The following is a 234,075-nucleotide window of genomic DNA, read 5'->3' on the forward strand; positions in this document are numbered from 1 at the left end:
CAGCGCAGTGTATCACGGCGGCGCACAGTGTATCACAGCGCACAATCCATCACAGCGCACAATCCATCACAGCGCAGTGTGTCACGGCGGCGCACAGTGTATCACACCACAATATATCACAGCGCACAATCCATCACAGCGCACAATACAGCGCAGTGTATCACAGCACAATATATCACAGCGCACAATACAGCGCAGTGTATCACGGCGGCGCACAGTGTATCACAGCACAATATATCACAGCGCACAATCCATCACAGCGCACAATACAGCGCAGTGTATCACAGCACAATATATCACAGCGCACAATACAGCGCAGTGTATCACGGCGGCGCACAGTGTATCACACCACAATATATCACAGCGCACAATCCATCACAGCGCACAATACAGCGCAGTGTATCACGGCGGCGCACAGTGTATCACAGCACAATATATCACAGCGCACAATCCATCACAGCGCACAATACAGCGCAGTGTATCACAGCACAATATATCACAGCGCACAATACAGCGCAGTGTATCACGGCGGCGCACAGTGTATCACAGCACAATATATCACAGCGCACAATCCATCACAGCGCACAATACAGCGCAGTGTATCACAGCACAATATATCACAGCGCACAATACAGCACAGTGTATCACGGCGGCGCACAGTGTATCACACCACAATATATCACAGCGCACAATCCATCACAGCGCACAATCCATCACAGCGCACAATCCATCGCAGTGTATCACAGCACAATATATCACAGCGCACAATACAGCGCAGTGTATCACAGCACAATATATCACAGCGCACAATACAGCGCAGTGTATCACAGCACAATATATCACCGCGCACAATACAGCGCAGTGTATCACACCACAATATATCACCGCGCACAATCCATCACAGCGCACAATACAGCGCAGTGTATCACAGCACAATATATCACAGCGCACAATCCATCGCAGTGTATCACGGCGGCGCACAGTGTATCACACCACAATATATCACAGCGCACAATCCATCACAGCGCAGTGTGTCACGGCGGCGCACAGTCCATCACAGCGCACAATCCATCACAGCGCACAATCCATCACAGCGCAGTGTATCACGGCGGCGCACAGTGTATCACAGCACAATATATCACAGCACAATATATCACAGCGCACAATACAGCGCAGTGTATCACGGCGGCGCACAATATATCACAGCGCTGGTTCTGGATCACAACTCTCACTTCAAATATTTTTGCCCAGAAAACTGCACAGTGTGAATAGGATAAAAAGTCAAACCTGAAAAATAGGTATAAAAATAATCAGACATCTAAATGGCCAGGACGTCCTCGTGTAAATATCGGTGCAACCAAATAACCGTATTGGGCTACATGCACACTGTCCGTTTTTCATGGCCATGTTACATCAGTGTTTGCGTCCGTTTTCTGGCTGTGCGTCCGTTTTCTGGCGCTGCATCCGTATTCTGGCTGTGCGTCCGTTTTCTGGCGCTGCGTCCGTTTTGCATTAGTTTTTCATGTCCATGAAAAATAGAGAAATTTGATTGGCAGTTATTTCTCGTCCCGCCCGTCTCAGAGCGCCCGCAGGATGCTAGGCCGCAGCTTTAATAATGCCCCCATGTAGACCCTAGAATAACGTCCCCCATAGTGTGTGGTTTCATTATTTTTTACCTCCCTGGCTTTAAATAATTTCCCCCACGGTTCAAATAATGGCCCCGCCCAGGTTTGCACCGCCACAAGCCGCTGCGGCAGTCTCTTCTCTCCTTACAGAACGGGACCTGCCGAAGGTGCGCGATGACGTCCCGGAGCTCCACCTGGTTACGTCAGATCGCAGGTCCTGCTCAATGAAGAGAGCAGAGACTGCCACTCCGCCACCACGTGGATGGGGGCCACGTGCTGTAATTTGTTACCAAAAACAGAGGAAGCAACGACACGATTTACAAGTGCGGGAACTGTCTATCCGTTGTTTGTTATGGATATCCAGCCTCTATTAATACTCTGTTATTCCTCCTGGATAGAGCCGGGTATCTGGCCGTGTCCCTACACTGTCTGGTACTGTCAGTGACGTGAGACAGTCAGTATGTAGGGGCACAGCCTTCAGATGACGGGATGATCCGCCCCATAGACCCAGACGTTCTGCCCCATAGGGTTGATGCTGATGATTACACGATGCTGAGCAGGGATTGTCCTCCTGTGAGCACCGGGGGTCGGTCACAGCCCCTGGAGCACTACTATAGTAACACCGCTTCCCTCTGCACACTCCCCGCCCTGATGATTGACAGACTCCTGCTCCAGAAGGGTGGATCGGGCAGGGGCTGCTTAACTCAATTTCCAGGAGGAATAACAGAGGAATAGATGAGTTGGAACTAACTTTGCTGGAGGACAGATATGTCATAGGGAATACAAGCATACGGGGGGGGGGGGGGTCCTGTGGGGGACACCAGAAGGGGCGGCTATCCCACTACCCAGACCAGGATTGGGCAGCCACCCTGCTCCATGTCATGGCGGCTGAGATCCGACGTCCTGCATGAAATTCATGATGCAGAAAAAGTGAGACGGTCCGACAGCCGATACCAGGAACAGTGTACGAGACGGTCCGACAGCCGGTACCAGGAACAGCGTACGAGACGGTCCGACAGCCGGTACCAGGAATAGCGTACGAGACGGTCCGACAGCCGTTACCAGGAACAGTGTACGAGACGGTCCGACAGCCGGGACCAGGAACAGTGTACGAGACGGTCCGACAGCCGTTACCAGGAATAGCGTACGAGACGGTCCGACAGCCGATACCAGGAATAGCGTACGAGACGGTCCGACAGCCGATACCAGGAATAGCGTACGAGACGGTCCGACAGCCGGTACCAGGAATAGCGTACGAGACGGTCCGACAGCCGGGACCAGGAACAGTGTACGAGACGGTCCGACAGCCGGTCCCAGGAATAGTGTACCAGACGGTCCGACAGCCGGTCCCAGGAATAGTGTACGAGACGGTCCGACAGCCGGTCCCAGGAATAGTGTACCAGCCGGTCCGACAGCCGGTCCCAGGAATAGTGTACCAGCCGGTCCTACAGCCGGTACCAGGAATAGTGTACCAGACGGTCCGACAACCGGTACCAGGAATAGTGTACGAGATGGTCCGACAGCCGGTACCAGGAACAGTGTACGAGACGGTCCGACAGCCGGTACCAGGAACAGCGTACGAGACGGTCCGACAGCCGGGACCAGGAACAGCGTACGAGACGGTCCGACAGCCGGGACCAGGAACAGTGTACGAGACGGTCCGACAGCCGGTACCAGGAATAGTGTACGAGACGGTCCGACAGCCGGTACCAGGAACAGCGTACGAGACGGTCCGACAGCCGGTACCAGGAATAGTGTACAGCCGGGACCAGGAACAGTGTACGAGACGTCCGACAGCCGGTACCAGGAACAGCGTACGAGACGGTCCGACAGCCGGTACCACCGGAAACAGGCACACAGGACTATACAGTATATACACACAGTACACAGGACTATACAGTATATACACACAGTACACAGGACTATACAGTATATACACAGTACACAGGACTATACAGTATATACACACAGTACACTGGACTATACAGTATATACACAGTACACAGGACTATACAGTATATATACACAGTACACAGGACTATACAGTATATACACACAGTACACAGGACTATACAGTATATACACACAGTACACAGGACTATACAGTATATACACACAGTACACAGGACTATACAGTATATACACACAGTACACAGGACTATACAGTATACACACAGTACACAGGACTATACAGTATACACACAGTACACAGGACTATACAGTATATATACACATAGTACACAGGACTATACAGTATATATACACAGTACACAGGACTATACAGTATATACACACAGTACACAGGACTATACAGTATATACACAGTACACAGGACTATACAGTATATACACAGTACACAGGACTATACAGTATATACACAGTACACAGGACTATACAGTATATACACAGTACACAGGACTATACAGTATATATACACAGTACACAGGACTATACAGTATATACACACAGTACACAGGACTATACAGTATATACACACAGTACACAGGACTATACAGTATATACACAGTACACAGGACTATACAGTATATACACACAGTACACTGGACTATACAGTATATACACAGTACACAGGACTATACAGTATATACACACAGTACACTGGACTATACAGTATATACACAGTACACAGGACTATACAGTATATATACACAGTACACAGGACTATACAGTATATACACACAGTACACAGGACTATACAGTATATACACACAGTACACAGGACTATACAGTATATACACACAGTACACAGGACTATACAGTATATACACACAGTACACAGGACTATACAGTATACACACAGTACACAGGACTATACAGTATATACACAGTACACAGGACTATACAGTATATACACAGTACACAGGACTATACAGTATATATACACAGTACACAGGACTATACAGTATATACACACAGTACACAGGACTATACAGTATACACACAGTACACAGGACTATACAGTATATATACACATAGTACACAGGACTATACAGTATATATACACAGTACACAGGACTATACAGTATATACACACAGTACACAGGACTATACAGTATATATACACAGTACACAGGACTATACAGTATATACACACAGTACACAGGACTATACAGTATATACACACAGTACACAGGACTATACAGTATATACACAGTACACAGGACTATACAGTATATACACAGTACACAGGACTATACAGTATATATACACAGCACACAGGACTATACAGTATATATACACAGTACACAGGACTATACAGTATATACACAGGACTATACAGTATGTACACAGTACACAGGACTATACAGTATATACACATAGGACTATACAGTATATACACACACAGTACACAGGACTATACAGTATATACACACAGTACACAGGACTATACAGTATATACACAGTACACAGGACTATACAGTATGTACACAGGACTATACAGTATATACACACAGTACACAGGACTATACAGTATATGTACACAGGACTATACAGTATATACACACAGTACACAGGACTATACAGTATATACACAGTAACAAGGACTATACAGTATATACACAGTACACAGGACTATACAGTATACACACAGTACACAGGACTATACAGTATATACACAGTACACAGGACTATACAGTATATATACACAGTACACAGGACTATACAGTATATACACAGTACACAGGACTATACAGTATATACACAGTACACAGGACTATACAGTATATATACACAGTACACAGGACTATACAGTATATACACACAGTACACAGGACTATACAGTATATGTACACAGGACTATACAGTATATACACACAGTACACAGGACTATACAGTATATACACAGTAACAAGGACTATACAGTATATACACAGTACACAGGACTATACAGTATACACACAGTACACAGGACTATACAGTATATACACAGTACACAGGACTATACAGTATATATACACAGTACACAGGACTATACAGTATATACACAGTACACAGGACTATACAGTATATATACACAGTACACAGGACTATACAGTATATATACACAGTACACAGGACTATACAGTATATACACAGTACACAGGACTATACAGTATATATACACAGGACTATACAGTATATATACACAGTACACAGGACTGTACAGTATATACACACAGTACACAGGACTATACAGTATACACACAGTACACAGGACTATACAGTATATACACAGTACACAGGACTATACAGTATATACACAGTACACAGGACTATACAGTATATACACAGTACACAGGACTATACAGTATATACACAGTACACAGGACTATACAGTATATATACACAGTACACAGGACTATACAGTATATATACACAGTACACAGGACTATACAGTATATATACACAGTACACAGGACTATACCGTATATATACACAGTACACAGGACTATACAGTATATATACACAGTACACAGGACTATACAGTATATACACACAGTACACAGGACTATACAGTATATACACAGTACACAGGACTATACAGTATACACACAGTACACAGGACTATACAGTATATACACAGTACACAGGACTATACAGTATATATACACAGTACACAGGACTATACAGTATATACACACAGTACACAGGACTATACAGTATATACACAGTACACAGGACTATACAGTATATACACACAGTACACTGGACTATACAGTATATACACAGTACACAGGACTATACAGTATATATACACAGTACACAGGACTATACAGTATATACACACAGTACACAGGACTATACAGTATATACACACAGTACACAGGACTATACAGTATATACACACAGTACACAGGACTATACAGTATATACACACAGTACACAGGACTATACAGTATATACACAGTACACAGGACTATACAGTATATACACACAGTACACTGGACTATACAGTATATACACAGTACACAGGACTATACAGTATATATACACAGTACACAGGACTATACAGTATATACACACAGTACACAGGACTATACAGTATATACACACAGTACACAGGACTATACAGTATATACACACAGTACACAGGACTATACAGTATATACACACAGTACACAGGACTATACAGTATACACACAGTACACAGGACTATACAGTATACACACAGTACACAGGACTATACAGTATATATACACATAGTACACAGGACTATACAGTATATATACACAGTACACAGGACTATACAGTATATACACACAGTACACAGGACTATACAGTATATATACACAGTACACAGGACTATACAGTATATACACACAGTACACAGGACTATACAGTATATACACACAGTACACAGGACTATACAGTATATACACAGTACACAGGACTATACAGTATATACACAGTACACAGGACTATACAGTATATACACAGTACACAGGACTATACAGTATATACACAGTACACAGGACTATACAGTATATATACACAGTACACAGGACTATACAGTATATATACACAGTACACAGGACTATACAGTATATACACAGTACACAGGACTATACAGTATATACACAGTACACAGGACTATACAGTATATATACACAGTACACAGGACTATACAGTATATACACAGGACTATACAGTATATACACAGGACTATACAGTATGTACACAGTACACAGGACTATACAGTATATACACATAGGACTATACAGTATATACACACACAGTACACAGGACTATACAGTATATACACACAGTACACAGGACTATACAGTATATACACAGTACACAGGACTATACAGTATGTACACAGGACTATACAGTATATACACACAGTACACAGGACTATACAGTATATGTACACAGGACTATACAGTATATACACACAGTACACAGGACTATACAGTATATACACAGTAACAAGGACTATACAGTATATACACAGTACACAGGACTATACAGTATACACACAGTACACAGGACTATACAGTATATACACAGTACACAGGACTATACAGTATATATACACAGTACACAGGACTATACAGTATATACACAGTACACAGGACTATACAGTATACACACAGTACACAGGACTATACAGTATATACACAGTACACAGGACTATACAGTATATACACAGTACACAGGACTATACAGTATATACACAGTACACAGGACTATACAGTATATACACAGTACACAGGACTATACAGTATATATACACAGTACACAGGACTATACAGTATATATACACAGTACACAGGACTATACAGTATATATACACAGTACACAGGACTATACCGTATATATACACAGTACACAGGACTATACAGTATATATACACAGTACACAGGACTATACAGTATATACACACAGTACACAGGACTATACAGTATATACACAGTACACAGGACTATACAGTATACACACAGTACACAGGACTATACAGTATATACACAGTACACAGGACTATACAGTATATATACACAGTACACAGGACTATACAGTATATACACAGTACACAGGACTATACAGTATATATACACAGTACACAGGACTATACAGTATATACACAGTACACAGGACTATACAGTATATACACAGTACACAGGACTATACAGTATATACACAGTACACAGGACTATACAGTATATATACACACAGTACACAGGACTATACAGTATATACACACAGTACACAGGACTATACAGTATATACACAGTACACAGGACTATACAGTATATACACACCGTACACAGGACTATACAGTATATATACACAGTACACAGGACTATACAGTATATACACACAGTACACAGGACTATACAGTATATACACAGTACACAGGACTATACCGTATATATACACAGTACACAGGACTATACAGTATATACACACAGTACACAGGACTATACAGTATATACACACAGTACACAGGACTATACCGTATATATACACAGTACACAGGACTATACAGTATATATACAGTACACAGGACTATACAGTATATACACAGTACACAGGACTATACAGTATATACACACAGTACACAGGACTATACAGTATATACACAGTACACAGGACTATACAGTATATACACACAGTACACTGGACTATACAGTATATACACAGTACACAGGACTATACAGTATATATACACAGTACACAGGACTATACAGTATATACACACAGTACACAGGACTATACAGTATATACACACAGTACACAGGACTATACAGTATACACACAGTACACAGGACTATACAGTATACACACAGTACACAGGACTATACAGTATACACACAGTACACAGGACTATACAGTATACACACAGTACACAGGACTATACAGTATATATACACATAGTACACAGGACTATACAGTATATATACACAGTACACAGGACTATACAGTATATACACACAGTACACAGGACTATACAGTATATATACACAGTACACAGGACTATACAGTATATACACACAGTACACAGGACTATACAGTATATACACACAGTACACAGGACTATACAGTATATACACAGTACACAGGACTATACAGTATATACACAGTACACAGGACTATACAGTATATATACACAGCACACAGGACTATACAGTATATATACACAGTACACAGGACTATACAGTATGTACACAGTACACAGGACTATACAGTATATACACATAGGACTATACAGTATATACACAGTACACAGGACTATACAGTATATACACACACAGTACACAGGACTATACAGTATATACACACAGTACACAGGACTATACAGTATATACACAGTACACAGGACTATACAGTATGTACACAGGACTATACAGTATATACACACAGTACACAGGACTATACAGTATATACACACAGTACACAGGACTATACAGTATATACACAGTAACAAGGACTATACAGTATATACACAGTACACAGGACTATACAGTATACACACAGTACACAGGACTATACAGTATATACACAGTACACAGGACTATACAGTATATATACACAGTACACAGGACTATACAGTATATACACAGTACACAGGACTATACAGTATATATACACAGTACACAGGACTATACAGTATATATACACAGTACACAGGACTATACCGTATATATACACAGTACACAGGACTATACAGTATATATACACAGTACACAGGACTATACAGTATATACACACAGTACACAGGACTATACAGTATATACACAGTACACAGGACTATACAGTATATACACAGTACACAGGACTATACAGTATATATACAGTACACAGGACTATACAGTATATACACACAGTACACAGGACTATACAGTATATACACAGTACACAGGACTATACAGTATATACACAGTACACAGGACTATACAGTATATATACACAGTACACAGGACTATACAGTATATATACACAGTACACAGGACTATACAGTATATATACACAGTACACAGGACTATACAGTATATACACAGTACACAGGACTATACGGTATATACACACAGTACACAGGACTATACAGTATATACACAGTACACAGGACTATACAGTATATATACACATAGTACACAGGACTATACAGTATATATACACAGTACACAGGACTATACAGTATATACACACAGTACACAGGACTATACAGTATATATACACAGTACACAGGACTATACAGTATACACACAGTACACAGGACTATACAGTATATATACACAGTACACAGGACTATACAGTATATACACAGTACACAGGACTATACGGTATATACACACAGTACACAGGACTATACGGTATATACACAGTACACAGGACTATACAGTATATATACACATAGTACACAGGACTATACAGTATATATACACAGTACACAGGACTATACAGTATATACACACAGTACACAGGACTATACAGTATATATACACAGTACACAGGACTATACAGTATATACACACAGTACACAGGACTATACAGTATATACACAGTACACAGGACTATACAGTATACACACAGTACACAGGACTATACAGTATATACACAGTACACAGGACTATACAGTATATATACACAGTACACAGGACTATACAGTATATACACAGTACACAGGACTATACAGTATATATACACAGTACACAGGACTATACAGTATATATACACAGTACACAGGACTATACCGTATATATACACAGTACACAGGACTATACAGTATATATACACAGTACACAGGACTATACAGTATATACACACAGTACACAGGACTATACAGTATATACACAGTACACAGGACTATACAGTATATATACAGTACACAGGACTATACAGTATATATACACAGTACACAGGACTATACAGTATATATACACAGTACACAGGACTATACAGTATATATACACAGTACACAGGACTATACAGTATATACACAGTACACAGGACTATACAGTATATACACACAGTACACAGGACTATACAGTATATACACACAGTACACAGGACTATACAGTATATATACACAGTACACAGGACTATACAGTATATATACACAGTACACAGGACTATACAGTATATACACAGTACACAGGACTATACAGTATATACACACAGTACACAGGACTATACAGTATATATACACAGGACTATACAGTATATATACACAGGACTATACAGTATATACACACAGTACACAGGACTATACAGTATATACACAGTACACAGGACTATACAGTATATACACAGTACACAGGACTATACAGTATATACACAGTACACAGGACTATACAGTATATATACACAGTACACAGGACTATACAGTATATACACAGTACACAGGACTATACAGTATATATACACAGTACACAGGACTATACAGTATATACACAGTACACAGGACTATACAGTATATACACACAGTACACAGGACTATACAGTATATACACACAGTACACAGGACTATACAGTATATACACAGTACACAGGACTATACAGTATATATACACAGTACACAGGACTATACAGTATATACACAGTACACAGGACTATACAGTATATACACAGTACACAGGACTATACAGTATATACACACAGTACACAGGACTATACAGTATATACACAGTACACAGGACTATACAGTATATACACAGTACACAGGACTATACAGTATATATACACAGTACACAGGACTATACAGTATATACACAGTACACAGGACTATACAGTATATACACAGTACACAGGACTATACAGTATATATACACAGTACACAGGACTATACAGTATATACACACAGTACACAGGACTATACAGTATATACACAGTACACAGGACTATACAGTATATATACACAGTACACAGGACTATACAGTATATACACAGTACACAGGACTATACAGTATATACACAGTACACAGGACTATACAGTATATACACACAGTACACAGGACTATACAGTATATACACAGTACACAGGACTATACAGTATATACACAGTACACAGGACTATACAGTATATATACACAGTACACAGGACTATACAGTATATACACAGTACACAGGACTATACAGTATATACACAGTACACAGGACTATACAGTATATATACACAGTACACAGGACTATACAGTATATACACACAGTACACAGGACTATACAGTATATACACACAGTACACAGGACTATACAGTATATATACACAGTACACAGGACTATACAGTATATATACACAGTACACAGGACTATACAGTATATACACAGTACACAGGACTATACAGTATATATACACAGTACACAGGACTATACAGTATATACACACAGTACACAGGACTATACAGTATATATACACAGTACACAGGACTATACAGTATATACAGTACACAGGACTATACAGTATATATACACACAGTACACAGGACTATACAGTATATACACAGTACACAGGACTATACAGTATATACACAGTACACAGGACTATACAGTATATACACACAGTACACAGGACTATACAGTATATACACACAGTACACAGGACTATACAGTATATACACAGTACACAGGACTATACAGTATATACACAGTACACAGGACTATACAGTATATATACACAGTACACAGGACTATACAGTATATACACACAGTACACAGGACTATACAGTATATACACACAGTACACAGGACTATACAGTATATACACACAGTACACAGGACTATACAGTATATACACACAGTACACAGGACTATACAGTATATACACAGTACACAGGACTATACAGTATATACACACAGTACACAGGACTATACAGTATATACACAGTACACAGGACTATACAGTATATACACAGTACACAGGACTATACAGTATATACACAGTACACAGGACTATACAGTATATACACAGTACACAGGACTATACAGTATATACACACAGTACACAGGACTATACAGTATATACACAGTACACAGGACTATACAGTATATACACAGTACACAGGACTATACAGTATATACACACAGTACACAGGACTATACAGTATATACACACAGTACACAGGACTATACAGTATATACACAGTACACAGGACTATACAGTATATACACAGTACACAGGACTATACAGTATATACACAGGACTATACAGTATATACACAGTACACAGGACTATACAGTATACACACAGTACACAGGACTATACAGTATATATACACACAGTACACAGGACTATACAGTATATATACACAGTACACAGGACTATACAGTATATACACAGTACACAGGACTATACAGTATACACACAGTACACAGGACTATACAGTATATACACAGTACACAGGACTATACAGTATATACACAGTACACAGGACTATACAGTATATACACACAGTACACAGGACTATACAGTATATACACACAGTACACAGGACTATACAGTATATACACAGTACACAGGACTATACAGTATATATACACAGTACACAGGGACTATACAGTATATATACACAGTACACAGGACTATACAGTATATACACAGTACACAGGACTATACAGTATATACACAGTACACAGGACTATACAGTATATATACACAGTACACAGGACTATACAGTATATACACACAGTACACAGGACTATACAGTATATACACACAGTACACAGGACTATACAGTATATACACAGTACACAGGACTATACAGTATATACACAGTACACAGGACTATACAGTATATATACACAGTACACAGGACTATACAGTATATATACACAGTACACAGGACTATACAGTATATACACAGTACACAGGACTATACAGTATATACACACAGTACACAGGACTATACAGTATATACACAGTACACAGGACTATACAGTATATACACACAGTACACAGGACTATACAGTATATACACACAGTACACAGGACTATACAGTATATACACACAGTACACAGGACTATACAGTATACACACAGTACACAGGACTATACAGTATATATACACAGTACACAGGACTATACAGTATATACACAGTACACAGGACTATACAGTATATACACACAGTACACAGGACTATACAGTATATACACACAGTACACAGGACTATACAGTATATATACACAGTACACAGGACTATACAGTATATACACAGTACACAGGACTATACAGTATATATACACAGTACACAGGACTATACAGTATATACACAGTACACAGGACTATACAGTATATACACACAGTACACAGGACTATACAGTATATACACACAGTACACAGGACTATACAGTATATACACACAGTACACAGGACTATACAGTATATATACACAGTACACAGGACTATACAGTATATATACACAGTACACAGGACTATACAGTATATACACAGTACACAGGACTATACAGTATATACACAGTACACAGGACTATACAGTATATACACAGTACACAGGACTATACAGTATACACACAGTACACAGGACTATACAGTATATATACACAGTACACAGGACTATACAGTATATACACACAGTACACAGGACTATACAGTATATACACAGTACACAGGACTATACAGTATATACACAGTACACAGGACTATACAGTATACACACAGTACACAGGACTATACAGTATATACACAGTACACAGGACTATACAGTATATACACAGTACACAGGACTATACAGTATATACACACAGTACACAGGACTATACAGTATATATACACAGTACACAGGACTATACAGTATATATACACAGGACTATACAGTATATATACACAGTACACAGGACTATACAGTATATACACACAGTACACAGGACTATACAGTATATACACAGTACACAGGACTATACAGTATATACACAGTACACAGGACTATACAGTATATACACAGTACACAGGACTATACAGTATATATACACAGTATACAGGACTATACAGTATATATACACACAGTACACAGGACTATACAGTATATACACACAGTACACAGGACTATACAGTATATACACAGTACACAGGACTATACAGTATATATACAGTACACAGGACTATACAGTATATATACACAGTACACCGGACTATACAGTATATACACACAGTACACAGGACTATACAGTATATACACACAGTACACAGGACTATACAGTATATACACAGTACACAGGACTATACAGTATATATACACAGTACACAGGACTATACAGTATATACACAGTACACAGGACTATACAGTATATATACAGTACACAGGACTATACAGTATATATACACAGTACACAGGACTATACAGTATATACACAGTACACAGGACTATACAGTATATACACACAGTACACAGGACTATACAGTATATACACAGTACACAGGACTATACAGTATATATACAGTACACAGGACTATACAGTATATATACACAGTACACCGGACTATACAGTATATACACACAGTACACAGGACTATACAGTATATACAGTACACAGGACTATACAGTATATACACACAGTACACAGGACTATACAGTATATACACAGTACACAGGACTATACAGTATATACACAGGACTATACAGTATATATATACACAGTACACAGGACTATACAGTATATATATACACAGTACACAGGACTATACAGTATATACACACAGTACACAGGACTATACAGTATATATACACAGTACACAGGACTATACAGTATATACACAGTACACAGGACTATACAGTATATACACACAGTACACAGGACTATACAGTATATACACACAGTACACAGGACTATACAGTATATACACAGTACACAGGACTATACAGTATATATACAGTACACAGGACTATACAGTATATATACACAGTACACCGGACTATACAGTATATACACAGTACACAGGACTATACAGTATATACACACAGTACACAGGACTATACAGTATATACACACAGTACACAGGACTATACAGTATATACACACAGTACACAGGACTATACAGTATATACACAGTACACAGGACTATACAGTATATATACAGTACACAGGACTATACAGTATATATACACAGTACACAGGACTATACAGTATATATACAGTACACAGGACTATACAGTATATATACACAGTACACCGGACTATACAGTATATACACACAGTACACAGGACTATACAGTATATACACAGTACACAGGACTATACAGTATATACAGTACACAGGACTATACAGTATATACACACAGTACACAGGACTATACAGTATATACACACAGTACACAGGACTATACAGTATATACACAGTACACAGGACTATACAGTATATACACAGGACTATACAGTATATATATACACAGTACACAGGACTATACAGTATATATATACACAGTACACAGGACTATACAGTATATATACACAGTACACAGGACTATACAGTATATACACAGTACACAGGACTATACAGTATATACACAGTACACAGGACTATACAGTATATATACACAGTACACAGGACTATACAGTATATATACACAGTACACAGGACTATACAGTATATACACACAGTACACAGGACTATACAGTATATACACAGTACACAGGACTATACAGTATATATATACACAGTACACAGGACTATACAGTATATATATACACAGTACACAGGACTATACAGTATATACACACAGTACACAGGACTATACAGTATATACACAGTACACAGGACTATACAGTATATACACAGTACACAGGACTATACGGTATATACACACAGTACACAGGACTATACAGTATATACACAGTACACAGGACTATACAGTATATACACAGGACTATACAGTATATATATACACAGTACACAGGACTATACAGTATATACACAGTACACAGGACTATACAGTATATATACACAGTACACAGGACTATACAGTATATACACACAGTACACAGGACTATACAGTATATACACAGTACACAGGACTATACAGTATATATACACAGTACACAGGACTATACAGTATATACACAGTACACAGGACTATACAGTATATACACAGTACACAGGACTATACAGTATATACACAGTACACAGGACTATACAGTATATACACACAGTACACAGGACTATACAGTATATACACACAGTACACAGGACTATACAGTATATATACAGTACACAGGACTATACAGTATATACACAGGACTATACAGTATATATATACACAGTACACAGGACTATACAGTATATACACACAGTACACAGGACTATACAGTATATATACACAGTACACAGGACTATACAGTATACACACAGTACACAGGACTATACAGTATATACACAGGACTATACAGTATATATATACACAGTACACAGGACTATACAGTATATACACACAGTACACAGGACTATACAGTATATACACACAGTACACAGGACTATACAGTATATATACAGTACACAGGACTATACAGTATATACACAGTACACAGGACTATACAGTATATACACACAGGACTATACAGTATATACACACAGTACACAGGACTATACAGTATATACACAGTACACAGGACTATACAGTATATATACACAGTACACAGGACTATACAGTATATACACACAGTACACAGGACTATACAGTATATATACACAGTACACAGGACTATACAGTATATACACACAGTACACAGGACTATACAGTATACACACAGTACACAGGACTATACAGTATATATACACAGTACACAGGACTATACAGTATATACACACAGTACACAGGACTATACAGTATATACACAGTACACAGGACTATACAGTATATATATACACAGTACACAGGACTATACAGTATATATATACACAGTACACAGGACTATACAGTATATACACACAGTACACAGGACTATACAGTATATACACAGTACACAGGACTATACAGTATATACACAGTACACAGGACTATACGGTATATACACACAGTACACAGGACTATACAGTATATACACAGTACACAGGACTATACAGTATATACACAGGACTATACAGTATATATATACACAGTACACAGGACTATACAGTATATACACAGTACACAGGACTATACAGTATATATACACAGTACACAGGACTATACAGTATATACACACAGTACACAGGACTATACAGTATATACACAGTACACAGGACTATACAGTATATATACACAGTACACAGGACTATACAGTATATACACAGTACACAGGACTATACAGTATATACACAGTACACAGGACTATACAGTATATACACAGTACACAGGACTATACAGTATATACACACAGTACACAGGACTATACAGTATATACACACAGTACACAGGACTATACAGTATATATACAGTACACAGGACTATACAGTATATACACAGGACTATACAGTATATATATACACAGTACACAGGACTATACAGTATATACACACAGTACACAGGACTATACAGTATATATACACAGTACACAGGACTATACAGTATACACACAGTACACAGGACTATACAGTATATACACAGGACTATACAGTATATATATACACAGTACACAGGACTATACAGTATATACACACAGTACACAGGACTATACAGTATATACACACAGTACACAGGACTATACAGTATATATACAGTACACAGGACTATACAGTATATACACAGTACACAGGACTATACAGTATATACACACAGGACTATACAGTATATACACACAGTACACAGGACTATACAGTATATACACAGTACACAGGACTATACAGTATATATACACAGTACACAGGACTATACAGTATATACACACAGTACACAGGACTATACAGTATATATACACAGTACACAGGACTATACAGTATATGTAGCGGAGGGGTAGCACGATCCACAAGGACTCCGCTGGTAGACAGGAAAAGCAGGCAATGATCCAAATAGGCCGGTACAGCATACAATAAATCCTCCCCCAAGAATGAGACGATACTTCACTTTGAGGGTTAAAACATGAACTCCCTGTACTTCACGTACAGCCTCTTTTATTCACAAACCAAAAACATAGTACTGCCCACAGGGGTTTGAAATACAACCAATCAATATTTTACAACACATCCCCACAAAATCCTCCCCTCTGTCCGTGATAGAATTACCTCACACTGGGTTGATGCAATCATCACAGACAGACGAATACACATGTGGGGACAATGGAACAGACATCACTTACTCAACCACACAATGTCACACCCTCCCAGCAAACACAGACATTAACATATCCCAGATAGCTCCAGTCTGAGGGCATATCATTAGGTGAATGCCGCTCAGAATACACAAATACAATACAATTAGCTATCTGGGTCCCCTCACATAACAACATACAATTGCATGAATGCTGGCGGTTTTCATGCAGCCAGCATAGGAACGTTACAGCCCACCTGAACCATATTACACAGAACATATATACGCTTGGTTCTTTAAAGTGGCATACACATATGCAATAACATCGTACATACAGGAATGACAATATACAGTGGCTGGGTTTGCCACAATAAATAACATTGTACATACAGGAATGACAATATACAGTGGCTAGGTTTGCCACAATGCTCCCCCAGAACCAAGCCGGCATACACAGTCTGATCCTAACGGATCGGCTTGGGGATGTCCGGAGGAGTACTCACGGATCACTTGCCCATGTCCGTTTGTCTGGATAACCCGTCGGCGTTGCCGTTTTGCTTCCCAGGGCGGTAGTGGATGGTATAGTCAAAAGGCTGCAACGCCAAACTCCAGCGCAGCAGCCGGGCATTGTCTCCTGACACCCTGTTTAGCCACACCAACGGGTTGTGATCCGTGAGTAAAGAAAACGGTTGTCCGTACAAATAGGGTTGCAACTTTTTGAGGGCCCACACCACAGCCAGGCACTCCTTTTCAATGGCGGCGTAGCTCACTTCCCGGGGTAAAAGTTTCCTGCTTAAATAAGCCACTGGGTGCTCGCCGCCATCCGCTCCGACTTGGCTCAGTACTGCTCCCAATCCAAACATAGAAGCGTCTGTATGAACGAGAAATCGTTTAGTTGGATCAGGAGCCGAAAGTACAGGAGAGTTAACAAGTGCCATTTTGAGCTGTTGGAATGCCTGTTCACACTCTGGGGCCCAGGTTACTATCTTGGGCAGGTTCTTGCGGGTTAAATCAGTGAGGGGTTTGGCCAGGGCGCTGTAGTTGGGTACAAATTTGCGATAATACCCTGCGGTACCTAGGAATGCTAAGACCTGTGTCTTGGTGCGAGGGGTGGGCCACTTGGCGACAGCCTCTATTTTGGCCGGCTCGGGTTTTTGCTGACCGCTTCCTACCCGGTGTCCTAAGTACTGGACCTCTGCCATCCCTATGTGGCACTTGCTGGGTTTGAGGGTCAACCCTGCTTCCCTAATCCGGTCTAGTACGGCTCCTATGTGGGTCAGATGTTCAGGCCAGGAGCAGCTAAAAATGGCGATATCGTCTAAGTAGGCGCAAGCATACTCCTGAAACCCATCCAGTAGCCGATCCACCATCCTCTGAAAGGTAGCCGGGGCATTTTTCATCCCGAATGGCATGACTTTAAATTGGTACAGGCCAAACGGGGTGACAAACGCCGACTTAGGGATGGCGTCCTCGGCTAGTGGAATTTGCCAGTACCCTTTGCACAGATCTATTGTGGTGAGGTACTGGCCTCTGGCCATTTTATCCAGGAGCTCGTCTATCCTGGGCATCGGGTAAGCATCGGAGGTGGTTTTGTCGTTGAGCCTCCGGTAGTCTACGCAGAAGCGGGTCGTTCCGTCCCGTTTCGGCACTAAGACTACTGGGGAGGCCCAAGGGCTCTCAGAGTGCTCTATCACTCCTAGCTGTAGCATCTCCTCAAGCTCTTTATGCATACTCCCTTTGACTGATTCGGGGATACGGTAGGCCGGTTGGCGAAGGGGAGTCTGGTCTAGGGTTTCTACCTTATGGGTGGTCAATGGGGTGTACCCGGGTAGGTTAGAGAAGGTGGCCCCTTTTTCCCTAATTAGGTTTTGGACTTGGGCACGTTCCTGTGCGCTTAGCCGCTCTCCTAACTGTATCTCTCCCAAATCTCCGTTCCGGCCCTCCTGATCTAGGAGGTCTGGGAGAGGTAAATTATCAAAGTCTTCGGCCGCTGATGCGCAAATTGCGGTGACCTCTTCGGTCCGCTCCTGGTAAGGTTTGAGCATGTTTACGTGGAGCATGCGTTTGGGCCCCGCGCCCGTGGCTGGGCCGATCACATAGGTGGTATCACATATTTGTTCTACTACCTTGTATGGGCCCTGCCAGGAAGCCTGCAGCTTGTCTTTGTGGACCGGTCGTAAGATTAATACCTTTTGCCCGACTTGAAAGCTGCGGTCCCTGGCTCCCCTATCGTACCATTGGCTCTGTCGTCGTTGGGCCGCCTGGAGGTTGTCGCGTACGGTCTGAGTTAGAGCCTCCAAGCGTTCCCTAAACTCCAGCACATATGGTACGATAGGTGTACCATTAATGGTCCCCTCCCCTTCCCAATGTTCTCGGATTAAATCGAGGGGGCCCCTCACTCTCCTTCCGAACAGAAGTTCGAAAGGGGAGAATCCGGTGGATTCTTGGGGTACTTCTCTATATGCAAACATTAAGTGGGGAAGGAACCTTTCCCAGTCTCTCTGGGTATCCATGAACGTACGGATCATCTGTTTGAGAGTGCCGTTAAAGCGTTCACAGAGCCCGTTGGACTGGGGGTGATATGCGGAGTTCAAAATTTGTTGTACCCCACATATCTTCCAGAGCTGGTGCATTACTTCAGCGGTGAACTGAGTGCCCCTATCCGAAATAATCTCCCGGGGAAATCCCACGCGGGAGAATATTCGCATCAGGGCATCGGCCACCGTTTCAGCATGCACATTGGTCAAGGCCACTGCCTCAGGGTATCTGGTGGCGTAGTCTACCACCGTTAGCACGTATTTCTTGCCAGAAGGGCTGGGTTTAGCTAAAGGTCCTATTATATCTACTGCGACCCGGCTAAAGGGTTCCTCAATTATGGGTAGGGATCGTAGCCGGGCCTTGTATCGGTCACCCCTCTTCCCTACCCTTTGGCAGGTATCACAGGTCTGGCAATATCGCCGTACATCCTGGGAGATACCAGGCCAAAAGAAATTCTGGGTCAGCCGGTGTTTAGTACGACTGATCCCTAAGTGTCCGGACAGGGGTATGTCGTGTGCTATGCGCAGCAGTTCCAATCTATATTTCCGGGGGACAATTAATTGCTTCATGGATATAGGGATCGCTCCGGCTATTACTTTTTCGGCTTGGCGGTATAGGAGTCCCTTTTCCCAGATGTACCTTTCCCCTTCTAACCCTGCCTGATTCTTATCCACACGGTCTTTGTATAGCTGTAAGGAAGGGTCTAGGGCCACTTCTGACCCAAATTCTAGGGGGGACGCCCAGGGGGTGACATTAGGCATGGGGGGTACATTGCTTACCTGAGCCTCAGAGTGGTTAGGTGGTGCTGTGGTGCGAGCCTGTTGCCGGGTCACAACCGGATAAGCTTCATGGCTGATGGACTGGGGAACAAATGCTGAAGTCAGCTCCCCCAGGTCGTTGCCCAAAATAACATCTGCGGGTAAGTCCTGCATCAGGCCCACCTCCACATTCCCATTCCCCGCTCCCCAATTCAGGTGGACTTTGGCTGTGGGGATCTTGTAGATCGCTCCCCCTGCTACACGCACTGCTACACACTCCCCCGTGAGGTTGCCTTTGGGTACTAGGTGGTTGCGGACCAGCGTTATAGTAGCCCCAGAGTCTCGTAACCCCTGTACCTTTCTCCCTTCCATCTGTACCTCTTGTCGGTGCCCTTGGCGGTTGTCAGAGGCGGCTTGGATAGGGTTTACCTCATGTAGTGTGCCCAGGGGTTCCTCGGTGGAAGCTAGGACCTCGGGTACTCTGTAGGGTTCCGCTTGGGCACAATGAACCGCTGCCCGGTTGTTGGGTACCGGGGGGTTCCAGCTGGGCCGTGGTCGGTTGCGGGGACAGTCCCGCTGCATATGTCCCTGTTGGTTACAGGTGTGGCATCGTATCGGGGGGCGAGCTTGATACCTGGGGGTGTAGGTGTTATTGCTTACCCCCGGGCGTGCTGGAACGGCTGTGTTTACGGTTGGTACTGGTGTGGTAGATCCATAGGTTGGTTTCGATTGAGTGCGCTGTTCCCTCCTGGTATCCTGGAACTCATCTGCTAGCTTGGCTGCGTCTTGTAGGGTGCGTGGCTTCCGATCCCGCACCCAATTCTGCAGGTGCGCGGGTATCCCGTCAAAGAACTGCTCCATTACCATGAGTTGGAACAGGTCTTCCAGGGTGTTAACTTGGGTGGCCTCCAACCACCCCTTTGCCGCTCGTTGTAGGCGGTGTGCCCATTCTGTGTGAGTGTCTCTGGCGAGCTTTTTAATGTCTCTGAACTTTAGTCGGTAGGCCTCGGAGGTAATCGCATACCTAGCTAAAATGGCCTGTTTTACCTTGGCATAGTTTGTACTGTCCTCGTCAGGTACGGCACGATATGCCTCTGCGGCGCGACCAGATAGTCTCCCTGCCAGTAGGGGTACCCGATCCTCCGCACTGATATTGTGCAACTGGCATAACCGTTCAAAATCCTGCAGGTAGTCATCTACCTCACCCTCCGCTTCCGAATAGCTCTTAAAAGCTTGGTAGGGAATTTTAGCTTTCCCTGGCAGGATGTTAACAGGCGTCGTGGCTCTTTCTCCAGTCTGCTGGTTCATCTGCGACCTCCGAAGCATGATGTATTCCTGCACATCTCCAAAAACTCTGTCAGCCATCTGGTCATATAGCGCTGGTGGAAGTAGAGCCATCCTGCTCCTGTATTCCTTCTCAAATTCTGTTGGCTCCTCCTCCCTTGGAGGTGCTGCAGCAGCCGCGGCTCTGTCTCCTGCCATTAGCTCTGCGATTAATATAACCTTTGTCTTGTTGCTGGCTACTGTTCCCCTTGCCTCCAGTAACTCTTTCAAAGTACTTCGTTTCAAAAGTGCATAATTCGTGCCCATTCATCGGCCTTTCGTGAGTTTCCACGTGTTCCCGGGTTCCGTTTTCAACCGAATGAGTAAACTCACGAATTGCTGCTTCCTTTCTTCTATTCGCTAGAATTCTGCTGAAAGTTGCTTTGCTGGGTAGTTGAAATCCCGTTGCTTGCCACCAATTGTAGCGGAGGGGTAGCACGATCCACAAGGTCTCCGCTGGTAGACAGGAAAAGCAGGCAATGATCCAAATAGGCCGGTACAGCATACAATAAATCCTCCCCCAAGAATGAGACGATACTTCACTTTGAGGGTTAAAACATGAACTCCCTGTACTTCACGTACAGCCTCTTTTATTCACAAACCAAAAACATAGTACTGCCCACAGGGGTTTGAAATACAACCAATCAGTAATTTACAACACATCCCCACAAAATCCTCCCCTCTGTCCGTGATAGAATTACCTCACACTGGGTTGATGCAATCATCACAGACAGACGAATACACATGTGGGGACAATGGAACAGACATCACTTACTCAAACACACAATGTCACACCCTCCCAGCAAACACAGACATTAACATATCCCAGATAGCTCCAGTCTGAGGGCATATCATTAGGTGAATGCCGCTCAGAATACACAAATACAATACAATTAGCTATCTGGGTCCCCTCACATAACAACATACAATTGCATGAATGCTGGCGGTTTTCATGCAGCCAGCATAGGAACGTTACAGCCCACCTGAACCATATTACACAGAACATATATACGCTTGGTTCTTTAAAGTGGCATACACATATGCAATAACATCGTACATACAGGAATGACAATATACAGTGGCTGGGTTTGCCACAGTATATATACACAGTACACAGGACTATACAGTATATACACACAGTACACAGGACTATACAGTATATACACAGTACACAGGACTATACAGTATATACACACAGTACACAGGACTATACAGTATATATACACAGTACACAGGACTATACAGTATATATACACAGGACTATACAGTATATATATATATATATATACACAGGACTATACAGTATATACACACAGTACACAGGACTATACAGTATATACACACAGTACACAGGACTATACAGTATATACACACAGTACACAGGACTATACAGTATATATACACAGTACACAGGACTATACAGTATATATATACACAGTACACAGGACTATACAGTATATACACAGTACACAGGACTATACAGTATATATACACACAGTACACAGGACTATACAGTATATACACAGTACACAGGACTATACAGTATATACACACAGTACACAGGACTATACAGTATATACACAGTACACAGGACTATACAGTATATACACACAGTACACAGGACTATACAGTATACACACAGTACACAGGACTATACAGTATATACACAGTACACAGGACTATACAGTATATACACACAGTACACAGGACTATACAGTATATACACAGTACACAGGACTATACAGTATATATACACAGTACACAGGACTATACAGTATATACACACAGTACACAGGACTATACAGTATACACACAGTACACAGGACTATACAGTATATATACACAGTACACAGGACTATACAGTATATACACACAGTACACAGGACTATACAGTATATATACACAGTACACAGGACTATACAGTATATACACACAGTACACAGGACTATACAGTATATATACACAGGACTATACAGTATATACACAGTACACAGGACTATACAGTATATACACACAGTACACAGGACTATACAGTATATACACAGTACACAGGACTATACAGTATATATACACAGTACACAGGACTATACAGTATATACACATAGTACACAGGACTATACAGTATATACACAGTACACAGGACTATACAGTATATACACAGTACACAGGACTATACAGTATATACACACAGTACACAGGACTATACAGTATATACACAGTACACAGGACTATACAGTATATACACACAGTACACAGAACTATACAGTATATACACAGTACACAGGACTATACAGTATATACACACAGTACACAGGACTATACAGTATATATACACAGTACACAGGACTATACAGTATATACACAGTACACAGGACTATACAGTATATATACACAGTACACAGGACTATACAGTATATATACACAGTACACAGGACTATACAGTATATATACACAGTACACAGGACTATACAGTATATATACACAGTACACAGGACTATACAGTATATATACACAGTACACAGGACTATACAGTATATATACACAGTACACAGGACTATACAGTATATACACAGTACACAGGACTATACAGTATATACACAGTACACAGGACTATACAGTATATACACAGTACACAGGACTATACAGTATATATACACAGTACACAGGACTATACAGTATATATACACAGTACACAGGACTATACAGTATATATACACAGTACACAGGACTATACAGTATATACACAGTACACAGGACTATACAGTATATACACAGTACACAGGACTATACAGTATATATATACACAGTACACAGGACTATACAGTATATACACACAGTACACAGGACTATACAGTATACACACAGTACACATGACTATACAGTATATATATACACAGTACACAGGACTATACAGTATATATACACAGTACACAGGACTATACAGTATATATACACAGTACACAGGACTATACAGTATATACACAGTACACAGGACTATACAGTATATACACAGTACACAGGACTATACAGTATATACACAGTACACAGGACTATACAGTATATACACACAGTACACAGGACTATACAGTATATACACAGTACACAGGACTATACAGTATATATACACACAGTACACAGGACTATACAGTATATACACAGTACACAGGACTATACAGTATACACACAGTACACAGGACTATACAGTATATACACAGTACACAGGACTATACAGTATATACACACAGTACACAGGACTATACAGTATATATACACAGTACACAGGACTATACAGTATATACACAGTACACAGGACTATACAGTATATATACACAGTACACAGGACTATACAGTATATACACAGTACACAGGACTATACAGTATATATACACAGTACACAGGACTATACAGTATATACACAGTACACAGGACTATACAGTATATACACACAGTACACAGGACTATACAGTATATATACACAGTACACAGGACTATACAGTATATACACACAGTACACAGGACTATACAGTATATACACACAGTACACAGGACTATACAGTATATATACACAGTACACAGGACTATACAGTATATACACACAGTACACAGGACTATACAGTATATATACACATAGTACACAGGACTATACAGTATATACACACAGTACACAGGACTATACAGTATATACACACTGTACACAGGACTATACAGTATATACACACAGTACACAGGACTATACAGTATATACACACAGTACACAGGACTATACAGTATATACACAGTACACAGGACTATACAGTATATATACACAGTACACAGGACTATACAGTATATATACACACAGTACACAGGACTATACAGTATATACACACAGTACACAGGACTATACAGTATACACACAGTACACAGGACTATACAGTATATATACACAGTACACAGGACTATACAGTATACACACAGTACACATGACTATACAGTATATACACAGTACACAGGACTATACAGTATATACACACAGTACACAGGACTATACAGTATACACACAGTACACAGGACTATACAGTATATACACAGTACACAGGACTATACAGTATATACACACAGTACACAGGACTATACAGTATATACACAGTACACAGGACTAGACAGTATATACACAGTACACAGGACTATACAGTATATATACACAGTACACAGGACTATACAGTATATATACACACAGTACACAGGACTATACAGTATATACACACAGTACACAGGACTATACAGTATATATACACAGTACACAGGACTATACAGTATATATACAAAGTACACAGGACTATACAGTATATATACACAGTACACAGGACTATACAGTATATACACACAGTAAACAGGACTATACAGTATATACACACAGTACACAGGACTATACAGTATATATACACAGTACACAGGACTATACAGTATATACACAGTACACAGGACTATACAGTATATACACAGTACACAGGACTATACAGTATATACACACAGTACACAGGACTATACGGTATGTACACAGGACTATACAGTATATATACAGTACACAGGACTATACAGTATATACACAGTACACAGGACTATACAGTATATACACACAGTACACAGGACTATACAGTATATACACAGTATACAGGACTATACAGTATATACACACAGTACACAGGACTATACAGTATATATACACAGTACACAGGACTATACAGTATATATACAGTACACAGGACTATACAGTATATATATACACAGTACACAGGACTATACAGTATATACACACAGTACACAGGACTATACAGTATATATATACACAGTACACAGGACTATACAGTATATATACACAGTACACAGGACTATACAGTATATATATACACAGTACACAGGACTATACAGTATATACACACAGTACACAGGACTATACAGTATATACACAGTACACAGGACTATACAGTATATATATACACAGTACACAGGACTATACAGTATATACACACAGTACACAGGACTATACAGTATATATATACACAGTACACAGGACTATACAGTATATATACACAGTACACAGGACTATACAGTATATACACACAGTACACAGGACTATACAGTATATATATACGCACAGTACACAGGACTATACAGTATATACACAGTACACAGGACTATACAGTATATACACACAGTACACAGGACTATACAGTATACACACAGTACACAGGACTATACAGTATATATACACAGTACACAGGACTATACAGTATATACACACAGTACACAGGACTATACAGTATATATACACAGTACACAGGACTATACAGTATATACACACAGTACACAGGACTATACAGTATATACACAGTACACAGGACTATACAGTATATACACAGTACACAGGACTATACAGTATATACACAGTACACAGGACTATACAGTATATACACACAGTACACAGGACTATACAGTATATATACACAGTACACAGGACTATACAGTATATACACACAGTACACAGGACTATACAGTATATACACAGTACACAGGACTATACAGTATATACACAGTACACAGGACTATACAGTATATACACAGTACACAGGACTATACAGTATATACACACAGTACACAGGACTATACAGTATATACACAGTACACAGGACTATACAGTATATACACAGTACACAGGACTATACAGTATATACACAGGACTATACAGTATATACACAGTACACAGGACTATACAGTATATATACACAGTACACAGGACTATACAGTATATACACACAGTACACAGGACTATACAGTATATATACACAGTACACAGGACTATACAGTATATATACACAGTACACAGGACTATACAGTATATATACACAGTACACAGGACTATACAGTATATACACACAGTACACAGGACTATACAGTATATACACAGTACACAGGACTATACAGTATATATACACACAGTACACAGGACTATACAGTATACACACAGTACACAGGACTATACAGTATATACACAGTACACAGGACTATACAGTATATACACACAGTACACAGGACTATACAGTATACACACAGTACACAGGACTATACAGTATATAAACATAGTACACAGGACTATACAGTATATACACACAGTACACAGGACTATACAGTATATGTACACAGGACTATACAGTATATATACAGTACACAGGACTATACAGTATATACACACAGTACACAGGACTATACAGTATATACACAGTACACAGGACTATACAGTATATATACACAGTACACAGGACTATACAGTATATACACACAGTACACAGGACTATACAGTATATACACACAGTACACAGGACTATACAGTATATACACACAGTACACAGGACTATACAGTATATACACACAGTACACAGGACTATACAGTATATACACACAGTACACAGGACTATACAGTATATACACAGTACACAGGACTATACAGTATATACAAAGTACACAGGACTATACAGTATATACACAGTACACAGGACTATACAGTATATACACACAGTACACAGGACTATACAGTATATATACACAGTACACAGGACTATACAGTATATACACAGTACACAGGACTATACAGTATACACACAGTACACAGGACTATACAGTATATACACAGTACACAGGACTATACAGTATATATACACAGTACACAGGACTATACAGTATATACACACAGTACACAGGACTATACAGTATATACACACAGTACACAGGACTATACAGTATATACACACAGTACACAGGACTATACAGTATATACACACAGTACACAGGACTATACAGTATATATACACAGTACACAGGACTATACAGTATATACACAGTACACAGGACTATACAGTATATATACACAGTACACAGGACTATACAGTATACACACAGTACACAGGACTATACAGTATATACACAGTACACAGGACTATACAGTATATACACAGTACACAGGACTATACAGTATATATACACAGTACACAGGACTATACAGTATATAAACATAGTACACAGGACTATACAGTATATACACAGTACACAGGACTATACAGTATATATACACAGTACACAGGACTATACAGTATATATACACAGTACACAGGACTATACAGTATATATACACAGTACACAGGACTATACAGTATATATACACAGTACACAGGACTATACAGTATATACACAGTACACAGGACTATACAGTATATACACAGTACACAGGACTATACAGTATATACACACAGTACACAGGACTATACAGTATATATATACACAGTACACAGGACTATACAGTATATACACAGTACACAGGATTATACAGTATATACACAGTACACAGGACTATACAGTATATACACAGTACACAGGACTATACAGTATATATACACAGTACACAGGACTATACAGTATATATACACAGTACACAGGACTATATAGTATATATACACAGTACACAGGACTATACAGTATATATACACAGTACACAGGACTATACAGTATATATACACACAGTACACAGGACTATACAGTATATACACAGTACACAGGACTATACAGTATATACACAGTACACAGGACTATACAGTATATACACACAGTACACAGGACTATACAGTATATACACAGTACACAGGACTATACAGTATATACACACAGTACACAGGACTATACAGTATATACACAGTACACAGGACTATACAGTATATATATATATACAGTACACAGGACTATACAGTATATACACACAGTACACAGAACTATACAGTATATACACAGTACACAGGACTATACAGTATATATACACAGTACACAGGACTATACAGTATATATACACAGTACACAGGACTATACAGTATATACACACAGTACACAGGACTATACAGTATACACAGTACACAGGACTATACAGTATATACACAGTACACAGGACTATACAGTATGTACACACAGTACACAGGACTATACAGTATATATACACAGTACACAGGACTATACAGTATATACACAGTACACAGGACTATACAGTATATACACAGTACACAGGACTATACAGTATATACACACAGTACACAGGACTATACAGTATATACACACAGTACACAGGACTATACAGTATATACACACAGTACACAGGACTATACAGTATATACACAGTACACAGGACTATACAGTATATATACACAGTACACAGGACTATACAGTATATATACACAGTACACAGGACTATACAGTATATATACACAGTACACAGGACTATACAGTATATATACACAGTACACAGGACTATACAGTATATACACAGGACTATACAGTATATACACAGGACTATACAGTATATATATATACACACAGTACACAGGACTATACAGTATATACACAGGACTATACAGTATATATACACACAGTACACAGGACTATACAGTATATACACAGTACACAGGACTATACAGTATATACACAGTACACAGGACTATACAGTATATACACAGTACACAGGACTATACAGTATATACACAGTACACAGGACTATACAGTATATACACAGTACACAGGACTATACAGTATATATACACATAGTACACAGGACTATACAGTATATACACACAGTACACAGGACTATACAGTATATGTACACAGGACTATACAGTATATATATATATACACACAGTACACAGGACTATACAGTATATACACAGGACTATACAGTATATACACAGGACTATACAGTATATATACACACAGTACACAGGACTATACAGTATATACACAGTACACAGGACTATACAGTATATACACACAGTACACAGGACTATACAGTATATACACAGTACACAGGACTATACAGTATATACACAGTACACAGGACTATACAGTATATACACACAGTACACAGGACTATACAGTATATACACACAGTACACAGGACTATACAGTATATACACAGTACACAGGACTATACAGTATATACACAGTACACAGGACTATACAGTATATACACACAGTACACAGGACTATACAGTATATATACACATAGTACACAGGACTATACAGTATATATACACAGTACACAGGACTATACAGTATATATACACAGTACACAGGACTATACAGTATATACACACAGTACACAGGACTATACAGTATATACACACAGTACACAGGACTATACAGTATATACACAGTACACAGGACTATACAGTATATACACAGTACACAGGACTATACAGTATATATACACAGTACACAGGACTATACAGTATATACACACAGTACACAGGACTATACAGTATATACACAGTACACAGGACTATACAGTATATATACACAGTACACAGGACTATACAGTATATATACACAGTACACAGGACTATACAGTATATACACAGTATACAGGACTATACAGTATATACACAGTACACAGGACTATACAGTATATATATACAGTACACAGGACTATACAGTATATACACAGTACACAGGACTATACAGTATATATACACAGTACACAGGACTATACAGTATATATACACAGTACACAGGACTATACAGTATATACACAGTATACAGGACTATACAGTATATACACAGTACACAGGACTATACAGTATATACACAGTACACAGGACTATACAGTATATACACAGTACACAGGACTATACAGTATATATACACAGTACACAGGACTATACAGTATATACACAGGACTATACAGTATATACACAGGACTATACAGTATATATATATACACACAGTACACAGGACTATACAGTATATACACAGGACTATACAGTATATACACAGGACTATACAGTATATATACACACAGTACACAGGACTATACAGTATATACACACAGTACACAGGACTATACAGTATATATACACACAGTACACAGGACTATACAGTATATACACACAGTACACAGGACTATACAGTATATACACAGTACACAGGACTATACAGTATATACACACAGTACACAGGACTATACAGTATATACACAGTACACAGGACTATACAGTATATACACAGTACACAGGACTATACAGTATATATACACAGTACACAGGACTATACAGTATATATACACAGTACACAGGACTATACAGTATATACACAGTACACAGGACTATACAGTATACACAGTACACAGGACTATACAGTATATACACAGGACTATACAGTATATATACACAGTACACAGGACTATACAGTATATACACAGTACACAGGACTATACAGTATATACACAGTACACAGGACTATACAGTATATATACACACAGTACACAGGACTATACAGTATATATACACAGTACACAGGACTATACAGTATATATACACAGTACACAGGACTATACAGTATATACACACAGTACACAGGACTATACAGTATATATACACAGTACACAGGACTATACAGTATATACACACAGTACACAGGACTATACAGTATATACACACAGTACACAGGACTATACAGTATATATACACAGTACACTGGACTATACAGTATATATACACAGTACACAGGACTATACAGTATATACACAGTACACAGGACTATACAGTATATATACACAGTACACAGGACTATACAGTATATATACACAGTACACAGGACTATACAGTATATACACACAGTACACAGGACTATACAGTATATATACACACAGTACACAGGACTATACAGTATATACACACAGTACACTGGACTATACAGTATATATACACAGTACACAGGACTATACAGTATATACACAGTACACAGGACTATACAGTATATACACAGTACACAGGACTATACAGTATATACACACAGTACACAGGACTATACAGTATATATACACACAGTACACAGGACTATACAGTATATATACACACAGTACACAGGACTATACAGTATATTCAGCCTCTTCTCTAGCGTCACGTGACTGGTTATACTCAGGGGAGCAGTGAAAGGGCGAGGTTTAATATAATTAGTAGTGGGCGTGGCTTACATTGGGCTCCGCCTTCACTACAGTCTGAGTCCTTGGTAACGGAAACAGAGGCAGAAGGACGGCGCCTGTGACCGCGGTGTGTGTACGAGGACTTCTATACAGCGAGAGAGACCTGGTGTGCAGGTATTACTGATGACTGGTCTATAGGGGGCTCCTCATGTGTCTGTGTGCAGGTATTACTGATGACTGGTCTATAGGGGGCTCCTCATGTGTCTGTGTGCAGGTATTACTGATGACTGGTCTATAGGGGGCTCCTCATGTGTCTGTGTGCAGGTATTACTTATGACTGGTCTATAGGGGGCTCCTCATGTGTCTGTGTGCAGGTATTACTGATGAATGGTCTATAGGGGGCTCCTCATGTGTCTGTGTGCAGGTATTACTGATGAATGGTCTATAGGGGGCTCCTCATGTGTCTGTGTGCAGGTATTACTAATGAATGGTCTATAGGGGGCTCCTCATGTGTCTGTGTGCAGGTATTACTGGTGACTGGTCTATAGGGGGCTCCTCATGTGTCTGTGTGCAGGTATTACTGATGAATGGTCTATAGGGGGCTCCTCATGTGTCTGTGTGCAGGTATTACTGATGACTGGTCTATAGGGGGCTCCTCATGTGTCTGTGTGCAGGTATTACTGATGAATGGTCTATAGGGGGCTCCTCATGTGTCTGTGTGCAGGTATTACTAATGAATGGTCTATAGGAGGCTCCTCATGTGTCTGTGTGCAGGTATTACTGATGAATGGTCTATAGGGGGCTCCTCATGTGTCTGTGTGCAGGTATTACTGATGAATGGTCTATTGGGGGCTCCTCATGTGTCTGTGTGCAGGTATTACTGATGACTGGTCTATAGGGGGCTCCTCATGTGTCTGTGTGCAGGTATTACTGATGACTGGTCTATAGGGGGCTCCTCATGTGTCTGTGTGCAGGTATTACTGATGACTGGTCTATAGGGGGCTCCTCATGTGTCTGTGTGCAGGTATTACTGATGAATGGTCTATAGGGGGCTCCTCATGTGTCTGTGTGCAGGTATTACTGATGAATGGTCTATAGGGGGCTCCTCATGTGTCTGTGTGCAGGTATTACTGATGAATGGTCTATAGGGGGCTCCTCATGTGTCTGTGTGCAGGTATTACTAATGAATGGTCTATAGGGGGCTCCTCATGTGTCTGTGTGCAGGTATTACTGGTGACTGGTCTATAGGGGGCTCCTCATGTGTCTGTGTGCAGGTATTACTGATGAATGGTCTATAGGGGGCTCCTCATGTGTCTGTGTGCAGGTATTACTGATGACTGGTCTATAGGGGGCTCCTCATGTGTCTGTGTGCAGGTATTACTGATGAATGGTCTATAGGGGGCTCCTCATGTGTCTGTGTGCAGGTATTACTAATGAATGGTCTATAGGAGGCTCCTCATGTGTCTGTGTGCAGGTATTACTGATGAATGGTCTATAGGGGGCTCCTCATGTGTCTGTGTGCAGGTATTACTGATGAATGGTCTATTGGGGGCTCCTCATGTGTCTGTGTGCAGGTATTACTGATGACTGGTCTATAGGGGGCTCCTCATGTGTCTGTGTGCAGGTATTACTGATGACTGGTCTATAGGGGGCTCCTCATGTGTCTGTGTGCAGGTATTACTGATGACTGGTCTATAGGGGGCTCCTCATGTGTCTGTGTGCAGGTATTACTGATGACATTTCTATAAGGGGCTCCTCATGTGTCTGTGTGCAGGTATTACTAGTGACTGGTCTATAGGGGGCTCCTCATGTGTCTGTGTGCAGGTATTACTGGTGACTGGTCTATAGGGGGCTCCTCATGTGTCTGTGTGCAGGTATTACTGATGACTGGTGTATAGGGGGCTCCTCATGTGTCTGTGTGCAGGTATTACTGATGACTGGTCTATAGGGGGCTCCTCATGTGTCTGTGTGCAGGTATTACTGATGACTGGTCTATAGGGGGCTCCTCATGTGTCTGTGTGCAGTTATTACTGATAACTGGTCTATAGGGGGCTCCTCATGTGTCTGTGTGCAGGTATTACTGGTGACTGGTCTATAGGGGGCTCCTCATGTGTCTGTGTGCAGGTATTACTGATGACTGGTCTATAGGGGGCTCCTCATGTGTCTGTGTGCAGGTATTACTGATGACATTTCTATAGGGGGCTCCTCATGTGTCTGTGTGCAGGTATTACTGATGACTGGTCTATAGGGGGCTCCTCATGTGACTGTGTGCAGGTATTACTGGTGACTGGTCTATAGGGGGCTCCTCATGTGTCTGTGTGCAGGTATTACTGGTGACTGGTCTATAGGTGGCGCCTCATGTGTCTGTGTGCAGGTATTACTGATGACTGGTCTATAGGGGGCTCCTCATGTGTCTGTGTGCAGGTATTACTGATGACTGGTCTATAGGGGGCTCCTCATGTGTCTGTGTGCAGGTATTACTGATGACTGGTCTATAGGGGGCTCCTCATGTGTCTGTGTGCAGGTATTACTGATGACATTTCTATAGGGGGCTCCTCATGTGTCTGTGTGCAGGTATTACTGATGACTGGTCTATAGGGGGCTCCTCATGTGACTGTGTGCAGGTATTACTGGTGACTGGTCTATAGGGGGCTCCTCATGTGTCTGTGTGCAGGTATTACTTGTGACTGGTCTATAGGGGGCTCCTCATGTGTCTGTGTGCAGGTATTACTGGTGACTGGTCTATAGTGGTCTCCTCATGTGTCTGTGTGCAGGTATAACTGATGACATTTCTATAGGGGGCTCCTCATGTGTCTATGTGCAGGTATTACTGATGACATTTCTATAGGAGGCTCCTCATGTGTCTGTGTGCAGGTATTACTGATGACTGGTCTATAGGGGGCTCCTCATGTGTCTGTGTGCAGGTATTACTGGTGACTGGTCTATAGGGGGCTTCTCATGTGTCTGTGTGCAGGTATTACTGGTGACTGGTCTATAGGGGTCTCCTCATGTGTCTGTGTGCAGGTATTACTGATGACTGGTCTATAGGGGGCTCCTCGTGTGTCTGTGTGCAGGTATTACTGATGACATTTCTATAGGGGGCTCATCATGTCGATATGTGCACGTATTACTGATGAATGGTCTATAGGGGTCTCCTCATGTGTCTGTCTGCAGGTATTACTGATGACTGGTCTATAGGGGGCTCATCATGTCTCTATGTGCACGTATTACTGATGAATGGTCTATAGGGGGCTCCTCATGTGTCTGTGTGCAGGTATTACTGATGACATTTCTATAGGGGGCTCCTCATGTGTCTGTCTGCAGGTATTACTGATGACATTTCTATAGGGGGCTCCTCATGTGTCTGTGTGCAGGTATAACTGATGATATTTCTATAGGAGGCTCCTCATGTGTCTGTGTACAGGTATTACTGATGACATTTCTATAGGGGGCTCCTCATGTGTCTGTGTGCAGGTATTACTGATGACATTTCTATAAGGGGCTCCTCATGTGTCTCTGTACAGGTATTACTGATGACATTTCTATAGGGGGCTCCTCATGTGTCTGTGTGCAGGTATTACTGATGACATTTCTATAGGGGGCTCCTCATGTGTCTGTGTGCAGGTATTACTGATGACATTTCTATAGGGGGCTCCTCATGTGTCTGTGTGCAGGTATTACTGATGACATTTCTATAGGGGGCTCCTCATGTGTCTGTGTACAGGTATTACTGATGACATTTCTATAGGGGGCTCCTGATGTGTCTGTGTGCAGGTATTACTGATGACTGGTCTATAGGGGGCTCCTCATGTGTCTGTGTGCAGGTATTACTGATGGCCTTTCTATAGTGGTCTCCTCATGTGTCTGTGTGCAGGTATTACTGATGACTGGTCTATAGGGGGCTCCTCATATGTCTGTGTGCAGGTATTACTGATGACTGGTCTATAGGGGGCTCCTCATGTGTCTGTGTGCAGGTATTACTGATGAATGGTCTATAGGGGGCTCCTCATGTATCTGTGTGCAGGTATTACTGATGACTGGTCTATAGTGGTCTCCTCATGTGTCTGTGTGCAGGTATTACTGATGACTGGTCTATAGGGGGCTCCTCATGTGTCTGTGTGCAGGTATTACTGATGACTGGTCTATAGTGGTCTCCTCATGTGTCTGTGTGCAGGTATTACTGATGACTGGTCTATAGGGGGCTCCTCATGTGTCTGTGTGCAGGTATTACTGATGACTGGTCTATAGTGGTCTCCTCATGTGTCTGTGTGCAGGTATTACTGATAACTGGTCTTTAGGGGGCTCCTCATGTGTCTGTGTGCAGGTATTACTGATGAGTGGTCTATAGTGGTCTCCTCATGTGTCTGTGTGCAGGTATTACTGATGACTGGTCTATAGGGGGCTCCTCATGTGTCTGTGTGTAGGTATTACTGATGAATGGTCTATAGTGGTCTCCTCATGTGTCTGTGTGCAGGTATTACTGATAACTGGCCTTTAGGGGGCTCCTCATGTGTCTGTGTGCAGGTATTACTGGTGAATGGTCTACATGGGGCTCCTCATGTGTCTGTGTGCAGGTATTACTGATGACCTTTTCATAGGAGGCTCCTCATGTGTCTGTGTGCAGGTATTACTGATGATCTTTCTATAGGGGACGCCTCATGTGTCTGGGCAGGTATTACTGATGACATTTATATAGGGGGCGAATCATGTGTCTGTGTGCAGGTATTACTGATTATATTTCTATAGGGGGCTTCTCATGTGTCTGTGTGCAGGTATTACTAATGAATGGTCTATAGTGGTCTCCTCATGTGTCTGTGTGCATGTATTACTGATGGCCTTTCTATAGGGGCGCCTCATGTGTCTGCAGGTATTACTGATGAATGGTCTATAGGGTGCTCCTCATGTGTCTGTGCAGGTATTACTGATGACATTTCTATAGTAGGTGCCTCATGTGTCTGTGTGCAGGTGTTACTGATGACCTTTCTATAGGGGGCGCCTCATGTGTCTGTTTGCAGGTATTACTGATGAGTGGTCTATAGGGGTCTCCTCATCTGTCTGTGTGCAGGTATTACTGATGACTGGTCTATAGGGGTCTTCTTATGTGTCTGTTTGCAAGTATTACTGATGACATTTCTATAGGGGCTCATCATGTGTCTGTGTGCAGGTATTACTGATGACTGGTCTATAGGGGGCACCTCATGTGTCTGTGTGCAGGTATTACTGATGACATTTCTATAGGGGGCGCCTCATGTGTCTGTTTGAAGGTATTACTGATGACCTTTCTATAGGGGGCGCCTCATGTGTCTGTTTGCAGGTATTACTGATGAGTGGTCTATAGGGGGCGCCTCATGTGTCTGTGTGCAGGTATTACTGATGACTGGTCTATAGGGGGCGCCTCATGTGTCTGTGTGCAGGTATTACTGATGACCTTTCTATAGGGGGCGCCTCATGTGTCTGTCTGCAGTTTTTACTGATGACCTTTCTATGGGCGACGCCTCATGTGTCTGTCTGCAGGTATTACTGATGAGTGGTCTATATGGGTCTCCTCATGTGTCTGTGTGCAGGTATTACTGATGCCCTTTCTATAGGGGGCGCCTCGTGTCTGTGTGCAGGTATTACTGATGAGTGGTTTATAGGGTTCTCCTTATGTGTCTGTGTGCAGGTATTACTGATGACCTTTCTATAGGGGGCGCCTCGTGTCTATCTGCAGGTATTACTGATGACCTTTCTATAGTAGTGCCTCATGTGTCTGTGTGCAGGTATTACTGATGAGTGGTCTATAGGGGTCTCCTCATGTGTCTGTGTGCAGGTATTACTGATGACTGGTCAATAGGGGTCTTCTCATGTGTCTGTGTGCAGGTATTACTGATGACAATTCTATAGGGGTGCCTCATGTGTCTGTTTGCAGGTATTACTGATGACATTTCTATAGGGGCTTATCATGTGTCTGTGTGCAGGTATTACTGATGACTGGTCTATAGGGGGCACCTCATGTGTCTGTGTGCAGGTATTACTGATGACATTTCTATAGGGGGCGCCTCGTGTCTGTTTGAAGGTATTACTGATGACCTTTCTATAGGGGGGCGCCTCATGTGTCTGTTTGCAGGTATTACTGATGAGTGGTCTATAGGGGGCGCCTCATGTGTCTGTGTGCAGGTATTACTGATGACTGGTCTATAGGGGGCGCCTCATGTGTCTGTGTGCAGGTATTACTGATGACCTTTCTATAGGGGGCGCCTCATGTGTCTGTCTGCAGGTTTTACTGATGACCTTTCTATGGGCGACGCCTCATGTGTCTGTCTGCAGGTATTACTGATGAGTGGTCTATAGGGGTCTCCTCATGTGTCTGTGTGCAGGTATTACTGATGCCCTTTCTATAGGGGGTGCCTCGTGTCTGTGTGCAGGTATTACTGATGAGTGGTTTATAGGGGTCTCCTTATGTGTCTGTGTGCAGGTATTACTGATGACCTTTCTATAGGGGGCGCCTCGTGTCTATCTGCAGGTATTACTGATGACCTTTCTATAGGAGTGCCTCATGTGTCTGTGTGCAGGTATTACTGATGACAATTCTATAGGGGGAGCCTCATGTGTCTGTGTGCAGGTATTACTGATTACTGGTCTATGGAAGGCTCCTCATGTGTCTGTGTGCAGGTATTACTGATGAGCTTTCTATAGGGGGAGCCTCATGTGTCTGTGTGCAGGTATTACTGATGACTGGTCTATAGGAGGCTCCTCATGTGTCTATGTGCAGGTATTACTGATGACAATTCTATAGGGGGTGCCTCATGTGTCTGTGTGCAGGTATTACTGATTACTCTTCTATAGGGGGCTCCTCATGTTAATGTGTGCATGTATTACTGATTACTGGTCTATAGGAGGCTCCTCATGTGTCTATGTGCAGGTATTACTGATGAGCTTTCTATAGGGGGAGCCTCATGTGTCTGTGTGCAGGTATTACTGATTACTGGTCTATAGAAGGCTCCTCATGTGTCTGTGTGCAGGTATTACTGATGAGCTTTCTATAGGGGGAGCCTCATGTGTCTGTGTGCAGGTATTACTGATGACTGGTCTATAGGAGGCTCCTCATGTGTCTATGTGCAGGTTTTACTGATGACTGGTCTATAGGGGTCTCCTCATGTGTCTGTGTGCAGGTATTACTGATGACATTTCTATAGGAGTCTCCTCATGTGTCTGTGTGCAGGTATTACTGATGACTGGTCTATAGGGGGCTCCTCGTGTCTGTGTGCAGGTATTACTGATGACTGGTCTATAGGGGGCTCCTCATGTGTCTGTGTAGGTATTACTGATGACATTTCTATAGGGGGCTCCTCATGTGTCTGTGCAGGTATTACTGATGAGTGGTCTATAGGGACACCTCATGTGTCTGTGTACAGGTATTACTGATGACTGGTCTATAGGGGGCTCCTCATGTGTCTGGGTGCTGGTATTACTGATATTTCTATAGGGGGCTCCTCGTGTGTGTGTTTACAGGTATTACTGATGACATTTCTATAGGGTTAGCCTCCTGTGTCTGTGTGCAGGTATTACTGATGACATTTCTATAGGGGTCTCCTCATGTGTCTGTGTGCAGGTATTACTGATGACTGGTCTATAGGGGGCTCCTCATGTGTCTGTGTGAAGGTATTACTGATGACTGGTCTATAGGTGTCTCCCCATGTGTCTGTGTGCAGGTATTACTGGTGACATTTCTATAGGGGGCTCCTCATGTGTCTGTGTGCAGGTATTACTGATGACTGGTCTATAGGGGGCTCCTCATGTGTCTGGGTGCAGGTATTACTGATGACATTTCTATTGGGGGCTCCTCATGTGTCTGGGTGCTGGTAATACTGATATTTCTATAGGGGGCTCCTCTTGTGTCTGTGTGCAGTTATTACTGATGACATTTCTATAGGGGGAGCCTCATGTGTCTGTGTGTAGGTATTACTGATGAATTTCTATAGGAGGCTCCTCATGTGTCTGTGTGCAGGTATTACTGATGACTGGTCTATAGGGGTCTCCTCATGTGTCTGTGTGCAGGTATTACTGGTGACATTTCTATAGGGGGCTCCTCATGTGTCTCTGTGCAGGTATTACTGATGACAGGTCTATAGGGGGCTCCTCATGTGTCTGTGTGCAGGTATAACTGATGACATTTCTATAGGGGGCTCCTCATGTGTCTGTGTGCAGGTATTACTGATATTTCTTTAGGGGGCTCCTCATGTGTCTGTGTGCAGGTATTACCGATGACTGGTCTATAGGGGGCTCCTCGTGTGTCTGTGTGCAGGTATTACTGATATTTCTATAGGGGGCTCCTCATGTGTCTCTGTGCAGGTATTACTGATGACATTTCTATAGGGGGCTCCTCATGTGTCTGTGTGCAGGTATTACTGATATTTCTATAGGGGGCTCCTCATGTGTCTCTGTGCAGGTATTACTGATGACTGGTCTATAGGGGGCTCCTCATGTGTCTGTGTGCAGGTATTACTGATGACATTTCTATAGGGGGCTCCTCATGTGTCTGTGTGGAGGTATTACTGATGACTGGTCTATAGCGGGCTCCTCATGTGTCTGTGTGAAGGTATTACTGATGACTGGTCTATAGGGGTCTCCTCATGTGTCTGTGTGCAGGTATTACTGATGACAATTCTATAGGGGGCTCCTCATGTGTCTGTGTAGGTATTACTGATGACATTTCTATAGGGGGCTCCTCATGTGTCTGTGCAGGTATTACTGATGACTGGTCTATAGGGGTCTCCTCATGTGTCTGTGTGCAGGTATTACTGATGACTGGTCTATAGGGGTCTCCTCATGTGTCTGTGTGCAGGTATTACTGATGACTGGTCTATAGGGGGCTCCTCATGTGTCTGTGTGCAGGTATTACTGATGACATTTCTATAGGGGGCTCCTCATGTGTCTGTGTGCAGGTATTACTGATGACATTTCTATAGGTGGCTCCTTGTGTCTGTGTACAGGTATTACTGATGACCTTTCTATAGGGGGCGCCTCATGTGTCTGTCTGCAGTTTTTACTGATGACCTTTCTATGGGCGACGCCTCATGTGTCTGTCTGCAGGTATTACTGATGAGTGGTCTATATGGGTCTCCTCATGTGTCTGTGTGCAGGTATTACTGATGCCCTTTCTATAGGGGGCGCCTCGTGTCTGTGTGCAGGTATTACTGATGAGTGGTTTATAGGGTTCTCCTTATGTGTCTGTGTGCAGGTATTACTGATGACCTTTCTATAGGGGGCGCCTCGTGTCTATCTGCAGGTATTACTGATGACCTTTCTATAGTAGTGCCTCATGTGTCTGTGTGCAGGTATTACTGATGAGTGGTCTATAGGGGTCTCCTCATGTGTCTGTGTGCAGGTATTACTGATGACTGGTCAATAGGGGTCTTCTCATGTGTCTGTGTGCAGGTATTACTGATGACAATTCTATAGGGGTGCCTCATGTGTCTGTTTGCAGGTATTACTGATGACATTTCTATAGGGGCTTATCATGTGTCTGTGTGCAGGTATTACTGATGACTGGTCTATAGGGGGCACCTCATGTGTCTGTGTGCAGGTATTACTGATGACATTTCTATAGGGGGCGCCTCGTGTCTGTTTGAAGGTATTACTGATGACCTTTCTATAGGGGGCGCCTCATGTGTCTGTTTGCAGGTATTACTGATGAGTGGTCTATAGGGGGCGCCTCATGTGTCTGTGTGCAGGTATTACTGATGACTGGTCTATAGGGGGCGCCTCATGTGTCTGTGTGCAGGTATTACTGATGACCTTTCTATAGGGGGCGCCTCATGTGTCTGTCTGCAGGTTTTACTGATGACCTTTCTATGGGCGACGCCTCATGTGTCTGTCTGCAGGTATTACTGATGAGTGGTTTATAGGGGTCTCCTTATGTGTCTGTGTGCAGGTATTACTGATGACCTTTCTATAGGGGGCGCCTCGTGTCTATCTGCAGGTATTACTGATGACCTTTCTATAGGAGTGCCTCATGTGTCTGTGTGCAGGTATTACTGATGACAATTCTATAGGGGGTGCCTCATGTGTCTGTGTGCAGGTATTACTGATTACTCTTCTATAGGGGGCTCCTCATGTTAATGTGTGCATGTATTACTGATTACTGGTCTATAGGAGGCTCCTCATGTGTCTATGTGCAGGTATTACTGATGAGCTTTCTATAGGGGGAGCCTCATGTGTCTGTGTGCAGGTATTACTGATTACTGGTCTATAGAAGGCTCCTCATGTGTCTGTGTGCAGGTATTACTGATGAGCTTTCTATAGGGGGAGCCTCATGTGTCTGTGTGCAGGTATTACTGATGACTGGTCTATAGGAGGCTCCTCATGTGTCTATGTGCAGGTATTACTGATGACAATTCTATAGGGGGTGCCTCATGTGTCTGTGTGCAGGTATTACTGATTACTCTTCTATAGGGGGCTCCTCATGTTAATGTGTGCATGTATTACTGATTACTGGTCTATAGGAGGCTCCTCATGTGTCTATGTGCAGGTATTACTGATGAGCTTTCTATAGGGGGAGCCTCATGTGTCTGTGTGCAGGTATTACTGATTACTGGTCTATAGAAGGCTCCTCATGTGTCTGTGTGCAGGTATTACTGATGAGCTTTCTATAGGGGGAGCCTCATGTGTCTGTGTGCAGGTATTACTGATGACTGGTCTATAGGGGTCTCCTCATGTGTCTGTGTGCAGGTATTACTGATGACATTTCTATAGGAGTCTCCTCATGTGTCTGTGTGCAGGTATTACTGATGACTGGTCTATAGCGGGCTCCTCATGTGTCTGTGTGAAGGTATTACTGATGACTGGTCTATAGGGGGCTCCTCGTGTCTGTGTGCAGGTATTACTGATGACTGGTCTACAGGGGGCTCCTCATGTGTCTGTGTAGGTATTACTGATGACATTTCTATAGGGGGCTCCTCATGTGTCTGTGCAGGTATTACTGATGAGTGGTCTATAGGGACACCTCATGTGTCTGTGTACAGGTATTACTGATGACTGGTCTATAGGGGGCTCCTCATGTGTCTGGGTGCTGGTATTACTGATATTTCTATAGGGGGCTCCTCGTGTGTGTGTTTACAGGTATTACTGATGACATTTCTATAGGGTTAGCCTCCTGTGTCTGTGTGCAGGTATTACTGATGACATTTCTATAGGGGTCTCCTCATGTGTCTGTGTGCAGGTATTACTGATGACTGGTCTATAGGGGGCTCCTCATGTGTCTGTGTGCAGGTATTACTGATGACTGGTCTATAGGGGGCTCCTCATGTGTCTGGGTGCAGGTAATACTGATATTTCTATAGGGGGCTCCTCTTGTGTCTGTGTGCAGTTATTACTGATGACATTTCTATAGGGGGAGCCTCATGTGTCTGTGTGTAGGTATTACTGATGAATTTCTATAGGAGGCTCCTCATGTGTCTGTGTGCAGGTATTACTGATGACTGGTCTATAGGGGTCTCCTCATGTGTCTGTGTGCAGGTATTACTGGTGACATTTCTATAGGGGGCTCCTCATGTGTCTCTGTGCAGGTATTACTGATGACAGGTCTATAGGGGGCTCCTCATGTGTCTGTGTGCAGGTATAACTGATGACATTTCTATAGGGGGCTCCTCATGTGTCTGTGTGCAGGTATTACTGATATTTCTTTAGGGGGCTCCTCATGTGTCTGTGTGCAGGTATTACCGATGACTGGTCTATAGGGGGCTCCTCGTGTGTCTGTGTGCAGGTATTACTGATGACCTTTCTATAGGGTGAGCCTCTTGTGTCTGTGTGCAGTTATTACTGATGACATTTCTATAGGGGGAGCCTCTTGTGTCTGTGTGTAGGTATTACTGATGAATTTTTTTAGGAGGCTCCTCATGTGTCTGTGTGCAGGTATTACTGATGACTGGTCTATAGGGGTCTCCTCATGTGTCTGTGTGCAGGTATTACTGATATTTCTATAGGGGGCTCCTCATGTGTCTCTGTGCAGGTATTACTGATGACTGGTCTATAGGGGGCTCCTCATGTGTCTGTGTGCAGGTATAACTGATGACATTTCTATAGGGGGCTCCTCATGTGTCTGTGTGCAGGTATTACTGATATTTCTATAGGGGGCTCCTCATGTGTCTCTGTGCAGGTATTACTGATGACTGGTCTATAGGGGGCTCCTCATGTGTCTGTGTGCAGGTATTACTGATGACATTTCTATAGGGGGCTCCTCATGTGTCTGTGTGGAGGTATTACTGATGACTGGTCTATAGCGGGCTCCTCATGTGTCTGTGTGAAGGTATTACTGATGACTGGTCTATAGGGGTCTCCTCATGTGTCTGTGTGCAGGTATTACTGATGACAATTCTATAGGGGGCTCCTCATGTGTCTGTGCAGGTATTACTGATGACTGGTCTATAGGGGTCTCCTCATGTGTCTGTGTGCAGGTATTACTGATGACTGGTCTATAGGGGTCTCCTCATGTGTCTGTGTGCAGGTATTACTGATGACTGGTCTATAGGGGGCTCCTCATGTGTCTGTGTGCAGGTATTACTGATGACATTTCTATAGGGGGCTCCTCATGTGTCTGTGTGCAGGTATTACTGATGACATTTCTATAGGTGGCTCCTTGTGTCTGTGTACAGGTATTACTGATGACATTTCTATAGTGGGCGCCTCATGTGTCTGTGTGCAGGTATTACTGATGACATTTCTATAGGGGGCTCCTCATGTGTCTGTGTAGGTATTATTGATGACATTTCTATAGGGGGCTCCTCATGTGTCTGTGTGCAGGTATTACTGATGACATTTCTATAGGGGACTCCTCATGTGTCTGTGTGCAGGTATTACTGATGACATTTCTATAAGGGGCTCCTCAGGTGTCTGTGTGCAGGTATTACTGATGACTGGTCTATAGGGGGCTCCTCATGTGTCTGTGTGCAGGTATTACTGATGACATTTCTATAGGGGGCTCCTCATGTCTCTATGTGCAGGTATTACTGATGACATTTCTATAGGGGGCTCCTCATGTGTCTGTGTGCAGGTATTACTGATGACTGGTCTATAGGGGGCTCCTCATGTGTCTGTGTGCAGGTATTACTGATGACCTTTCTATAGGGGGCTCCTCATGTGTCTGTGTGCAGGTATTACTGATGACATTTCTATAGGGGGCTCCTCATGTGTCTGTGTGCAGGTATTACTGATGACTGGTCTATAGGGGGCTCCTCATGTCTCTGTGTGCAGGTATTACTGATGACATTTCTATAAGGGGCTCCTCATGTGACTGTGTGCAGGTATTACTGATGACACTTCTATAGGAGGCTCCTCATGTGACTGTGTGCAGGTATTACTGATGACATTTCTATAGGGGGAGCCTCGTGTCTGTGTGCAGTTATTACTGATGACAGGTCTATAGGGGGCTCCTCATGTGTCTGTGTGCAGGTATTACTGATGACATTTCTATAGGGGGCTCCTCATGTGACTGTGTGCAGGTATTACTGATGACATTTCTATAGGGGGCTCCTCATGTGTCTGTGTGCAGGTATTACTGATGACATTTCTATAGGGGGCTCCTCATGTGTCTGTGTGCAGGTATTACTGATGACATTTCTATAGGGGGCTCCTCATGTGTCTGTGTGCAGGTATTACTGATGACTGGTCTATAGGGGACTCCTCATGTGTCTGTGTGCTGGTATTACTGATTACATTTCTATAGGGGGCTCCTCATGTCTCTATGTGCAGGTATTACTGATGACTGGTCTATAGGGGGCTGCTGCGCTCGGCCTTCCCTAATCTTTTCCCCGTCTCTTCCCAGGAAGCTCTTCTTCAGGTTGCTGTGATGGAGTCCTGGCCGATAGGAACGCGTTTTCCTCCGCTTACCGGACGCTTCTCCCGATCCCGCAGTGCTGATGCTCCTCAACAACCATCCGGTGAGAAGACAGTTTCATTAGTGGATGATGGTGCTCATGTCGGTGATGATGAGAGGTGTGATCCGTCTCTGATCATCTGACGTACATTGCGGCTCTTCACCTTTCCTCCAGTCACATCCAGAGCTGCAGTTTGTTCGCCCTCATACTGCAGGACCTCCCTTCTGATTCAGTGCTCTGCTGTGATGCATTCTGGGAGATGTAGTGCACGGTATGACGGACGTTATTTGTCAGGGGTTTCTAGGTTTGCAGGATGCAGACTAGTGAGTGCAACTCTGGATGTGACTGGAGCAGTGGTTCCCAAGTTGTGAGCCTCTCCCTCTGTCTCCAGCAGGTCCTCAGGACGGTGGCAGCAGGTCTCCTCTGGCTCAGGATCTCCGCCATCTCCTCTCTCAGCCCTCGGGGGAGGGGTCGGCTCTGGCCGGGGGGCTTCTTCGCTTCCTGATGGGGGCGCCCCAGGGCTTTAGTCGTGAGTGGTGGCTGGAGCTGCTGGATCTTCTCGGACTCTTGCGCCCTTTCCGGGAGCGGCTGGCTGGTGAGCGGGGGCGTCTGCTTCCAGCTCTGGAGCGGCTGAACAGACAGTATGAGCGGCACAGGCGTCTCCTCTGCCACCTGGATGTCCCTGGAGCTCTGTGTGCCGCCCTGCCCCCCGACACCTCCACACTCTTTACCCTCCCCGCGGACCTGGAGGAGCACTACCGAGCCCAGCAGACCCCCTTCTATCTACATGACCTTCCACGTTATGTGGGGGACGTAGGAGCCCAGCTGGCAGCTGCAGAGTCCATATGGTGCTGTGGCCCTAAAGGTCTCCCCCGGGCCCTCTGCACAGATATCCCACTGAGGATACAGCCCCACACAGATCCAGGGACCCCGTCCAGGTGAGGGATGGGTTCAAGAATGAAGTGGCTGGAGCAGTGAGACTGTGCACCACATGGTTACATGGAGCAGTGAGACAGTGCTCAGCATGTGTATATGGAGCAGTGAGACAGCGCGCAGCATGTGTGCATGGAGCAGTGATACAGCGCGCAGCATGTGTGCATGGAGCAGTGAGACAGCGCGCAGCATGTGTGCATGGAGCAGTGAGACAGCGCGCAGCATGTGTGCATGGAGCAGGGAGACAGCGCGCAGCATGTGTGCATGGAGCAGTGAGACAGCGCGCAGCATGTGTGCATGGAGCAGGGAGACAGCGCGCAGCATGTGTGCATGGAGCAGGGAGACTGCGCGCAGCATGTGTGCATGGAGCAGGGAGACTGCGCGCAGCATGTGTGCATGGAGCAGGGAGACTGCGCGCATCATGTGTGCATGGAGCAGGGAGACTGCGCGCAGCATGTGTGCATGGAGCAGGGAGACTGCGCGCAGCATGTGTGCATGGAGCAGGGAGACTGCGCGCAGCATGTGTGCATGGAGCAGGGAGACTGCGCGCAGCATGTGTGCATGGAGCAGGGAGACTGCGCGCAGCATGAGTGCATGGAGCAGGGAGACTGCGCGCAGCATGTGTGCATGGAGCAGGGAGACTGCGCGCAGCATGTGTGCATGGAGCAGGGAGACTGCGCGCAGCATGTGTGCATGGAGCAGTGAGACAGCGCGCAGCATGTGTGCATGGAGCAGTGAGACAGCGCGCAGCATGTGTGCAGGGAGACTGCGCGCAGCATGTGTGCAGGGAGACTGCGCGCAGCATGTGTGCAGGGAGACTGCGCGCAGCATGTGTGCAGGGAGACTGCGCGCAGCATGTGTGCAGGGAGACTGCGCGCAGCATGTGTGCAGGGAGACTGCGCGCAGCATGTGTGCAGGGAGACTGCGCGCAGCATGTGTGCAGGGAGACTGCGCGCAGCATGTGTGCAGGGAGACTGCGCGCAGCATGTGTGCAGGGAGACTGCGCGCAGCATGTGTGCAGGGAGACTGCGCGCAGCATGTGTGCAGGGAGACTGCGCGCAGCATGTGTGCAGGGAGACTGCGCGCAGCATGTGTGCAGGGAGACTGCGCGCAGCATGTGTGCAGGGAGACTGCGCGCAGCATGTGTGCAGGGAGACTGCGCGCAGCATGTGTGCAGGGAGACTGCGCGCAGCATGTGTGCAGGGAGACTGCGCGCAGCATGTGTGCAGGGAGACTGCGCGCAGCATGTGTGCAGGGAGACTGCGCGCAGCATGTGTGCAGGGAGACTGCGCGCAGCATGTGTGCAGGGAGACTGCGCGCAGCATGTGTGCAGGGAGACTGCGCGCAGCATGTGTGCAGGGAGACTGCGCGCAGCAGTCGTGCAGGGAGACTGCGCGCAGCAGTCGTGCAGGGAGACTGCGCGCAGCAGTCTCGGTGGCGCCCGGTCTCGTCGGTGTATGGGGAGGCCCAGGAGTCTCATCCATGTCCATTGCACGGCATGTTAGCAGAAAAGAGGATGTCAGGAGTGTGGTGAGACGCGAGGTTGGTGAGACCTCCAAACATTTCTCTTATTTTGTCTCCTCTTCAGTGGGGCCCCTGAGGTGCTGCACCGACCCCTGGAGCATAAGAAGAGTGTAGGGGCCACAAGTCACCCCCTGTCGGGGTACGAGGCTGCGGAGATCCTGGTGCAGTACCGACACCTCGGCAAAGTTGTCTTCCTGTATCTGAACCGAGCCAGCGGGGTCCGGGACTGGTAAGTACCCCCCAGGGGCCCCGAGTGCTGCGCAGTTATCCTGTGCTCATCCTGAGCTGCCTTATGTCTTATACTCCAGGCACAGAAATCTACCTGCAGCTCTGGATGTGACTGGAGTATAACACGAGATATAATTCTGATTGCAGCTCTGTATGTGACTGGAGTATAACACGAGATATAATTCTGATTGCAGCTCTGTATGTGACTGGAGTATAACACGAGATATAATTCTGATTGCAGCTCTGTATGTGACTGGAGTATAACACGAGATATAATTCTGATTGCAGCTCTGTATGTGACTGGAGTATAACACGAGATATAATAACGATTGCAGCTCTGGATGTGACTGGAATATAACACGAGATATAATTCTGATTGCAGCTCTGAATGTGACTGGAGTATTATTACATAATGTTAATGTGCAGTCACAGCCCCTCACCCTCCATCCAGCAGTCTGGTCACAGGTGCTCCCAGCCTAGTGCTCATCTCTGGCCTCGTAAGGCGTGTGCGCTTCCAAATCCTTCCTCAGCCAATGGCTAGAGGTCTCTGTGTATTTAAGGTTCCTGACTGGTGGTGCCTGAGCTTTAAGGTTCCTGGTGAGCAGTAAAGGTGATTGCTCCTGTCTGTCCGGATCTGTTGGTGATTAACCCTGTCTCTTTACTACCCCCCCGCCTGCCTTACCTGTCTCTTTACTACCCCCCCGCCTGCCTTACCTGTCTCTTCACTACCCCCCCACCTGCCTTACCTGTCTCTTCACTACCCCCCCACCTGCCTTACCTGTCTCTTCACTACCCCCCGCCTGCCTTACCTGTCTCTTCACTACCCCCCCACCTGCCTTACCTGTCTCTTCACTACCCCCCCGCCTGCCTTACCTGTCTCTTCACTACCCCCCCCCGCCTGCCTTACCTGTCTCTTCACTACCCCCCCCCCCCGCCTGCCTTACCTGTCTCTTCACTCCCCCCCCCTGCCTGCCTTACCTGTCTCTTCACTACCCCCCCCTGCCTGCCTTACCTGTCTCTTCACTACCCCCCCCCCGCCTGCCTTACCTGTCTCTTCACTACCCCCCCCGCCTGCCTTACCTGTCTCTTCACTAACCCCCGCCTGCCTTACCTGTCTCTTCACTACCCCCCCCCCGCCTGCCTTACCTGTCTCTTCACTACCCCCCCCCCTGCCTTACCTGTCTCTTCACTACCCCCCCCCCCCACCTGCCTTACCTGTCTCTTCACTACCCCCCCGCCTGCCTTACCTGTCTCTTCACTACCCCCCCGCCTGCCTTACCTGTCTCTTCACTACCCCCCCCCCGCCTGCCTTACCTGTCTCTTCACTACCCCCCCGCCTGCCTTACCTGTCTCTTCACTACCCCCCCGCCTGCCTTACCTGTCTCTTCACTACCCCCCCCGCCTGCCTTACCTGTCTCTTTACTACCCCCCTGCCTGTCTCTTCACTAACCCCCCTGCCTGTCTCTTCACTAACCCCCCTGCCTGTCTCTTCACTAACCCCCCTGCCTGTCTCTTCACTAACCCCCCTGCCTGTCTCTTCACTAACCCCCCTGCCTGTCTCTTCACTAACCCCCCTGCCTGTCTCTTCACTAACCCCCCTGCCTGTCTCTTCATTCCCCCCCCCTCCCCTGCCTGTGTCTTCAGTGATCTGCATCTAGCCTGAGGCCCTGTTCACACTGTACCTGCGGTGTTGGGGGTTCCTATGGATCAGCTGGCAGTTGCACCAGGACCATCTCAGGATGTAGCGGTCTAGTGGCTTCCCCATGGCCCTCAGGGATTGGCCTGAAGAGTTGGCACAGTGGGTCCACACTCGCTGATCTGTGACCATTCTCTACAGCTCTGGATGTGGCTGGAGGAGAAGACATAACTGACTGCAGCTCTGGATGTGGCTGGAGAGTAAGACGTGACTGTGACTGCAGCTCTGGATGTGGCTGGAGAGTAAGACGTGACTGTGACTGCAGCTCTGGATGTGGCTGGAGAGTAAGACGTGACTGTGACTGCAGCTCTGGATGTGGCTGGAGAGTAAGACGTGACTGTGACTGCAGCTCTGGATGTGGCTGGAGAGTAAGACGTGACTGCAGCTCTGGATGTGGCTGGAGAGTAAGACGTGACTGTGACTGCAGCTCTGGATGTGGCTGGAGAGTAAGACGTGACTGCAGCTCTGGATGTGGCTGGAGAGTAAGACGTGACTGTGACTGCAGCTCTGGATGTGGCTGGAGAGTAAGACGTGACTGTGACTGCAGCTCTGGATGTGGCTGGAGAGTAAGACGTGACTGTGACTGCAGCTCTGGATGTGGCTGGAGAGTAAGACGTGACTGTGACTGCAGCTCTGGATGTGGCTGGAGAGTAAGACGTGACTGCAGCTCTGGATGTGGCTGGAGAGTAAGACGTGACTGTGACTGCAGCTCTGGATGTGGCTGGAGAGTAAGACGTGACTGCAGCTCTGGATGTGGCTGGAGAGTAAGAAGTGACTGTGACTGCAGCTCTGGATGTGGGTGGAGAGTAAGACGTGACTGTGACTGCAGCTCTGGATGTGGCTGGAGAGTAAGACGTGACTGCAGCTCTGGATGTGGCTGGAGAGTAAGAAGTGACTGTGACTGCAGCTCTGGATGTGGGTGGAGAGTAAGACGTGACTGTGACTGCAGCTCTGGATGTGGGTGGAGAGTAAGACGTGACTGTGACTGCAGCTCTGGATGTGGCTGGAGAGTAAGACGTGACTGCAGCTCTGGATGTGGCTGGAGAGTAAGACGTGACTGTGACTGCAGCTCTGGATGTGACTGCAGTAGTGGGGTTGGAGTGCCTCCAGCAGAGATCCACCACCCCCAGATCATGTCTCTTCCCCGCAGCTTCTATGACCTCAGGGTCACCCCCGTCTCCCGCCGTCACCCGGAGCACTTTCTCTTTTCACCCTTCGGAATTCTCTATGTGAACCCCGTGAGCGGCTCGGAGGTGCAGGAGCTGGGGGCCTGGCATCGGGAGTCCGTCCTGTGCCGCAGCCTGAGGAGGATCCCCTTCTGCCGAGACTTCCTGACCAGGAGAGCCTTCAGATGGTGAGAGTCTTTGGCAACAGCAGCACAGAGCATGTCAGGAGAGGATTGTAAAGAGGGCTGGATTCTGTATGCATATAACCGCAGCACAGAGTATTTTAGGAGAGGATTGTAGAGGACAGGGCTGGATTCCGTGTGTGTAACAGCAGCGCAGAGTATTTCAGGAGATAATTGTAGAGGACAGGGCTGGATTCTTTGTGCGTGTAACAGCAGCGCAGAGTATTTCAGGGGGGTCGGGAGTCGCTCTGGATGTTGGTGACTCATTGTCTTGTGTCTTCAGGTGGAGGAGATGTGTGCGGAGGACGTGTTTTCTCAGGCGCAGCGCCATGTTGAGCCGCAGACTGCTCACCAGCGTCCCCCATTACACCGCTGCCCTGCATCACATCAACAGGTACGTGCAGCACCTCCTGATCCTGCAGTCCCATCCAGAGCTGTGCTCACAATTCTGCTCCGGTATGCGATTGATCATCAGTGTCACATTGTGGGAGGGGGGGGTCTGACATCCGACACCCCGCTGATCAGCTCTATGAAGAGACGGCAGCGGTCAGAGCTCTGCTGTCTCCTCCGTTTATCTGCTAGTCATCAGTGTGATTACAGCTCAGGCCGTGTTCACCTCACCGCACCCCTCCCTAACATATATGGTGGAGGGGATGGGATGCAACAGTGCATCGCGCCATCTGGTACAGTCCAGTAAAAAAACGATACGGAACACCATAGTGACCAGCGCTGTATGGCATCCGTGAACTTCTGTGGACGGCTCTGTAGTAGCCACCACTAGAGGGAGCTCACTACATACAGATTATCCAGCCACCACTAGAGGGAGCTCACTACATACAGATTATACAGCCACCACTAGGGGGAGCTCACTACATACAGATTATACAGCCTCTACTAGGGGGAGCTCACTACATACAGATTATACAGCCATCACTAGAGGAAGCTCACTACATACAGATTATACAGCCTCTACTAGAGGGAGCTCACTACATGCAGATTATACAGCCTCTACTAGAGGGAGCTCACTACATACAGATTATACAGCCATCACTAGAGGAAGCTCACTACATACAGATTATACAGCCACCACTAGAGGGAGCTCACTACATTCAGATTATACAGCCTCTACTAGAGGGAGCTCACTACATACAGATTATACAGCCTCTACTAGAGGGAGCTCACTACATACAGATTATACAGCCACCACTAGAGGGAGCTCACTACATACAGATTATACAGCCACCACTAGAGGGAGCTCACTACATACAGATTATACATCCACCACTAGAGGGAGCTCACTACATACAGATTATACAGCCACCACTAGAGGGAGCTCACTACACACAGATTATACAGCCACCACTAGGGGGAGGTCACTACATACAGATTATGCAGCCACCACTAGAGGGAGCTCACTACATACAGATTATACAGCCACCACTAGAGGGAGCTCACTACATACAGATTATACAGCCACCACTAGAGGGAGCTCACTACATACAGATTATACAGCCACCACTAGAGGGAGCTCACTACATACAGATTATACAGCCACCACTAGAGGGAGCTCACTACATACAGCCACCACTAGAGGGAGCTCACTACATACAGATTATACAGCCACCACTAGAGGGAGCTCACTACATACAGATTATACAGCCACCACTAGAGGGAGCTCACTACATACAGATTATACAGCCACCACTAGGGGGAGCTCACTACATACAGATTATACAGCCACCACTAGAGGGAGCTCACTTTATACAGATTATACAGCCATCACTAGAGGGAGCTCACTACATACAGATTATACAGCCACCACTAGAGGGAGCTCACTACATACAGATTAAACAGCCACCACTAGAGGGAGCTCACTACATACAGATTATACAGCCACCACTAGAGGGAGCTCACTTTATACAGATTATACAGCCATCACTAGAGGGAGCTCACTACATACAGATTATACAGCCATCACTAGAGGGAGCTCACTACATACAGATTATACAGCCACCACTAGAGGGAGCTCACTACATACAGATTATACAGCCACCACTAGAGGGAGCTCACTACATACAGCCACCACTAGAGGGAGCTCACTACATACAGATTATACAGTCACCACTAGAGGGAGCTCACTACATACAGATTATACAGCCTCTACTAGGGGGAGCTCACTACATACAGATTATACAGCCATCACTAGAGGAAGCTCACTACATACAGATTATACAGCCACCACTAGAGGGAGCTCACTACATACAGATTATACAGCCACCACTAGAGGGAGCTCACTACATACAGCCACAACTAGAGGGAGCTCACTACATACAGATTATACAGTCACCACTAGAGGGGGCTCACTACATACAGATTATACAGCCACCACTAGAGGGAGCTCACTACATACAGATTATACAGCCACCACTAGGGGGAGCTCACTACATAGAGATTATACAGCCTCTACTAGGGGGAGCTCACTACATACAGATTATACAGCCATCACTAGAGGAAGCTCACTACATACAGATTATACAGCCACCACTAGAGGGAGCTCACTACATTCAGATTATACAGCCTCTACTAGAGGGAGCTCACTACATACAGATTATACAGCCACCACTAGAGGGAGCTCACTACATACAGATTATACATCCACCACTAGAGGGAGCTCACTACATACAGATTATGCAGCCACCACTAGAGGGAGCTCACTACATACAGATTATGCAGCCACCACTAGAGGGAGCTCACTACATACAGATTATACAGCCACCACTAGAGGGAGCTCACTACATACAGATTATACAGCCACCACTAGAGGGAGCTCACTACATACAGATTATACAGCCACCACTAGAGGGAGCTCACTACATACAGATTATACAGCCACCACTAGAGGGAGCTCACTACATACAGCCACCACTAGAGGGAGCTCACTACATACAGATTGTACAGTCACCACTAGAGGGAGCTCACTAATTACAGATTATACAGCCACCACTAGAGGGAGCTCACTACATGCAGATTATACAGCCTCTACTAGGGGGAGCTCACTACATACAGATTATACAGCCATCACTAGAGGAAGCTCACTACATACAGATTATACAGCCACCACTAGAGGGAGCTCACTACATACAGATTATACAGCCACCACTAGAGGGAGCTCACTACATGCAGATTATACAGCCACCACTAGAGGGAGCTCACTACATACAGATTATACAGCCACCACTAGAGGGAGCTCACTACATACAGATTATACAGCCACCACTAGAGGGAGCTCACTACATACAGATTATACAGCCATCACTAGAGGAAGCTCACTACATACAGATTATACAGCCTCTACTAGAGGGAGCTCACTACATACAGATTATACAGTTACCACTAGAGGGAGCTCACGACATACAGATTATACAGCCTCTACTAGAGGGAGCTCACTACATACAGATTATACAGTCACCACTAGAGGGAGCTCACTGCATACAGATTATACAGTCACCACTAGAGGGAGCTCACTACATACAGATTATACAGTCACCACTAGAGGGAGCTCACTACATACAGATTATACAGTCACCACTAGAGGGAGCTCACTACATACAGATTATACAGCCACCACTAGAGGGAGATCACTACATACAGATTATACAGCCACCACTAGAGGGAGATCACTACATACAGATTATACAGCCACCACTAGAGGGAGCTCACTACATACAGATTATACAGTCACCACTAGAGGGAGCTCACTACATACAGATTATACAGTCACCACTAGAGGGTGCTCACTGCATACAGATTATACAGTCACCACTAGAGGGAGCTCACTACATACAGATTATACAGTCACCACTAGAGGGAGCTCACTGCATACAGGTTATAAAGCCACCACTAGAGGGAGCTCACTACATACAGATTATACAGCCACCACTAGGGGGAGCTCACTACATACAGATTATACAGCCACCACTAGAGGGAGCTCACTACATGCAGATTATACAGCCACCACTAGGGGGAGCTCACTACATACAGATTATACAGCCATTATGTTTTTTAAAGTGCCATTAATTCCATGTACATCCAGCTGTGGTTACACAGACATAAAAAACACTGCAAACAAGAAACTATTAACAGACTGATACAAAGGGGGGAGGACCCTGCCCACAAGAGCTTACAATCTACAAGGGAAGGGGAGAACACAGCAGGTTAGGGTATAGGCTGCCTTTGTGGCTGTGTGGTGGCAGCATGGTCATTGCAGATGGTGGGCTTTCCTAAAAAGGTGGGTTTTCAGGTTACTCTTGAAGGTGTGGATGTTGGGGGAGAGCAGAGGTGGGTGACGACAAGGCCTAGTGTGTGTCCGTCTCTGCGGGTGGCTGCGGAGGACCATGGTGTAAGGCAAAGGAGGCGGTAAGAGGGGAGTTTAAAGGCGTTTGAGTTTTTCGTGTCAATAGGGATGTTGAAATCCCCCATGATAATGGAGGGGATGTCTGCAGAGAGGAAGAGAAGAAGCCAGGCATTGAAATGGTCGAGAAAGGTAGAAGCCATCATCTACCGTCCACCAGGCCCTGCTATTTGAAGGTTGCAGGGAGAGATGTGGATGGAGTGGACTTCGAAAGTGGAGAGGTTGTGAAATGGTGGAGATGGGTTGAAGGAGCAGTTTCCTTATGAGAGGAGGCCGACACCACCACAATGTTGGTCTGGAGGGGGGGTGGAGATAAAGAGGTCGTGGATGTAGGAGAGTTTGTTACAAATGGAACGTGAGTTCTGTAATGCTCCAGATAGAGGGTGGGGGGGGGGCAGGGGGCAGGTGAATGGGTGCGAGGTTAGAGGAATGAGAGACGTCAGTGGCAGGGGCTTTGTAATGGAGATGAAATGGTGGGGGCAAGGTGAGGGGGGCCTGGATTAGATGATGTCTCCAGCAATCAGGAGAAGTAGATGGAGGGTTAGCAGGTGAGTGTAGGATAGAGGTGGCCGGCCATGTTTAGATGAGCAGATCTGAGTGTCTGAGAGGAGTTGAGCAGAAGTGGCTGTGGAGAGGGTAGTAGGGGCGGTGAGATATAGAGCTGTGTCGGGTTTAGGTATAGTTTATAACGTCTGGACCCACCAAAGGTCCTCTTTGAATGTGGCACTTAGATGTGCACCCAAATGACCAGGGCCAGAAATGACCACATACCTCTAATATATGCGAATGAATGATCCCAGGAGTGAAGAGCTGGCTGGCGCATTCGCTCTAATTAGACAGATGCAAGCAAAAAGCCTAAACCGATTTCCTCTACAGAAAGCATTGAGAAAAGCATGTCTGTCAGTTTGGTTGGAGACGGGCTTGCTGGTGTCAGTGGTGCAAGATACACCACTAGGGGAGCTCACTACATACAGACTATGGGGGATGAGTTTCTTGATATCGGAGACTGTGGGTAGTAGTCAGATGTTGGGAGGTGTGGCACCAAGCTGAGGCGTTCCCTCCTCCTGGATTTGGGAGCTTGGAATACCTGTAGCTTCCTGTGTGACCTCCAGTAACTGCTCACTCTGACAACTCCTATTGCTCAGGACGCATCGATCACCCGTCACGAGCTGATTTTGTGACACGGGGCAGTTCCTAGGAGCGCTCCCTCCCGATAATTGACCCGTGTAGAGAGGCCTTAAGATAGAACAGCCAGCAGAACAGATGTGACAGGAGGATTAGACATCATGTAGCTCCTCGGCGGTATAGTCAGAGGTTACATGAAGTGGGAGGGTTTATTACAAGACGTCACGTATATCCCATGTAGTGTCGCATATAATGGCCTCACTGTCTTTCACCCATCCAGGTTTCTCCAGGAATTGGCACAGCTGTCCTGGCTTCCTGCACACGTCTCTAATCCGATTACTATAGATCAATTAGACGCAGAGCAAAGCCTTAGAAGGTCCACCGCCAAAAGTCACCTGTGCAGCCTCCTGAGCCTAGCCTCCCAGATTCTGGACATGGTAAGATATGAGGAGGATCAGGGGAATGTCCTGTGACTGACGGGTAAGATAGGAGGAGAATCAGGGGAACGTCCTGTTGCAGTGGCCAGGTTTGGGGTGGCTTCAACGCTATGCTGGGTCCCCTGGACACCGTCAAGTTGTCACCACGTGTTGCTCTCCGGAAGGGATGGTAAGGAATCGTGCACCCCAATGGGAAATAAGTCCAGAGAGTCAGGGTCTGCAGTAACCAGTATGCTTCTTTACTGGAGGAATTCAGGTGCAAAACAATACAGGCGAGGCATAGGGCTGGCTCCTCCAGTCTCCTCCCTGAGACGAGGCATAGGGCTGGCTCCTCCAGTCTCCTCCCTGAGACGAGGCATAGGGCTGGCTCCTCCAGTCTCCTCCCTGAGACGAGGCATAGGGCTGGCTCCTCCAGTCTCCTCCCTGAGACGAGGCATAGGGCTGGCTCCTCCAGTCTCCTCCCTGAGACGAGGCATAGGGCTGTCTCCTCCCTGAGACGAGGCATAGGGCTGACTCCTCCAGTCTCCTCCCTGAGACGAGGCATAGGGCTGACTCCTCCAGTCTCCTCCCTGAGACGAGGCATAGGGCTGGCTCCTCCAGTCTCCTCCCTGAGACGAGGCATAGGGCTGGCTCCTCCAGTCTCCTCCCTGAGACGAGGCATAGGGCTGGCTCCTCCAGTCTCCTCCCTGAGACGAGGCATAGGGCTGGCTCCTCCAGTCTCCTCCCTGAGACAAGGTATAGGATTGGCTCCTCCAGTCTCCTCCCTGAGACGAGGCATAGGGCTGTCTCCTCCCTGAGACGAGGCATAGGGCTGTCTCCTCCCTGAGACGAGGCATAGGGCTGTCTCCTCCCTGAGACGAGGCATAGGGCTGTCTCCTCCCTGAGATGAGGCATAGGGCTGTCTCCTCCCTGAGACGAGGCATAGGGCTGTCTCCTCCCTGAGACGAGGCATAGGGCTGTCTCCTCCCTGAAACGAGGCATAGGGCTGTCTCCTCCCTGAGACGAGGCATAGGGCTGGCTCCTCCAGTCTCCTCCCTGAGACGAGGCATAGGGCTGGCTCCTCCAGTCTCCTCCCTGAGACGAGGCATAGGGCTGGCTCCTCCAGTCTCCTCCCTGAGACGAGGCATAGGGCTGGCTCCTCCAGTCTCCTCCCTGAGACGAGGCATAGGGCTGGCTTCTCCAGTCTCCTCCCTGAGACGAGGCATAGGGCTGGCTCCTCCAGTCTCTTCTGGTCACTCGGTAGTCTTGCAGAGTCTCCCCTCCAAGCACTGGTCCCTAACTTCAGCACACTAGGGGCTCTGACTGCTCTCCTTATATACAGTTTTAGCTAGACTAGAACCTTCTAGTGGGAGGGGTGGAGTGGAGAAACTCAGCACAAACAGATACAATGTTTCAGCTCCTGTCTGTTATAGACGTGCATTAGATCTTCAGTGATTCTCAATGGTAATGACACAGCAGGTTTTACAGACAAAAACAAGTTTCCAGACATAACAGAACTAAAACCAGACATTAACACCTTCAGGACCCTGCCATTTTTCATCTTAAGGACCAGGCCATTTTATGCAAATCTGACATGTCACTTTATGTGGTGATAACTTTAAAATGCTTTTGCTTATTGAGGCCATTCTGAGATTGTTTTCTCGTCACATATTGTACTTAATGACCGTAGTAAATTTTAGTCAAAATTTACAAAAAAAATTGAAAAAAATCACACTTTTCAAAATTTCTATTTCTCTGCTTTTAAAACAAAACAGATAGTGATACCTCCTAAAATAGTTATTATTTTACATTCCCCATATGTCTACTTCATGTTTGGATCATTTTGTAAATGACATTTTCTTTTTTTTCGGACATTAGAAGGCTTAGAAGTTTAGAAGCAAATCTTAAAATTAAGAATTTCCAAAACCCAATTTTTAAGGACCAGTTCAGGTCTGAAGTCACTTTGTGAGGCTTACATAATAGAAACCACCCATAAATTGGACATTTTGGAATCTACACCCCTCAAGGTATTCAAAACTGATTTTACAAACTTTGTTAACCCTTTAGGTGTTGCACAAGAATGAAAGGAAAATGTAGATGAAATTTCTGAATTTAACTTTTTTGGGCAGATTTTCCTTCCCCCCCCGCTAACAAAGCAAGGGTTAACAGCCAAACAAAACTCAATATTTATGGCCCTGATTCTGTAGTTTACAGAAACATCCCATATGTGGTCGTAAACTGCTGTATGGGCACACGGCAGAGCGCAGAAGGAAAGGAGCTCCATATGGTTTTTGGAAGGCAGATTTCACTGGGATAATTTTTAAGCTGCCATGTCACATTTGAAGCCCCCCTGATGCACCCCTAGAGTAGAAACTCCCCAAAAAATTACCCAATTTTGGAAACTACTGGATAAGGTGGCAGTTTTGTTGGTACTATTTTAGGGTACATATGATTTTTTTGGTTGTTCTATATTACACTTTTTGTGAGGCAAGGTAACAAAAAATAGCTGTTTTGGCACCGTTTTTATTTTTTTGTTATTTACAACATTCATCTGTCAGGTTAGATCATGAGGTATTTTTATAGAGCAGGTTGTCACGGACGCGACAATACCAAATATGACTTTTTTTGGGGTTGTTTGTTTCAGTTTTACATAATAAAGCATTTTTGAAAAAAAAAATTTTTTTCGGTGTCTCCATATTCTGAAAGCCATAGTTTTTTGGTTTTTTTTGCGACTGTCTTATGTAGGGGCTCATTTTTTTTTTTTCGGTATCAGATGACTGGTACTATTTTAGAATGCATATGACTTTTTGATCGCTTGGTATTGCACTTTTTGTGATGTAAGGTGACAAAAAATTATTGTTTTAGTACAGTTTTTTCTTCTTTTTTTTTCTACGGCGTTCAGGGTGAGGTGGTGGATCATGTGATATTTTTGTAGAGTCGGTGGTTACGGACGTGGCAATACCCAAAATGTGTTTTGTTTTTTTTTATAAATTTTTTTACAATTTTACGTGTTTTACAGTATTTTGGTAATTATTTTTTTTTACTTGAAACTAATTTTTTGATTATAAAAAACACTATATATATATATGTTGGTAAGGCTGATTAGTCAGCCTGCATTTGTGGGAGGGGCGGAGGCTCTTCATATATGAGCCACACCTTCACTTCCAGGCGTGTGTTTTCAGGTGCCCAGCTGCTGCTGGGTGTTATTAGCTTCTCTGGTGGTCGGAGTCTTTCTTTGCAGCATGGAGCTTGTTATTTTGCTCTCTGCTACTGTGGCATGCACGCGCCATACTATGTAAGTAGGTTGGGCCGAGGCCGTCTCTCCTGGCCGGTCGGAACCGTCTTTGCCTCAGAATCTGCTACCTCAGGTTTGCTCGTTGGGCCTAAATACTTCTATTTCTTTTCAACTTTGTTTGTTGGTAATAGGAGTTAGTTCCTATAAATCTTACAAGTTTCACTTTGCTTCGTTCGTCTCGTATGTAAAGTTACTTCAGCCGGTTTGCTGTAAAAATAGTTACCCGGCCTGCACGTGATGTCACGTTTGGAGATCGGACGCAGCTGTTATTGTTTAGGCCTCATGCTGTAGCTGTTCCTTGCCATGTGTCTCCCCCCAGCTGCGTTTATACCAAATTTCATGCTCTGCTTATACCCAAAGTTGTGTTCACACTTCTACTGCTACACCAGGTCGTATACCCCACCAAAGCCGCTTTCCATGTCTGCTGTCACATCAAGTTAATTGTCTGTTCACATCCAAAGCTGCGTCCGCATGTCTGCTTTCACATCTTGTCCTACACTCCTTTCACTACTAGAGCTGCGTCCACGTGTCTGCTTTCGCATCACGTCAATACTCTGCTCACTTCCAGGTTGCATTTATATGTCTGCTTTATACCATGCTTTTCATGCGCTACCCATACTCAGAGCTGCGCCCATACCATGTTTTTTTTAGGTACCACTCACATCCAAAGCTGCATTCACCCATTTGTTGTTACATCATGTGTTGTACTCTGCTCACACTCAAAGCTGCATTCTCCTGTTCATTGCTACGTCATTGTTTTGCTCAATCCCACTGGGGCAGTCTGCACCCACCGCTCTGGTACCTCTCTCCCGACAAACATAACTGCGTTCTTTTCAGGCTTACGTTCCCTTCCTCGGTGGTCTGTTACATTCCATAGGCCTACTTTTTGTTTTAATCCTGGTTCATATTCACTCAGACTGGTCTCCTTTTACTTCTGGTTCGTATTCACTCAGCTTGGTCTCCTGCCCCAGTTCACCAAACAGCTCCTCAGCAGAGGTCAGTGGGCCAGTAAGTTTCCTGCTATGTTTTCACAAGCTGTTTATTTGTTTGTCATGATAAGAGACTTCTCTTAGCGAACTTGCGATGCCTCAGGCTCTTGTTTTTTCTCCCATATCTGTTTCAATTTCATGTTTACCTTTATGGTTCGCGGTGGTTAGTGTTTTATGTATGCACGTGCTTCGGATTACTAATGTCTATATTTTTAACGCCTGTTGGCAGTCATCTTCCTTAGGCCACCTTCTAGCCAATCCAATCATTCAAGTCGCTTCATATGCCATCAGGTCCAGCTTACGTTTTAACTACTTATCGTCACTGCAACGTCATCCCTCTGTCTTCGGGGGCCCTTTGACTGATCCGGCCTCATGGCTCCGGGGGCCCCATGACCGTTTTTTCATGTTTTGTTTGGGTTAGGGGTACGACATGGTTGTAGGCTGATTTGTGTTCCAGTTTGCTGTTGGAGGGGGTCATGGTTTATGCGAGTCCCAGGCATTCTGGTGCTGAATAAGTGGTTTATTAAAAAAAAAAAAAAAAAATTCATAAGAGGCTCGCACGAGTGGCTCTTCGCTTATAGGACCTCACGACTGGCATCGTCATTCGTAGTTCGCATGGTCATCTGATACTTGTTCCGCCATAAGAGGCTTTCACGCATGGCTCCTGCCATAAGAGGCTCTCACGCATGGCTCCCGCCATAGGGGGACTCACTCTCACGCATGGCTCCCGCCATAGGGGGACTCACTCTCACGCATGGCTCCCGCCATAGGGAGACTCACTCTCACGCATGGCTCCCGCCATAGGGGGACTCACTCTCACGCATGGCTCCCGCCATAGGGGGACTCACTCTCACGCCTGGCTCCCGCCATAGGGGGACTCTCACGCCTGGCTCCCGCCATAGGGGGACTCTCACGCCTGGCTCCCGCCATAGGGGGACTCTCACGCCTGGCTCCCGCCATAGGGGGACTCTCACGCCTGGCTCCCGCCATAGGGGGACTCTCACGCACGCATGGCTCCCGCCATAGGGGGACTCTCACGCATGGCTCCCGTCATAGGGGGACTCTCACGCATGGCTCTTGGCTTAGAGGATTTCACAATTGTCATCGACATTGGTAGGTCATACGGCCATCTGATACTATTTTCCATGGCACACCTTTCAGAAGTTTCTTTTGTTCATTTATATTTTACAGATTGGTACTTGCGGTTCATTTCAGCCTCATTTCATTAAGAAGCTTTACCCCATGTCTTTCTCTTTCTAGGTTATCGAGTCCCAGTTGATTACTAAACCCGTTGGGTTAAGCCCCAATCTTTTCCCCAGCCGTCCTTAATTCTAAGGTTCGCATCCTGGCCCCATGGGCCCCTGGTGGTTGCTTCGGCCCCATGGCTTCAGGGGTCCGACCAACGGTTGTCAGTCCACCTGTGCAGCTATGCTTTTGAATGACATATCTTTACCTGCTTGCCAGCTTATTTTATTCAGGTTTAATTTTAGTTTGTCTGTTATCTCAATTTTCTGTCACCTTTCCCTTCGTCTTTTCAGGTCATGCAGTTGAACTCATATTGGGGTCACCTTCCACGTCAGTCAGGTCTCGTTCCTAACTATATTTCGCCTTGCATGTTCATTCGGGGGCCCGATGACCGCTTCGGCCCCATGGCTTCGGGGGCCCGATGACCGCTTCGGCCCCATGGCTTCGGGGGCCCGATGACCGCGTTCGGCCCCATGGCTTCGGGGGCCCGATGACCGCTTCGGCCCCATGGCTTCGGGGGCCCGATGACCGCTTCGCCCCATGGCTTCGGGGGCCCGATGACCGGCTTCGGCCCCATGGCTTCGGGGGCCCGATGACCGGCTTCGGCCCCATGGCTTCGGGGGGCCCGATGACCGCTTCGGCCCCATGGGCTTCGGGGGCCCGATGACCGCTTCGGCCCCATGGCTTTCGGGGGCCCGATGACCGCTTCGGCCCATGGCTTCGGGGGCCCGATGACCGCTTCGGCCCCATGGCTTCGGGGGCCCGATGACCGCTTCGGCCCCATGGCTTCGGGGGCCCGATGACCGCTTCGGCCCCATGGCTTCGGGGGCCCGATGACCGCTTCGGCCCCATGGCTTCGGGGGCCCGATGACCGCTTCGGCCCCATGGCTTCGGGGCCCGATGACCCGCTTCGGCCCCATGCTTCGGGGGCCCGATGACTGTTTTCAGTCCTGCTGGGCTGATTGCCTGGTTGGGTTGTCCATATGTGCATCTGGGCTGATTTGGCCCCTATGTATCGCATACATACCTGCTTCCCTAATTTCCTAATAATCCATGTTGATTGCTAACTTTATGTTTTGACCGCAAACTGGTCCGGTTCGCCCTACAGCATCATTGTCATGTCTTACGCAGATATTTCGTCTTTCTTTAATTGTTCATGCTTTCGTTCAGGTCCTGCCAGAGGAAGAACAAGTAGGGCAATTCCCTCTAACATTTCAGTCTCTGATCGTAGTCGATCATATCTTGTCAACCAGGTCCCCGCGCAAAGTCTTTGCCTTTTTTAACCACGACCAGGAATTCATTTTCAGATAGTAGGGTCGGTCTTCACGTCTCAAGCGTAAAAACAATTCTCAGGGGCACACAGTAGAACAACGCGCGGACCACGGCTAGCAGTTAGCTGTTGTCTGGGAACTATTCAAGGATTCTCTTCCTATCTACATGGTTCTTTTGGCCCTCATTCCTGCATAGTCTGGGCAGTTAGGTTTCGGTCCCATGATCTCCTGGGGCTAGGACATTGCCAGTACTTGCACTAGAACTAAACTTTACAAGTTTCAGTTGGTTTTTTATGATCCATTTCACAACGTATTCCCGGTCCTCCATTCCGCTTTGGGACAGTATCCGCAATATTGAGCATCATGTCTCTGGCCTTGTCATCCACAAGATGGGTTGTAGGTCTCCTACTGGTCTTGCCTCATATACTCCGAATTTTCGCTCTAGATCCCTGACGCCTTGCAGTTGGCTTGGGGATTAGTTTGCACATGCCATTCGAATTCCTTGTCTACCCTACTTGGCTTGGTTTTTGCCCACTTATAGGCCTACCCACGATCATGGCTTAGGGCACACAACAAGCCATTTAGTCAGGTCAGCTAAGACACGCCTAGCTGGGTTAGATTGTTCCCGTTGTTTCTCTCCCTAGGGTTCTTCGGATACCTCTTGGCCGTAGCCATGACCACAAATATATATATATATATATATATATATGAGAGAGAGAGATATTTCAAAGAAGAGGCAGCACTCCAGAGTATCAGTAAAAACGACCCACTTTAGAAAGACTGCAAGGAGCAGTTGAAACGTTGCACAGGGGAATTAAAGTGGGTCGTTTTTACTGATACTCTGGAGTGCTGCCTCTTCTTTGAAGTCTCTATAACCATATTTGACCGAATTGCCTAAGGTCAGAGGATTCTGCACCCGATTACATCTACAAGTGCTGCTGCTCTTTCTTTGTATTGTGTGTGTGTGTGTGTGTGTGTGTGTGTGTGTGTGTGTGTATATATATATATATATATATATATATATAATACAGTACAGACCAAAAGTTTGGACACACCTTCTCATTCAAAGAGTTTTCTTTATTTTCATGACTATGAAGACATCAAAACTATGAATTAACACATGTGGAATTATATACATAACAAACAAGTGTGAAACAACTGAAAATATGTCATATTCTAGGTTCTTCAAAGTAGCCACCTTTTGCTTTGATTACTGCTTTGCACACTCTTGGCATTCTCTTGATGAGCTTCAAGAGGTAGTCCCCTGAAATGGTTTTCACTTCACAGGTGTGCCCTGTCAGGTTTAATAAGTGGGATTTCTTGCCTTATAAATGAGGTTGGGACCATCAGTTGCGTTGAGGAGAAGTCAGGTGGATACACAGCTGATAGTCCTACTGAATAGACTGTTAGAATTTGTATTATGGCAAGAAAAAAGCAGCTAAGTAAAGAAAAACAAGTGGCCATCATTACTTTAAGAAATGAAGGTCAGTCAGTCAGACGGAAAATTGGGAAAACTTTGAAAGTAAGGGCTATTTGACCATGAAGGAGAGTGATGGGGTGCTGCGCCAGATGACCTGGCCTCCACAGTCACCGGACCTGAACCCAATCGAGATGGTTTGGGGTGAGCTGGACCGCAGAGTGAAGGCAAAAGGGCCAACAAGTGTTAAGCATCTCTGGGAACTCCTTCAAGACTGTTGGAAGACCATTTCAGGGGACTACCTCTTGAAGCTCATCAAGAGAATGCCAAGAGTGTGCAAAGCAGTAATCAAAGCAAAAGGTGGCTACTTTGAAGAACCTAGAATATGACATATTTTCTGTAGTTTCACACTTGTTTGTTATGTATATAATTCCACATGTGTTAATTCATAGTTTTGATGCCTTCATAGTCATGAAAATAAAGAAAACTCTTTGAATGAGAAGGTGTGTCCAAACTTTTGGTCTGTACTGTGTGTATATATATTTTTATATTATATATATTTTTTATTTTTTTGTCCCACTCTGGGACTTCAACTTCTGGATCTGATCCCCTCTGCAATGCATTACAATACAACCTGTACTGTAATGCATTGTCTGTCAGCCTAAGGCTCTATTCACACGTCCGCAATTTCGTTCCGCCTTTTGCGGAATGGAATTGCGGACCCATTAATTTCTATGGGGCCGCACAATGTGCAGCCCGGCTCTGGAAATGCGGACCCGAAAAAAATAGAACATGTCTTATTCTTGTCCGCAATAGCGGACAAGAATAGGCATATTCTATTAGTGCCAACGATGTGCGGTCCGCAAAATGCGGAACGCACATTGCCGGTGTCCGTGTTTTGCGGATCCGCAAATCACTACGGACGTTTGAATGGACCCTAAAGGGGCTAGATCTCGCAGGCTTCCGCAGAAGGCAAGCTCCGATGCCTATGGAAAGTATCGGGCTGTCATCGGGTTCCCGTCACTGCAGGGTGGGGACCCGATGGGGAAGCAGAGGGCACCCTTACCCTCTGCATGCCACGGGCTGCTTTGACCGCGGCATACAAGGGGTGAACATGCTGGCATCGGTGTTTTCACCGATGCCGGCGTATGCAGCAGGGGCCTGGCTGTCAGTAACTGCTGGGACATTGCCCCTGGTCCTCAAGTCACGTCCACCAGAACCGTACATGTACAGCGCGGGTCCTTAAGGGGTTAAAAGGTCGGGCTTTTTGGTGGTAAACAAGTCTGGGTTTTTCCCTCCAAAACATGGTCTTCTTTAACCCCTTCCCGACCAGCACTGTAACAGTGCTGACCGCAACATAGAAGGGGTTTGCTGCGGGTGAGGGAGCCCATCGGGTCCCCGCGCTGCTGTGACGGGGACCCGATGGGTGAGAAGGCAGCCCAATGCCGTGCACGGCATAGGGACCTTTTTTCTATGGGTGCCCAGGAGGTCCAGGTCCAGCCCGGTCTCCTAGGCAACCTGTCCAGCCTGAGGCCTGGTCTCCTAGGCAACCTGTTAGTGTATTGCTCTGTGTAATACAGATGTATTGTAATGCATTGCAGAGGGGATCAGACCTCCAAAAGTGAACATCAGAAATAAAGTAAAAAAAATAAAAATAAGTGTTTTTAATAAATAAAAATAAAGTTTCAAGTAAAAAAAGAGAAAACACCCCTTTCCCCTGATTTCCCATCCCCGGTTTCAAATAAGCTGTTATTGTGTTAAAGTGAGATAAATTTAAAAAAGTATACATATTAGGTATCGCCGTGTCTGTAACAACATGCTCGATAAAAATGTCACATGACCTAATCCCTCAGGTGAACGCCATAAAAAAATAAACTGTATGACAAAAATGGCTTTTTTTTTTTTACCTTACATTCACAAAAATTGCAACACCAAGTGATCAAAAAGGCGTATGCCCCCCTCATCCCGCAAAAAATTCGACCCTAACTAAGACAATCTGTCAAAAAAATAAAAAAGCTACGGCTCTGACTATGGAGACACTAAAACTTTTTTTTTGTTTCAAAAATGCTATTCTGTAAAACTTAATTAAGAAAAAGTAGACCTATTAGGTATTGCCACGTCCGTAAGCATCTGCTCTATAAAAATGTCACATGACCTAACCGCTCAGGTGAACGCTGGAAAAATAAATAAATACTTTGCCAAAATTACTAATTTTTGCGTCACCTTGCCCCATAAAGTGTAATAATGAATGATCAAAAACTCATACAGTCAGGTCCATAAATATTGGGACATGGACACAATTCTGACATTTTTGTCTCTATACACCACCACAATGGATGTGAAATGTAACGGACAAGATGTGCTTTACCTGCAGACTGTCAGCTGTAATTTGCATATGTGCCTCCTACTTGTTAAGGGACCAGAAGTAATGGGACAATTGTCTTCTCATCTGTTCCATGGCCGGTGTGTGTTATTCCCTCATTATCCCAACAACAATGAGCAGATAAAAGGTCAGAGGTCATTTCCAGTCTGCTATTTGCATTTGGAATCTGTTGCTGTCAACTCTCAAGATGAGATCCAAAGATCTGTCACTATCAGTGAAGCCATCATTAGGCTGAAAAAAACACAACAAACCCATCAGAGAGATAGCAAAAACATTAGGCCTGGCCAAAACAACTGTTTGGAACATTCTTATAACGAAGGAACGCACCGGTGAGCTCAGCAACACCAAAAGACCCGGAAGACCCCGGAAAACAACTGTGGTGGATGAGCGAAGAATTATTTCCCTGGTGAAGAAAACGCCCTTCACAACAGTTGTCCAGATCAAGAACACTCTCCGGGAGGTAGGTGTATGTGTGTCAGTCAACCATCAGGAGAAGACTTCACCAGAGTGAATACAGAGGGTTCACCACAAGATGTAAACCATTGGTGAGCCTCAAAAACAGGAAGGCCGGATTAGAGTTTGCCAAACGACATCTAAAGAAGCCTTCACAGTTCTGGAACAACATCCTATGGACAGATGAGACCAAGATCCACCTGTACCAGAGCGATGGGAAGAGAAGAGTATGGAGAAGGAAAGGAGCTGCTCATGATCCTAAGCATACCACCTCATCAGTGAAGCATGGTGGTGGTAGTGTCATGGCGTGGGCATGTATGGCTGCCAATGGAACTGCTTCTCCTGTATTTATTGATGATGTGACTGCTGACAGAAGCAGCAGGATGAATTCTGAAGTGTTTCGGGCAATATTATCTGCTCATATTCAGCCAAATGCTTCAGAACTCATTGGACGGCGCTTCACAGTGCAAATGGACAATGACCCAAAGCATACTGCAAAAGCAACCAAAGAGCTTAAGGGAAAGAAGTGGAATGTTCTGCAATGGCCAAGTCAATCCCTGGACCTGAATCCGATTGAGCATTTCACTTGCTGAAGACAAAACTGAAGGGAAAATGCCCCAAGAACAAGCAGGAACTGAAGACAGTTGCAGTAGAGGCCTGGCAGAGCCTCACCAGGGATGAAGCCCAGCGTCTGGTGATGTCTATGTGTTCCAGACTTCAGGCTGTAATTGACTGCAAAGGATTTGCAACCAAGTATTAAAAAGTGAAAGTTTGATTTATGATTATTATTGTGTCCCATTACTTTTGGTCCCTTAACAAGTGGGAGGCACATATGTAACTGCTGTAATTCCTGCACCGTTCACCTGATTTGGATGTAAATCCCCTCAAATTACAGCTGACAGTCTGCAGGTAAAGCACATCTTGTCCGTTTTATTTCAAATCCATTGTGGTGGTGTATAGAGCCAGAAATGTTAGACTTGTGTCCATGTCCCAATATTTATGGGCCTGACTGTATGTAACCAAAAACTGTACCAATAAAAACGTCAACTCTTCCTGCAAAAAAACGAGCCCCTGCACAAGACGATCGGCATAAAAAAAAAGGCGTCAGAAAATGGAGACACAAAACATACTTAAAAAAAAAAGTATTATTATGTTAAACTCAAACAAAGTAAAGTAACATTTGATATCATTGCGTCCGTAACAACCTGCTATAAAAATAGCGCATGATCTACCCTGCCAGATAAATGTTGTAAAAAATAAACCGTGCCAAAACAGCCATATTTTTGGTTACCTTGTCTCACAAAAAACGTAATATAGAGCAATTAAAAATCATATGTACCCCAAAATAGTACCAATAAAACTGGCGCCTTATCCCATAGTTTCCAAAATGGGGTCACTTTTTTGGAGTTTCTATTGTAGGGGTGCGTCAGGGGGGCTTCAAATAGGACATGGCATCTAAAAACCAGTCCAGCAAAATCTGCCTTCAAAAAAACCATACGGCGCTCCTTCCGTTCTGCGCCCTGCCGTGTGCCCATACAGCAGTTTACGACCACATGTGGGGTGTTTCTGTAAACCGCAGAATCAGGGTAATAAATATTGAGTTTTATTTGGCTGTAAACCCTCGATGTGTTAAAGAAAAAAAATGGATTAAAATGGAAAATTTGCCGAAAAAGTGAACTTTTAAAATTTCATCTCCATTTTCCATTAATTCTTGTGGAACACCTAAAGGGTTAACTGGGTTTGTAGCATGAGTTTTCAGTAACTTGAGGGATGTAGTTTCTACAATGGGGTCATTTATGGAGGTTTCCACTATATAAGCCCCACAAAGTGACTTCAGACCTGAATTGGTCTGTAAAAAGTGGGTTTTGGAAATTTTCTTAAAAATTTCAAGAATTGCTTCTAAAATTCTAAGCCTTGTAACATCCTAAACATATAAAATAACATTCCCCATATGTCTACTTTATGTTGGCATCATTTTGGAAATGTCAAGTCATAAATATTTTGAGGTATCACTTCCTGTTTTAGAAGCGGAAATTATAAAAATTGTGAATTTTTCTAAAAGCTTGGTAAATTTATTTATTTTTTTATTCATAAATAAAGGTGAAATATATTGACTCAAATTTATGACTAACATGAAGTATAATGTGTCACGAGAAAACAATCTCTGAACGGCTTGGATAAATAAAAGTGTTCCAAAGTTATTACCACATAAAGTGACACAGGTCAGATTTGCAAAAATGGCCTGGGCAGGAGGGTGAAAACTGGCCCGGGGTAGAAATGGTTAAACCCTATGGCAGCTGTGGAAAATCACCAGCTTCTCAATCAAAGTCCTAACAGTCTCTCAGTATTCATTAACCCTTTCCACAGAGACATGTAAATATAGTGCTAATGAACAGGGATATATATATATATTTATATATCACAACATATAAAATGCAGGTACACAGTATTAAACAGTATAAGTTAACCCTTTTAGGTGAAATAAAGTAAGAAGTTTTAACTTTGCGTAGGGGAAATAGGCAAATGTCCAAATGTCAAAGTCCTCCCTGCTCAAGGCCGAGGATCAGGAGAACGTCCTGTGTCTGATGGTAAGATATATGGGGGGGGGGGGGGGGGGGGTTCAGCTGTGATATATGTGACAGATGGTCAGATATGGGGGGGGGTCAGCTGTGATATATGTGACAGATGGTCAAATATGGGGGTGTCAGCTATGATATGTGACGGATGGTCAGATATGGGGGGGTCAGCTGTGATATATGTGACGGTCAGATATGATATATGTGACGCATGGTAAGATATGGGGGGGTCAGCTGTGATATATGTGACGGATGGTCAGATATGGAGGGGGGGGGGGGGGTTCAGCTGTGATATATGTGACAGATGGTCAGATATGGGGGGGGGGGGTCAGCTGTGATATATGTGACAGATGGTCAAATATGGGGGTGTCAGCTATGATATGTGACGGATGGTCAGATATGGGGGGTCAGCTGTGATATATGTGACGGCTGGTCAGATATGGGGGGGGTCAGCTGTGATATATGTGACGGTCAGATATGATATATGTGACGGATGGTAAGATATGGGGGGGTCAGCTGTGATATATGTGACGGATGGTCAGATATGGGGGGGGGGGTCAGCTGTGATATATGTGATGGATGGTCAGATATGGGGGGGTCAGCCATGATATGTGACGGATGGTCAGATATGGGGGGGGTCAGCTGTGATATATGTGGCGGATGGTCAGATATGGGGGGTCAGCTGTGATATATGTGATGGATGGTCAGATATGGGGGGGGTCAGCCATGATATGTGACGGATGGTCAGATATGGGGGGGGGTCAGCTGTGATTTATGTGGCGGATGGTCAGATATGGGGGGTCAGCTGTGATATATGTGACGCACACCTGCAGCATCCAAGAGCTCAGTGTCCATAGACCAGATCCCTGCTCTAGACGTCCAGGGTTATGGCTGAAGAGTTCACAGTGGGAAGATGCAGCACAGGAGAAGTCCTATAGACTGGATGATGGGGGTCATAGTTATGAGTCTAGAGAATATAGGGGCTGTAGTTCTAGAAGGATGAGGAGATGTAGGAAGGTGCTGGACGGAAGTCCTGGAGGCCGGATGATGAGGGTGAAGTTGGCCAGCAGAGAGTAGGAAGGGCCGCACCGGCATAATGGGATGTGAGTGAGAGGATAAGGGAGGATGATAGGAGTAGATCTGGAGCACATACAGAGGGCAGCATGGGGGGGTGAGAAGAAGTACAGGATGGCTGAGCCCCTACGTCTTACCATCAGTCACATTGCAGGTGAACTTACATAAGGTAATGGATTGTTCTTCACAGGATTATAAATGGAGATCTAGAAAGATGTGGAAAGGTGCAGCATGGTGGACGGCTGTATAGACAGACCTGTTCCACGTTCACATCATTGAGTTCAGACCACCCAGGGCACAAGGATAGGACATCTGTTTTTGGTCTTCCTAAGATCTGCTGGAAGAGGTACAGGCTGGTGTCGCCCCCTGCCCAGTGGTCGAGGGGCGTCCACTGGGCGCTCGCCTTGTCATCCTGTAGACTATGCCGCAGCCGCCTCCATCCATGTGCGATCATGAAGAAGATAAAGACGTGATGACCATGTCCTGATCCATGTTCTCTTCTTCCTGAAGGTCAGACAGGACACCTACATGATGGTGCAGACAAGCCAGGAGGACGCCGTGCACTGCCCGGACAAGGCCACCAGGGGGCGACTGGCACACATGGAGTCATGGCTGCACAGACTGGGGAGTCTCTCGTCTCTTGTAGGGTACATCACCTGCGAGAACCTGATGTCCATCCTGCAGCGGGATGTCAGCGGCTTTGTGTCGGGCATCATCCAGGTGGGATGCTCTTACATAGTCCCTTAGTCATAGTCCTCCTTGTACATGCCTCACCTTCCTGCTCCCTGCACAGATGATGTCCACAACTGGAAGGCCTTTCCTGCTTGTCCGCCTGGAGTTTGGGGAAGATGGAGACCTGCGTCTCTGTCCATCGGCCGGTCAGATACAGCAGAGCGTGGAGCAGATGCTGACCTGTGTGCTGGATGATGTGCTGCAGGTACCGGTAGACCCCTGGCTATGTCCTGTGGGCCCCCCCCCCATGGTTTCTTCACCTCACAGGGCGTATACTGTTAAGGTGGCTCTCCAGGACCCCGTGGGCCCCTCAAACCCACCGTAACTGCTGATATCTTACTGTCCCCATGTTGTGTAGATTGGCTGCTTGGGAACCTGGTCACGTCTGTCACGAACTATGGATCCGATCGCTCCGGATCCCACAGCTCTGACGTAGTGGTCTGTGACGGAGTCTGCGCACACACAGAGACCTCACGTGACCGGGGTATTACCATTCGGCTAACACCCCCACACTACACTTTGGTAACTGCCACCACGTGGGTTCCCGGTCCACGAGCCGACTATCCGGGTCATTCACTATCACACAGATCAGTGGATGAACCGGATATCACTTACTGACCAACCGCAGTCAATCACTCCCAGCTACAATTCCTAAATGCAATTTAACTAACTACCTGGTAACGTCTCTTCAAAGGCAAGGTACGTTGTTCAGCAGCTTAGAATATGGAAGACTTGGCCACTTAGATTTTCTAATCTTTAATAAGAGGTAAAAAGCAGTGCATACAAGTCTAATGAAAATGACTATAAATCTACAGAATAATAATAACAATATAAATAATCACGACAGTTCAAATGAAAGGGAAAAAGGTGAAAGAATACTTAGTTTCTCTGGAGGGTTTCAGATGGTCGTTCATATGTCCTTTTTGAATCCTTGCAAACCCCGTTCAGTATGTATCAGGGGAGACCCTCAAAGTTCTTCTGATACAGGGATATGCTGTCAATGTCCAATTAAGTGTCTGGTGATGTTCCATGGGTCTCTCTCCTCTGTCCTTGTGCACAGATTTTTATCAACTCTCCCATGGGCAGGAGACTTACTCCTGTCAGCCAATGGCAGCAGAGTGACTGTGAAGCCTAGGGATTGGCCTCCAAGGGTTTTATGACCCCCATCAAAGTTCAGTTCCTACAATGAGGATTATACTTAAGCCTGTATCTCCCTGATACATCGGCATATTTTTATACAGAATACATATTTGCGATCCTTATTTATTTACATACAGAATGAGACCACACACGGTAATGCTGGGACCTGTAGTTCTTCTACCACCCATAGGTGAGCTACAGAATCACATCCTCTGGTCATATTTGATACCCAATTAATCACAATACTCTGTAGAGCCTGGATCTGGTGTCAGAAAGGGCATAAGTTGATTCATAACTGAAATATGAAAGTGGACTGGTTTTATGCCCAGAGCTAATTAAGGGCTATTAGCTCTCCTCAAACCAGACCTGGAAATTAATGACGTCACGCTCCAGCCAGGCTTGACAGCGAGCTGATCTTTATCTTATAGGACAAGATGAGCTGGGCCTGGTATAGCCTTTATGACCTTTTATAGCCGGCCTCACAGAGTAGTGGTAATAAAAGTGTCCATCTATATCATACTTGACCCAGGCTTCAGGAAGATGAGAGTTCACTGTTCTTTTACATAGGCCAGAAGCATACAAAATGGCTACCCAGAGGAATTATGTATGTATGCCGGCACACCTCCCTCTTTTAAAAGGTTGCCTGGGGAAATGGCCACAAGCCTATTCTACAGCAACCCAGCCGTCTCCGGCCGATTCTCCCTGCCGCGACAACCCGTCGGCATTTCCATGTAAACTACCTTTTCTGTGCTGTACGGTGAAGTTGTACTGCTGCAAAATCAGGCTCCATCTCAGCAGTTTCGCATTGTCTCCTGCGAGACGTGCCAACCAGCTGAGGGGATTGTGATCGGTGATCACTGTGAAATTGCGTCCATACAGGTAGTGTTGTAGCTTTTGCAGGGACCACACAATAGCTAAACACTCCTTCTCTATTGTGGAGTATCTGGTCTCCCTGGCCAGTAACTTACGGCTCAGGTATAGTACAGGATGCTCCTCCCCGGCCTGGTTCACCTGACTCAGGACTGCACCCAGACCAAAGGCGGAAGCATCCGTGTGGACCACAAACTTCCGAGTGAAATCTGGGGCCTGAAGCACAGGAGAACTGGCTAGTGCATCCTTTAGGGCCTGGAAGCCTTGCTCGCATTCCGGCGTCCATGACACCATCCTGGGCAGCTTCTTCTTGGTCAAGTCTGTCAGAGGCTTGGCCAGGGTGCTATAGTTCGGGATGAACTTCCTATAGTACCCGGCCGTTCCCAAGAAAGACATGACCTGTTTCTTGGTGAGAGGTGTTGGCCATCTCGTAATGGCTTCCACCTTCTCTATTTCAGGCCTCAGTGTGCCTCCTCCTACTCTGTGGCCTAAGTAAGTGACCTCATTCATGCCCAGCTGGCACTTGCTAGGCTTAACAGTTAGTCCAGCCGCAGCAAGTTTGTCCAGTACTTGCGACAGGTGCACCAGGTGCTCCTTCCATGTGGGGCTATACACGGCAATGTCGTCTAAATAGGCGACAGCACATTCTTCTAGTCCTTCCAGCAAGTCATTCACAAGCCTTTGAAAGGTGGCTGGCGCATTCTTCATCCCAAACGGCATTACAGTAAATTTGTATAAGCCGAATGGGGTGATGAAGGCCGACTTCTCCTGAGCCTCCGAGGTCAGGGGAATCTGCCAATACCCCCTGCTCAGGTCCATGATTGTCAGGTAGCTGGCTCCTGCCAACTTATCTAACAGTTCATCAATCCTGGGCATGGGGTAAGCATCCGAGGTTGTGATGGCATTCAGTTTCCGATAATCCACACAGAACCTGGTTGTCTGATCTTTCTTCGGGACCAGAACCACCGGTGAGGCCCAAGCGCTGTGGGATTTCTGAATGACCCCGAGCTGCTTCATCTCCTCGATCTCCCTCCTGAGGTCTGCCTGGACCTCCATTGAGACGCGGTAGGCGGACTGCTTTGTGGGAGCATGTGTACCTGTGTCCACATGATGGACTGCAAGGTGTGTTCTCCCGGGTTTCCCTGTAAAAGTGTCACGGTGAGCCGTCAACACTTCTAAGAGCTGAGATCTCTGCTGGGACGAGAGTTGAGGGTTGAGGGTTAAGTCCACCTCCAACTCTCGAGTGTCAGCTAGCAGATCTAGTAGGGGGTCGGCCTCCTCCCTTTCGGGCAGGCTGCAAACCGGCATAACATGTGGCGTTCTCTCGTGATGCTCCTTGAGCATGTTGACGTGAAACGTCTTCTGTCTTCTACCTCCCTCTCCAAGGCCCACCACATAATTTACCTTACTCAGACGTTTGACAATGGGGTACGGCCCTTCCCATGCAGCTTGCAGTTTGTTTTGCCGCATCGGCAGCAGGACATAGACCTTCTGCCCCTCCTGGTAGATTCTCTCTCGGGCAGTGCGGTTATACCACTGCTTCTGTTTGCTTTGGGCCTGCACCATATTCTCCTGTACCAGACCTACAAGCGACTCCATTTTGTCTCGGAACCTGAGGACATAGTCTACTACAGAGACTTCCGTTCCGGCAACCTTGCCTTCCCAAGACTCTCTGATTAGGTCTAGGGGACCTCTTACTCGTCGACCATACAGGAGTTCGAAGGGCGAAAACCCGGTTGACTCCTGGGGAACCTCTCTGTAGGCAAATAGCAGGTGAGGTAGATATCGTTCCCAGTCCGTCCCTTGCGCCTCCACGAACGTCTTCAGCATCTGCTTCAACGTCCCGTTGAAGCGCTCACAGAGGCCGTTTGTTTGTGGGTGGTAAGGGCTGGCTACGATATGGTTCACCTGTATTTTCCTACAGAGCCCCTGCATTAGTTCAGACATGAACTGAGGTCCTTGGTCGCTGAGAAGCTCAGCTGGGAACCCCACTCTCGTGAAGATCCCCAGCAGGGCGTCCGCAACCTTGTCCGCCCTAATGGAGTTTAACGCCACTGCTTCTGGGTAGCGCGTCGCGTAATCCACCAGGGTTAATATGAACCGTTTACCCGAACTGCTGGGGATGGCCAGTGGACCAATGATGTCCACGGCCACCCTCCTGAAGGGTTCATCAATTATCGGTAAGGGATTCAATGGAGCTCGGTGACGGTCTCCTGCTTTGCCAACTCGCTGACAGGTGTCGCAGGACCTGCAGTACTTGGCGACATCTGCCCCGAGGCCAGGCCAGAAAAAATTCTGCATCACCCGGGACTTTGTTTTGGTTACTCCCAGGTGACCAGCTAAGGGGATCTCATGAGCCACTTGCAGTAATTGTTCCCTGAACTGCACAGGTACAATAAGCTGCCTCTTGAGTGGCCCCACCCTACTGTCACTGTGGGAGATGTCCTCCTTATACAGTTTCCCATTGTCCCAACACACTCGGTATTTGTCTCCCTCAGTGGGAGGGCTGGCAGCTAACCCTCTTAGCTGCTCCAAGGTAGGGTCATCTCGCAGGGCCTGCTCAAAGGCGGCACTACAAGTCCCAGCCAGCTGTCCTGTGGCGAACAGGGACAGTGGCTGAGGCTCTGACGCGGTTAAGTCCACGGGGTCCGAACCGGTGGAAGGGGACACTTCCACTTGCTCTTCCCCAATGGAGCGTTCCGCTGCGGCTTTTGCAGCCCTGCGAGTGACGGGCAACACAGGCACAATAATGTCATCACATTTAACATTTGCACAACTTGAATCAGTTAAACACATGTCCGCTACCTGTGTACATACACCCGCCATCCCCTCTACATCTCCTGTCGTAGGAGAACTGCTCCCACACACCCCACCTCCCACCTCCCGCGGTCCATCCCCAAGGTTTTCTGATGTTACGCAAACATCCTTGCACAGTACCTCGGTATGTTTAGGGACCTCCATAGGGACGGGTGAGTCCTGTGTGCTTCCAGGGGGCACGTAGCACGAGACCAATCGTCCTAGGTCAGTGCCTAATAAAACATTTGTGGGGATCTCCGCAGAGACTCCCACCTCCCTTACTCCACTCCCAGCCCCCCAATCAAGGAAAACACGAGCTAGGGGAACATTAGGGCTCACCCCCCCAACTCCTGTGATGGTGAGGCTTTTGCCGGGAATAAGGTCTGCGTCATCCACTAGTTCAGGCCGAACTAGTGTGACTTCGGCTCCTGTATCGCGGAAGCCTGTGGTGCACCGGTTGCCCACAGTAACCGACTGTAGGTTGTCTGCGGTGTGTCTTGCAGCTCCATTCACCAACAGCACAGATGATGGGTTGCGGGCAAGCTTGCCAGGGGGTGCTGTCTTCTTCTCCGGGCACGAGTGGCTGAGGTGTCCTGGCTTGCCGCACGCATAGCACTTGCGCACGTCTGTCGGTGCTGGCTTGACTACTTCGGGTCTTTGTGCAGGCCTGTGAAAGGGTCGCTGGACAGGAACCGACAAAGCTGGCCGGGAGGAAGAAGCAGATGAAGAGGTTCCTCCCAGGCGGGACAGAGTGTCTTTGAATGCCCGAGTGCTGGGCATGGCGACGTATTCATCGGCTAGCTCGGCCGCCTCTCGCGCACTCTTCGGCTTGTGCTCACATACATATTTTTGCACATCTGTGGGGCAATTGGAGACAAACTGTTCTCGGACCATCAGATCCGCCAGGGACTGCTTGGTGTCCTCTGTGAGGGGATCAGACCACTGTTGGAAGGTGGTCTGCAACTTGCCCAGATGGTCCGTAAAAGTATCTCCGGGCCCTCTCCGCAGGGACCGGAACCGTAAACGGTAAGTCTCTGGAGTCAGCTGGTACTTGACCAGAATAGCCTTTTTGATGACCGCGTAACTGGTACGCTCTGCTAATGGTAGTCCGACCAGGGCCTCCATAGCTTTGCCCTTCAGTGCGGACATTAGATGTCCCGCCCACTGCGGCTCTGGTACCTGGTACTGCTGGCATGAGGTTTCAAAAGCATGCAGGAAAAGATCCATGTCACAGTTCTCAGACTCCATCACAGGCAGTTTTGGCTTGACCATCAGGGATGGGCCTGTGGATGTAGCATGCCGGTCGGACCCCTGAAGCTGTACTCGGGCCATGTCCAGTTCATGCCTGCGGACAGCTTCCCGTTCTGCAGCCTCGCGCTCAGCCTGGCGCTCTGCCCGACGTGCCTCCAGCAGCCGAAAATATAAGTCCGGGTTACTGAGCATTAGTTGGTCCAGACCATTTTGGGATGGCATAGAGACAGAGTTATGTCCAGCTAGAGGACTGCAAGCCCCAGCAGGCTGTCCTCCTCCCAGTTCATCATCCTCATTCTGGAAGGGGTCACCTGGCTCAGGGGCCCCTGAGTGTCCTCCATTCTCCTGCAGGGATGACTCTTGACTCCTCCGTGCACATAACTCCTGGATAAGGACAGTCTTATTTTTCCCATATACTTGGATGCCTTTGTGCTCACACAGAGCTGTGATATCAGACACGCTCATGGCGTCATAATTCACGGATTCGGACATTATTGCCAAATAAAAGATAGGACAGAAAACAAGAGAGAGGGGAGGGTACTGTCGTGAATTATTATTCTATCAAAACTAATGCACTGTGCTTCGTCTTCCAGAATTTTTCAATCCTTTAGTACAGAGTTATGGACATAACTTCATGCACTAATATTCTAAGCATACAGAATCCCGTAAGCTGCCACCAGAAAATGTCACGAACTATGGATCCGATCGCTCCGGATCCCACAGCTCTGACGTAGTGGTCTGTGACGGAGTCTGCGCACACACAGAGACCTCACGTGACCGGGGTATTACCATTCGGCTAACACCCCCACACTACACTTCGGTAACTGCCACCACGTGGGTTCCCGGTCCACGAGCCGACTATCCGGGTCATTCACTATCACACAGATCAGTGGATGAACCGGATATCACTTACTGACCAACCGCAGTCAATCACCCCCAGCTACAATTCCTAAATGCAATTTAACTAACTACCTGGTAACGTCTCTTCAAAGGCAAGGTACGTTGTTCAGCAGCTTAGAATATGGAAGACTTGGCCACTTAGATTTTATAATCTTTAATAAGAGGTAAAAAGCAGTGCATACAAATCTAATGAAAAGGACTATAAATCTACAGAATAATAATAACAATATAAATAATCACGACAGTTCAAATGAAAGGGAAAAGATGAAAGAATACTTAGTTTCTCTGGAGGGTTTCAGATGGTCGTTCATATGTCCTTTTTGAATCCTTGCAAACCCAGTTCAGTATGTATCAGGGGAGACCCTCAAAGTTCTTCTGATACAGGGATATGCTGTCAATGTCCAATTAAGTGTCTGGTGATGTTCCATGGGTCTCTCTCCTCTGTCCTTGTGCACAGATTTTTATCAACTCTCCCATGGGCAGGAGACTTACTTCTGTCAGCCAATGGCAGCAGAGTGACTGTGAAGCCTAGGGATTGGCCTCCAAGGGTTTTATGACCCCCATCAAAGTTCAGTTCCTACAATGAGGATTATACTTAAGCCTGTATCTCCCTGATACATCGGCATATTTTTATACAGAATACATATTTGCGATCCTTATTTATTTACATACAGAATGAGACCACACACGGTAATGCTGGGACCTGTAGTTCTTCTACCACCCATAGGTGAGCTACAGAATCACATCCTCTGGTCATATTTGATACCCAATTAATCACAATACTCTGTAGAGCCTGGATCTGGTGTCAGAAAGGGCATAAGTTGATTCATAACTGAAATATGAAAGTGGACTGGTTTTATGCCCAGAGCTAATTAAGGGCTATTAGCTCTCCTCAAACCAGACCTGGAAATTAATGACGTCACGCTCCAGCCAGGCTTGACAGCGAGCTGATCTTTATCTTATAGGACAGAATGAGCTGGGCCTGGTATGGCCTTTATGACCTTTTATAGCCGGCCTCACAGAGTAGTGGTAATAAAAGTGTCCATCTATATCATACTTGACCCAGGCTTCAGGAAGATGAGAGTTCACTGTTCTTTTACATAGGCCAGAAGCATACAAAATGGCTACCCAGAGGAATTATGTATGTATGCCGGCACAACGTCCTCTTCTGAAACCCTGCCAACGTCACATCCATTACCTGGTCTCCAGCCTGGGCCATGGACAGGGACACAACTCCTGGGACCTCCACATGTTCTGGCCCAGTCCATGGCCGGCCACCGGGAAAGGACACGACGCCTGAGGGGTAGGGTTATCCACCGAGGAGCGGCCGAACAAAAGAGTCAGAAAACGGGGAGACGTTCATAATGTCAAGTCCGAAGTCTGGATGAAAACTCAGGAAGGGTGCAGACCTCACAAAAATGTCAAAAACACGTCGTTCCGTTCAGCAGAACCAGATACCACAGTGCAGTACAGTATACCGCCCCAGCAGAACCAGATACCACAGTGCAGTACAGTATACCGCCCCAGCAGAACCAGATACCACAGTGCAGCACAATATACCGCCCCAGCAGAACCAGATACCACAGTGCAGCACAATATACCGCCCCAGCAGAACCAGATACCACAGTGCAGCACAATATACTGCCCCAGCAGAACCAGATACCACAGTGCAGCACAATATACTGCCCCAGCAGAACCAGATACCACAGTGCAGCACAATATACCGCCCCAGCAGAACCAGATACCACAGTACAGCACAATATACTGCCCCAGCAGAACCAGATACCACAGTGCAGTACAGTATACCGCCCCAGCAGAACCAGATACCACAGTGCAGCGCAATATACCGCCCCAGCAGAACCAGATACCACAGTGCAGCACAATATACCGCCCCAGCAGAACCAGATACCACAGTGCAGCACAATATACCGCCCCAGCAGAACCAGATACCACAGTGCAGTACAGTATACCGCCCCAGCAGAACCAGATACCACAGTGCAGCACAATATACCGCCCCAGCAGAACCAGATACCACAGTGCAGCACAATATACTGCCCCAGCAGAACCAGATACCACAGTGCGGCACAATATACTGCCCCAGCAGAACCAGATACCACAGTGCGGCACAATATACTGCCCCAGCAGAACCAGATACCACAGTGCAGCACAATATACCGCCCCAGCAGAACCAGATACCACAGTACAGCACAATATACCGCCCCAGCAGAACCAGATACCACAGTGCAGCACAATATACCGCCCCAGCAGAACCAGATACCACAGTGCAGCACAATATACTGCCCCCAGCAGAACCAGATACCACAGTACAGCACAATATACTGCCCCAGCAGAACCAGATACCACAGTGCAGCACAATATACCGCCCCAGCAGAACCAGATACCACAGTGCAGCACAATATACCGCCCCAGCAGAACCAGATACCACAGTGCAGCACAATATACCGCCCCAGCAGAACCAGATACCACAGTGCAGCACAATATACCGCCCCAGCAGAACCAGATACCACAGTGCAGCACAATATACCGCCCCAGCAGAACCAGATACCACAGTACAGCACAATATACCGCCCCAGCAGAACCAGATACCACAGTGCCGCACAATATACCGCCCCAGCAGAACCAGATACCACAGTGCAGCACAATATACTGTCCCAGCAGAACCAGATACCACAGTGCAGCACAATATACCGCCCCAGCAGAACTAGATAGCACAGTGCAGCACAATATACCGCCCCAGCAGAACCAGATACCACAGTGCAGCACAATATACCGCCCCAGCAGAACCAGATACCACAGTGCAGCACAATATACTGCCCCAGCAGAACCAGATACCACAGGGCAGCACAATATACTGCCCCAGCAGAACCAGATACCACAGTGCAGCACAATATACCGCCCCAGCAGAACCAGATACCACAGTGCAGCACAATATACTGCCCCAGCAGAACCAGATACCACAGTGCAGCACAATATACCGCCCCAGCAGAACCAGATACCACAGTGCAGCACAATATACCGCCCCAGTAGAACCAGATACCACAGTGCAGCACAATATACCGCCCCAGCAAAACCAGATACCACAGTGCAGCACAATATACTGCCCCAGCAGAACCAGATACCACAGTGCAGCACAATATACTGCCCCAGCAGAACAGATACCACAGTGCAGCACAATATACTGCCCCAGCAGAACCAGATACCACAGTGCAGCACAATATACTGCCCCAGCAGAACCAGATACCACAGTGCAGCACAATATACCGCCCCAGCAGAACCAGATACCACAGTGCAGCACAATATACCGCCCCAGCAGAACCAGATACCACAGTGCAGCACAATATACTGCCCCAGCAGAACCAGATACCACAGTGCAGCACAATATACCGCCCCAGCAGAACCAGATACCACAGTGCAGCGCAATATACTGCCCCAGCAGAACCAGATACCACAGTGCAGCACAATATACTGCCCCAGCAGAACCAGATACCACAGTGCAGCACAATATACTGCCCCAGCAGAACCAGATACCACAGTGCAGCGCAATATACCGCCCCAGCAGAACCAGATACCACAGTGCAGCACAATATACCGCCCCAGCCCCCGCTGCAGTACTCAGCTGTGTGAGTGCCTATCGATGGCCATGCAGTATGATTCCGGAGGGCATCTGTGGCCCCAGCCGGGTGATAAGTGCCTGCGGCTTCTACATTAGTTAATGGTGAGAGCATCAGATCTTCATGTACCCGGCTGGCAGCCATGAGGAGGGCATCGGCCCACTGGGGTCACTGGCCAGTCCACCCGATGGTGAAGCTGTGGGGTTCCCTGGTGATTCCTCCTGCAGGTCTCGGGATGTTGCCACCTTTTTTTTTTTTTAATGATTGATGTATTTTTGGGGCATTTAGTGGCTGTCCCGGTCCTATCCCCGCACTGGCACTGCTGCAGAACGCACATTGTCAGATCTTTGACCTTACGTTCTTTGTCTAAATTTGTCCGATTCGCAGTTTTTATTGTGCAATACATGAAAAAATCCAAAAACAAAGTGAAAACTTTTCATGGGCACCTGGAAGGTGTAATGGTGCGAGGGCTGCGAGAACCACCAAATGACCAGGGAAACTGTCTCCACCCCACAGGTGATGGACGCCGGTCACCAGGAGCCACCTCAGGTGTCATCCATGATACATCCTCGCACAGAGCACGGTAATAACATGTATTAGGTGTGTTTATGGGTCCACAGTCCTGTGAGAGTAGCCTCCCCCCCCCCCCCATGTTGGGTTAATCCTCGCGATGTCACAAGGGTCGGTGCCAGGTCCCATCTCCATTGTGTCCCGAGGACTGAGGAGCAGATACTGATACGTCCTCATTACACATAGTGTGACAGTAACTGGGAATGACCAGGAAGGGTGGTCAGCAGCTGGTATCATCCCTCCGTCCGCGGCCACCCCACCTTATAGACTGGGGGGTCCAGAGGAGACTGCGGTGCCCCCTCCTGCCAGGATTTATAGACTGGGGGGTCTAGAGGAGACTGCGGTGCCCCCTCCTGCCAGGATTTATAGACTGGGGGGTCTAGAGGAGACTGCGGTGCCCCCTCCTGCCAGGATCTATAGACTGGGGGGTCTAGAGGAGACTGCGGTGCCCCCTCCTGGGAGGAGAGGGGTGGCAGGGTCGGGCGGAGGTGATGTTGTCACCCTGAGCTCTGGACACTTACTCTTTGCTTCTGTTTTAGGGTCTTCTGTGCTCTCGGGCCTTGGAGGGCAGCATATTCGCCAGGTTGTCCCAGCATCAGCCCTGCCACCTGGTAAATGCCAAGAAATGCCAATGCCTGGAGGACTGAGGATTGAGGGGCACCAGCAGAGGGCGCATTACCTGTCTCTGAACTTTCATTCTCTACGATACATCCTACACAGTGACGGCTGTATCCAGGAGGCTCTGCGCAAACTACAGAGTCTGCTCCAGGTGAGGAAGAGACGGGTCAATGTCAGGAGAGGCTGCAGAGAGGGTTCATGGTCAGGAGAGGCTTCAGAGAGGGTTCATGGTAGGGAGAGGCTGCAGAGACGGTTCATGGTCGGGAGAGGCTGCAGAGACGGTTCATGGTCAGGAGAGGCTGCAGAGAGGGTTCATGGTCAGGAGAGGCTTCAGAGAGGGTTCATGGTAGGGAGAGGCTGCAGAGACGGTTCATGGTCGGGAGAGGCTGCAGAGACGGTTCATGATCAGGAGAGGCTGCAGAGACGGTTCATGGTCAGGAGAGGCTGCAGAGACGGTTCATGGTAGGGAGAGGCTGCAGAGACGGTTCATGGTCGGGAGAGGCTGCAGAGACGGTTCATGGTCGGGAGAGGCTGCAGAGACGGTTCATGGTCAGGAGAGGCTGCAGAGAGGGTTCATGGTAGGGAGAGGCTGCAGAGAGGGTTCATGGTCAGGAGAGGCTGCAGAGACGGTTCATGGTCGGGAGAGGCTGCAGAGACGGTTCATGATCAGGAGAGGCTGCAGAGACGGTTCATGGTCAGGAGAGGCTGCAGAGACGGTTCATGGTCAGGAGAGGCTGCAGAGAGGGTTCATGGTCAGGAGAGGCTGCAGAGACGGTTCATGGTCGGGAGAGGCTGCAGAGACGGTTCATGATCAGGAGAGGCTGCAGAGACGGTTCATGGTCAGGAGAGGCTGCAGAGACGGTTCATGGTCAGGAGAGGCTGCAGAGACGGTTCATGGTCAGGAGAGGCTGCAGAGACGGTTCATGGTAGGGAGAGGCTGCAGAGACGGTTCATGGTCGGGAGAGGCTGCAGAGACGGTTCATGGTCGGGAGAGGCTGCAGAGACGGTTCAAGGTCAGGAGAGGCTGCAGAGACGGTTCATGGTAGGGAGACTCTGCAGAGACGGTTCATGGTAGGGAGACGCTGCAGAGACGGGTCAAGGTCAGTAGAGGCTGCAGAGACAGTTCATGATCAGGAGAGGCTGCAGAGACGGTTCATGGTAGGGAGAGGCTGTAGAGACGGTTCATGGTCGGGAGAGGCTGCAGAGACGGTTCATGGTCAGGAGAGGCTGCAGAGACGGTTCATGGTCAGGAGAGGCTGCAGAGACGGTTCATGGTCGGGAGAGGCTGCAGAGACGGTTCATGGTCAGGAGAGGCTCTGAGTTGGTTCATTATTTTCTGCAGGACTCATTTGCAGATGTGAGGACATTCTGTGAAGACCAGGCCTGGCTGTGTGAGGTCCACCGCTATGTCCAGTCCTGGTCTCCTAACATTCTGGAGACCCTCCGGGGAAGTTCTTCTCGAGATTATGAAGAACTGATCCTAAAACTTCAGCAGTGGGAACAGCGAGTCTGCGGACTGAAGGATTGTGTCACCACGGCCATGCTGGAGGTCAGCTGTGAGCTCATCCACACACGGACTGGTAAGCTCCACGATTGCTGCTCTGGGGGTTCCATCTGTGGTGACTGATCTGAGTGCTGTCATACACGTGCCCTGGGTTTTATGGAATGTCCTCGTTTTGGAGATTGTTTCATTTGTTGGGTGAAGCTTCATTTTTAACGTTTTTTTCAATGGAAAATTTGAAAAAATGTAATAAAATTTTGTCCTTGTATCTGGCATCACCGAATGCGACCTGAGCAGTACAATGACCACACCACGTCTCGCTGGGGGATGCCATAATTGCTGGTTCTTGTATAAAAAAAAAAAACTGAATCAAAAGTGATGAAAATGTTTTATGTTCCCCAAAATGATACGGATGGAAGCCACACTTTTAGCAAGCAATGAACCTTTAGCAGTGATCCGCTGGGTCACTGCGCCCCTCCCCCAGAAGACGTTAATTACTGGGTCATGTCAAGCCCTGAATCATCACCCTGGTAAAGCCACCGGTGTGCAGCTCGCTTGGCAATAACAAGGGTTTGGCTTACAGAATCGTTTCCATAAGAGGAGAACTGAATACAGTCTTGAAGACGTCGGTGTGAAGGAATCTCGTCTCCATCTGTGGAGGTTTCATAAGACCTGCGATCCCTTTTTTTCCCTCTTTGTAGTTGCTGAAGTTCTAGTCCTCCATCTGAAGTCACCTAGCTTTCCCAACCTCACTAGATCAGAGACCATGGAGCACCACAGGCTCCAGTGGTGAGAGCGGCACGTGTCCACACCAGGTTCATACATCTCCAAGGTCCACCACCACCATGTTCTGTGCGTGGACGGCTTCTTCTGGGGTTGATGTGAAAGCTGGGTGACAGCAGCCAGCACTACTAAGGACATGGTGGCTTCACGATGCCGTCTTGCACACACGCAGGTTTTTCACTTCTTGGCGCACAGTGGCGCGCGCCAATGATCTTTTCTCTGCAGCCATTCTGATGTTGTGTTATCTCTATAGGCTGCGGCCTGGGCGCCATATTACACGATCTCCTCGCCCTCCTGACCTCAGAGGTGGCTGACAAGTCTCACTCCCTCATCTGGGAGCTATCACGAGCTCTGGAGATCTTCAGAGGAGTCTCAACAGAGATTTCTGCATTCTCCAAGTGCGCTCATCAGGTAAGAGGTCATGGACCACAGATTACAGGAGCTGGGAAAGGGCAGAGTCCGAGGGAGCGTCGATGTCTACACAGTGATGGGGAGCCCCAGTATGTACAGGGTGATGGGGGGCCCCAGTATGTACAGGGTGATGGGGAGCCCCCAGTATGTACAGGGTGATGGGGAGCCCCAGTATGTACAGGATGATGGGGGGAACCTCGATGTGTACAGGGTGATGGGGTGGGGAGCCCCAATATGTACAGGATGATGGGGAGCCCCAATATGTACAGGATGATGGGGGGCCTCGATGTGTACAGGGTGATGGGGAGCCCCAGTATGAACAGGGTGATGGGGGGCCTCGATGTGTACAGGGTGATGGGGAGCCCCAGTATGTACAGGGTGATGGGGGGCCCCAGTATGTACAGGGTGATGGGGAGCCCCCAGTATGTACAGGGTGATGGGGAGCCCCCAGTATGTACAGGGTGATGGGGGGCCCCAGTATGTACAGGGTGATGGGGAGCCCCCAGTATGTACAGGGTGATGGGGAGCCCCAGTATGTACAGGGTGATGGGGGGGCCCCAGTATGTACAGGGTGATGGGGAGCCCCCAGTATGTACAGGGTGATGGAGAGCCCCAGTATGAACAGGGTGATGGGGGGAGCCTCGATGTGTACAGGGTGATGGGGTGGGGAGCCCCAATATGTACAGGATGATGGGGAGCCCCAATATGTACAGAATGATGGGGAGCCCCAGTATGTACAGGATGATGGGGAGCCCCAGTATGAACAGGGTGATGGGGGGCCTCGATGTGTACAGGGTGATGGGGAGCCCCAGTATGTACAGGGTGATGGGGAGCCCCAGTATGTACAGGGTGATGGGGGGGGCCTCGATGTGTACAGGGTGATGGGGAGCCCCAATATGTACAGGGTGATGGGGGGGCCTCGATGTGTACAGGGTGATGGGGAGCCCCAGTATGTACAGGGTGATGGGGAGCCCCCAGTATGTACAGGGTGATGAGGAGCCCCAGTATGTACAGGGTGATGGGGAGCCCCCAGTATGAACAGGGTGATGGGGAGCCCCAGTATGTACAGGGTGATGGGGAGCCCCCAGTATGTACAGGGTGATGGGGAGCCCCCAGTATGTACAGGGTGATGGGGAGCCCCCAGTATGTACAGGGTGATGGGGAGCCCCAGTATGTACAGGGTGATGGGGAGCCCCAATATGTACAGGGTGATGGGGGGGCCTCGATGTGTACAGGGTGATGGGGAGCCCCCAGTATGTACAGGGTGATGAGGAGCCCCAGTATGTACAGGGTGATGGGGAGCCCCCAGTATGTACAGGGTGATGGAGAGCCCCAGTATGTACAGGATGATGGGGAGCCCCCAGTATGTACAGGGTGATGGGGAGCCCCCAGTATGTATAGGGTGATGGGGAGCCCCAGTATGTACAGGGTGATGGGGAGCCCCAGTATGAACAGGGTGATGGGGAGCCCCAGTATGTACAGGGTGATGGGGAGCCCCAGTATGTACAGGGTGATGGGGGCCTCGATGTGTACAGGGTGATGGGGAGCCCCAGTATGTACAGGGTGATGGGGAGCCCCCAGTATGTATAGGGTGATGGGGAGCCCCAGTATGTACAGGGTGATGGGGAGCCCCCAGTATGTATAGGGTGATGGGGAGCCCCAGTATGTACAGGGTGATGGGGAGCCCCCAGTATGTACAGGGTGATGGGGAGCCCCCAGTATGTACAGGGTGATGGGGAGCCCCCAGTATGTACAGGGTGATGGGGAGCCCCCAGTATGTACAGGGTGATGGGGACCCCCCAGTATGTACAGGGTGATGGGGAGCCCCCAGTATGTACAGGGTGATGGGGAGCCCCAGTATGTACAGGGTGATGGGGAGCCCCAATATGTACAGGGTGATGGGGGGGCCTCGATGTGTACAGGGTGATGGGGAGCCCCAGTATGTACAGGGTTATGGTGGGGCCCCAGTATGTACAGGGTTATGGTGGGGCCTCGATGTGTACATGGTGATGGGGAGCCCCAGTATGTACAGGGTGATGGGGAGCCCCAGTATGTAGAGGGTGATGGGGGGGCCTCGATGTGTAGAGGGTGATGGGGGGGCCTCGATGTGTAGAGGGTGATGGGGAGCCCCAGTATGTACAGGGTGATGGCGAGCCCCAGTATGTACAGGGTGATGGGGGCCTCGATGTGTACAGGGTGATGGGGAGCCCCAGTATGTACAGGGTGATGGGGAGCCCCGATATGTACAGGGTGATAGGGAGCCCCGATATGAACAGGGTGATAGGGGTGGCGTCAATCTGTACAGGTTGATGGGGGAACACACGGGCTGGGATCGGGACACTCGGGCTGGGATCTCGTAGTCCTACCCCGGGTTCGCTTGTTTCTGCCATTATCACATTCCCCAGTCATCTTCCGATTATCATTCCTCCCGTGTCCTCAGTTTCTGATCTCCTCTTCCTGTCCATCCTACGTTCCTTCATGTGGTGCTCAGGTTTCCCTCCATATGTACCCCCCCCCCCCCCCCAATGTCTCCTCATTCTTCCCCTGTGTCCTCAGCTTCTGATCTCCTCATCCTTGGATCACTCATGTTCCTCTTCTCATTCATCCCACATTCCTTTGTGTGGTGCGTAGGTTTTCATGGATGAGTTATGCAGCTGTCTTGCGGGTTTATTCTTTTCGTATGAGCTGTGGACATTATTTTTCATAGGTTGCTGAGTACAAAGTGAGAAAATGTGAATTAGAAGAGCAAGTGGAACATGTCCGCTCCCTCCGCGAGGTCATCCGCATGAACTACCGACAACAGACAGCAGAAGAGCAGAAGGTGAATAACGAGGTAAGAGGTGGAGGACTCTTCATGTGAAGGCTGCTGCCGCTGAACACTGTGGCCCATGTTCTGTAGAACCTTCTGGTGGGATTAGACGTCTGGTGTTCTTAGTTGACAGAAACCTGGGACATGTTCCAGCATTTCCTGAAGACTTCATCTAAGTTCCTGAGCAGTCACCTCTCCTCCATGTCCAGCAGCCTGGAGCATTCATTCCAGGCCTGTTATAAAGAGGCAGAAGATCTGATCGCAGCGTCCTCCTCTGATCATTACAGAGACCCCGACCAGAAGGTGGCTGTAATTCTGAGAGATCTGGGAAGTCTGCACCACAAGTTGTGTTCTTCTCTGTCTCAGCTGCGAGACTTTAGTCACTCCCGTCAGGTCCTACAAGGTGAGGAAGCAATAGCTATCTCCATGTTCTTCTGTCTCCATGTCTCATTCTCTCCATATCTTCCTGTGTCTGTCCCATTGTCCTATGTCTCCCTCATCTGTGTCACATTACCTCCCTGTCCCTATGTCTCTACATCCCCTTTATCTCTGTGCTCCCTCATCTCTACATCCCCTTTATCTCTGTGCTCCCTCATCTCTACATCCCCTTTATCTCTGTGCTCCCTCATCTCTACATCCCCTTTATCTCTGTGCTCTCTCATCTCTACATCCCCTTTATCTCTGTGCTCCCTCATCTCTACATCCCCTTTATCTCTGTGCTCCCTCACCTCTACATCCCCTTTATCTCTGTGCTCCCTCATCTCTACATCCCCTTTATCTCTGTGCTCCCTCATCTCTACATCCCCTTTATCTCTGTGCTCCCTCATCTCTACATCCCCTTTATCTCTGTGCTCCCTCATCTCTACATCCCCTTTATCTCTGTGCTCCCTCATCTCTACATCCCCTTTATCTCTGTGCTCCCTCATCTCTACATCCCCTTTATCTCTGTGCTCCCTCATCTCTACATCCCCTTTATCTCTGTGCTCCCTCATCTCTACATCCCCTTTATCTCTGTGCTCCCTCATCTCTACATCCCCTTTATCTCTGTGCTCCCTCATCTCTACATCCCCTTTATCTCTGTGCTCCCTCATCTCTACATCCCCTTTATCTCTGTGCTCCCTCATCTCTACATCCCCTTTATCTCTGTGCTCCCTCATCTCTACATCCCCTTTATCTCTGTGCTCCCTCATCTCTACATCCCCTTTATCTCTGTGCTCCCTCATCTCTACATCCCCTTTATCTCTGTGCTCCCTCATCTCTATATCCCCTTTATCTCTGTGCTCCCTCATCTCTACATCCCCTTTATCTCTGTGCTCCCTCATCTCTACATCCCCTTTATCTCTGTGCTCCCTCATCTCTACATCCCCTTTATCTCTGTGCTCCCTCATCTCTACATCCCCTTTATCTCTGTGCTCCCTCATCTCTACATCCCCTTTATCTCTGTGCTCCCTCATCTCTACATCCCCTTTATCTCTGTGCTCCCTCATCTCTACATCCCCTTTATCTCTGTGCTCCCTCATCTCTACATCCCCTTTATCTCTGTGCTCCCTCATCTCTACATCCCCTTTATCTCTGTGCTCCCTCATCTCTACATCCCCTTTATCTCTGTGCTCCCTCATCTCTACATCCCCTTTATCTCTGTGCTCCCTCATCTCTACATCCCCTTTATCTCTGTGTTCCCTCATCTCTACATCCCCTTTATCTCTGTGCTCCCTCATCTCTACATCCCCTTTATCTCTGTGCTCCCTCATCTCTACATCCCCTTTATCTCTGTGCTCCCTCATCTCTACATCCCCTTTATCTCTGTGCTCCCTCATCTCTACATCCCCTTTATCTCTGTGCTCCCTCATCTCTACATCCCCTTTATCTCTGTGCTCCCTCATCTCTACATCCCCTTTATCTCTGTGCTCCCTCATCTCTACATCCCCTTTATCTCTGTGCTCCCTCATCTCTACATCCCCTTTATTGCTGTGTTGTTGAAGACATTATCTGATTCTTGGGACCAGAATGTTGTATGAAATTTACTACCATGTAATTGGAGAAGAAAGAGTCCATCACTACCACCGCTGGGTAACATCCAGGATGGATGCCCCCGATTCTTTTCCGGAGATGAAGCTTTGTTTAGATCATCAGATCCAGAGACAGCGAGTGTTCCCGCTCTTGTCCCACCTCATACCCACAGAGGTGTCACCTCCATGCCTCCAGCCTGTTCTTGACTTCCCATTTTCTTTCTTTTCTTTCCCCATTTTTGCCCATTTACATGTGGAGGAGATCTTATTGGACAGTGCGACATTGAAGACTAGAGTTCATGCTCATTGGTTGAATCTAAACCTCACGCTGATTGGTTGTAGTGTTGTTTGATGGTGACCATTACCCAGGAATACGAAGGGAAAATCCCAGTCAGGACCCTCGTGTTCATACATTTGTTGCATACAACCCTGTAAATAGTAAACCCGTCCCTGAGAGAGAGAACGCCATCACAGAAAGCCAAAACATGTTCCACACAGCCACGGGGGCCATTTAAGCAGAGAGATCTCATCCTTCCTGCTCATATCTACGTGCTGCCCTACCTGACTGTAGCTACGAGGACCCTCCAATATTAGATCAATGTATTGGCCATGTATGTTCATCATACATAATGTGAACATGTGTATGTCAGATAGTTATATCACTGGCACCCTCCTTCTCGTTGCTCATTTCCACCATGGTACTCCAGCTTCTTGTCTCCACCATATTCTCCTGGCTGGTCTTCTCCATCACCTTCTCCAGGCTGCATGTCTCCACCATGTTCTCCTCATTGCTTGTTTCCACCATGTTACCCTTGCTGTCTGTCTCCACGATCTTCTTCTAGCTGGTTTCTACCGCGTTCACCCAGCTGCACGTCTCCACCATGTTCTCCTGACTGCTCATTTCCACCATGATACCCCAACTTCTTGCCTCTACCATGTTTTCTGGTCTCCTCCACCACATTCTCTTAGTTACATGTCTTTACCAAATTCTCCTGACTGCTCACTTCCAGCTGGTCTTCTCTACATGGTTCTCCCAGCTGCATGTCTCCACCATGTTCTCCTCATTGCTTTTTTCCACCATGGTACCCCAGGCTCTTGTCACCACCATGTTTTCTGGTCCTCTCCAATGCATTCTGTGAGCTGCATGTCTCCACCATGTTCTCCTCACTGGTGATTTCAACCATGGTGCCCCAGCTTTTTGTCTCAACCTTGTTCTCCTGTCTGGTCTTCTCTACCACGTTCTCCCAGCTGCATGTCTCAACCATGTTCTCCTGGCTGGTCTTCTCCACCACGTTCTCCCAGCTGCATGTCTCCACCATGTTCTCCTCACTGTTTGTTTCCAACATGTTACCCCAGCCTTTTGTCTCCACTATGTTCTCCCAGCTGCATTTCTGTGCCATGTTTTCCTCACTTCTCATTTGCACCATGTTATCCCGACTTCTTGTCTCTACTATATTCTCCTGGCGGGTCTTCTCCACCATTTTCTGCCAACTGCGTGTCTCCACCACGTTCTGCTCTTGTGGAGTTAATATAACACACTTGACTTTCTGTAGGTAAAAGCTTTGACTTCTCGACAATCTTTGTTGGGGAGAAGCAGATTCAGGCGCGGCAAGACTCTTGGAAACTGCTGTCCAGATGCAGAGAGCAGATCACAGCCTGGAAGCTCAGGCCCTTCATGAAGGTAATAACCAGTGTCTTATTTCTAAGGCACAGGAGTCTGTGTCCTCTGGGATGCATGGTGCTCCTCAGTGCTCCACCTCATTACATCTCCTTCTATAGGTAAACATTGAGCAGATGAGAGAGAAGCTGCAGCAGTGGGAGAATAGTCTGCAGGACCTTATGCTAATACTCCTGGATGAGGACCCTATTCTACAAAGTGTGCGGGGTTGTCTTCAGGATTTCTCTCAGCACCTTCCTCTGCTCCAGTCATTGCTGGACCCTGCTGTTAAGCACAAGCACTGGGCAGCCATCTTTGAAGGTAACTTTAGGAGTTTTAATTTGTCTAGTTTTGAATGTCCTTTTTCTGTTCTGTGGCCACGCCGCTGATTATTAACCAGTTAATTCCATGTTCTTTTAGTGATGGGGAAGACCTCTGAAGAGCCAGAGACTCTAACTCTGATGGAGCTGCTGTCGGACCCGATCCTGAAGGAGCAGGAACAAATTCACAAGGTCAGGGTGGAGAACCCGGGCAGTGGGATACTTACTGCGTATTCCCAAGAGAAGTGAATGTCTTATCATGACATGTTCTTAAGATCTGCTTGTAATGCTGCATAACTGTATCTCCTACTAATCCTTAGAGATATCAGGTCTTCCACTCCATTCCCCTACAGAGCTGCAGTCCAAATTCTGTGGGCTGGCTGCCAGACTCCAGACCTCATTTGTTCTGTTTTATCCATTTAGACCCTGCTCCAAGCACGTGCAGAGTTCTCTGTCTTACAGGACTTTGAGAAGATTCAGACATTCTGGCAAGAAAGAGAATTCCGTCTGGTCAGATTCCTCCTCTGTGTCACTAGAGAGGATCCCGCTCCTGACCTATTCAAGAGACCGCCAAGTGGAAAATTCAGGGACCGTGCCAAAGGGTACAGCACCCAAGACACTGGCACCTTCCTTCTAGCTGGTAAGGGGATACAAACCTAACTCTAAGTATTTACACCATGCCTGCCCCTCACTCCTCCATCTATCCAGTCATCCACATCTGCCCCTCACTCCTCCATCTATCCAGTCATCCACATCTGCCCCTCACTCCTCCATCTATCCAGCCATCCACATCTGCCCCTCACTCCTCCATCTATCCAGTCATCTCCTCTGCCCATCACTCCTCCATCTCTCCAGTCATCCACATCTGCCCCTCACTCCTCCATCTATCCAGCCATCCACATCTGCCCCTCACTCCTCCATCTCTCCAGTCATCCACATCTGCCCCTCACTCCTCCATCTATCCAGCCATCCACATCTGCCCCTCACTCCTCCATCTATCCAGTCATCCACATCTGCCCCTCACTCCTCCATCTATCCAGCCATCCACATCTGCCCCTCACTCCTCCATCTCTCCAGTCATCCACATCTGCCCCTCACTCCTCCATCTATCCAGCCATCCACATCTGCCCCTCACTCCTCCATCTATCCAGTCATCCACATCTGCCCCTCACTCCTCCATCTATCCAGCCATCCACATCTGCCCCTCACTCCTCCATCTATCCAGTCATCCACATCTGCCCCTCACTCCTCCATCTATCCAGCCATCCACATCTGCCCCTCACTCCTCCATCTAGCCAGTCATCCACATCTGCCCCTCACTCCTCCATCTATCCAGCCATCCACATCTGCCCCTCACTCCTCCATCTATCCAGTCATCCACATCTGCCCCTCACTCCTCCATCTATCCAGCCATCCACATCTGCCCCTCACTCCTCCATCTATCGAGTCATCCACATCTGCCCCTCACTCCTCCATCTATACAGTCATCTCCTCTGCCTATCACTCCTCCATCTATACAGTCATCTCCTCCATCTATACAGTCATCTCCTCTGCCCATCACTCCTCCATCTATACAGTCATCTCCTCTGCCCATCACTCCTCCATCTATACAGTCATCTCCTCTGCCCATCACTCCTCCATCTATACAGTCATCTCCTGTGCCCATCACTCCTCCATCTATACATTCATCTCCTCTGCCCATCACTCCTCCATCTATACAGTCATCTCCTGTGCCCATCACTCCTCCTTCTATCCAGTCATCTCCTGTGCCCATCACTCCTTCTATCCAGTCATCTCCTCTGCCCATCACTCCTCCATCAATACAGTCACCTCCTCTGCCCATCACTCCTCCATCTATACAGTCACCTCCTCTGCCCATCACTCCTCCATCTATACAGTCATCTCCTCTGTCCTTCACTCCTTCTATCCAGTTATCTCCTCCTTCTATCCAGTCACCTCCTCTGCCCATCACTCCTCCTTCTATCCAGTCATCTCCTGTGCCCTTCACTCCTCCATCTATACAGTCATCTCCTCTGTCCTTCACTCCTTCTATCCAGTTATCTCCTCCTTCTATCCAGTCACCTCCTCTGCCCATCACTCCTCCTTCTATCCAGTCATCTCCTGTGCCCTTCACTCCTCCATCTATACAGTCATCTCCTCTGCCCATCACTCCTCCATCTATACAGTCACCTCCTCTGCCCATCACTCCTTCTATCCAGTTATCTCCTCCTTCTATCCAGTCACCTCCTCTGCCCATCACTCCTCCTTCTATCCAGTCATCTCCTGTGCCCTTCACTCCTCCATCTATACAGTCATCTCCTCTGCCCATCACTCCTCCAGCTATACAGTCATCTCCTGTGCCCATCACTCCTCCTTCTATCCAGTCATCTCCTGTGCCCATTACTCCTTCTATCCAGTCATCTCCTCTGCCCATCACTCCTCCATCTATACAGTCATCTCCTCTGCCCATCACTCCTCCAGCTATACAGTCATCTCATGTGCCCATCACTCCTCCATCTATACAGTCATCTCCTCTCCCCATCACTCCTCCAGCTATACAGTCATCTCCTGTGCCCATCACTCCTTCTATCCAGTCATCTCCTGTGCCCATCACTCCTCCTTCTATCCAGTCATCTCCTGTGCCCATCACTCCTCCATCTATACAGTCATCTCCTCTGCCCTTCACTCCTTCTATCCAGTTATCTCCTCCTTCTATCCAGTCACCTCCTCTGCCCATCACTCCTCCTTCTATCCAGTCATCTCCTGTGCCCTTCACTCCTCCATCTATCCAGTCATCTCCTCTGCCCATCACTCCTCCAGCTATACAGTCATCTCCTGTGCCCATCACTCCTCCATCTATACAGTCACCTCCTCTGCCCATCACTCCTCCTTCTATCCAGTCATCTCCTGTGCCCTTCACTCCTTCTATCCAGTCATCTCCTCCATCTATACAGTCACCTCCTCTGCCCATCACTCCTCCTTCTATCCAGTCACCTCCTCTGCCCATCACTCCTCCATCTATCCAGTCACCTCCTCTGCCCATCACTCCTCCATCTATACAGTCACCTCCTCTGCCCATCACTCCTCCATCTATACAGTCACCTCCTCTGCCCATCACTCCTCCATCTATCCAGTCATCTCCTCTGCCCATCACTCCTCCATCTATCCAGTCATCTCCTCTGCCCATCACTCCTCCATCTATACAGTCATCTCCTCTGCCCATCACTCCTCCATCTATACAGTCATCTCCTCTGCCCATCACTCCTCCATCTATACAGTCATCTCCTCTGCCCATCACTCCTCCATCTATACAGTCATCTACTCTGCCCATCACTCCTCCATCTATACAGTCATCTCCTCTGCCCATCACTCCTCCATCTATCCAGTCATCTCCTCTGCCCATCACTCCTCCATCTATACAGTCATCTACTCTGCCCATCACTCCTCCATCTATACATTCATCTCCTCTGCCCATCACTCCTCCATCTATACAGTCATCTCCTCTGCCCATCACTCCTCCATCTATACAGTCATCTACTCTGCCCATCACTCCTCCATCTATACAGTCACCTCCTCTGCCCATCACTCCTCCATCTATACAGTCATCTCCTGTGCCCTTCACTCCTTCTATCCAGTCATCTCCTCCATCTATACAGTCATCTCCTCTGCCCATCACTCCTCCATCTATACAGTCACCTCCTCTGCCCATCACTCCTCCATCTATCCAGTCATCTCCTCTGCCCATCACTCCTCCATCTATCCAGTCATCTCCTCTGCCCATCACTCCTCCTTCTATACAGTTATCTCCTCTGCCCATCACTCCTCCATCTATACAGTCATCTCCTCTGCCCATCACTCCTCCATCTATCCAGTCACCTCCTCTGCCCATCTCTCCTCCTTCTATCCAGCCATCTCCTCTGCCCATCACTCCTCCATCTATACAGTCACCTCCTCTGCCCATCACTCCTCCATCTATACAGTCACCTCCTCTGCCCATCACTCCTCCATCTATCCAGTCACCTCCTCTGCCCATCTCTCCTCCTTCTATCCAGCCATCTCCTCTGCCCATCACTCCTCCATCTATACAGTCACCTCCTCTGCCCATCACTCCTCCATCTATCCAGTCATCTCCTCTGCCCATCACTCCTCCATCTATACAGTCATCTACTCTGCCCATCACTCCTCCATCTATACAGTCACCTCCTCTGCCCATCACTCCTCCATCTATACAGTCATCTCCTGTGCCCTTCACTCCTTCTATCCAGTCATCTCCTCCATCTATACAGTTATCTCCTCTGCCCATCACTCCTCCATCTATACAGTCACCTCCTCTGCCCATCACTCCTCCATCTATCCAGTCATCTCCTCTGCCCATCACTCCTCCATCTATCCAGTCATCTCCTCTGCCCATCACTCCTCCTTCTATACAGTTATCTCCTCTGCCCATCACTCCTCCATCTATACAGTCACCTCCTCTGCCCATCACTCCTCCATCTATCCAGTCACCTCCTCTGCCCATCTCTCCTCCTTCTATCCAGCCATCTCCTCTGCCCATCACTCCTCCATCTATACAGTCACCTCCTCTGCCCATCACTCCTCCATCTATACAGTCACCTCCTCTGCCCATCACTCCTCCATCTATCCAGTCACCTCCTCTGCCCATCTCTCCTCCTTCTATCCAGTCACCTCCTCTGCCCATCACTCCTCCATCTATCCAGTCACCTCCTCTGCCCATCACTCCTCCATCTATCCAGTCACCTCCTCTGCCCATCTCTCCTCCTTCTATCCAGCCATCTCCTCTGCCCATCACTCCTCCATCTATCCAGTCATCTCCTCTGCCCATCATCCTGCTGTCTGTGGTATCCATCTGTCTACATTATGTCTGCATAGTGGCACATATATTTCACCTGCTCTATTAATTTCTGTAATTTAACCATGAGCTGGATGACCATTTATTTTATGAGGTACGACAGTCATCACATTGGGTCTTGTGATATTGTGCCGATGGTTTTTGATCTTCTAGAGTGCATCCTCCTCCACGTGACGCCCTCTTTCTTTCTTTCAGACACACGTTCTCTCTGCTGTGTAATTGAAGACAGCCTGCTGTCCCTTCAGACAATCAGGGGCTCTCCTTATTCTGCTTGTCAACGTGATGAAATCTCAAGATGGATCCAAAAACTTACAAATCTTGGTAACTTTCTCTATAACCCACTTCATGAGCTGAGAGTATATGGTGACAGAGAGATGTGCCCCTCACTCCTCCATCTATCCAGCCATCCACATCTGCCCCTCACTCCTCCATCTATCCAGCCATCCACATCTGCCCCTCACTCCTCCATCTCAATAAGCCACCATGTTTATCAATTCTTGATAGGACGACGTGGACTTGGAGTTCTTGGCTCACTAGCTTCTTGCTTTATGCATCTTTTCCTATTTACAGATCAAGTTCTGGACCTTTGGATCACTTTTCAGAGGAAATGGGTTTTTCTGACTAAAATTCAGAGTGAGATGGAGATGGTGGGTGCCCAGGCCCTGATGCTCATGAGATGTATTCAGTAGAGAATGGAACAAGCTCCAGAATTAATTTTGTATTCTTTTCAGGTGACAGAATTCCAGTCCGTTGACCAGAGTTACCGCTCCTTTCTGGAAGTAACGGTGCTCGATCCTCTGGTTTTATCGATATTGACGCCAAGCAAGAGACGAGAGTGGCATTTCTATGGTGATTCGTTGTGCTCTGCCCTTCAGAGGGGCATCCATATCATGGAGGACATCATAGCGACTATGGGTAATGTGATGTATACCTTCCGCTGTGACTTCCCGCGACTCTTCTTTCTCAGTGATCAGGATGTGATCAATGTCCTTGCTGCCTCTCCAGATCCTTCAGATCGACTGCCCTGTGCTCTCTTATGCTTCCCTCAGTTTACAGATGTCCTATTCCAAGCTCAGCCACCTGAATCTTCAGGCTTCCCACTTATTAGCAGCCATGACACTGTGGGCATTATTGGGAAATATGGCGACGCACTGAACTTAAATCCTCCCATTAAATGGAACCCAAGGACTGTCTCATGGCTGATAGAACTGGAACAAAGAGTTCAAGAAAGTCTTAAAGAAGAGTTAACTGTATGTCTGAGCAAAGGTCGACTAAGTGACCTCCACCAGCCCCCTCACCATAGTGCCCTACAGTGGTGGGTACAACATGGGATGTCCTATCACCTCCAGTGCCTAATAGTCACAGAGGAAGTGTTGTGGTGTGAAGAAGTGGAAAAACTCATCCTCACTGACCAGAGCTCACGACTTGGAGAGCACCGAAATCTGAAGATAGAGATCTTGGTCCAGAAACTGAGACAAGGCGCCAGAGAGCAATGCAAATCGACGGCTTCTGTCCACCAGGAACTGGCCTTCCTATCTGCATGGATCAGCCTGGCCATTCTACAACGAGACAGAACATTAAGCCTGCTGGATACCAGGATACATACTTTAGATTGCTTCTCATGGGCCAAACTGATGAAGTACAGGGCACCCACACAATCGGGCATGCAGGAGGATGCTGGTGAGATGCAACCAGCATGCCATGGAGGAGAGCGCCAGGTGTCCTCATCTCCCCTATGTTTTGTGGATATGTTGGGGCATATATTACCATACAAATATGAATATGTAGGGTTGGACATGAAGATCATGGACTCAGCAGTCTCTGAAAAAACATCTCTGGGCTTAATACTGGCGCTCGAGCATTATCAATGTGGGGCTTTCATTAGCCAAGATGAAGGCCTTAGAACCCAGACCCTGGTGGCTTTTGGCTGTGCCCTTGGTCGTCAGGTGGTGGTGCTGAAGTGCTGGGCTGGGCTGAATGTCACCCGCCTGACTCTACATCTGCAAGGGGCTCTTCAGGGCGGTGCGTGGCTAATACTGGACAATGCTGACAGACTAAGCGAAGATGTCCTGGTGTCGTTAGGACAACTGTTTTCTGACATCCAGTCTTCCTGTGAAGCTTTGATGAAGAAAGGAGAGTTTTGTGGGCATATAGACAGAAGTACGGAGATAATAGGAAATGTCCAGCTTGAGGAAAGAACACTGTCAGTGATGAGAAGTTATGGCTGCTTTGTGACCCTTCCTCACATGGATTCTTCAGTCAACCTCCCATGTAACCTCCGTCTTCTCCTCAGACCAGTATCATTCTGCCCTCCTGACCTGCAGAACATTGCAGAACTCGCTCTTCTTTCTGCAGGTTTCCAAGAACATTTTCCTTTGGCCAAGAAACTGTCCTTCTTCCTCCAACTAGCCGAGGAGTCGGGGGCTGTTCCAGCTATTTCTGTCCTTCCTCTACTAAGGAACGTACTCCAGAAAGCTATTGTCCTATTGAGGTTAGATATAGGAGCCATAAGATCCCCCGACCAGCCCCAATCTCCGCTTCTTATGGAATCTGGATGCACCACTGTGACCACCAGTCTGCAGGAAGAGACGAGGGTAGTGACAGCTCTCTTGGCTTCTTCCCTGTGGTCCAGACATCCAGTTTCTGCACATGTTCACCTGATGGACATTCTGAGAAGTGTATTTCCAGTGTCTGTGCCGCCACTGCTCTATGATGAGACTGTAGCTGTTTTATCCCTTCAGCAGCATCTTCATGTGTCAGGTCTGGAAGGTCACGCAGAACTCAATAATAATGTTATGCAGCTTTTCCAAGCAATACAGCATACTTCAGGTGTCCTCCTGACAGGTCCTTCAGGCTGTGGAAAAACCACCTGCTGGAAGACTCTGCAGCAGGCACTGAACCATCTGGATGCCAGCGAAGCAGCCATGAATGCTCCCATGAGCCCTTCATACCAGTCTGTTCAAAGCATCCATATCTACCCCAACAGTCTAAGTCCCACTGAGCTTCTTGGCGGAAGGACAGACGGTATCGGTGTTTTCTCTAGGATCCTTCACGGAACAATTCAAGAGGCTGCAGTCCGGAAATGGGTAATACTGGATGGGTCAGCGGCCCCCACCTGGGTGGAGCCCATTTCTTGCCTCTTTGGCCAGCAGCCCATGTTAACATTGACCAGTGGTCAACAGCTGCATCTTACGGACAGGATTAAATTGTTGTTCGAGATGTCGGACACATCTGCTCTCAGTCCTGCTATGTCCTCAGAGTGCAGCCTTGTGTACTGTGGGGGCCAAGAAACATGGAGGACAGTCCTGAAGGCCTCTCTGTCCAGCATGTATATGAGGTTTGGCATCTCTCGCAGAACCCAGCACAAGCTGCGCACACTGAGTGAACAACTGATACCCAGAACCCTCTGCTTCTTGGAGGAACACTGCTCCACCGTCCTCCATCCTCACCCTGCAAAACAGAGACACACTGCACATGGAGTCCACCAGGTCTCCTCCTTCTGCACAATACTTCAAGCTCTTATGGATCAACATCTCCTCCGAGACAGTTCCCATCGGGCTCCCATCCAGCCAGAACATAGAGCAGATATGGAGGAGCCACGGGACACAGCACCGGGATCTGAAGGTAACGCAGCGTAATAATGCATGACTGGTTATGTCACCTGCACCACGCTTCTTCATAGATTCTCATTCTCTATAGAAGGCAAAGAGAGCGTCCTGTCCGACAACCACCTGCGGGCACAGACCTTCTTCCTCTATGCCTTCATCTGGGCTTTTGGTGGCCACCTACATCCCAGGTAAGATAATATTGTATGTGTATGTATAATATATGACATATCTAGGACCCCCCTACGTTCCACCTCTAGAACCTTTTCTGACTTTCCATTCTACGTCCATATACATTAATATGGAGCTGATCCTTGCTCTTCTGGGAAGATTCCGCTTTTGCTCCTCTAGGAAGGCTTTCTACAAGATTTTGGAGAGTGCCTGTGGGAATTTTTACTCCTTCATCCAGAAGATCACTTGTGAGGTCAGACGCTGATGTTGGAGCAGCCTCCATTCTGGGGTTGAGGTGGGGCTCTGTGCGGCTGGTCAGGTTCTTCCAGACTCGCTCAACCCTTTATGAAGCTTTGTGCACTGGGGCGCAGTCATGGAGGAACAGAAAAGGGTCTTCACCAAACGGTCCCCACATAGTTGTCACCATACAATTGTCCACAATGTCCTGTCTGCTGAAGCATTAAGATTTCCCTTCATTGGAGCTAAAGGCTTTATTACACTGCTCGATTTTTCGGCAGATGACCGCTAACGAGTGTTCTCACTAAAACCTGGCAGTCTAATAAGGCCGCCGATTGCCCGATGAACGAGCTCATTCATCTGGCAACCCAAATCTTTTGACAGGTTAAAAAAAAACTCTTGGTTGGCAGACGACAGATGTGGTGTCTAATCGCGATATGCTGCTGGCAAACAATGAGTCAGTATGGGGGGCGAGTGACGGTATACTGAGGAGGAGATCGCTGCATGTAATAGCAGTGGTCTCCTCCACTAGTGAGCAGATGATTGTCGGGAAGGAACAGTGAGTATTAGCGTCCTCCCTGCCCAGGGTGGTCCCCATGACCCCAGTGTCTGATGAGATCGGTGTTAATACTGGAGAAGTGGACTTCAGGCCTCTTTCCCAATCACTTACAATGTCTCCTGAGACTCGGATACCGCCAGGACTTACAGCACAACAACCGGGTGGTGGCAAGAAGCGCACGTGACGCACATATCCTCATGACAATGAACTCGTAAGGGAAGATGTCCTAAGACTAGAATGACGAGCGCCAGGCCGAGCATAAAGTCCGTCAGCGCAGAGTCTGCCAAATGTGTGACGAGGGAAAGGCCTTAGTTTGGCTCATTTCCAGGGAGTCCGCGCAAAAGACTGTCAACACCAGTATGAGCTGGCATAGGCCTCAGCTATTATTTATGTCCATCTCTGGCGGATATGATGCGGATTTACCCTAACACTAACCCCACATTTCAAAGTATGACGAGAGAAGTTGCAGATTATTCCACAATTAAAGATTTTGTCATTATGTGGTCCCAGAATATACTGGATATTCCACTGAAAATGATCAAATCCACGAGAAACGTCCCTGCTTCCTTCATCTCAAGTAGCCTGTAGGACATCATCGATCCCTGAACTTAGCCTCTCACAGAGGGACCCTATCCCCACCACCATCAGTAGAGTAGACGGGCAGGCCATGAAATATTGGGAATGTTCTCAAGACTAGAGTCCACCATGACACTCGCCTTCCCAAGCACTGACAGTGCCTCGTGGTACTCGGATACCCCCAGGACTTACAGCAGAATAACAGCCGGAGGGTTATAAGAAACAGAATCTGGCAGTAGAGCAGATGGGAGATGGTGATGACACAGCAGAACGGACCCTGCTCTGCTAGAGACCCCAGTAAGACATCCAGGACAAGAACTATGATGCTAGCCGCAATGAGAGGCCGAAGAACCACAGGTCTCAGGATACACTGATACAACACCAGTGGAGGTCACCCGGGACCCCTCCGATCAGCTGTTTGAGGTGGCAGCGGTGCTCCTGTGAGTGCCGCGGCCTTCTTCCCGCTCACCAAGCGCAGCACCGCACATTGTTTAGTGGCCGTGCTTGGTATCGCACTCAGTCCCATTCACTTCTATGGGGCTGAGCTGCTCCTAGGCCACGTGACTGATGAACGTATCATCACTGGCCTATGGAAGGCTGTAGAAGGCTGCAGCACTCACAGGAGTGCCGGTGCCTTCCCGAACAGATGATAGGTGGGGGTCCCAGGTGTCGGACCTCCACCGGCCAGATACTGGTGACCTAACCAGAGGATAGATCAGTATCAAAATTCTGGAAAAACCCTTTTAATATTAGCAATCGTACCATATTGGTGTGAGCTGGGGTATTACTTTCCTCATGTCCAGTACTGTCAGGTGTCATAGATTCTTCCAGATGTGTGATGTATTCACCTCGTATCAGGCACCAGGTGCAACTCCTGCATCCACCATATTGCATTCCATAAAACTTGTCTGAAGACCAATGGAAGGATCTAGTTAGCTCCATGGCCTGTCTGCACTGTCTCAGTCTATGGTAGACAATCCCCCGGCTTGGGACATGGCACTTCTTCACTATGTCCATGACTGTGACTGACCAGCTGTGCAGTAACCTTTGAACTGCCAGAGATCTTCTGCTTCCATGTCCTGTAATGCAGTGATGGGTAGGAAGGCTATGTAACTAAATGTCCTCACCAATAAAGATCCTTCATCCTTTCCTCTGCAGACATCGCTCCGTATTTGATGGATTCTTGAGGAAATCTCTTGTACAGTGCGTCCTACAAGCTCAACTTCCACAGGACGCATCTGTGTTTGATGTGACTCCTGCACTTGATGGTCTGACCCTCATAGCAAATCTCAGAGCAGACCAACCCGAGGTGAGTGCAATGGCTGGACATTTTACCTATGCTCACCTGTCTCTTCTCCACCAATCCCCTCCTTTCTTCCCATGGCTCTCCTCTCTTCCCCTCTGCCCGCCTGTCTTCCCTCTCTGCCAGCCTGTCTTGCCCTCTGCCTGCCTGTCTTCCCCCTCTGCCTGCCTGTCTTCCCCCTCTGCCTGCCTGTCTTCCCCCCACTCACCTATCTTTCCCTCTGCCCGCCTGTCTTCCCCTCTGCCTGCCTGTCTTCCCCCTCTGCCTGCCTGTCTTCCCCCTCTGCCTGCCTGTCTTCCCCCCACTCACCTATCTTTCCCTCTGCCCGCCTGTCTTCCCCTCTGCCCGCCTGTCTTCCCTTCTGTCCACCTGTCTTCCCACCACTCACCTGTCTTCCCTTCTGTCCACCTGTCTTCCCACCACTCACCTGTCTTCCCTTCTGTCCACCTGTCTTCCCACCACTCAGCTGTCTTCACCTCTGCTAACCTGTCTTCCCACCACTCACCTGTCTTCCCCTCTGCCCGCCTGTCTTCCCCTCTGCCCGCCTGTCTTCCCTTCTGTAACGGTCCGATTCAGCAGACAAGGGGTTAAAATCCATTTAGGCGATAAGCCCCTTTCTGAGAGACAGGCACAGCTACTGCAGGATACACCAAACTCCCGAACTGGATACAAAGTAGCACTCCAAACTGGAACCTCACGAATAGCTGCTAGCAGACGAACAGGAATCAGCTTACACTCCTGGCAATCAGTCTCTAACAGCATACAGCGGATCCCCCCAATAACAAGACAAGGCTCCGTGTTGAGGGTCAAGCAGTGGTCTGACTGTACTTCACGTACAGCCTCTTTTATTCAACCACAAATATAGTACTGCCCACAGGGGTTTGAAATACAACCAATCAGTATATTACAAGACATACAATGTAACTACAGCAACCAATCGTTCACACCCCCAGAGGACCAGAATGAAGACTGTGACATAGGACAGATACAACATATTCCCACAATGCATCATGGTCTCCTCCTCTCTGTCCCGGAGACAACCTGAGGAGCAATCCAATTATCTCTGAGGACAAAGGGAGATCGCCAATACACATGTGAGGACAACAGGACAGACATCACCATTTAAACACACAATGGGACAATGGCACAATAGAAACACACCCGCATATTCCTCCCAAGCTGACAAGTTACACTTATTATAAATTGTTACAACTTTGTGAGTTTACATTGGCCATACATATAACTTACATCAATTTAAACAGTATAACTTGGGGACAAACCTATCCAAAATTCACTTGAATAGGTTCAGGGGTTTAAAAGTTAGTATATGGCCCATAATCCAGGGGCAAGAGGCGGATAAACAGGCCTCTCCAAAACACCGTGGCGAGGTTGGTTTCGCCACACATCTCCCCCCAGGGAAGACTAACCAGATACCTGACCTCACGCCGGTCGGTACCTGAGTTAGTCTGGCAGCCCACCCACAACCCAATACTGGACCTGTTGCATTGGGTAGCCTGTCTCTGTCCAGTGAGTCCACCAAGGTTATGTTGGAAGCTGGTACTCCCGGTCTCTGTGTTGCTCCCTGGCTTGGAGTGGAGGTTGCTTTGTGGGCAGGTATCAGCGGTACTCTGCCCTGGTGCCAGCGTTACCATGGAAGAAGCCTGGTTGGAGCCTGGTTGTTGGAGGGGGAGACCGACTGTCTCTACCCCCTGTGCTGTAAGTGCAGAGACCACGGTCCCATCTGCACTGTTGTGGGGCTTACTGTCTCCCCCTGGTGCGTTAAGCTGCCGCTGGGGAGAGGGGGTAACGAGCTCCTCTCCCATACATACTTCCAGCCGCTGGGGAGGGCGACCGACCATCTCCGCTCCCAATACAGTGTCCTGCTGCTGGGGAAAGGAGACTGGGCTCTCTATTCCCTGCTGGACACTCTGCCGCTGGGGAACAGGACCGACTGTCTCTGCCCCCAGTAACTCCGCCTGCCGCTGGGGAATGGAGACTGGGCTCCCAATTCCCTGTACATCACACGGCCGCTGGGGAATGGAGACTGGGCTCCCAATTCCCGACACATCACTCGGCCGCTGGGGAATGGAGACTGGGCTCCCGATTCCCAAAAAATCATGCTGCTGGGGGGCAGGAACAACTACCTCTGCCCCCTGTAACTCAGCCTGCCGCTGGGGAGGGAGGACGCTGCTCTCCTCTCCTTGCACTTCACACTGCCGCTGGGGAATGGAGACTGGGCTCCCAATTCCCTGCAGGACCGGTGGAGAGACCTCGGTCCCATCTCTACCGGCCACCTGGGGTCCTTCCCAGTAACACTCTACAATATCTGCCCAGCTGAATGGGTCTGGATCTGGGTCTGTCACCTTACTGTCCTGCTGAGCCTTCCCAATGGAGTGGAAGAGATCTCGGTAGTCCTGCTCCAGTTCCCACTCCAGGGTTGCTAGGTGAGCCAGGTCTTGCTCTACCTCATGGGGGTCATCCCACTCATGCCTAGCCTCCCTCTCATAGAAAATGTCCTGAAGTCTGGACTGTGCAGGGCTCCCAAAGTCAGGCTCTGCAAAGGACTCCCATAACAAGCCAGGACCATAAAACTCCTCTCCCTCTGGCTTGTCATGCTCAGCTGTCCAGGGTATATACTGTGCCATATACCACCAAAGCGCCTGGTAGGCATCCTCCAGCCATAGCTCCTGCCATACCCGGTGCTCTAGTTCCTTCACCCATACCTCCAGGGGCTGCTCTCCCAGGAAGGGCATCCGCAGGGCCACTTGCTTCTGCAACCGCTGCTCTTCACTGGGGAGACTCTCACCCCACTGGTATTGTACCTTATCCAGGGCCTGGTACCAGATGCCTTTCCTTAATGCATCCCGGCCATCCAGGTCCTCCTCCTCGTATAACACTGCTGGTTGCATCCTGGTGCTGTCAGGGTCGCTGTACTGGGACATGCGTTGCCTTTAAATTGTAGAATCCAAAGAAATGGTGTCTCCTGTAGCTGTCCTTCTGGCTGTAGGAACGATCCCGCTGCTTGCCACCAATGTAACGGTCCGATTCAGCAGACAAGGGGTTAAAATCCGTTTAGGCGATAAGCCCCTTTCTGAGAGACAGGCACAGCTACTGCAGGATACACCAAACTCCCGAACTGGATACAAAATAGCACTCCAAACTGGAACTTCACGAATAGCTGCTAGCAGACGAACAGGAATCAGCTTACACTCCTGGCAATCAGTCTCTAACAGCATACAGCGAATCCCCCCAATAACGAGACAAGGCTCCGTGTTGAGGGTCAAGCAGTGGTCTGACTGTACTTCACGTACAGCCTCTTTTATTCATAAACCACAAACATAGTACTGCCCACAGGGGTTTGAAATACAACCAATCAGTAATTTACAACCCATACAATGTAACTACAGCAACCAATCGTTCACGCCCCCAGAGGACCAGAATGAAGACTGTGACATAGGACAACATATCCCCACAATGCATCATGGTCTCCTCCTCTCTGTCCAGACAACCTGAGGAGCAATCCAATTATCTCTGAGGACAAAGGGAGATCGCCAATACACATGTGAGGACAACAGAACAGACATCACCATTTAAACACACAATGGGACAATGGCACAATAGAAACACACCCAGCATTTTCCTCCCAAGCTGACAAGTTACACTTATTATAAATTGTTACAACTTTGTGAGTTTACATTGGCCATACATATAACTTACATCAATTTAAACAGTATAACTTGGGGACAAACCTATCCAAAATTCACTTGAATAGGTTCAGGGGTTTAAAAGTTAGTATATGGCCCATAATCCTGGGGCAAGAGGCGGATAAACAGGCCTCTCCAAAACACAGTGGCGAGGTTGGTTTCGCCACACCTTCTGTCCACCTGTCTTCCCACCACTCACCTGTCTTCCCACCACTCACCTGTCTTCCCTTCTGTCCACCTGTCTTCCCACCACTCACCTGTCTTCCCCTCTGCCCGCCTGTCTTCCCACCACTCACCTGTCTTCCCCTCTGCCCGCCTGTCTTCCCACCACTCACCTGTCTTCCCTTCTGTCCGCCTGTCTTCCCACCACTCGCCTGTCTTACCCTCTGCCCGCCTGTCTTCCCCTCTGCCCGCCTGTCTTCCCCTCTGCCCGCCTGTCTTCCCCTCTGCCCGCCTGTCTTCCCTTCTGTCCACCTGTCTTCCCACTGCCCGCCTGTCTTCCCTTCTGTCCACCTGTCTTCCCACCACTCACCTGTCTTCCCTTCTGTCCACCTGTCTTCCCACCACTCACCTGTCTTCCCCTCTGCTCACCTGTCTTCCCACCACTCACCTGTCTTCCCCTCTGCTCACCTGTATTCCCACCACTCACCTGTCTTCCCTTTGCCTGCCTGTGAATGTTTTAGAGTCTCCTCTATGCTGCTCGATGCATGGTCCTGTCTGGACACCCAGTATTATTGGTAGGTGCTCCTGGTAGTGAAAAGACCACCCTGACCCAATTATTGGTCCCTTCTGGAGCAACCTCCACACGGATTCCATTTAATTCCATGCTACAAGCAGGATATCTACGACAACTCCTTACAACCCAACACGAAGCTTCTTCCACCATGGAGCTGACGAGAGTAAGAGCACTTCGGGCAAGACAACTCTTCATCCTGGATGATCTGCATGAAGCCTGGGCTGGTAGGTTGGGTAACGGCATATGCTTGGGTTTTTGACTGTACATATTAGAAAAGTGTAAATCCTTTCAGGGTAAGAAAGCATCCCATCAGTGAAGGTGAATTCAGTGTGTTGCATGGAGTGGGTTGTTTCCATTGACTTTCATGGGACTCGGCTGCAATAACTGTATAACTGTCACCGTAGGGTACAGTGCAGTCCTAAAGCTCTGCCCACAATCACTGTCTCTACCCACTGGCACGATTTGCCCTAAACAACAGCCACAACTAGACGATGGTCCCTTCCTGACTAGGTGCGGGGGCCTATGGGATAAAAACTTAATGACAGACAGGCACCTAAAATGATAGGTTAGAATAGCAAACCAGGAGGAATAAACGGATGGACTGGGTCAAAACCAGGAGAGAACAACAGCCAAAATCAGTAGACAAAAAGGGTAACGATACCAAGCTGAGTCAGGCACAGCGAGTCACGTCAAGGTACAAACGGAGACGGGGTCAAGATCCAGGGAGACATCAGGCAACAGGATTCACAATGGCAAAATCGGCAGTCAGAGGCAGGTCCAGAAACACAGTCCAAAACTAGAGAATAATGACGAGGCAAAGGCTAGTGAGGCTAAGCAGACCAAATCACAGGCAAATGTGGCCAGCAATTGCCTGTTTAAATACCCCCACCCTGCAGGTCACATGACCATGGGAACTGGATGCCGACGCTGCCAGTTGGCTGCCGGCGTCCAGGATCTAACACAGAAACAACATGGCCAAGAGTGGCGTTGTTTCTGGTAAAAAGCCTCCATGTTTTTCTAACCTCATACAACCCCTTTAATTACATGTGACTGAACAGTACATAATTACAGCACTTCTGATTGTAGGGTTCACCATGGCTTTCAATTGTCTTGAGTCATGTCACCATAGATAGTGTGAGGATGACATGTGTCCACTAGCTGATGCAACTCATCGGTAATAACATCTCTGTCCTCACAGACCCTGAGAGCGGGACACAGCCAGCCCTGGAGGTTGTACGTCAGATTGTGTCAGACACCGAACCTGGATCACAGTATGGCTTCCTGGCCACCATGTCACCTCCTGAAGACGGCTGTAGACCACTGTGCCCAAGACTCAGTCGCCTGTTTTGTGTGCTTGTGATGACCCCATCCAGTTCAGATGTTCTGATCAGTCTTTTCAGCCCTCGGTTTATGAATTGGTTAAAGTCAACACCCATTCAGCAACCTAAAGAGTTTAGTGAAGCCTTGGCTGCAGCTTCCATTAGTCTGTACCACCAAGTCACCACAGCTCTTCCAGCAAAATACTGCTTCTCCCTTCACCACCTGCACAGATTGCTCCAGAGCATGACCTTTCTCTGTCCATCTCCTGGGGCCAATCTGCCAGCCATGCTAAATGCCAGTATTTCAGCAACAGATCTTACACAATGTGCTATTGTTCGACTGTGGTCACGTGAAGCTTTGTGTACATTTGGAGATGGTCTGGAGACTCATGAAGAGATTAAAGTGTTCAGGGAGCTCTTACAAGGTTGTGTACTGAGAACGTTCAGCAGTCATCACATGTCTGAGAACATGGCAGCCGCAGATGGTGCCGGGACAATAGAACTGACGAGCAAAGAAGATGGCAAGCTAATGGTTACAGACATGGAGACAGATGTGGCCACACCTGAAGATGTAGGACCAGAACTGGATCTATCCTGTAATCAAAGTCCTTCACCTGGGAAATTCCTTTTACCCCCAGAGCTGCTGGTGGGTGATGACGATCTCAAGGACTTTCTTCATGAATACAGTTATGGATCACAAGTGAGGCCAAGTAAAGTGCAGACTGATCACAACCTGACCCTCAGTTCTGATGATTGCCATCATCTTGGCCGCCTCACCCGAGTTCTCCATCTCCCAAGGGGACACATTGTACTGCTAGCAAAATACTCTGGAACAGGGAGGAGAAGTCTGGCACGACTAGCTGCCCAGCTCACGAAGTGTACACTGCTGGAGCTCAGTGGTAAGGAGAACCCAGAAGAATGTCATGCTATAATCCGGGAGGCTTGCTGGAGAGCTGGTGTACAAGGGTCTTCAGCAGCAATCCTGGCCGGAGAAGAAACCCCACAAAGGGAACTGGAAGCTGTAATACGTGAGGGAACGTTTCCAGGACTGTACAGTGCAGAACAGGAGGAGACCATACTGCAAGCCATGGTACAAATGAATGAGAAAAACTGCAATAAAAGAGCCAGCAAAAAGTCACTGAGAGAGAGGTAAGGAGCATGAGAGGTTCATGTATCAACAGTATTGTGTGTGACCAAGAAACGGGCACCAGTCACACTATATGGGGCACGAAGGAGCGATGAGAAGACACAACATGATTCAGGAAGTAGGGATGACAAGACACACGGCAAGAACCAGGAAGTAGGGATGACAGGACACACGGCAAGAACCAGGAAGTAGGGATGACAGGACACACGGCAAGAACCAGGAAGTAGGGATGACAGGACACACGGCAAGAACCAGGAAGTAGGGATGACAGGACACACGGCAAGAACCAGGAAGTAGGGATGACAGGACACACGGCAAGAACCAGGAAGTGGGGATGACAGGACACACGGCAAGAACCAGGAAGTGGGGATGACAGGACACACGGCAAGAACCAGGAAGTGGGGATGACAGGACACACGGCAAGAACCAGGAAGTGGGGATGACAGGACACACGGCAAGAACCAGGAAGTGGGGATGACAGGACACACGGCAAGAACCAGGAAGTGGGGATGACAGGACACACGGCAAGAACCAGGAAGTGGGGATGACAGGACACACGGCAAGAACCAGGAAGTGGGGATGACAGGACACACGGCAAGAACCAGGAAGTGGGGATGACAGGACACACGGCAAGAACCAGGAAGTAGGGATGACAGGACACACGGCAAGAACCAGGAAGTAGGGATGACAGGACACACGGCAAGAACCAGGAAGTAGGGATGACAAGACACAACATGATTCAGGAAGTAGGGATAAAAGAACACAACACAAGGCAGAAAGGATAATGGGGGACACACAGGTCTGATACTATTACTAGGTTCTCTGCTGCCTGAGGAAGAAAAATTTAAATGCCTGTGGCCTAGGGTAGTCAGAGGGCCGGCTTTCTGACCCCCTGTCCTCCATCTGGGGAAGGGCATGGACGGACACGGGGATGTCCATTTTAACCGCTCACGCTCAGACAGCTGCACTGCGCTATCTGAGCGTGAGCTGCAGGGAGAAAGTCACCCTCCTGAAGTTCTGCAGTGAATTTTTTTAATCTCCGTCAGCTGTGGGGGCATGCACTGTTCTATTGTCTCACAGGCTTCAGGCCTAGCAGCCAGAGGCTCCCATACTGCACCGTAAACTGCCCCCCTCCCAGAGGTAGGTCGACTGCCTCCTTAGGCTTGATAATCATCTCACCTCATGGCAAATGCGGTCCTAGGGATAGGAAACATGACAAGGGGCAGGAAGTAGGGATAACAGGGACATAATACAGAAAGTAAGTGTAACAGGACACAGCGTAAGGCAGGAAGAAGAAATGACCATGCACACAACATCGGGCAAGAAGAGGAGATGGGGCACACACCATGTGGCAAGAAGAGGTGACTGGGCACACACCATGGGGCAAGAAGAGGTGACGGGGCACACACCATGGGGCAAGAAGAGGTGACGGGGCACACACCATGGGGCAAGAAGAGGTGACGGGGCACACACAATGGGGCAAGAAGAGGTGACGGGGCACACACAATGGGGCAAGAACAGATGACAGGACACATCAAATGGGGCAGGAAGAGGTGACAGGACACATAACATGGGACAGGAAGAGGTGACAGGGCATACACCATGGGGCAGGAAGTACAGATGACGGGGCACGAAGAGGTGACAGGGCATACACCATGGGGCAGGAAGTACAGATGACGGGGCACAATACATGGGGCAGGAAGTAGAGATGACGGGGCACATAACATGGGGCATGATCTAGGGATGACGGGGCACATAACATGGGGCAGGAAGTAGGGATAACGGGGCATGTATCATAGGGCAGGAAGTACAGATGACGGGGCACATTATATGGGGCAGGAAGTACAGATGACGGGGCACATTACATGGGGCAGGAATTACAGATGGCGGGGCATGTATCATTGGGCATAAAGAAGAGATGACAGGGCACATTATATGGGGCAGGAAGAGGTGACAGGGCACACAACATGGGGCAGGAAGTACAGATGACGGGGCACATTACATGGGGCAGGAAGTAGAGATGACAGGGCATGTATCATGGGGCAGGAAGTAGACATGACGGGGCACATTACATGGGGCAGGAAGTAGAGATGACGAAGCACATTACATGGGGCAGGAAGTAGACATGACGGGGCACATTACATGGGGCAGGAAGTAGAGATGACAAAGCACATTACATGGGGCAGAGAGTAGAGATGACGAGGCACATTACATGGGGCAGGAAGTAGACATGACGGGGCACATTACATGGGGCAGGAAGTACAGATGACGGGGCACATTACATGGGGCAGGAAGTAGACATGACGGGGCACATAACATGGGGCAGAGAGTAGAGATGACGAGGCACATTACATGGGGCAGGAAGTAGACATGACGGGGCACATTACATGGGGCAGGAAGTAGAGATGACGAGGCACATTACATGGGGCAGGAAGTACAGATGACGGGGCACATATGGGGAAGGAAGTACAGATGACGGGGCACATATGGGGAAGGAAGTACAGATGACGGGGCACATATGGGGAAGGAAGTAGACATGACGGGGCACATATCATGGGGCATGAAGTAAGAACTAGCAATAGTGACTGTGTAGTACAGGGGATACGAGGCAGGAAATGGACTTATTCATAGGTTGTCTTCTCCTAGGTACAGTATCCAGGTACGCAATAACCTTCATGTGATATTCCTTCAGAAGATTGATGCCCGGTTCCCACAGCTCACGAAATTCACCTACACAGACGTGTATCATCCATGGAGCTTTACATCTCTCCAGAATATTGCAGAGAAGCTTCTGGGCGGTTCTCCGATACGCGGTGAGAGCTTGTCCGTATGGTCCTAGACCAGTACAGATGGACTGCTGATGGAAGCAGTGTTACATTTCCAGTATGGATTAATGAGGTTAATGTCAGCACATGCATCAAATTAACTGGATACTATTGGAGGTAAATTATTAGCGGATTCACTGGATTAAACCTACTTAAAACATAACTTTTAATCCGATAATGCTAAAATAAAGTCCCATTAAACATAGATACATATAACCGTCATCTACCGCATATGGATGACTATAGGCTGTGGGTGCACCATGTATAGTGGAGGGGCAGTATTTGAGGGTTAGTGGCCACAGCTGTGACTACTCACGATTCAGTAGTCAACCAGATAGTAGTTAAGCCAAAGCCTTCTCCAGATGACATATCAGGTTCTGTGAGACGTCATCATTTGGAATAGACTGCCTCCGATCACAGAGAAAGACGTCTTCTGATTCTGGACAATGTCCACCTGGTATAGCTCTAGGGGCGCACACAGATTTACTTTTGGGATTCTTACCCTATAATACTAGCATTCCCTGCCTAAAAGCAGAGTAATCACCCGAAAGGGGCGGCCCCACTTCTCGATGGCTGACCCTTCCTACACTAGTATCCCATCATCCATTTGTAATCTTCCCTTCCCGACGCGTTTCCCCTATTTCGAGTGTAGAGGTTCCTCAGGGGATCAGATAAAGATGGGCACAATGGCCCTGGTGATATGCCAGTTGATATTAGTCATGGCCAACCATCCCAGTCCTGGGCACTCTTTAAATAGCCTGATTCTTCGCGCCAGAGCAATTTGCGGAACGGCACGGACAGCCTTCAATATAATTGCCTATTATTGTCTGCAAAGCGCGGACAAGAATAGGACATGTTATATATTTTTAGCGGGGCCACGGAACGGAGCAACGGATGCGGACAGCACACGGAGTGCTGTTCGCATCTTTTGCGGCCCCATTGAAGTGAATGGGTCCGCATCCGAGCCGCCAAAACGGCAGCTCGTATGCGGACCAAAACAACGGCCGTGTGCATGAGGCCTTAGGCTTTGGCTTAACTACTATCTGGTTGACTACTGAATCGTGAGTAGTCACAGCTGTGGCCACTAACCCTCAAATCCTGCCCCTCCCACTATACATGGTGCACCCACAGCCTATAGTCATCCATATGTGGTAGATGACGGTTATATGTATCTATGTTTAATGGGACTTTATTTTAGCATTATCGGATAAAAAGTTACAATCCCCTAATGTCAGCACATGCCAAGACGATAGCAGCCAGGATCGCACTCGCACGATGCACTATGGTTTTCCGGAAGCCTTTCTATCCGTGTGACTATTATGGCCACTTTCTGTGGCGACTGATTGAGATTGGCTTCATCTCTTTAGATGTTCTACCAAGATCCACTGTTCCCATGAGCAGAGATGCCTGAGGACTATGGGATGTACGATGACTTTACTGCATTTCGTTTAGTTCCCAGGGGCCCTCAGTCTCATCTGTGTCCCTTCTTATTAGGTTCACTAACCTCCAACATCTCCAGAGTTATGTCCTCCATCCACCTCCTGGCCCAGAACTATTGTCACCGGATGTGGCCACATCTCCCACTGACCACACCAGGAGCCTTCATCAGCTTCATACAGATTTACCTGAAGGTCTCCTCAGAACTCCAGGATGTAATAGACACAGAGGAGGAAAGGTGAGAGCGGGAGAAGTAATAACACTGGAGGAATACTCAGCTCGAGAACGACATTCCAAGGCCTTGCCCCAAGCCTTGTCACTCATACCACAGGGAAGGGTATAAAGGAGGGGAGATCCTCAGAGTAAATCTATTTGGGGCCCCCAATGGGTTTCATCCAACCCATCAGCCCCTTTATTATGTAGACTGATGGTGTGACCCTCTTACTGAGACATTTCTATGGAGAACCCCCCAATGTGTGACTTTTGCAGAAAAATTAAGTATCTGTTGATATTCTGTGTGTATGTTTGGTGCAGGCTCCGGCGTGCTGTATCCCGGGTGGAGCAGGTCTTTGATGTGCGAGAATACTGGACAAAGGAGATGGCGAAATGTTCCCAGCATCTGCAGGAGGCAGAACAGGTCAGAAGAGGGGAGAACAGAGATTGTGGGGTATCACCGGTATGCACAGATGGTATTACACAGTTGAGTCCCATTATTCTGAGCACTTTCTACTTTCCATGTCGACAGTGTGGCGCTCATGAAGGAAGTCCAAAGTGGTGAGCTGGCTCTGGTATATAAGGTGTGTGATAGGCTGTCTGCACACATATCCCTCGGTGGGTATATAAGGTGTGGGATAGGCTGTCTGCACACATATCCCTCGGTGGGTATATAAGGTGTGTGATAGGCTGTCTGCACACATATCCCTCGGTGGGTATATAAGGTGTGGGATAGGCTGTCTGCACACATATCCCTCGGTGGGTATATAAGGTGTGTGATAGGCTGTCTGCACACATATCCCTCGGTGGGTATATAAGGTGTGTGATAGGCTGTCTACACACATATCCCTCGGTGGGTATATAAGGTGTGATAGGCTGTCTGCACACATATCCCTCGGTGGTATATAAGGTGTGATAGGCTGTCTGCACACATATCCCTCGGTGGGTATATAAGGTGTGATAGGCTGTCTGCACACATATCCCTCGGTGGTATATAAGGTGTGATAGGCTGTCTGCACACATATCCCTCGGTGGGTATATAAGGTGTGATAGGCCTTCTGCACACATATCCCTCGGTGGTATATAAGGTGTGATAGGCTGTCTGCACACATATCCCTCAGTGGGTATTTAAGGTGTGATAGGCTGTCTGCACACATATCCCTCGGTGGTATATAAGGTGTGATAGGCTGTCTGCACACATATCCCTCGGTGGTATATAAGGTTTGATAGGCTGTCTGCACACATATCCCTCAGTGGGTATATAAGGTGTGATAGGCTGTCTGCACACACATCCCTCGGTGGGTATATAAGGTGTGATAGGCTGTCTGCACACACATCCCTCGGTGGTATATAAGGTGTGATAGGCTGTCTGCACACATATCCCTCGGTGGTATATAAGGTGTGATAGGCTGTCTGCACACATATCCCTCAGTGGGTATATAAGGTGTGATAGACTGTCTGCACACATATCCCTCGGTGGTATATAAGGTATGATAGGCTGTCTGCACACATATCCCTCGATGGGTATATAAGGTGTGTGATAGGCTGTCTGCACACACATCCCTCGGTGGTATATAAGGTGTGATAGGCTGTCTGCACACACATCCCTCGGTGGTATATAAGGTGTGATAGGCTGTCTGCACACATATCCCTCGGTGGTATATAAGGTGTGATAGGCTGTCTGCACACATATCCCTCGGTGGGTATATAAGGTGTGATAGGCTGTCTGCACACATATCCCTCGGTGGTATATAAGGTGTGATAGGCTGTCTGCACACATATCCCTCGGTGGGTATATAAGGTGTGATAGGCCTTCTGCACACATATCCCTCGGTGGTATATAAGCTGTGATAGGCTGTCTGCACACATATCCCTCAGTGGGTATATAAGGTGTGATAGGCTGTCTGCACACATATCACTCGGTGGGTATATAAGGGGTGTGATAGGCTGTCTGTACACATATCCCTCGGTGGGTATATAAGGTGTGATAGGCTGTCTGCACACATATCCCTCAGTGGGTATATAAGGTGTGATAGGCTGTCTGCACACACATCCCTCGGTGGGTATATAAGGTGTGTGATAGGCTGTCTGCACACATATCCCTCGGTGGGTATATAAGGTGTGATAGGCTGTCTGCACACATATCCCTCGGTGGTATATAAGGTGTGATAGGCTGTCTGCACACATATCCCTCGGTGGGTATATAAGGTGTGTGATAGGCTGTCTGCACACATATCCCTCAGTGGGTATATAAGGTGTGATAGGCTGTCTGCACACACATCCCTCGGTGGGTATATAAGGTGTGTGATAGGCTGTCTGCACACATATCCCTCGGTGGGTATATAAGGTGTGATAGGCTGTCTGCACACATATCCCTCGGTGGTATATAAGGTGTGATAGGCTGTCTGCACACATATCCCTCGGTGGGTATATAAGGTGTGTGATAGGCTGTCTGCGCACACATCCCTCGGTGGTATATAAGGTGTGTTAGGCTGTCTGCACACATATCCCTTGTTACTGTCATGGGTAAAAGGAGTGATTTATCGAGAAATGGGGAAAGGCTGATTATCGGCTTTTCGGACCCTTTGTGGCGGTATTTCTGATGCTGCGCAGTGTGAACTGTTTATGTGCTGCTGTGGTGAAAGTGTATGATGAGTGGACAAATGGCGCCATTGTGAATAAGTGACATGGAAACTGCAGGGACCATGTGCTAATGAGGTGACAGGTGAACACCGGCTATGAAGCTGAGCAAGGGCGGACTGACGGCCTACTGTGGAGCAGCTCACCAGACCTGCGTCTAACACAACAGTTCAGAGAACCCTACTGCGTATGGGGCTCTGGAACAGACAGACTGTCTCTGCACCGCCGATAACAAAGCTTCCGTTTTTGTGTCAGTATTGGAAATGGACCTCCACTGATTGGTAAACGGTTGTCTTCTCTGATGAGTCACGTTTACTGCTTCATGGAACAAATGGACGTTGGCATGTCAGGCGCAAAAGATCAGAGGACAAGCACCCTGCAACCATTGCTGGAGGAACACAAGCTGGTGGTGGCAGCGTTATGGTCTGGGGAAGGTCTTCCTGGCTTTTTCTGAGCCATTCTTCCATGTGGGCACTTTACACCGATTTGGGTATGAATCCATCCTTGCAGATCATGTACACCCATATATGCAGATGGTCTCCCCTGGGGTGGATGGGAACTTTCATTGAGACAATACAATGGGAGAGGATTGCTCTATGGATCCTCTCCCACTCCCTCCAGCTGCTGTAGGACCACCTCGATGGTTGTGTTCGCTCTATAGATCCTCCGCCATGGCCCCTCCAGCTGCTGTGGGACCACCTTGATGGTCGTATTCTCTTTATGGATCCCCCACATCCCCTCCAGCTGCTGTAGGACCACCTTGATGGTCATATTCTCTCTATAGATCCTCCGCCATGGCCCCTCCAGCTGCTGTGGGACCACCTTGATGGTCGTATTCTCTCTATGGATCCCCCACACCCCCTCCAGCTGCTGTAGGACCACCTTGATGGTCGTATTCTCTCTATAGATCCTCCACCATGCCCCCTCCAGCTGCTGTAGGACCACCTTGATGGTCGTATTCTCTCTATAGATCCTCTGCCATGCCCCCTCCAGCTGCTGTGGGACCACCTTGATGGTCGTATTCTCTCTATAGATCCTCAGCCATGCCCCCTCCAGCTGCTGTGGGACCACCTTGAGGGTCGTATTCTCTCTATAGATCCTCCGCCATGCCCCCTCCAGCTGCTGTAGGACCACCTCGATGGTTGTGTTCGCTCTATAGATCCTCCGCCATGGCCCCTCCAGCTGCTGTGGGACCACCTTGATGGTCGTATTCTCTCTATAGATCCTTCGCCATGCCCCCTCCAGCTGCTGTGGGACCACCTTGATGGTCGTATTCTCTCTATGGATCCCCCACGCCCCCTCCAGCTGCTGTAGGACCACCTTGATGGTCGTATTCTCTCTATAGATCCTCCGCCATGCCCCCTCCAGCTGCTGTAGGACCACCTTGATGGTCGTATTCTCTCTATAGATCCTCCGCCATGCCCCCTCCAGCTGCTGTAGGACCACCTTGATGGTCGTATTCTGTCTATAGATCCTCTGCCATGCCCCTTCCAGCTGCTGTGGGACCACCTTGATGGTCGTATTCTCTCTATAGATCCTCCGCCATGCCCCCTCCAGCTGCTGTGGGACCACCTTGATGGTCGTATTCTCTCTATAGATCCTCCGCCATGCCCCCTCCAGCTGCTGTAGGACCACCTCGATGGTTGTGTTCGCTCTATAGATCCTCCGCCATGGCCCCTCCAGCTGCTGTGGGACCACCTTGATGGTCGTATTCTCTCTATAGATCCTCCGCCATGCCCCCTCCAGCTGCTGTGGGACCACCTTGATGGTCGAATTCTCTCTATGGATCCCCCACACCCCCTCCAGCTGCTGTAGGACCACCTTGATGGTCGTATTCTCTCTATAGATCCTCCGCCATGCCCCCTCCAGCTGTTGTAGGACCACCTTGATGGTCGTATTCTCTCTATAGATCCTCCGCCATGCCCCCTCCAGCTGCTGTAGGACCACCTTGATGGTCGTATTCTCTCTATAGATCCACCGCCATGCCCCCTCCACCTGCTGTAGGACCACCTTGATGGTCGTATTCTCTCTATAGATCCACCTGCTGTAGGACCACCTTGATGGGATTCCACTGTGTATACACACACAGTATTATAAGTGCGCACATATACACGTGGTTGCTGCAGCACAGCTGCCATTCAAGGGTCTGTCACTCAGTACTACACAGTGGGCTTCTGCTTCCAGCTCCGTCCACTGTTATTTCCGGCACCGGCTGATCGGTGGGCGTGTCAGGTGTTGAGCTGATATTGAAGACTGACGTGAGGGTTGGTCATCGATATGTAGAGCCCAGAGAACCCCTTTAATTACATAAGATTTCTTATTTTTCTGACAGGAGAAGAAGCACTGGAGCAAAGAACTGGAGGAGATCAGGGAAGAAGAGGGACGAGTCAAGGCAGAGTGCGAGGCACTGGAAAGGACCAAAGAGAGAGTGAGGGCCACACTGACCAGACTGCAGAGTCAGAGGCAAAATGACCTGCAACAGGTGAGAGGCGACCTGTGTCCTAGTGTACCCCCACATTACATCTTAGTGTACCCCAAAATTTCAGCTGATTGCTACCGTTGTGTGTCACCCCAGGCTCGGCTCCAGTGGGCTGCTGTCCAGAAAGATCTGAAAATATTGGATGTGGAGGAGATCAGAAGCTACCGTGTCCCACCGCCCCCTGTCATCATGGTCACAGATGTCCTCTGTACTGTGTTCGGAAAAGAATCAGGATGGGAAAATGCCAAACTTCTCATTGGACAAGACAACTTTTATCAGGTCATCTAACGGTTTGATGTTACATCTGGGGGTGCAAGTTCTGACTGTAGGTCTCGACTGTAGACAGAAACAATTGGATGTCTTTGGGATGTAAGGACTGACTGTAGGTCTCTACTGTAGACAGGAACACTGAGGGTCTCTGGGCCATGTATGGTCTTACTGTAGGTCTTTCCTGTAGACAAGAACACTCTGATGGTGTCGGGTTGTAAGGACTGTCTGTGGGTCTCTACTGTAGACAGGAACAGTCGTGTGTCTCTAAGGATGTAAGGGCTGACTGTAGGTCTCTACTGTAGACAGGAACACTCTAAGGGTCTCTGGGCCATGTATGGTCTTACTGTAGGTCTTTCCTGTAGACAAGAACACTCTGATGGTGTCGGGTTGTAAGGACTGTCTGTGGGTCTCTACTGTAGACAGGAACAGTCGTGTGTCTCTAAGGATGTATGGTCTTGTTGTAGGTCTCTACTATAGATAGGAACACTTTGGTGTCTTAGGTTGTAAGGACTGACTGTAAGTCTCTACTGTAGACAGGAACAGTCTGATGTATCTGGGCCAGGTGTGGTCTGACTGTAGGTCTCTACTGTAGACAGGAACACTGAGGGTCTCTGGGCCATGTATGGTCTTGTTGTAGGTCTCTACTATAGATAGGAACACTTTGATGTCTTGGGTTGTAAGGACTGACTGTAGGTCTCTAATGTAGACAGGAACAGTCTGATGTCTCTGGGCTAGGTGTGGTCTGACTGTAAGTCTCTACTGTAGACAGGAACACTGAGGGTCTCTGGGCCATGTATGGTCTTGTTGTAGGTCTCTACTATAGATAGGAACACTTTGGTGTCTTGGGTTGTAAGGACTGACTGTAGGTCTCTAATGTAGACAGGAACAGTCTGATGTCTCTGGGCCAGGTGTGGTCTGACTGTAGGTCTCTACTGTAGACAGGAACACTGAGGGTCTCTGGGCCATGTATGGTCTTGTTGTAGGTCTCTACTATAGATAGGAACACTTTGGTGTCTTGGGTTGTAAGGACTGTCTGTGGGTCTCTACTGTAGACATGAACAGTTGTGTGTCTCTAAGGATGTAAGGTCTGACTGTAGGTCTCTACTGTAGACAAGAATACTCGTAAGTTTTCTGGGCCATGTATGGTCTTGTTGTAGGTCTCTACTGTAGACAGGAATAGTCTGATGTCTCTGGGGGTTTATGATTTGACTGTAGGTCTCTACTGTAGATAAGAACACTCCGAGGGTCTCTGAGCCAGGTGTGGTCTGACTGTAGGTCTCTACTGTAGACAAGAACACTTGTAAGTTTTCTGGGCCATGTATGGTCTTGTTGTAGGTCTCTACTGTAGACAGGAATAGTCTGATGTCTCTGGGGGTTTATGATTTGACTGTAGGTCTCTACTGTAGACAAGAACACTCCGAGGGTCTCTGAGCCAGGTGTGGTCTGACTGTAGGTCTCTACTGTAGACAAGAACACTCCGAGGGTCTCTGGGCCAGGTGTGCTCTGACTGTAGGTCTCTACTGTAGACAAGAACACTCCGAGGGTCTCTGGGCCAGGTGTGGTCTGACTGTAGGTATCTACTGTAGACAAGAACACCCTGAGAGTCTCTGGGCCAGGTGGGGTCTGACTGTAGGTCTCTACTGTAGACAAGAACACTCCGAGAGTCTCTGGGCCAGGTGTGGTCTGACTGTAGGTCTCTACTGTAGACAAGAACACTCCGAGGGTCTCTGGGCCAGGTGTGGTCTGACTGTAGGTATCTACTGTAGACAAGAACACTCCGAGAGTCTCTGGAGTAGGTTTTGCTTGGACATCATCGTCTTTAGCCAGTCATGTGAATTTTCCTTCCTCAGGATTTGCAGTTTTACGATGGGCACAGGATGGCCGATGGTGTTTTTGCTTCCCTGACGAGAGCAGTGAACAGCCCAGAATTTAATGTCCGGCTTGTGAGGCCGGTGAGCGCAGCAGCAGCGTCCCTCTGTCAGTGGCTCGTGGGTCTTCAGCGCTACTGCAGCATTCTCCGTACCCTGGAGAAGGGGAGGGCGATACTGTCCGAGGTGGAAGCAGAAGACCTGCAGGCGGCTACGAGGATCGCAGACCAGAAGCTGCTGCAGGAAAAGCTGATGATGCTGAAAGCTCAAAGCTCCCACAATCTACAGAAAGCCGAAGACACAGAAGAAGATCTACAGAGGGATCTACAACAGCTGAGGAGCAAGCGGGCCGCTGCCCAAGAGTGTGAGAGCCGAGCACAGCCCCATCTGAATACTTGGAGTTCAGCTTTGGAGGTAACCAGAGGGTGTATACTGGGAAGAAGGTCAGGTCCACCCAGGGACACAGTCCCAAAGATTACTGCATTTTGTAATGTCTGACTACAGGATCCAAAAATACCACTGGAGGTGAACAATCCAGAGGATGATGTGACCGGGGTTCTGCTAGTGTAAAACCATGATGGTGGACACACAGAACACCGCCATTTCTGGTTGCTTGTGCCCACAGAGATGAAATGGCTGTAGATGTGGGGTGGTATAATGATGGATTGATGGTAGATGTCCATAGCAAAGTCCATATCCATGAGCTGATGGAGGAGAACCATGAAGGTGGCCTCTGGGTGCGGGTACTTACCTCATGTGTCCTGTGCTCTCTACATGTCAGGTCCAGCACAGGAGGCTCAGGAGTCCGGTCACCTATATGTTATTGTGTAGGGTGGACCCTGCAGGTACATAGCACAGTGTACAGGTACTTACCTCCTGTGTCCTGTGCTCTCTACATGTCAGGTCCAGCACAGGAGGCTCAGGAGTCCGGACACCTACATGTTATTGTGTAGGGTGGACCCTGCAGGTACATAGCACAGTGTACAGGTACTTACCTCCTGTGTCCTGTGCTCTCTACATGTCAGGTCCAGCACAGGAGAGTCCAGTCACCTATATATATATGGTTCTGTGATTTGGATGCCCTTTTTTTTCCAGACCCTGCAGCATCGTCGTCAGTCTCTCCAGGTTGACGCCCTGCTGGTTTCTGCCTCTGTCACCTACCTTGGCTGCCTACCGTGGAGCCGCTGTACTGCCCTGCTTGATAAGTTGTGGTCTCTCTGCTCTGGGGATGAAGTGTCTGTGGATCCAGATGATATGAGAGAAGGGCTTGAGTCTCCAAGTCAAGACCAGAGAGTGCCGGGTCACCTACTGGAACTGCTCTGCTCTCCCTCCAAGAGGATGATGTGGCAGAAAGAGAGGCTTCCCATGAACATGGAGACTCTGACACGAGCTGCCCTCCTCCGAGCAAGTGGCTTCTACTCAGCACCCAGACCAACACTGATCCTGGATCCGGATCTCAGGGCGGAGAGGTGGCTGCAGGTTCTGCTGTGCAAACAGGAGCAGGAGAGAGGTCAGTGCCGCTTGTGTGTGTCCCCCCGGCGTCTGTGTGTCCCCGGCGTCTGTGTGTCCTCGGCGTCTCTTGTAGGCAGCCATAAACCTCTTTTCTGTGGTGCAGGCAAAGCGTCCCCTTCTGACGGAGATCGTCCCTGGCCGAGTCCTCTAGATGAGATGCCGGAGCTGTGTGTGATTGATGCGTCTGACATGGCGGTCACCCAGAGACTGTCGTCTGCCAGAGAACAAGGTGAGACTCTTGGAGGACTTGGGAGAGGCAAAACCGTCCTGTACAGAGACATCACCAATGGCCACCTCATAACCTGGAGATCACTGCGGCCAGCCACAATCCAACACCGGCCCAAGGTGAACACGACCTGAGGACATGGGGAGCGGATGGCAAAAACCAGTCACCAGCGGGCAGAACCTCCCAGTGACCCAGAAATGTCATCCGATTCTCCTCCATGTTATACCCTCCTGAAGAAACACATGGACCCCCAGATGGAGCACAACTGCTTGTCATGATATAGAAGTGGCATCAGGACAATTGTGAGAAGACATATATTTAAAGTGGGCGCAAAGTGCAAAATGTATTACCATATGCCCCACCCATTTATATGGAGGACGCCCCCAGCCTAAGACATTTGAATCCCAAATAGTGCATAAAACACCCCTTGTCACCCCCCAAAAAAATAAATATCCCCTAACCAGGCCCCCTAAACTAATGCAGACCCCAAACCCACCTAATAGGCCTCAGACCCGACCCCCTTAATAAATACAGAGCCCAGATCAGACCCCTTAATAAATACAGACCCCAGACCCGACCCCCTTAATAAATACAGACCCCAGACCCGACCCCCTTAATAAATACAGAGCCCAGATCAGACCCCTTAATAAATTCAGACCCCAGACCCGACCCCCTTAATAAATTCAGACCCCAGACCCGACCCCCTTAATAAATACAGAGCCCAGATCAGACCCCCTTAATAAATACAGAGCCCAGACCCGACCCCTTTAATAAATACAGAGCCCAGATCAGACCCCCTTAATAAATACAGAGCCCAGATCAGACCCTCTTAATAAATACAGAGCCCAGATCAGACCCCCTTAATAAATACAGAGCCCAGATCAGACCCTCTTAATAAATACAGACCCCAGACCCGACCCCCTAATAAATACAGAGCCCAGACCCGACCCCCTTAATAATACAAAGCCCAGACCCGACCCCCTTAATAAATACAGAGCCCAGACCAGACCCCCTTAATAAATACAGAGCCCAGACCAGACCCCCTTAATAAATACAGAGCCCAGACCAGACCCCCTTAATAAATACAGAGCCCAGACCAGACCCCCTTAATAAATACAGAGCCCAGACCAGACCCCCTTAATAAATACAGAGCCCAGATCAGACCCCCTTAATAAATACAGAGCCCAGATCAGACCCCCTTAATAAATACAGAGCCCAGATCAGACCCCCTTAATAAATACAGAGCCTAGATCCGACCCCCTTAATAAATACAGAGCCCAGACCCGACCCCCTTTAATAAATACAGAGCCCAGATCAGACCCCAGATCCGACCCCCTTAATAAATACAGAGCCCAGACCAGACCCCCTTAATAAATACAGAGCCCAGATCAGACCCCCTTAATAAATTCAGACCCCAGACCCGACCCCCTTAATAAATACAGAGCCCAGATCAGACCCCCTTAATAAATACAGAGCCCAGACCCGACCCCTTTAATAAATACAGAGCCCAGATCAGACCCCCTTAATAAATTCAGAGCCCAGATCAGACCCTCTTAATAAATACAGAGCCCAGATCAGACCCCCTTAATAAATACAGAGCCCAGATCAGACCCTCTTAATAAATACAGACCCCAGACCCGACCCCCTTAATAAATACAGAGCCCAGACCCGACCCCCTTAATAATACAAAGCCCAGACCCGACCCCCTTAATAAATACAGAGCCCAGACCAGACCCCCTTAATAAATACAGAGCCCAGACCAGACCCCCTTAATAAATACAGAGCCCAGACCAGACCCCCTTAATAAATACAGAGCCCAGACCAGACCCCCTTAATAAATACAGAGCCCAGACCAGACCCCCTTAATAAATACAGAGCCCAGACCAGACCCCCTTAATAAATACAGAGCCCAGACCAGACCCCCTTAATAAATACAGAGCCCAGATCAGACCCCCTTAATAAATACAGAGCCTAGATCCGACCCCCTTAATAAATACAGAGCCCAGATCAGACCCCAGATCCGACCCCCTTAATAAATACAGAGCCCAGACCAGACCCCCTTAATAAATACAGAGCCCAGATCAGACCCCCTTAATAAATACAGACCCCAGACCCGACCCCCTTAATAAATACAGAGCCCAGATCCGACCCCCTTAATAAATACAGAGCCCAGACCAGACCCCCTTAATAAATACAGAGCCCAGATCCGACCCCCTTAATAAATACAGAGCCCAGACCAGACCCCCTTAATAAATACAGAGCCCAGATCCGACCCCCTTAATAAATACAGACCCCAGACCCGACCCCCTTAATAAATACAGACCCCAGACCCGACCCCCTTAATAAATACAGACCTCTCCCTTACTGCAGACCTCAGACCCCCTTAATAAAGACCCCAGACCAGACCCCCCTTACCACTGACTTCAGACCCCTAAATAAATACAGACCCCCCAGACCAGACCCTCTTAATAAATACAGACCCTCAAACCATGCACCCTTAATGAATACAGACCCCTCCCTTACTACAGACCACTTTAATAAAGACCTCAGACCAGACCCCCCTTACCACTGACTTCAGACCCCTAAATAAATGCAGACCCCCCCAGACCAGACCCCCTTAATAAATACAGACCCTCAGACCATGCACCCTTAATGAATACAGACCCTCAGATCAGACCCCCTAAATAAATACAGACCCCCCAGACCAGATCCCCCTTTACTACAGATCTTAGCCCCCCTAATAAATACTGACCCGTGCCCTTGTTCCTGCCGCCCCCTGTATTCCTGTCCCAGGTGTTGGGACCTGGTTGGTGGCAGTGCCAGGGACTGCAGGGGACAGGACTCGGCAGCTGTTGACGGCTCATATGGGAGATGTTCCCTGGACGAACTGTGGTCTTCATGGAGATGGTGACACTGGCTAGAATATTCCTCAGGAGATTCCCCTCAGTGATGTTATTCAGGATCTGGTCACAGCAGCATATTCTCTGGAGCCAGGGTCCCGCAGGGTGGAGATGTCGACACCTCAGTCACCATGGTTTCCACCTTTCTCTGCCTTCACAGGTCTATGTGTTCTCATAAGAAATGTGGAGAAGATGCCATCATGTCTGGAGACTGTCCTACAATGTAGACAAGGAAGCCAATTCCATCCAGTCTCATCCTCAAAGAGGCGGGAAGCTCCATCCAGCTCTAATGATGGCTCCACACAGAACCCGTCACACCCAGTGGTCCCTCCAGTGACCCCAGATGAGACGGCCTCGGTGTTCCTCAGCACCCGCCTCCCTCTCAATATATTTGTGCAAGGTAAAGTACTTACCTGTACAGCGCCAACGCCTGAACAGTAACATGTATAACCAAAGATGAATATAATTACAGAGGTCGGTGCTTCATTCCTGAAAGATGTCACTGTGGTAGATCTGAGCCTTGGCCCCTCAGGACTGGAGGAGCTGCTGGTCCAGGAGATGGTGCAGTTTAAGGATCCACGGCTGCAAGAAGAGAGGCGACGTCTGAGCTGGAACGCACTGAAACTGATGAAGGCGCTGGGCAGCACTCAGGTGAGAGGCCAGGACCTGGAGCCACCCCCGGACCAGCCATGTTCTCTGGAAGTCCACCCATCATCTCCAGCTAGGGCTGCCACATTTTCCAAGAAAAAATACCGGCCAAGTTAAGCCACGCCCCAAAAGGGGTGTGGTTGTGGGCGTGGCTTAGCACAGGTGTTAAGTCGATATCATACTATGGCTCCCAATAATATTAATGACCCCAGAATTAATAATGCCCACATTAGTGCCCCCAGTAATATTAATGCCCCCAGTAAGAGTAATGGCCCCAATAGTGCCCCCCAGGAAAAATAATGCCCTTAAGAAGAATAATGTCCCCCATTTGTGTCCCCAGGAAGAATAATGCCCCATTAGTGACCCCCGGGAAGAATAATGCCCCCCATTTGTGCCCCCAGGAAGATTAATGCCCCATTAGTGCCCCCCAGGAAGAATAATGCCCCCCATTTGTGCCCCCAGGAAGAATAATGTCCCCCATTTGTGCCCCCAGGAAGAATAATGTCCCCCATTTGTGCCCCCAGGAAGAATAATGCCCCATTTGTGCCCCCCAGGAAGAATAATGCCCCCCAGGAAGAATAATGCCCCCCATTTGTGCCCCCCAGGAAGAATAATGCCCCCCATTTGTGCCCCCCAGGAAGAATAATGCCCCCCATTTGTGCCCCCAGGAAGAATAATGCCCCCCATTTGTGCCCCCAGGAAGAATAATGCCCCATTAGTGCCCCCAGGAATAATAATGTCCCCCATTTGTGCCCCCAGGAAGAATAATGCCCCCCATTTGTGCCCCCAGTAAGAATAATGCCCCATTAGTGCCCCCAGGAATAATAATGTCCCCCATTTGTGCCCCCAGGAAGAATAATGCCCCATTAGTGCCCCCAGTTAGAATAATGCCCCCCATTACTGCCCCTTCTCTGCTTCTGCAAAAAAAAACAAAAAAGCACTCCCCTCCTCCATTTGCTCACACTTCGGTGAACGCCCCGTGCTGACTGGAAGCTCAGGACAGGACCTGCGCTCCATGGTGATGACGTCTCGCAGGTCCTGTCCTCCAGTCAGCAGCGTGAGCAAATGGAGGAGGTGAGGGCTTTTTTATTATTATTATTTTTTTTATTAACACGGGGGAGGGGAAGGATAGGTCGGGGGAGGTAAAGGCTGCACTAATGAGCGCTCCGCAGTGGAAGCGCTCATTAGTAGCAGTCGGCACAGGAAAATGCCGGCCTTGCCGGTGAGATACCGGCCGGGTGGCAACCCTATCTCCAGCTGCTGTCCTGGAATCTAGTCTAGAGAGTACAGATATATTAACCCCTTGTTGTAGCTACTTTGGTAACATATTAGGACATTGCATGATGTGCCTCCTGGTATTTGCCGTCTGTGGGGGGGAACAGAAGGCTTGCTGGTTTCTAATGCTCCTTGATGTCTGGGACACTCCTGTTTGTAGCTGTGAGTTCAGGTGACATCTTCCTGTCCTACCATCCTAGTGCCCTGGAGGAGTTAAATTGTACCTTCTTCCTCCATGACAGGACCAGTTATTGGATTACGTCTCCTCAGGAACGAGCCCTCTGGTTGAGGACAAGGATTTCCTGAATGTGGTGTCCACATGTGAGGAGGCCAAGGCCACACTGCGGCAATCAATGCAGGATGTGGAAATTTTACAACAACAGCTACAAGCACCCATGACGCCCTATGTGTCTGCAGCTCAGAGTTGTGTCCACCTCTTCTCCAGACTGCAGGAAGTATCACGATTATCTCCACATTATCACTTTCCTGTTTCCTCGATCTTAAACTGGGCCCTCAGTGCCCTTCATGGTCAGACAGAGAGTGGACAGGAGTTGGAGAAGGTTCTGACTCGTGGAGTCCTCACACGTGTCCTTCCCATGATCGCTGAGGAACACAGGCATGTCCTACATGTGTTGCTGGCAGTGGGGAGGCCTCATCCTCTTGAGTGGTTCTCATTCTTGGGACTTCGATGTAAATCAGTGTTTGAGACTTTATCCTCCTGCATCCAGAGACCACAGTGGGTAGACGTCCAAGCCTGGGAAGCATTGGCACAGCTGGAGAAGCTCTCTGCCTTTCAGGGCATCCGTTCATCCCTGAGTGCACAGACAAAGCAATGGCAGGAATACTTTAGTCTCCGCTCCACAGTTATTGGTCCCATACCCTGCTCCAGCTTCTCGCACCTGACCCTCTTCCAGGCAGCCATCTTGTGGAGAATCCTGAAGCCTGAATGTCTGGGCCTTGTCTTATCTCACCTTTCCTCATGCATCCTGGGGCCAGAGCCTGAAGATAAGTGTCAAGAAGATGTCATAAGTCAGTCAGATGCTCATACTGCAGTCCTCTTCATCCGTCCACCAGTTTCACCAGATCTTCCCACTTGTTACATCCTGCACTTAGCACAGAAGAGGGGCAAGGAGGTGGGTGATGAATGCCAAGAGCGACCCAAAAATGTGGTGCCTACTGCAGTCTAGTCTCACTTATCTCTGCTTTACAGGTGAAGATGCTGTCCTGGAGCGAGGCCCTTCCTGCCAGCACCATGACAGGCACATTGCTCACCAGTCAGCGAGAGGGGCACTGGCTTCTGCTGAACTGGCACCCAAAGCTGGCAGATCTCCTGCTGACTGTAAAAGGTATGAGACCTGAGACCACCCGATATACACACTGCTGGAGATGACCTGATGTAACAGGAGCAAAACCCATCCATTAATGACTCCTTTATCTATCGAATGGTAATGCACTTCAGCGCCCAATACATCCTATCATTCCATGGACACAACGCCTAATGCATCCCGTCATTCCATGGACACAACGCCTAATGCATCCCATCATTCCATGGACACAACGCCTAATGCATCCCATCATTCCATGGACACAACGCCTAATGCATCCCATCATTCCATGGACACAACGCCTAATGCATCCCATCATTCCATAGACACAACGCCTAATGCATCCCATCATTCTATGGACACGGTGCCCAATACATCCCATCATTCCATGGACACAATGCCCAATACATCCTGTCATTCCATAGAGACAACACCCAATACATCCCATCATTCCATGGACACAATGCCCAATACATCCCATCATTCCATGGACACAACGCCTAATGCATCCAGTCATTCCATGGACACAACGCCTAATGCATCCCATCATTCCATGGACACAACGCTTAATGTATCCAGTCATTCCATGGACACAACGCCTAATGCATCCCGTCATTCCATGGACACAACGCCTAATGCATCCCATCATTCCATGGACACAACGCCTAATGTATCCAGTCATTCCATGGACACAACGCCTAATGCATCCCGTCATTCCATGGACACAACGCCTAATGCATCCCGTCATTCCATGGACACAACGCCTAATGCATCCCGTCATTCCATGGACACAACGCCTAATGCATCCCGTCATTCCATGGACACAACGCCTAATGCATCCCGTCATTCCATGGACACAATGCCCAATACATCCCATCATTCCATGGAGACAACACCCAATACATCCCATCTTTCCATGGACACAATGCCCAATACATCCCATCATTCCATAGAGACAACACCCAATACATCCCATCATTCCATGGACACAATGCCCAATACATCCCATCATTCCATGGAGACAACACCCAATACATCCCATCTTTCCATGGACACAATGCCCAATACATCCCAGCATTCCATGGACACGACACCCAATACATCCCGTCATTCCATGGAGACAACACCCAATACATCCCATCATTCCATAGACACGACACCCAATGCATCCCATCATTCCATGGAGACAACACCCAATACATCCCATCATTCCATGGACACAATGCCCAATACATCCCATCATTCCATGGAGACAATACCCAATACATCCCAGCATTCCATGGACACGACACCCAATGCATCCCATCATTCCATGGAGACAGTTATAGACAGGGTGTTGGTGGGATCGTCTCAGGTCATTTTCTCTGTTTTTGCCGTCCCTCCAGCAGACGAGGTGAATCCTGATTTCAGACTCTGTGTGACTGTAGATGAGGAGATGATGTCCTCTGTGCCAGGTAACACCCCTCCCCATGATGTACACACATGGTCTGCACATGTATAGCAGCAATTCTATGCACCCCGACTTCCTGTGTCCCCTGTACCTTCCAGTGTCCTCTGTACCTTCCAGTGTCCTCTGTACCTTCCTGTATCCTCTGCTTCTAGTATCCTCTGTACCTTCCAGTGTCCTCTGTACCTTCCAGTGTCCTCTGTACCTTCCTGTATCCTCTGTACCTTCCTGTATCCTCTGTACCTTCCAGTGTACCCTGTACCTTCCTGTATCCTCTGCTTCTAGTATCCTCTGTACCTTCCAGTGTCCTCTGTACCTGCCAGTGTCCTCTGTACCTTCCTGTATCCCCTGTACCTTCCTGTATCCCCTGTACCTTCCTGTATCCCCTGCTTCCTGTATCCCCTGTACCTTCCTGTATCCCCTGTACCTTCCTGTATCCTCTGTACCTTCCTGTATCCTCTGTACCTTCCTGTATCCTCTGTACCTTCCTGTATCCTCTGTACCTTCCTGTATCCTCTGTACCTTCCTGTATCCTCTGTACCTTCCTGTATCCCCTGTACCTTCCAGTATCCTCTGCTTCCTGTATCCTCTGTACCTTCTGCTTCCTGTATCTTCCTGTATCCTCTGTACCTTCCTGTATCCTCTGTACCTTCTGCTTCCTGTATCTTCCTGTATCCTCTGTACCTTCCTGTATCCTCTGTACCTTCCAGTGTACCCTGTACCTTCCTGTATCCTCTGTACCTTCCTGTATCCTCTGTACCTTCCTGTATCCTCTGTACCATGCTCTTTACCCCTTCTTCCTAATGCCCCTTCAATATTCTTCTCACCCTAACAGCACACCCTCTTTTTTTCCAGTTGCCCTAGGTTTTGGCTCCTGCTCTGCCCCCTGTGCACTTCGCTTGGCCCTCCGTGATGTTCTTCTTCAGAGCTGTTTAGATGTGGCAGAGGATTTGGGGTTGCAGAACACGCTCCCCCTTAAGCTACTGATTCTCCACAGTGTCCTGCTACTCAGACAGGAATACAGCCAGCAAGTACAGCGCCGCGCATACTGCTGGTGAGTTGTGTACAGGTCCGGTACTAATGAGGGCTGCACGCCTGGACCCTGTGTATACCGAGCAAAAGGAAACTAATTCTTTCTTACCATGTTGATCCAGCGAAAGCCAGAAAGGGCCCATGGGGTGAGGTGCTAGTGAGATGGCCACCATCTCAGCCTGCAGTCCCAGGGGTGAGGGCGTGGTGAGACGGCCACCACCCCAACCTGCAGTCCCAGGGGAGAGGGCGTGGTGAGACGGCCACCACCCCAACCTGCAGTCCCAGGGGTGAGGGCGTGGTGAGACGGCCACCACCCCAACCTGCAGTCCCAGGGGTGAGGGCGTCGTGGTGAGATGACCACCACCCCAACCTGCAGTCCCAGGGGTGAGGGCGTGGTGAGATGACCACCACCCCAACCTGCAGTCCCAGGGGTGAGGGCGTGGTGAGATGGCCACCACCCCAACCTGCAGTCCCAGGGGTGAGGGCGTCGTGGTGAGATGACCACCACCCCAACCTGCAGTCCCAGGGGTGAGGGCGTGGTGAGATGACCACCACCCCAACCTGCAGTTCCAGGGGTGACTAAGGAGTACACTGACGTTCTTAACTCTCTACAGGGGTCAGAAGGATCTGAGGACCGCTGTGTGTGCTGTGAGGACGGTGATGGCGCAGTGCCAGGACTGGAATGAAGCTCTGCCCTTCATCACAGGTAACTGCAGCGCAGCCTAAAACAAGTGACTAGAACAGACATGTGGCGGAGCGCCCTCTGAAGTGACTGTCCTGGGACCAAGGCTCCACTCGCCACAGTTTCCACCCATGAGAGCGGCAGGGTACAGAGACTAGAGGGGTTCGGTGGAGACATCTCCAGTTGTCAGGGCTTTGGTCTCCTCACCTTTCTTGTGTAGTCCCCCAGCCTCCACATTTGTCTTCATGCTGTTCCCCTTGTAGGTGCCGTTATATATGGAGGTCACATTGTAGAAGAGGACGATGCCCAGAGTGTCATGGCGGTGGTTCAGCACTGCCTGCAAGAATCACATCAGCGAGGCAGCCGGGGACTTTCACACATGATGTCGGCACTGCCGGCGGGTGGTGTGAACGGTAAGTCTCACTGTACAGAATCTGACAGCGGGTATGTAATCAGGGTTCTCCGGGCACAGCCAGGTCACCCCCAAAAGCTAAGTTACTCTGTAAATACAATTTGTAGAAATACTCTGCACCCTGGAAGAAGGTGGAGCTCCTGGGTGCACGCCCATATCAACCCTTTAGGCGGTTTCGCCGAAACGCATCACATCTGCCTGTTAGGGCTGCAGTAAAGGATTATCTTACAAATCGAGTATTTTTCCGATTATTTTTTTCTGATTAATCGAGTAATCTAATAAGAAAAAATGAATTAATAGACTGTTTTCCTTTATAAAAAGTCATCAGATCCCCCCCCCCCTGCCATCAGTCCCCAACACCCTTTGTTCCCCCCAGTGCCACCAGCTCCACTACCCCCCAGTGCCACCAGCTCTACTACCCCCCAGTGCCACCAGCTCCACTACCCCCCAGTGCCACCAGCTCCACTATCCCCCAGTGCCATCAGCTCCACTATCCCCCAGTGCCACCAGCTCCACTACCCCCCAGAGCCGCCAGCTCCACTACCCCCCAGTGCCGCCAGCTCCACTATCCCCCAGTGCCGCCAGCTCCACTATCCCCCAGAGCCATCAGCTCCACTATCCCCCAGTGCCACCAGCTCCACTACCCCCCAGAGCCACCAGCTCCACTACCCCCCAGTGCCATCAGCTCCACTATCCCCCAGTGCCACCAGCTCCACTACCCCCCAGAGCCACCAGCTCCACTACCCCCCAGAGCCACCAGCTCCACTACCCCCCAGTGCCACCAGCTCCACTACCCCCCAGTGCCACCAGCTCCACTATCCCCCAGTGCCACCAGCTCCACTATCCCCCAGTGCCATCAGCTCCACTATCCCCCAGTGCCATCAGCTCCACTATCCCCCAGTGCCATCAGCTCCACTATCCCCCAGTGCCATCAGCTCCACTATCCCCCAGTGCCATCAGCTCCACTATCCCCCAGTGCCATCAGCTCCACTATCCCCCAGTGCCATCAGCTCCACTATCCCCCAGTGCCATCAGCTCCACTATCCCCCAGTGCCATCAGCTCCACTATCCCCCAGTGCCATCAGCTCCACTATCCCCCAGTGCCACCAGCTCCACTACCCCCCAGAGCCACCAGCTCCACTACCCCCCAGTGCCATCAGCTCCACTATCCCCCAGTGCCATCAGCTCCACTATCCCCCAGTGCCATCAGCTCCACTATCCCCCAGTGCCATCAGCTCCACTATCCCCCAGTGCCATCAGCTCCACTATCCCCCAGTGCCACCAGCTCCACTACCCCCCAGAGCCGCCAGCTCCACTACCCCCCAGTGCCGCCAGCTCCACTATCCCCCAGTGCCGCCAGCTCCACTATCCCCCAGAGCCATCAGCTCCACTATCCCCCAGTGCCACCAGCTCCACTACCCCCCAGAGCCACCAGCTCCACTACCCCCCAGTGCCATCAGCTCCACTATCCCCCAGTGCCACCAGCTCCACTACCCCCCAGAGCCACCAGCTCCACTACCCCCCAGAGCCACCAGCTCCACTACCCCCCAGTGCCACCAGCTCCACTACCCCCCAGTGCCACCAGCTCCACTATCCCCCAGTGCCACCAGCTCCACTATCCCCCAGTGCCACCAGCTCCACTATCCCCCAGTGCCATCAGCTCCACTATCCCCCAGTGCCATCAGCTCCACTATCCCCCAGTGCCATCAGCTCCACTATCCCCCAGTGCCATCAGCTCCACTATCCCCCAGTGCCATCAGCTCCACTATCCCCCAGTGCCATCAGCTCCACTATCCCCCAGTGCCATCAGCTCCACTATCCCCCAGTGCCATCAGCTCCACTATCCCCCAGTGCCATCAGCTCCACTATCCCCCAGTGCCATCAGCTCCACTATCCCCCAGTGCCACCAGCTCCACTACCCCCCAGTGCCACCAGCTCCACTACCCCCCAGTGCCATCAGCTCCACTATCCCCCAGTGCCATCAGCTCCACTATCCCCCAGTGCCATCAGCTCCACTATCCCCCAGTGCCATCAGCTCCACTATCCCCCAGTGCCATCAGCTCCACTATCCCCCAGTGCCATCAGCTCCACTACCCCCCAGTGCCATCAGCTCCACTACCCCCCAGTGCCATCAGCTCCACTATCCCCTAGTGCCACCAGCTGTCGCCCCAGTGCCATCAGCTCCACTATCCCCCAGTGCCATCAGCTCCACTATCCCCCAGTGCCATCAGCTCCACTACCCCCCAGTGCCATCAGCTCCACTACCCCCCAGTACCATCAGCTCCACTACCCCCCAGTGCCATCAGCTCCACTACCCCCCAGTGCCGTCAGTTCCACTACCCCCCTATTGCCACCAACTCCACTATCCCCCAGTGCCACCAACTCCACTATCCCCTAGTGCCATCAGGTGCCCCCTAATGCCACCAGCTCCACTATCCCCCAGTGCCATCAGCTGCCCCCCAGTGCCACCAGCTGTCCCCCCAGTGCCACCAGCTTGCCCCCCAGTGGCAACAAGGCATAAGCTGTGGAGCAGCATCATGCCTGGTAGATGCCAGCCACCACAATAAGCTGCATAACCCGCATACCGCTGTAAACTGGCACTGAGCCCTGATCCCACATGTAGAACATAAAGCAGGACATAAAGTGCCACCTAGGCTGTAAGTCTCGCCCCCTCCTCTGCACCAGTGTGACCTGTCATGTCATCCTCCAGTGCCAGCACATGGTACCAGCAGTGGCTGGCATCCCCTGTTACACAAGCCCCACTCCCCAGGTTCCTCACCTCCTTGATCTTGTCCCGCTTCTGCTTGACATCAGGATCCGCAGGCTCCTTGCCCAACACTCCGATAGGCTCTTTGAAGGGCTGGCCGTGCCCCTGCCCTGCGCCCGCAGCCGGTCATTCTCCTCCTGGATCTCCCCCTTGATCTGCTCGGGCGGCCGATTCAGCATGTCCTTGGCTTCCTGCAGCGCCCTCTCATGTTCCTCCTGGATCTGGGTGGGGGCCGGGGCGACTCCCGTCCTCTTCATCCTGCAACCCCGGACCAAAGGGGGTGCGCTGCGGAGGAGGCAGCAGACTGCCGACCGGCATGGCAGCTGGACACGCGCACAAAGTTTCCTTCAGCGGAGTGCAGCAAGGTACGGGCCAGTGGGGTGACCACGGAGCGGTGAGTTAGCAAGCGCTTCACTCCCGCTCCGTAGTTACGTGACACAAACGAATCCTCGATGCAAAAAATTTGCATCAAGGATTTTTAGGTGTCGAATTACTCGATTCAATCGAGTAATGGTTTCAGCCTTACTGCCTGTATTTTGTTTATGCAATAAAGTGAAGATTTATTAGCATCAAAAAGTCATTGCTGATCCACTTCTTCTACTACTCTGTACATACTGCAGAGCTGCACTCTTAAATGTGCAAACACTGATCCTGAGTTACATCCTGTATTATACTCCAGAGCTGCACTCACTATTCTGCTGGTGCAGTCACTGTGTACATACATTACTTATCCTGTACTGATCCTGAGTTACACCCTGTATTATACTCCAGAGCTGCACTCACTATTCTGCTGGTGCAGTCACTGTGTACATACATTACTTATCCTGTACTGATCCTGAGTTACATCCTGTATTATACTCCAGAGCTGTACTCACTATTCTGCTGGTGCAGTCACTGTGTACATACATTACTTATCCTGTACTGATCCTGAGCGACATCCTGTATTATACTCCAGAGCTGCACTCACTATTCTGCTGGTGCAGTCACTGTCTACATACATTACTTATCCTGTACTGATCCTGAGTTACATCCTGTATTATACTCCAGAGCTGCACTCACTATTCTGCTGGTGCAGTCACTGTGTACATACATTACTTATCCTGTACTGATCCTGAGCGACATCCTGTATTATACTCCAGAGCTGCACTCACTATTCTGCTGGTGCAGTCACTGTGTACATACATTACTTATCCTGTATTATACTCCAGAGCTGCACTCACTATTCTGCTGGTTGATAACTCTACATGACCTTTTGATCTTCTCTCTGTTTCAGGCCCCTGGTTGTGTGGAGTTACCTGGTCGCTGCAGAAATTGCTCTCTATGAGGGACCTAGCAGTTCTAGGCCTGAGTGAGGGTCTAAAGAATGTGACCACCGAGCTGTATGGGTACAGACTTTTCTCTGACCTGCTCATTACTCAAGATGTGTGGATGTTCCACCCCTGCAGAGCTATTCTTCAAGACTGCTCCTCAGGATGTGGAGGTTCCAGGAGGAGGAGAACATCTTCAGAGTCTTCCAGCCCCAGGTCTCCAGTGGTACATGACACAACAAGTCAGTGCCTGGATCTTCTGCTGGAGCTAGTGAATGAACAGCAGAGGACTGAAAGGGAGCTTGACCCTGGACTTCTGCTGGATGGTCAACAGGTTCCAGGCCCGGACACCAGCTGTACCCTGAGTTCCCGGGCCAATACAAAAACTACATCTGCTGAGTGGTCGAAAGAAGGCAAGAAGAAGCGATGGTCAGTGGCCACTGATGATGAAGTGGACAGATGGTCCAAGCCACGCCCTATGCTCCGTTTCCTACTTCAGGAGTGGAAGCTTCTTCACACACTGATCCAGGGAGCCACTCAGGAGGCAAGAGACGCTGCTTCTTCCTGCCTCTGCCAGAAGTGCCAAGAGATGAGGAAGATGTTGAGTGAGGGGCAGGTGCCTCCAGGCTGGAACGTCTACTCTCTAGCCTCTCCTGTTACTCTGCAGGCCTGGATCCAGGGCCTTCACCTGCGCCTCAAGCTTCTGTCCACCTATATGTCCCAATCCTCGCCCCTTGATGTCACCTATAACGTGAGCGTCTTCCGCCAACCGAGCGGCCTCCTCCACAGTCTCCTGCAGGAACAAGCGCTAGAGGACCACCGAGAGCTAGAGAGCTACCGCCTACATATGCAGGTACCGGGGGGAGTATGGATACTCGGGTACAGGCTGCTGGCCAGTGAAGGGATATTACTGTTAAGCCTCATGCAGACGTCCGTGAGATAGTAATACATGATCTATACGAGTGTATTACTGTACAGCAGCGGCGGCACGAAGCGCACAGCGTCATAGCAACCAATGGCGCCGTGCGCTTCTGCACTCAGGAGGATGCTACGTCACGGACCGCGTTCCACGGACGTCTGCATGAGGCTTTATCTTAGCTGCAAAGTGTGCACACTCCCAAAACCTGTGCCCAAAAAAGAAGCAGCAGACACTATAACACCCCCACCCCAGTCAGGTCATGATTCACTCGATTGTATAATCAGTACTACCAGAGCCAGGCCCCGCTCCCTACACTGTATAACGGACGGCACCAGAGCCAGGCCCCGCTCCCTACACTGTATAATGGACGGCACCAGAGCCAGGCCCCGCTCCCTACACTGTATAACGGACGGCACCAGAGCCAGGCCCCGCTCCCTACACTGTATAACGGACGGCACCAGAGCCAGGCCCCGCTCCGTACACTGTATAATGGACGGCACCAGAGCCAGGCCCCGCTCCCTACACTGTATAACAGACGGAACGAGAGCCAGGCCCCGCTCCCTACACTGTATAACGGACGGCACCAGAGCCAGGCCCCGCTCCCTACACTGTATAACGGACGGCACCAGAGCCAGGCCCCGCTCCCTACACTGTATAATGGACGGCACCAGAGCCAGGCCCCGCTCCCTACACTGTATAACAGACGGAACGAGAGCCAGGCCCCGCTCCCTACACTGTATAACGGACGGCACCAGAGCCAGGCCCCGCTCCCTACACTGTATAACGGACGGCACCAGAGCCAGGCCCGCTCCCTACACTGTATAACGGACGGCACCAGAGCCAGGCCCCCGCTCCCTACACCTTATAACGGACAGCACCAGAGCCAGGCCCCGCTCCCTACACTGTATAACGGACAGCACTAGAGCCAGGCCCCGCTCCCTACACTGTATAACGGACAGCACCAGAGCCAGGCCCCCGCTCCCTACACTGTATAACTGACAGCACCAGAGCCAGGCCCCGCTCCCTACACTGTATAACGGACGGCACCAGAGCCAGGCCCCGCTCCCTACACCTTATAACAGACGGCACCAGAGCCAAGCCCCCGCTCCCTACACTGTATAACGGACGGCACCAGAGCCAGGCCCCGCTCCCTACACTGTATAACGGACGGCACCAGAGCCAGGCCCCGCTCCGTACACTGTATAACGGACAGCACCAGAGCCAAGCCCCCGCTCCCTACACTGTATAACGGACAGCACCAGAGCCAGGCCCCGCTCCCTACACTGTATAACAGACAGCACCAGAACCAGGCCCCGCTGGGTACACTGTATAACGGACGGCACCAGAGCCAGGCCCCCGCTCCGTACACTGTATAACGGACGGCACCAGAGCCAAGCCCCCGCTCCCTACACTGTATAACGGACAGCACCAGAGCCAGGCCCCGCTCCCTACACTGTATAACAGACAGCACCAGAACCAGGCCCCGCTCCGTACACTGTATAACGGACGGCACCAGAGCCAGGCCCCCGCTCCGTACACTGTATAACGGACGGCACCAGAGCCAGGCCCCCGCTCCGGATAACGGACACCACCAGAGCCAGGCCCCCGCTCCATACACTGTATAACGGACAGCACCAGAGCCAGGCCCCCGCTCCCTACACTGTATAACGGACGGCACCAGAGCCAGGCCCCCGCTCCGTACACTGTATAACGGACAGCACCAGAGCCAGGCCCCCGCTCCGTACACTGTATAACGGACAGCACCAGAGCCAGGCCCCGCTCCGTACACTGTATAACGGACAGCACCAGAGCCAGGCCCCCGCTCCATACACTGTATAACGGACAGCACCAGAGCCAGGCCCCCGCTCCGTACACTGTATAACGGACGGCACCAGAGCCAGGCCCCGCTCCCTACACTGTATAACGGACACCACCAGAGCCAGGCCCCGCTCCCTACACTGTATAACGGACAGCACCAGAGCCAGGCCCCCGCTCCCTACACTGTATAACGGACAGCACCAGAGCCAGGCCCCCGCTCCCTACACCTTATAACGGACAGCACCAGAGCCAGGCCCCCGCTCCCTACACTGTATAACGGACGGCACCAGAGCCAGGCCCCCGCTCCCTACACTGTATAACGGACGGCACCAGAGCCAGGCCCCCGCTCCCTACACTGTATAACGGACTGCACCAGAGCCAGGCCCCTGCTTCCTATATTGTACATACATATTTGGGGGTTACAGAATATTTGGGTGTACATCTTACAGTAAAGAAGCCTTGTATAAACCGCCCCCTGTTCCTGCTGTGACCACGTCCTGAGGTGTCTATTCCACAGAGTCACAGCTCTTACAGTAAAGAAGCCTTGTATAAACCGCCCCCTGTTCCTGCTGTGACCACGTCCTGAGGTGTCTATTCCACAGATTCACAGCTCTTACAGTAAAGAAGCCTTGTATAAACCGCCCCCTGTTCCTGCTGTGACCACGTCCTGAGGTGTCTATTCCACAGATTCACAGCTCTTACAGTAAAGATGACTTGTATAAACCAGTCCCCTGTTCCTGCTGTGACCACGTCCGGAGGTGTCTATTCCACAGATTCACAGCTCTTACAGTAAAGAAGCCTTGTATAAACCGCCCCCTGTTCCTGCTGTGACCACGTCCTGAGGTGACTGCTCCACAGAGTCACAGCTCTTACAGTAAAGAAGCCTTGTATAAACCGTCCCCTGTCCCTGCTGTGACCACGTCCGGAGGTGTCTATTCCACAGATTCACAGCTCTTACAGTAAAGAAGCCTTGTATAAACCCATCCCCTGTTCCTGCTGTGACCACGTCCTGAGGTGTCTATTCCACAGTCACAGCTCTTACAGTAAAGAAGCCTTGTATAAACCCGTCCCCTGTTACTGCTGTGACCACGTCCTAAGATGTCTATTCCACAGATTCACAGCTCTTACAGTAAAGAATCCTTGTATAAACCCGTCCCCTGTTCCTGCTGTGACCACGTCCGGAGATGACTGCTCCACACATTCACAGCTCTTACAGTAAAGAACCCTTGTATAAACCTGTCCCCTGTTCCTGGAGTGCCCACGTCCTGAGGTGTCTATTCCACAGATTCACAGCTCTTACAGTAAAGAACCCTTGTATAAACCTGTCCCCTGTTCCTGGAGTGCCCACGTCCTGAGGTGTCTATTCCACAGATTCACAGCTCTTACAGTAAAGAACCCTTGTATAAACCCGTCCCCTGTTCCTGGAGTGCCCACGTCCTGAGGTGTCTATTCCACAGATTCACAGCTCTTACAGTAAAGAAGCCTTGTATAAACCCGTCCCCTGTTCCTGGAGTGCCCACGTCCTGAGTTGTCTATTCCACAGAGTCACAGCTCTTACAGTAAAGAAGCCTTGTATAAACCCGTCCGCTGTTCCTGCTGTGACCACGTCCTGAGGTGTCTGTTCCACAGATTCACAGCTCTTACAGTAAAGAACCCTTGTATAGACCCGTCCCCTGTTCCTGCTGTGACCACGTCCTGAGGTGTCTATTCCACAGATTCACAGCTCTTACACTAAAGAACCCTTGTATAAACCCGTCCCCTGTTCCTGGAGTGCCCACGTCCTGAGGTGACTACTCCAGAGTCACAGCTCTTACAGTAAAGAATCCTTGTATAAACCCGTCCCCTGTTCCTGGAGTGTCCACGTCCTGAGGTGTCTACTCCACAGATTCACAGCTCTTACAGTAAAGAAGCCTTGTATAAACCTGTCCCATGTTCCTGGAGTGCCCACGTCCTGAGGTGTCTATTCCACAGATTCACAGCTCTTACAGTAAAGAACCCTTGTATAAACCGCCCCCTGTTCCTGGAGTGTCCACGTCCTGAGGTGACTGCTCCACAGATTCACAGCTCTTACAGTAAAGAAGCCTTGTATAAACCCGTCCCCTGTTCCTGGAGTGCCCACGTCCTGAGGTGACTACTCCACAGATTCACAGCTCTTACAGTAAAGAAGCCTTGTATAAACCCGTCCCCTGTTCCTGGAGTGCCCACGTCCTGAGGTGACTACTCCACAGATTCACAGCTCTTACAGTAAAGAATCCTTGTATAGACCCGTCCCCTGTTCCTGGAGTGCCCACGTCCTGAGGTCTCTATTCCACAGATTCACAGCTCTTACAGTAAAGAACCCTTGTATAGACCCGTCCCCTGTTTCTGCTGTGCCCACGTCCTGAGGTGACTATTCCACAGATTCACAGCTCTTACAGTAAAGAAGCCTTGTATAAACCCGTCCCCTGTTCCTGCTGTGACCACGTCCTGAGGTGACTACTCCACAGATTCACAGCTCTTACACTAAAGAATCCTTGTATAGACCCGTCCCCTGTTCCTGGAGTGCCCACGTCCTGAGGTCTCTATTCCACAGATTCACAGCTCTTACAGTAAAGAACCCTTGTATAGACCCGTCCCCTGTTCCTGGAGTGCCCACGTCCTGAGGTGACTGCTCCACAGATTCACAGCTCTTACAGTAAAGAATCATTGTATAAACCTGTCCCCTGTTCCTGGAGTGTCCACGTCCTGAGGTGTCTACTCCACAGATTCACAGCTCTTACAGTAAAGAAGCCTTGTATAAACCTGTCCCATGTTCCTGGAGTGCCCACGTCCTGAGGTGTCTATTCCACAGATTCACAGCTCTTACAGTAAAGAACCCTTGTATAAACCGCCCCCTGTTCCTGCTGTGACCACATCCTGAGGTGTCTACTCCACAGATTCACAGCTCTTACAGTAAAGAAGCCTTGTATAAACCTGTCCCATGTTCCTGGAGTGCCCACGTCCTGAGGTGTCTATTCCACAGAGTCACAGCTCTTGCAGTAAAGAATCCTTGTATAAACCGTCCACTGTTCCTGGAGTGCCCACGTCCTGAGGTGTCTATTCCACAGATTCACAGCTCTTACAGTAAAGAATCATTGTATAAACCTGTCCCCTGTTCCTGGAGTGTCCACGTCCTGAGGTCTCTATTCCACAGAGTCACAGCTCTTACAGTAAAGAATCCTTGTATAAACCCGTCCGCTGTTCCTGCTGTGACCACGTCCTGAGGTGTCTATTCCACAGATTCACAGCTCTTACAGTAAAGAAGCCTTGTATAAACCCGTCCCCTGTTCCTGCTGTGACCACGTCCTGAGGTGACTGCTCCACAGATTCACAGCTCTTGCAGTAAAGAACCCTTGTATAAACCCGTCCGCTGTTCCTGCTGTGACCACGTCCTGAGGTGACTGCTCCACAGATTCACAGCTCTTGGGGTCCATTCACACGTCTGTAAGTGTTCTGCGAATCTGCAAAACACGGACACTGGCAATGTGCATTCCGCAATTTGTTGACCGCACATCGCCGGCACTATAATAGAAAATGATTAATCTTGTCCGCAATTGCGCACAAGAATAGGACATGTTCTATTTTTTTGCGGAAACGGAAGCACGGATGCGGAAGTGCGGACAGCGCATTCCGGCCCCATTGAAAATGAATGGGTCTGCACCTGTTCCACAAAATTGCGGAACGGATGCGGACCCATTTTGCGGAAGTGTGAATGGACCCTTATAGTAAAGAATCCTTGACGTTTATGGAGACTGAACTTTTTCTTCCCCAGTCGGAGGCAGTTCCCCCTTGTCTTTTGAGGGCATTTTGCATGGAACAGATTTTCACCATATTTTTGGCTCATTTATATATTTCTTTGGTTAATCCTGCCCCCCCTCTTCTCAGGACTAAAGTGTAATTCTTCCCCCATACCTCAGACCCTCCAGGCCCCTCATCAGTTTAGTCGCTCTCCTCTGTACTCTCTCCAGCTCCAGGGCGTCCTTTCTATGGACTGGTGCCCAGAACTGAACTGCATATTCCAGATGAGGCCGCACCAGCGCTTTGTGGTAATATTACATCCCTGCCCCGCGAGTAGGGTTGAGCAAACCAGAACTGTAAAGCTCGGGTTCGTACCGAACTTTAGGATTTTTGGATCCCGGACCCGAACATTTAAGTAAAAGTTCGGGTTCGGTGTTCGGCGCTTTTTTTTTGGCACTTTTTGAAAGGCTGCAGAGCAGCCAATCAACAAGCGGTTAACTGTCTGACCTTAGAAGCCATCACAGCCATGCCTACTAATGGCATGGCTGTGATTGGCCGGCGCAGCATGTGACCCAGGCTCTATATAAGCTGGAGTCAGGTAGCGACGCCCGTCACTCTGCTCTTACTAGTGCAGGGAGAGGATGCTGCTGCTGTGAGGGAGAGAATAGGAGAGAATCTAACTCAGCGATCTACAGAGAAATAGTTGTGTGGGTGCAGGGCACAATCGTTTTACCCTGCCCTGAGCCCATTGACCAAAAAAATACTAACTTTTATAATTCTGTTAGTTAGGTGGGCGGCAGCGGCGGCCATTTTATGCAAGCTCAGTGCACCAGCACGGCATCTGAGCTTTTGGGACATTGCAAACCATTTTTTGGGCAAACTACAACATCTGGATTAGTCAGTGTGCAATTTAAGGTAGAAATACACCCATCATTTTCTGGGGTTTGAAAAAACACACCTTTTTTTTTCCAAAAAACTGTATTTTCCATATCTGCAAATGTTAAATTCAAGTTTAATATACACAGCTTTCATATTCTGTTCGCAAAAAAAGACTTTTTTGACCATCTACATCTGGATTAGTCAGTGTGCAATTTAAGCTAGAAATACACCCATCATCTTCTGGGGTTTTAAAAACACACTTTTTTGCCAGAAAACACAATTTTCACGCCTTGCAGCATCAGCACGTGTGAAATTCCAGGCTTATATACGGCTGTCAAATTCAGTTGTTAAACAAACACTCGTTTGGGCACAAAAAATGTAGTTGGCAGCCTTTGCTGCAGATGTCATTGTGAGATACACCCTTAATACATTTGGGTTACATTCAGAGATTTTATATACCGCCATTTGGTGCACCAATATTGAATTCAGGCCGACACTGGTTCAGGCCGTGTGAGATACCCCCTCTACATACAGGGGTTTGATTCAGGCATTTAAAATACAGCCATTTTGGCCAAACAAATCTATAATTCAGGCCTAGTCTGGTTCAGGCCGTGTGAGATACACCCTTTACATACTGTGGTTCTATTCTACTATTAATGGATGAAATGGAAAACAGCGACTCTACCTATCGACCGAATGGATCCGGGTGCACACCTCACGGTCCACCCAGACCGTCTGAACAAATAAATAATGCAATAAAAAATGAGGGGCACTCCACGTTTGGGAAAAGAAAGCAGCAGTGCTCTATGGATACGTCAATAGTTATACATATTTATCATAGGGAGCCAGTACATAAACCAGTAAAAACATCAATGAATAAAGACAATGAAACAATGTATACAATGAATATGGACCTCAAAAAATCGCAGAAATCCTCATACGAATAAAATGTCTAAAAAAATAGTGAACAAATAAAAATCGCATATAACGATCCCCACAGTATTCGTTGAGCGATTCTATTTGTAAATAATCGCAGGAGATGTTTAGTGAACTTCGAATGTCAATTCTTATCTCCAGCCTAATGGGAGGCTCCAGAAAATCGCATGGAAGACCTTAGTGTGCAAGGCAGTATAACACCACACGCTGTCCAGATTGCATCCCACCAGCTTATTCGGATCATCAGATATAGTAATAGTCGTGAAGGATATCTCTTACCATATGTCGTCACCAGCTTGATATTTCAATCGAAATTTCTGCCGATCTTACCCTACGCGGCGTCCCACGTGGTACGGAATCTCAAACGTGACGTCTCACGTGACTCCTCGGCTTGGCAGCTGTAAAGTCTCGGACCCTTCTTACGATCCTGCCTCTAATTCGAGACAAATGGCAATAGTTCATAAGGGAAGATCTCCCGACTGTATCCTTCTTCTATCGATAAATCCTAGTTGATGGGGAACGGCTCACTGTCCCAGCAGAGCCAGACGCGTTTCAGGGTATGCACCCCTTCCTCAGTGGTGGTGACAGTGAGCACTTCACAACCCTTTATACATCCCCAAAGGCAGGCTGTGGGTGGAACTGATCTAATTGGGACATTAGAGAAATCCGGTCTGGAATCCTATCATCATTATTATCTAAATAAGGCCCACATTGATCCACCTCCAGTCCTTGGGTCAAATGGTCTCACAATAACAGATTCCTATATATATTGTATACTTGATATAAAAAACATATTATAAAAACTGCATAAGATATACATAAATATGTGTACATCTTTAAAATGCCTAGAAAGAGAGTGTAGCACATAGCCCTTCTTAATATTAGCCACGTGCTCTGCCACCCTCTTCTTTAGCGTCCTCTTTGTCCTCCCTATATATTGTTTTCGACATCCACATTGCAATAGATAAATAACGTCAGTTGAATCACAGGTCAGACATTCATTAATGTCTAGCCTGAACGTATTCTGAGTGGAGGTGATACTCGTTGTTTTCCTTCCAAAATTAGTAACCTTGCAATTACCACACCGTCCACATCTATGGAAGCCTCCAGTCGCTAGCCAATTTTGACCTTTAGATAGACCCTTCCTATCCACTTTCAAGGTGGGTGCTACTTTTGCTGCCAAATTCACTGCTCTTGTGTAGGTAATCCTAGGGTCTTTGGTGAGGGAGGACCCTATGATCTTATCATCAAGAAGGAGATACCAATATTTCCTGGTGATTTTCTCTAGCTGTCGATATTGTGAATGGTAGGGTAGGATCATCCTTATCACCTCATCCTGTGGGAGTGTAGATTTTGGAATGAAGAAATCCTTCCTATTCATATCTCTGACTTAATAATGATGATAGGATTCCAGACCGGATTTCTCTAATGTCCCAATTAGATCAGTTCCACCCACAGCCTGCCTTTGGGGATGTATAAAAGGTTGTGAAGTGCTCACTGTCACCACCACTGAGGAAGGGGTGCATACCCTGAAACGCGTCTGGCTCTGCTGGGACAGTGAGCCGTTCCCCATCAACTAGGATTTATCGATAGAAGAAGGATACAGTCGGGAGATCTTCCCTTATGAACTATTGCCATTTGTCTCGAATTAGAGGCAGGATCGTAAGAAGGGTCCGAGACTTTACAGCTGCCAAGCCGAGGAGTCACGTGAGACGTCACGTTTGAGACTCCATACCACGTGGGACGCCGCGTAGGGTAAGATCGGCAGAAATTTTGATTGAAATATCAAGCTGGTGACGGCATATGGTAAGAGATATCCTTCACGACTATTACTATATCTGATGATCCGAATAAGCTGGTGGGATGCAATCTGGACAGCGTGTGGTGTTGTACTGCCTTGCACACTAAGGTCTTCCATGCGATTTTCTGGAGCCTCCCATTAGGCTGGAGATAAGAATTGACATTCGAAGTTCACTAAACATCTCCTGCGATTATTTACAAATAGAATCGCTCAACGAATACTGTGGGGATCGTTATATGCAATTTTTATTTGTTCACGATTTTTTTAGACATTTTATTCGTATGAGGATTTCTGCGATTTTTTTGAGGTCCATATTCATTGTATACACCTATTCTACTATTAATTAAACACCCATTTAGGGCAAGATCCTAAATTTGAAAAATATGAGGAGAGCGTCAAATAAGGGACGTGGCCCCGGTCGTGGTGCTGCTGGTGGAGCTCCTGTTGCAGGGAGAGGACGTGGTCGATCTGTGCCAGCTACACGCACAAGTGAAACCCCTTCCTCAGGTGCGAGTAGGCGACAGAACCTGCAGCGGTATTGGGTCGGGCCTAATGCGGCTCTACGAATGGTGAGGCCTGAACAAGTACAGGAGATAGTAGATTGGGTGGCTGACAGTGGATCCAGTTCCTTCACATTGTCTCCCACCCAGTCTCCTGCTGAAAGACCACAGTTGGCACCTGCAGCCGATGTCCATCAGTCTTTCACCTCGCCCCCTTGCACATCAGCCAAGCAGTCTGAGCCCCAAGTCATGCAGCAGTCTCTTCTGCTTTTTGATGACTCTGTTAGCAGGGTTTCCCAGGGCCGTCAACCCAGCCCTGCCCCAGAAGTGGAAGAGATTGGGTGCACCGATGCCCAACCACTTATCTTTCAAGATCAGTACATGGGAGGACCATCGCAGCACGTCTCGGATGATGACGAAACACAGGTGCCAACTGCTGGGGCTTTCGAAAGTGTGAAGACCGACAAGGAAGGCAGGGGTGAAGACTGGGTGGAAGATGATCTGGAGGACGATGAGGTCCTCGACCCCACATGGAATCAAGGTCATGCGAGTGACCTATGTAGTTCGGAGGAAGAAGCGGTGGTCGCACAGAGCCACCAGCACAGCAGAAGAGGGAGCAGGGTGCAAATCTGGAGCGGCCGTCCTCTAGACAGTACGCCTGCTACTGCCCACCGCAGCAAGGGACCGAGCACACCAAAGCCAGCTCCAAGGAGTTCCCTGGCGTTGCAGTTCTTCAGACAATGTGCTGACAAGACACGAGTGGTTTGCACGCTGTGCAATCAGAGCCTGAAGCGAGGCATAAACGTTCTCAACCTGAGCACAACCTGCATGACCAGGCATCTAAGTGCAAAGCATGAGCTGCAGTGGAGAAGACACCCTAAAAACCAAGAAAGGTCTCTGGCTCCTCCTGCTTCCTCTTCTGCTGCAGTCGCGGCCTCTTCATCCACCTCTGGAGTGACAGTGCCACCTGCCACCCCGCAGAGGATCTGCCAGCAACACCACCACCTGGGTCACCAAGCATCTCCACAATGTCCCACGGAAGCATTCAGCTCTCCATCTCCCAAACGCTGGAGAGGAAGTACCCTGCTCCCTACCCATCCTCTACCAGCTCCTCATCTGGTCAGCATAACACCTTCACCACCAACTTCAGCACAGCCAGGGGTAAACGACAGCAGGCAGTTTTATAACGTATCTGTTTGGGGGACAAACCCCACACCGCGCAGGAGCTGTGGACGGGCCTTGAACAACAGACCGATGAGTGGTTTGTGCCAGTGAGCCTCAAGCCCGGCCTGGTGGTGTGCGATAATGGGCGAAATCTTGTTGCAGCTCTGGGACTAGCCGGTTTGACGCACATCCCTTGCCTGGCGCATGTGCTGAATTTGGTGGTGCAGAGATTCCTTATAAATTACCCCGACATGTCAGAGCTGCTGCATAAAGTGCGGGCCGTCTGTTTGCGCTTTCGGCGTTCTCACCCTGCTGCTGCTCGCCTGTCAGCGCTGCAGCGTAACTTCGGCCTTCCCGCTCACCGCCTCATATGCGACGTGCCCACCAGGTGGAACTCCACCTTGCACATGCTGGACAGACTGTGCGAGCAGCAGCAGGCCATAGTGGAGTTTCAGCAGCAGCACGCACGGGTCATTCGCTCTGCGGATCAGCACCACTTCACCACCAATGACTGGGCCTCCATGCGAGACCTGTGTTCCTTGTTGCGCTGTTTCGAGTACTCCACCAACATGGCCAGTGGCGATGACGCTGATCTCAGCGTTACAATACCACTTCTATGTCTCCTTGAAAAAACGCTCCTGGCGATGATGGAAGAGGATGTGGCACAGGAGGAGGAGGAGGAAGAGGGATCATTTCGTAGGGTTTCCGGCCAGTCATTCCCAAGTGACTCCGAGGGTGGGTTCCTGCACCCACAAACGCCAGGTACACAATTGTCCAGCCAGGGCACAGTTCTGGAGGATGAGGAGGTGGAGGATGAGGAGGAGGAACCATGTTCACAGCAGGGTGGCACCCAGACCAGCTCATGGCCATCACTGGTGCGTGGCTGGGGGGATACAGAGGACACAGACGATACACCTCCCACAGAGGACAGCTTGTCGTTGCCTCTGGGCAGCCTGGCACACATGAGTGATTACATGCTGCAGTGTCTCCGCAACGACCGCCGAGTTGCCCACATTCTAACTTGTGCTGATTCCTGGGTGGCCGCGCTGCTGGATCCCCGTTACACGGACAACGTACCGTCCTTAATTCCCTCACCGGAGCATGAACAGAAGATGCGTGAGTACAAGCACACGCTGGTAGACGCGCTGCTGGTGACATTCCCACCTGACAGCGGGGGCACAGTGGAAGCACAAGGTGAAGGCAGAGGATGAGGAAGAGGTCGCCAACGCAGCTGGGGCACCGCCAGCACCTCAGAAGGAAGGGTTAGCATGGCCGACATGTGGAAAAGCTTTGTCAGCACGCCACAACAACCAGCACCACCAGCTGATATGGAACGTCTTTGCAGGAGGCAGCATTTCACCAACATGGTGGAGCAGTATGTGTGCACACGCCAACACATAATGAATGACGGGTCTGCCCCTTCAACTTCTGGGTCTCCAAATTGGGCACATGGCCTGAGCTTGTCCTTTACCCCTTGGAGGTGCTGGCCTGCCCTGCAGCCGGTGTATTGTCTGAACGTGTGTTTAGCACGGCAGGGGGCGTCATCACAGGTTATATTTCCCAATGTTTTGGGGTGTACCCTAATTTTAAAAATAAAATTTTAAACCAAAAAGCAGTGTAGGCTACCTCCTCCTCCTCCACCGCCGCTTCCACCTCCACCGCCTCCTCAACCTCCTTCTCCATATGGACCTCGTCCTCCTAGATCAAGATTATTATTTTTTATTTTTACGTATTTTATGTTATTTAAAGTCATTTCCTTATCCATATTTGTTTGCAGAGCACTTGCCATGCTCTTAACCACATTTTGACGACATTTGCAGCCCTCTAGCCCTTTCCATGACATTTTTACAGCCATTTTAGTGCTCAAAAGTTCGGGTCCCCATTGACTTCAATGGGGTTCGGGTCCCGAACTCGAACTTTTTTCTGAAGTTCAGCCGAACGCGAACATCCAGGTGTCCACTCCACTCTACCCACGAGTCCATGCCTCGTATAATGCATGACAATATCCTGGTGGCCTTAGAAGCATCTGATTGACATTGTGCTGTAATTTAATCTACCATCTACAAGGACACCCAAATCCATCCTACAAGTGACTCTCCAGTGTTACTCCTCCTAGGACATATGATGTTTGTAGATTGTTAGTACTTGATCCTTCTCTACAAGTGACTCTCCAGTGTTACTCCTCCTAGGACATATGATGTATGTAGATTATTAGTACCTGATCCTTCTCTACAAGTGACTCTTCAGTGTTACTCCTCCTAGGACATATGATGTATGTAGAATATTAGTACCTGATCCTTCTCTACAAGTGACTCTCCAGTGTTACTCCTCCTAGGACATATGATCTATGTAGATTGTTAGTACCTGATCCTTCTCTACAAGTGACTCTACAGTGTTACTCCTCCTAGGACATATGATGTATGTAGAATATTAGTATCTGATCCTTCTCTACAAGTGACTCTCCAATGTTACTCCTCCTAGGACATATGATGTATGTAGATTATTAGTACCTGATCCTTGTCTACAAGTGACTCTCCAGTGTTACTCCTCCTAGGACGTATGCTGTATGTAGATTATTAGTACCTGATCCTTCTCTACAAGTGACTCTCCAGTGTTACTCCTCCTAGGACGTATGCTGTATGTAGATTATTAGTACCTGATCCTTCTCTACAAGTGACTCTCCAGTGTTACTCCTCCTAGGACGTATGCTGTATGTAGATTATTAGTACCCGATCCTTCTCTACAAGTGACTCTCCAGTGTTACTCCTCCTAGGACGTATGCTGTATGTAGATTATTAGTACCCAGATGCAGAACTTCACATTTATCCACATTGAACCTCTGTGCCCGGTCGGCTTGTAGACTGTGGACATTCTCGGTAGATTGCACAGTTCTACATAACTTGGTGTACATTATTACAGGCGTCGTCTTCCTCAGCTGCAGATTGTGATTTCTCGTACTTGATTCTCCTGTTCTGTGATTGGCAGGTTTCCGGCAGAACGTCGCCCTCGCTGCAGCCTGTGGGAATCTCGCTGGTCGGGATACATCTGCGTCACGCCCTCTGGGACACCCGTCTGGAATTACTACAAGAGACTCTGTCACCACAACTCTGCGCCCTCCCTTCAATACACATCTCTGCTGTGCCACAAGCCAGCAATGCCAAATGCCATCATCCTGCACAGTCCTACTATCTGTGCCCGCTGTACAGTGGGGAGGGCCCTGGGGGCCACAAGCAGCATCAGGAGAGGCCACTGCTGCTCCTTCCACTTCCCACCACCGTTTCCCCTTTCTTATGGAGCCAGCGCCGTGTTCACGCCATCTCTTTACTGTGACATGAGGCAGCGAGATGACACACTGCAACAAAAAATAAAAAGACAAGTAAGAATAATCCTGACCTTGGCGATGATCTGATTGTGAATGAATAACTTATATAGCGCTACAATTGCGAACTAAATCGCCTCAAGGCGCTTTTGCCGCCCTTGACCGCCTGTGCTTTCAGAAGAGGTGGGTCTTGAGCTTCTTCCTGAAGGCTAGATGGTTTTCTTCTGAGCGGATCTCTGCAGGTAGAGTGTTCCATAACCGGGGTCCTTGGACTGCGAACCTTTTGAGTTGTAGTGGGTCTTGGGGATATGGAGGAGGTTCTGGTTAGCTGAACGGAGGGGGCGACCTGGGGTGTAGTGCTTTATTTTTTCGCAGATTGTGGTGGGGAATAAATGGTGGGACACAACATGGGGTCATCAGCAAGCCCTCTAATAATGGCCTCACCGCAGGAGAGTCCATAAAGGCCTGTAAATTGTTAGTCCTCAGACCATCATCCGATAGTCCGTCTGTACAGCAGTGTGCTTCTTAGTCCTTACTGTTCTGTAGTCCGCCTGTAAGTCATTACACTGTCCTATAGTCCGTCTGTAGTCCGCCTGTAAGTCATTACACTGTCCTATAGTCTGTCTGTAGTGCAGCCTCCCTGTAAGTCATTACACTGTCCTATAGTCCGTCTGTAGTCCGCCTGTAAGTCATTACGCTGTCCCATAGTCCGTCTGTAGTGCAGCCTCCCTGTAAGTCATTACACTGTCCTATAGTCCGTCTGTAGTCCGCCTGTAAGTCATTACACTGTCCTATAGTCCGAAATCACTGATGGCAACTTCTTAAAACTTCACTTTTATTAAATATCCAATAAAACAGGACCACACACACTACAGTTCCTATAGTCTGCCTGTACAGCAGTGCCTGTTAGTCCTTACTGTCCTATAGTCTGCCTGAACAGCAACCCTCCTGTAAGTCATTAGTGTCCTATAGTCCACCTGTACAGCAGCCCCCCTATTAGTTGCTACACTGTCTTTTAGTCCGCCTGTACAACAGCCTGCCTGTAAGTCATTACGCTGTCATACAGTCCGCCTGTAAGTAATTACACTGTGCTACAGTCTGCCTGTACAGCATCCTCCGTTAGTTCTTACACTGTCCTATTATCCGTCTGTACAGAAGCCCGCCTGTAAATCATTACAGTGTCCTATAGTCCGCCTGTGCTTTCCAGGGAAGGTGCTTCCACCTTCAGTGCCTCCTTCCACATTTTAACCTGAAATGACAAATTCAGCAAAGCACATGATCATCTGCTGACCAATCAGCTGCACCCACTGCATTTCATCAGCAAGACTTCCTCAGGGGTGTGGCTACATGGCCTGTCCCTCCCCTCATTCACCATTGGTTACAGAGCGCTACATCAATGTTACAATTATAAAGACTTTAATAAAATGTAATCATAATACTCGGTACATTATAACAGCATCCAACAGGTAGCTGAGGTACGGGACAACTCCTCGTCAGGTATGTAATCGTGTCCGGCGGGTGGCTGAGGTACGGGACAATTCCTCGTCAGGTATGTAATCCTGTCCGGCGGGTGGCTGAGGTACGGGACAACTCCTCGTCAGGTATGTAATAGTGACCGGCGGGTGGCTGAGGTACGGGACAACTCCTCGTCAGGTATGTAATTGTGTCCGGCGGGTGGCTGAGGTACGGGACAACTCCTCGTCAGGTATGTAATTGTGCCGGCGGGAGGTTGAGGTACGGGACAACTCCTCGTCAGGTATGTAATTGTGCCGGTGGGTGGCTGAGATATAGGGAGAAAAAAACTTGTCTGGTAGCTGAGGTACGGGACAATTCCTCGTCGGGTATGCAATAGTGATTGGCGGGTGGCTGAGGTACGGGACAACTCCTCATCAGGTATGTAATCCTGTCCGGCGGGTGGCTGAGGTACGGGACAACTCCTCGTCAGGTATGTAATAGTGATCGGCGGGTGGCTGAGGTACGGGACAACTCCTCGTCAGGTATGTAATCCTGTCCAGCGGGTGGCTGAGGTACGGGACAACTCCTCGTCAGGTATGTAATTGTGTCCGGCGGGTGGCTGAGGTACGGGACAACTCCTCGTCAGGTATGTAATTGTGTCCGGCGGGTGGCTGAGGTACGGGACAACTCCTCGTCGGGTATGCAATAGTGACCGGCGGGTGGCTGAGGTACGGGACAACTCCTCGTCAGGTATGTAATTGTGTCCGGCGGGTGGCTGAGGTACGGGACAACTCCTCGTCGGGTATGCAATAGTGACCGGCGGGTGGCTGAGGTACGGGACAACTCCTCGTCAGGTATGTAATTGTGCCGGCGGGTGGCTGAGGTACGGGACAACTCCTCGTCGGGTATGCAATAGTGACCGGCGGGTGGCTGAGGTACGGGACAACTCCTCGTCAGGTATGCAATAGTGACCGGCGGGTGGCTGAGGTACGGGACAACTCCTCGTCAGGTATGTAATTGTGCCGGTGGGTGGCTGAGGTACGGGACAACTCCTCGTCAGGTAGGTAATCCTGTCCGGCAGGTGGCTGAGGTACAGGACAACTCCTCGTCAGGTATGTAATTGTGTCCGGCGGGTGGCTGAGGTACGGGACAACTCCTCGTCAGGTATGTAATCGTGTTCAGTGGGTGGCTGAGGTACAGGACAACTCCTCGTCAGGTATGTAATCGTGTTCAGTGGGTGGCTGAGGTACAGGACAACTCCTCGTCAGGTATGTAATAGTGACCGGCGGGTGGCTGAGGTACGGGACAACTCCTCGTCAGGTATGTAATAGTGACCGGCGGGTGGCTGAGGCACGGGACAACTCCTCGTCAGGTATGTAATAGTGACCGGCGGGTGGCTGAGGCACGGGACAAATCCTCGTCAGGTAGGTAATCCTGTCCGGCAGGTGGCTGAGGTACGGGACAACTCCTCGTCAGGTATGTAATCCTGTCCGGCGGGTGGCTGAGGTACAGGACAACTCCTCATCTAGCACTTGCACTGATGCTTTACTGTGAATTGCCGTGGATTTTGCCCACTTCACTGCTTCATGATGTAATGAGGGGTAACTATAAAGTAGATGCTTACCCCCAGAAGCAAAGCAACCATAAGTCAGAAAGCTCAACGAGGCGCGAGGCACCCGAGGATCAGAAAGCTGCATGAGGCATCCATACTTAAAAGAAGTAAAAATTCCAAAACACAATGTATTTGTACAGGAGTCAGTGCTCATGTGATGTCCGGCGGGGCCCCGGGCCCTCATCTCTTCTTGTACAGACACGGCTTCAGCTGCAGGCCTGGATGTTTGGAGGCATCTCGCGCACCTCCCGTCTTGCTGAATTCAAAGAGGAAGAAATACGAGTTCTCTGTGTTCTAGGGACAAGAAATAAATGGCACTTACTAAATATTACTCCACCCAGTGCTGACATCACTTGCTCACTCCACCCTCTAGAAAAAGGGATCATTACTGCACCCAGTGCTGACATCACTCGCTCTGCCCTCTAGTAAAGGGATCATTACTCCACACAGTGCTGACATCACTCGCTCTGCCCTCTAGTAAAGGGATCATTACTGCCCCCAGTGCTGACATCACTCGCTCTGCCCTCTAGTAAAGGGATCATTACTGCACCCAGTGCTGACATCACTCGCTCTGCCCTCTAGTAAAGGGATCATTACTGCACCCAGTGCTGACATCACTCGCTCTGCCCTCTAGTAAAGGGATCATTACTGCACCCAGTGCTGACATCACTCATTCAGCCCTCTAGTAAAGGGATCATTACTGCACCCAGTGCTGACATCACTCGCTCTGCCCTCTAGTAAAGGGATCATTACTGCACCCAGTGCTGACATCACTCGCTCTGCCCTCTAGTAAAGGGATCATTACTGCACCCAGTGCTGACATCACTCGCTCTGCCCTCTAGTAAAGGGATCATTACTGCACCCAGTGCTGACATCACTCGCTCTGCCCTCTAGTAAAGGGATCATTACTGCACCCAGTGCTGACATCACTCGCTCTGCCCTCTAGTAAAGGGATCATTACTGCACCCAGTGCTGACATCACTCGCTCTGCCCTCTAGTAAAGGGATCATTACTGCACCCAGTGCTGACATCACTCATTCAGCCCTCTAGTAAAGGGATCATTACTGCACCCAGTGCTGACATCACTCGCTCTGCCCTCTAGTAAAGGGATCATTACTGCACCCAGTGCTGACATCACTCGCTCTGCCCTCTAGTAAAGGGATCATTACTGCACCCAGTGCTGACATCACTCGCTCTGCCCTCTAGTAAAGGGATCATTACTGCACCCAGTGCGGACATCACTCGCTCTGCCCTCTAGTAAAGGGATCATTACTGCACCCAGTGCTGACATCACTCGCTCAGTCCTCTAGTAAAGGGATCATTACTCCACCCAGTGCTGACATCACTCGCTCTGCCCTCTAGTAAAGGGATCATTACTGCACCCAGTGCTGACATCACTCATTCAGCCCTCTAGTAAAGGGATCATTACTGCACCCAGTGCTGACATCACTCGCTCTGCCCTCTAGTAAAGGGATCATTACTGCACCCAGTGCTGACATCACTCGCTCTGCCCTCTAGTAAAGGGATCATTACTGCACCCAGTGCTGACATCACTCGCTCTGCCCTCTAGTAAAGGGATCATTACTGCACCCAGTGCTGACATCACTCGCTCTGCCCTCTAGTAAAGGGATCATTACTGCACCCAGTGCTGACATCACTCGCTCTGCCCTCTAGTAAAGGGATCATTACTGCACCCAGTGCTGACATCACTCGCTCTGCCCTCTAGTAAAGGGATCATTACTCCATCCAGTGCTGACATCACTCGCTCTGCCCTCTAGTAAAGGGATCATTACTGCACCCAGTGCTGACATCACTCGCTCTGCCCTCTTGTAAAGGGATCATTACTGCCCCCAGTGCTGACATCACTCGCTCTGCCCTCTAGTAAAGGGATCATTACTCCATCCAGTGCTGACATCACTCGCTCTGCCCTCTAGTAAAGGGATCATTACTGCACCCAGTGCTGACATCACTCGCTCTGCCCTCTTGTAAAGGGATCATTACTGCACCCAGTGCTGACATCACTCGCTCTGCCCTCTAGTAAAGGGATCATTACTGCACCCAGTGCTGACATCACTCGCTCTGCCCTCTAGTAAAGGGATCATTACTGCACCCAGTGCTGACATCACTCGCTCTGCCCTCTAGTAAAGGGATCATTACTGCACCCAGTGCGGACATCACTCGCTCTGCCCTCTAGTAAAGGGATCATTACTGCACCCAGTGCTGACATCACTCGCTCTGCCCTCTAGTAAAGGGATCATTACTCCACCCAGTGCTGACATCACTCGCTCTGCCCTCTAGTAAAGGGATCATTACTGCACCCAGTGCTGACATCACTCATTCAGCCCTCTAGTAAAGGGATCATTACTGCACCCAGTGCTGACATCACTCGCTCTGCCCTCTAGTAAAGGGATCATTACTGCACCCAGTGCTGACATCACTCATTCAGCCCTCTAGTAAAGGGATCATTACTGCACCCAGTGCTGACATCACTCATTCAGCCCTCTAGTAAAGGGATCATTACTGCACCCAGTGCTGACATCACTCGCTCTGCCCTCTAGTAAAGGGATCATTACTGCACCCAGTGCTGACATCACTCGCTCTGCCCTCTAGTAAAGGGATCATTACTCCACCCAGTGCTGACATCACTCATTCAGCCCTCTAGTAAAGGGATCATTACTGCACCCAGTGCTGACATCACTCGCTCTGCCCTCTAGTAAAGGGATCATTACTGCACCCAGTGCTGACATCACTCGCTCTGCCCTCTAGTAAAGGGATCATTACTGCACCCAGTGCTGACATCACTCGCTCTGCCCTCTAGTAAAGGGATCATTACTGCACCCAGTGCTGACATCACTCATTCAGCCCTCTAGTAAAGGGATCATTACTGCACCCAGTGCTGACATCACTCGCTCTGCCCTCTAGTAAAGGGATCATTACTGCACACAGTGCTGACATCACTCATTCAGCCCTCTAGTAAAGGGATCATTACTCCATCCAGTGCTGACATCACTCATTCAGCCCTCTAGTAAAGGGATCATTACTCCATCCAGTGCTGACATCACTCGCTCTGCCCTCTAGTAAAGGGATCATTACTGCACCCAGTGCTGACATCACTCGCTCTGCCCTCTAGTAAAGGGATCATTACTGCACCCAGTGCTGACATCACTCATTCAGCCCTCTAGTAAAGGGATCATTACTGCACCCAGTGCTGACATCACTCGCTCTGCCCTCTAGTAAAGGGATCATTACTCCACCCAGTGCTGACATCACTCGCTCTGCCCTCTAGTAAAGGGATCATTACTGCACCCAGTGCTGACATCACTCATTCAGCCCTCTAGTAAAGGGATCATTACTGCACCCAGTGCTGACATCACTCGCTCTGCCCTCTAGTAAAGGGATCATTACTGCACCCAGTGCTGACATCACTCGCTCTGCCCTCTAGTAAAGGGATCATTACTGCACCCAGTGCTGACATCACTCGCTCTGCCCTCTAGTAAAGGGATCATTACTGCACCCAGTGCTGACATCACTCGCTCTGCCCTCTAGTAAAGGGATCATTACTGCACCCAGTGCTGACATCACTCGCTCTGCCCTCTAGTAAAGGGATCATTACTGCACCCAGTGCTGACATCACTCGCTCTGCCCTCTAGTAAAGGGATCATTACTGCACCCAGTGCTGACATCACTCGCTCTGCCCTCTAGTAAAGGGATCATTACTGCACCCAGTGCTGACATCACTCGCTCTGCCCTCTAGTAAAGGGATCATTACTGCACCCAGTGCTGACATCACTCGCTCTGCCCTCTAGTAAAGGGATCATTACTGCACCCAGTGCTGACATCACTCGCTCTGCCCTCTAGTAAAGGGATCATTACTGCACCCAGTGCTGACATCACTCATTCAGCCCTCTAGTAAAGGGATCATTACTGCACCCAGTGCTGACATCACTCGCTCTGCCCTCTAGTAAAGGGATCATTACTCCATCCAGTGCTGACATCACTCATTCAGCCCTCTAGTAAAGGGATCATTACTGCACCCAGTGCTGACATCACTCGCTCTGCCCTCTAGTAAAGGGATCATTACTGCACCCAGTGCTGACATCACTCATTCAGCCCTCTAGTAAAGGGATCATTACTGCACCCAGTGCTGACATCACTCGCTCTGCCCTCTAGTAAAGGGATCATTACTGCACCCAGTGCTGACATCACTCGCTCTGCCCTCTAGTAAAGGGATCATTATTGCACCCAGTGCTGACATCACTCGCTCTGCCCTCTAGTAAAGGGATCATTACTCCACCCAGTGCTGACATCACTCGCTCTGCCCTCTAGTAAAGGGATCATTACTGCCCCCAGTGCTGACATCACTCGCTCTGCCCTCTAGTAAAGGGATCATTACTGCACCCAGTGCTGACATCACTCGCTCAGTCCTCTAGTAAAGGGATCATTACTGCACCCAGTGCTGACATCACTCGCTCTGCCCTCTAGTAAAGGGATCATTACTGCACCCAGTGCTGACATCACTCGCTCTGCCCTCTAGTAAAGGGATCATTACTGCACCCAGTGCTGACATCACTCGCTCTGCCCTCTAGTAAAGGGATCATTACTCCATCCAGTGCTGACATTACTTGCGCCGCCCTCTAGTAAAGGGATCATTACTCCATCCAGTGCTGACATTACTTGCGCCGCCCTCTAGTAAAGGGATCATTACTCCATCCAGTGCTGACATTACTTGCGCCGCCCTCTAGTAAAGATGCTGTTAGGTTGTATCTTACTTTATTGATGCTCTTGAAGCCCAACTGTGACATTGCGTTGAGGAACGGCCTGATGTCATCAAAACGACTGCTCACCTCGGCCACAAGTAACACCCCACTGAGAAGAATATAGAGCGTAAGAGACTGCGGAAACAAGTAACACCCCACTGAGAAGAAGATAGAGCGTAAGAGACTGCGGAAACAAGTAACACCCCACTGAGAAGAGAGAGCGTAAGAGACTGCGGAAACAAGTAACACCCCACTGAGAAGAAGAGAGAGCATAAGAGACTGCGGCAACACAACACGAAGAGAGAGAGTAAGAGACTGCAACAACAAGTAACACCCCACTGAGAAGAAGATAGAGGGTAAGAGACTGCGGAAACAAGTAACACCCCACTGAGAAGAATATAGAGCGTAAGAGACTGCGGAAACAAGTAACACCCCACTGAGAAGAATATAGAGCGTAAGAGACTGCGGAAACACAACACGAAGAGAGAGCATAAGAGACTGCGGCAACACAACACGAAGAGAGAGAGTAAGAGACTGCGGCAACAAGTTAACACCCCACAAAAAAAAAAAAGAAAGAGTAAGAGACTGTGGCAAAAAGTAACACTCAACATAAAGCTGTGTGTCTCTGCCTGACCTTACAGCTTTATGTCACGGATCCTGTAGCAGTAAGGTCAGGCAGAGACACACAGCTTTATGTCACGGATCCTGTAGCAGTAAGGTCAGGCAGAGACACACAGCTTTATGTCACGGATCCTGTAGCAGTAAGGTCAGGCAGAGACACACAGCTTTATGTCACGGATCCTGTAGCAGTAAGGTCAGGCAGAGACACACAGCTTTATGTCACAGATCCTGTAGCAGTAAGGTCAGGCAGAGACACACAGCTTTATGTCACAGATCCTGTAGCAGTAAGGTCAGGCAGAGACACACAGCTTTATGTCACGGATCCTGTAGCAGTAAGGTCAGGCAGAGACACAAAGCTTTATGTCACTGATCCTGTAGCAGTAAGGTCAGGCAGAGACACACAGCTTTATGTCACTGATCGTGTAGCAGTAAGGTCAGGCAGAGACACACAGCTTTATGTCACGGATCCTGTAGCAGTAAGGTCAGGCAGAGACACAAAGCTTTATGTCACTGATCGTGTAGCAGTAAGGTCAGGCAGAGACACACAGCTTTATGTCACTGATCGTGTAGCAGTAAGGTCAGGCAGAGACACACAGCTTTATGTCACGGATCCTGTAGCAGTAAGGTCAGGCAGAGACACACAGCTTTATGTCACGGATCCTGTAGCAGTAAGGTCAGGCAGAGACACAAAGCTTTATGTCACTGATCGTGTAGCAGTAAGGTCAGGCAGAGACACACAGCTTTATGTCACGGATCCTGTAGCAGTAAGGTCAGGCAGAGACACAAAGCTTTATGTCACTGATCGTGTAGCAGTAAGGTCAGGCAGAGACACACAGCTTTATGCCACGGATCCTGTAGCAGTAAGGTCAGGCAGAGACACACAGCTTTATGTCACTGATCGTGTAGCAGTAAGGTCAGGCAGAGACACACAGCTTTATGTCACTGATCGTGTAGCAGTAAGGTCAGGCAGAGACACACAACTTTATGTCACGGATCCTGTAGCAGTAAGGTCAGGCAGAGACACACAGCTTTATGTCACGGATCCTGTAGCAGTAAGGTCAGGCAGAGACACACAGCTTTATGTCACGGATCCTGTAGCAGTAAGGTCAGGCAGAGACACACAGCTTTATGTCACGGATCCTGTAGCAGTAAGGTCAGGCAGAGACACACAGCTTTATGTCACGGATCCTGTAGCAGTAAGGTCAGGCAGAGACACACAGCTTTATGTCACGGATCCTGTAGCAGTAAGGTCAGGCAGAGACACACAGCTTTATGTCACGGATCCTATAGCAGTAAGGTCAGGCAGAGACACAAAGCTTTATGTCACTGATCGTGTAGCAGTAAGGTCAGGCAGAGACACACAGCTTTATGCCACGGATCCTGTAGCAGTAAGGTCAGACAGAGACACACAGCTTTATGTCACGGATCGTGTAGCAGTAAGGTCAGGCAGAGACACACAGCTTTATGTCACTGATCCTGTAGCAGTAAGGTCAGGCAGAGACACACAGCTTTATGTCACAGATCGTGTAGCAGTAAGGTCAGGCAGAGACACACAGCTTTATGTCACGGATCCTGTAGCAGTAAGGTCAGGCAGAGACACACAGCTTTATGTCACGGATCCTGTAGCAGTAAGGTCAGGCAGAGACACACAGCTTTATGTCACGGATCGTGTAGCAGTAAGGTCAGGCAGAGACACACAGCTTTATGTCACTGATCCTGTAGCAGTAAGGTCAGGCAGAGACACACAGCTTTATGTCACAGATCGTGTAGCAGTAAGGTCAGGCAGAGACACACAGCTTTATGTCACGGATCCTGTAGCAGTAAGGTCAGGCAGAGACACACAGCTTTATGTCACGGATCCTGTAGCAGTAAGGTCAGGCAGAGACACACAGCTTTATGTCACGGATCCTGTAGCAGTAAGGTCAGGCAGAGACACACAGCTTTATGTCACGGATCCTGTAGCAGTAAGGTCAGGCAGAGACACACAGCTTTATGTCACGGATCCTGTAGCAGTAAGGTCAGGCAGAGACACAAAGCTTTATGTCACTGATCGTGTAGCAGTAAGGTCAGGCAGAGACACACAGCTTTATGCCACGGATCCTGTAGCAGTAAGGTCAGACAGAGACACACAGCTTTATGTCACGGATCGTGTAGCAGTAAGGTCAGGCAGAGACACACAGCTTTATGTCACTGATCCTGTAGCAGTAAGGTCAGACAGAGACACACAGCTTTATGTCACAGATCGTGTAGCAGTAAGGTCAGGCAGAGACACACAGCTTTATGTCACGGATCCTGTAGCAGTAAGGTCAGGCAGAGACACAAAGCTTTATGTCACGGATCCTGTAGCAGTAAGGTCAGGCAGAGACACACAGCTTTATGTCACGGATCCTGTAGCAGTAAGGTCAGGCAGAGACACAAAGCTTTATGTCACGGATCGTGTAGCAGTAAGGTCAGGCAGAGACACACAGCTTTATGTCACGGATCGTGTAGCAGTAAGGTCAGGCAGAGACACACAGCTTTATGTCACTGATCCTGTAGCAGTAAGGTCAGGCAGAGACACACAGCATTATAAATCAGTGTAATGCCATGCTCTCCTGCAGGCCGAGCAGTGTCCAGAACGGAGGGTCGCACCCATACACCGAGCCTGATTTCCAGACTGCAGGCGGAGTGCGCCAAAACGTGCCAGAGACAATGTGGCAATAAATAACCCCCAACCCAACTGAGTCAGGAAGAGGAGTCACAGAACGTAAGAGAGAGTGCAGCAATGAGTAACACTCTACCTGACCGATGACATCACTCACCCCGGCTTTAAGATGCGATTCGCCTCCTGCAGAAAATCACTGAGATTCTTCCCCATCAGAGACAGACAGAAGACGGCGACATCCACCGAGCTGCCCGCGAGAGGCACCTGCGAGCAGAGAGAGCGTCAGAAACCATCCCCCACCGGAGAGACAGTCACAGGCTGCCCCAGACCATAGAGACCACCTTGACCATAAGGCCCCATTTACCTGTCCGCAATTTCGTTCCGCATTTTGTGGAACGGAATTGCGGACCCATTCATTTCTATGGGGCCGCACGATGTGCTGCCCAGATACGGAATTGCGGACCCATTCATTTCTATGGGGCCGCACGATGTGCTGCCCGGATACGGAATTACGGACCCGCACTTCTGGGTCCGCAATTCCGTTCCCGAAAAAAATAGAACATGTCCTATTATTTTCCGCAATTTGGACAAGAATAGGCATAATCTATTAAGTGCTGGTGATGTGCGGTCCACAAAATGCGTAACGCAGATTGCCGGTGTCCGTGTTTTTGTGATCGGACGCGTGAATGCACCCTAAAGACTGCCTCCGACCATGGAGACCTCCTCGACCATAGGACCATCATAAAATGCAGCAAAGATGCATGCCCCAACCATAGAGACTAGCCCTAACAGAGGTCAGACGCCCCACAGATGTCTCACTGAGCGACACACACCTGGGAGGCACCTACATGCACTTACCTTGGCCATGTCACACACCGTCACATGATCGTTCAGGGCCACCAGGTCAAAGGAATGAACCTTGTTCCGAACGCTGCGTGCCAGGAGGGCGTCTCCACAGCCGAAATCAGCGACCACCAGAGAGGACGGCCTAGAAGACATATGACCACAACAGCAGGGTCAGAGGTCAATACGAACAAGGCGGCTCCACTAATGACAACCGAAACCTAAGAAGAGGCCAACGAACCAAGCAGGACACATGCAGGAGCCTGTGATCCCCGACACAAGAAGCTTTAGATGCAGCAGACTGTCCTAGGAGTCACCATATGGGGGCGCACTGACCTGTTCCTGATGATCTCAGTGATGGGGCTGACCGGCCACTACCAGCAGGGCGAGCAGACTGTCCTAGGAGTCACCATATGGGGGCTCACTGACCAGTTACTGATGATCTCAGTGATGGGGCTGACCGGCCACTACCAGCAGGGGGAGCAGACTGTCCTAGGAGTCACCATATGGGGGCGCACTGACCTGTTCCTGATGATCTCACTGATGGGGCTGACCGGCCACTACCAGCAGGGGGAGCAGACTGTCCTAGGAGTCACCATATGGGGGTGCACTGACCTGTTACTGATGATCTCACTGATGGGGCTGACCGGCCACTACCAGCAGGGGGAGCAGACTGTCCTAGGAGTCACCATATGGGGGTGCACTGACCTGTTACTGATGATCTCACTGATGGGGCTGACCGGCCAGTAGCAGCAGGGGGAGCAGACTGTCCTAGGAGTCACCATATTGGGGTGCACTGACCAGTTACTGATGATCTCAGTGATGGGGCTGACCGGCCAGTACCAGCAGGGGGAGCAGACTGTCCTAGGAGTCACCATATGGGGGCACACTGACCAGTTACTGATGATCTCAGTGATGGAGCTGACCGGCCACTACCAGCAGGGGGAGCAGACTGTCCTAGGAGTCACCATATGGGGGCGCACTGACCAGTTACTGATGATCTCAGTGATGGGGCTGACCGGCCACTACCAGCAGGGGGAGCAGACTGTCCTAGGAGTCACCATATTGGGGCGCACTGACCTGTTCCTGATGATCTCAGTGATGGGGCTGACCGGCCACTACCAGCAGGGGGAGCAGACTGTCCTAGGAGTCACCATATGGGGGCGCACTGACCTGTCCTTGATGATCTCAGTGATGGGGCTGACCGGCCACTACCAGCAGGGGGAGCAGACTGTCCTAGGAGTCACCATATGGGGGCGCACTGACCTGTCCTTGATGATCTCAGTGATGGGGCTGACTGGCCACTACCAGCAGGGGGAGCAGACTGTCCTAGGAGTCACCATATGGGGGCGCACTGACTAGTTACTGATGATCTCAGTGATGGGGCTGACCGGCCAGTAGCAGCAGGGGGAGCAGACTGTCCTAGGAGTCACCATATGGGGGTGCACTGACCTGTTCCTGATGATCTCAGTGATGGGGCTGACCGGCCACTACCAGCAGGGCGAGCAGACTGTCCTAGGAGTCACCATATGGGGGCTCACTGACCAGTTACTGATGATCTCAGTGATGGGGCTGACCGGCCACTACCAGCAGGGGGAGCAGACTGTCCTAGGAGTCACCATATGGGGGCGCACTGACCTGTTCCTGATGATCTCACTGATGGGGCTGACCGGCCACTACCAGCAGGGGGAGCAGACTGTCCTAGGAGTCACCATATGGGGGTGCACTGACCTGTTACTGATGATCTCACTGATGGGGCTGACCGGCCACTACCAGCAGGGGGAGCAGACTGTCCTAGGAGTCACCATATGGGGGTGCACTGACCTGTTACTGATGATCTCACTGATGGGGCTGACCGGCCAGTAGCAGCAGGGGGAGCAGACTGTCCTAGGAGTCACCATATTGGGGTGCACTGACCAGTTACTGATGATCTCAGTGATGGGGCTGACCGGCCAGTACCAGCAGGGGGAGCAGACTGTCCTAGGAGTCACCATATGGGGGCACACTGACCAGTTACTGATGATCTCAGTGATGGAGCTGACCGGCCACTACCAGCAGGGGGAGCAGACTGTCCTAGGAGTCACCATATGGGGGCGCACTGACCAGTTACTGATGATCTCAGTGATGGGGCTGACCGGCCACTACCAGCAGGGGGAGCAGACTGTCCTAGGAGTCACCATATTGGGGTGCACTGACCAGTTACTGATGATCTCAGTGATGGGGCTGACCGGCCAGTACCAGCAGGGGGAGCAGACTGTCCTAGGAGTCACCATATGGGGGCGCACTGACCAGTTACTGATGATCTCAGTGATGGGGCTGACCGGCCACTACCAGCAGGGGGAGCAGACTGTCCTAGGAGTCACCATATGGGGGCACACTGACCAGTTACTGATGATCTCAGTGATGGAGCTGACCGGCCACTACCAGCAGGGGGAGCAGACTGTCCTAGGAGTCACCATATGGGGGCGCACTGACCTGTCCTTGATGATCTCAGTGATGGGGCTGACCGGCCACTACCAGCAGGGGGAGCAGACTGTCCTAGGAGTCACCATATGGGGGCGCACTGACCTGTCCTTGATGATCTCAGTGATGGGGCTGACTGGCCACTACCAGCAGGGGGAGCAGACTGTCCTAGGAGTCACCATATGGGGGCGCACTGACTAGTTACTGATGATCTCAGTGATGGGGCTGACCGGCCAGTACCAGCAGGGGGAGCAGACTGTCCTAGGAGTCACCATATGGGGGCGCACTGACCTGTTACTGATGATCTCAGTGATGGGGCTGACCGGCCAGTACCAGCAGGGGGAGCAGACTGTCCTAGGAGTCACCATATGGGGGCGCACTGACCTGTCCTTGATGATCTCACTGATGGGGCTGACCGGCCAGTACCAGCAGGGGGAGCAGACTGTCCTAGGAGTCACCATATGGGGGCGCACTGACCTGTTCCTGATGATCTCAGTGATGGGGCTGACCGGCCAGTACCAGCAGGGGGAGCAGACTGTCCTAGGAGTCACCATATTGGGGTGCACTGACCAGTTACTGATGATCTCACTGATGGGGCTGACCGGCCACTACCAGCAGGGGGAGCAGACTGTCCTAGGAGTCACCATATGGGGGCGCACTGACCAGTTACTGATGATCTCACTGATGGGGCTGACCGGCCAGTACCAGCAGGGGGAGCAGACTGTCCTAGGAGTCACCATATTGGGGTGCACTGACCAGTTACTGATGATCTCACTGATGGGGCTGACCGGCCACTACCAGCAGGGGGAGCAGACTGTCCTAGGAGTCACCATATGGGGGTGCACTGACCAGTTACTGATGATCTCACTGATGGGGCTGATCGGCCAGTACCAGCAGGGGGAGCAGACTGTCCTAGGAGTCACCATATTGGGGCGCACTGACCAGTTACTGATGATCTCAGTGATGGGGCTGATCGGCCAGTACCAGCAGGGGGAGCAGACTGTCCTAGGAGTCACCATATTGGGGCGCACTGACCAGTTACTGATGATCTCACTGATGGGCTGACCGGCCAGTACCAGCAGGGCGAGCAGACTGTCCTAGGAGTCACCATATGGGGGCGCACTGACCAGTTACTGATGATCTCAGTGATGGGGCTGACCGGCCAGTACCAGCAGGGGGAGCAGACTGTCCTAGGAGTCACCATATGGCGGCGCACTGACCAGTTACTGATGATCTCACTGATGGGGCTGACCGGCCAGTACCAGCAGGGGGAGCAGACTGTCCTAGGAGTCACCATATGGCGGCGCACTGACCAGTTACTGATGATCTCACTGATGGGGCTGACCGGCCACTACCAGCAGGGGGAGCAGACTGTCCTAGGAGTCACCATATTGGGGCGCACTGACCTGTTACTGATGATCTCAGTGATGGGGCTGACCGGCCAGTACCAGCAGGGGGAGCAGACTGTCCTAGGAGTCACCATATGGGGGCGCACTGACCTGTTACTGATGATCTCAGTGATGGGGCTGACCGGCCAGTACCAGCAGGGGGAGCAGACTGTCCTAGGAGTCACCATATGGGGGCGCACTGACCTGTCCTTGATGATCTCACTGATGGGGCTGACCGGCCAGTACCAGCAGGGGGAGCAGACTGTCCTAGGAGTCACCATATGGGGGCGCACTGACCTGTTCCTGATGATCTCAGTGATGGGGCTGACCGGCCAGTACCAGCAGGGGGAGCAGACTGTCCTAGGAGTCACCATATTGGGGTGCACTGACCAGTTACTGATGATCTCACTGATGGGGCTGACCGGCCACTACCAGCAGGGGGAGCAGACTGTCCTAGGAGTCACCATATGGGGGTGCACTGACCAGTTACTGATGATCTCACTGATGGGGCTGACCGGCCAGTACCAGCAGGGGGAGCAGACTGTCCTAGGAGTCACCATATTGGGGTGCACTGACCAGTTACTGATGATCTCACTGATGGGGCTGACCGGCCACTACCAGCAGGGGGAGCAGACTGTCCTAGGAGTCACCATATGGGGGTGCACTGACCAGTTACTGATGATCTCACTGATGGGGCTGATCGGCCAGTACCAGCAGGGGGAGCAGACTGTCCTAGGAGTCACCATATTGGGGCGCACTGACCAGTTACTGATGATCTCAGTGATGGGGCTGATCGGCCAGTACCAGCAGGGGGAGCAGACTGTCCTAGGAGTCACCATATTGGGGCGCACTGACCAGTTACTGATGATCTCACTGATGGGCTGACCGGCCAGTACCAGCAGGGCGAGCAGACTGTCCTAGGAGTCACCATATGGGGGCGCACTGACCAGTTACTGATGATCTCAGTGATGGGGCTGACCGGCCAGTACCAGCAGGGGGAGCAGACTGTCCTAGGAGTCACCATATGGCGGCGCACTGACCAGTTACTGATGATCTCACTGATGGGGCTGACCGGCCAGTACCAGCAGGGGGAGCAGACTGTCCTAGGAGTCACCATATGGCGGCGCACTGACCAGTTACTGATGATCTCACTGATGGGGCTGACCGGCCAGTACCAGCAGGGGGAGATGACTGTCCTAGGAGTCACCATATGGGGGTGCACTGACCAGTTACTGATGATCTCACTGATGGGGCTGACCGACCACTACCAGCAGGGGGAGCAGACTGTCCTAGGAGTCACCATATTGGGGCGCACTGACCAGTTACTGATGATCTCACTGATGGGCTGACCGGCCAGTACCAGCAGGGGGAGCAGACTGTCCTAGGAGTCACCATATTGGGGCGCACTGACCAGTTACTGATGATCTCACTGATGGGGCTGACCGGCCACTACCAGCAGGGGGAGCAGACTGTCCTAGGAGTCACCATATGGCGGCGCACTGACCAGTTACTGATGATCTCACTGATGGGCTGACCGGCCAGTACCAGCAGGGGGAGCAGACTGTTCCAGGGGTCACCATATGGGGGCGCACTGACCTGTTCTTGATGTACTTGATGATCTCGGTAATGGGGTTGACTGGCCAGCGCTGGACCTGCTGGGAGAAGCCAGTGTGGTAGCAGGAGAAGGCATCGGGGTCTTGCTGGAAGAGGTTGAGGGCCTCCTGGCTGTCTGACGTGTACAGCTGCTGGTTGATGTAGCGGAAGCGCGCAGATTTCAGTCTCTGCTCCATACGAGCGCGCAGCTCTGCTGACCGGTCCTGCCTGGCATCGCTGTTATCAGCCTCCGGTGGCTGCTCGGCTTCTTTGAAGGCTTTTTGGGGGTCCTCCTCACTGGCGATCTCTGGTGCCTTGCTGCCAGCCTGGCACTGCATCACCTTCTTCAGTTTCTTCAGCCTGGCTCTCTCTTGAGGGGTCACCCGGGCACCAGATGCTGACGTCCTCGGCTCAGCTGCTCGGAGATGCTCGGCCTTCGGCCGTTTCCATGCGGAGCTCCCCGGCGGTGGTTGGGTCTGCTCTGCTCGATCTACCAGGACATTTCCATTCTGCTTCCCTTGGGATTTCTGGGACTTTGTTTTTCTGTCTCCCTGCTTTGGTGGGGCCTCCCCTGGAGCTGCTGTGGCCCCGGCTCCCGGATCTCTGGCTGTGTCCCTGTTCTCTGCGGTTCTTTGCCCCGATGTTCCCGAGTCAACCTTGAACTTGTTCCGACTCTTCTTCTTATTCTTCAGCTTGTTCCTCCACTGCCGGCGGCTCAGCTTCTCTGCAGACTGTGGGGGTTCCTCAGCCCTGGGGTCAACTTCAGGGAGGTGTCCTTCTATACCCGTCTTACCTGTGGAGAGAAGGGAAGGTCACTGTACCCCCAGACAGGTCACATCTGACCCCCAATACGGGCATCACATGGGCTGAAATCAGATCCACTATGGTCTACAGGCAGAGCAAACCCCACCTTAAAACCGCGGCCCACCGGGGTCCAGAACCCCCAAATAACAGTGTGATCACAGTCACCCTGCAGAGTATTAGTACCAGGACAGTGACATCACACACAGTCACCCTGCAGAGTATTAGTACCAGGACAGTGACATCACACACAGTCACCCTGCAGAGTATTAGTACCAGGACAGTGACATCACACACAGTCACCCTGCAGAGTATTAGTACCAGGACAGTGACATCACACACAGTCCCCCCGCAGAGTATTAGTTCCAGGACAGTGACATCACACACAGTCCCCCCGCAGAGTATTAGTTCCAGGACAGTGACATCACACACAGTCACCCTGCAGAGTATTAGTTCCAGGACAGTGACATCACACACAGTCACCCTGCAGAGTATTAGTTCCAGGACAGTGACATCACACACAGTCACCCCGCAGAGTATTAGTTCCAGGACAGTGACATCACACACAGTCACCCTGCAGAGTATTAGTACCAGGACAGTGACATCACACACAGTCACCCTGCAGAGTATTAGTTCCAGGACAGTGACATCACACACAGTCACCCTGCAGAGTATTAGTTCCAGGACAGTGACATCACACACAGTCACCCCGCAGAGTATTAGTTCCAGGACAGTGACATCACACACAGTCACCCTGCAGAGTATTAGTTCCAGGACAGTGACATCACACACAGTCACCCTGCAGAGTATTAGTTCCAGGACAGTGACATCACACACAGTCACCCCGCAGAGTATTAGTTCCAGGACAGTGACATCACACACAGTCACCCTGCAGAGTATTAGTACCAGGACAGTGACATCACACACAGTCACCCTGCAGAGTATTAGTTCCAGGACAGTGACATCACACACAGTCACCCTGCAGAGTATTAGTTCCAGGACAGTGACATCACACACAGTCACCCCGCAGAGTATTAGTTCCAGGACAGTGACATCACACACAGTCACCCTGCAGAGTATTAATACCAGGACAGTGACATCACACACAGTCACCCTGCAGAGTATTAGTTCCAGGACAGTGACATCACACACAGTCACCCTGCAGAGTATTAGTACCAGGACAGTGACATCACACACAGTCACCCTGCAGAGTATTAGTACCAGGACAGTGACATCACACACAGTCACCCTGCAGAGTATTAGTACCAGGACAGTGACATCACACACAGTCACCCTGCAGAGTATTAATACCAGAGCAGTGACATCACATACAGTCACCCCGCAGAGTATTAGTACCAGGACAGTGACATCACATACAGTCACCCTGCAGAGTATTAGTACCAGGACAGTGACATCACACACAGTCACCCTGCAGAGTATTAGTACCAGGACAGTGACATCACACACAGTCACCCTGCAGAGTATTAGTACCAGGACAGTGACATCACACACAGTCACCCTGCAGAGTATTAGTACCAGGACAGTGACATCACACACAGTCACCCTGCAGAGTATTAATACCAGGACAGTGACATCACACACAGTCAACCTGCACAGTATTAATACCAGAGCAGTGACATCACACAGTCACCCTGCAGAGTATTAATACCAGGACAGTGACATCACACAGTCACCCTGCAGAGTATTAGTACCAGAGCAGTGACATCACATACAGTCACCCTGCAGAGTATTAATACGAGGACGGTGACATCACATACAGTCACCCTGCAGAGTATTAATACGAGGAAGGTGACATCACATACAGTCACCCTGCAGAGCATTAATACGAGGACGGTGACATCACACACAGTCACCCTGCAGAGTATTAATACCAGGACAGTGACATCACACAGTCACCCTGCAGAGTATTAGTACCAGAGCAGTGACATCACATACAGTCACCCTGCAGAGTATTAATACGAGGACGGTGACATCACATACAGTCACCCTGCAGAGTATTAATACGAGGAAGGTGACATCACATACAGTCACCCTGCAGAGCATTAATACGAGGACGGTGACATCACATACAGTCACTCTGCAGAGTATTGATACGAGGACGGTGACATCACATACAGTCACCCCGCAGAGTATTAATACGAGGAAGGTGACATCACATACAGTCACCCTGCAGAGCATTAATACGAGGACGGTGACATCACATACAGTCACCCTGCAGAGTATTAATACGAGGAAGGTGACATCACACAGTCACTCTGCAGAGTATTGATACGAGGACGGTGACATCACACACAGTCACCCTGCAGAGTATTAGTACCAGAGCAGTGACATCACACACAGTCACCCTGCAGAGTATTAATATGAGGACGGTGACATCACATACAGTGACCCTGCAGAGTATTAATACGAGGAAGGTGACATCACATACAGTGACCCTGCAGAGTATTAATACGAGGAAGGTGACATCACATACAGTCACCCTGCAGAGTATTGATACGAGGACGGTGACATCACATACAGTCACCCCGCAGAGTATTAATACGAGGAAGGTGACATCACATACAGTGACCCTGCAGAGTATTAATACGAGGAAGGTGACATCACATACAGTCACCCTGCAGAGTATTGATACGAGGACGGTGACATCACATACAGTGACCCTGCAGAGTATTAATACGAGGAAGGTGACATCACATACAGTCACCCTGCAGAGTATTAATACGAGGAAGGTGACATCACATACAGTCACACTGCAGAGTATTAATACCAGGACGGTGACATCACATACAGTCACCCTGCAGAGTATTAATACGAGGAAGGTGACATCACATACAGTCACACTGCAGAGTATTAATACCAGGACGGTGACATCACAGTACTACTCCTTTCAGAGGGTAATAAATACTCTTGGTGAGATATCATTCGCTGACTGCAGATCATGTGATCAGACCTGGTGCGGGTTTCTTCCGCCTCTTGACAGATGTGGTGTCCGGGGCTGGCGGGAGGTCGGGGTACAGAGTACTGGGGGTATTGAGGCTGCGCAGGACCTGCTGGAGCTGACGGTTTCTCTTCAGCCGCTTCTTTCTGCTTGATGTTCCCTGTGGACATTAACACTGGACAGTTATACTCCTGACCAGCGGTGAGTGGCCCCGAGGTTCGGCCGAAACCAAAGGGTTCACATACTTTTTCTTGCAACTGTATATGCATGGTCACATGGTACACCGGCCAATCACAGCCCATACTAGACATGACTGTGATGGCTTCCCAGTGCCCGCTGCAATCTTTCAACAAGGTATAGACAAATTACTGTTCCGTCCGGGGAGACGTGAACAGTCTTACCAGACCCTTTGTAGATAGTGATGGAGGTCCTGGGTACAGGAGGCAGGAAGCGTAACAATCAAGCCATGTGGGGATGGTTGTAGTTGTAGAACCGCGTAGATGGAGCGATAGGAAGTGTCCTGAGTGGCCCTGCCTCAGATGAAGGGGGCTATTATGCTGCTACCTATCTACACGGAGCACTCGCCTTGAGAAAGGCGACCCCGTCCGGTAGCCTGTCCCTATAGTGGACCTCACCCTAAAACTACAGGATAGATGCCAGTGGATGAGATGATGGGAAATGCTTCCGGGGGTCTTCCGACGTGGCACGTTTCTGTCCGTGACTCTTCAGGGAAAGACTGCAGGAAGACAGTAAGTGGAAGGCCACAGGTATCTGGCTTGTGGCTCAATAACACACTGGGGATGAATGAAGCAAGCTAAAAAGCTTGTATTCTGCTATCCTGGTGTCGGATGCAGTAATGCACTGGAGGGATAGTCCTGTGCTTGGCGGTCCGGGGGACACAATGGTCCCAGGCTACAGCAACCCTTCTGGTTTGGGGAAAAAGTGCAGTGAACCAGCCGCAATGTTGTACAACAGTACTGGGTTTTAAATAGTCGCGCCCCAGGTCCTTCGCCCCTCCTCTTCTGTAGCACTATCGCTGCGCAACGCCTACCTGAGGCGCCGCTCAGGCCCGGTCACGTGACCCCCGCGTCAGAGGACCTGCGCCGAGGCCGCATCAACAGGACAAGGACGGACGTCGTCGGTGACGTCACACGTCAACAGCACCACGTGGGGAGGGCGGGATCGCGAGAGGAGATGGGCGGGATCAAGGATCATCAGCCAATGGTCATATGGTCTGATGATCGTGTGGAGCGCATAGTATATGCGTCTCCCTTGGTAACAACCACAATGGTAAAGCCTTAAATCGGCAACTAGCATTTAGTGCAGGAGTCATAGGCAGGCAAGTAATCAATGCAGCAATTGTTGTCGGAGCGACACCGACAGAATGACATGAGGTCAAAGGTGAATGACAGTGTCACGTTTACACGGACACCATGCATTAGAGGCCAGGCACTGACCTAAGGAGGCGCTCTTCAGGTTAGGGTCGCGCAATACAAAGGCAAGCGCTAATCAGATTAGTTCAAAGGAGCGCTCCATAGGCTAGGATCGCACCTAACAGAAGCAGGTGCCAATCAGGATGTCATGAACCCCTGCAAATGCCACCGTCAGGGTCCAGATGCTAGTAGCCGTCTAGACCAACTAACAAGGGTCAAACTAAACTAGAAACAGACACAGAAAGCCATATGCGCATTACACAGGTAGGTGCTAATCAAAATGATTTTAAGGAAGCACTCTGCTGGCTGAAATCACACATTAGACGGTACAGAGGCTGGCGCTAATCAGGATCTCATGAGCACCTGCGTACGCCGCCATCAGGAACAAGGCGCTAGTGACAATGTAGACCAGCATGACCCCAAGTACGGCCAGGGTATATGCCAGCCTCAATGTGTGCGCAGCGGTGTACAGAGGAGAGGGTGCCCCCCACACACAGTAAGTAGGCGCAGGTTTAGCGCCGTATGCGCTAGTTGAGGTGCCCAGAGCCCTGGGTCAACATCAGAGTAATGACAGTAATGACAGTAACCATGTGGCACAAAGTGGGACCACCAGCTATATGACGATTAAACGCTACCCCGGATGCAGTAGCACCATGGTAGATGAGGCATAACTGTTATCATACTCAAAGAAAACAGGAGAAATTCAATCTCTCGTTCATGCCTAGAGGTGCCTCTGTTTTAAGATTGAAGATCCAGCGTGCTTCGCGTTGGAGGAGGCTCTTGTCCCAGTCCCCCCCTCTTGGAGGGGGTTTTACGAGATCAATGCCCATGAATTTCAGCCGGGCTTTGCCGTTGTGGTCGGTGTGCACATGTTTCGACACCGGGGTGTCCCTCTTGTGTGTCACGTCCCCCATGTGCTCGCCGATCCTCCTCCTAAATTCCCGTATGGTCTTTCCGACGTATTCCAGACCGCACTCACAGAGGATGCGATACACCACACCTCTGGATTTGCAATTAATAAAGTGCGGGATGGAATACGTCTTACCTGTGACCGAGCTGGTGAAGGATTTTGTAGTCATAATGTATTTGCAGGCAACACACCTGCCACACCTATGGCTACCCACCAAATTGGACCGCAGCCATGTTGGCTTTGTACTGATGGATGAAAAATGACTGCGGACGAGTTTATCGCGCAGATTGGTACCTCGTCTGTATGTTATCTGTGGACTATCTGCTAATGTGTCCAAAAGGTCGGGGTCCATTTTCAGGATCCCCCAGTGGCGTCGTAAGATGTCCCTGACCTGACTTGAACCTCTGTCAAAAGTCGTGATGATAAGTGACAGTTTGGTTGTAGGAGTGTTCGGCTGTTTCTTAATTAGTAGGGTCGGTCTCTGTCGTGCTAAGGCCACTCTATAGGCGGCTCTTAGGATGTAGTCCGGGTACCCCCTGAGTAGAAATCTGGCCCTTAAACGTGAACTCAAATCCATACTGGATGAGGCCAAGGGCTCTAACATTATCTCGTTGGAAGAGTATTCATTTTTGCTACCTCCCTTCCCCCGTAGGTCCACCTTCTACTGCCTCCCAAAGGTCCACAAGGGGACCTCCCCACTGAAAGGAAGGCCGATAGTGTCAGGGGTGGATAACCTCAATCAAAACCTGGGAATCTACATTGACCGTGTTTTAGCTCCATTTGTAAGCACGTTGCCATCCCATCTCAAGGATACTACGGACCTCCTCAAACAATTGGAGGGTCTTACCCTTGAGAGTGGATGCTTACTGTCAAGCATAGACGTGGAGGCGTTATACTCTTCCATACCGCACCAGCTGGGACTAACGGCAGTTGAATTCTTTCTGAAATCCAGGGGCTGCCAATATCGCGCCCACAGCCAGTTCATCGTCCGGATCCTAGAATTCACCCTGAACAGGAATTTCTTCTCCTTTGATAATAAGATCTACCACCAGCTCAGGGGTACCGCGATGGGGAGTCCCTGCGCCCCGTCGTATGCTAATCTATTCCTGGGCTGGTGGGAAGAGACCCTGGTTTTCGGGGATAGGAGTCCGGACGATATATCTAGAATTGGACTGTGGGCGCGATATATAGATGACATCTTTATCACCTGGAACGGGAGCCCCTCTCAATTTGAGTCGTTCCTATCCCACTTAAACCAGAACAACATTGGCATGAGGTTTACATTCGAGACCCACCCAACCTGTCTACCATTTCTGGACATTAAAATTACCGGGAATGATAGGGGTGAACTGGATACCTCGATTCACAGAAAGCCTAATGCGACAAACTCTCTCCTGAGATGGGAGAGTAGTCACCCTCTCCCACTCAGGAGAGGGATACCAAGAGGACAATACCTCCGCCTACGGAGGAACTGTTCGGATAAAAAGGATTTTGTGGCGCAGGCAGCCGACCTAAGGACCAGATTTCTACTCAGGGGGTACCCGGACTACATCCTAAGAGCCGCCTATAGAGTGGCCTTAGCACGACAGAGACCGACCCTACTAATTAAGAAACAGCCGAACACTCCTACAACCAAACTGTCACGTATCATCACGACTTTTGACAGAGGTTCAAGTCAGGTCAGGGACATCTTACGACGCCACTGGGGGATCCTGAAAATGGACCCCGACCTTTTGGACACATTAGCAGATAGTCCACAGATAACATACAGACGAGGTACCAATCTGCGCGATAAACTCGTCCGCAGTCATTTTTCATCCATCAGTACAAAGCCAACATGGCTGCGGTCCAATTTGGTGGGTAGCCATAGGTGTGGCAGGTGTGTTGCCTGCAAATACATTATGACTACAAAATCCTTCACCAGCTCGGTCACAGGTAAGACGTATTCCATCCCGCACTTTATTAATTGCAAATCCAGAGGTGTGGTGTATCGCATCCTCTGTGAGTGCGGTCTGGAATACGTCGGAAAGACCATACGGGAATTTAGGAGGAGGATCGGCGAGCACATGGGGGACGTGACACACAAGAGGGACACCCCGGTGTCGAAACATGTGCACACCGACCACAACGGCAAAGCCCGGCTGAAATTCATGGGCATTGATCTCGTAAAACCCCCTCCAAGAGGGGGGGACTGGGACAAGAGCCTCCTCCAACGCGAAGCACGCTGGATCTTCAATCTTAAAACAGAGGCACCTCTAGGCATGAACGAGAGATTGAATTTCTCCTGTTTTCTTTGAGTATGATAACAGTTATGCCTCATCTACCATGGTGCTACTGCATCCGGGGTAGCGTTTAATCGTCATATAGCTGGTGGTCCCACTTTGTGCCACATGGTTACTGTCATTACTGTCATTACTCTGATGTTGACCCAGGGCTCTGGGCACCTCAACTAGCGCATACGGCGCTAAACCTGCGCCTACTTACTGTGTGTGGGGGGCACCCTCTCCTCTGTACACCGCTGCGCACACATTGAGGCTGGCATATACCCTGGCCGTACTTGGGGTCATGCTGGTCTACATTGTCACTAGCGCCTTGTTCCTGATGGCGGCGTACGCAGGTGCTCATGAGATCCTGATTAGCGCCAGCCTCTGTACCGTCTAATGTGTGATTTCAGCCAGCAGAGTGCTTCCTTAAAATCATTTTGATTAGCACCTACCTGTGTAATGCGCATATGGCTTTCTGTGTCTGTTTCTAGTTTAGTTTGACCCTTGTTAGTTGGTCTAGACGGCTACTAGCATCTGGACCCTGACGGTGGCATTTGCAGGGGTTCATGACATCCTGATTGGCACCTGCTTCTGTTAGGTGCGATCCTAGCCTATGGAGCGCTCCTTTGAACTAATCTGATTAGCGCTTGCCTTTGTATTGCGCGACCCTAACCTGAAGAGCGCCTCCTTAGGTCAGTGCCTGGCCTCTAATGCATGGTGTCCGTGTAAACGTGACACTGTCATTCACCTTTGACCTCATGTCATTCTGTCGGTGTCGCTCCGACAACAATTGCTGCATTGATTACTTGCCTGCCTATGACTCCTGCACTAAATGCTAGTTGCCGATTTAAGGCTTTACCATTGTGGTTGTTACCAAGGGAGACGCATATACTATGCGCTCCACACGATCATCAGACCATATGACCATTGGCTGATGATCCTTGATCCCGCCCATCTCCTCTCGCGATCCCGCCCTCCCCACGTGGTGCTGTTGACGTGTGACGTCACCGACGACGTCCGTCCTTGTCCTGTTGATGCGGCCTCGGCGCAGGTCCTCTGACGCGGGGGGTCACGTGACCGGGCCTGAGCGGCGCCTCAGGTAGGCGTTGCGCAGCGATAGTGCTACAGAAGAGGAGGGGCGAAGGACCTGGGGCGCGACTATTTAAAACCCAGTACTGTTGTACAACATTGCGGCTGGTTCACTGCACTTTTTCCCCAAACCAGAAGGGTTGCTGTAGCCTGGGACCATTGTGTCCCCCGGACCGCCAAGCACAGGACTATCCCTCCAGTGCATTACTGCATCCGACACCAGGATAGCAGAATACAAGCTTTTTAGCTTGCTTCATTCATCCCCAGTGTGTTATTGAGCCACAAGCCAGATACCTGTGGCCTTCCACTTACTGTCTTCCTGCAGTCTTTCCCTGAAGAGTCACGGACAGAAACGTGCCACGTCGGAAGACCCCCGGAAGCATTTCCCATCATCTCATCCACTGGCATCTATCCTGTAGTTTTAGGGTGAGGTCCACTATAGGGACAGGCTACCGGACGGGGTCGCCTTTCTCAAGGCGAGTGCTCCGTGTAGATAGGTAGCAGCATAATAGCCCCCTTCATCTGAGGCAGGGCCACTCAGGACACTTCCTATCGCTCCATCTACGCGGTTCTACAACTACAACCATCCCCACATGGCTTGATTGTTACGCTTCCTGCCTCCTGTACCCAGGACCTCCATCACTATCTACAAAGGGTCTGGTAAGACTGTTCACGTCTCCCCGGACGGAACAGTAATTTGTCTATACCAGCCAGGCACCATATTTGGTTGTCTATGTGTATGTATGTCTTATCTATGTAGTGAGTTTTATTAGTCTGACTATTTTTGACCTTATTAAAAGTTACATTTTAAATAACTATACTCCCCCCTCCTGCCTTTGGGGCCCATTGTCTGCTTATCTAGTTGGAGTGTTTTTCATAGCCTGAACTGTTCGGTGCTCTGATCAATTCATTTCTAATCTTTCAACAAGCTTTATTTAAAATCCAAACAACAAATGCGGATCTCGCACCAATGTCTGTGTTCAGGTTACCGGACACTGTAATGTTTGGTACGAACCCTAAGATACTGCTGCGGGTTCGCTCATCCCTAGTCCTGACCGATGCCAAGTCTCAGGTGGAGCTCACATTAGTGTCAGGTTATATTCCACCGACCTGCAACTTCCTCTACTCACAATCCTCTGCTACAACATGGCCTGTAATAATCTTATAATGAAGACGCAACACACGTCGGGGCCTCGCACCTTCTCCTGAGCACTGGACTTTTCCTCGTTTTCAGCCGGACTCAGGATCAGACCTTCACCCTCATCGTTCCAGTCACACGTCTCAAACATGGCAGCGTCTGTGCGGTCACTAGAGAGTAAGACACAGAATGTCTGCTGAAACATTATAACAGAAGTAGCCAGGACTGGTGTGATGACCTGAAGAGGAGGAGAGTACACCATACAACCGGGAGAGGCGAGCAACACCACGAACTGGGATGAAAAGCATTGTATCGCTGTGTGGGACTGTAGTATTATATTACACTGATTATAGTTACATTGTATCGCTGTGTGGGGCTGTAGTATTATATTACACTATTACAGTTACATTGTATCGCTGTGTGCGGCTGTAGTATTATATTACACTGATTATAGTTACACTATCACTGTGTGCGGCTGTATTATATTACACTGATTATAGTTACATCGTATCGCTGTGTGCGGCTGTATTATATTACACTGATTATAGTTACACTATCACTGTGTGCGGCTGTATTATATTACACTGATTATAGTTACATCGTATCGCTGTGTGCGGCTGTATTATATTACACTATTACAGTTACATTGTATCGCTGTGTGGGACTGTAGTATTATATTACACTGATTATAGTTACATTGTATCGCTGTGTGCGGCTGTATTATATTACACTGATTATAGTTACATCGTATCGCTGTGTTCGGCTGTAGTATTATATTACAGTTACATTGTATCGCTGTGTGCAGCTGTAGTATTATATCACACTATTACAGTTACATTGTATCACTGTGTGCGGCTGTAGTATTATATTACAGTTACATTGTATCGCTGTGTGCGGCTGTAGTATTATATTACACTGATTATAGTTACATCGTATCGCTGTGTGCGGCTGTAGTATTATATTACACTGATTACAGTTACATTGTATCGCTGTGTGCGGCTGTAGTATTATATTACACAGATTATAGTTACATTGTATCGCTGTGTGCGGCTGTAGTAGTATATTAAAAGGATTACAGTTACATTGTATCGCTGTGTGCAGCTGTAGTAGTATATTACACTGATTACAGTTACATTGTATCGCTGTGTGCGGCTGTAGTATTATATTAAAAGGATTACAGTTACATTGTATCGCTGTGTGCGGCTGTAGTAGTATATTACACTGATTACAGTTACATTGTATCGCTGTGTGCGGCTGTAGTATTATATTACAGTTACATTGTATCGCTGTGTGCAGCTGTAGTATTATATCACACTATTACAGTTACATTGTATCGCTGTGTCCGGCTGTAGTAGTATATTACACTGATTACAGTTACATTGTATCGCTGTGTACGGCTGTAGTATTATATTACACTATTATAGTTACATTGTATTGCTGTGTGCGGCTGTAGTATTATATCACAGTTACATTGTATCGCTGTGTGCGGCTGTAGTATTATATCACAGTTACATTGTATCGCTGTGTGCGGCTGTAGTATTATATCACAGTTACATTGTATCGCTGTGTGCGGCTGTAGTATTATATCACAGTTACAGTGTATCGCTGTGTGCGGCTGTAGTATTATATCACAGTTACATTGTATCGCTGTGTGCGGCTGTAGTATTATATCACAGTTACATTGTATCGCTGTGCGCGGCTGTAGTATTATATCACAGTTACATTGTATCGCTGTGTGCGGCTGTAGTATTATATCACAGTTACATTGTATCGCTGTGTGCGGCTGTAGTATTATATCACAGTTACATTGTATCGCTGTGTGCGGCTGTAGTATTATATCACAGTTACATTGTATCGCTGTGTGCGGCTGTAGTATTATATCACAGTTACATTGTATCGCTGTGTGCGGCTGTAGTATTATATCACAGTTACAGTGTATCGCTGTGTGCGGCTGTAGTATTATATCACAGTTACATTGTATCGCTGTGTGCGGCTGTAGTATTATATCACAGTTACAGTGTATCGCTGTGTGCGGCTGTAGTATTATATCACAGTTACAGTGTATCGCTGTGTGCGGCTGTAGTATTATATCACAGTTACATTGTATCGCTGTGTGCAGCTGTAGTATTATATCACAGTTACATTGTATCGCTGTGTGCGGCTGTAGTATTATATCACAGTTACATTGTATCGCTGTGTGCGGCTGTAGTATTATATCACAGTTACAGTGTATCGCTGTGTGCGGCTGTAGTATTATATCACAGTTACATTGTATCGCTGTGTGCGGCTGTAGTATTATATCACAGTTACATTGTATCGCTGTGCGCGGCTGTAGTATTATATCACAGTTACATTGTATCGCTGTGTGCGGCTGTAGTATTATATCACAGTTACATTGTATTGCTGTGTGCGGCTGTAGTATTATATCACAGTTACATTGTATCGCTGTGTGCGGCTGTAGTATTATATCACAGTTACATTGTATCGCTGTGTGCGGCTGTAGTATTATATCACAGTTACATTGTATCGCTGTGTGCGGCTGTAGTATTATATCACAGTTACATTGTATCGCTGTGTGCGGCTGTAGTATTATATCACAGTTACATTGTATCGCTGTGTGCGGCTGTAGTATTATATCACAGTTACATTGTATCGCTGTGTGCGGCTGTAGTATTATATCACAGTTACATTGTATCGCTGTGTGCGGCTGTAGTATTATATCACAGTTACATTGTATCGCTGTGTGCGGCTGTAGTATTATATCACAGTTACAGTGTATCGCTGTGTGCGGCTGTAGTATTATATCACAGTTACATTGTATCGCTGTGTGCGGCTGTAGTATTATATCACAGTTACAGTGTATCGCTGTGTGCGGCTGTAGTATTATATCACAGTTACATTGTATCGCTGTGTTAGTAGACAGGACTTTTTATCCGGTGACTACTCACATGTCTGCTGATCTTGCAGGCTCCTCTCAGGGTCCATGTGATGAAACCACAGAGAGAGGGAGGAAGCAGGCGGAGCGGCTAACTGCAGACCAGCTCCCCCTCGCGGTGGATGGCCGCATGGGTCACTGCCGACACAGAGCCTGACAGCAGAGAGATAGACAAGCCCCGGAAAACAGAAAGTAAAAGAATGAAGAGACATGAGGGATAGAGCGGCTCTGTACTCAGGAGGACGCCTGGTGGTGGAGGACTGAAGTGCACCATAGATTACGAAGGACTGCCATCTGCGCACCGGTGTTCTGTGCAAATCTGCTGCCCATACAAATTTGCTGCCTCGTCACTTCCGGCAGTGACGTAGCGGCATAGGAAGGCTCTGAAGGAGGTGTGTCGCTGATCTCGCCACCTCAGTGGCTGAAAAGAAGGTGTGTTGGCGCCTGCGCAGAACCAGCTAGGGCAGCAAAATTTCACGGCCAGTGCATGTGAACGCGCCGAGGTAGGTTAGATTTATGGCCCACCGCGCATGCGCCGGGAGCCTCAGCAGCGTTACAGGGAAGGCAAAAATTATGGGCCAGTGCGCACGCGCGGCGGACAGGGAGATCTCTCATCCCGAAAATGTTCTATAAAATCTCCCTACCTCTCACAGCGCACGCGCGGGGTCTGATCATCTGGAGCATCCTGACTGTTCTATCAGGTCAGTCTCTCCCTGCTCCCAACCCTCTCAGACATGGGGGGCTGCGCAGTATATTGGGGGGGTCTGTTCATTATATTGGGGGGGTTGTCTGCGCAGTATATTGCGGGCTATCTGTGTAGTATATGGGGGGCTGTCGGTGCAATATATTGGGGGGGTGTCTGTGCAGTGTCTGTGCAGTATATGGGGGGCCGTCTGTGCAATATCTTGGGGGGGTGTCTGCGCACAGTATATTGGGGGTCTGTTCATTATATTGGGGGGGTTGTCTGCGCAGTATATTGCGGGCTGTGTAGTATATGGGGGGCTGTCGGTGCAATATCTTGGGGGGGTGTCTGTGCAGTGTCTGTGCAGTATATGGGGGGGTGTCTGTGCTATATATTGGGGTGGTCTTTGCAGTATATGGGGGGTCTGTGAAGTATATTGGGGTCGCCTGTGCGTTAGATGTTTGGGGGCAGTGTATTATATTTGGGGGAGCTGTGCAGCACGTGTGGCCTGTGTGTAAGATGTGTACAACCCTAGTTTCCCCCAAAAATATTTTTCCCTAGCTCTCCTCTGCCATGGCATGCTTTTTGCTACGAAACTGCAGCCACCTCGTCACTCGGAGAAGGATGAGAAGCTGCCCCCCAGCCAGAGGGACACATCTGCCACCAAATCCGTCGCTCACTGGATTCTGTAATCACCGTCTCTGTGTCTCCCACAATCCGTGTGTCTGTCTGCTGTGTATGTGTGGACCGTCCGTCTGCTGCCCTGCGTCTGTTCTGCCATTTACTCTAACCTGTTTTTTTTAGTGTCCCAACTCTGACCAGCATGTTCTCCTATGGAACACGAAGTACCTAAGGTGGAATGAAGAAGCCCATGTTGAGGCCCGCGCCCCCGGCTGGAGCAGTGAAGGGGCATCTGACAGGTGACAAGCTGCTCCTGTTTGCACCGCTACTTCAGCATTGTGTACGGTGATCACCGCGAGTTCACAGGTCGGCAACCATAGGCCGTCCACATGCTGTGAATTACATCTCCCATCATGCTGGCAAAGCAGTATGGGAGGTGTAGTCCAAAACATCTGGAATACCAAATGCGTATGAATGAAAAGCATGGTGTGTGTGACTGGTCAGTAACAAGGGTTGGAGCCTTGACGTGGCGTTACTGCTCACATGTGTATCCATGTGCCAATTCAACCAATGTGAGTGACTGTAATACTGATGAGGTAACTAAATACTGTGACGATGGAGAATTAAACGACTGTATCTCCTACACACTGCTTACACTGTGACCGTATCTCCTACACACTGCTTACACCGTGACCGTATCTCCTACACACTGCTTACACCGTGACCGTATCTCCTACACACTGCTTACACCGTGACCGTATCTCCTACACACTGATTACACCGTGACCGTATCTCCTACACACTGCTTACACCGTGACCGTATCTCCTACACACTGCTTACACCGTGACCGTATCTCCTACACACTGCTTACACCGTGACCGTATCTCCTACACACTGCTTACACCGTGACCGTATCTCCTACACACTGCTTACACCGTGACCGTATCTCCTACACACTGATTACACCGTGACCGTATCTCCTACACACTGCTTACACCGTGACCGTATCTCCTACACACTGCTTACACTGTGACCGTATCTCCTACACACTGCTTACACCGTGACCGTATCTCCTACACACTGCTTACACTGTGACCGTATCTCCTACACACTGCTTACACCGTGACCGTATCTCCTACACACTGCTTACACTGTGACCGTATCTCCTACACACTGCTTACACCGTGACCGTATCTCCTACACACTGCTTACACCGTGACCGTATCTCCTACACACTGCTTACACCGTGACCGTATCTCCTACACACTGCTTACACCGTGACCGTATCTCCTACACACTGCTTACACTGTGACCGTATCTCCTACACACTGCTTACACTGTGACCGTATCTCCTACACACTGCTTACACTGTGACCGTATCTCCTACACACTGCTTACACTGTGACCGTATCTCCTACACACTGCCTACACCGTGACCGTATCTCCTACACACTGCCTACACTGTGACCGTATCTCCTACACACTGCTACTCTTTTTATTATAAAAGTACAAAACTTTACAAAATAAAACAAACAATTTCAAATAAAACAATACTCATAAAACAATGTTATTACTGGCCCAGCCACATACATCCACACTCACACTCACATTCATGCCCCAACAACATATCAAACTTAACAACTAACCTTATAACTATAAAACCTTACCTGGCCGCCCGGCTGTAAAACCCAAACAGAAATAGGACTAATCGTCATAAACAGAAAAGTATATAATGAACAGAAAATAACAAACATAAACATAAATAAATCAATATAACTAAATAAATAAAGGCGACCTTTGCCAAAAAAAACAACAAGGCGACTTTGCCAAATATATACATAATTATTTATATATATATTTCCCTTTTTTTTTTTTTTTTTTTTTTTCCTTTTTTCTCCCGTCACCTGTTTATAGAAAAATCACCAACCTAACCTATTCTATCCCTACTCACACTATCCTTTTACCCATCACCCGACACCCAGGGCTGACCTTCGCCTCATGTCTCTATCATGTCCGCATAGTCCAAGGCCAGCCCTTCCTTCACCACCCACATCTAGCCCCTCGCCCCATGTCCTCCCATGTCCGCATAGTCCAGGGCTAGATGCAGGCCTCCCCACTCAAAACACAAAAGGACACATAAAAATTATCCCCCCCTTCCTCACCCACCCAACCTAACTAACTAATCCCAACTTTCCCTCCTCTAGCAAACATAACTCACATAACTACATAACCAACTCCCGAAGGCCCAAGTTCGGTCTTTGCAAGCCTTTTTCAAAACCTCAACTTACTACAAAACAAAAATCTAGTGTGGAAGCGTCAGCCCACCACCAGGAACAGTACGACTAGACTTACGGTACATCAAAAGCAAAGCCTCTCCAGAGGAGAGAGGCCCTACTGGTACCCAGTCTCTCATACTCAAGAGAACGCACCTTCACCAGGCCACCCAAGATGTTCCTACAAACCTCGTCCACCGGGAGGACTTTCTGCTGCGTAGAAACTAAACACCGTGCGTTCCACGTGTAGAACCTAACCACTATGCTAACTAAAAAACTTGTGCACGGGTCCCTCCTTCCCAGGTCTCTGAACACTCCGTAGGCCCACTCCGCATAGGAGAGGCTGGCTAGCCTGGGCCAGCCAATGGAAGCTCCCACCCGTTCATACACCTCTGTATTAAAAGGACAATGAAGCAGGAAGTGCTCCATACTTTCCAGTATGGAGCCGCACTCCTCCCGGGGACAACCCCTTTCCTCAGAGTTCCTGTACTTCAGGTTGTCCCTTACATACAGCCTCCCGTGAAAGCAGCGCCAAGCCAAGTCCCAAAACTTCAAGGGGATCCTTGCAGAATTTAGCAACTGTAACCCCTTGTCTAGATCCCGGCTTGGGCAATCCTTGAGGGCCAGGGGCTTCTGAAAGTGGGACAACAAGACCCTCTCGTCAAGGGATCTCCTTGACAGAGTCCTGATTTCCCTCACCTCCAAACCCCACCGGCGGATCACCTTCAGAATCGGGGTGACATAAGCCGGAAGATATCCGTGAGGCGTACGCAAGTCCTTCACTCGCCCTCCTGTCTCCCATTCCTGGAAGAAAGGCCGAAACCACCCCCTGCAGGAGACTATCCACGGAGGAGCCCTCTCCATCCAGAGGTTTGCCAAATTGATCTTAACAAAGGTGTTCACGAGAAACACCACGGGGTTGACCATAGATAACCCCCCTAGTCTCCTCGTGCGATAAGTCACCTCTCTCTTGATCAGGTTCAGCCTATTCCCCCATAAAAGCTGGAAGAACAGGCTATAAACCCGAGTCCAGAGAGGCTCTGGCAAGATACACACGCTACCCAAATAGATAAGCAAAGGGAGAAGGTAAGTCTTGATCAGATTCACCCTTTCCCTGAGGGTCAAAGACCAACCCTTCCACTGGCCGACCTTCTGAGCGGCGATCTTGAGCCTGTCGTCCCAATTTTGGGTGGGATAATCCCCGTGGCCGAAATGGATGCCTAGAACTTTTGCTGACGACTGGGGCCCCGGAAGGGTGTCCGGGAGATCGAACACTGGATCACCCCCTCCCAGCCAGAGACTCTCGCACTTATCCCGATTGATCATGGACCCGGATGCCTCCGAGTAGCTGTCCACCTCAGACATCACGTACTCCGCCTCCCCTCTCGAGGACACGAAAACGGTGACGTCGTCGGCGTACGCTACTGCCCTCAGAGCGGCTTCCGGCGCTGCCGGATCCATCCCGACTCCCGCCAACGGACCACGATCGATCCTCTTAAGAAAGGGATCGATCGCGAACACGTATAAAAGCGGGCTCAAAGGACAACCCTGACGAACGCCAGACCCAACCTCAAAAGAGCAGCCAGACCAACCGTTCACAAGCGGGAAACTCTCCGCCCCCGCGTACAAGATCTTTAACCAATCAACAAACCCCCCCGGCAGGCCGTACTTCAGAAGGACCGACCAGAGGTACTCGTGGTTCACCCGATCAAACGCCTTTGCCTGATCTAAGGACAGCATGTACCCCTTCCAGTGACCCGCTCTACTCCGCTCCACTGCCTCTCGGACACCGAGCACAGCACTGAGAGTACTGCGGCCTGGAACCGAGCAATGCTGGGCCACCGAAAGGAGCTGGGGTGCAAATTTCACCAACCGATTGAACAGTATCTTGGCCAGAATCTTTCTGTCCGTATTGAGAAGCGCTATGGGACGCCAGTTCTCGATACGGCTCGGATCTTTACCCTTTGACAGAAGGATCAGGGCTGACCTCCTCATTGACTTCGGCAGAGTGCCCGAGGATAGACACTCATTGAATACCTCAGTCAAAAGGGGACATAAAGAGTCCTTAAAGGCCTTATAAAACTCGGATGTTAAGCCATCCGGGCCCGGCGACATCTTCAGAGCTAACCCTTCCACCGCCAGGATTACTTCCTCCTTCCTGATCTCTTCCACCAAAACGTCAAAAGAGAGGTGAGCTCCCGACTCAGGGGCGATGTCAGCCAGGAAAGCCGACATCTTGTCCCGATCCAGATCCTTCTTTCCCAAGAGGCGCGAGTAGAAGGATCTGACGACTTCCAGGATCCCCGATCTGGACCGGTTCAGAGATCCCGTACTATCGACCAGTCCCGTCACCAACTTACTACTCACTGACATCTTGCAGTTTCTGTAAGGGTCGGGCGAGCGGTACTTCCCGAAGTCCCTCTCAAAAACCAAAGACGTGTGCCTATCGTACTGGCACCCCCTGAGCAAAGATTTCACCCTGGAGATATCCTCGCGGCTATTCTAGAATTCTACCTCTACGACCCTTAAGGGCGAGAAAATAGCCTCCTCCTTTAAATAAAACCTGTCTATTCTAGACCTAGTCTGACTTCCTCTATAATAAGTGAAACCCCCGTGGCCTGGGGTATGCCTGATGTGGACATCCACCAGGCGAGCCTCGCTAGCTACGCTATTTAAAGAGATGCTATCGTAAGCCAGCCGGTCTCTGGCGCCTCCCCTATCCTGGGACCTCGTGATCGTGTTGAAATCCCCTCCAAAGACCACCTGCCGACTCGTAAAAAGAAAAGGCTTGATCCTCATAAAGAGACTTTTCCTGTCCCGTTTGGTCTGGGGCCCATAGATGTTAATTAGGCGCAGTTCTTGTCCCTTCATGAGGACATCCAGGATCAAACACCTCCCCATTTCCAACTCGATCACTCGTCGGCTTTCTACCGGTGCGGTAAAAAGGACCGCCACTCCGCTATACGGCTCGGCCGCAAGAGACCAGTAGGAGGGCCCTGATCTCCACTCCCTCCTGGCTTCGTGAATCGCCACCAAATCTGGCAGCCTGGTCTCTTGCAAAAACAAAACGTCAGCCCCAATTCGGCTGAGAAAATCAAAGGCCGCGAAACGAGCCGCATCCGACTTAATGCTGGCGACATTAATGGTCGCCAGTGTCAGCAGAGCGGGTGCCGCCATACAGAGTGATCGAGTTAGACGGCCTTCTTCCCAACCCTCCCTCTCCCGGGGCTGTCTTCTAAGGCGGCACGACCCCTCTTGAGGGAGACGGTGGTGTCCATCTCATTTGTCACCACCGCCTCCCCCCGCGCACCACCCCTGGCTTCCTCGGTCTCAGGGCCCGGTTTTGCCACCCCTCCTGAGGACCTTACATCCCCACCAGAGGGGGGCGCGGGGCCTCCCGAAGGCCTTCCCTCCTTCGCCCCCGGTCTCCCACCTTCAACCTCCTCCCCAGAAGAAGAGGAGGCGGAGGTCTCATCCAAGGTGAGAAACCGGTTGGAGAGCTCCAGAGGGGAGTCGGTTAGGCCCTCCCTGGCTACTTTGGTCGAGCCGGGTCTTTTCTTAGTACGGCGTTTCCGTCTAATTATTTTGGACTCCGTCCCGCTATCCTCTGCGGCGCTTTCATAGTGCGAGGACAGAGTCCCCTCGGCACGCTCCAGTCTTTCGTTCTCCTCATTCAGCTCCCTGTCCCCTAGGGTCTCCGATGCAGGAGGGGCAGCCGCTTGGGAAGGGGCAGGCATCACCCCAGGACGGGGTTCCTCCCGCTCCCTCTCCGCCTGGCGCCTCTCCCTCCGCCTCTGCCGGGACGGACCATCTTTGTTCTTCACCGACCCCTGAACTCTGCCGTCTCCGCCAGCACCCGCCTCAGCCGAAGGGACCTCCCGGCCCGCTCCTGCGTGAGCTCGGGCCGCATTGACCTCAGAGAGAGGACAACGACTGAAAGGGTGACCGAGTTCACCGCACAGGTTGCATCTAATCTCCCCACAAGATGCGGCTAGATGACCGGTCCCCCCACACAGCGCGCACTTCTGCACTTGGCAGCTGGCGCTGAAGTGTGAGGGGCTGCCGCACTTGTGACAGAGCTTAGGCTGCCCCCTGTAGAAAACCAAAATCCTGTCACGGCCGATAAAGGCAGATGATGGAATGTGGGAAACCGTACTCCCCAGACGCTTGAGTTTGATGTTAAACGTCCAGGCGCCCGACCAAATGCCAAACTCGTCCAGGTTCTTGGATGGAACCCCCTGGATCTCTCCATACCTGCCCAGCCAGGTCATGATGTCAACACAAGAGAGCGACTCGTTACGGGTCAAAACGGTCACTCTCTTGACCTCACTCTGACGGGTTATTGCTTTCGCAAGGAAACCGCGCCAGTCCGGCGTGTTCTTCGCCAGCTCATACCCGGACCAGAAGAGCTCCAGCCCCTCCGGCCGGACAAAGCTGACGTCGAACTCCTTGGAGCCGTACGGATGGATCAAGGCAAAGATGTCGGTCGCCTTGAAACCCATCCCAAGCAGGAGCTCCGCCACCCTCTTTCTTGTAGGGCAAGCTTCATCGCTACTCCACTTGAGACAGACCACATTCCGTCTGACCCCAGGGCCGGTTGTAGGTGACGACCAGGCGGTCTCGCCCCCATTCTGCTCTCGGAAAGCCCTCACGCCATGTCTGTTGAACCAGAACGACAGATCAACCTTCTTTCCCTCTACAGTGATGGAGCTCTCCCCCTTTTTGAGGGCCTCCAGCAGTCGCCGCTGCAAGTCACCATCACCGGACTGTGAGAGCGAGGAAGCCAACGAGGACAGCCCCTCCCCCCCCACGGCCGCAGCCACACTGGCATAACTTCTGCCAGGCGCCACGGACGCGGGAGGGGCAGCCGAGCCGGCCCCCCCCTCCCCCACCATGCCTAACGCAGATACCGCACCCCGTCCCCCCGGAGGGGCCGCACGGGGGCCCGCAGCCGCTTTCTCAGCGGCCGATCGCCCCCCCGCATTCACCCCACCACCAGAGACCGGGCCCGCAGCCCTAACACACTCTCCCACACTCTTTTGGCCACCGACCCCAGAAGCCCGAGAGGCCACGGAGGCACCGGCCGGTTTAACAGGCGCACCAGCAGCTACTCCAGCCACCGGTGTCCCACCGACCCCCACCTCCATAGCCCCCCCAGCCCCAGCGGCCGGAGACCCATCACACGTTTGTCCGCCAGGAGCAACCCCTTTTCCAGGAGCCGCCCCCCCGCGAACAAACCGCTGGGCCAGCAGAGACATTCATTACAGTATTCGTATTCATATCTATGTTATCGCTGCCGGCCTCCCTCAATACTTGGGCGCCGGTTACCATTACCTCCCCCTTTCCAGCGCTTGATTCAGCGCCGGAGGAGGAGGCAGGGTCCCCAGCAATAAACCCGGTCTTTATGTAGTCGGCCACTGCACCGGGGGATACAAACCCCGCTTTTAACCTCTTAGCCTTTTTGGCCCTCTTAACATTCTTCACCTTTTTTATTTTAATTTTAATGGGGAACTGGTGCGCTGTAGAACCACTGCTCCCAGCCACACCAGTCCCCGCTTCTCCTGCTGCCGCCACTCCCGCCGCCACTGTGCGCTGCTGCTTGGGCGCGTCCCCGGACACACCCCCAGCTCCGCCCCCAGACAAGGGAGCATCGCCGGGAGCATCCCCAGGCACGCCCCCAGCCGCGCTCACCGCACCGTCTCTCGTCCCCATCTCCAGGACCTTTAGGCTCCGCCCATGTGTGGGAGGAGCAGCGTCGCTGCCGTACCGCCTCAGCTCCACGCCACAAGCGCTCACCGAGGCGGCGGACGGGGACACTTTTTCCATGGGAGCGGACCCCAGCGCCAAGCCACTCCCCCCTCCCACAGGAGAGCAGCCCACAGCGCCAGGGGCTCCCAACTGGCCAGCACCGCAGCTAGCCCCGCCTCCTCTATTGCCGGCAACGCCGGCGTCCTGCGCCGTCTTTCCAGCACCTGACCCCGCCATGACAGCGGGACCCAGAGGACACACCTGCGGCTCACCCTGCACGGACTTTTCAGCCCGCACAGAGGGAGCCACAGGAACATATACATAGCGAACTTCAAATTTTTGTTCTTTGCTCTTTTTGCTTTTTTTGGTTTTTTTCTTCCCTTCTCTTCCCTTCTCTGTCTTGCAATAATTCATCGCCAAAGGCAAAATCCTTAAACTCCATAGGGGATTCCAGCAGCCGGATCTGTTCCATAAGACCCCCACCGCTCCCGCTCTCTTCCTCGCTGAAGTCACTTGCATAGGAGGCGCTGTCGTCAGATGGAGGCAATCCAACTTGCTCAGCTGGGATCCCACTTCTGCACTCCAGGCTCTGCAGCAGCTCCCGGAATTCAGGGGGTGCAGGGGCAGGCTCAGGCTGGGCTGTCACCCTGGACCCAGTTACCTCACTGGGTTTTGGGGTATCTGCCTCACTATCACTGCCCTCACCACACTGCTCCCCTTTCCTCTCCATTTCCATGAAGCGGTCCTCATTTTCCAGCTTTTCTCTGAAAGGACCGCTTTCATTAAGCAGCTTCTGCTTTTCCACCTCGGCAGCTTCAATCACTACCTTTAGGTCCCTGATCCTCTCCGCAATAGGGAGTCTTTTTCTGCTGTAGGTATTGTTTGCTTTTATCCTTTCAAGCTTTAGCTCATTTCTCAGAGCTTTGAGGTGTCGCCCCAGCTCCTTATACTTCTGTAGGTTGGCTGCTACCCGGGAGCTGTAGGTGGCGGTGGAATCTCCCTCCCACCGGGACCCCCAACCTACCTGGGACGACACCTCCATAGCCTCCGCAGGGACTTCACCTTTCCTTCTTGGGTCTTCATGGGGGACCTGGCTGTTATCACCAGGTTTCTTGACCCCACTTCCGCTCAGGGCCGGTTGCCTGGACCCCCTGCTCCCCCCCGACCCTGACCGGAGAGCAGGGGTCCTCGTCTTGGACACCATGGTCCAAGACCCCACCAACTCCCTAGGGAGAGGCAGGGCCTGGACTGGGAGTAGCTGGTAAAACTCCCTGGAAGACAGGTGGCTCTACAGGGGAAAAGCTGGTGAATCACCCTGGAGCACAAGCTGGGATGCAGGAGCTTCACACAGGCACGTCTGATCACTGCAGCTGCTAGCACCAGACTGAGCTCAGCAATCTCCGCCTCTGAGTCTCCTGCACACCGCTTACACCGTGACCGTATCTCCTACACACTGCTTACACCGTGACCGTATCTCCTACACACTGCTTACACCGTGACCGTATCTCCTACACACTGCCTACACTGTGACCGTATCTCCTACACACTGCTTACACTGTGACCGTATCTCCTACACACTGCTTACACCGTGACCGTATCTCCTACACACTGCTTACACAGTGACCGTATCTCCTACACACTGCTTACACCGTGACCGTATCTCCTACACACTGCTTACACCGTGACCGTATCTCCTACACACTGCTTACACTGTGACCGTATCTCCTACACACCGCTTACACCGTGACCGTATCTCCTACACACTGCTTACACCGTGACCGTATCTCCTACACACTGCTTACACCGTGACCGTATCTCCTACACACTGCTTACACTGTGACCGTATCTCCTACACACTGCTTACACCGTGACCGTATCTCCTACACACTGCTTACACTGTGACCGTATCTCCTACACACTGCTTACACTGTGACCGTATCTCCTACACACCGCTTACACCGTGACCGTATCTCCTACACACTGCTTACACTGTGACCGTATCTCCTACACACTGCTTACACCGTGACCGTATCTCCTGCACACTGCTTACACCGTGACCGTATCTCCTACACACTGCTTACACCGTGACCGTATCTCCTACACACTGCCTACACTGTGACCGTATCTCCTACACACTGCCTACACTGTGACCGTATCTCCTACACACCGCTTACACCGTGACCGTATCTCCTACACACCGCTTACACTGTGACCGTATCTCCTACACACCGCTTACACCGTGACCGTATCTCCTACACACCGCTTACACTGTGACCGTATCTCCTACACACCGCTTACACCGTGACCGTATCTCCTACACACTGCTTCAGGAATTAAACAGGTTAATAAAAGGGAACTCTCTGTTGCATTAAACCCTATTCTGAGATTATGACTAAACCCTAAATCACTTAATATTTTTATGATATTTTATTTATGTATTTAGAATATTGTGCAAATAACCCAGATGGTCACTGTTCCACTTGTATTCCAGGGGCCATGAAGGGCAGGTGAAGGTATTTTTTACTTGACTTAAAATGTCCTTTAGGCCTCATGCACACGACCGTTTTTTTTTTTTGCGGTCCGCAAAAACGGGTTCTGTAGTTCTGTGATCCGTGTCCTTTTTTTCCTTCCGTGGGTCTTCCTTGATTTTTGGAGGATCCACGGACATGAAGGAAAAAGTCGTTTTGGTGTCCGCCTGGCCGTGCGGAGCCAAACGGATCCGTCCTGACTTACGATGCAAGTCAATGGGGACAGATCTGTTTGACGTTGACACAATATGGTGCAATTGCAAACGGATCCGTCCCCCATTAACTTTCAATGTAAAGTCAGGAGTCCCTATTATACCATCGGTTCGGAGTTTTCTCCAATCCGATGGTATATTTTAACTTGAAGCGTCCCCATCACCATGGGAACGCCTCTGTTAGAATATACCATCGGATTTGAGTTACATCGTGAAAACTCATATCCGACAGTATATTCTAACACAGAGGCGTTCCCATAGTGATGGGGACGCTTCAAGTTAGAATATACTACGAACTGTGTACATGACTGCCCCCTGCTGCCTGGAAGCACCCGGGTCTCTTACAGGGGGCTGTGATCAGCACAATTAACCTCTCAGGTGCCGCACCTGAAGGGGTTAATTGTGCGTATCATAGCCCCCTGTAAGAGATCAGGGGCTGCCAGGCAGCAGGGGGCAATATTAGAAGCATCATACTTACCTGCTGCGCTGTCTGTGACCGGCCGGGAGCTCCTCCTACTGGTAAGTGACAGGTCTGTGCGGCGCATTGCTTAATGATCTGTCACTTACCAGTAGGAGGAGCTCCCGGCCGGTCACAGACAGCGCAGCAGGTAAGTATGATGCTTCTAATATTGCTAAGTAACCATGGCAACCAGGACTGCAGTAGCGTCCTGGTTGCCATGGTTACTGATCGGACCCCAGCGATTAAATTGGGACTCTAATCGAAACTCTCCGCTACAACCAATGATCGGGGTGGGGGGGGGGGAGAGAGGAGGCCGCACACTAGGCACCAATGATATTAATACAATAGGGGGGGGGGCCGCACACTGGCTACCAATGATAATACAATAGAGGGAGGGAGGGGGGGCCGCACACTGGCTACCAATGATAATACACTAAAGGGGGGGCCGCACTGGCCACCAATGATATTAATACAATAGAGGCCGGGGGGGGCCGCACTGGCCACCAATGAAATTAAAACTGGGGAGGGGGGTCTGCTGCCTGGCAGCCCTCGATCTCTTACAGGGGACTATGATACGCACAATTAACCCCTTCAGGTGCGGCACCTGAGGGGTTAATTGTGCGGATCACAGCCCCCTGTAAGAGATCGGGGGCTGCCAGGCAGCAGGGGGCAGTCATGTACACAGTTCGTAGTATATTCTAACTAGAAGCGTCCCCATCACCATGGGAACGCCTCTGTGTTAGAATATACTGTCGGATCTGAGTTTTCACGAAGTGAAAACTCAGCTCTGAAAAAGCTTTTATGCAGACAGATCTTCGGATCCGTCTGTATGAAAGTAGCCTACAGACACGGATCACGGACACGGATGCCAATCTTGTGTGCATCCGTGTTTTTTCACGGACCCATTGATTTGAATGGGTCCGTGAACCGTTGTCCGTCAAAAAAATAGGACAGGTCCTATTCTTTTGACGGACAGGATACACGGATCACGGAGGCGGATGACAAACGGTGCATTTTCTGAGTTTTCAACGGACCCATTGAAAGTCAATGGGTCCGCAGAAAATCACGGAAAACGGAACAACGGCCACGGGTGCACACAACGGTCGTATTCATGAGGCCTTATATGTATCTTCTTTCTCAAGGTCAACTTCAGCTCCTGGAGCGTTAATCTGCCAGGAGCCAACGGAAGTGCTCTTCTCAAGTGCATGTCAAGAGTAGGAAAAAATACTTAAGATAAAGTTGTTCCTGTTTGGTCTTAATTTGTGGGCGTTGTAAGATTGTAGATTGTAATATGCTTTCTGGTTACATTTTGGTGAGTTTTAACTTCATTTTTGATTTTTACAGATCCAGAGGGAAGGAGCAAACCGCCTTGAGGAGTCCCTACATAATAGACTATTGGATACAGAAGGGCTGTACTAAAGGAAGATCTCATCACAGCATCATCCAAGCCCTAGTCAGGAGTATATGAGGCCTCTTAAGAGTAAAGAGCGGCTAACAATATCTGATAATGGGGCCACATGTGCAATTATTATATATTTAATTAATGTACAACATACTTTTTAAGTTTTTTCTTACATGAGAAATTAACAAATATTGTTAGATATATTTTTTTTTTACTGCTGCTTTAAATAAAAAATAAAAAATCGAAACAATTTTGAAATGTTTAGTGAAATATGTATCTGTAATTAACGTTAACCTGCTAATTATTGTGTGACCATGGAGAGCAACCCCAAACTGGGACTCTATCAAACAATCCAGGACTGTTAGGAAATATGGCTTTGTATCAAACTGTGATAATTTATGGGGCACATAGGTCCTCTTGTCACTGCGCCTATGCACAAGTTTTCCTTATAACTGTGATGACTTTCAGAAGATAGCAATATGCAGAGTAACAAGTTGCTCTTTAAAGGGACACTATAGGCACCAAGACCATTTCATCTTGTGTAATGGGTTTGGGTGCAGTGCCCATGTCCCACTAATACTACACTGTTAAATGCTACCTTGCAAGGTCATCTCATCTTCTAGTGGCTGTCAGACAGTCACTAGAGTCACTTCAGGGTCCTTAACGGAGTCTAACTACGTGAAATAACACTGGACATCATTAAGCTTTGCATGACGACAACCAGGCTCTTTAAAAACCTTACAGAAAAGCATTGAGTTAATGCTTTCCGATGGGGAGGCCCAAATGTGAGCGCAGGAGGGACCTGATGTTGGCAGAGCCTTACACAGCAATCGGGTAACTGACAAAAAGGGTGCAGAGGAAACTATAGTGTTAGTTTTATATTTCTAGCACTGTAGTTTTTACCGGCTTTCAATATTTATATACGGTCCCAAAAAATCTAGAACGCCAAAAAGGCACTCCGATCTGTGCTCCCCAAGAGAAGCGGAGGTTTCTTTTTTCTACTCTGAAATCCACCATCTCATATGGCCATTACATCACACCACTATAGAATTGCAGTGATGTCATAGATTGGGACACAGCTAGTGCTGTTATTTTTTATTTATTTTTTACACAAAGTAACACAAATTAATCTTTATCTCAATTAAAAAAAATAAAGTGTAACTTAAATTCCTGGCATGCAAAGCCAGACTGTGGTAACCACATAAGGCTACTTTCACACTGGCTTTTCACGGTTCCGTTTGAAAAGGATCAGTCAATAAAATTAATAAACGTAGAAGAACGGAAGCCATTCAGACAGATCCATAATGCGGATCCGTTTGTCACATTCTTTTCTGTTTTTGCCTCCGTTTAGCCGATCCGTTTTGGATTGAGTAGCAGCTCAAAGTGTCCCCCCACTTCATGGATTTAAATCTCCAGGGTTGTCATTAGCTGTTAAATGCTCCGTTGCTAACCTCTTGGGGGCCGTCTTGTTGAAATTCCAAGTCGGACCGGTTTCAGCTCTGATCACGGACCACACCTTTTGGACTCTTGTACACGACTATATGCACTAAAACATGTATAGTGTTCGTTAGCGGGCCATATTGATTGTGCGTACGGGAGTACATGGCATCATGATGTTGTCCATGTTGTGCACTATGATGCTGTGTACTCCCGTGGGCACGATCAATGCCACTACAGGACATATGGCCCGCTCACTGACCATATGTCTCGGAGGGCATACAGTAGTGTGCAAGAGGCCTTAAAGGGGTTTTCTCATCTTAGACAATAGGGGCATATTGCTAGGATATGCCCCCATTGTCTTATAGTTGCTGGTCCCACCACCTATATCGAGAACGGAGTGCTGAAAGTGGAGGAGGGCGCACTGCACAAGCGCAGCCGCCCTCCATTCATTTCTATCGGAGAGGTGGGGATTAGCGCTCGGTGGTGGACGGACCCCGTCAAATCTGGTGTCCTTCAGCCACAGCACTACCCGCTCTGTTCTCAATATAGGTGCGGGTCGCATTGGTGGACCCCACACCTATCAGACAAAAGGGGCATATCCTAGCGATATGCCTCCATTGTCTAAGATGGGAATACCCCTTTAACAACTGTATGTCCCTTGCGTGTCCCTTGTGGTAATCACACTAGTTATATTAGAGCGTCATCGGGAAATCATTAAACGGTAAAATTACAATTTATTAATGAATTCCTGATGATGCTGATGGACAATGACTCCCACAAGGGCTCATATGAACCTTTCATAAGATTGATTGAACAATGAACAAGCATTTGCTGTTCATGTGCCAATCAGAGGGTATACGATCAATAAAGAGCCAAACGATCGCTCATTATTGATGGTCATGTTCATGGTTCCGCCACCTTAAAAAAAATCAACCAAGGGTGTTATAATAAACGCACAGTAGTGACGTATGGTAGTTTTAATGTCAACGCAGCGGGAGTGCCCAAGGTTACAGTTACCCTGTACAGAACAATGAAAACACAGACACATTGAAGTAAACTATAATTTTTTATTTTATTAGAAACAAAAAACAAATATACAGTACAGACCAAAAGTTTGGACACACCTTCTCATTCAAAGAGTTTTCTTTATTTTCATGACTATGAAGGCATCAAAACTATGAATTAACACATGTGGAATTATATACATAACAAACAAGTGTGAAACAACTGAAAATATGTCATATTCTAGGTTCTTCAAAGTAGCCACCTTTTGCTTTGATTACTGCTTTGCACACTCTTGGCATTCTCTTGATGAGCTTCAAGAGGTAGTCCCCGGAAATGGTCTTCCAACAGTCTTGAAGGAGTTCCCAGAGATGCTTAGCACTTGTTGGCCCTTTTGCCTTCACTCTGCGGTCCAGCTCACCCCAAACCATCTCGATTGGGTTCAGGTCCGGTGACTGTGGAGGCCAGGTCATCTGGCGCAGCACCCCATCACTCTCCTTCATGGTCAAATAGCCCTTACTTTCAAAGTTTTCCCAATATTTCGGCTGACTGACTGACCTTCATTTCTTAAAGTAATGATGGCCACTCGTTTTTCTTTACTTAGCTGCTTTTTTCTTGCCATAATACAAATTCTAACAGTCTATTCAGTAGGACTATCAGCTGTGTATCCACCTGACTTCTCCTCAACGCCACTGATGGTCCCAACTCCATTTATAAGGCAAGAAATCCCACTTATTAAACCTGACAGGGCACACCTGTGAAGTGAAGACCATTTCAGGGGACTACCTCTTGAAGCTTATCAAGAGAATGCCAAGAGTGTGCAAAGCAGTAATCAAAGCAAAAGGTGGCTACTTTGAAGAACCTAGAATATGACATATTTTCAGTTGTTTCACACTTGTTTGTTATGTATATAATTCCACATGTGTTAATTCATAGTTTTGATGCCTTCAGTGTGAATCTACAATTTTCCTAGTCATGAAAATAAAGAAAACTCTTTGAATGAGAAGGTGTGTCCAAACTTTTGGTCTGTACTGTATATATAAAAATATAAAATTTATTAAAATTGTGCCAAATTTTGAGGGGAGGTGGACTGTCGCAGGGTAGGTGGTCTGGAGCGGGCAATGGTAGCCTGCCCCTGTCCTGTCGATTCTCTGAGATAAAACTACGGACCACAAGAAAGGATGCAGGGCGAAATTGTGGGGTGGGGAGAAAGGAAGGGTCTGAAGAGGAGGGGACCCGAGCATGTGTAGAGGTGGAGGGAGTTTGGAAAGAAGTGGGAGGAAAATAGTGGGGAGGAGAAGTAGAATAAGAGACAGAAGGGATCACATGCTCAGGTGGGGTGGGAATGGGAAGGTTGTCGGTAATGGTCACTGGTGTGGGATGGTGCATAATTTCCCATGACTTGTTCTATAGCATGATCTTAAACTCATGCAACTGCTTGGGCGTCATTGAGTCCATCAAACCGATTATGCTTAGCCCATAATGGTAGTTAGTGCTGCGTTGAATCGCCAAATCCGCCCCCTCCCAGCGGCAAATCAAGTCAGCACTAAACTCCTTCTGATTTTTCGGCAAAACCTTCCAGAGTGTCGGAAACGACCTCTACAAGGTTCACATAATCAGTTCGATTTGGCCTACTGGATCTCTGCCCGCTCACCAGGGCTCTCAAATTTGGCCGGAAACCTAAGAGCCTCTGTTGAGCGGAGGGATCCGGTAGGGGATTGTCCTGAGCCGATGCATGAGGGACAGGAGGGCTGGCGCTGGCGATCCATTCCGGTTCCGCCTCAGGAGGTTGTTCAGGCTCCAGAGTCCTGCAGGCACTTCTGTAGGAAAAAAAAGAAAAAGAAAAGTAAAGAATTGTCCTTTAAATAAAACATCCATGTTCTATGCTATGTCTACCTTATACCATAGGGGGCTGGCCAAAACAGGGGAGCCAAACGCTCCGCTGTATCAGACAACCCCTAAAATAATTTTTTTTTACAGTTCTTAAAAAAATGGACCTTCTTGGTGCCATTGTGCGTCGCATGAACCCCAGGGGCGCTGTATAGATGTATGTAGACCCTGAGGTTGCTCCAGAGCCACTTGGGGCCTGAACCTCCTTGTTATAGTCCCTCCTGAAGTGGTCCTCCTCAAGGCGTTTGGCTCCTTCCCTCTGGATCTGGAAAAATCTAAAATGAAGTTAAAACTCACCAAAATGTATTGCTTGAGTAGAGCGCTTCCGTTGGCTCCTGGCAGATTAACGCTCCAGGAGCTGAGGTTGACCTTCAGAAAGAAGATGCATACAAAGGAAATTTTTAAGGGACACTGACAGGCCTTCTGAGCATAATTAGCTCTTTATATGCCCCCCTAGGTCTTATAACACGCCCATCTCATTAGTATTCACTTCGCTGGGCGGTATTTTCCAGTCCCCGACATTCGGAGATACTGCGCATGCGCCCGGCACCCTCGCTCGCTGGGATCACATTGCGCCAAGTGAATACTAATGAGATGGGCGTGTCTAAGGACCCGGCAGTTGGGACGCGGCTGGGCACAAATGCGGCACAAAGAACGCCCCTTGGGCAGAAAGGACAGGTGATTATAAAGATTATTTTTAACGTTTTACAATGCGCACAGGGATAATACTTATTATAAGACCTAGGGGGGCATATAAAGAGCTAATTAGGCTCAGAAGGCCTGTCAGTGTCCCTTAAAGTCAATTACCTTGACCTGCTCTTCATGGCCCCTGGAATACAAGTGGAACAGTGACTATCCGGGGTCTTTGGACAATATTCTAAATACATAGATAAAAAATCATAAAAATATTAAGTGATTTAGGGTTTAGGCATAATCTCAGAATTGTGTCTAATGCAGTAGGAGATACGGTCACGGTGTAAGCAGTGTGTAGGAGATACGGTCACAGTGTAAGCAGTGTGTAGGAGATACGGTCACGGTGTAAGCAGTGTGTAGGAGATACGGTCACAGTGTAAGCAGTGTGTAGGAGATACGGTCACGGTGTAAGCAGTGTGTAGGAGATACGGTCACAGTGTAAGCAGTGTGTAGGAGATACGGTCACAGTGTAAGCAGTGTGTAGGAGATACGGTCACGGTGTAAGCAGTGTGTAGGAGATACGGTCACAGTGTAAGCAGTGTGTAGGAGATACGGTCACGGTGTAAGCAGTGTGTAGGAGATACGGTCACGGTGTAAGCAGTGTGTAGGAGATACGGTCACGGTGTAAGCAGTGTGTAGGAGATACGGTCACAGTGTAAGCAGTGTGTAGGAGATACGGTCACGGTGTAAGCAGTGTGTAGGAGATACGGTCACAGTGTAAGCAGTGTGTAGGAGATACGGTCACAGTGTAAGCAGTGTGTAGGAGATACGGTCACAGTGTAAGCGGTGTGTAGGAGATACGGTCACGGTGTAAGCAGTGTGTAGGAGATACGGTCACAGTGTAAGCAGTGTGTAGGAGATACGGTCACAGTGTAAGCAGTGTGTAGGAGATACGGTCACAGTGTAAGCAGTGTGTAGGAGATACGGTCACAGTGTAAGCAGTGTGTAGGAGATACGGTCACAGTGTAAGCGGTGTGTAGGAGATACGGTCACGGTGTAAGCAGTGTGTAGGAGATACGGTCACGGTGTAAGCGGTGTGTAGGAGATACGGTCACGGTGTAAGCAGTGTGTAGGAGATACGGTCACAGTGTAAGCAGTGTGTAGGAGATACGGTCACGGTGTAAGCAGTGTGTAGGAGATACGGTCACAGTGTAAGCAGTGTGTAGGAGATACGGTCACGGTGTAAGCAGTGTGTAGGAGATACGGTCACAGTGTAAGCAGTGTGTAGGAGATACGGTCACGGTGTAATCAGTGTGTAGGAGATACGGTCACGGTGTAAGCGGTGTGTAGGAGATACGGTCACAGTGTAAGCAGTGTGTAGGAGATACGGTCACGGTGTAAGCAGTGTGTAGGAGATACGGTCACGGTGTAAGCAGTGTGTAGGAGATACGGTCACGGTGTAAGCAGTGTGTAGGAGATACGGTCACAGTGTAAGCAGTGTGTAGGAGATACGGTCACGGTGTAAGCAGTGTGTAGGAGATACGGTCACAGTGTAAGCAGTGTGTAGGAGATACGGTCACAGTGTAAGCAGTGTGTAGGAGATACGGTCACAGTGTAAGCAGTGTGTAGGAGATACGGTCACGGTGTAAGCAGTGTGTAGGAGATACGGTCACAGTGTAAGCAGTGTGTAGGAGATACGGTCACGGTGTAAGCAGTGTGTAGGAGATACGGTCACGGTGTAAGCAGTGTGTAGGAGATACGGTCACAGTGTAAGCAGTGTGTAGGAGATACGGTCACGGTGTAAGCGGTGTGTAGGAGATACGGTCACGGTGTAAGCAGTGTGTAGGAGATACGGTCACGGTGTAAGCAGTGTGTAGGAGATACGGTCACGGTGTAAGCAGTGTGTAGGAGACACAGGGGCGGAGATTGCTGAGCTCAGTCTGGTGCTAGCAGCTGCAGTGATCAGACGTGCCTGTGTGAAGCTCCTGCATCCCAGCTTGTGCTCCAGGGTGATTCACCAGCTTTTCCCCTGTAGAGCCACCTGTTTTCCAGGGAGTTTTAACATCTACTCCCAGTCCAGACCCTGCCTCTCCCTAGGGAGTTGGTGGGGTCTTGGACCATGGTGTCCAAGACGAGGACCCCTGCTCTCCGGTCAGGGTCGGGGGGGAGCAGGGGGTCCAGGCAACCGGCCCTGAGCGGAAGTGGGGTCAAGAAACCTGGTGATGACAGCCAGGTCCCCCATGAAGACGCAAGAAGGAAAGGTGAAGTCCCTGCGGAGGCTATGGAGGTGTCGTCCCAGGTAGGTTGGGGGTCCCGGTGGGAGGGAGATTCCACCGCCACCTACAGCTCCCGGGTAGCAGCCAACCTACAGAAGTATAAGGAGCTGGGGCGACACCTCAAAGCTCTGAGAAATGAGCTAAAGCTTGAAAGGATAAAAGCAAATAATACCTCCAGCAGAAAGAGACTCCCTATTGCGGAGAGGATCAGGGACCTAAAGGTAGTGATTGAAGCTGCCGAGGTGGAAAAGGAGAAGCTGCTTAATGAAAGCGGTCCTTTCAGGGAAAAGCTGGAAAATGAGGACCGCTTCATGGAAATGGAGAGGAAAGGGGGGCAGTGTGGTGAGGGCAGTGATAGTGAGGCAGACATCCCAAAACCCAGTGAAGTAACTGGGTCCAGGGTGAAAGCCCAGCCTGAGCCTGCCCCTGCACCCCCTGAATTCCAGGAGCCGCTGCAGAGCCTGGAGTGCAGAAGTGGGATCCCAGCTGAACAAGTTGGATTACCTCCATCTGATGACAGCGCCTCCTATGCAAGTGACTTCAGCGAGGAAGAGAGCGGGAGCGGTGGGGGTCTTATGGAACAGATCCGGCTGCTGGAATCCCCTATGGAGTTTAAGGATTTTGCCTTTGGCGATGAATTATTGCAAGACAGAGAAGGGAAGAAAAAAAACAAAAAAAGCAAAAAGAACAAAGAACAGAAATTTGAAGTTCGCTATGTATATGTTCCTGTGGCTCCCTCTGTGCGGGCTGAAAAGTCCGTGCAGGGTGAGCCGCAGGTGTGTCCTCTGGGTCCCGCTGTCATGGCGGGGTCAGGTGCTGGAAAGACGGCGCAGGACGCCGGTCTTGCCGGCAATAGAGAAGGCGGGGCTAGCTGCGGTGCTGGCCAGTTGGGAGCCCCTGGCGCTGTGGGCTGCTCTCCTGTGGGAGGGGGGAGTGGTTTGGCGCTGGGGTCCGCTCCCATGGAAAAAGTGTCCCCGTCCGCCGCCTCGGTGAGCGCTTGTGGCGTGGAGCTGAGGCGGTACGGCGGCGACGCTGCTCCTCCCACACATGGGCGGAGCCTAAAGGTCCTGGAGATGGGGACGAGAGACGGTGCGGTGAGCGCGGCTGGGGGCGTGCCTGGGGATGCTCCCGGCGATGCTCCCTTGTCTGGGGGCGGAGCTGGGGGTGTGTCCGGGGGCGCGCCCAAGCAGCAGCGCACAGTGGCGGCGGGAGTGGCGGCAGCAGGAGAAGCGGGGACTGGTGTGGCTGGGAGCAGTGGTTCTACAGCCCACCAGTTCCCCATTAAAATTAAAATAAAAAAGGTGAAGAATAAGAGGGCCAAAAAGCCTAAGAGGTTAAAAGCGGGGTTTGTATCCCCCAGTGCAGTGGCCGAATACATAAAGACCGGGTTTATTGCTGGGGCCTCTGCCTCCTCCTCCGGCGCTGAATCAAGCGCTGGAAAGGGGGAGGTAATGGTAACCGGCGCCCAAGTATTGAGGGAGGCCGGCAGCGATAACATAGATATGAATACAAATGCTGTAATGAATTCCGTAATGGAAGTCTCTGCTGGCCCAGCGGTTTGTTCGCGGGAGGCGGCTCCTGGAAAAGGGGTTGCTCCTAGCGGACAAACGTGTGATGGGTCTCTGGCCGCTGGGGCTGGGGGGGCTATGGAGGTGGGGGTCGGTGGGACACCGGTGGCTGGAGTAGCTGCTGGTGCACCTGTTAAACCGGCCGGTGCCTCCGTGGCCTCTCGGGCTTCTGGGGTCAGTGGCCAAAAGAGTGTGCGGGAGTGTGTTAGGGCTGCGGGCCCGGTCTCTGGTGGTGGGGTGGATGCGGGGGGGCGATCGGCCGCTGAGAAAGCGGCTGCGGGCCCCCGTGCGGCCCCTCCGGGGGGACGGGGTGCAGTGTCTGCGTTAGGCATGGTGGGGGAGGGGGGGGGCCGGCTCGGCTTCCCCTCCCACGTCCGTGGCGCCTGGCAGAAGTTATGCCAGTGTGGCTGCGGCCGTGGGGGGGGAGGGGCTGTCCTCGTTGGCTTCCTCGCTCTCACAGTCCGGTGATGGTGACTTGCAGCGGCGACTGCTGGAGGCCCTCAAAAAGGGGGAGAGCTCCATCACTGTAGAGGGAAAGAAGGTTGATCTGTCGTTCTGGTTCAACAGACATGGCGTGAGGGCTTTCCGAGAGCAGAATGGGGGCGAGACCGCCTGGTCGTCACCTACAACCGGCCCTGGGGTCAGACGGAATGTGGTCTGTCTCAAGTGGAGTAGCGATGAAGCTTGCCCTACAAGAAAGAGGGTGGCGGAGCTCCTGCTTGGGATGGGTTTCAAGGCGACCGACATCTTTGCCTTGATCCATCCGTACGGCTCCAAGGAGTTCGACGTCAGCTTTGTCCGGCCGGAGGGGCTGGAGCTCTTCTGGTCCGGGTATGAGCTGGCGAAGAACACGCCGGACTGGCGCGGTTTCCTTGCGAAAGCAATAACCCGTCAGAGTGAGGTCAAGAGAGTGACCGTTTTGACCCGTAACGAGTCGCTCTCTTGTGTTGACATCATGACCTGGCTGGGCAGGTATGGAGAGATCCAGGGGGTTCCATCCAAGAACCTGGACGAGTTTGGCATTTGGTCGGGCGCCTGGACGTTTAACATCAAACTCAAGCGTCTGGGGAGTACGGTTTCCCACATTCCATCATCTGCCTTTATCGGCCGTGACAGGATTTTGGTTTTCTACAGGGGGCAGCCTAAGCTCTGTCACAAGTGCGGCAGCCCCTCACACTTCAGCGCCAGCTGCCAAGTGCAGAAGTGCGCGCTGTGTGGGGGGACCGGTCATCTAGCCGCATCTTGTGGGGAGATTAGATGCAACCTGTGCGGTGAACTCGGTCACCCTTTCAGTCGTTGTCCTCTCTCTGAGGTCAATGCGGCCCGAGCTCACGCAGGAGCGGGCCGGGAGGTCCCTTCGGCTGAGGCGGGTGCTGGCGGAGACGGCAGAGTTCAGGGGTCGGTGAAGAACAAAGATGGTCCATCCCGGCAGAGGCGGAGGGAGAGGCGCCAGGCGGAGAGGGAGCGGGAGGAACCCCGTCCTGGGGTGATGCCTGCCCCTTCCCAAGCGGCTGCCCCTCCTGCATCGGAGACCCTAGGGGACAGGGAGCTGAATGAGGAGAACGAAAGACTGGAGCGTGCCGAGGGGACTCTGTCCTCGCACTATGAAAGCGCCGCAGAGGATAGCGGGACGGAGTCCAAAATAATTAGACGGAAACGCCGTACTAAGAAAAGACCCGGCTCGACCAAAGTAGCCAGGGAGGGCCTAACCGACTCCCCTCTGGAGCTCTCCAACCGGTTTCTCACCTTGGATGAGACCTCCGCCTCCTCTTCTTCTGGGGAGGAGGTCGAAGGTGGGAGACCGGGGGCGAAGGAGGGAAGGCCTTCGGGAGGCCCCGCGCCCCCCTCTGGTGGGGATGTAAGGTCCTCAGGAGGGGTGGCAAAACCGGGCCCTGAGACCGAGGAAGCCAGGGGTGGTGCGCGGGGGGAGGCGGTGGTGACAAATGAGATGGACACCACCGTCTCCCTCAAGAGGGGTCGTGCCGCCTTAGAAGACAGCCCCGGGAGAGGGAGGGTTGGGAAGAAGGCCGTCTAACTCGATCACTCTGTATGGCGGCACCCGCTCTGCTGACGCTGGCGACCATTAATGTCGCCAGCATTAAGTCGGATGCGGCTCGTTTCGCGGCCTTTGATTTTCTCAGCCGAATTGGGGCTGACGTTTTGTTTTTGCAAGAGACCAGGCTGCCAGATTTGGCGGCGATTCACGAAGCCAGGAGGGAGTGGAGATCAGGGCCCTCCTACTGGTCTCTTGCGGCCGAGCCGTATAGCGGAGTGGCGGTCCTTTTTACCGCATCGGTAGAAAGCCGACGAGTGATCGAGTTGGAAATGGGGAGGTGTTTGATCCTGGATGTCCTCATGAAGGGACAAGAACTGCGCCTAATTAACATCTATGGGCCCCAGACCAAACGGGACAGGAAAAGTCTCTTTATGAGGATCAAGCCTTTTCTTTTTACGAGTCGGCAAGTGGTCTTTGGAGGGGATTTCAACACGATCACGAGGTCCCAGGATAGGGGAGGCGCCAGAGACCGGCTGGCTTACGATAGCATCTCTTTAAATAGCGTAGCTAGCGAGGCTCGCCTGGTGGATGTCCACATCAGGCATACCCCAGGCCACGGGGGTTTCACTTATTATAGAGGAAGTCAGACTAGGTCTAGAATAGACAGGTTTTATTTAAAGGAGGAGGCTATTTTCTCGCCCTTAAGGGTCGTAGAGGTAGAATTCTCCGATCACTGTCTGATTATGTTTTCTTTGAATATTTCAGAGTCCCCCCAAATGGGAAGAGGTTACTGGAAGCTGAATTCGGGAGTCCTGGAGGAAGCGGAGGTGAGACAATCCTTTGAGGACTTCCTTCAGAGTCAGGTAACTTTGCTGGATCTCTGTGATACTAAGTCAGAGTGGTGGGAGATATTCAAAGATCGGGCGGCAAAGTTCTTCCGCCAGCTCTCGAGCCTCAGGTCCCTGGACAGGTACCGCCTGTATCAGGGTCTGAGGAGGAAACTCGAGCGTCTGGTCTCGACTGGAGGTAGCCGCGAGGATATCTCCAGGGTGAAATCTTTGCTCAGGGGGTGCCAGTACGATAGGCACACATCTTTGGTTTTTGAGAGGGACTTCGGGAAGTACCGCTCGCCCGACCCTTACAGAAACTGCAAGATGTCAGTGAGTAGTAAGTTGGTGACAGGACTGGTCGATAGTACGGGATCTCTGAACCGGTCCAGATCGGGGATCCTGGAAGTCGTCAGATCCTTCTACTCGCGCCTCTTGGGAAAGAAGGATCTGGATCGGGACAAGATGTCGGCTTTCCTGGCTGACATCGCCCCTGAGTCGGGAGCTCACCTCTCTTTTGACGTTTTGGTGGAAGAGATCAGGAAGGAGGAAGTAATCCTGGCGGTGGAAGGGTTAGCTCTGAAGAAGTCGCCGGGCCCGGATGGCTTAACATCCGAGTTTTATAAGGCCTTTAAGGACTCTTTATGTCCCCTCTTGACTGAGGTATTCAATGAGTGTCTATCCTCGGGCACTCTGCCGAAGTCAATGAGGAGGTCAGCCCTGATCCTTCTGTCAAAGGGTAAAGATCCGAGCCGTATCGAGAACTGGCGTCCCATAGCGCTTCTCAATACGGACAGAAAGATTCTGGCCAAGATACTGTTCAATCGGTTGGTGAAATTTGCACCCCAGCTCCTTTCGGTGGCCCAGCATTGCTCGGTTCCAGGCCGCAGTACTCTCAGTGCTGTGCTCGGTGTCCGAGAGGCAGTGGAGCGGAGTAGAGCGGGTCACTGGAAGGGGTACATGCTGTCCTTAGATCAGGCAAAGGCGTTTGATCGGGTGAACCACGAGTACCTCTGGTCGGTCCTTCTGAAGTACGGCCTGCCGGGGGGGTTTGTTGATTGGTTAAAGATCTTGTACGCGGGGGCGGAGAGTTTCCCGCTTGTGAACGGTTGGTCTGGCTGCTCTTTTGAGGTTGGGTCTGGCGTTCGTCAGGGTTGTCCTTTGAGCCCGCTTTTATACGTGTTCGCGATCGATCCCTTTCTTAAGAGGATCGATCGTGGTCCGTTGGCGGGAGTCGGGATGGATCCGGCAGCGCCGGAAGCCGCTCTGAGGGCAGTAGCGTACGCCGACGATGTCACCGTTTTCGTGTCCTCGAGAGGGGAGGCGGAGTACGTGATGTCTGAGGTGGACAGCTACTCGGAGGCATCCGGGTCCATGATCAATCGGGATAAGTGCGAGAGTCTCTGGCTGGGAGGGGGTGATCCAGTGTTCGATCTCCCGGACACCCTTCCGGGGCCCCAGTCGTCAGCAAAAGTTCTAGGCATCCATTTCGGCCACGGGGATTATCCCACCCAAAATTGGGACGACAGGCTCAAGATCGCCGCTCAGAAGGTCGGCCAGTGGAAGGGTTGGTCTTTGACCCTCAGGGAAAGGGTGAATCTGATCAAGACTTACCTTCTCCCTTTGCTTATCTATTTGGGTAGCGTGTGTATCTTGCCAGAGCCTCTCTGGACTCGGGTTTATAGCCTGTTCTTCCAGCTTTTATGGGGGAATAGGCTGAACCTGATCAAGAGAGAGGTGACTTATCGCACGAGGAGACTAGGGGGGTTATCTATGGTCAACCCCGTGGTGTTTCTCGTGAACACCTTTGTTAAGATCAATTTGGCAAACCTCTGGATGGAGAGGGCTCCTCCGTGGATAGTCTCCTGCAGGGGGTGGTTTCGGCCTTTCTTCCAGGAATGGGAGACAGGAGGGCGAGTGAAGGACTTGCGTACGCCTCACGGATATCTTCCGGCTTATGTCACCCCGATTCTGAAGGTGATCCGCCGGTGGGGTTTGGAGGTGAGGGAAATCAGGACTCTGTCAAGGAGATCCCTTGACGAGAGGGTCTTGTTGTCCCACTTTCAGAAGCCCCTGGCCCTCAAGGATTGCCCAAGCCGGGATCTAGACAAGGGGTTACAGTTGCTAAATTCTGCAAGGATCCCCTTGAAGTTTTGGGACTTGGCTTGGCGCTGCTTTCACGGGAGGCTGTATGTAAGGGACAACCTGAAGTACAGGAACTCTGAGGAAAGGGGGTGTCCCCGGGAGGAGTGCGGCTCCATACTGGAAAGTATGGAGCACTTCCTGCTTCATTGTCCTTTTAATACAGAGGTGTATGAACGGGTGGGAGCTTCCATTGGCTGGCCCAGGCTAGCCAGCCTCTCCTATGCGGAGTGGGCCTACGGAGTGTTCAGAGACCTGGGAAGGAGGGACCCGTGCACAAGTTTTTTAGTTAGCATAGTGGTTAGGTTCTACACGTGGAACGCACGGTGTTTAGTTTCTACGCAGCAGAAAGTCCTCCCGGTGGACGAGGTTTGTAGGAACATCTTGGGTGGCCTGGTGAAGGTGCGTTCTCTTGAGTATGAGAGACTGGGTACCAGTAGGGCCTCTCTCCTCTGGAGAGGCTTTGCTTTTGATGTACCGTAAGTCTAGTCGTACTGTTCCTGGTGGTGGGCTGACGCTTTCACACTAGATTTTTGTTTTGTAGTAAGTTGAGGTTTTGAAAAAGGCTTGCAAAGACCGAACTTGGGCCTTCGGGAGTTGGTTATGTAGTTATGTGAGTTATGTTTGCTAGAGGAGGGAAAGTTGGGATTAGTTAGTTAGGTTGGGTGGGTGAGGAAGGGGGGGATAATTTTTATGTGTCCTTTTGTGTTTTGAGTGGGGAGGCCTGCATCTAGCCCTGGACTATGCGGACATGGGAGGACATGGGGCGAGGGGCTAGATGTGGGTGGTGAAGGAAGGGCTGGCCTTGGACTATGCGGACATGATAGAGACATGAGGCGAAGGTCAGCCCTGGGTGTCGGGTGATGGGTAAAAGGATAGTGTGAGTAGGGATAGAATAGGTTAGGTTGGTGATTTTTCTATAAACAGGTGACGGGAGAAAAAAGGAAAAAAAAAAAAAAAAAAAAAAAAAGGGAAAAAAAGAGTATATAAATAATTATGTATATATTTGGCAAAGTCGCCTTGTTGTTGTTTTTTTTTTGGGCAAAGGTCGCCTTTATTTATTTAGTTATATTGATTTATTTATGTTTATGTTTGTTATTTTCTGTTCATTATATACTTTTCTGTTTATGACGATTAGTCCTATTTCTGTTTGGGTTTTACAGCCGGGCGGCCAGGTAAGGTTTTATAGTTATAAGGTTAGTTGTTAAGTTTGATATGTTGTTGGGGCATGAATGTGAGTGTGAGTGTGGATGTATGTGGCTGGGCCAGTAATAACATTGTTTTATGAGTATTGTTTTATTTGAAATTGTTTGTTTTATTTTGTAAAGTTTTGTACTTTTATAATAAAAAGAGTAGCAGTGTGTAGGAGACACAGGGGCGGAGATTGCTGAGCTCAGTCTGGTGCTAGCAGCTGCAGTGATCAGACGTGCCTGTGTGAAGCTCCTGCATCTCAGCTTGTGCTCCAGGGTGATTCACCAGCTTTTCCCCTGTAGAGCCACCTGTTTTCCAGGGAGTTTTAACATCTACTCCCAGTCCAGACCCTGCCTCTCCCTAGGGAGTTGGTGGGGTCTTGGACCATGGTGTCCAAGACGAGGACCCCTGCTCTCCGGTCAGGGTCGGGGGGGAGCAGGGGGTCCAGGCAACCGGCCCTGAGCGGAAGTGGGGTCAAGAAACCTGGTGATAACAGCCAGGTCCCCCATGAAGACGCAAGAAGGAAAGGTGAAGTCCCTGCGGAGGCTATGGAGGTGTCGTCCCAGGTAGGTTGGGGGTCCCGGTGGGAGGGAGATTCCACCGCCACCTACAGCTCCCGGGTAGCAGCCAACCTACAGAAGTATAAGGAGCTGGGGCGACACCTCAAAGCTCTGAGAAATGAGCTAAAGCTTGAAAGAATTAAAGCAAACAATACCTCCAGCAGAAAGAGACTCCCTATTGCGGAGAGGATCAGGGACCTAAAGGTGGTGATTGAAGCTGCCGAGGTGGAAAAGGAGAAGCTGCTTAATGAAAGCGGTCCTTTCAGGGAAAAGCTGGAAAATGAGGACCGCTTCATGGAAATGGAGAGGAAAGGGGGGCAGTGTGGTGAGGGCAGTGATAGTGAGGCAGACATCCCAAAACCCAGTAAAGTAACTGGGTCCAGGGTGAAAGCCCAGCCTGAGCCTGCCCCTGCACCCCCTGAATTCCGGGAGCCGCTGCAGAGCCTGGAGTGCAGAAGTGGGATCCCAGCTGAGCAAGTTGGATTGCCTCCATCTGACGACAGCGCCTCCTATGCGAGCGACTTCAGCGAGGAAGAGAGCGGGAGCGGTGGGGGTCTTATGGAACAGATCCGGCTGCTGGAATCCCCTATGGAGTTTAAGGATTTTGCCTTTGGCGATGAATTATTGCAAGACAGAGAAGGGAAGAAAAAAAACAAAAAGAGCAAAGAACAAAAATTTGAAGTTCGCTATGTATATGTTCCTGTGGCTCCCTCTGTGCGGGCTGAAAAGTCTGTGCAGGGTGAGCCGCAGGTGTGTCCTCTGGGTCCCGCTGTCATGGTAGGGTCAGGTGCTGGAAAGACGGCGCAGGACGCCGGTCTTGCCGGCAATAGAGGAGGCGGGGCTAGCTGCGGTGCTGGCCAGTTGGGAGCCCCTGGCGCTGTGGGCTGCTCTCCTGTGGGAGGGGGGAGTGGCTTGGCGCTGGGGTCCGCTCCCATGGAAAAAGTGTCCCCGTCCGCTGCCTCGGTGAGCGCTTGTGGCGTGGAGCTGAGGCGGTACGGCGGCGACGCTGCTCCTCCCACACATGGGCGGAGCCTAAAGGTCCTGGAGATGGAGACGAGAGACGGTGCGGTGAGCGCGGCTGGGGGCGTGCCTGGGGATGCTCCCGGCGATGCTCCCTTGTCTGGGGGCGGGGCTGGGGGTGTGTCCGGGGACGCGCCCAAGCAGCAGCGCACAGTGGCGGCGGGAGTGGCGGCAGCAGGAGAAGCGGGGACTGGTGTGGCTGGGAGCAGTGGTTCTACAGCGCACCAGTTCCCCATTAAAATTAAAATAAAAAAGGTGAAGAATAATAAGAGGGCCAAAAAGGCTAAGAGATTAAAAGCGGGGTTTGTATCCCCCAGTGCAGTGGCCGAATACATAAAGACCGGGTTTATTGCTGGGGACCCTGCCTCCTCCTCCGGCGCTGAATCAAGCGCTGGAAAGGGGGAGGTAATGGTAACCGGCGCCCAAGTATTGAGGGAGGCCGGCAGCGATAACATAGATATTAATACGAATGCTGTAATGAATTCCGTAATGGAAGTCTCTGCTGGCCCAGCGGTTTGTTCGCGGGGGGCGGCTCCTGGAAAAGGGGTTGCTCCTGGCGGACAAACGTGTGATGGGTCTCTGGCCGCTGGGGCTTGGGGGGCTATGGAGGTGGGGGTCGGTGGGACACCGGTGGCTGGAGTAGCTGCTGGTGCGCCTGTTAAACCGGCCGGTGCCTCCGTGGCCTCTCGGGCTTCTGGGGTCAGTGGCCAAAAGAGTGTGCGGGAGTGTGTTAGGGCTGCGGGCCCGGTCTCTGGTGGTGGGGTGGATGCGGGGGGGCGATCGGCCGCTGAGAAAGCGGCTGCGGGCCCCCGTGCGGCCCCTCCGGGGGGACGGGGTGCGGTGTCTGCGTTAGGCATGGTGGGGGAGGGGGGGGCCGGCTCGGCTGCCCCTCCCGCGTCCGTGGCACCTGGCAGAAGTTATGCCAGTGTGGCTGCGGCCGTGGGGGGGGAGGGGCTGTCCTCGTTGGCTTCCTCGCTCTCACAGTCCGGTGATGGTGACTTGCAGCGGCGACTGCTGGAGGCCCTCAAAAAGGGGGAGAGCTCCATCACTGTAGAGGGAAAGAAGGTTGATCTGTCGTTCTGGTTCAACAGACATGGCGTGAGGGCTTTCCGAGAGCAGAATGGGGGCGAGACCGCCTGGTCGTCACCTACAACCGGCCCTGGGGTCAGACGGAATGTGGTCTGTCTCAAGTGGAGTAGCGATGAAGCTTGCCCTACAAGAAAGAGGGTGGCGGAGCTCCTGCTTGGGATGGGTTTCAAGGCGACCGACATCTTTGCCTTGATCCATCCGTACGGCTCCAAGGAGTTCGACGTCAGCTTTGTCCGGCCGGAGGGGCTGGAGCTCTTCTGGTCCGGGTATGAGCTGGCGAAGAACACGCCGGACTGGCGCGGTTTCCTTGCGAAAGCAATAACCCGTCAGAGTGAGGTCAAGAGAGTGACCGTTTTGACCCGTAACGAGTCGCTCTCTTGTGTTGACATCCTGACCTGGCTGGGCAGGTATGGAGAGATCCAGGGGGTTCCATCCAAGAACCTGGACGAGTTTGGCATTTGGTCGGGCGCCTGGACGTTTAACATCAAACTCAAGCGTCTGGGGAGTACGGTTTCCCACATTCCATCATCTGCCTTTATCGGCCGTGACAGGATTTTGGTTTTCTACAGGGGGCAGCCTAAGCTCTGTCACAAGTGCGGCAGCCCCTCACACTTCAGCGCCAGCTGCCAAGTGCAGAAGTGCGCGCTGTGTGGGGGGACCGGTCATCTAGCCGCATCTTGTGGGGAGATTAGATGCAACCTGTGCGGTGAACTCGGTCACCCTTTCAGTCGTTGTCCTCTCTCTGAGGTCAATGCGGCCCGAGCTCACGCAGGAGCGGGCCGGGAGGTCCCTTCGGCTGAGGCGGGTGCTGGCGGAGACGGCAGAGTTCAGGGGTCGGTGAAGAACAAAGATGGTCCGTCCCGGCAGAGGCGGAGGGAGAGGCGCCAGGCGGAAAGGGAGCGGGAGGAACCCCGTCCTGGGGTGATGCCTGCCCCTTCCCAAGCGGCTGCCCCTCCTGCATCGGAGACCCTAGGGGACAGGGAGCTGAATGAGGAGAACGAAAGACTGGAGCGTGCCGAGGGGACTCTGTCCTCGCACTATGAAAGCGCCGCAGAGGATAGCGGGACGGAGTCCAAAATAATTAGACGGAAACGCCGTACTAAGAAAAGACCCGGCTCGACCAAAGTAGCCAGGGAGGGCCTAACCGACTCCCCTCTGGAGCTCTCCAACCGGTTTCTCACCTTGGATGAGACCTCCGCCTCCTCTTCTTCTGGGGAGGAGGTTGAAGGTGGGAGACCGGGGGCGAAGGAGGGAAGGCCTTCGGGAGGCCCCGCGCCCCCCTCTGGTGGGGATGTAAGGTCCTCAGGAGGGGTGGCAAAACCGGGCCCTGAGACCGAGGAAGCCAGGGGTGGTGCGCGGGGGGAGGCGGTGGTGACAAATGAGATGGACACCACCGTCTCCCTCAAGAGGGGTCGTGCCGCCTTAGAAGACAGCCCCGGGAGAGGGAGGGTTGGGAAGAAGGCCGTCTAACTCGATCACTCTGTATGGCGGCACCCGCTCTGCTGACGCTGGCGACCATTAATGTCGCCAGCATTAAGTCGGATGCGGCTCGTTTCGCGGCCTTTGATTTTCTCAGCCGAATTGGGGCTGACGTTTTGTTTTTGCAAGAGACCAGGCTGCCAGATTTGGCGGCGATTCACGAAGCCAGGAGGGAGTGGAGATCAGGGCCCTCCTACTGGTCTCTTGCGGCCGAGCCGTATAGCGGAGTGGCGGTCCTTTTTACCGCACCGGTAGAAAGCCGACGAGTGATCGAGTTGGAAATGGGGAGGTGTTTGATCCTGGATGTCCTCATGAAGGGACAAGAACTGCGCCTAATTAATATCTATGGGCCCCAGACCAAACGGGACAGGAAAAGTCTCTTTATGAGGATCAAGCCTTTTCTTTTTACGAGTCGGCAAGTGGTCTTTGGAGGGGATTTCAACACGATCACGAGGTCCCAGGATAGGGGAGGCGCCAGAGACCGGCTGGCTTACGATAGCATCTCTTTAAATAGCGTAGCTAGCGAGTCTCGCCTGGTGGATGTCCACATCAGGCATACCCCAGGCCACGGGGGTTTCACTTATTATAGAGGAAGTCAGACTAGGTCTAGAATAGACAGGTTTTATTTAAAGGAGGAGGCTATTTTCTCGCCCTTAAGGGTCGTAGAGGTAGAATTCTCCGATCACTGTCTAATTATGTTTTCTTTGAATATTTCAGAGTCCCCCCAAATGGGAAGAGGTTACTGGAAGCTGAATTCGGGAGTCCTGGAGGAAGCGGAGGTGAGACAATCCTTTGAGGACTTCCTTCAGAGTCAGGTAACTTTGCTGGATCTCTGTGATACTAAGTCAGAGTGGTGGGAGATATTCAAAGATCGGGCTGCAAAGTTCTTCCGCCAGCTCTCGAGCCTCAGGTCCCTGGACAGGTACCGCCTGTATCAGGGTCTGAGGAGGAAACTCGAGCGTCTGGTCTCGACTGGAGGTAGCCGCGAGGATATCAACAGGGTGAAATCTTTGCTCAGGGGGTGCCAGTACGATAGGCACACATCTTTGGTTTTTGAGAGGGACTTCGGGAAGTACCGCTCGCCCGACCCTTACAGAAACTGCAAGATGTCAGTGAGTAGTAAGTTGGTGACAGGACTGGTCGATAGTACGGGATCTCTGAACCGGTCCAGATCGGGGATCCTGGAAGTCGTCAGATCCTTCTACTCGCGCCTCTTGGGAAAGAAGGATCTGGATCGGGACAAGATGTCGGCTTTCCTGGCTGACATCGCCCCTGAGTCGGGAGCTCACCTCTCTTTTGACGTTTTGGTGGAAGAGATCAGGAAGGAGGAAGTAATCCTGGCGGTGGAAGGGTTAGCTCTGAAGAAGTCGCCGGGCCCGGATGGCTTAACATCCGAGTTTTATAAGGCCTTTAAGGACTCTTTATGTCCCCTTTTGACTGAGGTATTCAATGAGTGTCTATCCTCGGGCACTCTGCCGAAGTCAATGAGGAGGTCAGCCCTGATCCTTCTGTCAAAGGGTAAAGATCCGAGCCGTATCGAGAACTGGCGTCCCATAGCGCTTCTCAATACGGACAGAAAGATTCTGGCCAAGATACTGTTCAATCGGTTGGTGAAATTTGCACCCCAGCTCCTTTCGGTGGCCCAGCATTGCTCGGTTCCAGGCCGCAGTACTCTCAGTGCTGTGCTCGGTGTCCGAGAGGTAGTGGAGCGGAGTAGAGCGGGTCACTGGAAGGGGTACATGCTGTCCTTAGATCAGGCAAAGGCGTTTGATCGGGTGAACCACGAGTACCTCTGGTCGGTCCTTCTGAAGTACGGCCTGCCGGGGGGGTTTGTTGATTGGTTAAAGATCTTGTACGCGGGGGCGGAGAGTTTCCCGCTTGTGAACGGTTGGTCTGGCTGCTCTTTCGAGGTTGGGTCTGGCATTCGTCAGGGTTGTCCTTTGAGCCCGCTTTTATACGTGTTCGCGATCGATCCCTTTCTTAAGAGGATCGATCGTGGTCCGTTGGCGGGAGTCGGGATGGATCCGGCAGCGCCGGAAGCCGCCCTGAGGGCAGTAGCGTACGCCGACGACGTCACCGTTTTCGTGTCCTCGAGAGGGGAGGCGGAGTACGTGATGTCTGAGGTGGACAGCTACTCGGAGGCATCCGGGTCCATGATCAATCGGGATAAGTGCGAGAGTCTCTGGCTGGGAGGGGGTGATCCAGTGTTCGATCTCCCGGACACCCTTCCAGGGCCCCAGTCTTCAGCAAAAGTTCTAGGCATCTATTTCGGCCACGGGGATTATCCCACCCAAAATTGGGACGACAGGCTCAAGATCGCCGCTCAGAAGGTCGGCCAGTGGAAGGGTTGGTCTTTGACCCTCAGGGAAAGGGTGAATCTGATCAAGACTTACCTTCTCCCTTTGCTTATCTATTTGGGTAGCGTGTGTATCTTGCCAGAGCCTCTCTGGACTCGGGTTTATAGCCTGTTCTTCCAGCTTTTATGGGGGAATAGGCTGAACCTGATCAAGAGAGAGGTGACTTATCGCACGAGGAGACTAGGGGGGTTATCTATGGTCAACCCCGTGGTGTTTCTCGTGAACACCTTTGTTAAGATCAATTTGGCAAACCTCTGGATGGAGAGGGCTCCTCCGTGGATAGTCTCCTGCAGGGGGTGGTTTCGGCCTTTCTTCCAGGAATGGGAGACAGGAGGGCGAGTGAAGGACTTGCGTACGCCTCACGGATATCTTCCGGCTTATGTCACCCCGATTCTGAAGGTGATCCGCCGGTGGGGTTTGGAGGTGAGGGAAATCAGGACCCTGTCAAGGAGATCCCTTGACGAGAGGGTCTTGTTGTCCCACTTTCAGAAGCCCCTGGCCCTCAAGGATTGCCCAAGCCGGGATCTAGACAAGGGGTTACAGTTGCTAAATTCTGCAAGGATCCCCTTGAAGTTTTGGGACTTGGCTTGGCGCTGCTTTCACGGGAGGCTGTATGTAAGGGACAACCTGAAGTACAGGAACTCTGAGGAAAGGGGTTGTCCCCGGGAGGAGTGCGGCTCCATACTGGAAAGTATGGAGCACTTCCTGCTTCATTGTCCTTTTAATACAGAGGTGTATGAACGGGTGGGAGCTTCCATTGGCTGGCGCAGGCTAGCCAGCCTCTCCTATGCGGAGTGGGCCTACGGAGTGTTCAGAGACCTGGGAAGGAGGGACCCGTGCACAAGTTTTTTAGTTAGCATAGTGGTTAGGTTCTACACGTGGAACGCACGGTGTTTAGTTTCTACGCAGCAGAAAGTCCTCCCGGTGGACGAGGTTTGTAGGAACATCTTGGGTGGCCTGGTGAAGGTGCGTTCTCTTGAGTATGAGAGACTGGGTACCAGTAGGGCCTCTCTCCTCTGGAGAGGCTTTGCTTTTGATGTACCGTAAGTCTAGTCGTACTGTTCCTGGTGGTGGGCTGACGCTTCCACACTAGATTTTTGTTTTGTAGTAAGTTGAGGTTTTTGAAAAAGGCTTGCAAAGACCGAACTTGGGCCTTCGGGAGTTGGTTATGTAGTTATGTGAGTTATGTTTGCTAGAGGAGGGAAAGTTGGGATTAGTTAGTTAGGTTGGGTGGGTGAGGAAGGGGGGGATAATTTTTATGTGTCCTTTTGTGTTTTGAGTGGGGAGGCCTGCATCTAGCCCTGGACTATGCGGACATGGGAGGACATGGGGCGAGGGGCTAGATGTGGGTGGTGAAGGAAGGGCTGGCCTTGGACTATGCGGACATGATAGAGACATGAGGCGAAGGTCAGCCCTGGGTGTCGGGTGATGGGTAAAAGGATAGTGTGAGTAGGGATAGAATAGGTTAGGTTGGTGATTTTTCTATAAACAGGTGACGGGAGAAAAAGAAAAAAAAAAGAAAAAAAGAAAAAATGGAAAAAAAGAGTATATAAATAATTATGTATATATTTGGCAAAGTCGCCTTGTTGTTGTTTTTTTTTTGGCAAAGGTCGCCTTTATTTATTTAGTTATATTGATTTATTTATGTTTATGTTTGTTATTTTCTGTTCATTATATACTTTTCTGTTTATGACGATTAGTCCTATTTCTGTTTGGGTTTTACAGCCGGGCGGCCAGGTAAGGTTTTATAGTTATAAGGTTAGTTGTTAAGTTTGATATGTTGTTGGGGCATGAATGTGAGTGTGAGTGTGGATGTATGTGGCTGGGCCAGTAATAACATTGTTTTATGAGTATTGTTTTATTTGAAATTGTTTGTTTTATTTTGTAAAGTTTTGTACTTTTATAATAAAAAGAGTAGCAGTGTGTAGGAGATACGGTCACGGTGTAAGCAGTGTGTAGGAGACACAGGGGCGGAGATTGCTGAGCTCAGTCTGGTGCTAGCAGCTGCAGTGATCAGACGTGCCTGTGTGAAGCTCCTGCATCTCAGCTTGTGCTCCAGGGTGATTCACCAGCTTTTCCCCTGTAGAGCCACCTGTCTTCCAGGGAGTTTTAACATCTACTCCCAGTCCAGACCCTGCCTCTCCCTAGGGAGTTGGTGGGGTCTTGGACCATGGTGTCCAAGACGAGGACCCCTGCTCTCCGGTCAGGGTCGGGGGGGAGCAGGGGGTCCAGGCAACCGGCCCTGAGCGGAAGTGGGGTCAAGAAACCTGGTGATAACAGCCAGGTCCCCCATGAAGACGCAAGAAGGAAAGGTGATGTCCCTGCGGAGGCTATGGAGGTGTCGTCCCAGGTAGGTTGGGGGTCCCGGTGGGAGGGAGATTCCACCGCCACCTACAGCTCCCGGGTAGCAGCCAACCTACAGAAGTATAAGGAGCTGGGGCGACACCTCAAAGCTCTGAGAAATGAGCTAAAGCTTGAAAGAATTAAAGCAAACAATACCTCCAGCAGAAAGAGACTCCCTATTGCGGAGAGGATCAGGGACCTAAAGGTGGTGATTGAAGCTGCCGAGGTGGAAAAGGAGAAGCTGCTTAATGAAAGCGGTCCTTTCAGAGAAAAGCTAGAAAATGAGGACCGCTTCATGGAAATGGAGAGGAAAGGGGAGCAGTGTGGTGAGGGCAGTGATAGTGAGGCAGACATCCCAAAACCCGGTGAAGTAACTGGGTCCAGGGTGAAAGCCCAGCCTGAGCCTGCCCCTGCACCCCCTGATTTCCGGGAGCCGCTGCAGAGCCTGGAGTGCAGAAGTGGGATCCCAGCTGAGCAAGTTGGATTGCCTCCATCTGACGACAGCGCCTCCTATGCGAGCGACTTCAGCGAGGAAGAGAGCGGGAGCGGTGGGGGTCTTATGGAACAGATCCGGCTGCTGGAATCCCCTATGGAGTTTAAGGATTTTGCCTTTGGCGACGAATTGTTGAAAGACAGAGAAGGGAAGAAAAAAAACAAAAAAGCAAAAAGAACAAAGAACAGAAATTTGAAGTTCGCTATGTATATGTTCCTGTGGCTCCCTCTGTGCGGGCTGAAAAGTCGTGCAGGGTGAGCCGCAGGTGTGTCCTCTGGGTCCCGCTGTCATGGCGGGGTCAGGTGCTGGAAAGACGGCGCAGGACGCCGGTCTTGCCGGCAATAGAGGAGGCGGGGCTAGCTGCGGTGCTGGCCAGTTGGGAGCCCCTGGCGCTGTGGGCTGCTCTCCTGTGGGAGGGGGGAGTGGTTTGGCGCTGGGGTCCGCTCCCATGGAAAAAGTGTCCCCGTCCGCTGCCTCGGTGAGCGTTTGTGGCGTGGAGCTGAGGCGGTACGGCGGCGACGCTGCTCCTCCCACACATGGGCGGAGCCTAAAGGTCCTGGAGATGGAGACGAGAGACGGTGCGGTGAGCGCGGCTGGGGGCGTGCCTGGGGATGCTCCCGGCGATGCTCCCTTGTCTGGGGGCGGAGCTGGGGGTGTGTCCGGGGACGCGCCCAAGCAGCAGCGCACAGTGGCGGCGGGAGTGGCGGCAGCAGGAGAAGCGGGGACTGGTGTGGCTGGGAGCAGTGGTTCTACAGCGCACCAGTTCCCCATTAAAATTAAAATAAAAAAGGTGAAGAATTAAGAGGGCCAAAAAAGGCTAAGAGGTTAAAAGCGGGGTTTGTATCCCCCAGTGCAGTGGCCGAATACATAAAGACCGGGTTTATTGCTGGGGCCTCTGCCTCCTCCTCCGGCGCTGAATCAAGCGCTGGAAAGGGGGAGGTAATGGTAACCGGCGCCCAAGTATTGAGGGAGGCCGGCAGCGATAACATAGATATTAATACGAATGCTGTAATGAATGTCTCTGCTGGCCCAGCGGTTTGTTCGCGGGAGGCGGCTCCTGGAAAAGGGGTTGCTCCTAGCGGACAAACTGTGATGGGTCTCTGGCCGCTGGGGCTGGGGGGGCTATGGAGGTGGGGGTCGGTGGGACACCGGTGGCTGGAGTAGCTGCTGGTGCGCCTGTTAAACCGGCCGGTGCCTCCGTGGCCTCTCGGGCTTCTGGGGTCAGTGGCCAAAAGAGTGTGCGGGAGTGTGTTAGGGCTGCGGGCCCGGTCTCTGGTGGTGGGGTGAATGCGGGGGGGCGATCGGCCGCTGAGAAAGCGGCTGCGGGCCCCCGTGCGGCCCCTCCGGGGGGACGGGGTGCGGTGTCTGCGTTAGGCATGGTGGGGGAGGGGGGGCCGGCTCGGCTGCCCCTCCCGCGTCCGTGGCGCCTGGCAGAAGTTATGCCAGTGTGGCTGCGGCCGTGGGGGGGGAGGGGCTGTCCTCGTTGGCTTCCTCGCTCTCACAGTCCGGTGATGGTGACTTGCAGCGGCGACTGCTGGAGGCCCTCAAAAAGGGGGAGAGCTCCATCACTGTAGAGGGAAAGAAGGTTGATCTGTCGTTCTGGTTCAACAGACATGGCGTGAGGGCTTTCCGAGAGCAGAATGGGGGCGAGACCGCCTGGTCGTCACCTACAACCGGCCCTGGGGTCAGACGGAATGTGGTCTGTCTCAAGTGGAGTAGCGATGAAGCTTGCCCTACAAGAAAGAGGGTGGCGGAGCTCCTGCTTGGGATGGGTTTCAAGGCGACCGACATCTTTGCCTTGATCCATCCGTACGGCTCCAAGGAGTTCGACGTCAGCTTTGTCCGGCCGGAGGGGCTGGAGCTCTTCTGGTCCGGGTATGAGCTGGCGAAGAACACGCCGGACTGGCGCGGTTTCCTTGCGAAAGCAATAACCCGTCAGAGTGAGGTCAAGAGAGTGACCGTTTTGACCCGTAACGAGTCGCTCTCTTGTGTTGACATCATGACCTGGCTGGGCAGGTATGGAGAGATCCAGGGGGTTCCATCCAAGAACCTGGACGAGTTTGGCATTTGGTCGGGCGCCTGGACGTTTAACATCAAACTCAAGCGTCTGGGGAGTACGGTTCCCACATTCCATCATCTGCCTTTATCGGCCGTGACAGGATTTTGGTTTTCTACAGGGGGCAGCCTAAGCTCTGTCACAAGTGCGGCAGCCCCTCACACTTCAGCGCCAGCTGCCAAGTGCAGAAGTGCGCGCTGTGTGGGGGGACCGGTCATCTAGCCGCATCTTGTGGGGAGATTAGATGCAACCTGTGCGGTGAACTCGGTCACCCTTTCAGTCGTTGTCCTCTCTCTGAGGTCAATGCGGCCCGAGCTCACGCAGGAGCGGGCCGGGAGGGTCCCTTCGGCTGAGGCGGGTGCTGGCGGAGACGGCAGAGTTCAGGGGTCGGTGAAGAACAAAGATGGTCCGTCCCGGCAGAGGCGGAGGGAGAGGCGCCAGGCGGAGAGGGGAGCGGGAGGAACCCCGTCCTGGGGTGATGCCTGCCCCTTCCCAAGCGGCTGCCCCTCCTGCATCGGAGACCCTAGGGGACAGGGAGCTGAATGAGGAGAACGAAAGACTGGAGCGTGCCGAGGGGACTCTGTCCTCGCACTATGAAAGCGCCGCAGAGGATAGCGGGACGGAGTCCAAAATAATTAGACGGAAACGCCGTACTAAGAAAAGACCCGGCTCGACCAAAGTAGCCAGGGAGGGCCTAACCGACTCCCCTCTGGAGCTCTCCAACCGGTTTCTCACCTTGGATGAGACCTCCGCCTCCTCTTCTTCGGGGAGGAGGTTGAAGGTGGGAGACCGGGGGCGAAGGAGGGAAGGCCTTCGGGAGGGCCCCGCGCCCCCCTCTGGTGGGGATGTAAGGTCCTCAGGAGGGGTGGCAAAACCGGGCCCTGAGACCGAGGAAGCCAGGGGTGGTGCGCGGGGGAGGCGGTGGTGACAAATGAGATGGACACCACCGTCTCCCTCAAGAGGGGTCGTGCCGCCTTAGAAGACAGCCCCGGGAGAGGGAGGGTTGGGAAGAAGGCCGTCTAACTCGATCACTCTGTATGGCGGCACCCGCTCTGCTGACGCTGGCGACCATTAATGTCGCCAGCATTAAGTCGGATGCGGCTCGTTTCGCGGCCTTTGATTTTCTCAGCCGAATTGGGGCTGACGTTTTGTTTTTGCAAGAGACCAGGCTGCCAGATTTGGCGGCGATTCACGAAGCCAGGAGGGAGTGGAGATCAGGGCCCTCCTACTGGTCTCTTGCGGCCGAGCCGTATAGCGGAGTGGCGGTCCTTTTTACCGCACCGGTAGAAAGCCGACGAGTGATCGAGTTGGAAATGGGGAGGTGTTTGATCCTGGATGTCCTCATGAAGGGACAAGAACTGCGCCTAATTAACATCTATGGGCCCCAGACCAAACGGACAGGAAAAGTCTCTTATGAGGATCAAGCCTTTTCTTTTTACGAGTCGGCAAGTGGTCTTTGGAGGGGATTTCAACACGATCACGAGGTCCCAGGATAGGGGAGGCGCCAGAGACCGCTGGCTTACGATAGCATCTCTTTAAATAGCGTAGCTAGCGAGGCTCGGCTGGTGGATGTCCACATCAGGCATACCCCAGGCCACGGGGGTTTCACTTATTATAGAGGAAGTCAGACTAGGTCTAGAATAGACAGGTTTTATTTAAAGGAGGAGGCTATTTTCTCGCCCTTAAGGGTCGTAGAGGTAGAATTCTCCGATCACTGTCTGATTATGTTTTCTTTGAATATTTCAGAGTCCCCCCAAATGGGAAGAGGTTACTGGAAGCTGAATTCGGGAGTCCTGGAGGAAGCGGAGGTGAGACAATCCTTTGAGGACTTCCTTCAGAGTCAGGTAACTTTGCTGGATCTCTGTGATACTAAGTCAGAGTGGTGGGAGATATTCAAAGATCGGGCTGCAAAGTTCTTCCGCCAGCTCTCGAGCCTCAGGTCCCTGGACAGGTACCGCCTGTATCAGGGTCTGAGGAGGAAACTCGAGCGTCTGGTCTCGACTGGAGGTAGCCGCGAGGATATCTCCAGGGTGAAATCTTTGCTCAGGGGGTGCCAGTACGATAGGCACACATCTTTGGTTTTTGAGAGGGACTTCGGGAAGTACCGCTCGCCCGACCCTTACAGAAACTGCAAGATGTCAGTGAGTAGTAAGTTGGTGACGGGACTGGTCGATAGTACGGGATCTCTGAACCGGTCCAGATCGGGGATCCTGGAAGTCGTCAGATCCTTCTACTCGCGCCTCTTGGGAAAGAAGGATCTGGATCGGGACAAGATGTCGGCTTTCCTGGCTGACATCGCCCCTGAGTCGGGAGCTCACCTCTCTTTTGACGTTTTGGTGGAAGAGATCAGGAAGGAGGAAGTAATCCTGGCGGTGGAAGGGTTAGCTCTGAAGAAGTCGCCGGGCCCGGATGGCTTAACATCCGAGTTTATAAGGCCTTTAAGGACTCTTTATGTCCCCTTTGACTGAGGTATTCAATGAGTGTCTATCCTCGGGCACTCTGCCGAAGTCAATGAGGAGGTCAGCCCTGATCCTTCTGTCAAAGGGTAAAGATCCGAGCCGTATCGAGAACTGGCGTCCCATAGCGCTTCTCAATACGGACAGAAAGATTCTGGCCAAGATACTGTTCAATCGGTTGGTGAAATTTGCACCCCAGCTCCTTTCGGTGGCCCAGCATTGCTCGGTTCCAGGCCGCAGTACTCTCAGTGCTGTGCTCGGTGTCCGAGAGGCAGTGGAGCGGAGTAGAGCGGGTCACTGGAAGGGGTACATGCTGTCCTTAGATCAGGCAAAGGCGTTTGATCGGGTGAACCACGAGTACCTCTGGTCGGTCCTTCTGAAGTACGGCCTGCCGGGGGGGTTTGTTGATTGGTTAAAGATCTTGTACGCGGGGGCGGAGAGTTTCCCGCTTGTGAACGGTTGGTCTGGCTGCTCTTTCGAGGTTGGGTCTGGCGTTCGTCAGGGTTGTCCTTTGAGCCCGCTTTTATACGTGTTCGCGATCGATCCCTTTCTTAAGAGGATCGATCGTGTCCGTTGGCGGGAGTCGGGATGGATCCGGCAGCGCCGGAAGCCGCTCTGAGGGCAGTAGCGTACGCCGACGACGTCACCGTTTTCGTGTCCTCGAGAGGGGAGGCGGAGTACGTGATGTCTGAGGTGGACAGCTACTCGGAGGCATCCGGGTCCATGATCAATCGGGATAAGTGCGAGAGTCTCTGGCTGGGAGGGGGTGATCCAGTGTTCGATCTCCCGGACACCCTTCCGGGGCCCCAGTCGTCAGCAAAAGTTCTAGCATCCATTTCGGCCACGGGGATTATCCCACCCAAAATTGGGACGACAGGCTCAAGATCGCCGCTCAGAAGGTCGGCCAGTGGAAGGGTTGGTCTTTGACCTCAGGGAAAGGGTGAATCTGATCAAGACTTACCTTCTCCCTTTGCTTATCTATTTGGGTAGCGTGTGTATCTTGCCAGAGCCTCTCTGGACTCGGGTTTATAGCCTGTTCTTCCAGCTTTTATGGGGGAATAGGCTGAACCTGATCAGAGAGAGGTGACTTATCGCACGAGGAGACTAGGGGGGGTTATCTATGGTCAACCCCGTGGTGTTTCTCGTGAACACCTTTGTTAAGATCAATTTGGCAAACCTCTGGATGGAGAGGGCTCCTCCGTGGATAGTCCTCCTGCAGGGGGTGGTTTCGGCCTTTCTTCCAGGAATGGGAGACAGGAGGGCGAGTGAAGGACTTGCGTACGCCTCACGATATCTTCCGGCTTATGTCACCCCGATTCTGAAGGTGATCCGCCGGTGGGGTTTGGAGGTGAGGGAAATCAGGACTCTGTCAGGAGATCCCTTGACGAGAGGGTCTTGTTGTCCCACTTTCAGAAGCCCCTGGCCCTCAAGGATTGCCCAAGCCGGGATCTAGACAAGGGGTTACAGTTGCTAAATTCTGCAAGGATCCCCTTGAAGTTTTGGGACTTGCTTGGCGCTGCTTTCACGGGAGGCTGTATGTAAGGGACAACCTGAAGTACAGGAACTCTGAGGAAAGGGGTTGTCCCCGGGAGGAGTGCGGCTCCATACTGGAAAGTATGGAGCACTTCCTGCTTCATTGTCCTTTTAATACAGAGGTGTATGAACGGGTGGGAGCTTCCATTGGCTGCCCAGGCTAGCCAGCCTCTCCTATGCGGAGGTGGGCCTACGGAGTGTTCAGAGACCTGGGAAGGAGGGACCCGTGCACAAGTTTTTTAGTTAGCATAGTGGTTAGGTTCTACACGTGGAACGCACGGTGTTTAGTTTCTACGCAGCAGAAAGTCCTCCCGGTGGACGAGGTTTGTAGGAACATCTTGGGTGGCCTGGTGAAGGTGCGTTCTCTTGAGTATGAGAGACTGGGTACCAGTAGGCCTCTCTCCTCTGGAGAGGCTTTGCTTTTGATGTACCGTAAGTCTAGTCGTACTGTTCCTGGTGGTGGGCTGACGCTTCCACACTAGATTTTTGTTTTGTAGTAAGTTGAGGTTTTGAAAAAGGCTTGCAAAGACCGAACTTGGGCCTTCGGGAGTTGGTTATGTAGTTATGTGAGTTATGTTTGCTAGAGGAGGGAAAGTTGGGATTAGTTAGTAGGTTGGGTGGGTGAGGAAGGGGGGGATAATTTTTATGTGTCCTTTTGTGTTTTGAGTGGGGAGGCCTGCATCTAGCCCTGGACTATGCGGACATGGGAGGACATGGGGCGAGGGGCTAGATGTGGGGTGGTGAAGGAAGGGCTGGCCTTGGACTATGCGGACATGATAGAGACATGAGGCGAAGGTCAGCCCTGGGTGTCGGGTGATGGGTAAAAGGATAGTGTGAGTAGGGATAGAATAGGTTAGGTTGGGTGATTTTTCTATAAACAGGTGAAGGGAGAAAAAAGAAAAAAAAGAAAAAAAAATGGAAAAAAAGAGTATAGAATAATTATGTATATATTGGCAAAGTCGCCTTGTGTTGTTTTTTTTTGGCAAAGTCGCCTTTATTTAGTTAGTTATATTGATTTATTTATGTTTATGTTTGTTATTTTCTGTTCATTATATACTTTTCTGTTTATGACGATTAGTCCTATTTTGTTTGGGTTTTACAGCCGGGCGGCCAGGTAAGTTTTATAGTTATAAGGTTAGTTGTTAAGTTTGATATGTTGTTG

General features: G+C 49.4%; 3 protein-coding genes and 2 long non-coding RNA genes across 7 annotated transcripts; 4 read left to right on the top strand and 1 right to left on the bottom strand.

Annotated features, from left to right (window-relative positions):
• Positions 1–1,714: 1,714 nt before the first annotated feature.
• LOC120994143 (KH domain-containing protein 3-like) lies at positions 1,715–19,874 on the top strand. Its single transcript, XM_040422598.1, has 3 exons — positions 1,715–1,827; positions 2,551–3,404; positions 19,867–19,874. Exons 1-3 carry the CDS (start codon positions 1,715–1,717, stop codon positions 19,872–19,874), a joined length of 975 nt encoding a protein of 324 aa, XP_040278532.1.
• A 29,330-nt stretch (positions 19,875–49,204) lies between these two features.
• Positions 49,205–157,779, top strand: DNHD1 (dynein heavy chain domain 1). The gene is made up of 42 exons (XM_040426760.1): positions 49,205–49,701; positions 51,285–51,449; positions 54,295–54,498; positions 54,776–54,886; positions 60,309–60,465; positions 75,658–75,867; positions 75,941–76,084; positions 86,985–87,051; positions 87,578–87,807; positions 88,999–89,236; positions 90,194–90,351; positions 93,059–93,184; positions 93,287–93,563; positions 96,723–96,850; positions 96,949–97,147; positions 97,247–97,338; positions 97,570–97,786; positions 102,212–102,337; positions 102,587–102,663; positions 102,748–105,640; positions 105,716–105,812; positions 108,323–108,473; positions 112,855–113,131; positions 114,106–115,375; positions 118,020–118,186; positions 119,693–119,873; positions 120,170–120,272; positions 124,821–124,970; positions 125,064–125,246; positions 127,088–127,519; positions 128,201–128,615; positions 128,721–128,846; positions 131,904–132,143; positions 132,216–132,394; positions 133,909–134,799; positions 134,877–135,012; positions 136,377–136,445; positions 137,294–137,492; positions 138,085–138,176; positions 138,416–138,565; positions 142,605–143,491; positions 157,397–157,779. Exons 1-42 carry the CDS (start codon positions 49,268–49,270, stop codon positions 157,739–157,741), a joined length of 12,993 nt encoding a protein of 4,330 aa, XP_040282694.1. The 5' UTR covers positions 49,205–49,267; the 3' UTR covers positions 157,742–157,779.
• A 1,370-nt stretch (positions 157,780–159,149) lies between these two features.
• Positions 159,150–160,600, top strand: LOC120996655. Of its 3 annotated transcripts, none has more exons than XR_005777835.1 (3): positions 159,150–159,435; positions 159,624–159,727; positions 160,454–160,600. It is a non-coding gene; the product is annotated as an uncharacterized LOC120996655 (long non-coding RNA). The 3 variants fall into 3 exon arrangements; XR_005777834.1 differs by having other exon boundaries at positions 159,151–159,435; positions 159,676–159,727; XR_005777836.1 differs by lacking the exon at positions 159,624–159,727 and having other exon boundaries at positions 159,152–159,435.
• RRP8 (ribosomal RNA processing 8) lies at positions 160,458–188,932 on the bottom strand. Its single transcript, XM_040426761.1, has 9 exons — positions 188,649–188,932; positions 185,762–185,870; positions 178,879–179,026; positions 175,110–175,899; positions 169,678–169,807; positions 168,977–169,083; positions 165,567–165,663; positions 160,718–161,091; positions 160,458–160,582 (listed from the first exon to the last, which is right to left on the bottom strand). The coding sequence occupies exons 2-8, from the start codon at positions 185,849–185,851 to the stop codon at positions 160,978–160,980; spliced, it is 1,476 nt and encodes a 491-aa protein (XP_040282695.1). The 5' UTR covers positions 185,852–185,870; positions 188,649–188,932; the 3' UTR covers positions 160,458–160,582; positions 160,718–160,977.
• Positions 188,933–189,060: 128 nt separating this feature from the next.
• Positions 189,061–202,664, top strand: LOC120994246. Its single transcript, XR_005777369.1, has 3 exons — positions 189,061–189,336; positions 190,122–190,237; positions 202,303–202,664. It is a non-coding gene; the product is annotated as an uncharacterized LOC120994246 (long non-coding RNA).
• The last annotated feature ends 31,411 nt before the right edge of the window (positions 202,665–234,075 follow it).

The sequence above is a fragment of the Bufo bufo genome, chromosome 3 (genome assembly GCF_905171765.1).
Source record: "Bufo bufo chromosome 3, aBufBuf1.1, whole genome shotgun sequence".
NCBI lineage: Eukaryota > Metazoa > Chordata > Amphibia > Anura > Bufonidae > Bufo > Bufo bufo.

What these genes read in the sequence shown, in the direction of transcription:
- RRP8 (XM_040426761.1), bottom strand. Translation starts at nt 185,851, where the DNA reads ATGTTTGAGACGTGTGACTGGAACGATGAGGGTGAAGGTCTGATCCTG. An exon ending in AGTCCAGTGCTCAGGAGAAG is followed by an intron (nt 179,027 to 185,761) that starts GTGCGAGGCCCC and finishes TAATGTCCACAG; the next exon opens with GGAACATCAAGCAGAAAGAA. An exon ending in AATCGCATCTTAAAGCCGGG is followed by an intron (nt 165,664 to 168,976) that starts GTGAGTGATGTC and finishes TATTCTTCTCAG; the next exon opens with TGGGGTGTTACTTGTGGCCG.
- LOC120994143 (XM_040422598.1), top strand. Translation starts at nt 1,715, where the DNA reads ATGGCCCCGCCCAGGTTTGCACCGCCACAAGCCGCTGCGGCAGTCTCT. An exon ending in CCGGAGCTCCACCTGGTTAC is followed by an intron (nt 1,828 to 2,550) that starts GTCAGATCGCAG and finishes TTCATGATGCAG; the next exon opens with AAAAAGTGAGACGGTCCGAC.
- DNHD1 (XM_040426760.1), top strand. Translation starts at nt 49,268, where the DNA reads ATGGGGGCGCCCCAGGGCTTTAGTCGTGAGTGGTGGCTGGAGCTGCTG. An exon ending in ATCTGCAGGAGGCAGAACAG is followed by an intron (nt 120,273 to 124,820) that starts GTCAGAAGAGGG and finishes TTTTTCTGACAG; the next exon opens with GAGAAGAAGCACTGGAGCAA. An exon ending in GTCGTCTGCCAGAGAACAAG is followed by an intron (nt 128,847 to 131,903) that starts GTGAGACTCTTG and finishes CTGCCTTCACAG; the next exon opens with GTCTATGTGTTCTCATAAGA.